The sequence below is a fragment of the Ictalurus punctatus genome, chromosome 8, assembly GCF_001660625.3.
Source record: "Ictalurus punctatus breed USDA103 chromosome 8, Coco_2.0, whole genome shotgun sequence".
In the NCBI taxonomy this organism is placed as follows: Eukaryota; Metazoa; Chordata; class Actinopteri; order Siluriformes; family Ictaluridae; genus Ictalurus; species Ictalurus punctatus.
The window spans coordinates 20,952,701-21,241,058 of NC_030423.2; the positions used below are offsets into that span (position 1 = coordinate 20,952,701).

At 38.9% G+C, this 288,358-nt stretch overlaps 5 protein-coding genes across 9 annotated transcripts; 3 read left to right on the top strand and 2 right to left on the bottom strand.

Moving 5' to 3' along the window:
- The first annotated feature begins 958 nt into the window (after positions 1-958).
- Positions 959-23,173, top strand: c8h12orf4 (chromosome 8 C12orf4 homolog). Its single transcript, XM_017474987.3, has 14 exons — positions 959-1,037; positions 2,890-3,071; positions 6,651-6,796; positions 7,956-8,137; positions 9,727-9,826; positions 10,485-10,606; positions 10,762-10,868; positions 11,688-11,888; positions 12,850-12,978; positions 13,631-13,702; positions 13,791-13,993; positions 18,025-18,082; positions 19,522-19,589; positions 20,935-23,173. Exons 2-14 carry the CDS (start codon positions 2,897-2,899, stop codon positions 21,025-21,027), a joined length of 1,656 nt encoding a protein of 551 aa, XP_017330476.2. The 5' UTR covers positions 959-1,037; positions 2,890-2,896; the 3' UTR covers positions 21,028-23,173.
- A 5,111-nt stretch (positions 23,174-28,284) lies between these two features.
- LOC108269284 (solute carrier family 45 member 3) lies at positions 28,285-66,054 on the top strand. 3 transcript variants are annotated; one of them, XM_017475058.3, is made up of 6 exons: positions 44,763-45,148; positions 45,759-45,877; positions 53,021-53,316; positions 60,054-60,869; positions 63,778-64,043; positions 65,493-66,054. In XM_017475058.3, exons 3-6 carry the CDS (start codon positions 53,169-53,171, stop codon positions 65,886-65,888), a joined length of 1,626 nt encoding a protein of 541 aa, XP_017330547.1. In that variant the 5' UTR covers positions 44,763-45,148; positions 45,759-45,877; positions 53,021-53,168; the 3' UTR covers positions 65,889-66,054. The 3 variants fall into 3 exon arrangements, with proteins under 3 accessions (XP_017330545.1, XP_017330547.1, XP_017330546.1); XM_017475056.3 differs by lacking the exons at positions 44,763-45,148; positions 45,759-45,877 and adding an exon at positions 28,285-28,780; XM_017475057.3 differs by lacking the exon at positions 45,759-45,877 and having other exon boundaries at positions 44,764-45,148.
- Positions 66,055-71,376: 5,322 nt separating this feature from the next.
- On the top strand, positions 71,377-84,348 carry fgf6a (fibroblast growth factor 6a). 3 transcript variants are annotated; one of them, XM_053682237.1, is made up of 6 exons: positions 71,382-72,464; positions 73,199-73,302; positions 74,665-74,893; positions 81,470-81,713; positions 81,794-81,906; positions 82,565-84,348. In XM_053682237.1, the coding sequence occupies exons 1-3, from the start codon at positions 72,170-72,172 to the stop codon at positions 74,839-74,841; spliced, it is 576 nt and encodes a 191-aa protein (XP_053538212.1). In that variant the 5' UTR covers positions 71,382-72,169; the 3' UTR covers positions 74,842-74,893; positions 81,470-81,713; positions 81,794-81,906; positions 82,565-84,348. The 3 variants fall into 3 exon arrangements, with proteins under 3 accessions (XP_017330596.1, XP_053538212.1, XP_017330593.1); XM_017475107.3 differs by lacking the exons at positions 81,470-81,713; positions 81,794-81,906; positions 82,565-84,348 and having other exon boundaries at positions 71,377-72,464; positions 73,199-73,306; positions 74,665-74,803; XM_017475104.2 differs by lacking the exons at positions 71,382-72,464; positions 73,199-73,302; positions 74,665-74,893 and having other exon boundaries at positions 81,480-81,713.
- Positions 84,349-86,821: 2,473 nt separating this feature from the next.
- Positions 86,822-93,498, bottom strand: tigara (TP53 induced glycolysis regulatory phosphatase a). The gene is given in 6 exon segments (NM_001200907.1): positions 86,822-87,336; positions 90,129-90,239; positions 90,375-90,452; positions 92,166-92,287; positions 92,525-92,562; positions 93,360-93,498. Coding segments are annotated over 6 exon segments (768 nt in total). The 5' UTR covers positions 93,392-93,498; the 3' UTR covers positions 86,822-86,949.
- Positions 93,499-98,504: 5,006 nt separating this feature from the next.
- ccnd2a (cyclin D2, a) lies at positions 98,505-117,777 on the bottom strand. The gene is given in 5 exon segments (NM_001200596.1): positions 98,505-98,755; positions 105,871-106,019; positions 112,009-112,168; positions 115,750-115,965; positions 117,406-117,777. Coding segments are annotated over 5 exon segments (897 nt in total). The 5' UTR covers positions 117,601-117,777; the 3' UTR covers positions 98,505-98,578.
- Positions 117,778-288,358: the final 170,581 nt, after the last annotated feature.

Here is a 288,358-nt window from a genome sequence, read left to right on the forward strand (position 1 = left end):
TAAACCGCATTAAGCTTTAACAAATTTTATAATTTCTCAATATTAAGAAATTTTACTGTAGGATTAAAAAACAAACAAACAATAAACCTGTGAATTTAGCAATGGGTTAGGGTCCTACAGTAAAATTACTTAATATTGATCAATATTTAGATAATACATCACACATATCACGTGCAGCTGCTAGATCTTTTAAAAATTTTAAAATTGAGTAGATCATGGTATAGGAATCAGACAGAAAGTGCAAATTCACATGTCTATTTTTTTTAAAATTAGACAGTAAAATTTCTTCATATTCAGTATTTACACATTACACATTCATTTCATATGCAAATATCAGATTTTTAATAATATGGTTTAAAATGAGGAGATAATGGCATAGGATTTAGGCAGAAATGGGCCCTTTACCTGCATCCAATTATCTTAATAGTCACAGGGCTATTATTAGAAAATCCTACAGTATAATTACTTAATATTGAGTATTGTGATAGTATATTACCCTTAGTTTCATATATAATTGTCATATTTTGAGATGCTTTAAAAATGAAGAGCTCTAAGTCTCCATCTAAATCTCAACTGCTCACAGTTCACAAGTCTATTATTACACAATTCTATAGTCTAATTTTATACTAAGTGTTTTGATAGTATTGTACACCTATTTTCATGTGCATTTGTCAGATATTTTAGATGTTCTGGACATTAGGAGATAATGTTACAGGAATTAGACAGCAGTGCAACCGATGCCAAGTTCACAGGTCTATTATTAAAAAGTCCTTCAATAAAATTTCTTCATATTGAGTATTTATACAATACATTAAATATTTTCATATACATCGATCCTATTTTAAATGAGCTCGAATTAAGAAGATTTTGATCCATTTTTTTTGTATAACATTCACTGAACTGTACAATATGTGAGTTTAAAGCGTTTTGGCGCCATCTACAGGCTCGTGATGGTAAGTTCAGGATGTTTTAAGGTGGAACGGGAAATCCGAATAAGCAGCTGGCGAAAAAGAAACCAACTTTAGCCTCGTCTAACAGTAAGTGTGCTATATTTACTGTTAAACTCCACATTGAAACGTTAATCACTTTATTGAATTAAAAACAAACTCGTGTGTTATGTAGGCGCTTATAGAAATCGCATGTTATACAGTAGGCGAAGCTTAAATTTCATGCGGGAAATAGCTAGCAAGCCAGACTCGTGCTAGTGTCGCCTAGCTAAGGTGTTTACTAGGTCGGTGTTACTTAATTGCTCTAATTGTTATTAATATAATTTAATTCTTGAAACGCATTATGCCATTGCATGTTGGTATATTGCATTTTTGGTATATTGCACGTGCATATGCAGTGTCTTCCTGTGTGTAAACATCTCTCCAAGCAATTTTAGAAATGACATTTCCATGGTCTGTATCTACACTCAACTAAATATATCATATGTGTGCAATATTGTAGATATTTTAATTACTAACTAGCTCATGTGACCACCAGATATTATTTAGGACCAATTTCATCTCAGCACTCGTGTGTGTGTTGTGCTGGTATCAGCGTTGCCAACTCATTTCAGGGGAAATTAGTAAAGGCATGCTCAAAATGTCACTAGGAGTCACCAAATGACGCCACAGTAATTGAATTTGCTTATTCATTTAGTCATTTGCATATCAAAACATGTGACATGGAGAAGGAAGATCTTCTGAACATATGTAGAACAGAGTTGAATCAGAATAGAACATATCATTTATTTCTTATAGAAATAAAAAATTTTGGTCCGAACACCACAAAAATAAAGTACTATAAATTCTATAAAGAACACAGACAATGTTAAGCAGGGGTACTGAGCAGTTGGGGAATTATATAGAAAGGAAACTGTTATGGATAGAATAACTTGCTTTTATTACTGTAAATTTAGCCAAGAAGAGAGTTTTAAACGAGGAAATATGAAGTGTGAGGGTGAGACAAACAACAATCATTGTATTTTTTTTTTGGGAACAATGTTGATCAGTGGTTGGTTGTTGGGAACAATGTTGATCAGTGGCTGGTTGTTGGGAACATTGACTATGTTTACATGGATAGCAATAATCTAATTATTGACCTTATTCTGAATAAGATAATATTGTGAAAAGTTGTTTACATGAGTCGCTTTTAGATTACTCCTGTCATGTCCCCGTTTTACATGTTATAGAACATAGATCGATTAACGGCACACGTCATTACGTCACCACGCCACGCCGTCCAACGTTCCCTCCAGAATTTCACGTATTATCATACAGTTCGTCTTCGTTATGGTATCGTATACAGTTTTGGGTGTTTTTATTTTTAATTTTACGAAAGCTTCAAGTGTAGTTAATTATTTGTCATGCTATACGTGCAAATAGATGACTGCTTAAAGCCGTGGATTGCGTCCCAAACCGTGTACTTGCCTACTGTAGTAGGTAAGTAGCCGAGATACGTGTATTAGTCCTACTGTATAGTAGGTATGTACGCGGTTTCGGATACAGCCGTGCTCCTTTTTTGCCGTTATATTTTTGAGCACTGCCGTGTGTGTACGTGTCCTGTCACAAAATGCAGTGGAAACACAACGTTAATAGTGTGATTAAGGTGTGTACATGTCTGTAACGCACGCTGATAATGCGACTAAAACAGGAGTACTCCACGTGTCTTAATTCGATTTGTGTTTACTTCGAGTATGACTTTAGTTGGATTAAGGTCATCAAAAATAGCTGTTTTACATGGTAGCTTAATCGGGTTAATATTGGATTATTGTTGTCCATGTAAACGTACTGAATGTTGATCAGAGGTTGGTTGTTGGAAACATCGACTCACACAAGCACATCTCAGTCAGGGAAATATTTCTGACGTCTTTAGCATCTCTTTTGGTTTTCCTCCTGTTTACAGGTGAAAGATGAAAACTAAAGGGAATGTGAGCTCTACAGAGAAAGAATTTGTGTTTGAGTTTAAGGCCGGGAGAAATCACTCTGTCCTCAAAGTGCCTCTACAGTTTCCTGTTCAAGAAAATGTCAACGATCTGCACGGGAGACTCATGCTGCTCCATAACATTCCTTGCTTTGTAGAAAAGGGTAAGAACTTGCTCTTCAATTACTCTTCAGTTGATCAAATTACACTTCAAAATGGTTTAACCTTTCTTCAGCATTTTGTTTTAGCATTAATAACAATGTTTTTGCTGCTCATGTTTCCATGCTGCAAAGTCAACATCAATATTATTGGCACCCTGCATGAAAACAAGCCAAAAATCAATTCATGCAAGGAGTGATATTTCGAAATTATTTCGCTTGACATTCTTGGTGTCAGCGAAATGAGGTGGACGGTTAATGGAAAAATGACAAGCGACAGGAAGATCGTCCTGTATTCGGGAGCCAAAGAACATCACGTGCACGGCGTCGGGATGGTCCTGAGCAAAACCGCGGCACAGGCACTCGTTGGATGGAAACCGATCAGTGATCGCATCCTTACAGCCCGATTTCAGTCTCGCCATGCTAAAATTACTGTTATTCAAGTCTACGCGCCGACAAATGAGGCAGATGATGAAGAGAAGGACGCCTTCTACGACCAGCTGCAAGACACAATCGCGGTTGTCCCCAACCAAGACATAAAGATCCTCCTTGGCGACATGAACGCGCAACTCAGCAGAGACCGTCAGGGCTGGGAAAACGTGATCGGACCTCATGGATCGGCAGCAGTAACGAGTGATAATGGAGAGCGTCTCCTATCCCTATGCAATCTTAACAACCTTTGCATCGGGAATACATATTTCATTCACAAACGGATTCACAAAAAGACGTGGCGGTCACCAGATGGGGCCACTCACAATGAAATCGACTATGTATGCATCCATCGACGGTGGCGCTCGGCTTTACGTGACGTACGGGTTTTTCGCGGCGCTGACGTCGGATCTGATCACCACTTGCTTGTGACCTCAATCCGACTAAAATTGAAAAGAGTGGCCGGACACAACACCGTTCGGTCATTTGCCTCCGAGAAATTGAAGGAACGCGTGAACGCCGAGCACTTCCACATTGAACTCGCTAACCGATTCCAGATTCTTGACAACTCGGCCAGCATCGAAGAACAATGGGCACAGATCAAGGATGCTGCCATCGAGACGGCAGAGAGAACGATTGGTCGACGGCGTGGAACGCAGCGAGAACGGTGGATTCAGGACCGGACATGGTCGTTGCTCGATGAAAGACGGGTCAAGAAACGTCAGCGCGATCAAGCAAAGACCGAAGAGGAGCGAAATGAAGCATCGCAGGCGTACCGAGAACTCGACCGCAGGGTCAAGAGGACTTGCCGAGCAGACAAGAAGGACTGGCTGGACCGGAAGGGCACTGAAGCACAAGTGGCTGCGGACCAGGGTGACAGCAGGACTCTGTTTCGTGTGGTCAGAGACCTCACTCGGGCCCGAAGCGGCTCCACTGGGCCGATAAGGGATACAACCGGCAGGATGCTAGTTAGCAAAGAAGAGCAGGACGCGCGTTGGGTGGAACATTTCAAAAACACCCTAAACCAGCCGGCTCCCGTAGTTACGCACAGCTTTACAGTCTTTCCTCCTCCCTATGAGCTGGAAGTGGACAGGAGCGATATCATGGATGCTGAGGTCGCTGCAGCGATTCGTCATCTGAAAAACAACAAAGCACCTGGTCTTGACCAAATCTCGGCAGAAATGCTGAAAGCGGGTGGTGATGAAGTTGTACTGGTGCTCACTACGCTGCTCAATGACTGCTGGCACATGGAACGTGTCCCAAATGACTGGAGACAGGGTGTCATCGTCAAATTACCTAAGAAAGGTAATCTCGCAGACTGTAACAATTGGAGAGGCATCACCCTTCTGTCTGTCCCAGGCAAGGTATTTTGTCTCGTCCTCCTCAAACGGATACTGCAAGCAGTCGATCAGGCTCTACGGGACGAACAGGCCGGGTTTAGAAGCGGTCGGTCGTGCACTGAACAAATCTTTGCTCTTCGAAACATCATTGAACAAAGCTCCGAATATCAGAAACCGCTCTTGGTCAACTTTATAGACTTTAAGAAGGCGTTTGACAGTGTCCACCGGAAATCGCTTTGGAACATCGCACGGCTATATGGCATTCCACAGCGGTTTATCGCCATTTTACAGAACTTATATCAGGATTCTAGCTGTTGCATCCGGACGGACACAGGTCATACTGCCTTTTTCACCATCGAGACCGGAGTCAGACAGGGCTGCATTCTTTCACCATTCTTTTTCCTCATGATGATGGACTTCGTCATGCGACGAGCACTAACACAGCCAGCGTCTGGAATTCCGTGGACAGGCCAGGGACGCCTGACTGACCTGGAATTCGCCGACGATATTGTGCTATTGGCGCAGAATGGGAAAGTCTTACAGGAGATGACCACTAGCCTGGAGCACAAACCAGCCAAAGTTGGGTTACGGATCAGCACTGACAAGACCAACGTCATGGCAGTCGGCCGGATGACGCCGGTGCAGATCACGGTGAGCAACCAGCTGATCGAAGAAGTCAAACAGTTCACCTACCTTGGCAGCATTGTGGCTGCGGATGGTGGGACTAACGCGGATGTCAATCGCAGAATCGGAAGAGCATTTGCAGTCTTCCAACAGCTACAGCCGATTTGGGCTAGGCGAACTATCCACACCAACAGCAAACTTCGCCTGTTTAATAGCATCATCATCCCAACTGCCATCTATGCATCTGAAACTTGGAAGAGCTCGAGGGCAGTCATCCACAAGCTGAATGTGTTTCAGCAACGATGCCTGAGAAGAATACTCGGTGTATCATACCGTGATCGTATTTCAAATGAAGAAATTCTAAGAAGAACAAACTCCCGCAGCCTGGCAGAAATGGTCGTAGAGCGAAGAATGCGCTTTGCAGGACACATTCTACGGATGTCTGACCACCGTCCCGCAAAGATCGCGCTGCGCTGGACGCCGCCACGGGGGAAGAGAAGAGTTGGGCGGCCGCATAATACATGGCGACGAACATTCATGGAAGATCTACGAGCGCTCGATGTCAAGTGGGAAGATGTGGAAATCGACGCTGCCGACCGAGCCCGCTGGCAAATGCTTGTTGCCCGATGCGCCTCGCTGCGTGGACGGAACTAACTAACTACTAAAGTCAACATCAATATTATTGAAAACAAGCCAAAAATCAATTCATGCAAGGAGTGATATTTCGGAACTATAACAAAGCAGGTCAATGCACAGATTAATTTTGATAGTTTATTTTAATGTGTCCTTGTTTACGCTTCCTAGCAAATTCGCAATTTGAAACTCTTCATATGGTCCAGATTGTGCTTAAGCGTAAATTTTAACTGCTTGGGTATGTTTTATTATCCATTCTTATGATATCCCACTTGTGATTGTCAAAATATATAAATAAAATTTGTTTATTTTATGTTGAACAATACCACAACTGAGTCAATCAATGGCAGAGTTCTTAAAAAAAACAAAACATTTATTTAAAAATATTATTTAGGGGTATTTAATTTTGCCACATTTTTAAGTGAAAATGTTATTAAGAATCCATGTCCTCAACCAGGAAAAAGCAGACCAAGGAATGAATACATGTTAACAATAAGAAAGCAGCAGATAGAAAAGGAAATTCACCAATATTTAGCTACACATGCTTGATTTGTTCCAGACTTAAAGAAGAAACTTCTTGCGTTCATTGAAGGAGAAACGTTAGAAGATTACGACCGGGAAGCTGAAGCAGCTCTACAGAGGATCACTAATGGAGAAGTTGACATCAATAAACTGAGCAACCTGTGGGCCAAGGCCTACACTGAGGTAAGAGCAAAACAAATGGCAAGTGTTGAATATTTAACATGTTGGTGATGTTATTTAAATGAAAACATAGTGACTCACCTTCAGTGATGTTATTTAAATGAAAACATAGTGACCCAATATAGCGCAGCCACTAATCACCGACTGCACCAGGCTATGGAATTTAAAATTTTACCATACCACTGTTGAATTCTTCAATCTGATTGGTCAGATAGTATCGATCAGTTTTCTATAATGGCAGCTCTGACAGTAGTTCCGACTGCAAGCCAAATTGCAGGTTTATATGAATGCTTTTGGTACTTTTTATGCTTTAAATATGTTATTATTTTTGTAGTAGCAGCTAATTCAAGAGAGAGATTTATATAGATGTAGATGTATATAGATATGTTTGTATGTGTGTATATATATATATATATATATATATATATATATATATAGTGTGTATATAGATATATATGTGTGTGTGTATGTATGTGTATGTATATATATATATATATATATATATATATATATATATATATATATATATATATATATATATATATATATATACACACATGTATATTACATAAGGAGACTAACCGTCTAACATTTATGGAAATAGTCTTCAGTGTCAGCACATTGTAAGGTGGAATCAACATTTCCATCTTGTGTTGCACAAAAAAGTTTCCTGATTTAAATATGAAAACAATGTGTGTTCCAAAAGTCAATTTACATGTAATTAGTTAATTTTCAACTGGCACTTAGTGGATGAATCTCAAATAGTGTTCTATTATTATATTATTTCATATATAGAGAGAGTATGTAGTTAATATAACCATTTGGCATTTAGCCTGATTGTGTGTTGAGGGACTGAAATAAACATAATTATTCATGGATAAATATTAGACATAGATCCTATGTAGCATTATGAAGTGTAAAATTTAGCTAAAGTGGCGGAAATTTTTGTTCATAAATCTAAACCATGCCACCTTTATAATAAAATTATAGTATTGTCTAGTCAGGATTGTAGAGAAATATGGCTGCTGTATAAAAACGACAAACAAATTAAATATTTGCGTCCATTTAGATATTAAATCTTTTGCATAATTAAATTCAGCATGCAGTTTTAAAACAAATGTAACAGCCTTACTGAGTACTCATGTGGTGTGTCTGCTTGTAGACAACTCTTGAACACGCCCGACCCGAGGAACCCAGTTGGGACGAGGACTTCGCAGACGTGTATCACGAACTGATCCACTCTTCGGCCTCAGAAACGCTGCTTAACCTGGAACACAACTACTTCGTCAGTGTGTCCGAGCTCATCAGTGAGAGAGACATGGAGCTCAAGAAGCTCCAGGAGAGGTTGGTAGAGCGTGAAGTGACGGTTCCTAGGATTTTGGTTTGGTGTAACAAATTATTATTATTTTTTTTAATTCTTATGTCTGCAACATACCAATCAGTTCTAATGGAGTGGAGGTCAAACAGCTCTAACTCTGGATTCTCATAGAGCTTGATAGATAGATTGAACTGAATTATGCTGCATATTTCTCCTACAAATTAATTTCATTTGACAGGGTTGCATTATTGTAACGAAACTTTGATAGTGTGTTTATCTAGTGTTCTGTGCAGCTTGGCAAGAATTGGCACTGAGAGTACTTGTGAAAGTGCTTGGACCCTGCAGTAGTATTTAGTCCGAGTCTACCTTTGTCAAGTTTCAGTCGAGTCTTAACAAATAGAGTCCAAGTCCAAAAGGGGCCGAGTTGGACTCAAGTCCGAGTACTTAATATCCGAGTCGAGTCTGGCTGAGTCCAGAAAGTAATTGAATTGAAAAAAGATTTGAAATTCAATTGTAAACTTATATTTTAACCTTCACAAACCAATGGCAACATACACGTAAAAAAAAATACCACTATTACATCTTGCCATTTTTCATTTCAATTCTAAAATGAAAAAATAAATCAGCAGGGTTTATGATATTTACTACATTAAGAAGTACATTTCACATTTTACGTGAAATTCAAGACTGGAGTCCCCAAATGCTAATGTTTAGGGGTGGGCGATATGACTCCAATCTTATTTCACGATAATGATTTCTCAGGTATAAGTCTATCAGTAGTATTCAAGTAAGTAATACTATGGAAATTGAATAGAGCAATTAAATGTAAAATAAAATAGACTTCACTGTATGACATACATTGATTCTTATTAAATTTACTGAAGTTATTCAGTCAAATGAGCGAGTGAGTAATTTTCTCTTTGTCTTTTGTGTTTGATGAACATTAATTACACTGAGAGCACCAGGTTTATTAGAATGCTGTCCCTTTAAGACCTAATGCACGAATCCAATATACTGTATTGACACGCCTCCGATTTTCCCCCCAACTGTTTACATTCAGTTAAGACATAACCAACTGTGTTTGCATGAATACTCGGCCAGACCTGCATTTTGACATGATGTGTGTGTATTTATTTGACCGTCCAACATAATAAGCCGTTAAACAGAACCCAATTCGGTACTCGCGCAATGAGGTGGTGTATGCACACCGCATATACTTCAAATGTATGCGCACAGAAAGTCCCTGGTCAGGCAGGGAGGCATTCGTTAACTTCTTGTTATCTTAATGTTATGCTGTTATTTATTTTTTATCTTTCTTTTCACATTACACATGACACGAACTCGAGTGAACGCTGAAAAATTTCAGGATCCAAAATGTCCGAGTCTGAGTACAAATTTATCAAATTCCAGTCCAAGTTCGTTGATAATTGGACTCCAGGATTGAGTACCCCAACTCTACCCTGCAGATCGGCACTTACTGCTGTATTTACAGAGAATTTTCTTGAGTGAACCTTAGCTTCAAGAGCAGCATGCTTCTCACTGATGTTTGAGGAGAATTTATTTTTATTTTTTTTCCATAATAGGTCTTGATGTTTTCTTGTTCATCCACATACAGGCAGGCAGTGGAAATGAACAAAGTCATGCAGGAGCTGGGAAAGACCTTGAGTGATCAGGACGTTAATACAGTGGCAGCACAGCATTTTGACGCTCAGCAAGTAAGACCACTATGACGCAGTAGGCCAATTTGCAGCATGAGATAGATGTGTTCTGTATTAAACCCGAACTTACCAGGTGTATTGATAAAATGGCATATTTGAATTCACATATCTTAGAGGTCATGCCAGTTTCATCTAATAGTAAAGATTATAAAATCCACAGTTAAAGAAAACTTCACCCAAACATACTGATTATATCACAAGCAATTAAAGGTGCGGTCAGTGATTTTCATGCTCATATGGCAAAACTGTAGGCTGTAAATGGAAGGGGGAGAAAAACAAAAACAGGTACTCATTAACATCCAGGCAATTAGGACATGGAGGTGACTTCTTGCCTATTGTTATGTTGAGTAGAAATGTAAAAATCTCCCCTTGTAGGCTTTTCAGAGTGGAAAGAAGGGGCTGTATTTGTTGTAATTTTAAGTTTTATAGCAGGTAGCTCTACCTAACTCCCATAATGATCAACTCCAAAATCATTGACTTTTCCTTTAATGAAGCTTATTAAAGCTCACATTATTGTAATAATAAATGTCTCATATATTTAAATTAATGATATACAAGAAATGATCTAAAGCTAACTTGACTTTTATTGACTATTATAAATTTTGATTGGATCTCTTCCCTCAGTGTGGTACTAGCTATTGTGTCTGTTGTTTAGGTTCTGGAGAACAAGTGGGCCAGTGAGCTGAAGCAGGTAACTGGCATTCAGAAGCAAGAGTACCAGGAGTGGGTGGTTAAACTACACCAGGACCTTCGCAACCCTAACAACAGCACCATCACGTAAGTGTTGCATTAAGAGCCTCATTATGACTTTAATGTTAAGGATGTGAGACATTCAAGGAGGACCTGTGAGCAGAAGGACATGAACGTGTCATGGAACATGGTTCATGTTGCAATGAGGATGTTAAGACGTGATATATTGGGTTGTGTTGCAGTGAGGAGATTAAGGTACAGCCTGGGCAGCTGACCGAGGCCAGCGAGTTGGGAGCCAGAGTGTTCGAGGAGCATCGACAGCTGGAGGAGAGCTTCACCATTCATTTAGGTATGGCATCTGTTTGGAAACACCTGGGACCTGTACAAACCGCAGTGTGAAAATGCACACTCTGTCTATATTTTGCATATGTCTATATATGTCTATAGTATGTATTTTATACGTGTATAATCCTAGTTCACTAGCAGTAAGTGTCTAATACACTTTGGTCATGTCATATTAGCTAAAATTAGCTTGGGCATGGCCTGACTATAAGTAAATTGTTTAAGTAATTTTTGCTAATATGATGCCCTATTAGCATGATATCTAAGTTTGTAGGATTTTTATGGTATTATCATTGTAACCAGCAGTAATAGATTTTGGAATTGATCCAAACACGGTCAAGGTCAAATATCTGAAAGAGTTTGGCAGCACAGTCATCCCCATCAATGCTGTTTGTGTTGAGATGTACTTGTTGTTTTTCTAACTTCTAATAAACCTAGCTGGTTCTATTTCTATGCTGTTTCTATTGATCAGAATTGTCATTTAAACCACAGCAACCCTTTATCAGGATAAAGCAACAAACTGTCATGTCAAATACACTCCCGTGTTAAACTTTGTGGCATTTCTTTGTACGATCAGCTTCATATCTGACCAGCTGCTCCCATCAGCATGAGAGTAAAAACTGTTCTAGTGACTTCTTTGTTGGGTCACTCAGGATCCCTGTCTCGATGCACACCTTTAAAATGTGACGTAACAGTGAGAATGAATCTGAAAAATTGTGTCAATACTAAAAACGAGTAAAAGGTAAAAATCAGAGCGACCTTGCTAATTCCATACATTAGCATTTTTCCATAATGTCAGTTTTCATCTCTTTGTCATTTGGTCCAGGGGCTCAGCTGAAGACGATGCACAACCTGCGGCTGGTGCGGGCCAACGTGTTGGACTTCTGCAAGCACAGACGCCATGGCAGTGGTGGCAGCGTCAAGCTACGTCGACTTCAGACGGCATTCTCTCTGTACTCGTCCTCTCTCTGCGGCCTCGTCCTGCTCGTCGATAACAGAGTGAACTCCTACAGCGGCATAAAGAGAGGCATGGCACCTCCCTCAGTCAATACATATGAAGGCTTTTAGACATCCAAGTGTTTAGTAGTTGCAATACAAGGTATCTAGACTGGATAATTATGAAGAACTGATTAACCCATTGGATTATATAGTATATATTTTAAGTCCAGTACAGTTACTCACCTACTACTAGTACTACTGCCAAACACTTTATAAACACTGTTTCAGTTTGTTATATATTTTATAAAAGCCTAGCAGTAAATTTTGTAACCTTTAGTTGGAGCATGAAATTGAATATTAACTACCAGTATTAAAAGGTGTGAATGTTATTGATATAAATAATACATATTATTGATTTTTAAAAAATTTAAGACAGTTAAATGGTATGAAAATTTCATGTTCGTGATTACTCTACAAGATTTTATTTTAGCAGGGTATTGTCTTAGAACTTCATATTAAAGGACATTTAAAGGTGGAGTCAACCATTCTTCAGCTAGAACAAATTTAGTTTTCTTTGATATTCCTTTATATTCCATCAATAAATCATATATTTGGAAAAAAAAAACTCTGTAGCACCTAGGCTCTTTAAACCGGAAAATAAAGAAACATCTCATGTGGACCATCAACATCCAACCAATCAGGCTGGTCAGCTCCACCTCCTACATGTTTTGGGGGCGTGGCTTTGGAGAAAACGCTCAATAGATGGGCTACATTTGGATTTTTAAAACTGCTAGCTTTAACTGACTTCCTTCAAAACTGCTGTCTGTACCCTTAAATCCCTTAAATATCTATTCCAGTATCGGTTCAATTGTTCATGACACCTGAGAATACACCTTATCACATTCTGTATCTCTATATCTTAATGTAAACAGTCACTAGATTAAATTTATTAGATCACACTATACTTACTCAACCAAAGCATTTAAAGTTAAACATTTTTGCCTTTTAACATGTGGTTTAAATGCCATCCATTGTTTTTGTCAATCCAGACTTTGCCACCGTGTCTCAAGAATGCACTGATTTCCATTTCCCCCGGCTTTCCAAGCAGCTGGAGGTGGTCCAGCAGGTGGTGCTGTATGCAAGGGCGCAGCGCAGCAGCAAGCAGCGAGAACAGCCTGGTGAGTGACACAGCAACTGTGTGTGTGTGTGTGTGTGTGTGTGTGTGGGTGTGTAGTGGATTCCCCCTTTCCAAAACACCCACCTCTGCATTGCGCCATGGCGTATCCAACTTCATGGGCTCCGCAGGGAAGTGTTGCATATCATTTACTTGGTGCCAGCAACAATGAAATACTACCCAGCTCTTTTCTGGCTGTCTAAATATTTTGCTGGAATTTTGACTGTACTGTTAGTCACCGACTATTGATCAGATTGATTTGCTGTTGATTTATGGAGCTTAGAAGCTGACAGAAGTATTTGAATATGAATTTATGTACATCACATTAAATAAAGTTCTTTTTTTTCCTGTAGCATGTGCATTTAAAACATTCAAATGTACATTCTTGCTTGTGTTTTAAACCTGCTAGGGATGAAATATCAGGTTACTGTTTTGAGATTTAAAATGAACAGCTTCTATTAGAAACGCGATAGTGTGACTGATTTGTGACTGAATTTCATATACATCCGATTCGTAACTATAAGTCAGTAAGGAATAAAACCCAACAGGGCGCACTGTTACAGGAGAATAATCACAGACAGCTCTTTAAGAAACATGCATAGTTTTTTTTTTTGGTTGTAAAATAAATAAATAAATAAATTTACATTGTTCTGCAGAGATGCCCCGAAACGGGAGCAACGACGAGAAAAACAAGAACATAGAACGAAACCCTTCTAACATCCTTCCTGGTAAATTTGCCTTTAAACACTCATTTTATAGCTTTATCACTAAAGATACAACTCATAGTCAGAGATGTTGATTTATTTTCTCCCGCAGGTGAATTCTACATTAGTCGTCATTCCAACTTGTCCGAGGTTCACATAGTGTTTCATCTGTGCGTGGACGATAATGTGCGCTCGGCAAACCTCACGGCTCGAGACCCGGCCATCATGGGCCTGCGCAACATCCTCAAAGTGTGCTGCACGCACGACATCACCACCATCACCATCCCGCTGCTGCTCGTGCACGACATGTCCGAGGTAAGACTCTGTTAGAGGTCGACCGATTGTGGATTTTACCAATAACGATAGCTAAGTTGGGCAGTACCAGCTGATAACCAATTAATCAACTGATCGTTTTTAAAACGAGTATTGTCTGTACTATGAAAATGTACTGTACTTTTAAATGACATAAATGTGAATATACTGTATATATATATATATATATATATATACTGTTGTATATTTTGCTTATAACCAATAGTTGCAGCAATCGGTTATCGATGCCAATTAGTAGGCAAAACCAATCGATTCAACCTCTAGACTCCATACTGTGATACATTGCTCACTATGTAGGATGTATGCTGAGTAGCAAGTTTATTAGGTACAACTATTATTTATACACATATACACATGAGACATGAGATCTCTTTAGATTGTATCCTGTCTGTTGTTTAGTGGGTGTTTCCTAAACATGACCTTACTCCAACCACTGGTCAATACAGTGTGGACACTTGTGAACAGCTATTCTACCGAATATTCTAAAGGTCCAGCTACATAAAATACCTTGACTGAATGGCGACAACGTTTACCTTTTAAAGCTTAAACATTAGGGTGGCATGTTTGCTCAGAGGGAATCATTGCTGCCTTACATCTCAAGGGTCCCTGGTTCGATCCTCAGCTCAAGTTACTGTCTGGGTAGAATTTCTCGTTTTCTCCCCATGGCCATACCGGCTCCCTCCTGGTTTTCTCCAACCTATCAAAAAGTAGAATGGCCATGATAAATTACCCCTTAGATATGAATGTGTGTGTGTATTCCCGCGTCACACCCAGTAGGGGTGGGCGATATGACAAAAATATCATATTACAATACGTCAAGAGAAAACTATGATGCACAATACGCATCATGATATATAATAACTACCAGCAAAATACTGTATTAATGTTGTATTTACATAATTTTCATGATTTTATTTTATGTGTACTAAAATAACATTAACACTGAAAAGGAGGAAAAGCGAAGAAATGTAAAAATGTAAATAAATTTGAAGATAAAAACAATAGAATACTTGATTCAATCTGCTTCAGAGTTTGTAATTGTTTTATTTTTTTATACAAATATATAAAAATATCACGATACCCACGATATCTCAGGGGAATGTATCTTAACATAATTTACCACAATATCATCATATTGCCCAGCAATAATGCCCAGAGTAAAAGTGTTTGCTGAAAGTGAGTGAGCTTAATTATTAATAAATTTATGGCAGTGAATATAACAATTCGAAGAGGACAGCTTCCAAATGGTGTGCATGTGAAGAAAGCCAACTGCTGCTCAGGCTCTGTGGCCACTTTAAGCGCTGAATAAATGCCTACTTTTCTGTCCAGTCACCTTTAAACATTCTGCTTTTCTCATAGACCTCTTTTCTTTTGCCCAGCTCTTGTTGCCACTTCGCTAATCAGACCAGAGAGAGTAAATTGAATAGAAACCATATGAAAGTCTGTGAAAACTCCTTCCTTTCCCCATGAGCTGCCTCGGGCTTAATAATTGAAGGTCTGTTACAGAAGTCGCACTGATTCACGTTCGGAAAACGAGAGTCATTGAACTCCGGCCTCGTCCCTTCACCTAGTTCAAGTGTCCACTGTAGTGTGTTAGTTATCCTCACACACAGGTCACAGTGTCACAGATTCCCCATCCAAAATAAAACAGCTGAAAACAAAATCATTTTACACAAGCAGGGTCATGGTTGATTTAATGTTGCACACATACCCAGCCTGTGTAGCATAGTTATCATTAATCCCATTATAATTATATCTCAGGGTTATATAATTATATCTCATTCAGCCATTCTGCGAGAGTGGTAGGTACAGAACGTCTCCTTAAAATCTTTCAGGAGGTTTTGACAAAATCTTCAATACTAAAAAGAAATGAATAGCTCAAAATGGCTAAACACACACGGACCTCATTGAACACCTGAAAAATGACAGCACAAATTACAAAGTCCTCCTTTTTTATGAAGCAAAGCTCTTCGTAAATTTATAACAAATATTAATTAAAACATGGTTTTGTTTAATATTGTACGAAATCACATGTTCGAACCATGTAGTGCTGACGCGTCAGGACTCAGGAGGGAAGTTACTGTTGTCTGAGGGCTAATGTTTTTTCCAACTTTGTAGTCTTCATGTAGAATTCATTAGAAGCAGTGAGGAGCTCGGCCTATTTGTGAGTTCCTGGTGAAGCTTCCTCATGAAACCGGTTGAAAAGATGCTGAGAGTGCAGTGCTGGATCAAACACAGAATCATGCTGACCAAGTACTGTAGAGACTCACACAGGCTCACACGCGCACACAGGCTGGACATCGAGAAATCCTGACTCTTTGTGGAGCAGAGAGCATACTCGCAGTGTAGAAAACACAACCATTTACATCAGATCTACTTTAGAACATTTTACATTCCTCAGTTCTGTACTCTGATGTACACTGATAAATTGCTTGTACTGGGGACGATCTCTCTGGCAGTACAGTACATTTCAACATATAACAATCTGAGGTACAATGCGTGAGACACATACACACTGACACACGGACAACTAATTATAATGTCTTTTTTTCTTTTTGTTTTCTTTTGTTGTATTTATTCCTACTTGTATACAATTTGTTGGGTAGATAGCGTTCCCTCCACAGCCCCAGGGTTCCCAGTTCTATACTTGGCTCGGGTTATCATCTGTGTGGAGTTTCACATGTTTTCCTCGTGCCTGTCTGGGTTTTTCCAGGTCCTCTGGTTTTCTCCCAGCTTACAAAAACATGCTTGTGTGTGAGCATGTTGCCATGTGATGGCCTGGCGTCCCTATCCAGGGTGTATTCCTGCATCATGATCATTGTTTCAGTGTTCCCGGGATAGACTCTGGAGCTACCATGGCCCTGAACAGGATAAAGCGCTTACTGAAGATGAATTAATAAATAAAATGAATGAATAAAATGCCAGTAACGCTCAGTGAAATTAATTAAATTGTCATGGGTGTGCAATCTGTACCAGGAAAACTGTTAAGAATTTAAAATATATAATAGATTTGATTAAGATATTACTTCAGCACTGGATATGAATTTCATAGTGTTAATACCATCGTTATTATTCTAAAATAGTTGTGAATGTGAAGAAAATCCTTCCATGAGCAGGGTGTACAAACTTTTGCTAACAGTTGCCAATTCAGTTAGAGTACTTATTCTCTGGTTTTTACTAAGTTTATCATTTAGTTGGACTTTGGGTTAAAATATATGTTTTACTGTTTAATCAGTTTAAAGTTTTCCCCCCATAACGTTTAAACGAGGTCCATCTTATGCACTCCCATTTACTCGGGTCGACTAAATTTAGTCGCTTAATTCAGCACATAAAGCTAAATTGATATCTCATCTTTTCCTGCTGTATATAGGATACAATTTTGTCGTTTCGATTCCAAAACACAGTGTTGCTCTGTAATTTAGAGACAATTTTTTTGGGCCAGACTGTCTGAAGTGACTCAGGATAGATTTTGCTGAAAAGTTCAAACTCACTGATCCCAGTCCAGCTGACCACAGACTGTTTCCGCGGAATACTCAGTTTTCAGGAAATGCTATTTATTCCTTTTCATCCCGGTATTTTTTTTTTCATCTAGATGCAGCTAAACACAGCCAAACACAACCATTCTGTAGAATTTTCTAGTAATACTTTATTTTGAAGAAACACATAGTGGGATAATTTAATGTCTTGTTATTTGCTTAATATAACTCAAAATAGACACTTTATGTATTAGTTTTTATTCATAAAGACCCCTACATAACCGGATTTGTTATGTAAAAATGGCTATAGGCTAATACGTAGTGAGTAAACCTATATATGTGTCTAATTTCAGGTTGTTGTTTTTAAAAAAATAAACAACAAGACCTTTATTAACCCTGTATGTGCTTTCCATTTAATAGAGTGTTATCAATTTTCCAAGCAGGATGAGCGCTGCTTTTTAGGGCATTGCTTCTTGCCATGAGTCTGATACTTAATAGATTTAAAATAATGCAGTCACACTCTTTTCCTTCGTTCAGGAGATGACCATTCCCTGGTGTCTGAAGCGAGCTGAGTTGGTGTTTAAATGTGTGAAAGGTGAGTAAGCAAAGAGCAGAAAGGGGAACTGCTGACTTTAGAGAACATGCTGGCCACGTAATGAGTACGTAATTACTCATGGGAATAAGAGTTTCAGTTAGAAGCATTTTGCCTTGTTTGTACACTTGTACATTTCTTGTAGCTTTTGCAGCAAATATACTTGTAAGATATATGTAAGAAATAATTGTAACTGTTTGCGTGAGGATACACGCAAATGTTAGTTCCCTTTCAGTGCAGCCAGGTTAGATAAAGAACTAAGAAGTACAAATTAAACGTAGTTTCACGGTCTAGCATTAAAACCATCAGATACATAGTGATCTTCAATACACTCCTGTACTTATTATGGATCTAAATATGAATACATTATTTTGAATGAACTGATAACGTGTTCTTAAACAGATACAATAAATACAGTTATGTAGATACGAATAGAAGGCACATTCTATACAACTCTTTTTTTAAATCTTTTTTTTGTCCATCAGGACTGAAGGGTGCAACAAAAATGTTGCACATTCTGGACAAAGAAAGGCGACATACATTAACATTAACATTTACAGCGTTCACTCAGTCATCTTTAGTAACTGCCTGGTCAGGGTTGTGGTGGTTTAATTGTGGCTACTACTTTGTTTATATTATGGGGAATAGAACCAACTAAATTATTTTAGAAACGATCACAGGCAGGTACAAACAAAAATAACTTTGCAAGCGGGATTAAAAAACAGTCCTGTGCACATCTATAGCTACGAACTAGGGTGATATAGTTGAGGTTGAGGAACTGTCAGAGACAAAATCCACACACTATGCTGAAACCTCTGGCAAAGAAAAAAAATCCCCCTTCAGGTTTAGGCCACACCCACATCAAGTTTATATCCGACTATAAATTAAAATAGTGGCGTTGCATTACACACCCAATACCTGATATTATATATATGAACATTAACTGAAGCTCTTGACTTGTATCTGCATAATTGGGTAATTGCATTAATGTACAGGTGTAATGATATGTCCCATATTTTATGTCCAATATTTTCCTATATAATAATTGAATAAATACACAACGTAGTATATCCCTTTAATCTACAATACCCTGCTTCATGTGAAAGCATATTGGCAATTTTTTGCCACGTGATACATTGTGTTACGTGCATCGTTACACCCCTAGTAATCAGTATTTCTGAAAATTAAGGATGAAAGTTTTGAAAGTTAATGTTGTGTTTTTGACAGATTGTTAAGAAATGCAGGTGTTGGTGTTGCAGTTAACTTCACTGTTTACATTTCAACTATAAGCCTTTATTAAAATGTCTTTAAGACAAAGAGAAATATATCCATATGTTCAAAAGTGTCCAAAGTTTTGACCAGTACTGTAGATCATTGATTGTACAGTGCTCTGATGTGTTTTTTTTTTTTTTTTTTCTTTTTTTTTTGGGGGGGGGTGGCAGGTTTCATGATGGAAATGGCATCATGGGATGGTGGCATCTCCCGGACTGTTCAGTTCCTCGTCCCTCAGGTATGACCTTGCAAGCTCACAAAGTAAACAAGACCCCCCTTTCCTCTAGTTTTTTTATTTATTTTTATAACAGTGCTGTTGAGTGCAGTGACCCGTACCATTCAGTTCATTCGCACTGATGGAAAAAATTTCAGCGCTGATCTCATCTTTAGTGCAACCTTTTCTCGCATGTCATGGTGTCATTCAGCTCCATCCACCATGATGAAGCTTTGCTTTATTGAACAACAGCTGCCTCTATTTCTTTAATAACCTGGGAGAACCAATAGCATGTTCCTTCTCGCTGACAGGCTAACAGGATAAAACAAGCATCAAAGGGATCTTTGACATTCGCAACTGCCAGTTTTATACCCCGTCCTCTTTCAAAATAGCGCCCATCTAAAACGGTGTCCATCAAATCGGTGTCCAAAAATGTGGTGTCTTATATATAGACTGGCTAATGTTTTCTCACTGATAATCCCGAGGCAGTTTATGAAATTTGTATTAAAACTACAGCTGGCTAAGTGCTAGTCTTCCTTGAATTGATCAGAAAGGCTTTTCACCCAAAATGCATATCACATAACTCCAAGTATAGAAAGATCAGTCCAAAATGCTCCCATCTAGTAATAAAGGAAAGGTAGTATGGCCTGGGACCACAAATAAATTGATACCACAGCACTCTTGAATTCTACAGTCTGATTGATCAGATGCTGTTGATTAATTTTCACATTTTGGCTGCAAGAGAAATCATATGTTTATATTAATGCATGCATAATTTTTATACTAACAACTTACACAGGGAAATGTATGGTGGACACTTCACACAAACAGATTAATTATACTAGAGTAATTGTTGATATAAATGTTTATATCGCACCTATGGAAGGAGTCTCCGGTGTCAGGAAAGTCTTTTAACTTTTCAGTTACTTGGCAACATTACAAGCCGCATTTAAACATAAAATAAATTAATTAAAGAGCGTGAAAAAGAGAGGCTGATGAGGGAACAAATGTTCATAGCTGCTATAACGTAAGTGATAACAGGAAAATAATTAACTTCAGGTTGATTCCACTTTGCATTGGGCTGCATCACACCACTTAGTTGTTGATTAATTTCTTTTAACAGCACAACTCGTGTTTTATTCCTTACATAGCCACTGATGATTAGTAGCATTAAGTGCAATGTGTATTAAACCAAAGCCAATTTACATTATATTAAATTAAAATGTCTTCGAATGCATCGTCCTCTAGTAGTTAGCATTCCGCATTGCTCATTTCCCAGTATAGTACACCATTTTTTTTTGTGCTTCCCATGCTCAGTGTTTCTGCATAGTAAGCACTTTGTCTTTCCAACTTCTGCTTTATTTGACAGAGTATCTCTGAGGAAATGTTCTACCAGCTGAGCAGCATGCTGCCTCAGATCTTCCGAGTCTCCTCTACTCTCACGCTCACATCCAAACACTGACCAAGACACACATACACAAAGGGCCAAGAAGGAACTCCCAGGGTGCTCTGCAGCCACACTTTGACCTCAAAAAGAAAACAGTGAAAAGATCTCATTGTATGAGGTGCAGTGAGTTGGAGTGTAATGTGGCAGATTGTAATAGTGAAAATGGACTTGATGACCATCATTATCCTTAAAGCAGCTTTTTTTCATCCATTTTGCTCCAGCACATTTTAAGCCGTATTATATGTATGTAAGCTTATTAACGATCCAGATGCTTGGAAACTCTGTTTAAGTAGTCAGGAATGCCACAGCTGTGATTATTGGGGACTTTCAGCTATGTCTTCTGTAAATGGTTGGCATGTGTTAGCAAACTCGGTGATGACCTCCGGATGCAGCAGTGATACGTCCAAGTATTTAGACATGGGGTGGGAAATGGAGCAGTATGGTTCAGGAAGCCTCAGGGTTTCATGAAGTAGAACTAATTATCAGCTTATTTACTAAATCTGCACTCTCTGGGTCCGTGGAATTTATTGGAGAAACTAAAGGGTGGCACTACAGAAATATGTATATAGTAGGACATTGCACTTGAAGAACAAAGCAATAAGCCACTAGGTGGCTTGCATTACAGTTATTTTATCACACAGTTCTTAGGCATGATGCAAAGCGGAATGTCTAAAACCCCCTCACATACAATGCTTGGCCTAGAGAGTCTTATTTCTAAAACAGCGGCTAAAACAATATAAAATCCTATGTTCGACGAATAATTTACTATGAATAATATTTACAATAAACTATAGTCTGTTAACAGAAAGCATTAGTTGCTAAGCAAAGTAATGGACAAATATTAAGATAATCAGCTTAAATGTAATGTTTATATTGGTTTAAAACTTTATGGCTTTGAATTATTTCAGATTTTAAACCGAAACAATCCATGTTGAAATATCTGATTTGTTTTGTGGTGTAGAACCAACAGCCATGAAATTACATTACTGTATTGGCCTCAACGTTGCTCTACAGTTCCTAATAGCCTGGATTTGGTTAAATAGCTACGATGCTGAAATAGTGACTTAATCAAACACGAGCTTTGACTCTTGCATCAGACTAATGTACCTCTCTGAGATTTTATTTAATTTCAGATTTTGAGTAGCAAGACTTATTTCCAGTGTGGCAGCTTGCTCCCACCCATGTGGCCACACTTCTGTGATGTAGAAGACTGCGTCTTGGTATCAGTTCTATAATGATTTCATTTTTACCTATTAGTGTAATTCAGACATAATGACAGATATTTGCACTTATATAAACCTCTCCAGTGTTTAGTTTCCAAGAATCAGTAAGTGCAATGTCATTCTCTCTTGTTCAGTAATGACCGGCTCTTTTGTGCTTTTAGAACAGTTTGGTGATTCATATAAGTTGCATATGTCATTATGGGCATTTTCTCCCACTTAGGGGTCTTAAAAACTATAATGCTATAAAAATTATTATCTGGAAATGAAAAGAAAAGTTTGAGTCACTATTGAACATTATGACTCAGCAAAAATGAACACATTCCTGTCCAGAATATTTCAGTATTTAAAGGCAAGACTCTACATACTGATTAAGTAGAAACTGTCACATCAATCCATCTATAACATCTTTCAGACTGTAGTAATAAAAAATATCAAAACTCAACAGGAAAATGTTTAGTGCACTGTTTTGTCCATTCATGACCACAGTGTTGAAGTTTGAAGAATGCTTTAAGCTCCACCCACTTATAACAATCACATTGTCATATATCCCTGAATATATCTTCTTTAATGCAACGCATGCCAATTTCCATAATAACACTCAAAAGAGTGGACACAGGAAATTAAGGTATTTTCAAACCTTTTAAAAACTATTTATTTTTCCTTTAAGATCAGTTTTTTCAGTTTCCAGTTTAACATTCATTAAATTTTACATTTTCAATCCTATCCCATTACTGGTGAGAAGGATATTCCAAAGGAGTTTCCCAAAATGTTGATTGTTGTTTAAATTACATTCGATTTTATACTGAAAAATTAGGGTGGTTGTTGTTTTTTTTTCCACAGTGCATATTTTCTTGATTAAACAGTAAATTACTGTTCTGTAAAAGTCTTTCTCTTGAAAGTGTCCTTACAGTGAAATAAACATTTTAATTCTAAAAGCATTCAAAGACTAGATTTTTGTTTTTATTAAATTTGCAAATATGCACATATTTAATTTGAAAAATTAAAAGCCTCATTTAAATGATGGAAAAAAACAAAAACAAACTTAAAGTCGCAGTATTGAATTTTTGCCTCTCTATCGCCCTCTCTGTTTGAAAGTTACTTGCAGGTTTGAGGTATACTTATCAGAGTTTCCAAGTCCGCATATACCGTAATACGCGACTTACAGCTTCTTTTTTTTCTGAAGTTGCTTGAAAAATTGCGGGTTATGGTTTTTTGGGCTTGTTTTAAAAAAGATGACAAGCGACTTTGGTGGGTTTTTTTGTGGTCGCTATATTCCCCAGTGCCTTGACTCTGTCTGCTCACAGCCTCACAATAAAATCGGTGCTGTAGTGTATTTCACCCTCCCACAATTATTACAGGTCATAACAACATATACAAAACATACTCGTATATATACTTATAGTAGTTATGGTTCTAATGTAATCTCCTTTTCCAGCTCTCCAATCATAATTTTTTATTAAATAAGTTATATTTTTGCTTTTCAAACTGCGAGTGGTTTCAATTTAATATGTTACAAGCTCATTTATTGAGTATTTTTACAATGAGGCTGTAATAAGCAACAATAATATTGGGCTTGTTTTTGAAGCTACAGTTCTGTATTTGTCTTGCGAGACTTGACAACACTGAGGTATAAATATGGGTTGTATATTAGCTCCGATACTTGAGAACGGAGGTGACGGCCGATACGGTTTTCTTTGAGTAGAGGTGAGTTGCTTTCATAGCTAGCATAAAACAGGTGCAAAGTACCACACTGACCATAACAAAACAAAAAAACAACAGCATAGGAAACTCAATAGCTAGCTGAATCAAGCGAACATGTGCGCTAATGCTAGCTAGTTACCTATTGAGCCACTGAAATGTCTTACCTGTTCAGCAGAAAAACATCATCTCTGCATCAGTATGCAATCCTTGCCGATATTTATTTTAGCATGGGCCCAATCACTTACCTTTTTTGACTGCAGAAACTCCGCAGTTGGAGGTTTCTTGGTTTTGACAACAGCTGATTCCCCAGATATCAATGATGATTATGTTTAGAACGATCCAGATTAAAAGCAGCCCTCTAGATGCCAAGTTTAAATTCTAAACAACTGTTGTAAAAGCAAACTACAAACACTCCACCATCCTCAGCCCACACACGAGATATAGTAGCCAGGTCTTCTTCTTTCTGTTTGCAGACGTGACGTAACCACGCAAAGACGAATGACGTCAACTGCCATTTCCCGTGAAATCTGACTTGACAGCTCAATTTATAAACCATTATTATAAGCTTATTGTTGTGAATCGGGGTAACGTAAGGGGGCAGTTTTTGAGACTGATTTTAATGTACTTGCTCAATAATTGATTTTTGCTCATTTTTAACCAAAAAAATTTCCATACCGCAGCTTTAAAAGAAAGAATTTCCAATACAAAAAAAGAAAAGTTCAGATTTCTTCTAAATATACATCTAATTACTATAGTAAATATAATATTAATCAATTCTAAACAGTACAATCAAGGCTCTTTATATCTATGTAAACACTTCCAACATCTTTTCCATTTGTTACAGGATCGGATCAAATTAATTAGTTTTTCTCAGATATCTGATCCACCATTATTTGTTAGTACCAGCCCGGTATTGATTCTGGGTATTGGGTCAGTGCCATCTGTAGTTCTGATACAATAAATATATATATATATATATATATATATATATATATATATATATATATATATATATATATATATATATATATATATATATATATGTATGATATATATGTATGTATATATATATATATATATATATATAATATATGTATGTATGTATGTATATATATATATATATATATATATATATATATATATATATATATATATATATATATATATGTTTTAAAAATTGACCCTTTTCATCTGTATTGTCTTGCTGTATATACACAGTCATAAGCCTGTCATTAGAGAAGTTGAGCTTAAACATAAGGAAATGTGTTTTATTTTAGCTCGTGGATCAGGTCAAGTTGGGAATGACTCTCCAGAGTGCTCTTCATGAGAACTTTGTGTGATGACGAGCAGTTTTTTCTGTGCTGCATTGCAGTCAGTGACCTGTGGCCTCTTACTGACCACCAGGGGGCGCAGTACTAATGCACCAGTAACACTATGAAAAGGTCCAAGCTGCTGATCTCATATGTCAAGTGACACTGACCATGTGAGCATGTAAATCACCAAGTGGTCTAAGTGATTTAGCATGTGTTTTTATAATAGATGCCAATTAAAGGTCAGACATGCTGTCTGTAATGGAAGACCTGCTGTTTTAGCTTTTAAACCTACTGCAATCGCTTATTCATTTGGAGTTAAAATTTTTATTGCCTTTTTATTTCTAGGATAAGTCCTTAATAGAAACTGATACTGTAACTTAATCTTAAGCTCCCCTATACATGATACACTTCCTGGCTATTTTTTTTCATGAATAGCTGATATCATATGCAAAACACTTTTTTCCTGTCTTTTAGGTTACTGTAGCAGTAAGTAAAAATATTTTCCATTGCCAGTATAAGGTAAAGTGCTTTATGGTGCTGAGATGACTATGCTTCGCAAACACAGCAGATAACCAAGAGGAAACAGGTGCTAGTCTACTAAAAACGTTTGTTTGCTAACTACATCAGTTTTATATAGCCAGGTCTCACCGCTAGTACACCACAGTGCTGTTCCTGATTTTGAAAAGGTCCACTCTTATCAGCCAAGAACAGAAATCTGAGGCTAACTGAATCCGTAGCCCATCTGCTTAAACGTTCAATGTGTTGTGCATGCTGAGATGCTTTTCAGTTCACCATGGTTGTAAACAGTGGTTATTTGAGTTAATGTAGACTTCCTGTCAGCTTGAACCAATCTGATCATTCTCCTCTGATCTCACAATTGATTTATTTTTTTTTGTTTTACACCTATACACCTGCTGAGTCATGCAGTTACCCAGACAGACAGCAGGAAAATGCATAAAATCATACAGACACAGGTCAAGAGCTTCAGTTAATGCTTATGTCAAACGTCAGAATTGAGAAAAATGCTATCTCTATCCATGGAATGGTTAATGGAAGCTGCTGATATCCTGGGATTTTCACTTGCACCAGTCTCTAGAGTCATAGGAGAATGGCCAGACTGGTTCAAGCTGGCGAGAAGACTACAGTAAATCAAATAACCATTCTTTACAACCATGGTACACAACATGTCAGAGATGTCGAAGATGTTGAGACAGATGGGCTTCTGATGATTGATGTTAAGCTCCTGACTTGTATTTGCATGATTTTATGCATGGTTGGCTAATTGCATGAATAAGCAAGTGTGCAGGTGTTCCTATTAAAGTGGCCAGTGACTGCATATGCATATTACAGAAGCGCGACTTAAAGATTAGCAAATAATTCACTATGTTCACTGTACAGCAGTCACATTGTAATGACAAAACTTAAAATCTGGATCTTTTTGGAGTATTGAAAATGTTTACATTAGCATTACATGCACACACTGCTTCACACCAGTCGTATTTGGAAACAGGGATAGAAAGAAGGTTCAGGATGATTTATTTTGTTTTCAGTGTGTTTTTTTTCCACAGGGAAAAAAAGAAACAGGTGCAATGTTTGGTGAGTGTGTTCCCAGCAGTGATGCGCGGTATCCAAACTGTGTTCAGCATTCTCAGAAATCTCAAATATATATATATAAATAAATATTTAACACAACCAAAAAGGAATCCTGTTATAGGTTCATCTCATGTTGCTCAAGGTGAAGAGGAAGAAACATAGGTCCAGATTCTGCAACAAGCCACCTCTCAGACCTCTCTCCTATTTCACCCAGTCAAATGCCATCCAACAGCTGTTCCAGATGAGCCAGTGCTTTCCATCTCCATACGCCCTGCCTCTTCTCATTTGTATGACTTGTATTATGTATTCAGTTTCATCAGAACTCATTAATACCGTGCTTGGCCTGTCTGGTGAGTCATGTTAGCATAAAATGAGTACTGTGAACCTGGTGCATATCTGCTGTTGCTTATGCAAGCAAATGTTTTTTTTTTTTTTTTTTTTTTTATCTCTCTCTCTATATATTTTTCTCCTGTGATTTTCCTGTGTGGAAAAGCCTAAAAACATTGAGTGAGCAGCAGTTCTATGAGCAGAAACCCTTTGCTGTTAAGTCAAATAACTACAGGTTCACCAAGTTGAAAATTGGGAAAAATGCACTGTCCAGTTTCAATATTGGCCTCAGATTTTGTGGAACCCAATGTGGTCTTTAGCTGTTGTAGCCCATCCTACTCAAGGCTCCACATCTTGTGTGTTCGGAGATGCTTTTCTGCTCACCACAGCCATTCTGTAGCCTACCCCAATGAAAATATATGTCCCAAATTCTCAAACATGTCATTAAAAATGTTAGGTAAGCCAGGATTCCTTAGATTTCAGAAATGTATCATTTACATTTATGCCATTTGGCAGACGCCCTTATCCAGAGCGACTTACATTCATCTCATTTATACATTTGAGCAGTTGATGGTTAAGGGCCTTGCTCAAGGGCCCAGCAGTGGCAGCTTGGCAGTGCTGGGATTTGAACTCATGACCTTCTGGTGAAAAGTCCACCATCTTAACCACTGTATCATGCAGTATTTAGTTTTGTTAATGGCAAGAAATAGATTATGTGGAATTTCCAAAAAGTTTCAGTATATCTGACTTCACCCTATATTAGCTATGACCATCCATCCAGTTTTGCTACTGCTTATCGTACACAGGGTTGCAGGGAAGTCAGGGCACCAGACGGAAGGCTTAACCCTTCACAGGGCACAATCACACAATACGGAAATGCCAATCAGCTTAACGCATGTTTTTGGACTGGAGGAGGAAACCCTTGAAGCATGGTGAGAACATACAAACTCCAGAGGTGGGATTCGAACTGCCAACCCTGGAGGTGCGATGCAGACGTAGACCTTGCTCTAGAGCAGTCGTCACCAGCCCTCTTCCTTGAGATCTACCTTCCTGCAGATTTCATCTCCAACCAAAATCGGATACACCTGTTTTAGCCGATCAAGAACTTCTTAAGGCAATGATTAGAGGGTTGAAGCTAAAGTCTTCAGGAAGGTAGAGGGTTGGTGACCACTACCCTAGAGTATGACCCATGAACAGTATATTCATTACTAAGTACCAAACAGAACACACACACCCCGAGAAAGAGTGAGTGAGTGTTTTATAGTGTGTGCTTTGACGTCTTTTCCCGTATACCAAGTACTCCACCTTAGGTAACCATAGTGACCACAGGTGGCGTTCTACGCTAGTTCCACACACACACACACACACACAGACACACAGAGAGAGTTTAGTGTGTTAGTATGCGGGTTTAGACACATCTCTGTCGCCTGTATTCACGGTCGCATCACGGCGGAGTCTCTTCCCATAAAGCAGGCGCAGAGAGCCGCACAGGGACGCCGAGAATGAGCACGAGTTATCCACTGCTCTTCACTTCTGCTCCCCTGAAAGCCGTTGTGTTGCCATTTTCTTCAGAAGCGCTGTTTCTTTGAGTTTGGGAAACCGGAGGAATGCGTAAGTAACGTGAAACTTGTACAAAGCAAAAAAATAATAAACCTCCGCCTTTTTTTGTACGCGCTGTTTATGCTTTAATAATGACTGAAACGGTAATAATGATTCTTTTAGATGTTGATAGATGATAGTGTTTTGGACAAACAGCATCTGTGAGATGTAGAAGTAGTGCAGTGACCACAGGCATGTTATTCATGTAGGGAAGATATATGAGCTAAGGCTCAAAGCTCGGAGAACTTGAGCGTGGTCAGAAGTTTCTCTTTTCCTTCTCCTTTTCCTTCTCCACCTCTTTTCTACACCTCCACAGCAGCTCGTGAACGATTTATCGACCCTCCTTCGATGCTCTTATTCATTCAGCTTCAGCTTTTGTGTCAGCATTTGGCGCTTTTTTTGGGATTCCTCACTGGTCTGTGACTGAAATATCCTGCATTTCTCAAAGATATCACTTAGTTCACCTAAAAGATGTTACTTTATGTTTCTACACTTTCTTGAAAAAAATATAGGGTTCTTCGAAGGTTCCCTGTGCTGGGCTTCTCAAACCTTTAACCGTGAAATAAACTCCACAGACCACCTCAGATGTATTTCATGAACTTTTCAACTATTCACGTGTGTGTGTGTGTATATATGTATATGTGTGTGTGTGTGTGTGTGTGTATGTGTATATATATATATATATATATATATATATATATATATATATATATATATATATATATATATATATATAATATGCTGTTTGTTCAAAACAAAGATTTTTTTTATTTTATTACTGAACTTTTCACTTGCATGTCTACTTTGCTATAATTTTTAGATTAAAGACTTGTTTTTGGATCAAATCCATTCCAATCAAATGAGCTAATCACTATAAAATCTCGCAGGTGTCCCAAAAGTCTCCATACATAGAGGGCTATGTTTGCGAGCACCATGTAATTTATGCCTTCATCAGTGGCTTTGTGGACGTCTGCGACACTACCAGTGTTTGGATTTGTTTATAAGTTTGGCAACACACTGTGTGTGTGTGTGTGTGTGTGTGTGTGTGTGTGTGTGTGTGTGTGTGTGTGTGAGAGAGAGAGAGAGAGAGAGAGAGAGAGAGAGAGAGAGAGAAAAAGAAAGAAAGAAAGAAAGAAAGAAAGAAAGAAAGAAGTGCTTGCCAGGTTTCCTGTTAAAGTCCATTGCAACCTTGCAACTGCTTCCCGATCCAGCCATGAGAATGATTTCAGTATGTTCTTCTTTTAGACTATCTGGAAAATATATACTTGGCAAAAACATCCTTTCGCATTCAACTGCTTTTATTTCCAGCAACTTTCTTAATGTGTAAGTATTTGTATTATCATGTAAAGGTTCAACTGTACAAGTTGAACAAGTTTCACAGACATTTGATGAACAGAAATGGAATAATGAGTCCCTGAACGGGGGTCAATATTAAAAGTAACAGTCAGTATATGGTGGCCTCCAGCTGCTTTAAGTACTACAGTGCATCTCATCCTCATGGACAGTACCAGATTTGTCAGTTCTTGTAATTTTCCACTTCAAGGACGATCAGCTGTCCTTCCTGTGTCCCTGTAGCACTGTCTTAGGTGTCTTACATTACAGACATTGCAGTTTATTGCTCTGAACACATCTGCAGTCCTCATGCCTCCCTGCAGCAGGTCTATGGCATGTTCACGCAGGTGAGCAGGAACCCTAGGTATATTTCTTCTGGTGTTTTTCAGAGTCAGTAGAAAGGTCACTTTATTGTCCTAAGTTATTATAACTGTGACCGTAATTGCCTAATGCTGGTAAACTGTTCGTGTCTTAAGGACTGTCCCACAGGTGCATGTGCAATAATTGTTTATGGTTCATTGAACATGCATGAAAAACCTTGTTTAAACCCTTTCCAATAAAGATCTGTAAAGCTTATTTGGATTTTATAAAATTATCTTTAAAATACAGTCTCTTGAAAAAGGACGTTTCTTTTTTTTTTTTTTGCTGTAACTTTTTATGTTACACTTTTTTTCAGCTAAGCAAAACTTAAAAAAACCCAAAAAGACTAGACTACCATTTCAATTGTTTTTTTGTTTTTTTTTCTGTGTGTGTGTGTGTGTGTGTGTGTGTGTGTGTGTGTGTGTGTGTGTATACATTTTAAATTGTGACTGATTGTCAAATTTTACTTAAACTGGACCTAGTTTTTTATGTGGATGTGAAATTTTACTTTTTCGGTCCCTCCATTATACTGTCATTTATATTAGGCAGGTTCTATTCAGGTCATTAAAAACATTTACAGAAAATGGCCAAATATCAATTATCCCCAGTTGCTTTTTGCAAAAATAGATCAATTCAATCTTGCCTTTCTCTTGTTTATACTCATAACTGATTACACACACCTGCTAGTCAGAAGTTTGCCAGGTATGAGGCATGCTTTTGCATGTTAACGTTTCCCAAAAATGTCCATGTAAGGTTGGTCATTTTAAATGTGTGTTTCTGTCTCAGCTGCCCAAAGTCAATATGTCCCATGAACAACACATCCATTGCTAGGTAGCGAACACAAGGGCTGAGTAAATATTGTAGATGTAGTAAAAGTTAAGCGTTTACTGTTAAGTTTTGGACCAGTGCTTCTAAATCTGTACAACATGAAAAGACTAGAAATGGAGTATTTACTTTTATGGTCTGTATATATTTATTGTGTAAAATAATTAAATTGTGTTCGAATTTCGTCAATGTCACAGGCCTCCATTGCAAGGAGTCAGGAAAGCAAAACTGACTGTGCTGACTGGGTGGGAGGTTCATACTCTCTCTCCCCTGTCACTCATAACAACTCTAGCCAATCATGAGTGCCTATGAGCTCATGCATGTCATATAGGGCAGGTAGTGGTTCCCTCGAGTGTGATACGCTGCCCTATGACACTTCAGTTCAAAAAGATGTGGTTGCTTGGCTTTGTGTCTCAGTGGGAGCATGTCTTTGCCGTCACCCTTCCCGGCTGGTAGCTGTTGTGAGATAGCAGAGAGTTGGCTGGTGGGAATTGTCAAATGACCAAATTGAGGAGGAAAAATAGCAAATTATAAATAGAAAACATTACAAAAGAGGAACTCACTATGGAATTGATAATTATGCCTTATTTACTAGAGGTAGATATGGCTTTTTTTTTTTATTTTATTTGGTTGGTCACAAGCTACAATCAACGTCATGAAAATGTAATGTGCTTACTCTGCATTTTTTTTTCCCCTTTGGTGAAGTCATCAGGTTTGGTTAATGAACCAACACCTCACCTGGATGTTTTATATTTGCTCACATTTCCATCCTCCAGGACAGGAATCATGAGTCATAGGACAGTATTTTTATACAGCAAAGTCTAGACATGCATACAATAATAGCCATGAAGGGACTCTTCATCATAGCTGCTTTTTCATTGGAAGATGTATTACCTAGATTTTAAATGTGACAAAATGACTTAAATTCCTTTTATGTAATACAAAAATACCATTAAAATACTTTAAATTTTGATGGAAAATGAGGTACAGTAAAACCCCCTTATCTGCTGTTTCAGTTACCGTGGTTTCACTTAACGAATAAATTATATAGAAAATTCCAGAAATAAAGTACACAATCATAATTTGTAACGTGATGAAATCTGATGTGGTTCCGCCTGGGATGTTTATCATCCCTTTGTGCAGCCTAGTAGAAGAATGAAGACAGGTTAGTACAGTACAAAAAATATTTGAGAGAGGGACCATTTTCCCATAAACTTATTATTATAATTGTTCTCTTTTTATTATTTATCTTTGTTGATGTCTTTATTGTGCCTAATTTGTAAAGTAAACTATATCATGGGTATGCACAGTATATAGTGTTCTGTACAATCCACGGTTTCAGGCATCTGCTGGGGATTGGAGCCTATCCCCTGTGAATATGGGGGGTCCCAGTGTATTATTTTTGGTGAATGCATCATTAGTAAACGGTTTGTTTATCTTCATTCCAGGACTCATTGTTTTGACCACGCTTTGAGAAACCTTTGTTCTTGTGCACAATGATTCCTTTTTGTTTTTTTGAAAAGTTTCACGTACAGACCACAACATTGTCAAAACGATCCCTGTTCACACGGATCTGCAAAATTGACTAAAAACGCTGTATTGTGCATGCCAGGCCAGTAGCTGGCGATGTCACTTTGTAAAGAAACACTACACGCCTGAGCGCACAAGCATTCACGTCAACGTGTCCGCCATATTGATCCGGGCAAGACTGCCATATCAACAAATACAAGGAAACGGTGGAGCTCTGGTTTTTCTGGATAAAAAGCACAATAATGTTTACTTTTCTCTAATGATTTCAATGGTTTATGATCTACGTGGAGTCGAAAAAAGTTCTGTCTCCGGTTACTTGGGATCTCGATAGTTAGACTTGGAAAACTATTCATTGTCATAAGGAATTGTGAAAACTTATGCTTTCTGTCTTCAACCCCATTTTTTTTTAGCTTTTCTAGTGCTCCAGGTCAGAATTCTGTTAACAAAGCTCGTTCATTTGGACCAAAATGGAACAAAATCGGCAAATACAAATCAAATAGTGAGATACTGGCAGTCAAGTCTGCTTTCTATATTTTATTTAACAGGATACAGATATACTCCAAAACAGACAATTATAAAGATAATTATAAGATTTTCAATACCCTTTGTCGGTGTAGACGCGGGTTAATATTTTGCCATATGTGACAAATATAAATGGTAAATGGTCTGCACTTGTATAGCACTTTTATCCAAAATGCTTTACACTGTGCCTCATTCACCCATACTCAGACACACACTCGCACACCAATGGTAGCAGAGCTGCCATTCAAGGCACTAACTTGCCATTGGGAGCAACTCGTGGTTGCCCAAGGACACTTCGGTATATGGAGTCAACAAATGCATCTCCGCTGGTCGTAGTGGTGATGCATTAAATCCGCACTTTGCTGGAGAAACGTCAATAAACTCAAAATCTTGAGCAGCACAAACAGTCCTGTAGTCCTCCATTGTAGTTTTGAATGTCTTGCGCATTGTTTTGAAGTACTTGCACGCATGCCTATAGACTGAACACGTAATACACGTGAGCATGACTTTCACAAATTCTCGTTTTTGTATGTTTACACGGAGACGGTAACAGCATAATTTTCAAAAGCTTGCACTTTGAAACCCCGTTTTCAAAAGTTTGTGTTTTCAGGCCCCAAAACACTGTTGTCGTGTAAATGAACAGCCAAACCGCATAAAAAGTTTTCCGTTTTTAGCTGAAAACGTTGTCATGTAAACAGCCCTTAAATATATGTACACACACAGCCATAAATAGTCTTTTTCCTAGCGAACAAATCAAACTCCTCACTTTGATATCGATCAGCGCAACTTCCAAGCTGCAAGTATTCCTGATTAAGATGATGTAACTGAGAGGAAACTCTTCACTCTTTTATCCGAGACCAGAGGGCGAGCAGAGCTTTTTAGGGGGTTGGAAATGTTGTAAGGCAATTGAATAAATGATGATTATTCATGTGTACACCCTGAAAACATCTAAATTACATTAATAGCTAACACAAGATGAATGTTGTAAGGTTGAAAATGTTTGATGCGTAACAAATGTCAAATTTTCCAAATTTTGACTAAACAGTAAAAGGGGGCATAGCTTAAACCATTAAAAAATTCAATATGACATACTGCCACAGAAACGCACAGAAATCCCAGATGCAGAAATGTCAGCAGTGTCAGCAGGGTGTGTGTCCTGGCTCTGACAGTTCCTCTAGTTCATAACTAGCAGTTATGAACGGCCTGTAATTTAGTTTGAAAATTGTTGCCCAATTTAAATCACCACCACCCTGACCAGGCAGTTTCTAAGGATGCTGTAAATGGTATTTGTTTGTTCTACAAGCTTTATATTATGCAGGATCCCATTCCTGATACACATCCCTGACTTCAATCAGATGCCCTGTGAACATTTCTGCCCAAAATAAATAAATAATAGTGCGCCTCCTGTTCGTATTTGTATCTATTTAGAACACATTATCCGTTCATTCTGAATAATGTACTTGTATGTGGTTATATCCCTAATTGGCATTTTTCACTTTTTATTTGCATCTTACTGTAATGGTCTTCCATGTCTGATATCATCAGTTAACTTTTTTTCCCCCTCAATCCATTCATGCATGGTGACCTACATTTAAAAAACAAAAAATCAGACAGAAGCTTTTCGATACTAGTGAAATGTGGATTATGGAACTAACAAGGTCTTTAATGTGATCACTTTTTTAAATGAAGGATTCTGTTGTAATTCACTCTGCTCAACCTATCTGCCACTGCACAAACCCACTTCTGCTTGACAGACGAGAAATGGCCTCTTTCTGGAATTTTCTAATTGAGTGATTAGGACTCACAACAGGAACTCGGCTGTGCCATTTTATCTCTTTTGCTACAAATTTCAATGTGTCTGAGAAGCACAAAAGTGTTTCATAACTCTCCCATGGTCTCAAGGTCAGAGTCCCCTCAGCCTGTGTCTCTGCAATGGCTGGCTTAAGGCGACTGACTCCAGATCACTGAGATTCTGCTAGTCTGTCGGCTCTATTGTGACACTTACACACACACACACACACACACACACACACACACACACACACACACACACACACACACACACACACACACACACACACACACCCCCCTATGCGCATTGTGCAGCACCTCAAGTCCTTTCCTTGCATGTTATCAAGTGAGGTTTAGAGGAAGACTCCACCCTGAAACACCAATAAATATTTTATACTGAAATATGTGGCAGTATGTGTGATGTGCTTAGAAAATCTGTTTAACTTGTTGGTAGATGTTGCATTTTTGTTATTTCTGTGAAAAGTTAGCAGTTCTGTGGCATGCTGATGTCCTATGGGGACATCGTTAGCTGGTGATTAATAGAAGATTAATAGGTTTTGCCGTTAGCTCACAAAAACAAAAAACACGAGCGTCTCATTCTCATTTTTCAGCGATCACATTAATGAGAAATCAAGTGGAGAGATAGAAGTTGGTGTATACATTTGGACTCAAAGTCCCAGTATGCACTGCAGTTGTGTGACAGCGAGTGCACAGAGTTACCACACAGACTATGAGATGACAAGCACGTTTGAGATTAGTTGGTAGATATGAAGGAAGGGCTAATTCCCACTGACCCCACCATCAGCAGGTAGTCGAATGGCACTGTGGGTAATGTAGGAAACCGTTGACCAAAGTAATTAACACAGTGGGAATGACAACAGAAGTTCAGTATTTGTTGTAGTGAAAGATTTCCAGAGCTAGTGACTCTTGCACATGGATTAGTATGCTCACACTGGTTACCACAATAATGGATTGAAATTTATTCGGCTAAATGGATTAGGGAGGATTTTTGACAGAGAAAAACCACTAACAGTCATTTAGCCTATAAACCTAGCCTGCCGAGTACCACAAAAATTCCTCGAACAGACCAGTTTATCACAGCTAGCCATTCAGTAGTTGCTAGAAAGCTCTTCTGACTCACTTCTCAGAAATGGATTCTGAACAGTTTTTGGAAGCATTCAGGTACTTTCTTTTTGAATGACGTCTTCAGCTACTTAGTCGTAGATGCTCTCTGTATGGCAGGACGGCATTGGTAATGACAGGCTTGTGTGTGGGAAACCTGGCAGGCTCTCTTTTCCGCAGTGACTCGACCAACTGTTTGTTTCTTGCCTCTGCCTACGTAGTGCTTGAAGCACTTTCTCAGAATCATGTTCCCTCCCAAGTCTGTGAACAAACAGCAGCCAGTCTTTCACTTCATAAAAAAATAAAATAAATAAATACCCGGTGATGGCCTCATTTGAATTCCATTTCCTGTTTGATGCTTTTAAAATCATGCATATTTGGTGCCAGTCTGAAGGTTATCAATGAGACACATACATAGACAGGATGTTGAAGGTTAAATAGAAAATGAATTAAATGGTATTCATTCAGTAATGTTTCATGTCCATGGATTAATAAGGAGACTCAGAGTTTTGTTTTCTCCTTTAGCCAAATCTAAATAATAAAAGGGGCAAAATTCAGAACCTTGTTTATTAAAGTCTTTGCAAAATCACTTAAATTTGGGAAATCAGTTTTGGCCTATTTGTTCTCATGTAAGATGAGAGCTACATGGAAAGCTAAATTTTTTATTTTTTTTTTTAAATGAGAAATAGTTCTGTACTGTGAGACTGGTCAAAATGAGTCATTTCTGTCACGGCAATATGGAACGTCCAATAGCAAGCACCGACCAGACTGAGCTTGAGTAATTTTTCAGGGTGAATTGGCCACGTTGTTTAAAATAGACCCAAAGAAAAAGCAATGTTGCCTAAAGGATAGGAGAAAAGATTTCCAAGTAAACACGAACGCTTAGCTGAATACACACTTTCTATACGTGCTAGGAAGCTCGGCCTCGGCTTAAGAAGAAAGGGCATGGGATGAAATGTAAGTTTATGATGGACTGTCTTTTCAAGCAGTCTGCCTAGGAGTGCGAATGATGAGGGGGAGTGTGGGATTCACTTTCATGTCTCAAGCTGAAAGAGATGGAAGTGCATTATTTGAGGGTAGCGGAGGACCTTTTGATATCCGAGACACACACAACACAGTGAAAGGATCAGAGCTGTGATTTAAGGCAGTATGATTGAGCGCCGTGATGGCTGTTTCAATTCTACTATTGTTCTGAGGATAAAGTGTTTAATGCACAGAGTGGGTAGGCTCAAACTGGGGTGTTGATTCAGTGTGTGTGTAAAATATATATATATATATATATATATATATATATATATATATATATATATATATATATATATATATATATAATATAAAAAAGCTGAAAGCTTTGATTTAACCCTTCGCTATAACACACACACAGCTGTGTTTGGAATGTCACATACCTGCATGCTGTAATTATGACGTTATGGCCTTTGGACTGTTCCATTCTACATCTGCTTGAAGAGTTCCCATGAAAGTAAACAGACCAGGAATGAGCGATTATGTAAGCAGTCCCTCCAGGATTTTGCAATTTGCAACATTCTTTTCACTTGAAGTTAATAAAGCGGAAAAACGCAGCTTGTCATGTGACCAAGAAACCAGAAAGCGCAAATGCTGACACCGGAGACTCCATCCATAACTAGGAAATAAATGTCACCTCACAGACCGTTCTTTGTTAAAGAACATGTTTTCTTAATCTTTATTATTAGCCTTGGATTATTGGAACGTCCGCCATACATGTCCCTGTGTATGAGCTGTTACTATAGAAACTAATGCATTAATATAAACCTGTGATTTGAACTACAGCTGGAACTACTGTCAGAGCTGCTGTTATAATAATAAAATAATCAACACCTTCAAAAATAAGCATAGTGAGAGAAATTTGTCATCTGTTTCATCTCCTGCTTTTCTAGCACAGATTCTAGTATCCATAAATGTAATTAATAAGCATCTTAGCATCTTGCTATCTGTCTGTTATTTTAGTTTGTAGTTTTGCTCGGCAGAACCAGAACTTCAGAGGTAGAATTTCTGCAGGTTGACTTTCTACCACCCACCACTGAATCAGCCCATTAACCGCACTTGATCCACACTTGAATGCTTGGGTCTTTGACATGTGAATTCATGCCCTTACCATAAGTGCGCTCACTCACGTCTTGCATTTCTCTAATAAGCTGAATCACAGCACACTTCATGAGCATTTTATCTGCGTTTATACTGCGACTGCTTGTGAACTCATCCCACTGCGTGTTTGGTTAAGTGTGAGATTCACAGTGAACCATGTTGGTGACATTTTGACCGACACATGAGGTTGCTGGACATTAAGGGGACAAAGAGTACCACAAACTTAAGCATAAGATAAAGATGATGATAAAGATTCAAGTGCTATTATATTAACTATAAATGGATAAAAAGTATGATGTCATTCTTTAATTACTGAAAGGTTGTAATCGCAGGCAATTTGCGGTGGTATAATAACAAAACACTACCGGGAGTGCTGTTATGTATCGCATCAGGACATAGCCCATCAATATGTTGATTATTTTCCTATAACAGTATGCACTCAAATGTTTTATTCCTTGCATGTAATGGTGGACGATGTGAGAAAAATATCGTATCATGATTCACAAAAACATTTCTATGATCTGTACCATAATCAGTCTGTACAGGATTTCGCAGAGATTTTTTTGTGATTGTTACAGCCAAATGTATGCTTGAACAGGAAGTTCTGCTTCTCGCTACTATCTGAGCAGCGTGAATTATCGTACTGGAGTGACGCTTGGGTTGTGCAGGCGTGAGCTTGTGTATGCTTGTGTGGCAAGATTAAAGCTCTTAACACGTATTGTGCCATGTTACCAAATTGTAACTCGCGTGATGGAATTTTCCATTTGGGGATGGCTGCTGGGTGTCTTCATAGGAAGCCCCTCACCCGTTGCTCATATATATGTGCACGTGCTACAAAACGTGGTTAGTTTTTAAATCCGTTGAGTTTTAACTAATGCTAGTGATTTCTAGAAAGTGTCACACCCATATTCTACAATATCTCTAATATTTCATCGAGTTCTTCAGAATCATCTCCTCAGTGCTTCCATAAGGGTGTGTGTGTTTTTTATTTCTGTGCGTCATCCTCATCCTTTCAGCCGTATGTTTTGTGTTATTGGACCTACACGTTGTAGTGAAACAGTGGCCTGTTTTGTCGGCCCACCAGCTGTGACATGGCTGTTAAGACGTTAAGCTCCTGCTTCTGCCTGGAAACAGATGTGCAGTGTGTGACACCCAACACTGTGGTCTCACCTTACACACACCCACACACACAGCTGGACACTGTGCTTTCCTTCTAGGTACTGTGTGTCTCAAGAACACCCACTGCAGCCTTGATGTTCATGTTAATTATAGCAAACTCCCAGATTGACCCACAGTTAAAGCTGGAAACACTGTTATTATGCTCCTTGCACTTTTTAGCAGGGTGGTGCTCATGGTGAAATGATGCAGTGAGCTACTATCAGGATAGTTATTTGCGTGTAAATTGGATGTCATCATTATTTTCAGTCATGCACTAGGGCAGGGCGATATATAAAAATAATTATAATGATACCCTTTTGTTAAAAGGAAAAAAAAAGATAACTAGATAATCTGGATAACCATACCACAGACACACACGCACAGGCCCTACCCCAACCCCATGTGTCTGTGTGCCTGTTTACAGCAGTGTTGTCCTGGTAACATGGCTTCTCTTTTATGTATCTTCGCTGGGTTCGTGTTTTTATCCTGCCTCGCCCTTATCCTTTTTCCTTGCGCATTTCAAAATTCCTAATATGAGCAACTATAACATTATTCAGTCTAAACATAGCTTAATAACTACAAAACTCAGTCCAGAGTCCGATCACATCATCACATCCCTACCCACTTGTGATGCTGTGGTGGCTTTTAATTCATGGAAATACCCCGGACTAAGCAGAGAGCAAAGAAGTTACTTTCATTTTGCTCATTTAATTTAGTCATGAAGAAGGAAATAATACCATTGTAGTTCAATTTTAAAATAATTTAGGTCATTCTGTAATAACTAAATGCCTCAAACATATTTTTATAATATAACCTACAGTGCCCTCCCTGAATAAGGGCACCATTGGTAAATATGAGCAAAGAAGGCTGTGAAAAATGGTCTTTTTTATTTAACCTTTTTGTTTAAAAAAACAAACAAAAAAAAAAAAACACAAAAATACTCTGCTCTCATGGATGTCAAATAATTGCAAACAAAACTCAGGTTTATCCAAAAATCTTTGTTAAATATAATAGTCAATACTTTTGTGCTACCTCCCTTTGCCAAGATAACAGCTCTGAGTCCTCTCCTATAACGACTGATGAGGTTGGAGAACAAATGGCAAGGATTCTGAGATTATTCCTCCATACAGAATCTCTCCAGATCCTTCAAATTTCAAGGTCCATGCTGGTGGACTCTCCTCTTCAGTTCACCACACGTTATCTATGGGTTTATAGTCAGGGGACTGGGGTGGCCATGGCAGGACCTTGATTTTGTGGTTTTGTTAATTTTGATGTATGTTTTGGATCATTGTCCTGCTGGAAGATCCAACCATCCATTTTAAGCTTTCTGTCAGAGTCAGTCAGGTTTTCATTTAATATCTGTTGATATTTGATGGAGTCCATGATGACATGTATTCTAACAAAATGTCCAGGTCCTCTGGCAGAAAAACAGCCCAAAACATTAAAGAGCCACCACCGGATTTAACCGTGGGCATGAGGTACTTTTCCATATGGCTACCTCTCTGTGTGCACCAAAACCACCTTCTATTTTGGTTTCATCTGACCATAGACCCCGATCCCATTTGAAGTTCCAGTAGTGTCTGGCAAACTGAAGACACTTGAGTTTGTTTTTGGATGAGAGTAGAGGCTTTTTTTTTTTTTTTTTTTCCTTGAAACCCTTCCAAACAATTTGTGGTGATGTAGGTGATTTCAGATTGTAGATTTGGAGACTTTCTGACCCCAAGATGCAACCAACTTGTGCAATTCTTCAGTTGTGAACTTTTGTGACTTTTTTTGGCCACTCAAACCATCCTCTTCAGTGCGTTGAGACGATATAGACACGTCCAATTCCAGGTTGATTCCTAACATTTCCAGTTGACTGGAACTTCTGAATTATTGCCCTGATGGTGGAAATGGGCATTTTCAACGCTTGTTCTATTTTCTTATAGACACTTCCCATTTTGTGAAGCTCAACAACCTTCTTCTGCACATCACAGCTATATTTCTTGGTCTTACCCATGGTTATGAATGACTAACTAATGGAATTTGACCTAGGTGTTATCTTATATTTAAAGCCCTATGAAACGAAGTCACGGTTGAAAAATTTCCTGTTCCTAGTCTCCCAGGTGTACTAAAAAAATTTAAAATATCAATTGGAATATACTTCAAATATAGTGTTTTGGTTTTTTTGTACTTTTTATATACATGTTCTGCTGTTACATTTCCTACCTGTGTAAGTAAAATGTAAACATTTGTGTAAAATTAGCTTGGTTCACAAGCTCTTGTTGATGTTTCTTTCTAGTTTTCCATTCTTTTCCAAAATGAGCATTATCATTGTGTGTCAGGCTTAGTGCCGATTACTAGATAAATGTCTTGCTAGCAAAAAAGTCTTCTTTGTTAAAGCTAATCAGTTGAAATACACTGAGTGCTGCTAATTGCAGGTTTGTCTTCAGAATTCGTTCTGAACCGTGAATCAATGTGGACATTCCATACTTTTTTGTAAAATGGTAGGCACGATGTTCATCCATTTGCTGTTTTTTCTCTCATCGTTATTCCTGTCGTGACAACACTCAAGCAGTGAAAAGCAGTGCTTTTTGAATGCATGGTGTGTCATTGTGCAGGAATACCAGCAAACATGGGGCCGATGTCGTATAAGAATATTTCTAACCATACTGTTTAGCCACAAGACGTGTTTTTAGCAGTGCTGTCAATGCAAGTACTCGCACCACAAAAGGTGAACTAACTGCAGTGTTCCAGTCCTTTTGAAAGGCTGGTTGTATAAATCAAGAACCATAACAGTGACTTGTCCGGCATCACAAAAGTGGAAACAGGGAGTAACATGCTAAGTTAAACTAATTACGTTATTCAGCATGTGTTGCTGAACATGGGTACATTTTACATTTATGGCATTTGGGAGACACCGTTATCCAGAGTGACTTACATGTATTTCATTTGTACAACTGAACAGTTGAAGGTTAAGGGCCTTGCTTAGATTTGTACAGCAGTGGCACCTTAGCGGTGCTGAGATTTGAACTCGCAACCTTCTAATCAGTAGGCCAACGGCTTAACAACTGCCCATTGCCGGACCTTTTGGATCACTCTTGTATTAGAAAAGAGCGTTTACACTTCACTAATCATGCTGAAATCTGGACAAACTCTTTCTAAACAAATAACACCAGTGTGTAAATGGCCCAACCATACAGAAACACTAAACTCTAAAACCCTAAACCAACTCCCCTGTATTTTAACATTTAAAGTACGCTTTTTCTTAAAGGATCATATCCCAAGGGAAAGTTGATGAATAATGGAATTCCTGATGTAGGTTTCATAAGGGAGTGTGATCAGTCACTGTGGGTGTACATGAGACTCCCTTTGGCCAAATTCAGAGTATATATATTTTTTTCTTTGCTAATAAGAAATGGAGACAGATGTCCTTTGGAAATAAAACATATGCTTAATCTGTATTTTTCTTTGCTTGAGTTCAGATTTGCTGTGCAGTTATAAATGCCAAAAGCAAAGTAATGATGCAGATGGTTGGGGGGGGTTCCATCTTGGAAGGCAATATAGTATTTGAAGCATTAAATTGCAAAGTGACTAGATAATGAACTTTTGTCTTCTTTTAGGGGGGAAAAAAGTTAATTAACCCTTTGACTGAGCAAGCTTTGTTCATAAAACCAGGTGTTTACTAGTCACCTGAGCTAAGCGTAGGGTAGTACAGCAGGAAAGTTTACCATAGCCAGAGGCCAGCCTTGTCCATGCTGTTCTGGTCACGAGCTACACAAACGAGGGATTCTTTAAAAGTGAACCACGCTTTAATAAGCGCTTCTGTGCTGTCCTGCTCAGCGTGTGTTCTCTTATCAAAGTAGGTGGGGCTGGGGAGGGGGTGTGAACTGTAAGCTGGTACTGTGTGTGTGTGTGTGTGTGTGTGTGTGTGTGTGTGTGTGTGCGAGAGAGAGCGAGCAAGCAAGAGTGTGGATCTGAGACAATGAGGCTGTCAGTGAGATGTTGTGCAGATGTGTGGACTTTGGCGTCTGGGGAAAGGAGGGGGTTTGTGTTAAATAAGAAATAAAGCACTTGGAGGTGTGCTGTACCCCAGTGCAAGGCACAGTTACTGCTGCCATTCTGAAGTTGCCTGTTTTCACAATGTGTAGTTTTATGTAATGTTTTTGTTCCAGTTATACCACAGGAATTTGCCAGCATTTAATGTTGTGAATTCCTGGACACGATAGATTGTGTCCTTGCTTACATTATAGCAGCTGTAACACTTAAAACCGTCTCTTTTATTATGTCTTTTGGAATTAGTTATTGTTACAAAGCACTGACACTGGAGACTTCTTACATAACTGTTAAATAGACGTCTCCTAACAGAAAACTTTTCAATATCAACAAGGATTTCTTAAATAACACACTTTCATAACGTATTAGAACAAGCACATTAATATAAACCTGTAATTTTAAGTACAGAGGAACAAAACATCTCTTATAGAAAATGAATCACCTTCTGACCAATCAGATTCGGGAAATCAACAGCGCTCTGATATAAAGCTGTGCTAAAAATATCATGTTACTGTATTTGAAGACATCTTCAGTATACATAATCTATGTCACAATATATTATTTTGCTGAGGTTCCCCTAAGAAAATGCCAACAAGGGCCACAGTTCTTAAGTTCGAAATAGTTTTAACTGTCCAATCAGTTACTTACAAGGAGTAACAAAACAGTTCTAAAAGCACTGAAACATGACACTGTAGATCACGGGTATTTGACTAAAATTGCGAAGGTCTAGTTACATAAATTTCCTTGCTTCTGGAGAAAGATCCGGAAAAGCAAATAACGTGAGCAAATGACACAAAGTGAGCATTAATGGTTAATGCCATTAAAAAGTAACAAATAGTTTATGGCTGTAAATGTGATGTTTTTTAACGTTTCTTTTTTATTGTCGACTGTACTCTCTGGTCCATTAAGCTGCCTTCAGCTAAATAATTTACATGCATGTGATTGGCTGTAACACTCGATCTGCTACAGAAGCTCAGTTCAATTTTAGAAAATGAGACTCGTTGTACTGCAGCCAACTTTTTTTCAACATGTTTCTCATCTCTGCTGCAGTATTTTTTTTCAAGTACTTGGTTTGGTCTGCTGAGACACTTTGCTGAGTCTGCTGTGCACGCTCCCTGCTCAGAAAAGTGTATGATTATGTAATCATGTCGCAATCATATGGTTATGTTGTTCTCTGGGTGAGTCAGGGCTGTTCTGACAGACGTGCCACAGGATCAGTGTAGGTGGACCATTTATTACAGTTTTGGGAAACGGTGGATTGGCTGTTGGCTTCTGTGGAATTCCTCCTGAATTTGTGTTGTCGGACAAAGCGTGAAGTTTCCTGAGCCTGTTCCAGTTGGTGTGGGAGTTAAGGGGGAGTTTCCGTCACTTGGATCAGAGATTGAGAAACGGAGGGAGAGAAGGATCTGGGGGAGAAAGAAGGAGGGAAGATGAGGAGGAGTTTAAACGGGAGGTGGGTGAAGGAGGGATAAACGTTAAGGATGGACCGAGCTTGTGAGCAGGTTGCAGCAGAGGATGTGGGCAAGTGAGAAGAATGTTTTTGAGGATTTAGTTATTGTCAGTTTTTTTGACGTTAAACTGGTAAGTTATATTTATTTTTATTTTAGTAATCTGAAATTGTATGCTCAGTCATGCTGTCCAGTGATATGAAGAAACAGGTGTGTGTGTGGTGGGTTTTCAATGTTGCTGCCTGAAAAAGTTTTAATTGGAGTGCTTTGAACAGTGTAGATGTGTATCATGAATGATAATGTCCAGTGGCAGTTGCTGAGATACTGTGTGAGAGTGTAGCTCCACTTTCAGCGGTCATCCGAGTTAAACATTAACATCTGAGCCATGCCAGCTGTATCCTGGTGTTAGTGGGATCATTCAGACACAAACCAGGTACTAATTGTGGTTTTAAGATGGTTTAGGATTTATAGGTTATTTATAAATTAATATCTATTACAAAAAGAATGTGAGGAAATAATACCTCCGTTTCCAAAAAAGTCGTCTCTTCTTTTTTTTACATTTTTTTTTCTTTTTTTTTTTTTTTTCTTTTTTCCCCCTCCCCCCAACTAGCACATGAATGCTGTTCACTTTGCTAAGTAGGGAAGGCTGGTCATCTCACTCCCTCCCCGCTGGACATCATTGACCATTTCTCTCTCCTTCTCTTTTGACCTAATAAGTGTCTTTCCGTATCACATGATCGTAGTAGAATCAAGTGCTCATCTCTTGGGACGTCTCCAAAGCCCCAGGGCGGTTTGACCTGGAGGATCGGGTTCCTGCACCTGAATCTGATAGCAGAAAGATGAGGACGAGTCAGGCTAGGGGGTAGGTATGAGAGTCATTCTCGGTTTCATATAAGTGGGTTGGAGTGATTGGAGTTCAGACATTAAACCCCCAATTAGTCCCTCAGTGTATTCCTGTTATTTGACTGTAGAATTTATTTAAACTACAATAGCGTTAATATAGGCAACCTGATGTTTAGTGTAGCTTCCCTGATGCATTAAAGTGAATCAGGTTTGTTAATTGATTGACAATTTACTTATCTATGCTGTGGTGGTTGACCATAGGGTTGGGTGATGTACCGAAATTATGATACGAAGATGCTTGAAGACATTCCTTTATATTTAGGTTTGCTAACAAACTGCTAGCTATTTAAAAAAGGGAGTTTTAATGTCTACAAAAAATAAACAGCTTGAAAAGAGAAACATAACAATTTTAAAGATTTGGTATGTACAAAATGTTAATACAAAATCCACTGAATTATTGTAATTAAACATTTTTATATATATATATATATATATATATATATATATATATATATATATATATATATATATATAATATATATACACACACAGGTGCAGCTCATATTTAGATTTTAGATTCAAGTGGAGCTTTCATATATTCTAGATTCGTTACACATAAAGTGAAATATTTCAAGCCTTCTTTCTTTTTTTTTCTTTTTTTTTTTTTAATCTTGATGCTTACAGCTTGTGGAAATCAAAAATCCAGTATCTCAAAATATTAGAAAAAAGATTTTATAATACAGAAATTTTGATCCGAGAAGAGCTGTAATCAGCTAATTAATTCAAAACACCTGCAAAGGTTTCCTGAACCTTTGATCTCTGTCTGGTTCAGTACACACAACCACAATCATGGGGAAGATAAGAGTAAATTTTGCATTTCATTTGGAAATCACAGTGAGGCACAGAGTCCAAGTTGCTTGAAGTCCAGTGTGAAGTTTCCACAGTCAGTGATGATTTGGGGGGCCAAGTCATCCGCTGGTGTCGGTCCACTGTGTTTTCTCAGGTCGAGAGTCAATGCAGCGTCTACCAGAAGATTTTAGAGCACTTCATGCTTCCATCTGCTGACAAGCTTTATGGAGATGCTGATTTCCTTTTCCAGCAGGACTTGGCACCTGCCCACAGTGACCAAACTACTAGTAATTGGTTTGCTGACCATGGTATTACTGTGCTTAATTGGCCAGCCAACTTGCCTGACCTGAACCTCATAGAGAACCTATGAGAGACACCAGACCCAACAATACAGACGAGCTGAAGGCCACTATGAACGCAACCTGGGCTTCCATAACACCTCTGCAGTGCCACAGGCTGATCGCCTCCATGCCACGCTGCATTGATGCAGTAATTCGTGCAAAAGGAGCCCCGACCCGAAGTATTGAGTGCATAAATTGACATACTTTTCAGAAGGTCAACATTTCTGTATTATAAATTCTTTATTCTAACATTTTTAGTTACTGGAGTTTTGATTTCCATGAGCTATAAGCCATACTCCTCAAGATTAAAACAAAAAAAAAAAAGTTTCACACACTGAATTAAATTAACATTGCCTTAACACTGTGTCTTTTCATTCTAGGGAAGGTCGAGCAAGTTTAAAATGCAGATGTTATTTTCATCTTAGACAGCCACGTGAATAAACAGTGTCTAATGTTGTTCCTATAGTCTTTTCCACACCGAAATGACCAAATCCAGACATTCTTGTGGCGTTCAAGACAGCTGGAATCAGAACTAACGAAGCCTAAATGTTAGCATAAGAAGGAGTTTGGTTGTCTCATCCATTCCTTTCGAGCTATACCACCACATGGAGGTTTTTGAGGTTTTTTAAACGTATGTTTTAACTGCAGCTTGTGGCTCTGATGTCATGATGGAGCTATCCTGTCTCTTACTACTTCAGCAGAGATTCTGCAGCCATTTTTAATGTTTCTACACGCCCCCATGTTAATAATGCCTTAACTGAAAAGGCTTGATTCTTTAGTAGATCAGATTACTAACGCTGACTCAATGTACACAAAGCCTGTTTTGTTTGGCGATAACGCTCTTCAGAACCATGGGGTGGGTTGGGGTGAGATGGGGTGTTGAATAGGATCTAGAAATCTGGCACTGGGGGAGACGAGCAATGGTGTCAAAAGAAGTAGGAGAACCCTACCCCCTTCCCCAGGCTCAAAGATGCATCAAAATCCACACCAACCATTATTGTGGCAAGATCACAAAGAAGGTATGTATCCACAGATTGCAGAATAAAGTTGTCCACATCCAGTGCTTTGGGCCATGAGTAGTTTGTAAGACATTAAGTTGGCCAACATGCTGATAACATGTCACACGATGGATCCCAACCATCATCTAACTCATTATAACCAACGCTTTGGATGATATCTTGGCTGTTATATCGGATGGAAAGAATTTTCCTCCTATAAGACTGGGAGGCAATGAAGAAACTTTCTGAAGTCTCAGAAGCAGGTTTGAATTCCACTCATTGGAGTCATTGCTTTTGATTCAACTGATTCAGGGCTTGATAATTAGATGATGAATTGATTTATGTCTTGCCACGGGTGTTTTTTCAGCATGGTGCCAAATGTCATTCCTGCTATACACTGGGATTTGTTAAACTGGATTCATTCATTGTAGATGCCATAAAGTGATGCATATGCACATAGGTCAGGCAGATTTTGTAAAATCATTACCATCAAAGGCAGATGAGGTAACATGAAACTATTCATTGACTGATCTTTTGTAAAAGTCCTCTCAGAAGGCAGGTCAGAGGGGGAATGACCTTGGAACACAACATGTGGTGAGAAGGAGAGTGGTCACAAGAACACCATTATGAGCGGGGGTTTAGGAGTCTAGGCATTGGGGCAGCAATGTCGCGACCATGCTGAGTTCCCTGACGAGCTCTTTTTAGGATTGTACGAGTGTGATTTGGGTGTTAAACAGGGGTGTTGTCTCGATGAGGCAAGCTCCCCACCAGTTCTTGTCTCAAGAGCTCTGAAGCACTCTGGAGAGCATTGCGTTTTATTTTGGCTTGGTGGCTGAGAACATTTTAATAATGTAAACTTTTAGAGCTTTCATTATCTCTCAATGTACTTTTTGTTTGTTTCTTTAGTGACTGGTTGAATTCTGACTTCAGTCTTAGCATTTAACAACTCAGACACACCAAATAATCCAACGATATTGCTCCTTTCCAGGGCCATAAAAATGAGTCAAGTCTCTGGGGGGGGAAAAAAACCTTAACGAGGATTGCTCACGTTCTGTCTGTTTATTAGAGCAGATGGGGCTGCATTACTGGAGGAATTTCACACCAAATATGAATATATGAATCTAGCACCAGGTTGTTTGTTTTTTTTTTTCTTTCCTCCTGGAAGGCGACGGCTGCTCAGAGTGTTCTCTCACATCCCTCAAGCTCAGATGGTGCGGTGAAGACTCAGAGCGCACCGGCAGACCACAGTGCCCTCACTGAACCCAGTGAGCGCTTTCAGCACTCGTGCAGATTGAAGAGCTTTTATATCACATGAGCATTCACAGTTTCCCTACAGACTGAGGGTGGAGAGGATCTGCTTATGCATATATGGATCTGAATTTCATCAAGAATTTCTTTACATTTAAGTTTCATGTAGTTTGACTGTGGTGGGTTTTTTTTTTTTTTTTTTTTTAAAGTTTGTTTTATTAAAGGTTATTTGAGGTTTGAATGATTTTTCTTTCTCCCTTCTAAGGCAATTAGAATGCAGAAGGGTGAGTAAATGTTAAGAGAGCACTGAGCTGACTGTAGACATGCCTTGACATCAGAAGGGAAGATGCCCTTTGCAGATTGACATGCCATGCCCTAGAGGCTTGTCAGTTGAAGTGTTTGGTGGAGTGGTGTTGTGTTTCCTTCAGCAGCTCATTAGTGGTGTTTGTGGGTGGTTGGACAAGGACACCATGCTGTAGTCACAGGATAGTGTAGTTTTGTTACATCAGTTTTGTATAATAATATGTACTGTTTAAATGTGTTTATAGGATTACAATTTCATTTATTCACTTGGCAGGTGCTTTTATCCAAAGTGACTTACAAACTGATCTGAGAAATTAAGGGCTCTGTTCAAAAGTCCAACATTGGCAACTTGGTGGTCGCCTTATGCTAAACTTTCCAGTCAATCCGAGCTGATTTTCTATGCAGGGAGACATTTTAAATATTGTCGCAAGTTCCCTCAGAGCACAGTGGTGTTCCATTTACAGCATGCATAGCCCTTGTTGTTATTGTGACCGGTCTTTTGTTTTCACTTCCTGGTTCTGTCTCCGCCCCTGTTTTGTCATTGGTTGGTTTCCCCACTGTGTTAATATATTTTCATTTCTAGCCTTTGATTGATTACTTTGCCTGTTAATCCCTCTTGTCTTTGTTTCTTGGTGAAGTTTCATTGCACGTGTATGTTTGTTAGTAAGCCTTTTTCTCCCTTGTGTTCCCTGTGTTTCACTTGCACTCCTATTATTATGGATTTTTCCTTTTTTGTTGTTGTTGCATGTATTGCCTGGTTATGCATGTTGCATCTGCAGAGCACACATTAAACTTGTGAAAATTCATTTCTGTGAGATGAACTCAAAATAATGCCATTCTCTATGTTTTAATAATGGTATTGTTTAGCTAAACGATGCCAAAGTGATCAAAGGTTTCTTAAAATGACTCAATATCACTGTGGCAAAGTTGGCTTTCATCTTGGAATTTTGCCACAGGTTCACACTTGTTTGAAAGCTGCTTCCTGCTTGTTTGAAACGTGTCCAACTCCTGGGTGCAATGCTAAAGATTTTTATCCAGCGCTAATATGAAATAGGGCTAATCTGAAAGTGGCACAGGAAGATCTCTGTGTGGTGTTTATATACTCTTTCTTCATTCTTAACACTATAAATCCAACCTGCATGGTCTCTCATACACGGTACATTGTCGCACAGTTCCAGTAATTGGAAGCAAAGGGACCTTATACACCTGGCTCAGGCGTGTCAGTAATTTGTGATTTCTATTTGCTGAAAACAAGTACTTAAAAAAAAAAAAAAATGCACCAATGCATTCATTTGGCATGTTTTTTTTTTTCTTTCAGGGATTGTGATGAACTGTTTTAGCTGAATCTGTTTAATAAGCAAAGAAAGACTGTTTGCATTTTTTTTTTTTTTAATTAAGGGAGGTTAGCTTTAGGAGTTAACCAAGCCAAAACAATAAACAAATTCACAACTCACTCTGAGGATGAGTAAATCAACTATGCATAAACAAAGAGAAACAGCAATACATTAAATTAAATACCTTCCTAACCAACAAACAATAGAAAGAAAAGGAGACCAAAAGGACATATCCCACTACTCACCTTTACTGTGTAGTCATTATACATACACAATGTGCACATGTACAAGATAGGGATAGTCATCAAATAGGCTAATTTAATTCAGTGCTATGACGCACTTCCTTTTTGAAATAGTGCGGCTCTCTTGTTTCCGGCAGAGTTATACAATGAGAGACAATTTGTCATTCAGGTTTCTCTGACCATGTTTCCTGTATTTATCTTAGGTATGTCTATGGACTATATATAAAATTGGTATTTTCTTACCTTCATTAGTTATGTATGTATGAGGAAGTATATAGGTTGGAACCTTGCTTGTAGGGGCTTTTCAAATGTTCTTACATATCTGATGAACGTTATTGAGACAGAGCGCTTGCAGACCGTAAAATACTGCCATTGCAATGTTCAGTGAATGAACTGGAAAAAGAACACCACTGAGCACAGAAATGGAAAACAGTCAAGGATGTACACTGGAGTCTCACTCTGGCTTCAGTGGATAATCTCACCTGGATACTGTACCTGGGACTTATACTTAGGAACTGCTGGTGTAATCATAAAGACTGCCCTGTGCTTAGCAAAGGACTCTTATTCACAATCTGCTCATGCTGAACATCCTTTCAGCATACTGTTTGGATTTATAGTACACGATTGTAGAAGAGGAACATGGACAAGTTCCCTTTTTGAGTCTGGTTCCACTCAATGTTTTATCCTCATTTTCTCATTCGTCGTCTGAGGGAGTTTTTCCTTGTCCCTGTTGCCTCTGGCTTGTTCATTATGGATCTAAATCGAAATCCAGATATATGTAAAGCTGGTTGGTGAAGAAATACAAACACGCACACCTATAACCATGGTACATAAATCTTGTGTAACAGGGTGCGCTTAAAATAAGATAAAGGTAAAAATGATTGTTTACGTCAGCAAACCAAATTAGGTTTGTATTGTTTGGTATGTGTCTGTGAGCTCAGACAAAACATGTTGCGTATCATTCCATAACAGAAAAGTGTACAAAAAAAAAGATACCAGTCTGTACACGATATTATTGCTTTGTGCACAGCAGCCACTCAAGACTTGGCGAGCCCACAGGAAGAACTAAGGGACAATGGATGCTAATTAGAGGCAGTAGTGAGGAGGCTCTTGACATGGCCTTCTCTAATCAGGCCTGAGGGAATGAGTTTCATGATGGAGCGCAAAAGGGTGGGGGTGGGGGGGGGGGTGTCTATGGAGTTGATGACCTGGCCCTGGCCTGCGGTTGAGGTATGGAGGGAAGAAAGTGCGGTTGAGGTATGGAGGGAAGAAAGCCAATCAGGAATGTTTCTCTCTCTCTCTCTCTCTCTCTCTCTCTCTCTCTCTCTCTCTCTCTCTCAAAGACAGTAGCTTGCAAATGAATCATCACAGCAGACTCCGTCATTTGTGATGTCATTTTTAAATTTGGGATACACTACTGATATTGGAGCTCTGACTGACAGATGATCCGATAACAGCATTCTCACAGTAACCAAGTCGAGACTCAACAAGTTGAGCTATGCAAAACATTCCCATCATGACACTTACATGCTTTAATCTTCCTGCACAAGAACTGTCATGTCAGTCAATGTCATATGTTTACGGCATGAAATACACCAGTGAGTTAGATCAGAAAATATGATATGTCAAATATGCCAAGGATTGTACTTTGAACTTTCATCATCAATACCATGAATAATACAGTATAAACAATGCAAACAACTATTTGCTTTTTTAAATGACCTAGATTTCTGGCATTTAATGGCGGTGTTTTGTTGAATAAGCTCTCCATAAATTGTTCACCCTTTATAAGATTTACTTTGAAGTCATTTCGTATCTAAGTATTGGTGCACTCTCTTGTCCATCAGATTCAGAATGCTGATGACCCGATGGATGCCCCGGAAGATCTGAGCCCACAGAGAGCAATTGTCGAAGCTCTCCCTCACCCTACACCTCCTACCTACAAATCAGAGTAGATCCCTCCTTCCTCATCAGTGACCCTTGCCTCTGGGAAGTATGCCTGGATGGAGGTCCCAATGTCATCTTGTGCTGCTCAATCTGCTATCCTGTGGCCTGGAGATCTGTGTGGCAGGTGGCATCACCTATGTGCCACCACTGCTACTGGAGTCTGGCATAGAGGAGAAGTACATGACCATGGTGCTAGGTAAGATTTCTTCCACACCCCTAAGGATTTGCTTCACCAAAATGGCTTGACCTGGAGGGAAGTCAGTAAAACATTCAAATCATGCACAATATTTTTCCAATATTTTAGTGTGACCTCCCATTTTTGTTTCCAGTTATACAGTAAATCGCCACAAACTGTAATCTGTCCTCTGTGACATAACACGAATATATCCACTAGTTTCCACTGCAGGGATGTCAAGTAGTCGTGGAGGTGGAAAGAATAGCAAGGGAGATGGTAAAGAAAGCAGGTTACATGTGCTTGGTTAAAATATTTATTTTCACATCACTTTTATGGTTCGGTGTAGAGGTATGCTTAGGACAGTTTTGTCTAAATTCCGACCAATCCCGCCTGCTCTCAGTTATTTTTTTTTTTTTGTTCTTTAAAGCTAAATAAAAATGAAATCATTGCATTGTGGCAGAGTGAATTCCAGCAATGCATGAAAGAGTGCACTCGGTGCCAGTGGACTAGTTGAGAGACAACAGCACCTGCCCACTCTAAGAGGCCAATCCAGACTAATTTTTAGATGCTCCTAAGGCCGGAGTTGAACATGGCAGCCATTATCAGCCTGGAAAAATACCTCCCAGATGCTGCTGTAAACATCACATCTGTTATCAAAGGAAGGACCGACACTGAGATATAATGAGGGCTCTGTAGATGGACATGAGCTTCCTTGCTGCACACTCTCCGTTCCAGTGAATAAGCTGAGCCTCCATATCGTCCACACAAGTGCATTTGAAGAACTGGTGCATCTTTAAATAGTCTAATATGATAAACAGATGTATTATTTTGCACTTTTATTCCACTGATTTATTTACTTTTGTTTGATAGTGTTGTAGCCTGAAAAAGCATTAAACATGGAATTTGTAGCCTTTGTATGGCTGTTCATTGAGGTGTGGTCTGATGTGTTCTTTGCTGTTAGCATTCATTAGGATAGTAAGACGTCCCATATATGTCTGGTATGACTGTGGCTGTGTGGTTTGGCTTTAGAAGTCCAGTCTGGCTGTGATTATTTGTTCTAGTTAGAGCAGTAAAGGTTATGGGGTCACAGATATATGGACTGAAGAGAGAAATTTTGCTCAGACAATTAAGTTCAGCAGATTTGTTTCTGCTTTTCCACTGATGCATAATCAATTATTATTATTTCCTTTGAGTGAGATTGATGATGTTCTTTGATTCCTCTGGCTGGTTTTCTTGGCACTTTTTCTATTAATTTCTGATGTATCTCTAAGCAGGAGGGATAATTGAATAGGGACTTTTTGCCAAAAAATGTTAATGGGTTTGCACTACCATATGCCATGTATCAAGTTTTCAGTAAAAACTTCAGTCCATGAGGCCCATTTTAAACATTTTTTGCTCAGTATAGAGTATTATGTGTATTGTATAAGATGTAGATTGATTGTATTAGTCATGAAGAAAGTGTTCTTAAAGAGTCAGCATTGGGAGTTCAGAAATCTTAGTCAGCATCCATCTGAGAGATCCCGTTCCCGTGCGATATCTCGGCTTGTATCCAGCAAATTAACTGATTTGATTTTGGAATTGATACAAACATGGCCAAGCTAACAGCAAGGTAAAATGTCAATGTTTTTTTTTCTTCAGTAGCTTACTTCCTAGCAAGAAGAACTAGACTTGTTGACAGTGGAGGCATCCGTATAGACACATATTATATATTTATTTATTTTATATATATATATATATATATATATATATATATATATATATATATATATATATATATATATATATATATATATATATATATATATATATATATGTATATGTATATATGTATTTGATGCTATGGATTTCATAGGACATCTTAGACAATGAATGCATTTATTTGACAAGGACATTTTGATAAAATCTGATCTTGATAAGGAAGGTCAAATGTATTTTCCAGAGGTGCCAATATTTCTAACAAGAGAATCCTATCAAGCAGAGAGGGAAAAAAATAAGTGCATTTCACTTAAAGTCAGAAAGAGGTGAAAGCAAGTGTGACTTTCATGTCCCGTGTCCTTTTTTAGCTTTAGCTGAAAAAGCTGAAAAGCATTTTCAGGCGTCTTCTATATTGCTCTATCAAGGAGTTAGAAAGCATAAATCCTATAGCTAAACTGTAGATGTCATCACCTCTGCTAGATTTTTGAGCACATTTTTGATGGATCTAAATTGTAGGTATTCAAGAAGCTGGTTATTCCCAATGCCAAGATTCTGGTTTAGATGCAAGAAAATGTGTTGTATAGGTACAAGTGTTTAACATTTGTAATGCCTTCTTCTACCCATATGCAGAAGTTATGTTTTTGGTAATTATGAAATTATATGGTCAGTTAATAATGTGCACCTGACCTTGAACCCACAGGGGTCAGTTGGAGAGGAGTGGAGTAACGATATATGCTGAGAACATGTACAATGTGCACAACCCCCCCGCCCCCCCTCATCAACAGCTGCAGAGCAAGAGAGAAAGAGCCTTTGTGTGCAATCCTACCCAAGCACTGTGTATTTGATAAACTCACAATGGCAAAAGAATGCAAAACACTCCAGAATAAACACAGCATCTGTAGTGGAACAGAATGAACACACTATATATATATATATATATATATATATATATATATATATATAAGTTAACAGTTTAAAATGGTTCATCATCAAGCTCCAAAGTACTTGCTCGCCATTTTTGTCATTGCTCAGCAGCTTGGAGGTGCTTTTTAATTCCTCTTTGTGATTGGTGTTCTATTCTCCTACATTGCTGTCAGTGTCTCACAGCTGGTGTCTTTCTGCCCAAAAGTAATGGCTCCTGCCCCCCTCTGGGGTTTTGTGTGAGCATCTCCCTAATGCTGTTGAACGTTTGTGTGACCGAAACACTGCAGTATTGTTTCTGTGTGTGTGTGTGAGAGAGAGAGAGAGAGAGAGAGCGAGAGAGCGAGCGAGCGCGTGTGAGTTTATACTTGTGTTATTTGGACCCTTCTCATGAAAAAGGTCCAAACAACACTTGTGTGAGAAATATGTGAGCACCCCGTTGTGATTCATTGAGATTTAAATGCCAGCTGAACTGCATGTAAGTGTTCACTTTGAGAATGCTTTCAAACTCAACAACCTTTTGCTTTTGCTGACTTTGGCAGTCACTTAAAGGTGCAGTAAGCAATGTTAGCAGTTCTAGCTCTTCTAACCTGTCTCCAAAACCCTTTAATGCAAACACGGGCACTTGCACAATGCCGTCATAAGAACAGACGAAAGCATAAGCTTTCTAAGTAACTAAGCAATGAATCTGCTGATTCATTTTGTGGGCATAACTTGATGTGAAACTTTGTGGTTAGATAAAAATTTAGCAAACACAACAGCATAATTGTCTTTCCTCTTTTCCCTTGCTGCTCAGAGCACCGCTAGCTAATCATTAGCATCAGTGAACTTGTCTATACTGAAGAGGCCATTTAGTATTTCAGTCCTAACGGTCAGCTGCCCCATGATGTTGCACGAGTATTCCATTTGAATATACGAGGTGCATACCAAATCGCACGCTTATGAACTATTCTATGCCGTTTTGCAGTATCAATAATGTGATTAGTCTGTTCACACTGAAAAACCCCCAAAAAACAAAGTGCACTTTAAGTTCCCAGATGATGCACTCATTCAACCAAAAATAAGCAAAGTGTGAAATGATGGACACTTCATGCACTCAACGGTTGCAGCTTTCCTTATGTAGTGCATGGGGAGGGGCTATATCAGGCTTACTATGTTGATTTTAAATTGTGCAAGCAAAAATCGTCTGCGAAGACTATAAGCCTCCTCTTGACGGTGACTGAGGTCTTAAGGAAACATAAAAGGAAACATAAACAGCAAAATGTAGCTGTTCATTTTTATCTGTTTGACTATTTTGCTAATGCTAGCGCCATCGCATTACATGTGTTTGATGTAATTTGTCCTCAATCTGGAAACAGCATATACATTCTGGGTAGTACAATACCGAAAGTGTGCTGTTTGAGATGATGCTACCCTTCTAAAATTCATACGCTAAATGGCAGAGTGTATAGAGTGCATAGTATAAGTGTATAGTGTGTGTGGTATGTCATTTGGGAAAAAAACTATGGTGTCTGGCTTCCCATGTCTTCATGGAAGCATGTGTTTATACTAGATTTGAAGTTGTTGTACAACATTTAAGAACTAATTAGTGGGTGGAAAATGGTAACAAATGAATTGGGCATCAATGGGGACTTAATTCAGGACCCTTGTCTGTGTTTACATGATTGTGCAGAAAGTAAAAAATAAAACACTAGGGCCTTGTACTAAAATAACCAACATGGTGTGGTGTACCCCAATGTGAATTGGAGTTACTGTTACCACCCTGAAATTATTTATTAATCACTCATTAATAACATGTTTTATTCCTATTATACCACAACAATATGTCAAGAAATTGGCAAATTCTTGAAGTTAATATGGCAGGCAAATAGGAACTGGGCTCCTAAATGGGCACCAATCGTAATCTCGCCTAGGGTGACAAAATGGCCATAAAAGGCCCTGGATCATTCAACAGCACTGTGGTCTAATACACATTTTTACATTTACATTATGGTATTAGGTAGACGCCCTTATCCACAGGGTGTCTGCAGGTCCTTAAAAAGTCTTAAAATGTCCCAAATTCCTTAATGTAAAAATAAGGCTTTAATTAGCATTAAAAATGTCTTAAATTCACGTTTCAAAGGTCTTTACAAATGCAACCGAACTGACACTGTAAAGATGATTTTTAGATTTTATTTTGGCTCGTTGCTGTTTGAGATGGTAAAGCCATGTGACTGTGTTGCACTCAACGTGTGTGCGGCTCATCAGTGTTTTTAGAGCGTCTCGGTTCACAGTAAACGCCACTCCACACCAACTTCATCTATGTCTGTGCTGTGAGTTTGAGTCGCTTTTAACCTGCGTTTACATACAACACACGCCAGATTCACTTTGGTTTTACGTTAGTGTAATCTCAAACATTTTTGTGGGCAAAGGTTTACAGCATTTCACCTGATTGGTAATAAGAAGTGTATTCAAAAAACTGTTGAGAACTAAAAGGAGGTCTTCCTGTGGGTTTCCACCAAAATAAAAGCCACAAGGTCTAACACACAAGTGAATTAAGTCAGAAATATATTACTCTTGGAAAGTCATGGGAAGGAAGGAAATGCTGAATTTTTTTTCTTTCACTGTTGGATCAAATGTTTATGCAAAAAGGATATTTGCTATAGTCTCCGATCTACCTCTATAGAAGTTCACCTTGCTATAGTTTACTTAAACCCAGAAATGGATGTATATGCATGAACACAATCCATTATAGCTGATGTATTGTGTAGCATGATTGAAGTGACGTGAAGGTCTGAACATTTTTTGGATATGCCTTGAATATGGTATTAACAATTACATTTGAAGTGCTGATACCTGCAAATACCCTGATCCAGAGCGACTTACATTTATCTCATTTACACAACTGAGCATTTGAGGCTTAAGGGCCTTGCTCAAGGGCCCAGCAGTGGCAGCTTACTGACCTTCCGTTTAGTAGTCCAATGTCTTAACCACTGAGCTTCCACTGTCCTGTTTATCTCTGAGAAGATGGCTAAATGTTGGACAATGAATGAGAGACATTCTCATAGCCCTTTAAACTCTCAGAACTATGTTGAAACAGAAGCCAGATACATGTTGTCTTACAGAACTCGCTGACGGATATCCTTTGATAAATTTCTTTAAGGCCAGCATGTTCCCTCGGCTATCCGTTTCCACTACTTACATAGTGATACCCCACTGCAGGAATAACATGCTTTGTCAAGTCCCGCTTCAACACCTTAAAATCAGACATGCATTATCGCTTTGTTTGCGGTGTGTTATTCCAAACCTTTTGTATCCCTGAACATTACTAAACTTACAGGAACTGTTCCAGTTTTTTTTGTTGTTGTTTGTGGGGTGTTTGTTTGTTTTTATTTATTTATTTATTTAATTATATAAATAATAAACAAATTCTGCTTATATTTGGGCCAAAATTTTTTTCATCAGATAATATCAATCAACTGTCCACACACCTCAGTGACCAGAGTTTCATTTACCCAGCCATGTCAGAAACAAATTACAATTTACATTCTAAAATAATAACGACGTTGTTGTTGTTGTTGTTGTTGTTGTTGTTATGTCAGTACCCTTGACTCCCTGTATGATCCCTGAGCCGGTAGGGTTCTGGATCATACAGTATTTCCACAGTGAACTTAATATCTTCCTGAACATCTCCTCAACTCATCATCTGCTGCTGCAGCTAGAAATAGCCCCTGAGAATTTGGACTTGAATCAAATGAAAATTTAGGCCCAGCAAACTGGCTTAGTCATCTTCCTTAATTAGAAAGGAAGTAGAGAGGAGAGGTTTGGCGGAGAATAGCTAATATTCGGTCCTTACACTTTGCTTATGCTTATAGAGGTTGATGCTGTGAACTGGTCAGTAATTAAAATAGTCATTATGGAACACAGTGTGTACATGTTTTGAGTTTTAGATATTGTGCATCCTGCAGGCACTGATCCTCTCTTGGGCCTTGCCTTCATACTTATCAGAATCTATTTTTAGCTTCTTTTTTTTTTATCATATCCTGGGCATAATTTCCTTCCTAATCTTTCCAATACAATGTGTACAAAGCTGTTCTCATCAATGTGTACTGCTATAAAATGAATATAATAGGAGTTTCATTGAATTGTTCATTTCTCTGCAGGTATTGGTCCAGTTCTGGGCCTTGTCTTCATCCCTCTCATTGGTTCAGCCAGTGACCGCTGTAGCAATAGTTATGGACGCCGGCGACCCTTCATTTGGCTACTGTCTCTGGGTGTGCTCATGGCCATGCTCATCATCCCTCATGCTGACGTCCTGGCTGCCCGTCTCAGCTGGGGTGGCAGTGCCCATCCTAACCAGCCCCTCCAGGTGGGCCTGCTCATCTTGGGTGTGGTGCTGCTAGACTTCTGCAGCCAGGTGTGCTTCACACCACTGGAGGCACTTCTCTCAGACCTGTACAGTGGGCGTGATGAGTGCACCCGTGCCTTTGCTACCTTCTCCTTCATGGCAAGTCTGGGTTCATGCTTGGGATACCTCCTGTCCTTGCTCGACTGGAGCTCTGGTCCACTTGCCCAAACCCTGGGTGGCCAAGCCAAGGGACTCTTCACTTTCCTTATTCTAATCTTCGTCTTCTGTGTGCTGGTCACCATGAAGGCATCAGAGGAGGAAGAGGAGACTGATACCTTGGCTAGATGCCTCTCCTTCTGCTATATGCCCCGGAGACGGTTTAAGATCTGCCTCCCAAGGGCAAGTTCGCTAATATGTGTGCTCAGGAGCTGCTGGTCAGTTACACCGGCGATCTTCAGAAGCTACTGCCATGTGCCATATGTTATGAGGCGTCTCTGTGCTGCTCAGCTAAGTAGCTGGATGGCCATTGTGAGCTTCATGCTTTTCTACACGGACTTTGTTGGAGAGGGACTTTACCAAGGAGTGCCCAGTGCGGCACCAGGCACAGTATCCAGGCAGCAATACGATGAAGGTGAGACAGTTTCATCAATTCGTATGTATTTTAAATTCAAATTTGTTTAAGAAAATGTTTAAGAAAAAGTGCTGTGAAAAAAGTGTTTGATTTCTTGTTTTTGTTTACATCTGATGCTAGGTAGTTTTAGATCTTCAAACGAATTATAACATAAAACAAAGGCAACCTGAGTGTAAACACAATACAGTTTTTATTTTTTATTGAAACAAAAAAGGGTTATCGAACACCCATAACCCTTGTGGGAAAACTAAACATAAAATCTGGTTGTGCCACCTTTTAGCAGCAATAACTGCACCCAATTCCTTCTGCTAACAGGGGATCAGTCTTTCTCTTGCTTCTAGGACTAGGACTTACTCTTGTGCTTTGGATCATTGTCTTGCTGCTTAATCCAGTTGCGCTTCAGTTTCAACTTACGGACTGAAGACCGGGCATTCTCCTTTAGGATTTTCTGGTAGAGAGCAGAATTTATGTTTCCCTCAATTATTCCAAGTTACCCAGGCCCTGAAGCAGCAAAGCATCCCCACACCATCACACTTCCACCACCATGCTTGACCTGACATGATGTTCTTTTTGTTGGATTCGTTGTTTGGTTTTATGCCAGATGTAACAGGACCTCTGTCATCCAAACAGTTCCACTTTCGACTCATAACATTCTCCCAAAAGGTTTGAGGTGTGTTTTGGCAAAATTCAGACGCGTCTTAATGATGATCTGGGTTAGCAGTGGTTTTCACCTCGCCACTCTTCCATGGATGCCATTTTTTCCCAGTGTTTTTCTGATAGGAGTTATGAACGGTGACCTTTATTGATGCAAGAGAGGCCCTAGGTCTTTTGATGATGTCCATGGTTGCTGTGCTCTAGGAGGAATTTTGGAGGGCTGGCCACTTCTGTTAAGGTTCACTACTGTGCAGAGTTTTTCCATTTGGAGATAACGGCTCTCACTGTGGTTGTTTGGAGTCCCAGAGCCTTTGAAATAACTTTGTAACCCTTCCCAGACTGATGTATTTCAATCACCTTCTTCCTCATCATTTCTGGAATTTTTTTTTTTTTTTATTTTTATTTTTTTTTTTTTTATAAACTTTGCCATAGTGTGTTACTGGGTAAGACCGTTTTAATCAACTTCCTGCTTTTGAAAAAGTTCTATTTAAGTGTTGATTTGATTGAACAGGGTTTGCAGTAATCAGGCCTGGTTGAGTCTAGTCCAGCTGAACCCCATTATGAATGCAGTTTCATAGATTTGGGGAATTCGTAACTATGGGGGCAACTACATTTTCACACAGGCTCAGTTGGTATTAGGTAGTTATTTACTGAAGCAAAATCATTCATGTCAAAATCATTTAAAAAACTCTATTTTGTGTTTACTCAGGTTGCCTTTACTTTATCTTAAATTGTTGAATTTCTGAAACAATTTAGTGTGGGAGATGCACAAAAACAGAAGAAATCCATGTTCACAGCACAGTATGTAACTGTTAACTCTTATTATTAGTAAACAAAGGCTATTCTTGCTAATCACTGAAGTGGGAGGTAAAGGTAAGGGATGGATGGGGTTGAAAAAATGTGTGCCAGTGTTACTAAACAGAAATGTCCTGCCTCTTCTAATGAGAATTCACAGCCCTTGGCCTCACTCAACCGTCTGTTTTCTGTCAGAAGTAGTCTGCTTTGTGTTTGTCACCCCCCTCAAGTAATCATTTTTCCTCTGGTAATGAGTTTGTTTTGCTGGAGTTGGTGCTGTGCTTCCTGTCTCGTGGCCAGTGTGTCTGGCTCTTCTAAGTGAACTTGAGTTAACCTTCACCCACGGTCAGTGACTATGCTGTGTGAGTCATCCAAACATCCAGATGGACGCACGGCCATGAATCACTGCCTTACTTCAACTAACCAACAGCTCACACACCTTTAAACAAGAGCTTTCCTACTTTACCTAGCATCCCAAATGCACTTTCTCCAACACAGAACATTGACAAGCTTGGTCCACACCTAAGTACTAATAAATGAAGTCTTTTGGGGTCACCTATCAATAGCAACAGCGAACTATATCCAATTTACTAGTTTATTTCTAAGCACAGCTCTTAGACTGGCAAATGGATGCTTTGTTCTGTGAGAGTGTTGGCCTGCTGGACTATGTTTAAATAGAATTTATGGTGTGTAAATACAGCTCAGTCATTTAAAATGGAAATCCAGTGCCTTTTCAAACATGTGCCATGGAAGATTTAAGGTTAGCTTTGTCTGTAATGTTTTGGCGAAGCTATCAGAACTCTCACGATCTTTAAAAAGACAGCCAGCAATACATTTGGAGCCTGGAGACAAGTTAAGCCTGGTCTTACAGAGCCTTTTTCACATCTGCAGAATTTAGAAATGCTGTGTGTTCTGTATATTTCAACTGACAAATTATTCAATTCTGTAATTGTTTCTTTAGCGTCGGCTCTGTATTCTCCGTGCTCGGGAGTAAATTTTTTGTGTTTTCCTGCGTGAATCTTACCTTTTCCCGTATTTCTGACCAATGAATGAGAATTTTATGACTGTTTTCAACTGCACACGTCTCTCAACAAAAGATTTTTTTGTTGTTGTTTTTTTTGTTGTTTTTTTGCTCTTGGTTTATTGAATTATTTGCAATGGGAAACCAAACCAAATAGAGAGTCACCACATATCAATTGAAACAAAGTATCATTTTCTCTGATTTGGACTCAGCAAATGAAGAACAACTGGTTAAGAAAGCAACCTACACTAAATTACTTAGAAAGTGATTTACCCAATAGATAATTTTCTTGTTTACATGTCTGTGATCGTTTTTTTGCCGTGACTCTAGTTTTGCTTTGATGCCACTGCTTTAGAATACTATTGTCTGTCTGGAAATGCGAATGTTTATGACGTTTATGATCTTCCAGAATAATGATTTTACTTTCTGTTTCTCCAGGTATCCGTATGGGCAGTCTGGGGCTGTTCCTGCAGTGTGCTACCTCAACCTTCTTCTCATTAATCATGAACCGGCTGGTGTGTACATTTGGCTCCAGGAAGGTCTTCTTGTTCAGCATGGTATCTTTTACCCTCTCGGCGCTAGTCATCTGCTTGTCCAAGAGTGTGCTGTTGGTCACGGGGATGTCGGCCCTTACCGGCTTTGCTTTTGCCACCTTACAGACTCTGCCGTACACACTTACCTGCCACTACCACCAAGAGAAGGAGGTAGGCTTTTACACTAGGTCTTTCTTATACCCTTTGCTAAATGGAATGGGTAAAACAAGTCACTTTAATGTTTGAAAGCAAAAAGATATGCCAATTTTACTAACCTTAGTAGACTTTAATTCAATATCAAACTGGCTTTGACAGCAGATGTTCATGTTAGGTGCTGATACTGTCAACAAATAATAACAAAGTGCATCTCCAGTGGGCCCAGGAGGTTCATCAGCATCAGCAATTGGTGTGAGCAGCACAAATCCATGGTCCCATCCAGTTTATCATGAATGTGAGGGCGCTATTAATGTTCTGACTAATGTTATATGGACTGTAATGCCAAAAGTCCAATGACACCCACCCTGGGTCATCTGCTACTTTCAATTTTACTGACCAGAAAGAAAACTGAATGCTAAAAGAATACCAAAAATGTGAGAAAAATGTTCTGAAAGCCACTGCTTCCATGAACATCACTGGTCAGGTTGGTCCCTTTAGGTATATCCAGACTTGCAGCAGAACATCATACTCAGTGGTTCCAGGAACATGACACTTGATTTCATTGCTTCTGTAGCACAAAGAAAGCAAGAATTGGCCTGATCTTGGTGTAGATTTAGGTAATGAGCAAGCCAGTGGCAACAATGGTAAGGGAAAAACTCCTGGAGCTGACCTGAGGAAGAAACCTTGACAAAACTCCAAAGGGAATTCGTCCTTTTCTCAGTGACACCAGTTAGTGTGATTATGAATCATTACAGTATACAGGTGTAGAAGAGTGAAGACCAAACAGTACTAAGTGTGTTGAAAGGATGTACAGCATGAGCAGATTGTGAATAAGAGTCCAGGGATGAGCACAGGACAATCTTTATGATTAAAGCAGCAGTTCTTGGGTGCAAGTCTACAGTATCCAGGTGAGATGGTCCACTGAAGCAAGAATGAGTCTTGGGTATAAACTGTTTCAAGAAGTTCAGGAAGTCTTTGTGCATGGAATAACCTGCCACCACAGTGTATGCATCTATTTGAGCATCTTTCTGCACCCTAGTCCTGATTTGAGGTGGTTTATTTGACCCAAGTTAACAGATGCTTCATGTACCTGTGGAGTTGAATTGCCTGGTTTGGAATCAGGAACAAAACTAAAATGTTCAGTCCAAAACTGGGATACCACTTATGTATTTCATCTACTTAAATCTCATTTCTCAAACCAATATAGTAATTAAATGTCCTTGAATGGTTCTTAAACATGTTCCTCTGGGAACATTTAAAGGTCCTATGATCAAACCCTTTAAGAGTTTCCCTTTAAGAGAACTCAACGAAGCACTCCTTGAGGGTACTGTTTTAAGAATGTATTAATAGATTTTAGCTTGATGCTGTTTTTAAAAAAAAAAAAAAAAAGCATATTGCATTTTAAAAAATAATGTTCTGATGGTACTTCTGAGATCTTACTGGTTACTCTGATTTCCCCCTCAGGTGTATATGGCAACCAACAAAACCAAAAAGACACACACAAACAGGATAAACATCTCCCCTGAAACAATATGCCTCACACTGAATGAAGACATGAGTGATCTGAACCATAATGGCCATGCCCGCTATGACCAGGATGACCTGGAATATTACAGTCAGAATGCTACGCACGTCGATTACAGATCAGATGATTATGACAAACGTGGCATAGGCTTGGATTTTGCTATTCTTGATAGCACCTTCTTGCTCTCTCAGGTCTTCCCTTCTCTGTTCATGGGCATGATTGTCCAGTACACACAGTCAGTCACTGCCTACATTGCTGCTTCTGCCATTTTTGGTGCAATCAGTGTGTATTTTGCCACACGTGTCATCTTTGAACAGAAGGACCTTGAGCACTAGGAGAAAATCCTAAATTTGAAAGTCTAGGTGCCTTTTAAGGCTTCTCTCCAGGAATAAACAGGTTCTTAGAACACAGATTTAGGCTTAATGCTACTAGAATACCAAAACCCAGCCTGAAAAAAAACAAAAAAACAACCTGTAATAAATCTGTAGTCATTCAGCATCATGACCTGCTGTTCTTCTTTCTCCTGTCTGCCCACACAATAACATCCTGCCTGTCTCACCATCCTTCCTGTCAGTCATTCTCACCACTCGTTGGCCCAGACAAGGAAACCTATTTTTGAAGCTTATTTAATGTTAATTTAACTGTTTAATTTCTTTTCTTTGCACTAATGGCATGTCTTATCACAGTCGTTATTTTCAGTCACTGACTCTACATAACTGTTGTACTTTATCCTCAGCGCAGGCCTGTATGGCTTTACATTGCTGTGAAGATAACGTCACAATGCTCAGGCTTTTTAGTTCAATCATATCATATGCACCCACCAAAAAAAAAAAAAACCCACACAACTTGGACCAACAATTGCATCAGATAGATGCGATGTGTGATGCAATGCCTTTGTCATGTAAATATTTAGAAAAATAACTTTTACTTTGTATATATTTTTGTACATTAATAATGTATACATACACACATTTATATCCCTATGGGAATTTTTTGATGCAACCTGTTTGCCGAGGTCATCTGTATTTATGTTCTGTTGCTTGCTTCATGCGGACATCATATAGTTCGTGGAATACATTTTGTCTGCGTGGTTAGTAAGCCGCACTAATAGCCAAATTGAGCCAGAAGCTAAAAAAATGACAATCTAGCTTATTTTTGTACAGAGTTATACTACATAAATGATACTGTAGAAACACTTTGTGCCATAAATCTTCATCATCATCATGGAAATGATGCTATAGCAGGGCATGGAAATTGGGGTTATGTTTGGACATGAATTTATAAAAAGACTGTGTGCAAGATTGCGTGTTTGAGTGTGCACGGGGTTGTATGAACGTCTGTGAGCGTATGCAAGAGAATATGTGTGAGCAACGTATGTGAGTGTATGCAAGAGAGTATGTGTGAGCATGTGAGAGAATGTGTGTGCGCGTGAGAGTGCATGAGAGTACACGAGTGGGTTTGCAAATGTGTCTGTGCGCATGTGTGCGAGAGAGTGAGAGTTTGCTTAAAAGTGCATGTGCAAGAATGCGTGTGTGAGAATGTTTGTGGGAGAGTGTCTGCGAAAGTATGAGAGAGTGAGACTACTTACATTTGAGAGTGAGTGCGAGAGTGGGGAATCAGTAGAACTCTCAGGACAGACCCATGTGCTTTCAAAGCATAAATATCTTTGTCTACTGGTGGTGTATCTAGTCAAAATTTCAGAGTATATTTACATTAAACAGCCATAAATTATTTGAAAATAAATGATTCATGAGTAATAGATAATTTATTATGTCTGCTGTTCACAATTTTGCATCAAATTAATTCAATAATAATTTTTTTAAAATACGGTCATTGATTTAAAATTGATTTTGTAGCCTGTTGTGGTTTGGTTAATAATGTAATGGCATTGTTGTTGCTGTAGTTGTTGTTGTTGTTGTACTCGTTGTTTTTTGCCATTATCTAATACACTGCCAGTCAAATATTTGTACACCCCTTCTTAATCGTTGCTATTTTCTACTTTCACATAACAATGAGAAGGTTAGGACTTTTAATCACGTATGGAATTACATATGGACCAGGAAGTGTTCAAACAATTTATTTTAAATTCTTACAATATTTCTGATTGAGTTTTACAAACTCTCAGCATCTTCTCTCAGATTTACGATGCGCTTCACCCAGGAGGTTCCCGAATACGCCGAACCCCTCACTGGTTCTAAATGAAAACTGTTTGGGGAGACGATTTTACTTCAAGTGATATTCAGCCGAGCGCGTCTAAACTTTTGACTGGTAGTGTACAGTACATTGTATGCTTTTATGCTTACTGACATTTATTATAATAGACCAAAACCCTTTTAAGAACATTGATTTCATTATATTGATTTTTTTATTAACTTAATACTGTAGAAATTGCTTTGAGAAACCTTTGAAGAACATCCTGTCCTCTTGGTTGACTTTAAAGGTCGACTTAAAAGTGCCTAAACTTATTTATTAGGTCTGTGAAAAACAAGCATGTTGTTTATTTTGTGTCTTTGCTGTATGAGTCAGGGAGTTCTTGACACGATTACTTTATAGAAGTAAAAATAGACGCTGTTTATTTATATGAAAAATGTATTCATCCTGACTCAAGCTGGCTGTACAGTGTTCTTAAAGTCTGAAGCTCATGGTATAAATTCGTTATGCCATCCTGAAACACAAATCAGTGTTTGCTGTTCAATTGTTGCTAGCTTTGTGCTCTTGCAAACAGGGCACATGGGTAAAATAACTGCTTCATGGAATTTCACAGTGACACACTTGAGCATGCAGCTTTAATAACTGCATCCCAGATACTGATAATGTGTCTGATCAGGTGAGAAATTTATAACCACTATATTTGCCCAATAGAAGTCTTTTGGATCATATTTTAATAGTTGAACTGTATCAAATTAAATATATCATAACACTCATCTCAAATGTCTGGTTATTTTTGTCAGATATTAATAGCTGTGCTATTTAGTCATTATTTTGCTAAATGAAATGGTAAGGAAGCACCTGGGGTGTATTGGTACGGAAAAATAATCAACAGCATGGTGGTGTGATGCAGCAGTTAGTGTTACCACTATGAACCACGTGCTGCCGTTTGTTCACGCTAACGAATTTTTATTTAGCAATGTATTTAATGTTATTGACCGAGTAGTCATCATTCATTCATTTTAGATTGAATTAATGTTGCAGAACAAGTTAGTTCCTGTTACAGCTTATGTTATAGCAGCTATAAACAGTCCTTCCCTCACCAGCCTTGCTTTTTTTTTTTTTTTTTTTTTTTTTCCCCCCCCACTTTCTTGAAGTTCATATGGGAAACAAAACACAGCTTGGCATGTTAGACAATCTGCAAACTCCGCTGTGCTGCAGACTTTCCCATGTCAGAAAACTTTGCTTTACCTCTGTCTGTTACAAGGCCCTGACACTGGAGACACCTCCTATAAATGTTGAACATCTTACAGTAACATACAAATAAAACTAGGTCCCTTCAGACATAGTGGTCCTTTTCAACTGATGTACTGACAAAATGTGCATGGCGTTTAGTCAGCGATTGTTTACCTTCAAATTTCACCTATAAATATAACTGCCAAATGAGTGTAGTTATAGATTTTTAAACTGTATTTGCACATCATGTAGCCCAATGCTTCCCAGACTAAAGAAACTAAGCTCTGTATTGTACATTTAAATGTTTGCTCTAACATGATGAAGGATTTTAGTTAATGAGCTGGTGTGCTGTCAGGCGTGTTAGAGGATGTGAAAAACACCTACTGATGAGCAGAACTAGGATATGCTGGTGTAGTAAAGTAAGTAGCTCTACAACCCCTGTTCATGACTATTTAAACGGATTACTATGGATTCTAGTGACATGAAACAGCGCCACCTGCTGCATGTTTCTTTTTATAGCAGCTTTCCATCCACAAGGTAAAACTTGATTATAATTATCAAATTATTATTATTATTATTATTATTATTATTATTATTATTATTATTATTGGTAGCCCTATACTACACAGCTATATTCTGTCGGCCTGTCTGATTCATTTGTGAACAGTTCCATTACACTCTTACAAAACATTCCTTAGGTTGTCCCTCTTGGGGAACTAATGGCCTAGATATACCGTAGAACCCTGCAACAGTGTTTCCTTATCACAAAGAATCCTTTTTTTTTTTTTTTTTGCAAGCTAAGCCTAGACTCTTAACTAGGGCAATTTCAGGTAATGAGCGACACTTTCTGGTAGATGCTCCAGGTACCTTACAAAAAAAATTCAACCCAGTTTTATTTGTATAGTACTTTTAACAATAGACACTGTCCCAAATCATCTTTACAGAAAGATCAATTCCGGATATAGATTTTAAATGTATGAATTCATCCCTCATACTATGTTAATACTTCTGTTTCATTTTTAGCATTATTGACACATTGAATTTGAAATGAAACAGTAGTTCATAATGCACTGTTTATGCAATATGTGTGTGTATTTTATATATATATATATATATATATATATATATATATATATAGATATAGATATATATAGATATATATATATATATATATATATATATAGATATAGATATATATAGATATATATATATATAGATATATATATATATATAGATAGATATATAGATAGATAGAGTTTATATTATATAATATAATATAATATAAGCAAAAAAAAAAAGAAGCGTCCTCTCCCATTAACTGCTTTTATTTCCAGCAAATTTCTTAACATGGGTAAATATTTGCATTAGCATAAAAACATTCAACAGCTGACACATAAACTGAACAAGTTTCACAGACGAACAGAAATGGAATAATGAGTCCCTGAACAAAGCGGGGTCAATATTAAAAGTAACAGTCAGTATTTGATGGACTCCAGCTGCTTTAAGTACTACAGTGCATCTCATCCTCATGGACTGCACCAGATTTGTCAGTTCTTGCTGTGAGATGTTACTCCACTCTTCCACCAAGGCATCTGCAAGTTCTCCATCAAGTCTCCGGGACACACATGGTTACATCAGTTGTCCTTCCTGTGTCCCTGTATCACCACCTTAAGCGTCTTACATTAGACATTGCAGTTTATTGCTCTGGCCACATCTGCAGTCCTCATGCCTCCCTGCAGCAGGTCTATGGCATGTTCACGCAGGTGAGCAGGAACCTTAGGCATATTTCTTCTGATGTTTTTCAGAGTCAGTAGAAGGTCTCTTTAATGTCCTAAGTTATTATAACTGTGACCTTAATTGCCTAATGCCTGTAAACTGTTCGTGTCTTAAGCATTGTCCCACAGGTGCAATAATTGTTTGATTAATTGAACATGCATGAAAAACATTGTTTAAACCCTTTCCAATAAAGATCTGTAAAGCTTATTTGGATTTTACAAAAGGATCTTTAAAATACATTCTCCTGAAAAAGGGATATCTCTTTTTTTTTTTTTTTTTTTTCTTTCTTTTTTCTTCTTCTCTGAGTGTGTATGTAGGCAGATGCATGGATGGATGGATATCAATTATTTGAATAATTGCATTACTACACTACATTACGAGACAAATAACAGTTCCTTATTCTCATCAATATTACTCTGAACCATGCTGAAAGACTAATCTGGTTAATTTTGGGTTTACCAAAGAATATTTAGGAAAGTTAGGATAATTTATTTGAGATAAATTAAACATGATATTGCTACAAATTAGATGCCAATACAGGCTAGTAAGGGCTAAGAAATAAAATCTAATTACTTGCTAATTAGCATAACAGCAGGTTATCTAACATGATGGCAGACCAATCTAAATAATTCTTTAAAAAAATACAAGTGTATATTTTTATTATAAAATCTTTTGATCTAGTTTAATCTGCTGATTGTTATCCTGATTGGTCAAGGTCAGCCCTGGGGTCGCCCCACAATTTAACTAGCTATCTCTATTACACGAATCACTTTTTAAGGTAGATTAGGTATGTGTGTATGTATGTGTGTGTATTTATATATAGATAGATATAGATAGATAGATAGATAGATAGAGAGCTATTCCCCTTAAACTACACTCTCAGACCAAAATAGTACTGAACTGTACCTGTCCTTGTTGCTGGGGTAGGGTACATCTTTCGCATCTTTAATATGTAAAATACTTTTGAGGGTACCACCCCAACGACACGTAATGGTACCGTTTAGTACCCTTTTTCGGAGTGTAGAAACCTATACACCCAGTAAGGTGTGTTTTCATGTAAATACAGCCTCAAGCAAAGCACCTGTAGACCCCTCTAGCCTATAACTCTTCTACACCTGCGTGTTTAATATAGCTGGGTGTAGTTTAGGACGCAGCCCGCTGGTCTGCTCTCCCCCCACACCGGCGTTTCCGTCGACAGAGGCACGACGGAGAAGCAAAACATGGTCATCATCATCATCACCGGCAGAAGCAGCAGAAACAGCAGCAGCACGAGCAGCTTGATCTCCGCCGCGCCCGAAGCCCCCGACCCCGACCCGCCTTCCAAAAATAAGCCCCTGCCGCCATGCGCGCGAAGGAAGCGAAACGAGGCGAGCGGTATTTTTAGGGCCGTTCGCGTTGACCACGTGCGCCAACGGTAAACCGGACGGCCGTTGCGCAGAAGCAGCGCCTCGACGGCATGCCCCGGCGCGAGAGCAGCGCGCGCCACACGAGCACGGCGACGGCGCGGACGGCGATCGTCCTGCTGGGCTTTCTGCTCGGGGTCGCGTCCTCGCGCAGGACCCACGCCACGACGCTCGAGGCAAGGTGGGAAACGCTGTTCGCGCGCTCCGTGCTCGGGATCTCGGGGGACAACGACTATTTGATGGGCGTCAAGAGAGTGCGGAGGCTGTACTGCAACGTGGGCATCGGGTTTCACCTGCAGGTGCTGCCAGACGGAAGGATAAACGGTGTACATGACGAGAACCAGTACAGTGAGTTGCATCCCGAAATGCCGCCTAATGCAAACCGAGCGCATACAGACAACAGCGGGGTGCAAAATTCAAATAAATAAATAAAATAAAATAAAAATGCGAAGATGCATCTGCGTCCCATTTTGTAGCAGGATTTGCATTCAGAAATGTATTGCAACCCATGATGTGAGATAAATAATAAAAATTATAACCATACTTATTATTACAATGCATGTGTATCCCACATATTTGAGCATGATTTGCATCCACAGATGAAATGCAAACGCTACCGGGGATGCAAATCATTGTCAAGATGCATCTACATCCCAAATATTAATTTTTGCATGATCCCGACTGCGTGCACATACCATGAATATGTCCAAAGGCAATAGATAATCTATTTTTAAAAAAAGAAACCATAATGTCAATCATCGCTAAATGTTTCCAAAGCGTCCAGCTGACACGGATTGCTCGGACGAAATTAGACGCTAACTAATTTTACACTGCGTCCATTTGCGGCTCTGAAAACGACTCAACCAGTCGTGCACATCAACATCTGCAGTACTGACAGCTTTTCCCTCTCAGTGTAACACAATGACGAGAATAATAAACCAGCATGGAGAATGCAGAACAAAAGCTTTTTTACACACGAGCAGCATGTAGTAGGAAGCATGCCCTATAGGCTGAATAAATCATTTTAGCCGCTCAGACTGTGTGTATCATCATGCGTAACTGTCCATGTTGTGGTTAATCAGGTCTTATAGAGATCTCAGCGGTGGAGAGAGGAGTGGTGAGTCTCTATGGGCTGAAAAGTGAGCTGTTTGTCGCAATGAACCGCCGGGGAAGGTTGTACGCAACGGTAGGTATGCACATTATTCCTTACCCATTAATAACTCACGCAAAAATGATTTTCCAATATCCTGCGGTTCATCAGTACAGAGTATCTGTGTGTGTGTGTTTGTGGTCAGGCTTTAATGATTATTAACTGATGTTTTTATTTATTTATTTTTTTAAATATATTTTAATCAATATTAAGAGACTTAACATTAGTCACTGTCGCTAATGTTTTATGGTAATGACATAATTAAAGCAGCTATGATGTAGTATTGCTATATAGTTTATGCATTCAATATACATTTGGGATTAATACATTTTCCAAGAAAAAAAAAAGTATTCAATTGTACATTTCCTTGTTACTGGGGTTTAGCTTAAGTACTTTTACATACTAATTTGAATGCGGCACATATCTAAGGTACATAATTACTTTAATTAGCTTTCAGAGTAATACACTTCATGCATCTTTCCAGGTAAAAGACACACTAAAAGGAGAGGTACAGTGTAGTACCCCGTTATTTCTTGTTTGGTTGTTTGTTTGTTTTTTTTTAGAAATACTTTATGCCTGTCCTAAAAGTAATCAGGTGATGTTTTTTCCCCCCCAAAATACTGTTGGAAAGGAAGATGATATTTGAGACCCATTCTAGGCCAGGGTTTCTCAAATTAGTCTACTCGGGGACTCATTTAACTGTTAAAAAATTCCATAGACCCTCTGAATACAGGTTTACTTCATGAGCATAATCATTTCATAAACTATTCAAATATTAGACGTCGTATTTAAATATGTACAATAATATTTTTTTGCCTATTTACTATATGGTTTAAACCCATTCAATTCACATGACCAATCAAATCAACTAAAAACTATAAGAACTCAATAATAAATATAACCTTATTAATGGTGGGTTGTTGCCTCGGTTAATTTCAATCAACATTTTAAATCAATCGAATTCATCTAATATTTACACCTGTACCATTTACTAGACCCCTTAAGCTTTTTAAATCTTCATATCTCACTCACAGAACTATTTAGTTTTATTAATGAGCCTACAGTACATGTCTTTGGACTAGGGAAGGAAACCGGATTACCCCTAGTAAACCCCAAAGCACAGTGAGAACATGCAAACTCTGTGCTCACATGGTGGAGGCGGGATTCGAACCCCCAACTCCGGAGGTGCAAGGCTCCCCCAATAAAAAATATAACCTTGATAATAGTTGGTTGATTTCCTTAACTGTTATAAGAAATTACGGACCCCCCCCCACCCCACATGATGGTGTCACCAGTACCCCGCTTTGGGAACCATGGTTCTATACAGTCTGCAGGAAGTCTTGAGTTGATCTATTTGGCTGCAATTCACTGACCATCCCTTTCCCAACTTCATTTCAGAGAGACTTCCGGGACGAGTGCAAGTTCAAAGAGACATTGCTTCCCAACAACTACAATGCCTATGAGTCTTCCATTTATAAGGGCTTCTACATCGCCCTGAGCAAACATGGCCGTCTGAAGAGAGGCTACAAGGCCACACCGGCTATGACTGTCACACACTTCCTCCCTCGATTATGAGCGAGACTGGCAATAACTCACTCTTTTTTGCACATATTGGACGATCTCACAGGTAACTTATACATACGTACAAGGCACGAAAAATGAACTGCAATCAAAAGATACAAAACACGTAATTACAGTATTTATTCTCGTTAATGAAATATATGTATATATGGGTAGCTGTGTGTCTGATCTTTGTGTACATGCCATTCTTTGCTGCTTATCATTTCTATTAAGATTATATGAGGGACGAGGAGCTTTTTTTTGCCCCCTCTCACTTTTTATGGGTGCTTGCCATAACTGGTGTGTGAACCTTACCCTGTCATCGGTATGACTAACATCTCCAGCTTTCAGAAGTGAAACAGATACGTTTTAATACCTCAAAGAGCTACGTCCGGCTTGGAAAGGTGTGAGCGTGTCACACACGGGGGGTAGGGGTAGATATAAAGAAATGTTTAACTATTTATCTTTGATCTGTTCCACCATTTTGCAAGAGAGAAGACAGCATATGAGATTGCTGCCTTTCTTGCACGGTGGTGCCTTAGGTTCCTAAACTGTGTAATTTTTTTATTTGCATGTTTGCATCCTGCTATAACAGAGATGACCCACTCTGGGGGCTTCAGCCCAATTCCTAGAGGGCTGTGAGTAGCTTAATTTAATGCTGTTTCCTTACTTAGATCAGCTAGATATCAGAGAATCTGGGACTTGCCAGAAATAAGAGCAGCTTGCATGTGTTTGTATTGGAGACTCAAGCTGAGGAAGATCTTTAATCCTTCATAGCGAGGACAGTTCAAGGCACTGGGGGCTTTTTATTTTATCTTGAACTGTAGCATGGCCAATGACCTCAGAACTGAACTCATCGTCTGTTTACGAAGTATCAAGTAAAAGAAATTGGGTTGATTATGGGATTTGAAGGATTTTTGGATTTTATAAGCTGGAACTGGTTTCTAATGTAGCAATTTTTTTTATGATGAGGTACTTTGCTCATTTAACTAGTATGTGAAAAGCAAACATCTCAGGCTCCAAAAAGTGAAATTTTTGCATAGATTAATTTATGAGTATGGCTCTATGTTGTCCATTTTGCATTTATATTAATTTTAGACAACAGGACCGAGTTCAGGGGTGGACAAATCATAAATTCATTAGCTAGCCTACGGGCAACTCAAAGCTAGGATCAAATGGGGCAAGTAACATAATTTAATTTGAAAATATAGAGAGCTGATTATGTGCATTAATGCAGACTATAGAAAACGAGCAAGTATTTTAATCCCTGTGAGGAATGATTTGATGTAACTCTCTGGTGACAAATCATATTGTTTGCACCTTCAACAGGAAAGCAAAAAGTCTTTGGCTAACAATCCAACTATTATCTGTAGTGTTCTCTTGCTGACGTAAAAAACGTCTAAAGTCTTTATTTTTGTGAGATCAGTGCACGTTAAGCTAGCATTAGAGATATACAACAGTTTTATGCTGCGATGTGCCACTTTTGCCACTGTTTCCTCATCCTGGAAAATTTGTCTAACCTCCTTTCAACCTAATTAATATGGCCTAACAGTTTCTATCCAGAAGCATAGCTGCAGGACAGTTAAAGCAGGCAACTGCTTTGGGGCCCTGTGTTTTGAGGGAGTCCCCTGAAAGCTGAATTTAAGGCCATGAAAATCTCAAAATGTAGAACTCTGATGGGCAAAAACTCTGATGGGCAAAGTGCAATGCTATACCAGGAACCCTTCTCTCTAGCATGTGGGACTTGCACAAGTTCATTTCAAATTGCAGCACTTCTCAAAATGATGAGAGTTTAGAAGCCAATAAAAAAGAGAAAACAAGAAGAAGAGGAAAAGATGAAGCAGAACTGTGATAAGTAGTGGAGATCATCTAACAACAAAATAATTTATGATGACAACTGTAGGCTGTTTGCCATAATGTAATACTAGGTAAACATCATTTTGGCAAATAGGCAGCTAGCTATTCCATTGGCATTCCATATGGAGCATGCAATGTTAATTATTTAGCTAGCTTTCTTGGTAGAATTTGTCATTTTGCTCAAATTGGTTTGATGGCTTTGGTCTTTTAAAGTATATCCAGAGAATAAACCCCAAGACTACATGATCTATCTTACTGGGGAGCTTGATCTACAACTATATTTAGCATGTATAACCCCGACACTTTCAGACAGCTATCCTCTAGTTGGTTCATTGTTTTGATTATTTATGATGGCATCTGGGGTAACAAAATGGCAATAAAGTGGAAAAATATGAATTTTTGAATTCTTGAATTTTCGGCCTGGGGCTCCCACTGCCACTAAATCAGATATGTAGTGCAGCAGGTGGCAGGATTCAGAAAAGCATAATGCACCGCACAACTTCAAGGTTCTTTGCATAACTGAGAAACAAACATTTATACAAACAGATGAACTTTTCTCTTTGCGAATGCTTAAAGGGAGTAGATTTTTTCTGGTAACACTGTCTATGAAGCCCATACTCATAAATTATATTTAACAGTGCTTATAACTAACAGTTTTATAATAGTTATAATAGTTAATAATAATAGTTCAATAATAACATTTACAAATAAGTTGCATCTTAGAACCTATTTATAATGAGGTATAATTTGAGGAATACACTTGTAAATGTACTCTGTGATGACAATGAAATTGTTTATAATGTTTTTAGAATTGTTATAATCAATATTACAGTTTCTGTATAAGTATGCACAGGTCATTATTGGTTATAAAGGTTGGTCAGTAGAGCACATAACATTATGAATAACGACACTTGCGATACAACATTATTATTAGTTTTATAAGTAAGGAATTACTTATTGCAATTTATTAGAGTTTTATGTGATTTATGAGTTTGTTAAAATGCTTACAAGGAATTATTACCAACATACAAAGAATTATAATCACGGTTATAATTATTTATGAATATGCGCTTCATGGAAAGTGTTGCTTTAATTTTTTTTTCCCCTAGGATGTTGGATGAGTGAAGTAAAAAAAAATAAAAAATTATATCAGTATAAAAGCTACTGAGGCTGCTTGCCCACCGGCCAACTGTGAATGAAAAACTGATATCTCAGATATGTAATCCGCTAGTGATTTGTCCACCCCTGCAGCAGGTTTTCCTCCAAAACTAGTTTTTGCAGCAGAAGTTACCAGTGAAATGCCAAGCTTCACCTGAAATCTATTCTGAAACCTTCAAACCAGTCTGGATGTCGTTTTAGGATTTTATTTCCTATCTACCTATCTGTTTCAATACTAGGCACTTACACAAAGACCGAAGCAGAGAGCTGACTCAGCTTTAAGAATTTGGTCAGCACAATTCATGCATCACTGAATCCAATCATTTTAATGGCTTACGAGTTGAAGTCAGGGTATTAGAGTACTTAAACTTGGAATATATATTTAGAACACCCCCCCCCCCCCCCCCTTCTCCAAGCGGTCACACACGCACACGTTACGCAATCCGACTTTAAATAGTAGACTGCCATCTTCTCTGAAAAACACTGCATAAATAAAACTAAGTCTAAAGTTGGACAGGAGAAGACAAACAGCTATGGTACTGGTTTAAATAATCTGATCGTGACTTGTGAATGCAGCATGTAATATTATTTGCTGCAATATCCTTTACATGGGAAAAGGTCTGCATGAGCTAGAATGGGGTTTCTGATCTGCGTGGCATCTGCAGTGTGTTTCAGAGCGCTGGGTTCCTTTACTGCGGCTCTGCTGAGAACAGATCGTCTTACATGGCATAAGGAACCAGATGGCTTTGTCTCATTTTGCCCTCTCTGGCACTAGGGTGCAGGAATGGTGTAGCTGTAGGGGTGGGTGATGTGGTAAAAATATCATATCATAATGTTTAAAGATAATTTACAGTATATTTTAAGATGCGTGCAGTATATCATGATATTTAGGTTTGGTGACAAAATGCCAGCGAAACAACAACAGCAGCAGCAACAACAACAACAACAACAACCATGTGTCAATTACTATAGTTTGACAAAAAAATAAATAATTTAACAATGAAAAGGAGGAAATTTAAACCATTGTTATAGAAGTACTTACAATTCACATGATTATATCATATTCCTCATCCCTATGTACAAGAATACCAAGAAATCTGCGACTCTGATGAGAAGCCACGATGAAAAGCAGTTGTTTATAAGGGGCTTTAGTTTCAATGGCCACATATTTTATATCTAAATTCAAAATGCTTATATGTCATTCTAAAAAAATATAAAATATCAGCTATAGTCACTTTCTTGTTTAAAAAAATCACAATTACTGCATTTTCATCAAAGCGGTTCATTTTAAGCTGTCCCATAACAAGTCATTGACTAAGGATAACAGTAAAGATGTTGCATTAAAGGAGCACTGTGTAATGTTTAGAGCCCTCTGCTGACAACACTGAGGTGAATTGCAAATGTAGTTTTATATATATATATATATATATATATATATATATATATATATATATATATATATATATATATATATATATATATATATATATATGTTATAACTATTCCCCTTATCTGACCCCACAGCCTCTGCTAAAATGATACATACCCCGGGGTGTCCAGCAGGGGGCAGAGTTAAATGTAAACAAATGCATGGAAATTTTGTGGATCACGTGTATTACTGACATATCGTAGAAACTAAGATTAAAACAGGTCACGTTTAAACATTACAGACTGCACCTTTAAGAGTCGTGAAAAGCATCTAGCATGGATTCAGTGAAGAAACATATTACATTGACCAAAAAATTAAAAATTAGCTATTGAAATGGGGTTGTCTTTTGCAAGTTTTACTGGATTTCTTGTTCTGTACCTGTTACAGTGACCTGAGCAGTGTGTGAGATAGCGAGTGAAGGGTCGTGCATGTGTGTGTGAAGCCTCTTGTAGCATTTTCTCCTGCTTTTGTATTCCTGCACTGAGGGGACTGTGCTTCCTCTAAATTCCCCTCCTCTTTTTTAACATATACCTCACCTCCTGCCTTAGTTCTGATTTGTTGAAATGATTGTAAGAGGACAGACTTTTTTTTTTGCCAATCATTTAGTTTCTGGAGTAAAAAAAAAAAAAAGGTGTCAGAGTTCTAATATAAGAAATATGTTTTACTTTTATTTTTGTACGTATGTGCTGTGCACAGCAGTCAACTCTATTACTGAGATGTTAATAAAAGTTTTGTTTGTTTTTTTTTTAAAAAAAAAAGGTGTCATGTGCTTTCTCAATACTTCTCAATACTCAATGCAAACTCCTGGGTAATAAACAGTGACTAGTCTAAACAGCTGAGGAGAAAATGCAGTTTGATCACCATCTGCTGGCCAATGTGCACATATTCATGAAAACCACGCACTTTGAGGGAAATGATTACTGCAAGGTGTCTGAAATTAAGTTACTTCCGTGAAAATACAGAAAACAGCCATTTTTGTTAAGAAAGAGCTTAAAATATTAATAAAGAATCTATTCATCTTTATAAACCACTTTTTAATGATCAGGGTTGCAGTGGATCCGGCGTCTGACCCAGGTACACTGGGAGCAAGGTAGTAATACACCCTGGATGAGATGTCAGGTTCATTAGGTTTGAAATGTATTCATCTGCTTTATTTGGGAAGACCACTTCATTTGTATGGTGTAGGGTGTATGGTGACGCAGCAGGTAGCATTGACGCCTTACAGTTCGATCCTGAGCTCGGGTTATTGTCTGAGGTGGAGTTTCACATGTTCTTACCTTGTCTGTTCTTCTGGTTTCTCCATTTTCCTCCCAAAAATATCACGTAGGTGGAATGGCTACTCTAAATAACCCCTAGGTGTGAATGCGCATGTGATAGAGTGTGTGCAAGGAGTCCTGCGATGGACTGGCATCCCAATCAGGATGTATTCCCAAATCACGCCCAGTGATCCTGGAACAGGCACCGGATACCCTCTGGATACAAGCGTTTACTGAAGATGAATGTATGAATGAATGAATGACTAATAATAAAACAAATACAACTAGGCTAGTTAACATCTATAATTGTTTAGAGCGTTGTTATGGTTACAGTGTGCTTCAACTAATGCTTTATCTTGAGGAAAAAAAAGTGTGATAGTGCCCTTTGGGTTCATTGGTTGTCCATCTGAGGGAAGTGTTAAAGTTTTTAATGCAGATCCCTTCAGTGGAGTTTATCTGTATCAGAAATGGTGAAAAAAAAGGTTTATGAATCTAAGAACTCTTATTTATCTAATAAACCCTTAAAGAGTATACCATTAAGAGATCAATCTGGCATTTCCATTCAATCAAATCTGGATATGTGACACACTGACAGACTTACCAATATAATCAGTGTTTAAATGTTAAAATAACATTATTTAAAATACGTTTTTAAATGTCAGCAACTGTTATCACTACTTCCTGTGCTCCTGAGGAATGAAGTCTGTTGTAGCAGTGTTAAAGTTTTTAATGCAGATCCTTTCATTAATATTAACTACTAAACCTCACCAGTGAATCCCTCACATTTTTCACATGACATAATATGATAACATTGCATCAGGTTGAGCAGAGTTACGTCAGCTCTAGTTGCAGCCTCCAAACAGGAGATGGCCAATTACAGGCCACTTCAGTATGCAAATAAGAACTTTGGACTTTTTTTTTTTTTTTTAACCCAAATAAATAGACACACAGGGATTCCATATGCAAACTCTCACCCAGACTGAACATGCCCTCAGTCCTTCTCCTCTGCTGGGCTGTACTCACACTCCATACTACAGCCACATGTTACCATCTGCAGTGGACATCCTTAGCCTCGGGTGCCGATCCAGCGGACCCAGAAACACACCAATGGCTTGAAGAAAAAAACTATTTCATCAGGAAAAAAGGCAATAAAATAGCTAAAAAACCTGTTCGTCGAGGTTCGGAAGGTACGTTAGCAGTTTCGTTAGATTTCATTAGTATTGTTATGACATGTACTGATTGTTGATGTTTCTCTGAAATCACACAGGTAACTTCAACTACAGGAATGACCAGTATAAAAGCTGTTTCTCAGTCCTAAACATCGTTAAGAAAAGTCCTGCTTTCTTATGCTTGGACTCCAAAGGAAAGTTATACACCTCAGTAAGTAATGTAAAAGGAAATTAATCAATGCCAGTAACAAATGAGTCAAATCTGTACAAGTGACTATAATGAATAAAGCAAAGATCTCTTACAATGCTAGTCAAACATTTTTGAACACCATATGTATGTGAGGTTTTATTAATCACTAATCTTTATTTAAGGATTTATTTATGTCACGCATCCTGTTGGGGATTAGTATTTTATTAAGAGTTGCATTTGGAGGATAAAGCATTTATGCTCATATATAAAAGAATCAGATACAATGCTAGTGTCCAATCTAAATATATGTTGCGCTAATTAGTGATCAAAATTGTGGTCTTTTCCAATTACATGAAGACGGTTTCTAATTAAATTTGTTAGAATGTTCAGTTTACTTATGCATCTTCTTTTTCATTTTTAAATTTATTTTTAAATGCTTTAATGCTTAATTTTCAGGTTCTTTCTTCATTATATATTGTTTATAATTTTATTCATTGTCTAATTGTTAAACTTATGTACATCACTTTTGAACTCAAATTGAAAAGACCTATATAAGTAAAGAAGATGATGTTGATGATGATGATTACTTAGCTGTATTAAAGGACCGACAGCCTTTAGCTAACAAACATCTAATCATGTACACAGTTGAAGTGATGTGTGTGTGCGTGTCTGTCCTCAGGTATTTGACAGCAACGAGGTCTGCCGGTTTCGCCGTGTCAAAAGATATAAACACTACGACGTGTTTCACTCCTGCAAGGGTGACGTCCTATTGGTCAACCATCGACAACTCAAAATATACACTCATAATTTACCAAAGTTGTCTGACTTTGTCTTCCTAAAGCGACCCAAAAATCGAACGCACCATAGGAAGAGACGCAGTTGGCACACTGATCCGTCAGACCCTTTAGGATCCGAGTATCCATATTTAAGCACAGTGAGAAATTGGAGAAGTGACTCGGAGCATGGCGGTAACGTATCGAAGGAGACCATTACTTCAGTAGATGATCCTTTAGAGGTGTTGCTGTCACATAGTGCACAAACTCCTACTCTGGAAAAACACAGGGAAAACAGAAAAGTGAGATTCTGAGTGGAATCTCGCCATCTTTCATTACCTGCATTAGATTGCATTTCACTATTTAATGAATCCATTGTGGGTTGTACCACAGTGTACACTCATTCATTTTATACCATTATGATCTTGAATTTTTTATTCTGATTGGTCAGAAGGTGTTGATTAATATTCAATAACAGCAGCTAGTTCAGCAGTTCCGACTGCAAAACAAATCACAGGTTTATGTTAATGCACTTGTTCAATGTTAATACATTATCATTTCTATAATAACAGCTTACACAGGGACTGGCGTGGTGATATAAAACAAAAACACATGTAATCATTGATATGGTGAAGATTTTTGTAAGGAGAGTTTTATTTAGCATTTATAGAAGGAGACTTCAGTGTCAGCTCTTTGTAACGTTAGGCTGTATGTTTAAGTTTTCTCACATGGGAAAGTCTTTAGGGTGGAGGGTTTTGTGTTTTCTCACATGACGAGCGCAAAAGAGAGGCTGGTGAGAAAATAACTATTTATATCAGCTATAACAAAAGTGATAACTTGTTTTGCAGACAGTCAACAACACTAAATATAACTAGAATTGGATAAGACGTGCAACAAGTTCTTTAGTAAATAAAAAAGTGTTAATACCAGTACATTGTTGTGGTATGAGGGTTAACAAACTTTAAGACATGATGTCATAGGACAATAATCAACTTCAGGGTGGTACTACTAGCTCATCTTGGTGTCAGGCTGCATCACACTACCCGGTCATTGATTATATTCCCATAACAGTGTTTTATTTGTTTGTTATCTGATGTACACTGCAGCCTCTTTGATGTGGCATGTGACAAGTCCACTTTCCCTGAGTAGGTCAGCATCTGCCCTTTCACCCAATTTAATAAGTTAACAGTTAAACAGCATCTGTGTTTCATGTTATTAGAGTGGAGTTCATTTATGACACTTCAAGAGCAATGGTCATGGGTTACATCACTGAAAGTGGAAATTGATTTTTCTGAGAATTACACATATTGTTTGTACACAATAACCTATGGATTTTTGGTTCAAAATGAATATTTTTAAACTTATGTGAGATGTTTATAGTTCAATATTAATTGTTTTCCAATAATGACTAATATCTTCATAATATTATAAATTGATCAAATGGTGCTGGACACTTCTATGTACTTATTTATTTGTGTTTATATATGATATTTTATACTTAAGCGTAATATCTTATCAAGTCATACAATTTACAGTATGCCTGCTTTTAATATATGCATTTGACTTTTTTTTTTATTGGACTACTTTGTTTTCTTAGAATGACATTCTGTTAAATGTATTTTTATTTGTACACTACAAACTATAATGATGATTGTATTTATACAAACCTAATAAAAAATTTCACCTTTTACTTTTTCTGCATAGTATTGATACACATAATTCAAGTTTATGCTGATAAAAAAAACAGGTCACTTAATCAGCATCCATGTTGTTGAAGCCAGATTTTTAAAAAAAAATAAATAAATAAAATAAAAGCCAAAACAAACAAGTAAAAAAAAACACAAAAAAACAAACAAACAAACAAGCAAGACATACTCATTGGAATCTAAATGTGGTACAGAACTGATAAAGCTGATAATATGAGGACTTACTGATCAGAGAACTGGTATTCTGCCTAAACAAACAGTGTACTTTTCAGCATCAGGTACAATCATGTGAAAGAAACTTGATCTCGGTATGTGCATGTAGCGGTTTAGCAAATGTTTAGCGAAAAAAAGTAACTGATTTAAAAGCATTATTGCCTACTCATAGTGTGACTCATGAACACTTGGTTGCTGATGAATTTGCAGTATCACTATGGACCTTTGGCAACGTAACCCCAATTTCCATCAAAAGTATCATTTTATGGAGGATCTAGTTATATAATTTGAGAAATACACTGCTTATTAGTAAGTCCATTTCCCCCCCACCTACAGATACTCACCTGGTGGTACTGTTTATTTTAATTATGATTATGATACTTGGTCTCCTAATTAGCCAAGCTGCAATAATAAGACTAGCTCCATTTTTCTAGTTAATAATATTAAATGTTGGGTTTTTTTTTAAAAAAATTATGTTTATCAACTGGTACATTAAAGCTTCCCATTCATATATTTAATTGTAGTTATATAATATGGTAACAATTTGAGATATGTACAGACAGGTGACAAATTAAAGGGGAAAATGGTAGTTTTGTTATGTTGTGGGGCATTTATTTATTTTGCAGAATAAAGCATTGCTTGATTATTTTTTTGTACATAAAGTTCTTCTGACTAATCACCTTTATTCTATAATGAAACATTTCTATACTGATAGGAGTTGTCTTTTCAAGGATGACTCCACCCCCATGTTCATTCAATGGCGAAACATTTATATCCCGATGGCAGTGGTGTCTTCGAGGATGACTCCACCCACCATCATGTTTATTCAATGATGAAACATTTCTATCCTAATGGGAGTGGGATCTTTCAGGATAACCCCACCCCATCCACAGGGCTTAAGGGCTCAGTAAATGGTTTGATGAAGATGAAAATTATATAAGGCTGTGGCTCAGGTGATAGAGCAGGCTGTCCACTAACCATAGGGTTGGTGGCTCAATTCCCAGCTCACGTGACTCCATATGCCAAAGTGTCCCCAAGTTGCTCCCAATGGCGAGCTAGCACCTTGCATGGCAGGTGGTATCGTGAGTGTGTGTGTGTGAATGAGAACCAGTGTAAAGCGCTTTGTAGAACCAGGTTTTTTTTAACCAGGTTAAAAAATAGTGCTATATAAAAGTGCAGACCATTTACCATATACTATGGTAATATACCATCCTTCACTCACCAGATTTCCAAACAATTAAACAGGTTTTGGAGAGATTTAGGAGTAAAGTGTTAGATGGTGCTCTCCAGCACCAATATGAGGGAATTTGTTTTCGGAAGAACGGTGTTCTTTGGTCCAGTACAGTTCCAGAGAACTGATGCCAAGGTGCACTGAAGCTGTTCTGGTGGCTTGAGAGGGCTGAACACCTTGCTAAAATACTTTGTTATAAATGAAAGTTTAAATTAAAAAAAAAAAAAAAAAAAAGTTAAGTTGAACAATTTCATTTTACCTAAATTGTGACTTCGATCCTGAGAAATTATAATTGTAGCAATTATTGCACAGAATATGTCAAAGAAGAAAAAGTATTGATTGTCTCAGTCAGTAAATATTGTAATATTGATTATATTATATTATATTATATATATATATATATATATATATATATATATATATATATATATATATATATATATATATATATATATATATATATATATATATATATAAAAATATAATAGAATCGGACAAATACACTTACACAGAGTGAGTTACACAAATGCTTAGTAGCTTAGATTTTCCCTCTAGTCCAAAACACGCCAGTGTCTGAAAACATAAAAAATCTAGAGAGATTTTGGCATGGGAATTAGTACAGGTATAACACAAAGTACAGAGTAGAAGGGTTTTTTTCCATTCAGAGTAGGATGTAGTGCTTGCTGGCACAGACTCATCTCTGGAAAAAAAAGGACTGGAAAATAGCTTTATTTAAAGCCCCATTAACCAGTAACAACAAAAGCTGCGCATCATTAGCTTTATGACTTCCTTCATGCACTTACTATCAGGGGCTGTGGCGCTGCTTTTTCTTCTGTTCACGGTGAACCAAAATTTATCATTGCCGCACTGAAGTTGAATTGCATTAATGTATATAATCTGGCATAAAATACACATTTCTGTGGCAGTTAATACATTTCACAAATGGTTCAGAAAGTAGAATTCCACCCATTAAAACAATTCTTTTCTGTCCTTTTCCAAATATATCCCAGTTGTTTCATAAGCTATCACTTCAATTTATTCACAAAATGAAATGTAAACAAAATTAAAATGTAACATGGTAGGTCTGAATACAACAGTGGTCCAAAGTGCATTTTCAGACTTAATTACACATTACTTCACTTCAGTTGTTCTCAGCCCTCATGTGGTCTCTACGGTTCACAAATACACACCTCATGCCTGAAAGCTGAACGCCTGTATCATAACATTTTAAAGTCACAATGAATCGGCACATTCCTGTGTTCGGGCAGGCAGAGAACACCTGAGCCATGTTCGCCTCAGGAGGCACAGTGCACGCCAAGTCCTCTACGAAATAGCGCATTGCTACCCGCATGTAGGCACCATGGCTCACCACAAGAGCATGAGGAAACACATTCTGGACTCCATCATCCGGGCGACCTACAAGAGGCCCTTCTGGCTGAAATGAATCACCGTGACACATTTTGTCTTGATGCTCATCCGCCATCTGCTGGAACAAAGATGTAAGGAACGAGCTGATCCGGACCTTCACCTAAGAGGAGGACAGAGTTTATAATTTGATGACAGGTGATGGAATCACTGAATGGTCCTACCACTATTGAAGCTCGTGAGCCGACATGAAGTAAAGTTACAGTTACCACCCTGAAGTTAACTATTTTCTAACAGCAACACAAACTGTTTTATTCCTCAGTTTTACACCTGTATTTTTCATCTGTTTATAGTTCCATGTTGTGGAATATCTGCAAAACAAGTTAGGTTTATTTTTTCACTTTTTATCCATTTTTACTTGCATTTAATGTTATGCAACGTCTGCGAGACAGCTTCCTGTTAACACTTATGTTATAGCAGATACAGCCATCACCACCCTCTCTTTTTCTCTCCTGAAGTTAACAAGGTGAACACAAAGTCATATAATGTGTCATCATCATGTGCCAGGAAACTGGAAAACCATCCATCCTGAATACTTTCCATTGTCAGAAAACAAACTAAATGCATAAACAAAAATGCTAAGCATCACCATATCAACAGTTTTTTCATGTCCATTTAGATCTGCTATTCAAGTCCCTGTGTAAGTAAGAGTAACACAGTTATATTCAGTAATACAGTATAAGCCAGTGATTTGCTCTTACTATTGTTTGTTACACAAAATGACCTTCTGATCAATCAGATTTATGAGTTCCAAAGCACTGTGGTACAATAAAAGATCACATCCAGGGCAAATAACTGATCTGGCAGCAGTCCAGCATATTTTACATTATCTTATGGTCGGCCAATATACACTGATCCGCCAGCACATTAAAACCACTGACAGGTGAAATGAATAACATTAATTATCTTGTTACAATGGCACCGGTTGGATATATCAGGCAGCAAGAGTTCTCGTAAGTTCTCAAAGTTGATGTGTTACAAGCAGGAAAACTTTGACCAGGGCCATATTTTGATGGCTAGATGACTGGGTCAGAGCATCTCCAAAACGGGAGGTCTTGTGGGGCGTTCCCGGTATGCAGCACTAGGGATGGGAACGAGTACTCAGTTACTCGAGTACTGGGAAGAGACTTCAACGATTGATCATTAAAACGATGAACGTGAAGTATTTTTCTTAATTTTTCCACTTTTGCACGTTTCTGTCAGCCACGCTGTGTTTCCTGAGAAACACCTTTTTCCTGACGAACTTCCACTGTACCGTTTTATGTTCCAGCCTCTATAGGAATCCTTATTAAATCTGGCTACAGAGAGCGAGTGAATTAATTAAACAGAAACTTTCTGAGTGTTAGTAAGAATATAAATGAGCTCAGGGTCAAGCTGTGCTGTCGTTGGCTGCCACAACAGCAGCAATAAGCTTTAGAAATTCCAGGAAAATACTTGTTTTGAGCACGAGCACACCCGAAAAGAATGTTTGTTTTCGGCGCCATATGCCTTGCATTCTATGCCAAATATTGTCGAGAGGAAACGAGCATGGCTTGCAGTGTTGAAGTTAAAATACCCCCCAAAGGAGGTTTGTGTGTACCCATCATCTTGTGGACAAAAAGCCCTCCTAACCACCCTGATCTACAATATGAACTCCCACCTGTTACCAAGTGGTGAAAGCTAGTTACCCAAGCTGCTAACTTTCCGACTGGACGCTAACTCTGCTTTCAATAAAATAAAGTTGCCGTGTTTCCTGTACAAAACCTGGCCTATTTTATTGCTGTGCAAGTAATTATGAGCTTCTGTGCTTTCGTCATTTTGGAGCCATCAATGTAACTAACCTCAGGCAGCAGCTTCATGTCATCTAACAATATGCACTGCAGAAGCAAAAGACGTCCATCTTACATACAGTATATGAATATAGACAACAATGTAGTTCTCTCAAGTACTCGACGAGTACTCGAGTAGACAAAACAAACAGAATGCCCATCTCTAGTAAGTACCTACCAAAAGTGGTCCAAGGAAGGACAACTGGTGAACCCGTGATAGGGTTATGGGCGCCCAACGCTCATTAACGTGCATGGGGAGCTAGGCTAGCCTGTCTGGTCCGATCCCACAGAAGAGCTACTATAGCACAAATTGCTGAAAAACTTCACGTTTGCTTTGACAGAAAGGTGTCAGAAAACAGTGTATAGCATCTTGCTGCATATGGGACTGCTTACCCAGAGATTGGCCGGACATAAAACACTGCTGCAGACCAAGTACACCCCTTTATGGCAGCAATATTCCATAATGGCAATGGCCTCTTTCATCAAGAATGGTTTGAGCAACATGAGTTCAACGTGTTGACTTGGCCTCCAATATCCCCAGATCTCAATCCAATTGAGAATCTATTGGACGTGCTTTACAAACAAGTCAGATCCAAGGAGTGCATACCCCACAACATACATGACTTAAAGGATCTGCTGCGAATGTCTTGATGCTAGACACCACAGCACACCTTCTGAGGTCTTGAGAAGTCCATGCCTCGACAGGTCAGAGCACTTCTGGAGGCACAAGGGGGACCTACACAATATTGGGCAGGTGGTTTTAATTGTATGGCTGATTGGTGTATAGCATTTTATAAGGCATGTTTCCAATAATTATATTCATGAAAACTAACATTTTGGTGCTAGCATAGGCACAGTAAGCAAAACGTGGAGTCAAAATCTGGTTGGCATTTTATGATTTATATAAACTGATAACAGATTATTGGTCAGTAGAGTAAAACCTTCAACACAAGAACTCTGGGTTGTGATATTTAATTTAACCAAAGCTACACTATGCATACATTTTATATTTAGAAAAGCTAATAAAAATATTTGCGAATATGTGATGTAACAAGAAAAAGTGAAAGGATCCATCCTCTATTCACACCTGATCCATTGTCTCTCCATTCGGAGGAGTGTACTCTGGGATTAGCTGGCCTCCTGCTTTAGCCATGTTCTTCATGTCTTCCACTTGGCCTCCCTCAGCAATACCAAAGCTCTGAAAGACATTACAGATCAGAACTTTTACTATTTATTATTACTCCAGTGTTTATTTAACTCCCATGTGGTAAATGAATGATAGTAATGAGGGGTTTTTTTCGGTTCCCAAGACCCAGAAGACTTTCACACTTACCCTCTCTTTAAGAGATGGAGCTGTCACAATATCTAGGTTGCTGCATGTCTTATTTTTCTTCACAATAATTTCAGCAGTCTGGAATGTAGAAGATATTCACAGTAAAAAAAAATAAAATAAATTAAAATAAAAAAAAAAAAGATCTTTTCACTTGGCTCCTGTTGATGTGGATTGATGTGTTTTTTAAAAAAAAAAATTTATTTAGAAAGAAGATTTCTAACTGAGGAGAAAAATCTGAGGAGATCTGAGGAGAACGCTGAAGGACAGCGATAAAGTTTATTTGTTGAAGCACCCTTGGAGAAAGTGTGGTGATGTTCCTTGCTCAAGTTAGCAATGATAGCAGGCAATGGAAGGGGTGGGGCCAGCAACCTCCAGTGAAAGCCAGAAACATTTTGGTCGATAGTGGATGTTAAAGATTTTAAACATACAAGCTCACATACAGATGACTATAGCAAGGGAAATGACAAAATTGGTTTATACTTAGTTTATATTAGAGCTGCAACAACTAATCGATAACATCGATAATAATCGATTATGAAAATCGTTGTCAACTAATCTCATTATTGATTAGTTGGTCTGTGTGCTGCACGTCTACTCATTCAGTTACTTCTGTTCCAAAAACACGCTTTGGAGAGGAAATACTAAAGTTGTGTCCCAAATGACGTACTATACACTTACACTACGTCCGCTCTACTGCAGTGATTCCGCGGACCCCTAGTGGTCAGTGGTGTAATTGCAGTCGGTCCGTAGGACAGTTTCAAAAATGTTTAAATAACATCTTTTTTTTGTTAAATGTATCAAAATATATTCAAATGAGATGTTTTAAAATGAATCAATTTGTTTATTCGCGTGCATTCACAAATATCATGTTAGCTGAGCTGACAATCATTCATTGATGAAATTACTTTAAATTTGATAATTTGCAAAAACCTATGAGTGGTAGACAAGTTCAAGTGTCACATTGATGGATAAAATAAACAAAAGTAAACAAAAATAATTCAGACAGTCAAATTAAATGTTACACCAACAATAAAATGTAATTGAACTTGGTATTAGTACCAATGGTAATTTAACCAATCCCTGGGGAATGACAGGTTCTACCAATCAACCAGGGATTGCATATAGTTAGTTATTTTATATATATATATATATACACATATACATACACATACACACACACACACACACACCCACGTATCTATGTATTACTTTTTATAGATGCAAAAAAAAAAAAAAAAAAAAAGCACGGAATTAAATTACAGTCCTAAATGAACAATATATTCTGGTGTGTATCTTTGTGCATTGGGATCTTTTCAGTCTTAAATAGTAGGACAAACAGTTGTGTAAAGTTTTAGTCTGAAGTTTATATTTGTAACACTCAGTTTGTGGATTTTATTTTTACAAAATGAAAAAAATGGTACTGAAAGTTCCCCCTTTCCGATTAATCGATTATGAAAAAAAAAATATATATATTGGCCAACTAATCAATTAGGAAAATTATCGTTAGTTGCAGCCCTATATAGTTTATATACCTAGTTATACAATGTTTACTCATGTACACCTACCATTTAGGTAAACTGTGTAGGTATATAATTGTGCACAATTTCTCAGCCATCCTGTACCCCATCCATCAATGGAAATGGTTCAATGGCAATTTAGTGTACTAATCCTGTGATGCACTGCAGGTCATACAGTATAATCTCAGTAGTCTAGTGGGTCATTCCAAGTCTTGACATCTAGCTAAAAGGCACCCCCTACCTTTTGTAAACCTATCCTGCAACCACAGCTCACCTGCATGGCACGTTTCATATCGCTGGCAAAAACATTAGTAAAGTGAACATCTTGCAGGTACTGGCCGGCAGCTTCGGCTTGCTGCACACCAATTTCAGACAGAGGGGAATCTATTCCCTGACCTGAAAAAGGGAAAATCAATGAAAAACTAGCTGAATGTCAAAAAACATTTCATTTAATGAAATCTTTGTTGCTTGGGTAATTATATAAAGAAATATATTGTCATAGCACAAAATGCTGTCTTAGTCTAAAAAAAATGTTCAAGGTCATCCGCTAAATGCAAATGTAAAAGAATAAAACGTATGTCAGATGACTTAAAGCACAATCTGAATTGGAAAAGGCAGCACCAATTTAGTTACCTTGAAGCAGTCCATCCTTGTTCTGCTGTGTCTCACCACTGGGTTAAAAAAAAATCATTAAAAAAATAAATAATAATAAATAAATAAATAAATAAATAAATAAAATAATAATAATAATAATAATAAAAAAGTAAAAATCAAAAGTCTGAGTGTTTATCATGGAGCACAAGCTTTAAATGACTTCTGGAAACAAAATGGAGATTTGTCAAATGGACATACTGTATTCTTTTCTCTCTTTTTTTTGGTAACATACCCCCCACCAAAATGCCATACAATATTTGTTTTGTTAAACAAGTTTAGATTTCAAAGTAACTATATTCAAAAAATACATGTGTAATCTTAATCTCAAACCAAAGTGGCTGAGACTGAAGGCTAAATTTGAAGGAGAAAATTTTCCCAGTCATAAAGATGCAAATATTTTTCCTTCACAGAGCATAGGATAAGATTAAACCCAGATTACAGTCACTAATGCCTGTTTTCCAAACCATGACAGAAAACAGCACTTTTTCCCCTTTCAGAGATCCCCAGCACCCTTAAACCTTTAAATGTCACTGAACTCTCACTGGTGGCTGACTAGCTGGACTGACCTTTAAATAAATTTTCAGCTGTAAATGCTAAAGGTATGAAACTGGATACTGTTACAGCTTGCATGCCTGCATACACATTCAAAACGTATATTAAACCGTTTTAAATATAGAATGTCATTTATTTTTATTCGGCTCAGTTATTTAACTAGCAAGACCCGTCCAGAGAACACGCTAAACTGTTTAAAACTAATCCAGGATGGTTATTTCATTACACAGAAATCATAATTAAATATATATCTTTGACTTACTGACGGATTATCGTTAAACCAAATGAGAGCATTAGCCTATTAAATAAAGAGATCACTTGGAATAGGGCGTTTCTGAGGTAAGAAAGAAAAAAAATCGGTTGAATAAATCCACCCAATCGCACCGGCTCTATTCTTCTTCTTCTTCTTCTTCTTGCTTGATTGCTTTGGTGTTGCTGTTCAGCCGTGACGACATGTTTCGCTCTGGAATATGATTGGCTGCCGAAGTGTGCGCGTGCCGCTCTGCTCTCAGCGACGGACTTCAGTCTCGTATTTTGATTGGCTAAAATTGTCTGCACGTGCCGATGAGCCCCTGACGACGGATTTCGCCGCGGATCTTGATTGGCTGCTGGGTAATCCGCACGTGCCGGGTCAGCCGTGACCAAAATTTCGCTCTCGCGTTTGATTGGCGCATGCCGGTATGACCGTGCGAATGAGCGTGTGTGGGCTTTTTTTTTTTTTTTTTTTGGCGCGAACGCCGAGCTGTGGAATCTGACTCCATATATGGAGTTTCTTCGAGGTGTATTTACTCATATTGTATTATTTGCTTCATAAAAACTAAGGAATAAAATAGTTACTATATAATCAAATTTTCCATCTTCGGCCGCTAACTAACGGTCTTCTGGTTTAACCGAGTGACAGCAAACTGTTTAGCTTGGGAGAAAATGGCGCACTAGATGAACAAATCAGTTACATGGTTGTTGTTGTTGTTTTAGTTATTAAATGTCAGGTAAACTGGGAGTGTGAACATTTTCAAAACAATAGCCTAAAAATCATTTATGTCACTTAGTTTAGTGATAGGAAAAAGATTATTATATAGTCTGGGTAACACCCTTTAGGATTTTATTTATGTATTATTAAAAATATTCCAAGTTTTTTCTAAAAGTTTTCGTAAATTGTTAATTTCTTTTATTCGTTCATCTTCAGTAATCACTGTCCCGGGCCTGGCCCAGGAAAGAGACTCATATGTTAAAGGTAGTCATAAAAGTACTCATATGTTGGCCATTGATTGGTGGTATATTTAAACAGTTTCATGCTTTAGAAAATGTGTTATTTCTTTGGAATATATCATGCTTGTTTGTCCAATTAAATCGTTTTGTCCCGGGAGGGAGGGGGGCCCAATTAAATAGGTTTGTCCCATGCTGCGGCATAACTAATGTCAGCCCTGTTGTGCAGATTAGTTGCTAAGGGTAAAGCGAACAACCTTCTGAAGCTTTTATTTCCTATTATGGAGATGTAGGAACTTTTTAAACTTTATATTTGTAGGAAATTTAGTTTTGAATTTTTTTGGAAAAAAGAATTGTATTGGACAGATACTTTGAAGCAGATATTTATTGGAGAGAGGTTGTGCAACAGACATTATTGAGGTACATGACAAGGTCATAGTGGAGGGAGGAGACAGAATTCATGTAAATGTTGACATTCAAATGGTTAATTTGTAACACGCAGACAGTTATACGGTGGTGAGGGCTGTCTTATTGGCAGGGTGTCACAGTTCATACAACACCGTTGATGAAAATACCTTCTGCACACCTGAAAAAATGTTTTATTAAGGCCAAGGCAAAGTGCAACTTAATAACACATAAAAATCCGTCAACATTTTGCCACTTTTTGCAGGACCTTCATGTTTGTTAAGATGTGTTTGGAGATCGTTTCCAAAATAAAATTCCAAATTTATACACAAATTTATGTACAAAGATATCAATATCTTTTTCTCAGCTCTTGGACCCATAATTGAAGCATTGGTGACTTTTTTTCCCCCTCCATCCACTATGGTTGGTTGAAGTCCAGGTGGGAGCCTTATGCTGTTCATGCTTCATTTAATGAAGACTATTAAAAAGTCCCCCCCATCAGAATCTCCACTGTATCCGGTCTTTCATTGGCTCCCAGAAAACTGTGATGAGTTATGAGGTACTGAGAGACTTGTTTTCTTTTGTCCAGTAAACCTGAGGTATAGACATACCGTACTTACAGACTGTGAGAGGAAAAGGTAACAGAGCAGGAAAACAAAGATAAAAAAGGAAAGAAATCATGCTTTCAGAGCATACTGTACAAAGAGCATTTCCAGTCGAATACTCATTACATTTCTTGATCTTCTATTTACCATCTACTTCAGCATTCTCAAAGTATTCTGTAAGCAGTAAAATAATTATAATACAATTGTTTATAAAATAGCAGCACACTCAAGTGACATCACAACTATGTTATTTTTGTGTATAAGATGAAACAAAAATCATAGCTTTTTAGCAGCGGAGAAAAAAAACAATAACTCAATAAAAATATTGACACTTGATTGATGTCTTCACAACCACTTCTACCCCCTCTTCACTTTGGAATACAGTATCAAACCGTAAGAAGCAACATTTCGGTCCATATCCAAGCTCAAGCCCACCCATAAGTTCTAAAAACAGTACTACAATTCATTTTCAGAGTACTGGGGTGAGTGATAAAACAGGATGACATAACATAAATGCTTGATAATGGGTTTTTTAGTGAAAGAGTGGGAGTAACCTGAATTATGGATCCCAATTGCCTCTAGGAAATATGCTATTCATTAAAAAAAAAAAAAAAAAAAAACTTACAATGAAGTAGACTGTCTCCTTCACCCACAGAAAAACATAGACTATGCTCATCAAAACAAAGCTGAACTGCCCCTAACCACCCCCTCTTTTTAACGCAAGCTAAGCAACTTGTGCACACGTGTTCATGTTGTGCTATTGAAGCACACTGCCTTAATCGTAGTCAGAGAGTTGTGACTTTTTGCTAAATCTCATGCCAGTCCATCCTTTGGAAGCAGCACTTTTGTGAAGGAGATGACAAGATAGTGGACACTGAAGGCTACTTCAGCAGTCTGATCAAGGCACAGTGGCACAGGAGAACACTCCCTAGATTAAGGAATTAAGGCACCATATGAAACAAGGCATTTTTTTCTCTCATAGAGCAGCTTCACCAGTTCATGTTGTATAAATTAAATGCATGCCCTGGAGTGGGCAACTTACTGATGTTACAAGGTATTATTTTACCATTTACAACTGTATAAAAACCAATTAACATTTCAATGAAAAGCAAACAAAATTTCAAGTAAAGAAGAGAAAGGCCTGGGGGGGGGGGGGGGGGGGGGGTAAGCATTCTTCTTAATTTGGACATTTGGAAATGTTAATATTGTCGTTTCTGTTGGAATTGTTAATATTGGTGTAACAATATATATCTTATCAGCTCCCTTTTTTGGGAGGGGTACACATGAGATGTAAATAATGGCCCAATTTCGCTCTGTGACTTAAGGGGAGTATGTGCTCAAAGTGCTTCGTTGTTGAAACTGAGGAACTACAGATGCACAGATCAACAATTTGTCCCCTAATCAATTAATTAAGCTTCCCTGTGTATTACCTTCCCCACCAATTAGCTGGCAGTGTCAATCAAACTGGTTAAGATACTGGTCTGTAATCCAAAAAAAAGAAAGACACAAACTTAACAGTCAAACAAGCAAAAATATAAAAGTACTTAAATTATCATGTGATCTCTGAAACCACATCTGATCCTCTCCTTTGGCCTCCTCTCCTGTATGCCAATGTATGTCCATCTCAGCAGCAGCATACATCTCTTCTTAAACTCACACAGCTTAATTACCACCATACTCCTCATCTGAGCATGAATCTCATGCCACCCTGCACTTTCATCGACTGCATGTAGACTCCACGCTCTCATCGTGAAATTCTGTTCTAGCACCTCTTTAATCAACACTCAAAGTAGCCATGGGCTCCTTCAACTCATAACGCCAAAAAGACGAATAAATGCATCTCACAAAATAGACTGTCTGTATACAATACGACCGTAAATCTCCAAAGGAGGTTGTGATGAAATACAACCTTCTCCATCACACCTTTTTGTGAATCCCCCCCCAAAAAACCTTTAACCATAAGAGCATCTTAAAGAAGGTAGTCTTCTGTCTCCTCCCTCTGTTCTCTCTGTCTTGAATCCTCACAATCCCGTGCACTGGACTGGGTTCAACTTCGTGTCCCAGGCCAGAAAATAAAAGCGCATGAATAGAAGGCAGTGATACAGGTAGCCCGTGGACCTTCAAAGCAAACAAAAGCACTGTAGACTTATTCTCTGTCCTCTGTCTAGTCCTCTGACTGTGTGGTCTCATTTTGAACGACACTCTTGCGGATAATTCGCCAAACAAAGCGCACACATATCTCGCTGTCTCGCTCTCAAACACACACACGCACATACATACATGTACCCACGTACAGAAACACATATGCATACACACACAAGCAGCCTGACAAAAACTTATTGACGTCTCTATACTTTGAGAATTTAGAGACAATAAGTTGCTGATTGAATAAAATAATAATAATAATAATAATAATAATAATAATAATAATAATAATAACAATAATAATAATAATAGACTGTTCTCAAAACATGACCCCTGACTGGGCGAACTATTATGAAATTTGCATTTGTGAAATTTCAAATGTTTCAGTTTGGTTGATGCAAGCAATTTTTAAATCATTTTTAACATTGATGCCATAATATAATTGGTTGGCAAATTGATTTAAATGTCTTTAACCAAATTTTACCCAGAGGACCTTTTGTCGAAACAGAAATCAATCACATTCTTGCTGTAAGGCTTTTACCAAACCTGTTCCACCTAACATTCCTGGGCCTTTTACATCTTTACCACACAGCCAAACGGGGACTCCACTAACCAGTTTCATGACACCCCTGTGTGTGTTCATGCTCAGGTTTTTCGAACATGAACTGAAACACAACAAAACAGGAAAAAAACAAAGCCCCATTTGTGTACCTTTACAAGCCAGTCTTATGAAGTTGACTATTTCTTAAAAGCCTGTTTTTTTACTGAAAAAAAAACAACAAAAACAAACTGAATATAACTGAATATTCATTTTAACTGAATATATTTTTTTGTTTATACAATGAAAAATAGTTTGCAAAATACTATAGGCTTCCCTTCTCTTAATCTGAGGCACCATAGAAATTTTTGCATCAGTATCAATTCATTTAAAAAATACCTATTTTGTATCTAAAATATCTTTGATTTCTTTTGAAATGCATCTTTTTTCTTCCTTTGAAAATAGAATAAAAACCTACAAAGACTAGCAAGCACTTTTTGATGGGCTGTTTTTTTTTTTTGTCATTTTTTGTTTTTTGTTGCTTTTTTTTTTCCTTTAGATCCATGCGCCACTCCTGCGAGCTCACAAGTTGATGTCTCGTACATCGGTCGGGGTGCTGGACTGGTCCTGGTCATTCAAGGCTTTGTTGCGTGGGTTGTTCTGGTCCTGCTGCTGCTGCTTATGCTGCTGCCGGCGTCCCTCCCTTAGGCTGTTCATCAGCACACGCTCAATCTGCTCCTGACATGCCTTCAACAGGTCCTGCAACCACAGCAACAGACAGATTATAGGTTGATACACCCCGATTTATTTCAGCACTTTTTTTTTTAAAGCATGAAGAGACTACAGGTTAGTATGTGTTAGTTTTACTCCAGTATGTCCTCTGAAAGCAGTGCCAAGACTACTGGATTAAGTATTCTTTGGATTTCTTTTTAACGAAAAAAATCCCACACACTAACAATACTTTCATACGTACCAAAATAGCTTTATTTACAACGTTTCGGTCCATGACCTTCATCAGGCATATACAAACAATCTATTCAACACAATCTCATTTAAAATCAACACATGACCAATCACTGCAATAATCCATTATTACCAATCACAATCAGTGACATAATACATCACTGTAACCACATCAGCATATAAAAGGGTTACATCAAAAATTTTTACAAATTACATAGACAAATGCACATAAACAAATAAACATAACTCTACAGCATCACATTAAACAATGCTTCATCATTCATGCAAATAGGTGATAAAGTCTGAAGAGTAACCATCCAAAATAACTCACGTCTCTGTAACAGCATTTCTATATCACCCCTCTCTGTGGCACATTCATTTTTTTCAGTACCACAAACACGTAAGGAGGAAACATCATGATTCAAAGAAAGAAAATGAACCACAACAGAATAATTCTATTATTTCCTATGATAAGGTTCATAACAGGAAAATCCTTTCTTCTACTAGACCTCTTATATTCACTAATTTTTTGTTTTAGTTGGAGTGATATTTTCCCAACATAACTGTGACTGTAAGGACAACGAATCAGATTCAGATAGACAACATGAGTGGAAGCACAAGTAATGACCTAATTTATTATATATATATATATATATATATATATATATATATATATATATATATATATATATATATATAATGTTTTTTTTTTTTTTTTTACCAGTTCTTGGATGACAAAAAAAGGATTATTTTGAATGTATTATTGCACTAAGCACAATTACCACTTCGTAATATTTCCATTCTGTATAGGACTAAGTAATCTCTGAGATGGATGAGGGATACCACTCTGAAACCAGGAATGTACTCAATAATCTCTCACATTTTTAGTTTGTTTGTTTACAGTAAGCGGAGGGTGTTGATAAAGAGCACTTAACTCAGGATCAGAAGACAACAAGTGCCAATGCTTTTAAAAGAATGTTGTTGTTGTTTTGTTTTTTTTTACTTTTTTTGTCTTCTTTTTCAACAACTCAGAGCATATCTTTTGAAAAGATGTATTAAATGCTTCATCGACTCAAAACTGAACTAAAAACTGCTGGGAAAATAGTAGCATGAAATAGATACTAACTAGCAGTCAAGTATCTATAAGCCTGACTGGCAGTAGTTTTTAATTAGCGACTATGCAAGCTTTTTAAACTGTTTTCTGTAGAATCTTAGCCAAAAATATATTTTGTCTGTCTCCATAAGCATTAATAACAATATAAGACAGGGTGAAAGGTATGATATGAGCAGTACAGGTTTAACCCCAACTACGTCACTGCGCCCAAGTCGAGAACTATACACGTGCACCCACTCACCCACCCACATGCACACTGACATACCCACAGCACCGGTTGCCACAACAACAGTGAAAACAAAGGCTGTACGAAAGCTATGTTAATTGCATCCATGTCCTGTGGAAAGACACTGCATCTTTTCTTCTTTTCTTTTTTTAACAAGAGGGTAAGCAGCCTGAGGGGGTCCCAAAAAGCCCACCTTGCAGCTTCAAAGAGCAAAGGCACAACTACACATTCACAAGCCATGAATATGGCTCATAGTCATCAGGGACAAAAAATGCATAAAATCTAAAACAGCTATAAAGACGTGTGTGAAATATGTGCACATGAGCTATAAAAAGCTCACCAGGGTGTTCGGTTTGTTTATTCCTCCAGAACCAAATCACAGGGGGAAAAAAAGCTTATTTCACACTTATTTTGTAGGATAAATCAACTTAAAGAATACCTAATATGTCAGGGGGTTGGGCCACTAAATGGTGGTAAGAGCACCTAATAGCATCAAACTGTAAATGCAGAATGCACTTAAAAAAAAACAACTAAAGATCATAAACAGCGCTCTCTAGTGGAACAAAAACAAATAACTGAACTGTTAACAGCTCTCTGTTTTGCTTCTCTGTGGGTCTGAGGCACACCAGGCATCTGTGGGAGTTCTTCTGTGAGAAGCCCCAGAGGCAGGGCCTGTGGAGAATGTGTTGATTGCGAAGAGACTGCATTCTTTTGACACTGACTGTTAATTAAAAACTGATGGGCTGAAGTGTAAAACAGTGTTAGCTACAGCTCCCTGACAAGGTAAGTGCGTATATATTTATATACCTGTGTGTGAAACGTGTTTTTATTAGCTCAAGCCAGTCCAAGCATCAGAGTCAATGACTAATAGAAAACAAAAACTGACCATATACTGTATCTTCATGATGACAGAAGACAGGGAGGGAGAAGGAACGTCAGAAAAAAAACATGAATATGATTTATTTAAAAAAAAAAAATTTGGTAAGAGAACTGCGTGGTGCTGCATGGAGGTTGCATTTGTCTGCATCACTCTGGAGGAAAGCAACCGCCATCCTCCTAAAGAGGTCTCTCTGACTTCCCACTGCAATATACTGCTATTAGTCATAAGAAATAAATTCCACTGAGAAAATTAACTAAAGCATAAAACATGCAAAGGAACTGCCTGTATCTTACCACAAAAATGCCAGGCCCGACTTCTTAAAAGAAATTCCCCTCTGTGCCGCTGCTCTTTATAGAGGCATAGGCAAGCCTGAGCCAAGCCCCACAGGCTAAATTCAAGCAACTTTAATTACTTCAGTGTGTGACTACTGGTAGGATTGGGACTCGCACTAAAAAAGAAGTAGTGTCCTCAAGAGAGCACTGGTTTTAATCTTAGGTGTTGAGGTGGATCCCTGTGTTGGCAGTTTGAATGCCTGTGCCACATTAGGGGTTGTTTTTTCTTTGTTTTGTTTGTTTGTTTTCCTTTTTTTGTTTTTCAGTTGGTTTATAGATCAGACAGGATAAATACTTTTGAATAAAAAAGTATATATATATATATATATATATATATATATATATATATATATATATATATATATATATATACACACACACACACACACACACATATATATATATATATACATATACACACATACATATATATATACATACATATATATATATATATATATATATATATATATATATATATATATATATATATATATATATATATATATATATATATATATATATCACAAACCAAAAATAATTGTAGATGCAGAAGAATACACTTTGCTCTCTCTCTCTCCCTCTGTCTGTCTGTCTGTCTGTTCCTTCTTCTCATTTCTCAAATTTTGCCAAAGTGGGTTTTTTTTTGCTTCTGGAATTCTTCCTTTGCTACTGACACTTGACACATTTTTAACAGTTCAGAGTTTCTTATTAAAAAAAAGTGTTTATCTGGACCAAGTAATCAACAACAGATATTGGTTTGGTTGGCCTAGTTACCTAGAGTTCAATTAAAGTATCTATCATTCCTTCATACAGAAATCTTCAGTAATCACTTTATCCTGAGTGGTGGTGGATCAGGTGCCTACCCTGGGAACACTGGGAGCGATGCACATACATATTATTGGATTTGTAAACCACAGTCTGTTGGGTAGTAGTTAAAGTAAAGTAACATATATACAAACTACAGGTAATGGGCTCCAGTGGGTTTATTTTAAAAACTTTGTAATTCTCAAGTTATATTTACAATACATAAAAGCACCCACAGAAACAGCACATCCAAAAAGAAGATGCTAGCTAACAAATGCTAACCTACAACATGGAATAGTTTTGTTTACTAGCTACCAAACCTACAGTGCTTACAACTGTCAGCTACTGTTCAGGGTTGAAAGTTGAAGGGAAAGATAGATAGTAAAGAAACTAAAGATACTTAATGGACCACCGGTTAACTTATCTGGTTAATAGACTTTGTCTGAATTGTTATTCAAATGAATGAAGTGGACACATATAGCATGGAGAAGGCTCTTGGCTGTAGGGCTCTTATCTAAAGAGGGGCTAAATTGGACAAGCAAAGAAGAAACTAGGAATCGAAAACATCTCTACTGTAGAACCATCAGCAGTCACAGTGATGCCACTCAATATGTACCACATGAGCAAGAGAGAGTCAGGATAGCAGAAACACGAGAACAAGAGAGACACCATGGATAGTAGAAAGCACTACGGTAGCTTCAGAGAAAGATGCCTGTTTTTTTTTTTTATTATTGGGGAATAATGAAAAGATTGCTGGGTTCAAAACAGGGCCAACAGAGGATTGAGAAATGAAAGGGATTAATATGTTGTCCCAGACATTTGGTGCAACAGGCCAAGGGTCCTAACACATAATTGTATGTACCAAAAATATCATAAAAATGAGCAGTTATTTTCCCCCCAAAAAAACTTTTACTCACATTAACATCATTTGCCATCATGACTTCCAGCAGATGTGCGTTCACATCTTGCCAAAATTCAACATGAGTAACATTTCACCTACTTTCGCAGTTATGTATTTAGAATGACTGCAAAAACTCTCTCACTGTGTGAGAGGAGAAATGCAAATGAATGTACCCCTACAAAAGTTCACCAGTGACCCCTTCTTGTCTATTCAGCCAAAATTCAGAGCTTAAATCTTGCAATGAAGCCAAGCTTCGGAAAAGGCAAAGGAGTTCAGTGTGGGGGGCCATGCCCCTGACCCAAGCCATACAGGAAACACCGCTAATTCATATCTGAATGCAAACTCTAATTCAATTCCAGTGGAATCAACATTACCGGTCAGATGAAAACTCCCAGTGAGTCTCTAGAGAAAAACAACAAGCCAAAAAGCATCATTTACAGTATACATTAGCTACAATAACAACATTTACTGTAAACACCAAATGCCAGCTGGAATATTCAAGGCTTTAGCTTCTTTCTGAGAGGCCATACAGTCTGCATGAGCTGCTAAAGCCAAATTTTCATCCATCCTGGTTTGGCCTGCTGCATGGAGCCCACTGCTGTACACATCGTACCAGATGTGCTTCAGGCTGCACACACACAAACACTACAGTAGCGACTAGATGAGGCTAGTTGGCCGTGTCACATGTCTGGTGAAAACCACAGGCATTGGACACCACAAGTATCAGTAGGATGCCTGACTGGATGGCTGGCAGTGTCATATAGCTGTTGAGCATTCACAGCCTTGTACTTTCCCTGAGTAATCTCCTCCTCATCAAGCATCACTCTGCAGGCCTTCTAACACCAGAGAAAACCATCAGGTACTAAAGAACAAGTCAGGCAAAATGCTAACATAACGCCAAATCTAATCACAATAAGCAATGCGAGCATTATTCCTCAGAATTTCTTTAAAAATTACATTCACAGGTTAACTCATGCTCTGGCAGCCATCACATGTGGGAACTTGTCCCCTTGTCAGGATGGATCAGGGGTCTACGTGCTGGCCAAATAACACTAAAAGGAAAAGAAGATAACGGCTCCTCAGAAAAAACAACAACAACATTTTATCTGTGGGGGGAAAAGTCCCTGGCCTCAAAAAGCCAGCAGATCCAGACTGCTTTCCCCCCGCCTGGATGTTTTTTCAAAGGTATGGCTTGTTGGCATCTGGGAATATGAAGAGTTGATCATGGACTGGGCAGGTCATTTCTGCTGGCTGAGACCTCACACCTTTCATACACTGAGAACGTTCACTGCTCAGAAGGTCTGTTTGTTTTTCCTCTGCTCCGGTGTGCGTCTTGACACTGGCACGGCAGCCATTTGCCCACTGGTTGTGAACTTTGCGGAGGACGGCTGACCTCTTCAGGTCACACTTGGGTTGCCCATCTAAGTGGTGATCTTACACTCCGTACCTTCCTCTTTCTTTTCCTTACTACTCCTCACCCCATTTCCTCTGCTGCTTCTGTCCCCTGAAAAAGGATATCATTATACTGTCCTTTATAGAGCAGTGTAAGTGTGAGGCTTTATTAGTCATTTGCATAAAGCCACATAAGCCCCACCACTGCACCCCATCTCTCTGGAGTCTCTCAGTTGGGGTCAATCCCATTTCACTTTCAGTAATTCAGTGTCTGAATGTCAGAATGAATTGAAGTTGGAGGCAAGCCCATTAAGGAGGAAAGCGCAATCTCCTTGCTCAGAGCCACAGTCAAAAACTCTCTCTCTCACACACACACACCACAGTACCACATTGATGTTTTTCAAGGATGGTGCTAACAAACAAAAGAGGGACCTTCTCATCTTAGAGCTTTTGGTTTTAAATAACACCACTGTTACGGGCACTGTGATCACCCTTCCAAATGTGCCTCCTTCAAAAGCCTCCCTCCCTGGTTTGAAGCAGGCTACCACCCTGACAAAAGCCAGTCCACCCCTGCACCCCCTCCCTGTCGCAGCCGAAGTTTGGGCTGTGTTTGGACTGTACACCCTGCCACGGGGCCACATAGATGTCTGCCCTTCAATCCCAGGTCTATCTCTCCATGCAGAATGCACTATTTTGCCTGCATCAAGCTCAGAAACACAAAACTAACCTGATGCTTTCTTGCTTAACGCCCATCATTCCAGTGTACATTCACCCATATTTACAGCACTTCACATACATGTGGCATGTGAGCTCTTTGGGTGAATAAGAGAGTGCCAGAGGTAGAGAAGGGATTAGGGGACAGCTGTGAAAAACTGAAGGGAAAACACTTGATGTTTTGCCAATGGCTTAATTTTCACATGACACAAATATGTAGCTCTGGGTGATCGTAGATTAGAATTTTTGTGCTTCTTACTGACATGTCTAGGTCAAAGCAGCGAGGACTAATACTCTTGATTAAGAAAAAATACAAACGAAACTGGAATCATGGCATGTGTAAATGTTCAGATAACTATAATACAATGTAAACAAATTATTTTATCAGTACTGCTCCTTAAACTCCATTTAACTGTGTTATATATTTACTAGACATCCCATTAGTTGACCCAAATAAGTTGACTCATAAACAAAGCCATACAGACATTACTGCATGATTATACATTTATCCCTATATACATTTAGGTAAAAGTTGTAATACTCACAACTTCTGTGTTTGTGATCTTAGCAAGCAGTTCTGTAAGGTTGTCCCCCCACAGTGCATGGTTCGTGCTGTTGAGCTGCAGTCCACAGATTGCTGCTCCCACACTGCCCGTGGCAATCATGGATGGAGGATGCATCGCAAAGTTGAATTCTGTGAAGGTATTAAAATACATGAGCATTATGATCTGTATAGAAGTAATAACTTTCAGTTCATGAACATCAACCTTTTACTCATCAAAGATGGACTAGCTGTCTACCTATGGTGTCTTCGTGCAAAAACACTACGCACTGCAAGGCATAAGAGAGGATGCTATGAATCCATAATGCTCGCTAATGAAGGCGATTTCAGTCTGGTAATGCCACATTCAACTAAAACTCGTAACTAGGAAAAACAAACAAAAAAGACCCCGTCCCCTTCAACTAGGGATTCCTATTCCTATCCTCAATCCCGAGTTCAGCTTGTGATGTCAAATCAACATGTCCGCTCACTGCATCAGCATTAAACACGGCAGTACTTCTTTCCTTAAAATTAGTTATACTGTATTTACAAGTATTTGCTTTAGATCAATCAACATACAGACATATTCACTTATCTATAACACTGACTCTTCGCTGTTTTGAGGAGGTGAATATACATCACTCATCACTGTAAGCTGGCTAGATTGTTGCTGATAAAAGACAAACATGGTGGCGTCCATGTTTTTTTCCCAACTTTGTATCTCAAACACATGGAGGTGGAAAATTACGTCATACCGAGTTCCGACTGCAGAGTTAAGTCGAATGCACCATTATTATTACAACGCAGAATGAAGGTTCATTTGACTTGAAATGAAGTTGAAAAGCACCCCCCACACCCAATCCAGCCTTTTTTTTATAGCTCCTAAGTAAATCATGTGCTCCCTTGAAAAGCCCCCTCAGCCCTAGGAAATGAAGGAATAAAGAGCCAACGTTGCTCTGCAAATGCTCTCAGCTGTAGGTCCTTCTTCCACATGTGGTTACAGGCGTGCGCAACAAAAAACAATAACCTTGTTAGTTCTCTCGCTATCATTCATAATGCAAATAAGACAGCTTGTGAACGGGTCGCAACCCAAAAGTAGAGACTAAATAATTTCCACTTTTCCTACTGCTATCTTTTCTCTGCTCTTATTTTTCAGTTTTATTTAGTCAGACCTCAGGCTTTACCAGACTCCATGGCACACATGCTTAATATTTGTTGCTACACAAAACACAGCCAAGATGTTTATTGTGTTGGTTTTATTTATTTATTTTTTTAAGCCTTCTATCTTCAAGCTTATTAAATGGATTAAGTAAGCAAGTGAGTGTGGATTCACTGCACAAAGTTATCACCTCATCTCATCCCACTGAAAGATGCAAAATCCAGCCCCCTCTGTGGATTCCAATTCAGAATGACAGCTTGCACAAAGGTTGGTTGGTGAGAAGAAGAGGTTGGTCGGGAGGGGAAGGGGTGACAGATTTGAGCCACCAGAATTGACTGGAGAATTGGGGGGGGGAGTGGATTCCGCTGAACGTCATTCTTTAGTCTGTTTCCAGACCCTCATGAGGTTTTGGCAGGAGAAAAGACCCTACCCCCTCCTTTCCTACTGCCATTCCTCTGATGCTGGGCCACCTCTGGGCTCGCAGAGTGGACTCCAGCAGCCATCGCATTGCCATGTTACCGTATTCAAAGCAAACCTCAATATGGCCCTGATGGTTTTCCCCCATTCTTTTTGAGAAAATTCAATGAGGTGGGGCCTTTGATGGCTGATGAACTATCCCTTCATTACCTTTTTAACATTCAGAACCAGACACTGATCTTGTGGATCTTGTGTATTGACAAATAAATGCTCTTGTCTTTCTGGGGCAGTAAGGGATTTTCAGCTCCAGCCAAGAGAAAAGAGCAAAGGAAATATGGATTACATTACATCACTTTTTTTTTTTTTTTACTTTGGGTTCAGTTCTTCCTTTTTCAAAAGGGTACAGGAAAAGAGACAACTATATATGTGTTTGCAGTTTATGTGCACATATGATGTAGCAATCAGATTTTTCGCACTTGCAACAAAATAGGTTTGTTGAGGAACAAAGATAGCTGCATGGCAATGCCAGAGCTGGGTCATCTGTTGTGTTTCTGAAAGACAGACAAAGAATGATTGTAATTTGGAAACCTTAATTGATATGCATTTTGGAGAAAAACAGTGTATGTAGCAGTGACGCTTGCTATGGAAGGCTCTTTGTAAGTGGTGACTGGCCTGCTCTCCCAGCCTCTTTCCTCCTTCAATGAGCCATTTTCTTGCCCTGCCCACACACTGTATCCAGTATCATACCAGCACAGCCAACTCCTGGGTGGGTGCGTTGCACTGCATATGCATTTAACTTGTAAATTAATTAAACACCCGGAAAGTTGAGAAACAGCCAGAGAGCGATGATTTTTTAAAGGCAATAAATCATCTGCCAGGATTACATTCAACTGCATACCTTATTAGCTGTTCCGTTTACAGAAAGTCCCATTGTGAGCAGCCAGGCTCCCCTGATTGATAAAGGTCAAATGTAAACAACTTTTTTGGATTTGGCATCACAGTTCCTTACCCACCACAGCCCGCAGTCAAATGGAATAAGCCACTTATGTGTGTAGGTGAGGGAGCTTACAGACAGTAAATTCTTGGACTCTTGTGGGTTTGTAAAATGTGGTAGGTGCTAAAGCTGCTACTGTATGTCTGTCTCTGTTAAGATTCACTGGTTGACGTAAATGTTTCAATATTTGCGCTTTGAGGACCAGATTCAAAACACTACCACCATCTGTTACAACCATGTTATATCACAGTTAAGGTGAATGTGCAGAAATCCTATTGCTAATTTCAAAGGCTGCACTGAAATCCTCATATGCTGCGTCCAGTTTAAATGCCTGTCTTCACTGTTTATGCCATGTCACGCTGCCAATCGATACGACAAAACCGAATTTGGACAAATCTCAAAACTTTCCTCCTGTTGTTTGCATCTCAGGCAACGTCTATGCTTTAATCAGCAGCCAAGACCGTAACTCAAACAAAATGAAAACAGGATTCCTCCTTAACTGTTGAAATCCTGTAATAACTTGCTTCAGTCTTGCACCATTGCTGAGATGCTTGAGCAACAGTACACAGGCCAGCAAGGGAGGTAGCAGGGCCTCTTGAAACAGGAATGACAAAATTGGCAGAATCACGTTTTTAACCATGATGACCTCTCCCTACACACACACACACACACACACACACACACACACACACACACTAACTCACTGCAGGCCAGCACTATTTACTACACCAGCCACTATTTATTTTTCCTAGGGGACTTCTCAGATAAGACAAGCACACAGCTTAGGTGAAGAAGCAAAATCTATAACCATAAAACCAGGAAACATGCTTGATTCCCTCATGGTTTTCAGCTCAATATATTTTTGCGGAGCAGATGAGAAAATCACCACCTATACAGATAAACTATGCAAGCAATGGGTGGGGCGTTTGGAATTCTCTTAGTAGCATTAATGATGCTACTCAGGCAGGATACTGTGGTTTTGATCAGCATCAGAAAATTGTTAAATATGTGAGAACTTGTATTACACAGAGAAAAGGAATTTCTTAGGTAAATTCTCAGTTTTTCTCAGCAGTTCTTCCTGCTGTATGCATGCAGGAAATTATTCATTATCCATACAAAGGAAGAAGACTCAAAGGAAGCCACGACTAATCGGTCAACAAAGATCATTATACTTTCATTCATTTTCCGAACAGATTGACCAACTGTAGTTCAGGCCACTTTCAAACAATCAAAGGCACATGAATAATCAGTGGAGAGTAAAATCATGGTGCAAATGCAAGAGACTTCTTGGTTTGCATCTTCAAGACATGTGCATGAGGTGGAAATAGCCGTTTTAAGGTGCTTGATAGAGGTATCTCTATAGCTGTTCCGAACAAAACTTATGAAATGCTCCATTTTTTGTTAATTAATACTGGACTACGTTTATTGACCAGATCCCAGCATAAAACTAAACACTTTTATCAAATAAAATGCTTGTATTTCTTCTTATTCATTTGGGATCTCACAAAAATAGAAGGTAAAATTAAAGCTGCATAGTGTTCCTAAACTCTTAGGAAATTATGCAGAACATTTTTGTCTTATTAAAACAGTCAGGGTCAATGTACCCTTTAAGAGCTCAACAATTAGTTGACAAAACCGTCTAAGTCAATTCTAAAAATGTATCAACATGGATTTTTATAATCAAGGATTCCTATACTTACCAATAACAACAACAAAAAAACGTGTTATAAGATGAACTTGCACAAACCTCTACGTGTGTGCTTTTTCACTTTGCTCTGACCCCCTGCATGAATGTGAGATCTCGTGGGAACTTGGTACCAATGCACATGTCTAGCACAATAGAATAAATAGCATATCGTACAGACTGAGCTATTCACATGTTTGAGTATCTATGATGCACAGACACAACAATATTTAAACCAAAAACACCCAAGGGCTTCTGCTTAGCATGTGCAATAACAGGTCAACATTAGCCTAGAATTATAGGATGTTTTATGGAAGAGGCTTGATACGCAACGGTGCTGCCAATGCATGCTTGTTCTTGTTATTATAAATAGTAATTTTGTAAATCAATGCCTATTTGTAGGTGCTGAGTTTAAACCGAGAATAATCTTTAGTCAATTATCAAAATTGTCTATTTAGTATTGACAATTGAGTAGTCAACAGATATTTTGCTTAGAAAAAAAAGTAATCATCTGTTGCACCCTTATAAGACAATTACAGTTTTGCACAACAGGACTGAGAAATGGATTGAAAATCGACATCCCAGTAGCTTTAGTGGCTCAGGGAGAGAAGGTGAGATGGTGATGGATGACAGCAAGTGCATTTAGTGGGATTTAAGCCAGTTCCCATGGATATCATCAATGCCTCCTGTCAGAGTAGTTTCACAACATACCTACAATATCCATTGCACAATCCGCAAAAGAATAGCCCACATCAAACGTGCCATGTTTAAAGACCTGTCATCTCCTCTTGTTCCTCCCACCTCTCTTCGTCCGTTCCTATGCTGCCTCCTCAGAGTAGAGGTGTGGGAGATTCTCCTGGCGAGATGAGCAACCCCAGGGAGGGACGTGGGAGCCCAGGGGAAATATGAGCACGTCCCATTACCTCTTGTGGCAGCATGAACGTAAAGTCAGCTGGGAGAACGAGCCTCACAAAGACTCCTGAACATGGGAAAACAGTCATGCCCTGGAGCAGCTAGGAGGCGTGAGAAGTGGGGATGAGATATAAAAACATGACATGCTTTGCTGTTTGGATCCGCTGGGACAATGCTCTCCCACTAACTTTTTCTCACCCTCAATCTCTTCTCCATGTTTGATCTTGCCAAGAACAGAGACTTTCAGTCGTCCTTACACAGAGTAGCCAGTATACTGAAATGGCTTTAACCAGATAGCTGCGCTTTGAAGTGCCATTCCCGTCAATACATCCTCTATAATGATCATACCATTCAAGAACATCAGACACCATGATATGAATCTACATATTTCCACGTGAAGGTAATGCATTTTGCATAAGGCATTTCGCAATACCATGCCTGCCAAAGCAACATGAATGCTATTATCATAGCTACCGTTCCACTAAAATTCCATTTCAGGTTTTTGAGATTAGCAGATGAGGATATTTTTCAACACTCACCAACATGTTGACACAGGATATCAGCACCAAACTGACTCGACAGTGAATCTTTTATCATTCTCACTTACATGTCAAATCAAATACAACGCATGTGCCAAATGCCATATCATTTACCTAGTGTTTACTGGTTTTACATACTGATTTACATTTTTAATCTTGACGCTTATTATTCTTAGTCTTGTCACATCTGCAGAACCTTGTAATTAAAGAGCAAAATACCTAAGGGATGAAATAGGGAAGAGCTTCCATAAACTGTGAATCATGGTAACGAATACTGAAAAGAGCTACATGTTGAAACAGAGAATTGAAATGCTGACCAAAGGAAACCAATTTTAATAACTAGGAACAGTATGAACTGATGAACTATGAAACTGTTTTGGGGCATGGTATGTACTAGTGGTGTTCATGCAGTGTTCTGGGTGTTGAAAAACCATTACCTGTTGCACACAGAGCGATGAAGGTCTGCACATGCTTGCGGATCAGGTCCAGCTTATCCTCAGGCAACGGCAGCCTCTTTACAATGTGTTCAATGAAGTCATTCGGAGTAACAGCAGCCAGGTTCCACTTCAATTTACCAAGAACCACCAGTTCCCATTCCTAAAAGAAGACAAAGATGCAGGGAAGAGGAACACTTATCTAAAGGAATACAAAATAAAGAGTTTGGTCTAGATATTGACGTAATGTTTAAATAAAGTATGTAGGCAGAACATATGTCATAACAGTGTCATGTGGGATATTGGGTGAATGTAGAGTCTATCTAAAATATCTTTGGTATTTTGAGTTCTGCTGGAAGTGGAATATAAATTGATGAAATGCTAGTTGGCTTTCTAGCCTGTTGGCCCAAGGGATTCTGGATATGTCAAAGTTGGTTCATATTTCATTTTTGCTATTTTCTTTTCCACTCTGAGTGAATGTGAACAACCTTAAATCTCATTCCTAGTTAAGGCATAGGCGACACAACCATCCTTTTTACATTCATTTAAAAGTAGGTTAAAAAAACTCCCAGATAAATATGGAGGTTAGTCATTCAATGGCTTCTACAAGGCAAAATATGTTTATGAGTGTCTATGTAAAGACAAACAGGTGTATTGTACTGTATTGTATTGTGTGTGAGATTTTCTGGAAGGGCAAACAATCTCCTGATTGATCTGTTTCATACGTATTTCCTCATCAATTTTGGAATTCTCAACTTCACTAGTAGGCATTAAGTCTTGATGCGTTGTCTGATCCCTGGACTATATACTGGTATTCACACTCCAGAGAGACATAAGCAGAGTAGAGCCAGGCTAGAGCTACATTACTGTCCCTGGCTAATCATAAATCTACTAAGCTACTCAGCACTCAGCTCTATAAGAAAACGCCAGCACCAGTGACCTCACAGTGTCTGTTCAGCATCACGTACTTTGCTCCTGAGAATGCAAGCCTGTCTATTTGTGTGTTACACACACAAGCAGAAACTGAAAAGCATGGCATTTTCTTCCTGAATGTGGGTTAGCGCAAAAACCTCCAAAAAAACAACAACATTCAAATACTTAGAATGAATGATGAATATCCAATGTACAACATTCAATGAATAAATTTAAATGTATACTAATAATTTAACTTCTTTTCACAGCTTTTAATAGACAGCATACATGTAAACTACATTACTGCCTTTGGGAAACGTGAACAGATTATGCTATAACTTCAGGGCAATAACTGTCAGAAAAGATAAATTTTGCATCAACAGACTTAAGCAAATGGCAAACAGGCACTACCACTAATTCATAATGTTAGCTCTTGAAATAAGATTACTGATCTTATGATCCATCCTGAAATGGACTCTCAACAGTGCCAATTTTTACCTTGCTGAGGAAACAGAAAGAGAGTTTCTAGTGGGAAGAGTAACAAGAGAGTGAATGGCTAATTGAGTAAAATGAGGTTTTCATGAACAGTCTGTGTGACTGTGTGCTTTTTCCAATGAAGACGGTTTTCTCCATCAGTGAACCACATGCACTTAGTCATGAGGTGGCTCACTTGTGTTAGCCATTTAATCCTCTGATCTGCAAAGTACTGATGACGTTTATGTTGACCAAAAGGCTGCCCTATGAACTACACCTCTGTAACTGAACTGTAGTTTGATTCTGAATGAGCACACTGAGAGCACAGCTAGCTTTCACTTATGCATGATTTCCTTGCCACCCCTGCATACTAGGTTTCACCAGCAGATTGACTTACCCACAAGTATAAACAGCTCAGATCTTAAAGGGGTGACAATCAGCTACGACATACTACACATCATAAGAAGATGGAGGTTCTACTATTTAGTGCTTTCTTTTTTTTTAATTAAAAAGAAAAAAACATTTTTCAGAGAGGAAGCAGATGAAATGTCACTCTGAAGTGACACAGCTGCTATTTATCCAATCAATCATTTGGATTTTTTTTTTGTAATCTATCTATGGAAATACCATTGAAGATAGTCATGTTGTGATTTTGATTAACTCAGGACTCCTAAAATAGAAAGAAAAAAAAAAAACTATGACAACACGCTACGTCAACACAAGGTAGGGAAGACGTATACTGCGAGTGTAGGTGTAGGTACAAAACAAATGAAGAAATTTGACTACGTTTAAGCCTTTAATTCTCTGATATTTCTTTAGCAAATCAATACTTAAGACTTTGTGTTTAGTCATTTACAGAACAACATGAATACTATAATAAATTGAGAATGTTATTCATGTAGTATCCATGTTAGATGCATTTACTAACCTGTAAGATATGGTTGACACACAAGAACGACAAAAAATGAATAATGAATAAGTACATTTGACTGTGCGGAAGGAGAAGTAATCGTGACTATAACTTCTTATGACATTGTACTGAGGCAAAATTGAGAGCTGACTAGTTATGCTTGCAAAACACTTTAGTACCCACTTCCTCTTTTTTTTGGCACTGCTACAAGTGAGGTCTAATTTACAAGAAGTTTGTACAATTCAGCAGGGACAAAACTTGAAGATGAAGATGAGACTGTTACAGCCGATCTCCGGTTTCCTGCATCTTTGTAGACCAATGTCAACTTTAGACCGGGTTTTTTTTTAAAAAGAAGAAAAAAAGGACCTTGGTCCTTTATAATTTTGCTGACAGCAGTATATTTGTGTTATCCTTGACCAGAATCAGCACAGTTTCTGTCAGTTTCCACCACAAAATTGTGGCGAGAAACATGCACAAATACATCTTCAGCACTTCTGATGACACTCTAAAGACCTCCAGCAGAGCAGAAAGACGCTCCCTTGTTTAGATTTTACTTTTTTTTTTGACCACACTGTGGGAGAATGGCACATCGCTGTGGAATGTTTCTGGAATTATGAAATTTGGATTTAGCCAGCTTATGTTGCTCGAGTTGCCATAGTTGCTCTCGGATACTTGGCTTCTTCTGAAAGCATACTGATTTGCACAGAAATACACATACAGCAGCATCATTTGGATTTGACATAATTCTAATGTTAACTATTTGCAATTTAAATCCCTGGAGTGATGATGATGATGATGAAGATGATGATAGTAATAATGATGTGACTCTTCCCAAGCATATAAGTGCAGCTTATAAGTGCTTCCCAAGTGCAACACATAAATACTCCCATCTAACTGAACAAATGTTATAGATCAGCTCTGTGTGTGTGTGTGTGTGTGTGTGTGTGTGTGTGTGTGTGTGTGTGTGTGGTATGTCTTTCTCTATCTGGAAAACCAGATATTACTTCTCATCTCCACACAGTGATGGAGTGGAATCACATATTTGCCACTAGATGGGGATAGAGACCTGTGGGTTTCTGTAGTATTAGCACAACGGCAGTAGATCTTCCCCTCTATCCACAATCACACTTTACACCATCTAGCATTCACCAGCCAGACTCTGCAAAGCTTCTTTCAGTGCAGCAAGCCTATCTTGTTTTATAATCCTAGAAATCTAGACTAAACAATATTTTAGACAATCACGACAGCTTTTGCATAACTCTTTTGTAGTGAATATATTATATATATATATATATATATATATATATATATATATATATATATATATATATGTATTTATATGTATGTATGTATGTATGTGTGTGTGTGTGTGAATATAATAAACATTTTTTAAAAGTATATAGTACATTTTAACCAGGCAAAGATCTATTTTGCATTTAGGTGCTTACCAGGAGTTCCTGCGGTCGGATGGAGTTATCAGTGTAGATACATAGCTTTTCTGCAGTTAGAGGACGCGTCTCTTTCAGTTTGGACGCCAGAAACATGCACACCGCGCCGAGCAACTGCAAGTTACACTTTCTGGTGGGCATAACCGCTAAAAATCTGTCCAAGTAGTTCATAGCCAGTGGGAAAACTTCCTCCTCGCACTTTTGTTCCTCGCAGACCTGCAAAAGGCAGGAGAGCGACGAGCATGATTTGACCGGAGGAAGAAACACGTGGTGCACAGTTCATCTTGCTCAACAGAAATAACTCACAAAAAATCATCTGATCACAAACTAACCAAGTGTGTGATCTAGGGAGGAAAAAAAAGAGAAATATATACTGCTCTTTGCTAGAAAGGAATCATTAAAAATGTAGACTACAGTAACATAAGTGATCGTCTGCAACATGTGCCCCTGCAGTGTAATAAAAAGATTATAAATGCATCTTTTTTAAAAGTCTAGAAATGGTTTTCTAACATCTCTGTCAACAGAACTGAATTCCTTCGGTCCATTCAGTAAGAAATGAATTCGAGTCACAATCACCCGAGCCAAAAAAACAGCCATGCAGCACAGTAGGCTACGGAAAAGCTTTAGCTTTTTTTAAATTCGTCATATTTTCATAAAATGTTTAAAAATACAAATAAATTGTCCACGAACATAATTCATACATATAAATGATCGACAGTACATTTCACATCATTCCCGACAATTGCCAAACACTCTGATCCATGTTTTCTGTCATAAAAACGCAATTTTGTAAGAGAAGTATCAGACGTCGCTTGACGAGAGTGTCGCCATCGCACCGAAATATTCTTTTGAAGAATTTGTATAAATTCGCCAGTTGGCTTCATGTTAACATTCAATACATGAAAATAAAGCCCAACTCCTCGACTAACGTTCCCGACAAAGATCGTTGACATTTACCAAAGATTTCGGGGATAATTGAACTTAATTCCTATGCTACACCGATTTCTCTCGATGTTGGGTTCAGGGAGCAGCATTGGGCCCTCGCCCTTCCGCGAACGCGTATTTGGAAAAAATTTTGCAAAATATTCACGACATATTTCGCGCGATTTAAGCCTCTAAACATGCACTTTAGACATTCGTCTGTCTGCCCAGTAACATTTCATACAGTTTTGTGACGTTTCGGGACATTTAGCACAAAAAAGACAAGCAGACCGTATCTGGAAAAAAAACAACATGGCGTTTTGCAGCTACCAGGAGGGGAAAGCACTGAACTGCATACGTGTGCATGGAAATATTTATCGCAAAAAAATAAATAAATAAATAACATTATGAAGCAGGACACTCTCTTCTGCACAAACGATATGTTATGTTGGTTTTATTAAGTTAAAGAAACTCGGTTTTGTTTTGTTTTTTCATCCTTCTTTGTAATCATGTCGTCCTCTCCAAAAACCTACGACACAACTGTGAACCCGATCCAAAACGGACTCTTAAAATAAACGCCCTTAAGAAATCGGCCTTGTCCTTTCGGAAACGTTAAAACAGCTTGTGTGGTTTCCGTTCACGGCGCAGGACCTACAGGTTGACACTGAACCGGGGGTGATATAGGGCTGTTTTTCAGTGCTGAGGAAATACTCTGAAGTTCATACACACACAAACCTCCAGCATCCAGGTGGCCACCATCCTGCGCATGAAAGGCTGGATGTCCTTCTGTACGCATTTGAAATAGGAGCACTGAGGCAGAAACCTCTCCTCGATGGTCAGAAGGCTCTGCAGCACCCTGTCATCGCCGAGAAGGTTCGGGTCGGGACGGGCTCGCACCACGGTGTCGGTTTCCAGACAATACAGCTCCATTCCTCTCTGTGTTCACAGTGCTTTCCGATCTCTAAAACACCAGAACGCAACCCTAAAACACCAGAAAACTGGAGCCGCAAAAGGAGACTTCGTCGAAGGGCATGTAAAGCGAGTGTGTGGGACTATATCCTGTGCTTATGTCCAGCTTCTCTGGAGAACTTTCAGGCTTTCCTCCCCTGGTGGCTGCTCGGCTCTGCTCTGCTGTGCTCTTTGCTCGCTTCCAGGGTTGCCAGATTGTACTCAGCCCAGACACGGTTTAAAGCCCTCCCACATTTCAGTGACCCAACCCAATTGCCAGATGACTGTTGAACCATTAGAACATTAAATTAAGATCTTCAAATTATGCTAGCACAACGTACTACCATCCTTTACAACTTAAATATGATGAAAACCAAGATAGTAAACGACCACACTGGAAACACGCCATCATTACTCAGATGCAAAAAGCTATTGGTCATACACCGAGCACATCATGACGACTCTTTAAAAAAAAAAACTCAAGCAAGTTGACAGTTTGGGTGTTAGCAACCCTGTTTTACTGACCGTGCACAAGATACGCAACATGCACTATGCAATAAATAAATAAATAAATAAATAAATAAATAAACTGAGTTAATGAATAAATGAAAGCAAGGTTTACATATTTGAGCAGCAATAGTGAATCTCATGACTGTACAAAAGAATTTAAATGAGGACTAGGAAGTCTTTCATATTAAAATGACGAACGTTGTGGAAACCTTTTGTGTGTCAGAAATATTTTCTAACATTACAACATTTTCTGCTTAACCTAAAGTCTTAACGTCTAACTAAAGCTGTTTGTCTTTCTTTTCTTCTTCTTTCTCTCTCTCTCTCTTTTAATTAAAAAAAGCCAGCTGCCAGTCTTGTGGTAAGATACAGCTTTCTAGGAAATGGGTTGTTACTTCAGATAAATGTGTGATGCCACTTCAGTCGGACCTTTGGGGTGTTTAGACTGACTAAAAGTGACAAACTCCATGAAATGACGATAAGCACGAACAAATATAGCAAATATAACACGACTCTAAACTCCAGAAAGGCGTTAACAGACAACAGAGTGAAACCAGAGGTACATTTACATTACTTAACATGGCAATAAAAAGCCCAAACCCCACCCACCCCCACAGCTTTAACACCCACATTGACTGTATTTAACACTATGGTGTTACGTAAACTCGTGCTGTTACATTTTATTTTTGTCCTACACACACACACACACACACACACACACGTGGTAATTCAACAAGAGTTAATCCAACAGTGTGGATCTTAATTAAACTATTTAAGTGTGCTAAAATATGTCCATTTTACACTAGCACAACTTTAAACAAGTTTTATTTTTTTCAGGAACAAAGTCAGCATCACACTCTGAAGTGCATGAATATGTGCATGAAGTGCATGAATTTCTCTTTAAACACTTTTCTTCTCTTGGTCAGCTTGCTTCCTTTGCTTGTCACACTTTAACCAGCCAATAGGATGCAAGGTTCGAGTTGTGTCACTGGGCAGACTTTTCAAGTCAGCTTCCTCAAACAGGAACAAATCATCTTACAGTATATTCGTCCTCACCTGACGACGACGACGACGATGATGATGATGATGAAGAACAAGAAAATGGTGATGATGATGATAATGATGATCCGTCTTTGTTTTGTTTTATTAATATTATTTTTAATCAGGCTATATTTATCTAAATTGCAACCCTCTAAAAAAAAACCCCTCTCATTGTACAAGAGGAAGGAATAAAAGTGAACTGAATTGGAAAAAAAATCATGTTTTCTTTTGCCACTCAGTAATTAGTGCATTACTACTCCAGTATTACTCTATTACTACAACATTAATGAATACATTAGTGATTATTATTATTAACTAAAAAATAGATAAATAAATATATTTTAAGAGCTGCTAAGCTATCTAATGCTAATAAAGTTTTCGTTTGGCACAAACCTTATATGAGGTTTCTTTATATGAGCAATGTGGGGAGAATACAGGACTCACACACACACACACACACACACACACACACACACAGAGAGAGAGAGAGAGAGAGAGAGAGAGAGGGAGGGAGAGAGAGAGAGAGAGAGAGAGCCCTTGTGGTATACAATTTAAATTTATAATCATCAGAAAAAATATCGACCTGGTAACAAAAAAGCTACAAAAAATAAATAGAGTATTATTAGTCCTATTATTAGCATATTAAATGATGGATATTGGGCAATAATCCGCCGGCGCTGTAAATCGTTTTTTTTTCCTCCCTGAAGCATCTTGTGTATGAGGATAGGCTGTAATGGTCAATGTTGTTAACATTTAAGCTCAGAATAGTGGATTTTCTTTACATTTCCGGATCGACCCGGGTGGAACATTGGCTTCACATGATCATAATTATAAGTAGGTCAGAGCAAGTCGCTTAAAATATGTGCTCATAGGACAGTCAAAAATAACGATGCGCTGTTTTGCGCAAATATAGATAGGAAGATGCGCATAAGAGACGCAATCGATTGCAAAACCATTGACTTAACTAAGGAAATAATAAAATATAGGCTACTGATAATAATAATAATAATAATAAAAAGCGGCATAAAAATGAAGAAATAAATTCAGAACTTCCCGACACGAAAAAAACCCCCGGTGAAAGCCAAAACAAAACAAAAAACACACCAAAAACAAAGACGCTTATAGCCCATGTAATTCAAACATGAAACCCTGACCATCCCTCAAACTGCATCCTAGCCTATTTAATAGTATGTCAAAACCACAGGTTACTATGGTTACCATAAAAGGAGAACGGGACGAGACGGAAGAGCAGCGCGTGCTGATGGTGAAAGCCAGCACGGCCGGGGTTCCCCCCCACCCTTCCCCGCATATTAGTGACGTCACACCGAAACACGTTAGTGAAGACGCACCGAATCCGTGGAACACTCTTCAGAAGCGCACTTTGGGTTCACTTTGAACTCCATGGAAACTAAATGGAAGTGCTGTAGTTCTCTAACACACCTGACTCAACTCACCATCTCACTACACAACCTCTTGTTGGCTTATTCAAGGGCGTGTTAGAAGAGCTCAAAGATGTTTTCAGACTTAATAATAATAATAATAATAATAATAATAATAGTTTGTCATTTTTTACATTTTAATTTTTGTAACTATTTTTAAGAACTAGCATCACCATGAATATAATCAGACAGATTTTTAACAGAAAAAAAACATATTTAATTTATATTTACCAAACAATATTTTTATTCAGCACATGATTTGGCAGCTTTCAGAAGTGGTGTTTCCACTGAAATACCAATGAAATATAATTTTAAAAATTTCTGTTATAAATAGAAATAAAATTTAAAAAATGTAAAAAAAAAAGAACACCTGCACATAAATGTCTTAACATCAGCTGTGAGAGATATGTAGTGCTAAAACACAAGAGGAGAAAATCCAAGATCAAAAAACATAACCACCATGTCTTTGTGTGTTTGCAGTTTAATAAAATTAGTGATGGACAAAACAAAATGTTTCAAATATGTTTGAGTATTTACACCAAATTCTACTCCAAACAAATTCGTTCCTGCATCTATAATTTATTTCTAATATCTTTCTCTTGCTATCATTACCCAAAATCTATTTATTATTATTATTATTATTATTATTATTATTATTATTATTGTTGTTGTTGTTGTTGTTGTTGTTGTTGTTGTTATTATTACTATTCTTATTATTACTATTTGATAATTGGTTATATATTAATTGTAGCTGTAATAATTATTGCAATGTATTTAGTTGTAAACCTTGTTAAAGTTATTTAAGATAAATGTGTGGCCAGAATTTCATTTAAAAAATATATTAAAATATATATTGTATAAGTGTCACAATGTTTTTGAGTAATGAAATTAAGCTGTTGAAATAAAAGAAAACATAAGATTTTTACTTGATATGTCCCTCCAAATAATAGCAAAAATGTTTTCTTGTTTTTTAAGCCCTTTTTTAAATCCCAAAACAACACCATCTATGCCCATAACAAACCCATCAAATTTATAATCTCACTGTTGCAGATGTTGCATTCTCTTCAAAAAGGCAAAGACAATTTTCTCACAATTTTTTATTTAATTTATTTTTTTTGTTGACCAGCCGCAGATGTTCCTAAAGAACAAAACAAGAGCGAGAACTTAGTCATCCATTACAAAACAAAAGTGCATGATATGCTTTGTGAATTCAGATCTGCAGTTTTGTCCCATGTCTCATTGCACACAAAATTTCAGGTGTGCAGCTGTTACAAACTCAGTGATGAAGTTCTCCCAGGAACTCACTGTTTCTCATGGTGAGGAGCAACCCATGCTTTACAGGTACATCAAGATCCAACTTGCTTTCTCTCACTAGCATCACAAAGTAATATAATTAAACAGTGCATGTTTACTAGACAAGGTTGCCTTCACAATCTGGTCATTTTGAGGTTGTTTTGGCTGCAAGTAAATCTTTTAAGCAAAAAGTCCCAGTAAGAATGAAAACTGATGTAAAACAAAAATCAATCATAGAAACACTTCATCATTGTTTCCTTAACCCTTTTAAGCATTTAAAACCATTATTATTAAGTAACTATATTGAGTAAACAAAAACAAAGGAACTACAATAAATACAACACCAAATGATTAATATCGCATTAAAGGAGTGCAGAAATCTGGAAGCATCCTGGAGTTTAAAATGTTAATGGAGTGTTACTAAAAACTAAAACCTGAGCAGAACATTATTTAGGAATTCAACTATAAAAAATAAAACAGCATTAAACACTCATTTTATATGAAACATGTGACCAAGTGATTCCCATGATATCAGAAATGATTTACATGATGATATTGATGATACATCAATACTGATTTCTACAGTCATACTCAAAGATCCTAAAATACTTTAAAATTAAGGTTTATCCTAACATTACTACTACTACTATTAGTACTACTACTACTACTACTACTAATAATAATAATAATAAGTCCCAGTTGTAGTGTAGTCTGAAAACCTTTGTTCCTTTATAACAAAATAATAAAAAAAGATTATTATTGTTATTATTATTATTATTATTATTATTATTATTATTAATAATAATAATAATGATAATAACAATAATAATAATATTTGCGCCTATTTGTTTTTGTTTTTAAGGACCTCTGCTTTCCATTTAATTGACACCACCATTAACTCGATTGTCTCAAACATGCTAGAGATGTACAGGAGGAGAGAACAGAGAACACAAGCAAGCACTGAGCTAGCTAATGATCCTGAAAGCATGTGAATTTGTTTTGCCGCCCCTGACACACCACCAAAACGTAAAGAAAAAACCTCATCGTTTTACCCACGCTCCACACAAGACATCAATACGCCGTGTATTTTCACTGCATTGATTTGTTAAACCGCAGTCATCAGTAATGTTGACGTGCTTGTGCCGACGACATGTCGACAGACATTTTCTTCAGACTCAGACTCAGTCAAGTTGATTAGAAACCAGCTAAAAAAAAGATCATGTCTTAGCTCATGATGATCAGCCTCTCGGTTGCACTTTCACCATCATATGGGAGTTGGTAAAAGATTTCATGCATGTGAAGACGATATCTTTGTACATGTCTTCCTCCTTTCTTCTTCATTTTCCCATGTTCATATCTCCAGCCTTTGAGTTTGTCACTCATGCAACAGCTGTCCTCACTATCCTAGAGTCCATTTCATTGACCTCCTACCCTCCTGTGTGCAGAAAGAACCCACAGAGAAACAAAAGCATTGTTGGGAGGGAACCTTGGTGGAGAATGCAAGGATTTCTCGGGGGCAGGTTGTGTCCCTCAGGAATCCATCAGCATGAAAGATCTGCCTCACTCCTTGGCATGGATCTTTCTCGTGCCGCAAAGAAAGAGAGAGAGAGAGAGAGAGAGAGAGAGAGAGAGAGAGAGAGAGAGAGAGAGAGAGAGAGAGGGGGAAAAAACATCCTGAAGACTTCCACCTGGTAGCGCGGGAGATCAAACACTCTCTGAGCCCCAACACTGATTATTTCTCCCCCCTTTTTTTGGTCTAGGTCACTTTATGTGACCTGATGACACTTAAATAACTTTTCAAACTTCTGTTATAAAAGTCATAACAGCAACAGTGTCGGTTGAGATGCAGCTGCCATTAGAACAGAAACAGGAAATCAAACAAAAAAAATATCATTCAAGGGGATCTGAGCCTGACTGAGTAACAAAATTATTTGTCTTAATGCTGATTCAACCATAACCGACAGTTCCCATCCCATAATAACACCAAGTGTCAAATTAATATGTTTATCAAATGGATTAACAGCAATTTCATGACAATAATTAACAACAATTAAGGTGACAGTAATTACGGTGTTTAATCACGTCCTATTTGCAGTGGATCTTCTTTTGTTTTACATACACTACACAGCTCATATATCTTTTTTCCCCAGAGGAAGTTAAACGTTTGCACATTTAGTGCTATGTAATAGTGATAATAATAATGATGCAGAATGTCCCAAACGTCCAGCATCACAGGGAGTAAAATGGCAAAACACAAGCTTTTATTTAGAGAACTTCTACTATTTTTCTCAATACACATATTCCTATGAGTAGATAAGTAGAATTTTTTTAATTCAATCTTCCTTGCTCGGATATAGCATTTCTCAGTGACCTAAAGACACTTTCTAATAACGACAACAGTGGACAAATAATGCAGGATGAGCAGGATAACATTTCTGTCAGCCAACAAGCAGGATAAATAGGTTTCCACTGAGTTTTTTCGTGAGGGTTGCGTTAAAGATGCTTGATTTAGCTGCGGCTTTTTTTTTTTCTTCCAATTTTGCGATGCAACTTGCAGAGTTTTTTATGGAGAACTACTTGAATTGCAGTGATATTACCAATCGTCTTTCAAAGTGATGTTTATTGGTAAATTAGACTTGTACTCATGTTTGATACACGTGAATTGAAGAGGGCTTTGGCTGAATGTACGTTGAGATGATGCTGTGATGTGCGTTCTGATGACTTTTTGAAATGTTGAAAAACTGCAAGCTGCTCCAAATATTGCGGAGTTTTCTTGACTTTGTGTTAATTTCTGCTATCGCAAAATCCTGTAAGGACTGAGTACTGTGCAAAAGTCTACTGTGTAAAGAAATGCTGTACAGCAAAGATGCCTTCAAATGTAATGAAATTAAATGTTTCTACATTAGAAAAAATACTATAAAGAGCAGCAAACGATAATAAATGAAACAAAGTCAATATTTGGCGTGATGACCCTTTCCATAATAAGGAAATGAGCTGTAAGTTTTACTGAACATCTTGCAGAAAAAGGTCACGGTTCTTCTGGAGACTTTGACTGTTGTACATAACTGTTGTAGCAGCCTTCATTTTTCTGCAACATTTCATTTTGTGCTGGAAAAGTAATGTTTGGGAATCTAACATGTTTTTTTACTGGCTCGATAACATAGAAGTCATAAAATAAAAATCTATAACAAAGTTTGTACTAAAAAAAATGGTGCCTACGAATTTTGCGCAGTACTGTATGATGTACAGACAGGTACACACAAGCCACCAGAACAGCTTCAGTACACCTCGACAAGTCTCCCGTACTGTACTGGACAGATGTTCTTACAAAATATTTTCCCTCAGTTAGTGTTTTGATGATGGTGGAGGAGAACGTCGTCTAACACGTGTCTCCAAAATCTCCCATAGATGTTCAATTGGGTTGAGATTTGCTGAGTGTAAACCCTATAGCATATGATTCACATCATGTTCATCCTCATTCAGTGAGCACTTGTGCACTGGGGACAAGACAACACCCACTAGGATAGAAATGTTTCATCATAGAATAAAAGTAACCGGTGAGAACAACTTTGGATTGATTTGCTTCTTCTTAAGGGGACAAGATGACCCATACTACCCGTAAAATAAATAAACGCCCCCCAGAGCATCACAAAGCCACTGTTTTTTTTTTCTCTCTCTTTAATTGGCAACTTGTCTGTAGTTGTAAAATAAAGTATTACTTTCGAACAGTCTGGAGATACTAATTAAAGGTAGCATTAGGTTAGGATGTGGATTTCAGTAATGCAGCAGTAATACAATATAGACCCGGGTCTATTTGCGATATCTACAATATCATTTCAACATCAGCGCATTTGTTTTGTGAGCCAAAAACAAACTCAGTGTGCTAATATTATATCTTACTTCAACTCTCACCACTACCTCTCTCTGTGTAGATTAAGAATCCCACATGTACACCTGCTAAACACAAAAATGAACGTTTTTCAGCTCAGTTGGTTAGCAGCTTGACTGAGCTAGTTACCCAATTGTGCTGTGGGGAAACAAAAGGAACAGATGGGCCTTTCGGTATAGATGAGCAAATAAGATTACTGTTACAATTTCAGCTTTCTCACGTTCTACATGCGTCAGGTGCTGCCTACAGTGCTCAATCAGTGGACCAGAAAACATCTAATACAATATAACTACTGAAATTATCTTCAGGTGCTGTATCCTTCTCAAATTGCCAAAGATAGCTCACAGCCAATGTGACCTGAAAATAACAGACCAGAATGCATCATAACTGCCGAAAAGTTTTTAGATACGGCCTTCTTCTTGCATTGTCAAATATAGCTCTCACCGCATGTGACCTGGAAATGCAATGAAAGGAGAATGATAATTAGTAAAGGTCTAAGACTAACATGCCTGTTAGTATGTTATGTTATTATTATGTTATGACTATTTATGAACTCGAGTCTGAATTTCCTAACAGAGAATGTGATATCTTTTTATGTGAGTTTCAACTTTTTTCATTGTAGACGGCTACAGTGTTCATTGAAAGTTGTTGTTCTTTGAAAGTTATTGTGGTATTCGCACTTTCTAACTGGGCATTTAAACTGCACGGCAAAAAAACAACAACAACGACATCTTAGCAAGTGAAAATATCTTGAATACAGAATATAGGATTGCAATGAACCAAAAATATTATTATTTAAACCTTCAGAAATTGTTATTAATTTCAAGCTTGGAATAGTCTTATTATATTGACTGATATGTTTTCTTAATATTTTCTAAATTATTTATTACTAAAAAAACTTATATTTGATTTAAACTAATCTCATAATAACAAATATTAGATGAATTTGCCGATATTCACTTATTTAGATATGTCTTTTTTTTTCTTTCTTTCTTTTTTTTTGCAGTGTGCATTTTAGATTTGTTGTTACGGACTTAATGAAAGATGCCCAATTCAGGCCTCCAAACTAAAACCTGAGCAACACAAATCAACTCCTCTGCTTCATCCCAATTACACCAGCATGCATGAATTCACAGTGCAAGTACCACACTTATATCAGGCTACAATAATCTGATCCTTTTGGGCCAACTTGAGTGTCAGGGTGTAATTTACGATGTGTATCTTTCATTTTGTTCCCCCGGCCTCCTCCTGGAGCCTTTTCCGAGATCTGCTGTGCGGGTCTGGAACATGTGTTGTGCGCTATCTGGCTCATGAAGGTAAAGGGAAGCTTAACATCCTGGGAAAATCTCAAACAGTGTGAAATTACCTTGATCCAAAGATTCCTGGCGCATACCAGCTCAATGAACCCATAACAGTGCCGTGGAGCAGGCAGACAGCCCACTGCGGAACAGCTGGGACAGATAGACGAAGGCGAGGGAGAGGCCGGGTTCAGAAAGGAGGAGGTGAACCAAAAAGAAAGAAATAAATGCGATACAAATGCAATTTTCTAAACAATAGTTACAAATTCACTTGAATTAGAACATATGCAGCACTCCTTCAGAGGCTGTGCTAGAACTCTTGATTGATCTCTTGAGGTTCTAAAGAAGAAATGTGAAGTGAATTGATCGGGGTATGAAGTCAATCAGGATTGAGCATCACCTCTGCTCAGGACTCTCCTGTGACTATGACTTTGTTTGGGTTTATTTAGGGAGGTGGAGGCCATCTTGGCTGGAATGCTATTGTTATGAGCATAAATCTGGCGAAAGCGCTCGGCAGTTGGTGTAATTGCTGCTTTTATCCTCAGACACAACAGTGAGGCGGAAATGTCACATGGTGTGAGAAGAAAGAGGTGACGAGAACCTGTGCGTCTTGTCCGATTTCCTTCTGAAGGTTGTACAGCTCAGCACTTCGTCACACTGCTTTACAGCTTGACGTCGAACAACTTCTTAAGCCGTAAGCCACATTTTCATGGAATCGTCTTAGACTGCATGAAAACAACAGCATGTTTGATGTCTCTGCACAAATGAGATCAAGTGTGTCTATTTCTATAAAACAAGCATTTGAGAAGTTTTATTCTCAAATGATGTTTTCTTCGAATAACCCGGACTAAAATAGTCAGCTCAAGATGCCATAAGCTCAGGTGAAATTCAGGGTGGTGAAAGGTTACTGAAACATCAAATACACATCCTCCCCCCACCCACACACACACCGTAATATAGTGCTTTAAGTTAAAAAGTACAAAAATAGAGATAGATATAAAATTGATTGCTAGTTAAATAAAGGCAGAGAATGTTTCTTGCAGTTGCCATGCAACTTGACCAAACATATCAGAGCTCTGAGTCATTTCATTCGCAACAGATTATTCAGTTATGCGCACAATGCATTGAGTTTGCTATAATTGACACTATATTCTGTCTAAATTCTGATCATGCTCACATCTTGGTGTAGATAATCTGTGTTAAAATCTCCACAAGTGTGGAGCATCAGTTCTAAGTTATAGGTTTTGCAACAAAAAAAATATGATGAGATGGAAAGAGAGAGAGAAAAAAAAGCATACTGTGTTTCAGCATCGTTTCAAAGGCAGTTTGTGTAACTAAAAGCACCTGCGTTCTCAATGCCATTTTGTAGCGAGTTATCTGCCACAACTTGACCTCAGCATACTTACAATGCCTTACCATGAGAAAATGAGAATGCTGTTTCAGTTTTGACACAATGCGTGTAAATGCTTGCATGAAACTTTTGGTCTTAATGTTTAGGGACTGTACAACAAACGGTGTCAGCCCCTCTAAAGTATACGCACTCACACACACTCACACACACACAGACACACACACACACACACACACACACACACACAAATTCACCATTATCAGAGCCTATTGTGGCCTAGAAAGTTTTGTTGGGTTTGGCTCCCAGCCGAGCTCTTGTAGATATTTATCAAAAGATACCTACATTCACAGGGATTCAGTTCCATATTTTTTTAACCTGCTTTTTTCTGAGATCATTCTCTACAGGTTGCCTCATGGACATGTCAGTAGTCTATATGAAAGGCAGCATGAGATAAGAGAGGACTTCACACCTGCTGTGGCCTCATGGGACAGTTGGGTCATTACAGGAAAACAGCTGGAAAGGTGTTTGGCCAAGTTCAAGAATAAAAGCAGGACTTCAGTCAAGACGAGAGGAAGAGTAGCATTTCACACATTAGTTCTTTTGCTGAGTCAGAATCAATGTGAAATTGATACTTTTGATTCAGTTGCAGTTTTGTTTGGGAAACTAACCAAAAGGTTAAAAGCAAAAAGTCGGGCTGAAAATGTACTTATAAAACCGCTCAGAGATACTGCAATGGAAAACCTGCCGCCAAATAACTGATTACATAATTATATAAATAACTACTTTCAAATGTTTTGTGCATCGCATCCAGCATTTTTTTTTCTTGTCCCTCATTTCAAATCTTCAGAACACACGGCATTTCTACAGCTCTACAGGTTTGTCCTTTGGTGCAGTTTATCAGCTCCCATCTACAAAAACGTGATGCAACCGAAAACACGTGGCATGTTTGATTCACTTCTTATAGTCGAGTCGATTCAAGTCAATTCAGAACTGTTCTAGAGTTCACCTGCTTAAAGAACCACATCAAGGAGGAAAACATTCAAACTGAATTCTACATACAGCATACCAAAGCAGCCTTGGAAAAAAGCTCTACCATTGGGAAAGCAACAGGATCTTGGAATGCCAAATGCACTTTTAGCTCTTGTCACAGAAACATTTTAGTTATCAATGTGGGCCCGTCATGAGTTCTGACCACTTCCCAATCTGGTGGCAGTTGTAGCAACATTTTTAGGTACATTTGAAATGATCTGTGATAAATCTCATAGTATGAGCGCACATATGACAAGAAGTCATACACTCGCAAAGTCAGGACAGTCTCCTGAACCCCGAGTTCAGCACAAGACATCAAATCAACATGGCTCCTCACAGCATCAACAATAAACAAAGTCACACTCCTTACCTTTTAAATGAATTATGCTGTATATATTAGTATTTGCTTTAGATCCAAAAACATAAAGACATATTCATCTCTATGTAAATATATGTCACTCATATCATTGACTGCTGCTAACAAACGACGCACTTGGAGGTGTCCATGTTTTTCCAAATTTGTAGCTCAAGAGGACCACTTTCCCACTTCCAAGTTAAGACGAACACAGCATTTAAGAAGACTTTTTCTGAGAAGTATGCAATGAGAGTGTGAGAGGAAACTCTTGTGGAAGGAAGGTGTGACCAAACGGAACAACACTGATTGTCAAGGCCACTCCGTAGGGACTCGGGAGATTGAGGGGAAGCAAACTGAACTTCGGAAAGTGTTTGGGCTTTGGCAATTATCACAAATGAAAACACAAACACATGCTTTTGTGATAATGCGATCTTTGTTTCACTCATATACAGTTCTGATTTCTTTTATTTTTGTGTACATCTCTTACTAAATTGTTTCAGAAATTAAAACAAAATCTAAGATAAAAACAAAGGCAACCTGAGTAAACACAAAATGCAGTTTTAAAATGATTATGTTATTTATTGAAGCAAAAAACTTATCCAATAACAACTGGGACTGTGTGAAAATGTATTTTCCCCAGTAGTTAGTAATTCCCCAAGTCTATGAAACTGCATTCATAATGGCGTTCAGCTGGACTAGACACAACCAGGCCTGATTACTGCAAACCCTGTTCAATCAAATCTACACTTAAATAGAAATTTTAAATCTTAAATAGAAATAGAAATAGAAATTTTTCAACAACATGAAGTTGGTTAAAAGGTCTTACCCAGTAACACACTATGCCAAAGTTGAAAGAAATTTCAGAGTGATGACAAAATGGCATCCATGGAAGGGTGATGAGGTGAAAATCACTGCTAACCCAGAAGAACATTTTGCTAAAACACACCTTGATGAGCCTCAAACCTTTTGGGAGAATATTCTGTGGATTGATGAGTCGAAAGTGTAACTGTTTGGAAGACAGGGGTCCCATTACACCTGGCATAAACCAAACATCGAACTCCATAAAAAGAACATCATACCTACGGTCAAGCATGGTGGTGGAAGTGTGATGGTGTGGGGATGCTTTGCTGCTTCAGGGCCTGGGGAACTTGCAATAATTGAGGGAAACATGAATTCTGCTATCTAACAGAAAATCCTAAAGGAGAATGCCCGGTCTTCAGTCCATAAGTTGAAACTCAAGCACAACTGGATTATGCAGCAAGACAATGGTCCAAAGCATAAGAGTAAGTCCACCTCTGAATGACGCAAAAAAAAAGCTAAATTAAAGTTTTGAAGTGGCCTAATTAAAGTAATGACTTGAATCAATTGAGATGCTATGGCAGGACCTTAAACAGGCAGTTGATGTTCGAAAAGCTTCCAGTGTGGCCGAACTACAGCGGTTCTACAAAGAAGAGTGGGCCAAAATTCCACCACAGCGCTGTGAAAGACTGATCAGAAGCATTTGGTTGCAGTTATTCCTGATAAAGGTGGCACAACCAGATTTTAAGTTTAAGGGGGCAATTAGTTTATCACATGGGTGATAGGTGTTGGATACATTTTTTTTGCTTAAAAAAAAAAACAACAAAAAAAACTGTATTGTTTACTCAGGTTGCCTTTGTTTTATGTTCTATTTCGTTTGAAGATCTAAAACTATTTAGTATGTAAAATACACAGCACTGTATTTTACAAACTACTTTCTTTCTTGTTTCTGCTCATGAGTGCAAATGTCAACAGATTGAAAATAATATGTGTGAGGAAATATCATATCTTATATAAAAAATCATATATGCCTAGGAAAAACCAATCAAATGTCACCTCTTGATACCTCAAATTTAAGAAATTATAAATATACACTCCTGGATTTAAATAAGCAAATAATTAAGAGCAAATAATTAAGAGCCTATGATTGGATTGTTATTGCAATATTATTATAGTATGTTTCAGCTGGCAACAATTCTTTTAACCCTAACTGATGCAGTGTGTAGCTTCTCATTTCTTAAACATCCATGTCGGAAGATATATCCCGTGGTCATGGAAAAGATGTTACTGTGTTTCAGAAGGGGAAAATTATTTGCCTGCATCAAGCAAAGAAAACAACCAAGGAGATTGCTGAAATCACTGGAATTGAGTTAAGATCTGTCTAATGCATTATTAAAGCCTGGATGGATAGTGGTGAACTGTCAACTTGGAGGAAGAAATGCGGTCGGGAAAAAAATCTTGAATGATCTTGATGGGAGATCTTTAAAACACTTGGTGAAGTCAAATCATGAAAACAATCGACAGTAGAACTCATGGCTATGTTTAATAGTAAAAATAAGAGCATTTCCACATGCACAATGTGACGAGAACTTACAGTATTAAGACTAAACATCTGTGTGGCCACGAGAAAGCCACTTGTTAGTGCGGTTAATTGGGGAAAAAACGACTTCAATTTGCTAGGGAGCATAAAGATTGGACTGTGGAGCAATGGAAAAAGGTCATGTGGTCTGATGAGTCCAGATTACCCTATTCCAAAGCGATGGGCAAGAAGGGAAGCACATGAAGCGATGCACCCATCATGCATAGTGCCTACTATACAAGGCAACGGTATGATCAGGGGTTGCTTCAGTTGGTCAGGTATCGGCTCAGCAACATTAAGTGGCAATAAAATGAAGTCAGCTGAAATCCTGAGTGTACTGAATGACCAGGTTATGCATTTTTTCTTCCTTGACGGCAAGGGCATATTCCAGGATGACAATGCAAAGATTCATCAGTCTCAAATTGTGAAAGAGTGGTTCAGGAAGCATGAGGAATCATTTTCACACATGAATTGGCCACCACTGAGTCCTGACCTTAACCCCCATTGAAAGTCTTTGGGATGTGCTGGAGAAGACTTCACGGAATGTTTTGACCCTCCCGTCCCCAATATAACATCTCAGCCAAAAATGAATGCAACTCTGGGCTAAAATAAATGTTGTCACATTGCATAAGGTTGTCGAAATAATGCCCTGATGAATGTGTGCCATAATGAAAGCTAAAGGTGGTGCAATGAAATATTAGAGTGTGAGACTTTTTTAACCATGCAGTGTATTTCATCAAAATGATGTTTATTTGATTTACTTTTTAACCATGCTGCAAAAAATCATAGTGTGTAAGAAACCAGTTTAAGTGACATGGCAGAAAGAATATGCTGCAGCACCCAGACTGTCAGAATTTCTTTAACAGCAACTGCAGCTGCAAATGCTAAAATAATATCAATAACATATAGATAAACAAATAAGGAAATAATGAACTTTAACATAGGGTATTTTAAGTAGTTTTTAGTTTGTATGTCAGAGGCTACACCTCTTATACCACAGTGATTTGGCAACCATTGTAATTTTCTATTGATTAACGAACAACACATTACACTTTTTAACTGTTTATGGTTACATTTAATGTTATGGGACATCCATGAGGGTTGAGTCTTCAAGGTTACTTGGTAACATGACAATTTACAGGGTTTTTTTCCGTTAACTTCAAGAGAAAAAGAAAGACTAATGAGACTATTAGCATTTTCCATACTGTCCTGAATACATGCACTTTTCCTTTTCCCGCTGTTATTTCCTGGGAGATTCAAGATGCTGCCGTTGCTACCTTGCGGATTGAGCATGTGCATATATCTCCGTTCAATGGAGATATATGCACATGCTCAATCCGCAAGGAATTGTGGGTATCAATCTGAAAAATATGTTTAAATTTCCAATTAAAATCTGAAATTTAAATAGGGGTAGCGATCAGAATTTGGGAAATCAAAATATTATATTAATCTGCATCGGATCGTGGCGTTTACATGGCTCAGTGCTAATTAGAATATCGCCAAATTTGACTTAATATCGGAATATTGATGTGCATGTAAACAAAGTCATTGATACAGTTTGTACTCAGATAATGGATGTCAACATATCAGTGGAATGAAATCATTAAATGCAATTTTTTCCCATTTCACATTTGCAGATTTTAAAACCAGAATTTAAAATACTAGAACGTTGCATCTGGATGAGCTACATGCAGAAGAGTAGGTTTCAGAACTACATACAGAATATTACAAGATATGAGAAAGATCAGCTTTGCAAGTTGTCCTTTGTGCCTCACAGTCTAAAGGAGTCTAGAGACTGGCGTTTCCTGTTGCAGAAACTCTCTGAAATGACCTTTTGGGTGATAAAAAAGTTGCTTTGTTTATAATGTTGGGAATGTCAGCAAATATTAATATATGGAAATTCATTTTTGACACAGTAATAGTCACATGAATAACAACTGACTTCTTGGCTCTCTTGGAATGCCTGTGCATCTAAGACCATGTGCCTCTGAGATAATGAAGTTCAAACCTCAGTATGCACTGGACAAAACCATCTGGATTTTTGGCTGAGCAGCACTTGTAGCGACACACTGCCTCTCGTTGATAAGGAATGAGCCATAATCGGGCTAATTGGCTAACACATGCTCTGATTCATGTTTCTCATTTCTTAGTGCCCTCTATTTGTGGAAGGAATGAGATCAGCTGGATGCCATCTGAAGCTTCGTTCACGCTGGAGGATGTCCGGAGGTTTTTCAGGGTCGGCACATGAGGTCTTTTTTTTTAAGGTAAAGTGAATGTGCTGCCAGAGGATCGATGAGAGTGGGAACGACACTCACACACTGCACAGCTCTAATAGACAGTTTATATCCCGCTGAATGAAAGCAGACAAGATGGTGGGTTTCTTGTCTTTTTTTATATAAAATGAAGCTATTCTTGATCTATTAGCTCAGGAATTCCATTGCACAAAGAAGGCCACATCAAAGGATGGCATCTCACCTTTCAATCACTCCTCGTTCATCACGTTAGCTCATACATAATCAAATTGCAATTACTGACAGAAGTGAGAGCAGCGCTTTCCTTGGTTCTAATCTAATGCACGTGTTTCCTAAAATTCAGAGAAGGAAGAGAAAGAGAGGGGAAAAAACAGGACATTGACAAGCTGTGTCATGCAGCAGCCATAAAGGGATGCAGGCCGGTTTTTTTTTTGGAATCGGTCTGAGAAGAAGGGCTATTTTTAGTTGCTGCATTAGGCAGGGGAAGTGTAAACAGTGGCCCATGCCCAGAGGCAGACGTGTGGATGACAAACAGCCAGCGGATTCTTTGACATATTCAGCCGCAGTTAGGACTCTGGGGGTCAACCTAAAAGAATGTGGCCATAGGCATTGAGGTAAACTACTGGTATTGTTTTGGAGCCTCACTCTTTTCCTCCATCCCCCTCTCACTCTCTATCTCTCTATTCCTGGGTTTTCCTCTGAAGGTAATCTCTGTCACCCTGTGATTCTGAGCTATGTGCTTCAAGTCTTTCAGGCTGGGGAGGGAATGCTAAGATCCCATTCATTCAGGAAAAGAGCTTTCGCGGGGATTTTGGATAGTACTGAACCCCCCCCACCCCCCCCTTGCATACACAACCACCTACCCACCCACATACACACACACACACACACACATACACACACACACACACACACACACACACACAAACCAGGTTCACCGAGGCTTGACTTCCACTCTCATGAGCTTCCCAGCATGTCAAGGGTCAGAACCCAGACCTCCTCACTGATGGATCAACCTCCCCCTGTGGCCGCCTTCCACCCTTTTACCTCTTGTTCTCTTGTTCTTTACAACTTTGGAACTTTTCAACTCTCTCTCACACACAGGAAGAATGGACATCCAAAAATTCCTAATGAACTAGGGATGAACCAAACCAGAGTGATAAAATAGACCCAGAGATTTGGGGGGAAATAATTTGCCTGCCTTTATGGAAAAATTGCCTTTCACGTGTGAGTAATATGGAACCACATGGGGCAAAAAAAATTCACCACATTATGTCCTGACACTGCATGTGTGAATTTAAGTAAACGTGACATCATGTGGACATTATGTGTTGACCAGGCTTGGGGAGTAATGGAATACATGTAACGGCGTTACGTAATCAGGATACATAGAACTGGTAACTGTAATCCGTTACAGTTAAATCAAAAAACAAAGTAATCAGATTACAGTTATATTTTATAAAAAAATGTGAATACTATCAGGATTGCAATTTTTTTTCATTTAAAACTAAAGAAATTAATCTTTTGACATAACGTAATATAGACAGCTGCTTGATTATAGTTCTGGTTCTCTCTCGCCAGTTTGTAGAAATGAACACAAATTGTTCTCTGAAATGCTTTTGTGACGTAATGTTACTCGCATCTGGGATAGTGATCTTTTATTTATTTATTCATTTTATTAATACAAATCCAAACATTGAACATGTTTCATGTAACATCTTAAGCTCTAAAATAAGCTCTAAATAAAAGTATTTTGGATCATATTGCTTTTCTCTTGACTTTATTTACATATGTGACCTTGAAGTCATCCAGAAGTAATCAGATGACATTACTTTCATATTGTGATACTTGGATTACGTTACTGATTAATTTTTTTATGAAGTAATTTGTAAGTGGAACTGGTGATGACGTGAAAAAAAATGCACTATATGTGAAAAAGTCACATGACGAAATAACTCGTGAGAAAATCACATGAAAAATCAAACCGTATGTGTAATATGTAAACAGTTTATAAAACATAACGTGAAGTGTCGAACAATCCACATATAAACTTCACATATCTGAAGAAAAGTTCCTCAGCAGTGATCCAGATTTCGTAAATTATCATAATTTCATTTGTTCAAGCTGCTCAAAACCACCCCCCAAAACCATGATATATGAAATCATTGGGGAATAATACAGAGCTTATAACTTTTAATTTCTCATAATTAAAAGTCATAGTTTAAACTCTAACCACATAATCCAAATAAAGTCACAGAAATACATGTGATTTCATTACAGGTATGCATGAAGTTGAGTTTGTATCCACTCATTTATAACCACGGTCATAACATAAAACAAGTCGCCTTGAAAAATTACATACAAACTGTTAAAAATAATTCAAAACATAGCTGAGGTTCACGCTTTCAGGATTTGACATTACCTAAATCTAGTCAAGCAATATAAACATTGCTTAAGTTAGGAAAAACTCTCTAATATCTGGGGGGTATTTAAGTCTAGCCCAGTGGCGATGGATGGTAGAGGGGAAAACGCATCAGGGGCATGCAGTCCATCTGACCTGCCAAACCCTAATTATGCCCAATTACACTGTTAACACAAACAGGCTGCTGTTGAAAGGTCTCTGGGTGTTAGACCAAGCATTTCCTGCTCCGTGAATGGTTACCATCGCAGGAACTGTTGCTCTGAGTCTATAGCTTCCGCCATCTTCTGTTACCTGACAAGTTCAAGTCACACTTCCATACACTAGCATAGCATCCCTCTTTTTCTCTTTCTCGCTGTTTCTGATTACGCATACATTACTTACAGTAAGTGGCTGCCCCACTCTCACATACAGTATACAGTACAAACCATTCATTCAAGCCTCCATCGCCGTATGATGGATGTATAGGGAACTCTAAGTACCACTGTGCCTCCCAAGGTAAATGCAAAATAAGGACATTTTCTATCTATATATATAAAAAAATCTAAAGTAAATACACTTCTTCAGCTGTCAAAAACAAACAGAAATGGCAGATATACATCCATTCCTTTCTAGCACCACATCTAGCTTTGACCCTGTCAAATTCACGCCCACAATGCGTTAAACCAACTGTTTGTTTTCATGGGAGCTGTCTAATTTTCCATTCCCTCCATTGTGCTCCTGTTCCCAGCTTCTGTTTTCCTTACTTCTCCATACACGTGACTGTCTCGTTCTTGCCAAAGCAGGAGGTATGGAAGACGGAGAGAACCTGAAGAAATAGTGTACCAACAGGTTTGCTTTCCACACCCCCTAAGAAAATAAGTACTTTAATAATAACTGCTTATTAAAACATGAAATATGACCAAGAAGAAAAGTGCACATTCCATGGGAAATCCATAACAAGCAAATACATGTTCTCTTATTAGTGTCATTTCAGAGACAGTGGGGAGAGATGAACTATACATTTACAGTACATTATGTCAGCGATTACACTGACGGAATACAATAATCAGTTTTTTAATGTAACGTTCATATTTGACTATTTCCCTAAGCACACTCCAATAAAAGCATTCCTCAGCTTCCTACTGGGATCCAGGTTTGGCCACCTGTGCCATACCAACCATCCATCCTTCCATTTTCTATTCTGCTTATCCTACACAGGGTCACAGGGACCATATTCCAGGGCACAAGACGGGGGACACCTTGGACAGGGTGCCAACCCATCATTGGGCACAATCGCACACCCATTCACACACTACAGACAATTTGGAAATACCAATCAGCCTACAATGCATGTCTTTGGACTGTGGGAGGAAACAGGAGTACCCGGAGGAAACCCCTGAAGCATGGGGAGAACATCCAAATTCTGCGAATACAGACCGGAGGCAGGATTCAAACCTCCAACCCTGGAGGTGCGAGGCAAGCGTGATATCTTCTGAGCCAACCAGCTGAGCAATTTGAAGTGGCTAATTCTCAGAGCAAGGCGAAAGGACTATTGATAACCATACTGTTATTTATACCACAGCTCGGTTGCATTACTGAACCAGAAGGTGTGCGTTAATATGCTATAACAGCAGTTTGTCTAGTAGTTCTGGCTGTAATTCAAATCATAGGTTTATATTAATGCATTCATTCTAATACATTATCATTTCTTTAGTAACAACCCGTTCACAGGGACTTGTATGGATGGCACTACATAGTCTAAGCCTTCTAAGATTTAAAAAAAATTTACTTACATATGAAAAACAATGTGATGAAGTTATCTGTAAGGAGATGTTTATTTAACATTTACTGAAGGAGTCAGTCAGGTTTCCAACACGGGAAAATATTTTTTTTTATATTTGCAAATCACTGTGGGAAAAGATCATAAAACATATCAGGTTGTTCTGTTCTGAAAATCATCCACTTCAAGACCGTATCACACCGCCCTGTCGTAGATTATTTTCCTACAGCAGCATATCTTGAAGTGTCTTATTCCTTACTTGTTGCATGACTATTGGCTAGCCTGTTGGTGATAACTATGCCAAAAAGTCTTGACAAGGTTTCTAATCCAGTTCTGGAAGATTCCCAGCCTATCCCCTTTTTGCTTGTTTCAACTTCCAAACATACCACATATAATCAGTGTTCTACAGCTGGCTCAGGTGACTTAAATCAAACATGTGGACTCGCAGTGGGTCTAGATTAGGAACTTGCTCGTCTAGACAGATCTACTCCACATTTACCCATCATTATTAAACTCCTACAGCCCATAATCCACCCCCTACAATAATCCACACAGTTGCTCAGTGAGTGAGACTCTGCACAGCTCCGTACGGGGCCTAGCAGTGGTGGGGATTGTGTTTCAGCTAGCATTAGCCATGCCAGAATGACAGGGGTGGAAATTTCAAAAGAAACTACAGCACTGCAAAGAACACAAAAAGAAAGGGTAGCTTCAAATGCTGAGTAGAGGAATTTGGTTATTATTGGAAAAAAAAGAGGTCATTCATGCGCCTGAGCCAAGTTATGAGGAAACTGCTCTCTTGCTTCAAACAGTTGGGGGGGACTGGGCAAGTCCTCCCTCAGCTGTTCTTCCAGGCCTTGGCCTTCCATTTATCACTGAGGCATTTCCCGGGAAAAAAGGAGAGACTCGCAGAAGCAACAATGACCAGTCGAGTTGTCCTTCACCCTCATCTCCACTGAATGCACATGAAAGCTAACCATGTGTGAAGGACCCTCGCTGAGTAAGTGGACAAATCAGTAGCCTAGGCACCCAGGAAAAAGACATTTCATGTCTTCCTGGTTGACTGGTTTATTCATAGTTGCCTGGTGGACAAGTAGGTTCAACAACCAGAGAAGAAAATAATACCTACTCCTTATCAATTTTAGCATTTTTTCATTTGGTATGTGTTTTAAACTGGGGCACAGTAGCTTAGAGGTTAGCACATTTTCCTCGAACCTCCTGGGTTGGGGGTTTGAATCCCGCCTCCGCCCTGTGTGTGTGGAGTTTTCATGTTCTCCCTGTGTTTCAGGGGTTTCCAGGTACTCCGGTTTGCTCCCCCAGTCCAAAGACATGTATTGTAGCCGGATTGGCATTCTCAAATTGTCTGTAGTGTGTGAATGTGTGCGATTGTGCCCTGTGATGGGTTGGCACCCAGTCCAGGGTGTCCCACGCCTTGTGCCCTGAGTTCCCTGGGATAGGCTTCAGGCTCCCTGCGACCCTGTGTAGACTAAGTGGCAGATGGATGTATTTAAACTTAACATTCTTCATAGTGGTTCCAAATCCCACCGCCTGCTGCACTACACACGTCAGTTGAGGTGCACACTGGCTGAACAGTTTTTATTAGGAGGGCAGAAGACAGGCAATATTGCTTGCAACGCAAGGATAGAACAGCGTTAACAACTTCATGACTTTTTGTCAAGGTCACTAACATAACATCATAAACTTTATCAGGAGAGGATACAGACTACAGCTAGACAGTCATTTCCTCCCTGGTAATTCATACACTTGTTCATTTCCTAGCTACTGCAACTAGCTTGTCATTGTTATAACATTAACTTAATTACAACTTTTTGAGGTTTATGCATTTACAAGCCAATCAAAACATCAGAATAGGAAGAATGCTTATGGACTAGCTAATGTATTAAGCATTTATCCACACCTGCAGAGGGCCACAAAGACAGGTAAACTGCCTGACATCTATGCATACACATACCTCACAGTATAAATCAGATCAAGAGAAAACATTTACTTTACAAGAGTAGTTTGCCCTCAAGCTGTTCCACACATTCTCCTAATCTACTCTCTGCTGCCCAAAGGTTATTGACTTTAGGAAAATATTTCGAGTCCTATATTGGGCAAGTGAGGGTTATAAAAGGTAAAACAAAGTAGGTTTCTGCCATCTATCAGTTTTATGAACAACCTGAGAAGGAAATTGGCGTTTTTGAGGTTGTTTGGCCAGAAAATAATGAGCCTGTGAAAATGATTGTTATAGATGACCCCTTAGCAGCGGGCTCGTATGGACCCAATTCAGCCAAACAGAGGTAGCTTCAAACAATTGGGGATAAATCAAGCTAACATTATGAGGGGAACAAGGTAAAGGAGGGAGAGAGCGAGGGAGGGAGAGAAGAAGGGAGGGAGGTTGGGATACAGGCTAATGACATCCGTTCTCGCTCCGGCGCAAAGGTGCTGGGAATACTTTCCTGAGCCGACAACAGGGGTTACAGAGCGGACGTGGCCGTCTGCAGACAATTATCAGTGACAGGACTCAGCCTGCTTTCAGCACATAGGATTTGAGGTGTGTGTGCATTCTGTGTGTTGGTGAGGGAGGTGGAGCACTAGATGGCTCTCAGACAAAACAGCAGATAGTTTCCTGAGGAGTTAGCAAGTCCTGCCAGGTGCTTTATACAAAGAGGCATAGATACAGCATACACAATGAAGTCACAAGGGGTTTGTATTGCCGAATGTTTGAAGCTAGTGCCAACACCTCAGACCGTGACCTCAGTCTCGTCCATTTTTTGATGTTACAAAGTTACAAGGTAACGTCTTGCATATATCAACAACAGTGTGCTACGAAATTCTTTCAATGCTAATCTCATTACACGCATGACATTTTTTGATCATAGCACCATTGTACCTCAGAAAGATAGTGCAGTATGTTGAAGCATGTTGCATTTGGGTTCCTCTGATACAAGTAACAAAATAAGGCAGATTATAATTTATTGTTATTACTTTAACATGAAGGGCATATTCCAGGAAAGGAAAAGGTGGGAAAGTATGCAGAAAAAAATGTCAGTTTGTCCCAAGGCACTCATCAGGGTTTCTTAAAATGTTTGGGAACAGGTCAATCTATGCACGATGAATGGCTTGAGATAAGGCCGTAATGTGTTTCAGGTGTCCGGCACTACAGCGAAGCAGGTGTGTTAGATCCACAGCATTTAAAGGAAAACCTAACAGGTATTTTCCGGTCGCAGGAAAATACATCGGATCATCTCATGTAGATAATTATAAGAATAAGAATCAGCTTGATTTTATTATTGTTGGTAAAGAGTTGCAACTACATTCAGTGACAATACAGAGCTAAGTAATAAACAGGATACTATATAAGCATAATAATAATACTGCCAATGTAATGTGCAGGTTAGAAGAACGTATCAAATACCTTACGGAACAGTTAACACTGGTTTATGACCGCAACAGCTCTTTGGGGGGAAAAAAACAAAGAACTGACTAATTTTCTAAAACAGCAGCTCTGACACTGCACCACATGGGCACTTGTTATATTAGTCACGTTTGGCACTGCACTGGTTGTCTTGCGTTTGTCTTTCTGTGTCACGTTATGTTTTCTTGTCTTTTGTTACTGTCTCATGGTTATGTTCCTTAGTTCTTGTATCTGTTCCACGTGGTCATAGTTCTTGTTTTATGTTTTGTTTGTCTCATTAAACTTTAATCTGCACTTGCTTCTAAAGTAACAACTAACAAAGGGACTTGTTTTCCGGACGCTCAACAAAAACAGATGAAAAAAAAATTCACTCTATCTGTTGATATGGTTGCATTTTCTGTGAGGAGAAATTTGACAATGTGATTTTTTTTTTACCTTGTGAGTCTTCAGGATACAAAAGAGAGGCTGATGAGGGAACGACTGCTTATAGCTGCTATAATATGGAATTAGATTTGTGTCAAGTATTTAATGTAACTTCTCATGAAATGAACAAAAAGGTTTTTTTTTTTTTTTTTTCAAAAACGAAAGCGTTTTTGTTTAAGCTTTCAAACTTTTCGTTAATATGAAGCAAGTTTACGTTCACCATTCTGGCGCAAACCTCACGTGTGAATGGGCTTCATTTCATTCTCTGGTTTATTCTCATTGGCTAGTGAGATTTGGATTGATAGCTCAAGTGTCCAGCTGAGGAGGAGGAGGAGGATGTTGATGATCACAGCGACCACGACGCTCCGTGCCGCTCCTGAGCGCTCATCTCGAAAAAATAGTTGTATGAGACTACCCAAACCTCAAATATTAATTATGAACTAATATACTGACTAAGTAAGTAAGTAATTTCCACTACAAAGTACAAACACTATAATTATAATTATACTGAAAAATGCATCCAGAGCACTCTCCAAAATTCATGACACTAATTTTACTTCCTGGTCAGGGAGCTGTCGATCCAAATCTCACTAGCCAGTGAGAGTAAGCTCACTGTTAAGCCCCGCCCACACATGAGATCTATGCCAGAATGGTGAACTTAAACCTGTGGAGCAGAAACCTAACTTTTTCAGCCTCGAAAACTGTTAATAAAGAATGCAGTTTATTTGAAGATCATGTTAAATGTTTGCCACTGAGTTCAGTGCTTTCTGTTTCATTGCCTTTTTCTTCTTTCTCATTGTATATTTTTGTTTGTTTCTCGAAAAGTTCCGTACAATACTTTTGGCACAAATTTAATCCCATATTATAACGTAAGTGAGAAGAGGAACTGACTTATTTTATGGACGTTCCACAACAATAATGCAACTATACATGGATAAAATGTATTTAATTAGTAAAAATGTAACTGTTAGGAAATTGCTGTAGTATATAAAGATTATGTTATTATTGGCAAAGAATCAACTATTGAGTGGTAACAGGATCACACCACCTCGTCATTGATTATTTTTCTTTCACAGCACTGTTTTATTTCTTAATTATAACGATGTTATGTTTCCAGATTTATTATACTACAGTCTGGTCATGTTTATGATCCATACTGTGTAAAGAACACCAGCAATCTGTGATGGTAAAGACTCTCTTACACTCATTATAATGCAATGAGCTTTTTTGGCAAACATTTTAAACCTTAGTCATTGTACGTTCTGTTCAAGAACATCATGAAACACCAATGGGACTCTTTGATGACATGCTAAAACCTTAGCATTACACATATCTGAACCGCTCTGCTTGGACTAGCTGTTACACTGCATGTTAAAGCATGGCATGATCTACTGCATTTCAGAAAATGTGACAAAAGTTGTAGCAGCCGCTCACAAGCATGAACCAGAGGCATCGAGCCCCAGGAGTTTTAGGGCCATCTGTGACTCCATATATCTTGTGCTTATGCAAAGACAGAGGCCCTTTGCCCTGGGACAGGAAGCTCAGGCTGCACTCAGCCCATCGCTAACACATCTCACAACAGCCTGAGTTATGTAGCGTCCCCGTCATCTGCCGAGTCTCAACAGCTGGACTGACAATTGTTGAACAGCGGAGACAGCGGTGGGAAGCTCTTTGGAAGCAAGGACATCACATCGCCATGAGGTAACCTAGCACGCTAGGCCAAAGGCATTAGCATTGCAACTGTCCGGTTAGTTAAAAGCAAGTGCAGTCTCACGACAACCTAACACTCTTGAATCATGCACATGCAATATTTTAAGAAGGTTTCAGATCAATGGCTTCCTACTTTTAAAAATATATATATATATTATTATTGACTGCTGTTCTATAAAAGTTTTTCACTTAGCAACATATTTATAAACTTTTCTTTTCTTTTCATTTTGCGTTCAATCTCGGTAAAGTTTCATGGCAGGTAGTGACTGCCTAAAACCTAAAAACATGTTTTTCTTTTCTCGAAAGCAGTGAGGAGTTGCAAGCCAAGGGAAGACGAGAAGGAAAAAGAAGGAGGGGATGAGGAGAGGAGGGCGCTCGATACAAAGGAGAAGCCTGGGTTAAGTCATGAGCGGCAGACGACATAGGTTGGATTTTTAACAGATGAGATCACATCCTTTTGCCTGAGAGGCTGAGAGTATCATCCTCGTTCAGACAGCTGAGCGCACTCGGCACAAAGCAGGGCAGCAGTCACTAAAACACACATGCAGACACCCTGCTTCATATGCGTACTGTATGTAAAAACATACACACACTTGTACACTCACAAACATGTCCACATATTAGGGGTGGGTGACATAATACATGAAGACATTTTCCCAATGCACCATATGTATTAGCATTTTTAGGGAAAAAAAAGTACGACCCCATGTACAATATGTATGAAAAACAATCGTTTCAAGATTTCTTTTTTTGTTTTAGTTTAATGTCTACAAATATCAGCTGCAAATGATACACACAATACTTTCACACGCTTTTAAATTATTACAAGCACATTCTGGCACAAAACTGAATTTAGAGTAGGAGATGTAGGCACAAGGGGAAATGCATGTTGAGCCCATATCTGTGTGTGCGTGCGCGCGTGTATGGGTGCACAAAGAGACAGAGTAGGAACAATGAGTGTATCGCTTGTTGTGTATGTATGCATGTATGTATGTACACCGATTAGCCATTACATTGAAACCACTAACAGGTGAAGTGAATAACATTGATTATTAGGTATCAGTATTAGTATTAGGCAGCAAGTGAACAGTCAGTTCTCAAAGTTTATGTGTTGGAAGCAGGAAAAATGGGCAAGTGTAAGAATCTGAGCAACGTTGACAAGGGCCAAATTGTGATGGCTAGATGTCTGGGCCAGAGCATCTCCAAGACGGCAGGTCGGGTGTTACTGGAATGCAGTGATTAGTACCTACCAAAAGTAGTCCAAGGAAGGACAACCGGTGAACTGGCAACAGGGTCATGGGCGCTCAAGGCTCACTGATGCCCATGGGAGCGAAGGCTAGCCTGCCTGGTCCGATCCCATAGAAGAGCTACTGTTGTACAAATCGCTGAAAAAGTTCATGCTGATTTGACAGAAAGGTGTCAGAACACACAATGCATCACAGCTTTCTCTGTATGGGGCTGCGTAGCTGCAGACCACTCAGAGTGTCATGCTGACCCCGTCCACCACCAAAATCGCCAATAATGGCCATGTGAGCATCAGAACTGGACCATGGAGCAATGGAAGAAGCTGGCCTGGTCTGAGGAATCACATTTTCTTTTACATCAAATGGATGGCCGGGTGCGCGTGCATTGCTTACCTGGGGAAGAAATGGCACCAGGACGCACTATGGGAAGAAGGCAGGCCGGCAGAGAGGCAGTGTGATACACTGGGAAACTTTGGGTCCTCATTCATGTAGATGTTACTTTGACACGTACCACCTGCCTAAACATTGTTGCAGACCAAGTACGCCCCTTCATGGCAACGGTATTCCCTAATGGCAGTGACCTCTTTAATGCACCCTGCCACACTGAAATGTTAACCAAACAGGACAATATTGCATGATGCAATTACTAATCCAAATTCAGGATTAACTATCCTTTCCATGGTTCATTATGTTGGCGGTGAAACCACACAGTAAACCACAACAGTAACAACACTGGACAAGCTTCAAAATTTGCAGTCTAAAAATACTACGGTCTGTAAAAAATAAAGGTACCAAACTGTACTTTTCTTGCCACTGGGATGGTAACATCAAGAGTACATCTTTTGTACCTTTAGTCTGTACTGTATCTTTTACCTGGGAAGGGCATGAAGTGTGTCTTTAATTAGCTTTTACAATAAAGCATCAGTTATCCTTGATGTCCAGTTATGTTCCTTAAATTATTTTTATATAACTGTGCCAAGAACAAGGAAAAGTACAGTTTGGTGCCTTTATTTCTGAAACTGTAATATCAAGCACAAATACTGAAAATGGTCCAGTACAAACAAAATTTCAGCTAGTGGTTCTCTGACTCGAGCGACTACTTGCTAAATGAAAATTGATGATTCAATAATGATTGTGTATGAACAATCAATGATCTGCTCTATTCTAGCCTGTACTCTTGGCACAAGAAAACTGACCAAGTTCAGCACAGGTACCAAATTAATTGATGGTAAGAGTGACCCCGCAGTGGAAATAACAACAAGTAATGGATTTTTTTCAGGTTGAAACTGCACTTTAAGTGTGCTTACTGATAACCGGGTTAAGCTAAATACAATTTAACAACAATAAACTAATAACAAAATGGTGTAGCAGATGGTGTCACAGCTTCAGGGTCTACGGTTCTATCCTGAGCTCAAGTTATTGCCCGTGTGGAGTGTGTGAATGGTGCCCTAAGATAGACTGGCTTCCCATCCAGGCTGTGTTCCCACCTCTCACCCAGTGTTCCAGGGATAGGCTCCAGAGCTTCAGACCCTGAGATATTCTCCACTTACAGATTCAACACCATAGAGAAATCTAAGACAGGGAGAGAAAGAGAAAGGTAAGAGATAGAAAAAGATGTTTACAAAATGGGATAAATTCAGAGATATAAAAAGGAAAACAGAAGAAAGTGAATGCATGGTGTTCCTGCATATCTTCAGCCTAGGTTGCCCCTCTTATTGCCCCACCACATTCCTCTCTCTCTCTCCCCTACTCTAGGGGGCCCTTAGACTCCCTCAGCTGAGGCAGGGACATTTCAGGGTACCCTGATGGATGCTAATGGGAAACTTTTTCAGATCGTTTTACAGGGCTGAGCTTTGATCCGCCACTGGCCTCACTATATAGAGACTGGGCACCCCCACCCTCACCACCCTCTGACCCCAATCACCAACACCTGGAACAAAAGCAAGCAGGGCTCTGCTGAAGGGAATTGAATGAAATATAGGGGTAGTATGCGGGAGAAAGTCAGAAAAAAGTGAGAGGGGGGAGATCTAAGAATCTTGATGCAGACAAATAAAGGCTTGTATAAGCTAAAATGAAAGCAAGAGGGAAAGAGAGGTCAGTTGCTGGAGGGAGGGGTGTGTGGCAGATGTGTCTGCACAGTTGAGAATTTAGTAAGGAAGAACTGAGAAGGCCAGCTGAAGGAACCGCTGTCAGTAGCAGGCAGCAGCCACCCTTGTGAATGGTGTTTGAGAGCAGGACAGCTGGAGGCAGCTGATTGGATGAGAAGCCATGTATCTCAGACTTCCTGTGTCCAGCTGCCGTGTCCATGGCCCTGAATGACAAGAGCTAAAATTAATGGTTATGCTGGTGGTTCAGAGAAGTGTTTGGAGTGTGTTGCTATTACAGCTGGCTTCTCTTAAAAAAAAAAGGAAAACTGTAAAGACTGTCTCTTTCAGTTTCTCTCATTATCTGTGTCTTGCTTTTTTTGCCCTCCCCCTCCATACTTGAGTAAGGTATGCGGTTTGATACTTGCTAGCTCTCTATAGGGCATCACACATTCAACCAGTCCCTTGTTCAAAGGGCCTTCCCTTCGCCTCTCGAGAACAAAAAGGAAACGGACGTTTTGCAGCTGAGACAAAAGTGCAAAGAAAAGCACTTCAAAGGCACGTGCAAATCACACTTTAAATTGCACACAGGTAGAGCACAGCCAAGCTAAGCAGCGTGTTCACATTAGTGAAAATCCTTCCTGTGAATTGGAATAAAAAAGTTTAGGCCCTGGAGAAACACTGAAAAGAGGCCTTGTGCTGCATCTCCCTAGCTTTGGCCCTAATTCACTTTATTAGCCTCAGTGCTTTATTAGAGTCCACACAGGAGGAAGACAGATTGGCAGAAACATATGTTTCTGAAATAAAAACGATACTTCCATGGCCTATTGAAAGCCATGCAGCTGATCAAAGTCTGTGACTTCATAGCTATTCTCTTACTCAGAGTCAGTTTCTCTTTCTTGATCATCCCTTCCTACTTCACTCCCCCTGTGTCCAGTCCCTCTTCCCTCCTCCTATAACTCCCTTTTCTGGTCCAAGCTCATGATGTCATGCTCAGAGTTCTCAGAGGAAGGAAGGATGAGGGGAGATGTTTGGGCAGTTCTTTTGTGACCATGGGTGGAAGGCCCTTCTCAGGACATATCCGCCTCCGTGGCCTTACTGTGACTAGTGCCAGGAAGCGACAGGAAAAACTACAGAATCATCATCACTGGAGTTCATCAGAGCTCTGAAAAACAGTTCAGGCCAGTGAGTAGCTGCTTGACGCTTGGCAAAGCACAGTGTGATCGGAAAGAAGAGCCACCATTCAGACAGTGGACAGAGTGAGCCACTGTTTTACAGCCTCAGTCTGGTCCTGTTTTATCAGACTGAGGCACTTTGACAAACTGCAGTCTTAGCCCACCTACAAGTGTTGCTTTAGATGAGTGAAGGTTCATAACTTAATCAAGCTGCAACTACTGTGCACAGCCACACTTGCTCTGAAGAAAAGAACAGATTGAGCAATTGCTATTATGAGAACCCATGCCTAAGTGGAAACTACACTGAGTCATCTTTGAATGCGTACAAAAAAACCCAACAGTTTGGCTCCTCCATGTTGGGCTTTTGTAACAAAAGCGGTGCACCCACGCTAACATGAACCATAACAGTGGGTCACTCGACAACCTCAAAAGCTTCCCCTGAAACATGAGGTGAAAGATACTCTAAGTGACAGTTAAACAGCTGGGCATAGCACTTGCTCTACCATTTGAGTCCATCAGAGTAAAAAAGTGCCAAACGTAAAAGTCAGTTGTATATATAAGAGCTTCCTCTAGGGTATGCCTTGTTGAGAAAGAGACAGAGAGACCCATCACTCGCTTTGTTGTTTAGTCAGGACATTTAAGGGTCTTGCTTCACGTCTAAAGAGTAGAGTGCAAAAAGGCTGGGAAAAAGGCTGGGAAAAAGGCGTTTCCTGTTTGATGAGAAGAACATCCAACAATGACGATGATGACTACAGCAGAAGCAGCGGAGGCAGGAGGACTCAGTCTTCAGGCTGGCTCGAGGCCCAGAAGCCCAGATGTGTGTCATCAGCTGGCTGAGGATGCAGCTGAAGGTAATCTTCCTGGAGGCGAACGAGGCCGGGAACACCTCGTGCACTGAAGCTCATAGCCCTCAGTCAAATGTTGTCCAACCCCTGAAGCTTCCACTCTTTCAGTCACCCTTATAAGAGGATGCATTGTGCGATGGTTGGACACTTCATGCAAACGGAGAGGTGTGTGGATGGAGGGGAGGGAGAAGAGCGGGACAGCGAATAGGTGATGATGGCTGTGATCTTTCTTCATGAACAGCCTGCCTTGTTCATTCCCAAAGCAAATGGATGGATTTTAAGAGCTTTGGAAGAAGCTCCATGAGAAACATAGAACATTTCTGACGGCTACAATTTAAGGAAATGATACAAAATATAAAGAAGACGAGTAAAGAAATTGTGGAATCTATGGAAATAGTGTTTTATGGTTATTAAACTTTACTGCTGGTTGATTTTCAATTGGTGAGTGAATACGGTAAAAAATAGTAGTTTTACTAAGTTTAGGCAGCCTATTTGTGCTTTCCTGGTTGCAAGTATGAGTTCGAGTTTTAAATATCAGAGGCTGGAGCTGATAATTACATGAAATGAACTGCAGTTAGCATTAGCTGGAAATGCAGACCCTAGGAGCTGAAATGTTTCACGATGACCACAAAGCCGCTACCTGCAGTCTATCTACAAAGACTCACACAAGAAAGCTCTCTCTCTCTCTCTCTTACACACACACACACACACACACACACACACACACACACACTACGAAACTAATGATATACTCCAATATTAGCATCCATAAATGGGCTCCCAGTTATCTCTTTGTGATTAATACTTGGTTTTCTTTCTAATATATTTAGGCCATGGTTTTTATATGTACACACAGGCACATAACATTGGCCACTTCTGTCTCCCGCTACACTTGGTCCTGCATCTAAAAATACTCACTGAGGTAATAAGAAAGCCTCTACACTATTTACACGGTGAAAAGCCAGGACAGCAAGGGGGACTTTGCTAAGAGAAGGAGAAATTTCAGAAGGACACCCACATACAGAAAATAAGGTCCCAAAATAGTGAATGAGTCAGCAACTGAGACACACAGGGGGCGTAGCGAGAAGACACAGTAAACAGAGGCAGGGCAAGAGGAAGGAGAACTGTCAAATGGTGCCATCCCTGTAGACCCCTGTTTTATTTAGGAGATGTGCTCACGATGACAGTCTCTCATTCCAGTCTAATAGCTAGGGGCAGTCTGATAAAAAGCAGGATGCCTGGATCTCCCAGGAAGTGGCTTTATGAATGATTGGGATCACAGCATGCACACGTTGAAGGATAAAACACAAACTTCACCTTTGGCCCATTTCTTCCCTCACACAGTTCAGTCAGGGTAAGTTATGGCGTGTGTTTACTCACATGCACACTGTATATCTTTAGCAGTTACACAATTCATACTAATAATACTCTTGACTCTATTCTGTATCTTGTCAACTACTATAGGAAACTTGAGATTATGTTATCCGAGGTTTTGGATCAGAGGTGTTCTTGACTGTGGGAATGTGGATCATTGCAAGTTGCTTTAAGGTCAAACATTGAAAGATAAGACATAAATACTGCAGTAATACTGGACTTTCTGCAGTCTAAACACCAAAGAGAGAGAGGGAGAGGGAATAAGACAGAGCAGGACACTGTATATATTAAAACCTACCTCTTATCGCAGTCTGCAAACTATTTTAACAGATTTCCCTTAAAGCTGGAAACAATTTGCAAGGTCTTGGGTGAGTAGAATAATAGTGTAATGCAGGCATGATTAAGGCATTTAGGGCCAAAGCAGAGAGCCTAGACACTTCACTAGCCAGTCATGTTATAGTCATATCACTTCATAATATAGCACAGGAAATATTTTACATACAATTTTTATCAATTTTTATGGGCTGAGTTACAGTTTAAACTGATGGGTAGTGAGATGTGTTTATTTGGTTTAAATCCCATCCTTAATTCTCGCCATAGCTTTTCCTAATCCCCCTCTCCTCCAGTTCATAACAAGAAAACAGGAGGAATGGTTTGGGTCTTATCTGCAGGAAATAGCGTTTGAAGAAATTGCACTCCTGGGCCAAAGCATAAAAGCGATGGCGGGGCCGCAGTGCTTGTTAGGCCGGTCCCCCGACACACAGCTTGCCCTTGATCGTAAGCCGGCCAGTGGGCAGGAACGCAGGAAGGTCAGCCACAGTGGGCCAGCAGCACTGGGTGGGCTACCCGACTGCAACTCTCTAAGGGACCTTCACCTTCATCACACTGGTATGTCGGTATGTCCAGTAGGAGGCTGGCTGCTCAGCAGCACGATGGCCGCCCTTCCCAGTGGAGCTCATCCCATTTCAGGGAGATATGGAGTAGAGTCGGGGGCCTAAAAGAATGCAGCAAGATCCTCTCGGGCATCTTTTCATCTCGTGTGCCCTCTCTTGTCATGCACTTCTTCTGAGCAAGAAGGTCAGCAGAGTTAAAAGTTCTTGGTCTGAATTCTTCCTTCAGAAACCACCACCAAAGTGATCATATCCTTTTTCCCCCCAGCCGACTGTCATATATGATTTCCTTTGCACAATTTCTAGGCCTACAAGCATGCCATGCAACATTAGGATCTCTTATTGACAGAGTTAACCATAACCCAAATTCACAGCAGTCTAAAGTTTGGATCCACACGAGAGATCTTAACTCAGGTGAGTAACTGTCCGCTCCAAGCTTGAGGCCCTGGATCACAACGGCACTGATTTGTTCTCAATTCCTGACTTTATGGAGCAACAGAAAGCCAGCGAGTCACTCCTTTGGGTTGCCACCTATCCATGTGCTCAGATGTCGCTCGTCTTTAATACAAAAGGCAACAGGATACTGCCGGCAGAACGAATTCTGGTGGCAGTAAAGTCCATTTTTACCATCTCTCTTGTGAGACACAGGTCAGCTACACTCACGAGCAAAGAGGTTGGTCCTCGGCCAGCTTATCAGGAGCCCTATTAATATTACAGATGCCCCAGGGATAGACTGCAGCAAGAGCCACTAAAAGGAAGTGATTGATTCTTATCACTGCTAACTCTGAGAAGGGCAAGATTCTCTTGAGCAGGCACTTTCTCTTTTGGTAAAAAGATTATTAATAATGTTATTATTACTGTCTACTTGAACCTACCCACTTGGCTGCTATTTATGAGTGGGATGTATTGCAATACGGAATTCCACACGAGCCACATTTATGGCTACATTTCATGCCAAACAGCCTCCTCCCTAGGAAACTTGTCACCAAAACCATTTTAAGCATCCCAATTGTAGCAAGAAGATGATGAGCTCCCTGTAGAATCCACTACAAATACCAGTATAAGCGTTGAGGTATATATTTTTACCATTCCGCAGCTGGGGTCAGTGATTTATGAAGAGTCAGCAGATCACCGATGCTGAATTACATGGGGTAGAGTTAAACCGAATGAAATGTTACCTTGGGATCTTCTTGGATACTCAGTGGAGGGTAAAACTGGGGACAACATTACTTGCTTTATCTCTGCTATGTTCTAGGACTGCACACTGGCAAATCTGCTTTGTAACTGATTGATAAGAATGGATATTGTTTTGAAATGCTGTACCAGAGAACTATGCATTCTTCATAGATCACTGGACCAAATTGCAGAAGTGTGGCATGAAACTGTGAATGCCTGAATGCCAGTTCAGATCAGATCCTCCTAATTCATTCTGTGGCCTTAGTATTATAAGAATCTGGTTGAAGAATGAATGGTAGATAAAACCTTACAATACATATATACCAATCAGCCATAACATAAAAAATAAAATTCACTGATAGGTGAAGTGAATAACATTGTTTATCTCGTTATAGTGATGCCTGTCAAGGGGTGGGATATATTAGGCAGCAAGTGAACTGTTAATTCGTGAAGTTGATGTGTTGGAAGCAGGGGAGTACCCTCATAGTTAGGGCGGCACAGTGGTACAGCAGGTACCATTGCAGCTTCATAGCTCTAGCATGGGTTACTGTCTGAGTGGTGTTTCACATGCTGTCCCTGTGTCCATGTGGATTATCACCCGCTGACCAAAAACATGCTGGTACGTTGACTGGCTATGCTAAAGTTCTCCAGGTGTTAATGAGTTGATGAATGTGTGTGCAAGGCGTCCTGACTTGTACTGGTGAAGGTGGTATTACCTCAAGAGACCCAGAGACCCATAAACACAAACGTGCATCCGCACACACAAACACCCATACAGCTGTATGATCTGTGGTGGAAATGCATAACGGCATGTGCAGTCTTTGCTTCAGCACATTCGAGGCCCAATTGCAGCACTCTTCCTCCTCTGGGTGCTGGCTGTTGTGATCTGGTGCAGCAGTGCTGCAAACACACAGATGTTTCCTTTTTTTTATCTGCTAAACAAAGCTAAGTGTGAAACCCAGTACAATTGTATATGTAGTAAGGGTTTCTCTAAATGGATGAACAGTCCAATCATCTGCACACGGTGCAGGTCTGAGGGTGGATAAGGTGAGGCTTAGAGTTTGCTCATAGCACTCCTTTAAACAGATATTGCTGTTCATAAAACACAGACTCATAAAAACTCTGTGCAAACCAGACTCAAGATGGCTGCAAGAGTTTAACCTGAAAAGGAAGTGGTAAAAAAAAATACAACAGTTTTATCACCTGAGCTCATCCTTTAGGCTAGGATCTACCGTGGGAGACAGGATATGGTAGGACCTATAAAGAATGATAAATAGTCATAGGAAAGCATTTACACCACTGTATTTTACAGTACCGCCGTCGAAACGTGATCTTGCTGCACCTACTGTAAAACTGTATAAGGATGAGAGTCTTTCTTCTCAATTGGACACATCAGAGTTTAAAAGGTGTTAAAAAGTCTGGAAGGCATTCAGACCGGGCCACTTTTCTGATGTAGTTCAGCAAAAACATCAGCATGATGGTGTTTGCTACTTTCATAGCTAGGTACTGATTAAATGAAAGACAAATTCCCACCTACATCAGTAAATCAGAGATCTTCTGCATCATTTGACACTGGAAAAATCTGCTCCACTACAAAGGGCTGTGCAGTTAAACTTGACAAGAGCGGGCAGCCAGTTTTCCATCTTTATTGAAATTATGAACTCTCTTAATATCTAAATGCCGGAAACATCTTAAATTTTTATTTTGAGCAAGCAGGATTTTTCTGTTTCAAGAAAATACATTTTTTTAAAAACAACCTGTGCCACCTTTTTCTCTTTGCTCACTTTCACTGTGACTAGTAGGAATGATGGAAAAGGAAGTAAAACCTCACGACCTTTAAATCCTCAGGAGAACTTACATACTCTCATACACACACAAACAGCAATTAAGCAGTCTTGTGCAGTGAAGATAAATTTGCATAGCACTCTGATTTGATCACAGATCCCTGAACAGGGGAAACTGCACAGCTCAGCTGTGGCAGACAGCTGCAGAGGCTCAGGCCAAGAAAGAGAAACCTAATCTGAGCACCAATACTCCAAGTCACGCTGGAAGTGCAGAGTCATCCTTGATAGAGGAATCACATAAGTAATATCCAGACTTACATTAAGAATACACATCATATACCTTCTGCACGGTAACATAGTGTTACATGTTATACCTCAAGTTCATCTCAGTAACCTGAATAATTTGGGACATCTAAGGACGCGGGAGTTGCCGGAGCATTTCTAAATACAAAAGGTATAACTATGTACTGCAAGGCTAAGAAAAGTTGAAATCATTTAATGCACAAGAATTCATGGCATATACCAATTATGCGTACGCAAATCTAACTTCAAAACAAAATACGTTGTACCAAAATTATCGATTGAGTCCTATATATCCTAAGTAACGGATATGAATCAGGGACTGTAACAGTGTTAAAACATCCATAATCTCCCCCTCCTGCTGAAACGTAGTCGCTGAAAGCTGAAAGAGGTTCAAAAATTATGAAGGTGAGAAAAACTCTCTAAGTAAGTAGACAGGAAGTCTGTTCCAAATCATATTTGCAGACCTCGTTGGCACCATCTTTTATTACAGTTCAAACACACACTCTGGCATATAGCTCTGATTTTCTGCTGTTCATGTTGGCATCCAGACAAAAGTCAACAGAAAAAATTCTGTTCAAGATTAGCTAAAAGTCAGTGGGCTAAATTATTACACAGTGTTAGGGACGTTCCCATTCAGAACTTATAATGAATTACTGTCAGGCTAGAGAATTATAGTGTCCTATGGAGAAGTACAGAAACAAAAATGTGGTTTCATCATGAATGAAACTAAAGATAGAACAGAGGGAAACCTCATATATGAGCATTTACAGGAATACAGCTGTAATTCAGTAGGTCAGAAAGAGACGTTTTGAAGTATCAGATCAATTGTGAAACTGTCACTCATGTTGAGAACTTTACAAGATGTGTTGCACAGAATAAAATGATGATGTATCAACAAATGTAACGAGAGCAAGTTGTAATTCCTTTGGTAATAATCACCATGTAATCAGTGATTAGCAAACAGAACTATTCTGTATTTTGATCTATAGAAACTTAGTGTTTGTTTGCTATAGACAAATATACAGTACATCATGTTTGAAAGTTTATATGGGGTGTACGAGGAGTGTGGTCGATGATGTATTTTACTGTATTCAATGCTTGTTATCTTGTAGATGTGAATGTGATGTTTGGTCTGTTTATCATTTTTTCTGTCGGCGTGGGAAAACCAATCAAATGCCGCTGTAACTGAATTCTGTCAAGCAGCCAAAAAAAGATGAACAATCTGATTTTGGCCAAAACTGTGTTTTTATTTTGACATTTTAAGAAACCATGAATATATTTTTGGAAATATTTGGAAATGTGGAAATGTTTTAATTATATTTAGATTTTTGTTTAAAAAAAAAAAAAGGTGCTATTCTGTCTAAAACCTTTCTAGTTAAGTGTGATTTCTTCACAAAGTGAATGTTTCAATTTAATTTAGTTTTTTGGAGAGACATGGACATATGCTTAAACATTTCAGTTTGTAATCAGACACCGGCCTGTCTAAATGTCCATGATGCTCCTGCAGCGCAGCCAAAAGGAAATATTTAAATGCAATTTTCTCCACTTTCACTTTAGGAGGTAACCAGACTTTTAACTTTAACATTAGGTCATTTCATTTCAGTCCTATAGTTTACAGATATATATATATATATATATATATATATATATATATATATATATATATATATATATATATATATATATATATATATATTAGAAAAAAGGTGGCATAGTGGTGTAGAGTAACATTGCTGCCAGGAGCTCAGTACAGGTTTCCATCTGTGTGGCGTTTTGTATGTTCGCTTAGGTTTCCTCTGGATTCTCCAGTTTCCTCGCACTGTCCACAAACATGCAGATAGGCGGATTGTCTGAGGTAATTGGCCCCAAGGTGTAAACATTTGTGTGCATGGTTCTCTGCGATGGACTGGAGGAGTGAATTCTCCTCCTTTACTGGGGCTCCAGATGGCTTCTATCATTTATCGACTCAAAAGGCCACAAAAGTGAGTTCCACACATAAGCGTAGCAGGGATATTCTGCTTGTGGTTGCGAGGTGTTGACTTTCATGATTGGCCATAATGCCTACAGGATACAGCCAATGGGAACACTTCTCAATCAGCGTGCGTCCTCACAGGACCAATCAGACCACCTCAGGTAAGTTAACAGAGTCTTAACAGAGCATCTTTAAGAGATGCGATAATAAAAACTTTGATATGGATAAAGCTGCATGCATGTACCTGAAATGAGCCAGGTTTAATCTAATTTGAATGCCCTTATTAATATTCATTTATTTTCACTATTATCAGTTGTTAAGTATTATATCCAGAGGTATGCTAGCCCACTTGTTTGTTACAAATAAAAACCTGAGACATGAGTCTCCTCCAATTTGACTCATCCAATGACATCAATAAGTGTAATGTTATTATATATTACAGAGGTATTTATATTTATATTCATAAAACAGTAACCCAGTGTATCTCCGCCATTTCCACCACCGACTACGACCCTGACCCTGGTAAAGTAGTAACTGATGATGAATGAATGCTATAGTAGAGCGTGAAAATTTCACCATATGAAGGGTTTTCCTTGCCGCTACACATATTATCTAAGTTTCCAATGATTTTAATAAACTGAGATTAAAAAAGCATAATTAAAAATACATTTACTATTTGAAGAGTATTTCAGTTAGAACAAGAACATCAATTCACATCAACAAAAGAAAAAACCAACAAAAGAAAACATTAAACAATTAAAAAACAGCTTATGTAATTATTTATTGTAAAACCAAAAAAAAAGAGACTACATTACACTACATTTAAAACACTACATTATTTTTATTTTCTCCAGAATATCTTCTGTAGGCAGGAGCTATATGTACATGCATGGTACTGCGTGGTTTTACACAGCGTTCCTCGTCTTGCTCATCTACTTGCTTTTACCACAATGCGCAGTCACTAAGCTTCACTGCTAGAGACGCTAATGGGAAAATCGAATGAGTCACCATTGACAAAAAGCATTCCCTGGGCAAAGTGGCCTTTTGCATACACATGTTATAATGCTGATGGTGCTTTTCTAGTGCAACACCTCTGCTATACTGTTAAATGAAACCAAGAGCATGCAGATAAACTGTAGCTATGTGACCTTCGAAAAAAATGAAAAACAAACAAAAAAAGACACTGTAGAGACAGCCAAAAGAAACCACACAAAACAGTTCAGCCTGAGTTTTATTTCGTTAATAAACAAGGAGGGGAAAAAGAGTGACTGACAAAAAATGTTTTGATGAATTATATATATATATATTTCCATCAGGTTTCTGCACCAATTATCCAAACCTTCACCCACTTCTGTGGAACACTGAGTTAATATTTTCTGCTTGCTATCAAATTCTCACCCTGTTTAAGAGTAACACACCTTTCCATAAGCAAACAAGTGGTTTCTTCCTCATTTCTAAGTGCCTTTACTCTAGCAAGCCATGGAAATATCTTAGGTAGGTCCAAGTTCACCATAGATCTCTTCCAACATGCGCATGAATCTCAGCTGAATGCATCGATATCTTTAAGGACATATTTTGGCCGAGAGTCAAAACACGTTAAACAAAGCCATCGAGTAAATTTAATGCAGCTGTCAACTTCCGAGGTTCTCTGGAATCAAAGATGAACCATCGCAAGTCAACATTTGGGACAAAGCTGTCCGCCACCACAAATCAAACAGGTGTGGTTACCTTCCATCACCTCCTACCTGTGTGGAACTGTGCCCAAGATCTGCCAGCTGCTCAGCACCTCCTGCAACGACACAAAACAGGAACCGTTTTAGATGCTTTAATCATGTTACAATATGCAAACACACACTGTGGATTTGCTCCAGTCTGCAGCTACAGTATGGCCCCTTTGTGGTTTTGGCTATAATGTAAAGCTGTGAAGTCCAATGGAGCATATACTGAAAGTATTTCTCTTTTTTTTGGTGGAAAATACATCTTGTGCCTTAGTCTAAATTTGGTGGAATTCCCCTAACGGTGGCCAGCCTGTGCTCCACAGGAGAGAAATCCCACGTTTTAAGACCTGCGTGCTTTTTTTTGTCCCATTTGGTCTCGTGTAAGCTTGGAAACTGTCAAAACGGAAAAAAGTTCTGGGAAATTTATACGTACAGGACCGTACAATGAACAAAACCTTTTCAGACACAGGAGCATGTGGAAACTGTTTGACCAAGAATTAATGCACTGAGAGTGGATTATATTAGCTTCCTATTAAGTAAATGTTAAGAAGGCAAAAAGACGAGAACTTCTTTATACAGTCGTACTGGCTATATATCTATAGTACTATTCGTTTCCAGACATGACTGTGTTATTGTATTGTTGCTGGAGTAGTAATTGTGATCGATTCACATGGGATATGTGATCTCGGTTTAAATTACAGTGATGAGAGTGTCTTCATGAAGTACGTGTGGTCATCACACTAAAAATTCTATACGTAGCCACTATACACCTCATTTTAACACAAAATGTTTGTTTTGATCTTTATTATAAACACTTGTTGTAGGGCTTGTGGCTACATAGGGGCTTAAATGTCAGGCTTCCACACCATATGATTGAATTCTTATGGAAACAACTCAATAATTGACCATAACCCTGATTCAATTTTGATTCATAAGGCAATGATATAATATTTGATTGATACAGCTGAATCTGCTACTATATGATATGATTTTGTTTCATAAGGTAACAATTCAATGTTTGAAGATATCACTGAATCTGTGATAAGATACAGTTTTCATCCATAAGGTAATGATTCGATATTAGATGATTCCGCTGAATCTTCTATGATACGATACAATTTTGGTATCGTATCCATACGGTAAAGATTTGATATTTGATGATACCGCTGAAACTGCTACGATAATGATTTTGATTCATAGGAAACGATTCTATATTTGAAGATACCGCTGAATATATGATATGATACGATTTTGATACATAAGGTAACGATTCGATATTAGCTGATTCCGCTGAATCTTCTATGATACAGTACAATACAATTTTCATCCATAAGGTAACGATTCGATCTTAGATGATTCCGCTAAATCTACTATGTTACGATACAATTTTGGTATCGTATCCATATGGTAAAGATTTGATATTTGATGATACCGCTGAATCTGCTACGATAATGATTTTGATTCATAGGTAACGATTTGATATTTGAAGATACCGCTGAATATATGATATGATACGAATTTGATCCATAAGGTAACGATTAGAAATTAGACGCTATCGCTGAATCTGTTATGTTATGGTGCGATATGATACGATTTGATTTATAAGGCAATGATTCAATATTTTTGACGATTCCACTGAATTTGCTACAATACATGATACATTATAATACTTGGTCTCGGTTAGCTGAGATCGTAGAGAAGAGCAAGTGCTTCCTGGAGTGTCTTTATACTGAAATAAAAGTGCAAAACCACTTTCCCCACAGTATATAAAGGAATTTTTGCAAGCATGCTGATTTGGATGGGTTATAGGTCATATTACCATGGAGTTATTTATACTGGTCATTTTACAGAAGGTAAATTATGACAGGACTAAAATCCAAGAAGTAGTAAAATGATAATTACATTACCCCACCTCCCCATGTAAAACTAATCCAGTCCAAATAGGGCTTATGTGTAAAACGAGACATATACTGATTTGGTGTGAATTCTTAAAAGTGCCTCGTTGCTACAATCCTATAACTGCATCGCCACTTACACCGACTCCTCACTTGAAACCTTTTACGTGGAGACTTTCATTCTTTCTTGTATAATAATAAAAAATACTGTTCAGCACATCCTGCCTCAGGGCTTCTCAACAAACAAACTCTTGTAGCCAATTACGCTTTAAAAGCTAACGCCCTGACTGGTTTCAGACAGAAGCGCTTTATTATAACAACAAAATCGACGTCCCGTTTGCCAGGGAAGGGGAAAAAAAACCAACAGAAGACGATCAGAAAGGAGAGATGAGCAATAGAGGGGGTGTGAGAATAGCAGGCTGTGAGCTCGTGACGTGTGAAGTTGTCAAAACACATATTTCAATGCAGACAAAGTGAGCGTGGAGGCAGGAGAACAATGCAGGTGAACGGGGAGATGTCAGAGCAGATCCCAGCACCTCCTGAATCCCAGGAAATGCCACAGATAAATGATGTGAGATTTAAGTTCTCCTATTGTTCACCGTTCGTTTCTATTACCGCAGTGAAACGTCTTTGAAACCGGAGATGTTGGCTGCATGTGTGAGCCTCTCCCAGATGTAAAAGGGCTTTTTCAAAAGGAGCCACTTTGATTTGATCATGAATGGCAGGGTGAAATATATTTCCCTTTATCCAAATGTACATTTGGAAAAGGTGGTAAAAAGAAAAACGCTAAACAGAGTGGGTCACGTTACAAATTACACTGCTGTTCATGTTTAAAGCACATAGACACAGAGGTGACGCGCACGACTATACAGGAGCTGATCGAGTCGGTTATTGTTGTTCGAGATTTCTGCCTGCATCTACTCATTGATCAGAAGTGCTGATGCTTTGACTGTGGTTTCCTGCACAGCAAAAAGCAAGAAACCTTTCCGAGCTACACTGAGTATGAGGGCATGTGAATATTTGCTGACTCATAGTCTTTGTGCCTGAACAGTAGGTTCTGCAAGCCTGGATAGGCTCAGTAGCTTCACTTCACTGAGGATCCCACAGTCAGCTGAGGAGTGTTTGAGAAGCACTCTGGTGTGTTCTGGTGGTACTGGGGTTTGAATTCAGGTTCTAGAGCTGTCACTTTCCAGCTCTGGATCGAGCTGTGAAACACACACCTCATGATGGGAAATGCTGTGTGAAGTGTTTAGCTCTTTTAAAGCGTCTGTGAGGGACTTGAGAGCAACACAAAGCTAGCCATAGCACTGACATCAAAGGAGGAAGTTGTGGGCTTGCCAGGAAATATGTCAGATGTGAATTACTGACCCAAAAAGCCAGGCGACTCCCATGTACAAATTATTGTCTTTTTAAAATTTTTGAATGTGGTCAGGAGGCTGATTGGCGTGTCTAAAGTGTCAGTTGTGTATGAATGTGTACGTGATTGTGTGCCCTGCGATGGACTGGCCCCCTGTCCAGGGTGTACCCCGCCTTGTGCCCGATGCTCCCTAGGATAGGCTCCAGGTTCCCCCACGACCCTGAAAAGGAGTAAGCGGTTGAAGATGGATGGATGGAATGTGGTCAGGAAGTGCATCCATGCATACATATTCAAACACACACACACACACACACTTACTTTTTCACCTATCTAAAAGAAGAATGAATATCAAATTCAATAAATATAATAATATATCAAAATCAAAGCATGTTATTCAGTAATCATTAGTTATTGCTAATTATTACTACTTATGCAGTTCCCTATTAATCCTGGGAGTTAAAATAAATGAACTTTAATAAGAAAAATGTGAGCAGTGCTAGTCACTCAAAATTTTTATTGCTTTTATTAATGTATACATCTCTTAGGAATTCATTTGAGTAACTTTATTGATCAAAGTATTTAATTAATATTTAATCTTTGACATTATCCCATTTTTGCATTTAACTTCTCTATTCTGATTGGTCAAAAGGTGTTGATTCATTTCCTAGAACAAGAGCTCTTATAATAGCTCAGGTATATATTAATGCACTCGCTCTAATACGTTGTTTCTATAATAATAACGTCTTCTAACAACATTATTAACGGAAGGAGTCTCCAGTGTCAGCGCTTTGTAACAGTCAGAGGTAAAGCTGTACCATTACCTTAATGCTGTCTGACATGTACAGGACAGTTTGTGGTTTGTTGTTAACATGAAAACTTGCATTTTTTTTGTTGTCTTATAAATCAGAGAAAAAAAGACAGGCTGGAGATGGAAGAACTGTTTATAGCTGCTATAACAGTGAGAACAGGTACTATCAAGCTTCAAGGACGCTCCAGAACACGATATGTAAGTATAAACAGATCAAGGGTATGATGTGGTGCTCTCAACAAACCTCTGTGGATCGAGAGAAATAAAATTCATCAGGACGAGTTGTTATTGGAAAATGATCAACTCTGGGTGGTAACAGTAACACCGCTTCAAGCCAAGACTCATCAGACCTCCACCTCAATGATTATTTTCCGCTAATATCACACCCAAGTGTATTATTCCTTCATCAAGATCAAAATGCAGGGTAAGGTGAAAGGGGTGGGCGTGTGCTACGAATTTGCATATTCATACAATCTGGAGTTCTTGATGAAAGTGACAGAGTAGGTGCATCTTTGACTTTTTCCATCTATAGAAGTTTATTTTTGGAAAGAGCACATAATATTCCACACAAAAGAAGGTTTTAACTGAATTTAAGATGCATTTTGTGTCTGGTCAGGATTACTGTTGGTCACGAGGAAGGACAGCTACTGGGGAAACCCTGAGATTGTAGTGAAAAGTCCCTCTTTATTCATGTTGGTCTCTTTAAGCTGATAAATTCATGCACATGGCTGATGTTCACTGCTTACGCTGTAGCTGCTTTTGGAAAATTCATCAGTGATGGAAAACTAGCAAGTCAGTGTTTCATTTCAGGTTATTTTTAGTCGGAAAACTTTTTCTGCTGTTTTATTTTCTAATAGCTGGTTAGCTGGTGACTAACATATGTACAATTATCTTAACAGAGATTATCTCGTATTTCACTCACTCACTCACATTCTTTACTTCAAATAAACAAAAACAGCTTTGCAAACCCCACAATTTATCTATTCAAAACGGGACGGCTTCTTATTCTTCTTTCTTTTCTTCATCCAAAGAGGCCCAGTCTGTGTTACGTAGGTGTGTACGCACTCCAGGTGCGTTTTAAAAAGTCCAAACGCTCTCATTCAAAGAAGCCAATCTCCCTATTTAGAGAGCTGCTTTGATATGTATGTGGACAAAAAAAAAAAAAGAAGCTGAACAAACAAGTGTGCAGTGGAGGCAGCGTGTTGGGAGGAGAGGGGCCGAGGGCGCTCGGAGCACATGAGGGATTAGGGGAGAAGTGTAGGGGGAGAAGGACTTTCTCTCTCAGCCTTTGTGAGGCCCTCTGTTCGACGGCTTCACTGCTCTGTTTGTGTCCAGCTGACGGGGCCGGGCAGATGTTTCTTTGGCGGCAGCGAGCAGACTCACACTGGGACGGCCATTCATGGAACTGTTTCACCTTGTCAAAGGAGCGAGACGAGGGATGAAAAGAGGAATAAAAAGTGTGTGAGTGTAGGGGGGTGCTCGTGAAACACGCGGATAAATACCTCTGTTCTGCTGTTTCAAGTATGTCTCTAACACACACACACACACACACACACACACACACATAGTTTGCCTTACTGTCCTTTTAAGGACCTTGCCACTAATTAATGCTCTATTTAATGTACTACACCTAAATCTTACTCTGACTACATCTAACTGAAAAAGGCCGTTTTCTTCATGAGGACCAGCAAATGTTTCCATGTGGGCAAAACTGTCAGATATTCCTATCTGACATTATTATATAAAAACAAGCACACACACACACACACACACACACACACACACACACACACACACACACACACACACAAATGCATGAAAACTGCTTGAGCTATCCAGAGAAACAAACCTACAGTACTAGTGAGGAAGATCAGATCACAAACAGCAGTAGTTCATTGTCCTTGAGAGGAAATTCCAGTTTGTACCGTTTCTCTTTATACTGCAATCATGTTCACCTGTAACATCCAGCTGGGCGAGAAAATCCAGCACTTGTTGTTAGCTGTTAATACTGAAGAAATGGCTAATCATGATCTGTGAACATCTTTAGTCTTATTAGTCAAGCTAAAATCAGCCTAGCATGACAAATGAGCTAACGTAGCTAGCCAGCTGGTGAACTGCTAGTAAATTTATTCGCTCGCATTTATCACAACCAGTGAAATTCCTGCATCTGACTCTTGAGTCGCTATACTCTCAGTTTTTTATCATAGTTTTGTTTTTGTGATTGTTGTGGCCAAAAATGCTTGATTTCAAAATCTGCTGAGTATTTTGGGCTTTTTTTGTGTGGAAAACTCCTTGAATTGGTGAAATTGAAGTTGCATGAAATTGTTCTGCACGCTCTTTCACAGTGATCTTTGTGGGTGAACGAGACCTTTTACTTGTACTCGTGTTCAATGCGCGTTGTGATGAAGTCACATGACGCATCTTGGACCAAATCTGTGGAAAATCTGACGTAATTGTGAAAACTTGCAAGCTCCTCCGAATATCGCGGATTTGCCTGATTTCAAAATCGAGAAATCCTGGAGGGACTGACTTATGCAGCAAACGTGTTTCCTTTAGCTTTAGCGCTCATTTACAGTATATATGCATAGCAACCTAGAATAATACGTATGCTGTTGGTATGTTTGACAGCTGTCAATCAAATAAACCACACCCCTTGTTCATGATATATATATACACTACCAGTCAAAAGTTTGAACACACTCATTCATTCGGTCTGGAGGCTGGAGACATGCCTGCACAATATTTCCAATGATCACAGTTCAGCAAAGTAAGAAATTTCGCTTGTCCTTCAGAACACGCGTCACTACGTCACACGCAGGAGGAGGTGTGTGGATTGTCTGGTAAAAGCAGCCGGTACAGTGGAGTGGACGCTGCAGGTCTGCGAGGCGTGTGAAGGAACCACGTCTCTGTGGCTGTACAGTATGGCGAGTGAAAGCGCAGTGACGTGTTGACGAGGCCAAAGCAAACACGACCTTTCCCACGGAGTCGCAAAACTCTCCTGACCTTTCTGTATGCACATGTGTGTTCTTCCCATTCTCTAGCGCTGACTCCTGCTTCATGAACACTGGACAAGATTCCCACTGAAACATGACAGTGCTCTTCTGTGTGTGTGTGTGCGTGTGTGAGAAAGAGAGAGAGAGAGAGCAGGTACACAAAGTTGACCCAGAAATTGCACTTCCCTCTCTCTGTGCTTTCTTTTCTGTCACATGCTGGTGCGCAGCATCAACTCGCTGACCTTTTCTCTCTTTTAAATATTTATATCCTCATCAACATGCACCTCTGGTGGTGGGTGAGAACGTGTTCAAGAACGTGTTCGAGGATACGCCGAGCGAGGCGTGGCGAAGCCTCATGCATCACACGCCGTTTATTTAAACCGCATCCTCGCGATCTGTCAGCTGGCCTTGCTGCTCGCTGCTTGGTTTACACCATCAGATACGTCCTTTAATTCTACAATCTGATTGGTCAGAACATGCTGGGTTGTTGCAACGTTTATACGTTAAAGTGTTATCGTTTCTATAGTAACAGCTCACACATGGACCTGTATTGTGAACGCTACATCAGCGCTCTATGTTAAAAATGTCATCACAGACACGGTGATTTTCTAGACGGTGATGTTTATATAACAGTTATAGGGGGAGTCTCCAGTGTTAGTGCTTTCAAACAGTCCTCTTAAGAGGACGCGCTTACGCTTCGCAGTTGTTGTTGTTATTTTTCCTGACTTCAAGACAGAGAACGAAAGAGAGGCTTGTGAGGGAACGACTGCATAGCGCTGCTGTAATGGAAGTGAGGACAGGAACGAACACATTTTTGAGGATGTTCCACAAACTGACAGAAAATTATTTTAAAAAATTTAATCGTTGACTAATTGCCGTGACGAGTAAAAGACATCAGGACATGCTGTTATAGGAAAAGGACTTCAAAAGGGTAAGAGTAAGTCCGCTTTATCACACAACCTCATCCTTTGATGTATTTCCTGTAACAGCAGGCCTGTTAAGAGCTAGCTTATTACTCATAGCTGAAAGATAGCTAGCTTTTTTTTATTTCATTCACAATCCCTGGTCACATTCTTCCATATCGGTTACTATCTGACATTATCCGATTTTTTCCCTTGTGCTCATCCCCAGCTATAGCTGAGCGAAAAGGTTGAGCTGTATAACTAAAACAAGCTAAGTTTTCTAAATAAATCAAGATCGCACTGATCCGGTGGATCAGATATCAGAGACAAATATCGGATTCTATACCAAATGATAAAGACTGGAATTGTACACGGTAAAATCGGTCCACTGATTGTGGTTTTGATGCGATTTCACGTCCACACATACATAACAATTCAAAGATACAACGGCTGGCGTCACGGTTAGGGGTGGAGTTTGACTTCTTACCTTTTCTTACCACTGCATTTATGTATGTTATCTCCAGAAGAATGACACTAAGCTATAAAACACCGAGAAAAACCACAACACTGCTAAATGTGGCATCTGAAACTTCGTTCATAAGCGGTGAGTAATTATGTTATAGCTGCTGTGATGTGAATAAACATGGGAAAAAACAAGCACGGGCTGCAAACGTGCCAATCGCTGACTAATCTGTTTAATGTAAGAGATCAGGACAGTGACAGAGAAGGAAATAAGCGAAACGGTTTCTTGATTACACACACACACTCTCTGGAGTGGTCACATGACACTGGTGACCATCGACTGCTATGATGCCAGAGGAAGTTGCTGCTATTTAATGGGAACCGATTTTTTATTAGTTTTATTTTCAGTGCTCGTACTCGTTTCATTTCTGTCCGCTGATCTGAAAGTCCTGGACATTGTGTGATTCAAATGCTGAGTAACAAAGCCTGCCTGACTGGAATGGTGTATCAGAGGTAAACCAGCACTCGGGTCTTCCAGCACTGCGGTTTCACGCTCGTACTCCAGCCTCTCGTCCTGCCAACGTTAGCATATTTACGCTGAGGTCAGAATGTACGCAGACACATTTTTGGACTTGATCGTTTTAATATATCAAATGCTCTGTCAATTCCACCAAGAAGTGTTTTTTTTTTTTTAATGCATGCCTAGTTTGTGTATGAGTCTTCAACATAAACTACATTGTTTTTATTTAACATTAGACTTAAGAATGCTTTTATTAATGAAAGAAAAAAATATATAATCTGGGGTTATGGTGGGTTTCTTTTGTTAAATTCTGTAAGATACTGGGCTTTAAATTGAATAATAATAATAATTAACAACGCAAACAATAAAAATAGCAAAAACAACCACAAAAACAATAGCAACAACAAAACCAACAACAACAATAATACTAACAATAAAAATAGCAGAAACAACCACCACCACAGTAACAATAGTAACTAATAACAGTAACAACAAAAATCGCAAAAACAACCACAAAAACAACAATAAAATAGCAACAACTAAACCATCACCACCACAAACTACAACAACCACAACAATAATAGTAAGAATAGAAATAGCAGAAACAACCACCACCACAACAACAACAATAACAATAAACACAATAACAATAATAGTAACAACAAAAATAGCAAAAATAATCACAACAACCACCACCACAATAACAACAATAAACACAATAACAATAATAGTAACAACAAAAATAGCAAAAATAATCACAACAACATTATTTTCTTGTGCATCAAGTGTAAACTTTTCCACATTAATCCATATCCATGCATTAAAGACTCCAACTCTTGAATTTGTTAAATTGATCAAATCAGCTCAAATGCAGGCTGGGCATGACAGAAACTGATTTGTCAGACAAAGTTTGATTCAGATGAACCTGTGAACTAGTTCGACTGATTCATTAAAAAGACTCAAAGGTTTTGAAAGGAAATCAGGATCTGACGGATACACTCAGAAATTCCATGTTTGTAAATAAACATAAAAACAATTATCAAACAAACAAATCCAAGCTTTATTTAATTCTGCTTCTGACGGCAGCGTGACTGTTTCTCTTTCTTTTCTTTTAAAAAAAAAAATAATAAAACCACTTGCCAAGCTAACTCATGTGAATTCACCCAGATGACACCAGAACCGCTACAAAAATGAAAGATGCTGAGCTGTCCATTTTCTATAAACCTAAACATATAAAAGCTTCCTTTATTCTCACGGTTTCACATTAATTACCATACTGCTGTTAAAAACAGAACAATTTCCACATTTGAACCAAGAGACTTCTTAGTGGTTAGCTTGCTTAGTGGTTAGCTCGTTCGCCTCACACCTGCAGGGTCGGGGGTTCGATTCCCACTGCTGCCCTGTGTGTGTGGAGTTTGCATGTTGTCCCCGTGCTGCAGGGGTTTCCTCCGGGTTCCCCCAGTCCAAAGACATGCATGGTAGGCTGAATGGCATCCAAAGTGTCCGTAGTGTATGAATGGGTGTGTGAGTGTGTATGTGATTGTGCGATGGACTGGCACCCTGTCCATGGTGTACCCCTCCTTGTGCCCGATGCTCCCTGGGATAGGTGGTATAGGAAATGGATAGATGGATGGAACCAAGACAAACTTTATCTGTGTCATTTAGTGACATTTCAGTTGTCGGGGGAAAATCAGTCTACTGTTAGTGGTTCTGACATGATTTCACGCTCACTAATACATAACAATACAACAGCTGATGTCGGGGTTAGGGGCGGAGTTTACCTTATTACCTTTTCTTCCCACTGCATTTCTAAACTCATTCCCGTTGCTCGCTCGAGTTTATGTACGTTTTAATCGAATGTTCGGTAATAAACTAATTATAAGAAAGCCATTTACAAGTGAAAGTGGTTTACTAATTAAATATTAACGAGTAATTAATAATAATAAGCTTTAGCAATGACTCAATAATTATTGTATAAAGTTTCAAATACATTTTTAGAATGTATTAAGATTTAGATATAAGGATAAAACTTTAAATGAATTAATACCTAATAATAAAACGAATGGAGCTGAGAATCCCTTCCTGTGCTTTAAATGTTTTTGTTTAAATAATGTATTTATTAATTCTAGCTAAACTATTAACAACGATATTTTATTGTATTTATTCGTATTAACAAAAAACACATTTTCCACAACAACAACATGACTAGGAATGGAGTTGAGAATCCTTTCTGCTGTGTTTAACATTTTGTGTAATTAATGCAGTTACTAATTCTTACTAAAGTATTAACAACACTATTTCATCGTATTTATTTGAAAAAAGAACAATTTGAATTAGTGAACAACAATAATAGCAACAACAATAGAATCATTTCCATGGAGAAATATTACATTTATTTAACGTATTTATTTCTATTAACAACAAAGACATTTTCGAAGTGACCAATGAAATACTTGATTATAAATAATTTGTATAATTAATTCCCTGACCTTAAGTTCAAGTGTTAGCTTTGTTTAGATCAGATTGTTTGTTTATACACTTTTCTTTTTCAGAACGCCTCTATATCGTGCACGTATTATCATGATATCTATTTTACAATATGATGCTCATAATAAACTACATGTAAACTGCATGTAAAGAACACGTGATGACGTTTCTACGATCCTATCCACGGATTCGACCGGACATTCGAATCTTATGCATTATTCGTTCTTGTCTTTCTCCTGTGTGTTATAATCATGTATGAAACCTACACAAACACAATCTTTTTTTATTTTTCAAGGGTGGGTTTTCTCGTTTTGATGCTGCTGGTGGTTTCTGTTGCCCCGTATTTCACAACATGATAAATAAACCATTAAAAACAATTAAAACAAATTAAAATGTATTTCTCTCCCTCCTACTGAGTGTTTAAATAAAATGTTAGTTATACAGTGTCTCTGTAGGCTCGTTATTTCTCTCTCTCTCTCTCTCTCTCTCTCTCTCTCTCTCTCTCTCTCTCTCTCATACACACACACACACACACATATATATATAAACATCTTCCCACGCACACGCCTTCCCACAGACACCAACACACCCTACACACCCATGCTGTGGGCAGCAGTGTGTACGGAAGCGCACAGGGATGTGTGTGTGTTTGCGCCCTCTACGGGTTCATGGTGCACAGAGGTGCCTGATCACATGCAGTAGAAACTGGACTTCCTATTTCTAACAAGCGCATATGTGTGTGTGTGTGTGTGTGTGTGTGTGTGTGTGTGTGTGTGTGTGGATGGGGCGGAGGGGGTACTGTGAGTGGGTGTCTCAGACAAAAAAGCTTACAAAGGAAGGGAGTGACAAAACCGGGTGTGTATGTGTGATAGGAAGCAAAAGAAAAGCAAAGACACAGAGAGAAGGTTTTACAGCATAATCATGTGATAAAGTTTAGCTAACCACTTTAGCTAACTGATCAGAACTGCATTTTTTTTTTTTACTGACGGTACTCAAGAAAAACCAAACCAAAACAAACAAACAAAAACAAATATCTAAAAACAAGCATCAAAATGGCAAATTTTACACATCTAGCACAGAGTAGAGGACTTGTATCTTTTTCTCCTAATAATAAAATTATACACTACAATCATTACTTAAAGGTAAAATTCTTCATTGACATGTCTCTCGATTGTCATTTTTGGTTCACAGCTTCCTATATTACCCACAATGCCATCCGACCGCCTCCAGATAATGATGCACATAAGATCTTGCCCTCTCCCTAAAGAAAGCGCTGCAGCGGCACTTTAGTACTTTAGTCTGTCCAGGTCTCTCATCTCCTCACCTGTACTACACTCTTTTCAAACAGATCAGCTTTTAAAGCTTCAACTTTCCTACTAATACCAACATCGTCATCTCACAGATCGCTAACTAGCCGAGTCGAGATTCTGACGTAATCACATAGTTTAGATCCATCGCATTCTGGGACTTCTATCCTGCATTAATATGATGCTGAAAGTGGCGAGTGAGGCAAGAAGCCCTTTTGTTTTTTACAGCAAAGCCTGAGCGTTTCCCTTCTGTCAATGTCATTTTTTCTCCTATTGTACTCCATTGAAGCTGCGCTCGCAAAAACAATAACAATTACAAACTTCTCACATGAATAATGAAAATACAACACCAAGCAACAACTTAACACCAGAATTACTAAACACATCGCGGATATTTCAATATTCAAAAATAAATGGTGTTTCAGGACGGATTTTTCCTTTAAGAGTTCATACTTCATACTCTAATTTATGCAATGTGTTCAAAAGATATTTTTGGAAAACACAATGCTTTTGGATATGACATTTACATTTACATTTATTCATTCAGCAGACATTTATAGGATAGTGTGGGATTGGCGGTTTAGGGGTTGGTTAGGTGTTGACGGAAGAGGCGGGTCTTTAGCTGTTTTTTGAAGATGGTGAGAGATTCTGCAGTCCAGATTGAGGTTGGAAGTTCATTCCACCACTGAGGGACAGTTAGTGTGAAATTGAGGGACAGTTTGTGTGAATGTGCGTATGTGATTAATTCCTCCTACAATGTAAATACAAATACAATGTTAAAAGAAAAGAAAAGAAAAAAAAAGACAGCCACTGGATTGAAATGTTTCTGGAATGTCTCAGCTCTGAAAAAAAGAAGAAGCTGATTTTGTTTTTTTCAGGAATGCATTTCCTAATTCACCAGATAAGTGTTTGCTCTCACATGATTCACATTCATGCCAAAGTGCAACCTTAAAAACGGCTTCTGTGGTTTATAAAGTGAATGCGACTTATTACATGCACCAACGGTCCAATGTAGAGAGTTGTAGGATGAGAACATTAAAAACAAATGAATGAAATAACTTAATTAGGAGGCAGGTATAATTTCAATCAGGGAATATCACGCAATATTGATGCGATATTGATGTAGTTGTTGTTATTTGTCAGTCCCTCCAGGATTTCAAGCTTTTGCGATCGCAGAGATTCAGGCAAAATCAAGCAAACTCCGCAATATTCAGAGGAGCTTGCAATTTTCCAAATTACCAACAACAATTTTTCACACATTTGGGCTGAGACACATCATGTGAAGTCATCACAACGCGCATTCAGCTAAAGCCCTCTACGATTCAGGTGCGTCGAACATGAGTACAGCCAGAAGGTCTCATTTACCAACAAACATCGCTGCAAAAGACCATGTAAAACAATTTCGTGTGATTGCAGTTTCGCCAATTCAAGTAGTTTTCCAGACCAAAAAAAAAAAAAAAACAAGCATTTTCGGCTACAACAATCACAAAAAACTCCACGAAATCCTGTACGGACTGAATATAACGCTTCTAAATGCTTCATAACAAGGTCCATTTGTTTCTTAAGTTATTGCGACCTTGAGAAAATGCGACTTGACCTTCATTTACGGCAAAATTAATACTACTTTAATCCGAACGCAAATAAAGCAGAAGACACGCAGAATTCGATAACGTCGAACTTCTGTCCAAGCCTCGATATGAACACCTTCAAACACCGATTCACAATCTACAATTTGTTTTCTAACTTTTATTTATTTATTTATTTTTACAATTACAAGAATTACACACTTTTTCGCAAGGAATTCGATCTCTAATTATAAAAAATGCACACCTAATGAGCTAGCTGCAATTATACTACTGTGTGTGTTGTATAATTGTGTGCTGTGTGTGGTCTGATTAAAGTGTATTAAGCTAATTTACAGGGATTGTTATTTAACAAAGAGAGATATAATTGTTGAAGAACTGTTTGATGAAGTTTTCTCGAAGAAGAAGAAGAATGTTCATTTAACACTGATGGAAGGAGACTCCAGTGTCAGCTCTTCATAACAGTCAGAGGTAAAAACATTTTTTATAAATAAATTCTGCCACAGGAAAGTGGGGTTCTATTCATTGCTGGGAGCCAAGACAGCAAATTGGTTGTGCTGTCTAGGTGGGATGGAGATCACAGTGACACGGTGGCCAATCATGGCCGTCTCTTAGATCAAAGCCAAAAGTATGTGGACACCTGACCATCACACCTATATGTGCTTGTTGAACATCGAATTCCAGATGTTCCAGATGGCTGTGGTTCATTCAGCTACAAGAGCATTAGTGAGGTTGGGGTTGGGTGCTGATGTCGGGATGGTGAGAAGGCTCCAGTACCAGTTCACCCCAAAGGTATTCAGTGGGGTTGAGGTCAGGGCTCTGTGCAGGACACTCGAGTTCTTCTCACACGCCATGTCTCCATGGAGCTCGCTTTGTGCACACGGGCATTGTCATGATGGAACATTTCCAGAGTTGTGTCAACAACCAGCTAGCTTTTTACATGTCTAGAAAAAAGTACATGTTAGCCTTCATGCTACCTGGTTGCAGTATGATAGTTTGATACCTGTTTGTTTGGTGGGAATTGGACAAGAAGAATTTAAGTAGGGAAAGTTTATTATATTATTATACTGTTACACTATTATACCAGGTCTAGCTGTGCTTTTATTAAGAAATATATGGATGACAAATCCACAAATCCACTTCAGAGGCACTAATCAGTCTTACTCAGCATCTGCATATCTCGAACTGTTATTTATTAATGGCTATATAAATCTGTCTTTGACCCTCTCACCAAACTGCCTATCATATAAACAATCTTCTTATAAACAAACTGCCTTTGTACTCTCTGCTATTAATAGCTCTCTCTCGCTCTCTCTCTCTCTCTCTCTCTCTCTCTCTCATGTGAGCCGCGAATTCTCTCAGCACGGGTCGAGTGTACAGATAGCTGCAGCAGCTCACAAGGGCCGGGCAGTGATATCAGGTCAGTGTGATAAAGGTGAGGCCGCTGTACACTCTTATCAGCTAGGGTGTAGGTGTTATTTCCGCTGGCACCGTTTGACACCTCTGTTGGCACAGGAACAAACGCTGCCTGCCATTACATCGATGCGAATAAAGCGCTCGGACAGGATACGTGAACTTCTAAATGAGGGAAAGAAACACCACAAATAGCCTCCGTCCAGAATCCAAGCCAGCTCAGGAAAAATAGCAGATAGATGTAGTGTACACTAGTGATGGGGTTTTTTCTTTTAGGTCTGTTCAGTGAGTCCGTTCATTTTTTATATCTGGACAAATTTTGTGATATTTTTTTTACCAGTGACTGTTCTTTTCATGGCTGAAATTGTTTTATGGAATACTCTACATTTAAATAAATAAAATAACATTACTTTGCATTGCATTTTTAAAAATCTATTTAAATGACTGAAACCAATTGCCTCCTCTACTGAGAGCTAAACTAACATCTCACAATTCACGCTAGCTCAGATGTTTCGATGGAAGCATATTGATTAAATTATACTGTAAAAGTAAGGGTTTTGGCTGAAAAAAAAATGGAAAAACTCATATATGCAAGTCGACTCTCAACATTCACCTGAAAAAGCCGATTCATAGAGTCGACTCGTTCACAAACGACACACCATTAATGTTGTACTATAGCAAGAAAGACCTCACACATAGCCCTAGGGTCACGTTAGCAAGTGACAAGTCACTTGTGCTGCTTGTTGTTTTGTTGCTTGTGGGCGTTCTGAAGAGAAACATTCATAGCCAATAAGAATATGTAGAACCTACAGCTCACTATACGAGTTATATCCATGACTTTTGTTTAAAATGTATCCACGTTTGATTTACGTGCTACATGCTAGGCTTCGTACTAATGTTGATGCCAGATTAGCAGTGCGAGCTAACCATATGAGCTATGTACACTCACCAGAGGCACAAACGATCTCTGCTACTTCCTTCCAAGCATTAATTTTCCTTGTAATGTCTCTTTAGATATTTAATGAGAGGTTGTATATGACAGGACAATATGGTTACGTTTTAAAGTTTTTCTTCCATTGCTGTGCGTCTTACAGTAAATGGGAACTAATCGCAGGTAGGAAGTGAACTTGTGAGTGGGAACTGAAGAAACGTCGGATATAGGACATAGGACATAGGATTCATCTGAGGAATCCTTCAAGCTTGGAATTGCTTGGATTTACCATGTCATACCTAATTTGCATGGAACTGCAAAAATCTCAGTTCAAATGCCAAATGTTTTTGTTACCCAGGTGTGTCCTGTTAGATTGATTACTTTAAACAATAAATAGCTCTGAACATCTACTCTTGGTTTTAGCCTTCAGTTGCACTTGTGAAGACCGTATTTTTTGTTTAAATGGATAAACCAACATGAAGACCAGAGAGCTGTCTATGGGAGAAAAGCAGGCCATTTTGAAACTGAGAAAAGAAGGAAAATCAATCAGAGGCATTGCACAGACATTAGTCATAGCCAATACAACAATTTGGAATGTCCTGAAAAAGAAAGCAACCACTGAATTACTGAGCAACAGACACCGAATGGGTCGGCCAAGGAAACCAACAGCAGTTGATGACAGAAACATTGTGAGGGTTGTGAAGAAAAACCCAAAAATAACAGTTAGTGACATCACCAACAACCTTCACAGAGCAGGGTTGAAGGTACCAGAATCCCCTGTCCGAAGAATACTTGTGCAGAACTATATAGGCCACACCACAAGGTGCAAACCACTCATCAGCAGTAAGAATCAGAAAGCAAGATTGGAATTTACAAAGAAATACAGAGCCAGGATTAACCTCTACCAAAGTGATGGAAAGGCCAAAGTGTTACATAGAAGTTCATCAATCAAGCATGGTGGAGGTAGTGCCAAGGCTTGGGCTTGCATGACTGCTTCTGGAACAAGCTCACTGACCTTTAGTGATGTATCTCAAGATGGTAGCAGCGGAATGAATTCAGAAGTCTACAGAAACAACCTATCTGCTAATGTACAGAGAAAGGCATCTAACCTAATTGGAAGGAGTAGCAAGACAATGACCCAAAACACACTGCCAACTCAACAAAGGACTGAAAGAGGCTGCGGTAAAAGCCTGGAGAAGCATCACAAAAGAAGAATGCAACAGTGTGGTAATGTCAGTAGGTCACCAGCTTGATGCAATTATTGCAAGCAACCTAATATTAAGTGTAATTTACTTTTATTTACTTTAAGACTATCTGTTCCAATATTTTTGCATGCCTAAAAATTGGGTGGTCTGACACAAAAGGTTCTATGTTTTAAGGTGTTTTCTGTGATCTAGACGTAAACACAGGGAAATCAATGCTGAAATCCTAAACGCTCGTCTCATATTCATCTTTTCATCTCAAACATAGATGTCTTCACTGTATAGCAAAAACAGAAGAACTGGCCTTGCCGTTCCAATACTTTTAGAGGGGGCTATATATATAAATCCAATGCTTACAAGATCTACCTCACTACTCATTTATTTACAGAAGATGCTTTGATGATGTAATATATACAATGTTTCAAAGCAATACAGTCAAAATGGATCATATGGTTAAAAAGGTCATTAAAGCTGCTTAAATATGAGTTCTGTCTCCATCGCTCAATATGAACTGAACTCAAAACTTAATTTAAAGAGTACTACGCCAGATAGGACAGATCAAAGCAGTGCGAATCATCCAGAGAGGCAGTGGGTTAGTTCTGATCTAAAAAACAAATAATGAAATGTCTTGAGCTGACTAGAAATGATCTCTCGCGCGTGAAATGCTCTAATGTAAATCTGTGGAATGCTTACAATTGAGTCATAGCCAGTTGTGTTTTCAGTATATAAGAGAAGATGTGGTGGTTACCAATATATTAAAAAGAAACAGGATGAACCATCAAGTTCATTCAGGTTTAGCTACATGTTTGCCTGTTATCTGTTTTCCCACAAACACAAGGAAGTTCGCTTTATGTGCAGGTTCATGAAAAGTGGATCAAAAAATAAATCCCATTATACCATACTGGTTTTGAATTCTTCACTCTGATTGGTCAGAAGATGTTGATTAATTTTCTATGATTAACAGCAGCTCTGACAGCAATTCGTGCTGCAAGGCAAATCACAGGGTCTTGTATGGCAGTCAGAGGTAAAGCTGCATGTTTAAGCTTTCTGAGTTTGCAGTTTCTTTTCTTTTTTTTTGTCTTAACTTAAAGAGAACGAAAAGAGAGAAGCTGGTGAGGGGGACGATGTTTGTAGCTGCTGATTACAGGAACTCACTTGCCTCGCAGATGTTCCACAACATTAAAAGTAACTATAAACAGATAAAAAAAAAAAGTATGCTGTGTTCTTAAATTAATAAAAATAAGTAATCAGTGGCTAATTGCTGTGGTATGAAGGAAATAAAACACTTTGTGATATGTTGTTATTGGAAAAGAATCAAAGCTATGAGTAAACCTGCTTTGCGTCAGGCTGTATCCCAGCACCACATCGGTGATTATTTTCCTATAACAGCACACCCTGAAGGGTTCTACTGTACTCAATTCACCACCCTTACAGCCCTCTGTACAGTAGGAGGATTGTAACCATGAGGGATAACAGTTTCACACTCTTCCTAGCAAACATATCACGTTTGCACGCTCTGAAGGTCCTGCCTCTATCCTGAACCCCGGTGGTCAGGTGCTGGCACGCTAGATCTTGTCTGCAGTCTTCTCCTGGCCTGCTGTTCGTGAGTCCTTTTTTTTTATCTTCCTCCCTGATTTCCGTACCTCTGTACCTTATTCTGCCTTTCGCCACCGGCAGGATTCAGATTATAACAAAGGAAAACAAGCAGCGTCTGTGTTCGTAACAGGTACCATCTGCGTTTGGTTACCCAGCGGTAGGGTCCGTGTATGGGAACTGGCGAGAGCCGAGCTGAGCTAAATGAGGCAGCCGGAAGAGGCTCACGCTGGAACCCGACGTCTGGAAGTGTTAACCGTCCCTGTGTTCTCCTGACCCTGTGCTGTTTGAACTTAGCCATAAAACAGAGAACTTCAATTCATAGATTAAACACCGAGCTACACTACGTCTCACTCTTTCAGAGAAACTCGAGTCAATAAATATATGGAGATCTTTTTTTTTTTTGTGTGTGTGTGTGTGTGTGTATCTTTGTCTTTAACCTATTCAAGGTTTTTCAGGTTTTATATTTAGGATATACTTCTTTTTTAGTACTGTTAAAATTTATAGGTACTCCAAGAATTTACCTCAGTAGTCGATTAGTACAAATGTGAAACAAGGAAACCGGGGCAGCTGAAACTTAGAGTTAGTAATCGGAGTTAAGCATGACACGAGATGGTTATTGAATCATAAACTATCATCAGAGCCGATCATTTTGAAACATGCAAATGCAGGCCATAACAGAGAGTAAGAGTGGGCAAGTGAGCTTACGCGAAGTCAAGCAATTTACTATTCATCATGAGTTCATAAGTTTTGGATGACCTTATGTATTAAATAATGATGAGTATTATTGCAGTACGACAAAATACTTAAAGCTACAGTGCATAAGATCTTTTGGTAAATCTGCAGGAGTGGATCTGGACACGTATGGCACATCCAGCTTCAAATCTCAACTACAATTACAGGCAGAAAAGACTGCTGACTACATGGAAAAAGTGAGACAGAGAGTGTAAACAAACACACTCTAAAGGTAAAGAAGCTTCTTGATGAACACATTGGTTATTTATTTGTTCTCTAATTTGGTACGAAGGTATAATCCATCCATTTTCCAAACCGATTATCCTACACAAGGTCACGAGGGAGCCTGGAGCCTATCCCAGGGAACTCAGAGCACGACGTAGGGGACACCCTGGATGGGTCCCCAACCCATCGCAGGGCACAATCAGTCACACAAACACAGTCACACACTATGGACAATTTGGAAATTGACGCATGTCTTTGGACTGGAGGAGGAGACCGGATTATCTGGAAGAAACCCCTGAAGCACGGGGAGAACATGCAAACTGTGCACACAGGGCAGAGGTGGGATTCGAACTCCCAACCCCGGAGGTGTAAGGCAAACGTGCTAATCACTAAGCCACCACGCCCCAGTTAGTTTACTCTCATTCTTAATTTGTATGTTAAGCTAAAAATTTCATGACAGCCGGTATTAACTAATTGGAGTTGAGACAGGTTGAGAGTGATTCGTTCCCTCTCACAATTTGGTCAATTTGGAATGCCCGTTCCCTCCCATCAGCCACTTCTGCACTGTCATACAACACCTACCAAGAAGGGTGGGTGAAGGCTAACAGGTGCTTCCTCTGAGACAAGTCAAGCTAGCCAACCACATCTTTCGGAACTGCTGCTTAACAAACTCATGTATAAGAGCTCACAAATGCCAACCATTGGCAGGACAGAGAGTAGGACATCCTTCTCTGGACAATTTTGTTCTCTTCGTTCCCGGGCCACGGATGAACGTGACATCGTCTGGATTCGCTCTCATGATCTTCTGACAATAGCATGAACGCTTTTCTGTGACAGTTTTATCTAACGTAATAACCCTACCAGGTTCATGCCAAACTTTTTTTTGATAGGTTGGCTGGAGAACTAAATATACATTTTGAGTTTTATTCTCTACATGGCGAGCTAGAGTTAGTTAGGAGGCTAACAGCCGATGAATGGAGCACTCTATGAAATAGTATGTCACTGTTAGGGCTGGGCGATATGACAATATAATATCTAGTGTATATCTAATATACTCTTTTTCTGAGATTTTTTTTTTCTGTGACATCTTTTTCTAACATTTTTAGAAGCAGCTGATTTAATGTTCACATTTTACTCTGAACCTTTAAAATTGTCGTGATGAGATATTTTTGTCATTTTGCCCACCCATAGTCACTACAACACTGACGTTTATATGTAGACATACTACTTAGTGTATGTTGTGTGGTTTGTTTGGGAAACAGCAGAATTATCTACTTCAGTTGAAGGGGAATTTGAATTAGTCAGTTATGACACGTTGTTGAAATCAACGCTACATTTACCCATCTGTTTATGCATTGTACCTTATCATGCATCTCATAGTGGTTAAACTTCTGCTTAAGCTTCTTTCTCAATCCTGACTTAAAGACGTTTATCCCATTTCAACTCTCAAAATCCGTCCAGATCTACATTCCACACCCTTCTTAACTACAAACCTCTCCTGTGAGTTTCACTGCAATTATGAATAATTCAGAGTAATGACTGTATCATATGCTTTAAGATGAATAAACAGATAACGAGCGAATGCTTTAAGGACTTAAAAAGCCCATCTTTCCTCTTGCTGTCACTTTTCTCATGCTGAAATTCGATCAGCGGGTCACAGAAAGGTCAGGTTGAGGCTCGATTTAGCCAGCCATGTGAAAATCATTTGTCTCGTTTTAGTCACAGGACAAGAAAGACAGCTCCTGTAAGCAGACCAAAAAAAGTGGAATAGCAAGATCGAGTCACATCAGGAGTGTACAGAGAATCCGGAAATTACTTGCTGCATTTCTATAAGGATCAGAAAGCAGAAGTAGTGAAGACCTTATTATTGCATCATTAAACACAAGAGCCAATCAGATTCCACTATGCAAATTTATCATGTAATTACACTAGTTTACAAGAAGAAGAGGTTATGGGGCATTTCCAATTTGCATATTCGTAGCAGATCTTGATCAGAGTAGAGGCAGGTTATTATTCAAATAATTATAAAGTTACTATCGTTTCTATAGTAAAAAAAAATTACACGGGCCCTTGTATGGTGGACACACCACATAATATAAAAACATGTGATTTTGCAAAGAAATACATTTCTTTTTCCGCCACAGGAAACAGACTTACTGAGAAGCGCTTTCTGGTTTCACTGTAAAATGACAAGTTGAATGACAAGGGAAAAGGGGGGGGAAAAAACGGCTGGTGAGGGAACCAATGTGTATAGGTATAACAGGAACTTGATTGGGGATTTTCCAGGACATCTTTCGAATTTCTCCTTCACTCTGTGTACGCAAAGTTTACATGTTCTCCCTGTGCCTTGGGGGTTTCCTCTACGTTCTCCGGTTTCCTCCCCCAGTCCAAAGACATGCATTGTAGGTTGATTGGCATTTCCAAATTGTCCGTGGTGTGCAAATGCCAATCCTTCCATCTTTAGCTGAAAACGTGACCATGAAATGCCTCACCTGTGTCATTAATAGAGCTGGACAAGCAGGCAGAATAATGCAGCAGAAATAAAGAGGCACTTATACAGGGAGCATCATGTTATTTAGATTAGGAGACGTGTACAGCCACGCCTTATCAGGCATCTCACACTATGGAATATTGTACAAGGGATGTCCTGGAAACACATTGTGACAATGTGCGTTCCTCAACACCCGAGTCATTTCCTACTTAACCCATCATGGCTCAAACACATGGTCGGTTATCACATATCAGCAGAGGAGCCATCCAAGGCATCAACATGACAGCCGGTTAAAGAAGACCAGAAACAAGAGGAAGCAAACAGCACCATGTGTTTCTTATCATCGGCTCTCAAAGCAGAATGTGGGCATGAATGGAGGTCAACAGTGAAGTACTACGAGCTGTCGCTAGTGACCTTGTTACATCTCGACAGCGTGTATTCACCTGAGCCGTTCCACTTAACATCCTGTTTTATAATAACTGCTGCAGAAAGTCTAGGTAGAAGAGGCTGGCTGATGCTTTCAAGCTGCTGCTCTTCACAGTGTAGCTATCTGACTTGCTGAAATTTTTTTCTTGTAGGTGTCTATGAAATTTGAGGGTGTGAAACTAGCCAAGGTGAAAACAGGGTCATTTTCCACACTATATTTAGAGGCATTTGGTTTACTTACTTGTTAATCTGTGACTGGTAGAAGAGAAGGCTTTGATCTCATAAGGGAAAAGCCAAAGGAATGTAGATTACCTCTCAACACCTACAATGTCTCTGATGCAATCAATCCTACACTTTGTTTCTATCTGCAAACAGCGAAGCATCCAGCTACAGAGTATATGATGTGGGTTATGAAATATCCACATTTGATGACTTTAAACTGCTGTTATTTAACAAAGAAAAACCTTTATATACGTGGTGAAGTTTTCTGTAATGATATTGCAGTTTTATTTAAAATGAAAGGAGTCTACAGTGTCAGTGCTTTGGAAAACCACAGGAAAGTCTTCAGGAAAGAGGAGTTTACGCTTTTCCGTTTCTCTGTAGCATGACAAGCTGCATTATTTTTGCCTTATTAGATTCAAAATCGAGAAATAAGACAGGCTGGTTTACTGCTGCGATAACGCAAGTGATAACTTGTTTCGCTAACATTCTACAACATGAAATGTACACAAAAAAGAATAACAAGGATGACGTGCCATTCCATAATTAATAAAAATGTCAGTGGTGGGAAATTGACCGTACTATTATAAGATTTTGACATTTACCACAGTGTTTATTGACGTTGCTCGCTGCTTCTTTAGGTAAAATGGCATACAGCTAGCCAGCTAGTTAACTGTTAGAAACTGCTAGCAAACTAGCAAACTGCTAGCTTGGATCTGTCACACAAGCATAAGCCTAGATTTGCTTAACAGCAACCAAACCTGTCAAAATGTACCATAACACTCAAAAACTAGGACTGGCTTTGCACGCTGGCTAGTTTAGTGTTTAGAATTACACTAGCTGGCTAGCTTAGCTAACAGTATCTGTAGCTAGAAGAGTTTTTAGTTAGAACATCATCATAATCTGTATGATGGACCATGATAGCTTTAAGGCAGTGAGGCTATTCTGTGAAACCAAAAGCTGGCATAACATAACCCTGAATCTGTTTTAAACAGAAATATCTGACCTGAGTGTTGTATTAACAAGACTGACTCAAATATAAATCTAAATAATAAAAGTCAGCCATTTAAGAGTCTGATGTTTGTCAGCCCCAGCCTTCTCCATGACCCCTGTGTAGTTTTCACATGTCGGTCACAGTTACCAGTGCACGACGACTACGCGAGATACGGAGAGGGAGAGATACAGAGAGCTATCACACATGCACACACTTTGGCACATGGACTTTGTGTTACATAGATCAGCATGATTACACAAACAGTAACACTGCTGTTCAGCCTTTTCTACAGCAAGTAAGACCATGAAAGATAGATACAAAAAGTGTCCAAATTTTATTTCTCCTTATCACTTAGTAGTTTCACAAAAGTTTCAAAAACATCCAGAGAAATTCAGACACACTCTGACAAAATGATTATATGGAATCATCCATCCATCTATATTTTATACCGCTTGTCGTATACATGGTCGTGGGGGAGGCTGGAGCCTATCCCAGGGAACTCGGGGCACAAGGCAGGGGACACCCTGGACAACCCATCTCAGAGCACAATTGCAAACACCTTCACATACTATGGGCAATTTGGAAATGCCAATCAGCATACAGCGCATGTCTTTGGACTGGGGGAGGAAACCGGAGAACCTGGAGGAAACCCCCAAAACACAAGGAGAACATGCAAGCTCTGCACACAGGGCGGAGACGGGATTCAAATCGCCAACTCTGGAGGTGCGAGCCAACGTGCTAACCACTAAGCCACTGTGCCCCCTATATGGAATCATATGCATCAGTCTCAGCCTCAGGTAATATGATATATGAAGAACTTGATCGTTTTTTTTTGCTAGTTTTCTGGTCACAACCTTCAGAATCTTAAAACTTGCAGTCTGATTGCAGGAGAGGACAAGCAGGTTAAACAATCAGAAACAGAAAATATATACAAACCCTACTATAACAAAACAAAAGTTTTCTTTTGGTATGTATCTTATATGTTGGTATGTTTAAACATAATGTGTTTCATGGTGGTAACTATAGCAAATGCTATACTTGTTCCGAATCTCTGAAGAAGTGTGTAAATAAGATAAATTTGCATGCTTACTGACATGCTGTGATTGAACTGTGATTGGTCATCACCATGTCAGGCAAATTGCTTCTTTCTGTGCAAGTAGCTGGTTCTTGGCCACCTTTATCGAAATTTACCAGACTCTGCAATGAAAGCTAGGGGTCTGACATGTGAAACTAGTACATGAAACTTTTCCTGATTTTAATGGGTTAAGTGAAAGACACCAGACATATTTGAATACAGTTGTCTCTCAGTTATGGCGAAAATTCTGAGAATACAAAACAGTAAGCCAGGTGGAGGTCTTCAAAACCAACATTGTCAGAATCCCCTGAAAACGCTGAACCATGAAGCACCTGGACCGCCATTGGTAAGACGGGTCTACAGGTCCATGCACAGATTGGACACACTGCTCAGCTTGACACAATGACAAAAGTTCACTGAGTTCATACAGAGAAGAAGAAAGGCTGGACGCGAGCAGGCGCAAGGCTCGGGTGAGAGCGGATGAGTCCTCCTTTTGTTGTGTCACAGTCAAGCAATCTATTTTCTTTGGCGCGTCTTAAATAAAGTCATAAAGTGGTACTAATGTTTTAATTTAGCTCCATGTGTCTGCTGGGCGATAGCCTTTGCTGTCTGTACTGCTCCCTGCTGTTCCTCATAATCACATGAACAGTTGCTCTGTGGCCACAGAAGAAAAAGAGAAGAGATGGGATAGACAAAAAAAGGAGGGAGGCAAGGACGGATGATGGGTGGGAGGCAAGGCAGGTGGCAGCGGTGAAAAAAGGAGGAGGAGGAGGAGGATAAGAAAAGAAAGTACAGTGCCTTTCAGTCCGAACTTTGCTCCCTACAATAGTGGCAGCCAGTTTTACACTTTCAAAACCCGACTCGGTGGAAGAAAGGAATTTCTACAAGGAAGGAAGGGGTGAAAGAGAGAAAAAGGGAGTAAGTGAGAGAGAAGTCAGGAAAATACATAGATAGAGAGAATGCAAGAGAGAGAGAGCGAGAGAGAGAATCTGCCCATCTGAGGTACTGCTGGGCTCAGCAAGTTACCGATTACTGATTAGCCAGTTGAGTCCAGCGGGGAGGTCTGTCTGTCCTTGGCTTGGGAAAACAACATGAAAGTGAGCCGTCTGTTTTGTGAGGGCGACTTGAAAGCGTGGTAGCTATCGGGGACATTAGCCTTATCAATGGCTGGTGCTCTAGAGCAGAGCTATATGAAGCAACAAGGGCACAGAGTCTCCAGCAGCGAAGATAACTAGGGCATACTTCACTGCCTATTTGCATGAACCTGGGTAACAGAGGAGAGAGACAACACATGGGACAAGAGAGGGAGGAGGCAAAAACTTATTAAATGAAAATTGAATTAGAAAGCGGGCAGAAACAGGGCACTCGTGCCAGCCACACTCCAAATGCCTGTTTCAGCAGCGTGGCCAGGGAGCCTGGCACAGGGCTGCCATCGGTGCTGTTCCAGCAACAGTGCGTCTGCTCGGCCGAGCTGTCCTTGTTGAAAGAGGCGCGCGCTAGTTTGGGGTCAACAGGTGCATGGCAAAACTTGGTGAAAAAAACTATGGATACAAAGCAAAAAAATGGATAGCTATATGGCTAGTAAATCCTGGAGCAGCTCAACAAGATCCAAAGTCCGTTAATATTGCTTTAAGACAAGAATGAGTCACAGGCTTTATCACTATAGTACCATTTCGGAAAGAAATGCCTTTTCCACTGGCCTCATCGCTTTATCTTTGAAACACAAATAGTTCGAAAAGGACATTGATAGGTTAGATATATAAAATGTTCCTTTTTAAAATATATAGGCTTACTCATAATAACATGAGTTTTCATTAATTCACCGATCTTCAGTGAAGATGTTTTCACAGGAACTTCACACTGTGAGGTGGCAGTGCTACCCTCTATGCCAACCTCATAATCAACAGACACACTAAGCTGAAGTCAAAGAAATGAGTCACTCAAACACATCGCAAAGATGACAGGTTAACATCAATACTACACGATATGGCCAAAGTATATGGACACCTGACCATTACACCCATATGTTCTTGTTGAACATCCCATTCCAGATTTATTTCCCCTTTCCTATTATAATAAGCTCCACTCTTCTGAGCAGGCTTTCCATTAGATTTTGAAACATGGCTGTGGGGGTCTGTGTTCATTCAGCCCCAAAAGCATTAGTGAGGTTGAGGTCAGGCTGATGTTCCACTGATGTTGGGAGAGGAGGTCTAGGGTGCAGTTCATCTCAAAGGTGTTCAGTGGGGTTGAGGTAAGGGCTCTGTGCAGGGCACTTGCGTTCTTTTATTCCAAACTTAACACACTATTTCTACATGGACCTCGCTTTGTGCACAGGGATATCGACATGCTGGAACAGTTTTGGTGTATCTTAGTTTCAGTAAAGGGAAATTATAATGCTACAGCGAACAAAGACATTCTATACAATTGTGTGCTTTCAATTTTGTGGCAAAAGTTTGGAGAAGAACAGCATATTGGTGTGATGTCAGACGTCCACATACGTTTGGCCGTATCGTGTATATCAAAATAGTACATCTCTGTAGATGCTAATACTGGTAGATGGAATGATATTTTGCAATATATTTGATGCAGTAGTATGGTGTTTGGGATGTAGCCAATGAATCGAGACTAGCTAGCATTTTCATGCCAATGTAAATCTGTTTAAATGGCCATTTTGTCTGAAAAATTTATGTATTTTTTTTAATGAGAAATGACTTGACTAACTGACTGGGCCTTTGTAGAGCCCCATTGCATGGAGGGTGCATGTAAGCTGTGTGTGATTGTGGCCACAGATTGGTGCTCAATATACCTACCATAGCCTTCCATATCATGGGAAACACACGTACTGCAGTGTACATAACTTGACGATGCCACTCTGCCAGTTCTGTGCTAAATGCACCAATTGACTCCAAATTAAGACCAAGGATAGTGCTTGGTCCTGGCTACAAGAAGCTAGTGTCACTGTGAACTCCAGGTCCAGTGAGTGGCAAATTTAGTAAAGACCATGAAAAACAGGAACAAAAACAGCCAGTCACATTGCTTCCTTTGTATCATGTAGAGGTCAGTTGCATAACATGCTGTATAGAGGAGCTCTACAGCAGCTGACCTGGACTATATTTAGTACCAGGAAGGGAGTTTCAGAGAGATAAGAGTTACTGAAAAGCCTGACCTTAATGTCATTTTTGATAAGCGCATGACATTTCATTGACACACTCAATCACAGACCTTTGTCAAGACTGTCTTTGACTGATGTCAAATTATTCGGCAAAAACAAGAGTTTAGAGCTTTCCATCATTGACTGCTCCATCAATCATGAAAGACCTTAAGCTTCTAACCACTCCTTTTAAGATGATAGTATTGTGAGGGCTCCTGAAAGGACATGCTTATTTTTCATTTTCGGAAGGAGTCTCCAATGTCAGAGGTAAAGATTTGTGTAACTTCATTTTATGACACAGAAAAGTCTCTCTCAATATCATAACAAGCTGCATGTAAACTTCAAATAGAGGCTGGTGAGAGAACAACTGTATTGTGACTATAACAGGAACATCTCCTGCAGACATTCCACACATTAAATGTAACTATAACCTGATTTTTTTTTTTTTAAATGTCATTCTTTAATAAACAAAATAAATGATTGTTAGCATTAGCAAACTGCGAATCCCTCGACATCCTGTGTCTTTTGGGTACATTTGGGTAGAACCATTGGTGCCAGTAGGAATTTTTGGGCGCCCAGACAAGTCAATACACTAGTAATCACAACTGAATTTGTCAAATTTTTGTTGTCTTTTTTGCTGTTAACAGCATCACCTGTTTCACCTCAGCTTCCAACATCCAGGCCATTAAACAATGAACAAACAAAATAGAGGTGTAACACATTGACACTATCTGTATCTGATAGTGCTCCAAATATCTGTATCTCTGTATATAATATTCAGATAGAGATAGAGAAGTGGATACTGTCTGAACAGGAAAGGTATTCTTTTTAATTAAATAAAATATGAACCCTACAACTATGCCACTAAAAACACTAGGAACAACTATTTTGAATCAAATGTATGTGTGGGGCTTGACACATACAAGTAGATTTAGTAGATTACAGTTGTGACATGTTCCTATAATGTTCCTGAACAGCCTTAAGAAGCTTGTCCTGGTTGAGTGGACACACAAGACACAATAATTATGGGAGGAAATTGCAACACTTCGATCAGTGCATTTGTCCTTGTCATCCTCATAGCTGGAACTGGGGTACAGCTCATGTCTGGACCCTTTGTTCGACCCATGTACCTTACGTGCACCTCCCGCTCTGGGGCCGTATGGTAAATGGTACCAAATGGTAGTCATACTGAGTGCCAATCCGTGGCCACGGTCACATATGACTGCCATGCATCCTCCATGCACATGGACTCCAAAGGCTCAGACAATTAGTAACTAGCTAAGAAAATAAATAATGGCTTCTGAAGGCCTCCCAGCAGGGCAGCTTTACCAGATTGGCCGAGGAAATGGATCTGCACTCAACAAAAAAAGGTCCCTGATAGTGATCTGACTTTAATTTAACTAGTAAAATGGCCATGTATGAGTTACTGGCACATATGTGCCTCTGTGTGTGTGTGTGTGCGTGTGTGTGTGTGTGTGTGCGCGTGCGTGTGTGTGTGCGTGTGTGTGTGGAGTAGAGCTGGGGTAATTGAGACCTTATTCTAAAGCACATCTGATCTTGACACAATCATCTAGCCCTGTGGAAGAGTACAGGCCAAAATCATGTTCACATTGTTGGGTTATTCCAGTGGAGGCACAGTACATGAGTAGGAAATCAGCTCAAAAAGACAGAGTGGCTGTTGGTAACACAAAACTAGCAAACATATATTTCTTGTAAATCAAAAAAGTTTTGGGTTTGTTTTTTATGTGAAATTTCCTTTTTAATGTTTTGGCAACAGTGGATACGAATTTCCTATTCTGATTGAAAAAAACGATTATATATATATTTTTTTATATTATATTATCTATATTTATACAATTAAGAACAGTTTCAATACAAGACAATCTGGATTGGGATTGGGCAAATATATCAGTGGACAAAGATATGAACTTTTAGGAGTCAGAGGCCACACCTCCTTCATTTGGACTGACAACCACAGAGGCCACACCTCCTTCACTGGGACTAAGGCACAGAGGCCACACCTCCTTCACTGGGTCTAAGGCACAGAAGCCAAACCTCCTTCACTGGGACTAAGGCACAGAGGCCACACCTCCTTCACTGGAAATAAGGCACAGAAGCCACACCTCCTTCACTGGGACTAAGGCACAGAGGCCACACCTCCTTCACTGGAACTAAGGCACAGAGGCCACACCTCCTTCACTGGGACTAAGGCACAGAGGCCACACCTCCTTCACTGGAACTAAGGCACAGAGGCCACACCTCCTTCACTGGGACTAAGGCTCAGAGGCCACACCTCCTTCACTGGAACTAAGGCACAGAGGCCACACCTCCTTCACTGGGACTAAGGCACAGAGGCCACACCTCCTTCACTGGAACTAAGGCACACCTCCTTCAGCCTCCAAATTTATGCCTTTCAGCTTATAAAACAAACATGGTCCATTCACAATGAATGCATGTCTCAGTCTAATCTATTCTTATGTGCCATATGAAGCTTTACACATATTTCATTTGGCATTTAATTCAGATTTATTTCTTGTGCCATGGTGTAGTGTTTTAAGAGACGATCAGTATGTGTGTAACGTGACGCGGCGGTGTATGAGCCACTGGGGGCCATTTCGGCGGTGGTTGGCTCCAACATCAGCCACAGTCATTTGGCTGTCTCTCTCTGGTCCTTTATGAGCAGAAACTATAAGCTGAACTTGGCATGGTAAAACTACTAATAACTTCCAGAAAAGAAAAAAGCTATTACTATTTTCCTCTGTTTTAATATAGACCTGCTCTTCTGCCGAATTGTACGTTGTTGTTTTTTTATTCATTTGACAGCTCTTTAACTTTCCTACTGCTAAAAGACATGTTTAACTCATTTAATCTATCTTTTTGATGTTTAAAAACATAACCACACAGATAGTGGTGGATAGATAGTCTTATGCCATAACTAAATCATGAATACAGTGAAATGGGGAAAAAAGCTTCAAAAAAGCTTTTATGTTTGTAAAATGCAAGTTTTCGAGTTCCACTGTATTGCTACAGTTGCTATGGTGATGTGAACAATATCTCAAATGTCTGATGAGAACTAGGCTTGTCTTATCTTGAGTGATTTTCCGATATAACATAAATATGTGAATAAATTGTCACAATACACTTTTTCAGGTGTCACAATATCCTTTTATATTTTTTTCAAAATGTTTTAAATGTTTTTTTTAAATTAATTCTTTTTAATTACCGCTTTATATGCTAAATGCTGATTTGACTAAATGTTTCTGTTCTTTCTAATTTTGTTCTTATATCATCAGTGAGAATCACTATAAATATGACAAAAACGGTCTTTCAGTGGAATTAACCTTCAAACACATTCACATGCATTGCTATAGTTTCCGAGATGTTTTTTTTTTTGTCATCAAAAATGCAGAAAGTCAAACATCTCACACTTTTTTTATACAGTATATGGTATTTGTTTTTAAATTCCCTCAGTGTGTTACCATTTCCGTTCTCCTAATGTGCATGTCTTTTTCTCATCCTGATGCTAGATGACCTGTAATTTAAAATGGTATTTAAAATGCATCTGCCAGCAGAAAGATGAACACTGTGGCTTAGCAGAAGCCATAACTGCGAGAAAATAACACCATCATCTCAGAATTATTGTAATTATCAAATAATTCTGAAAATCCTCCGTCCCAGATAACAGGCCGCATGAATGTTACATGTAAAAAATAAAAAACAAAAGTTAAGAGTATTGTAGGAACATTTTAAAGTTGGAACATTTTGACAGTTGCCGTTAAATTCACATGTGTCCTGGTGCGCTAACTATAGAAGCAAGCGAGTGATTACAGAGCCCATGAACTTCAAAAGCTCTCTGTATGGAAGACCGCTAACATGGCTGCCATCGTATAAAGTGCAGATGCTGGAGCTCTTGCTCAAGTTTCCAAAACTTAACTATAAAACACTGTGTTTGGGTTAATATGTGGATGGTATGATCTGGTATGATCCCAACAGCAGTGGTAGCAATGAAGGTTCTGTATTAGTGACCAGAAGAAACACCAGCAAACAAAACCATATTAAATGAACATTAACCACCAGCAAACAAAACTAAACTAAATAAACGAACACATTAATTAATTTACTTTTTCATTCTTTTTCAGCATCCTGTTCAGCGTTGTGGTGGAACCGGAGCCAGACCCAGGAACATTGGGTGCAAGCCAAGAGAATTCACACATTCATTCACACCTAGGGGCGGTTTAGAATAGTCAATTCCTGGACGATTTAGTAGAGTGGGTGGAAACTGAAGAACAGAGCTCAGGATCAAACCTGGGACCCTGAAGCTATGAGGTGGCAACGCTACCTGCTGTATCACTCTACCACTGTGTCAGCCATTACACAAACAGCAGCCAACGCCCCCCCCACTCCCCCCCATAAATAAATAAGTGCCATCAACAAAAAACTACATTAAATAAATATTACACAGAAAACAATGCCACACTAAATAAACATTAAGTCAGCAAACAAAACTACGTTAACATTAAAATACCATCAACAAACAAAAGCAAACTAAATAAACACTAACAATGACACAAACAAAACAAAACTGAATATACATCAACCCTGAGGCAAACAAAACTACATTCACATTAAAATACCACCAACAAACATAACTAAATCAATATTGGTTAGCAGCAAACAAAACCAAACAAAATAAACAATAACAATGACACAAACAAAACCAAACTGAATATACATAAACCCTGAGGCAAACAAAAATAATAAACACAAAAAAGCAAAGAAAATGAAAGCAAATAACATTACTGTACACAAACAGCAGCCAAAAAACGAACAAAATAAACACCAACCATCAGCAAATAAATGCAAACTAAACGAATATTAAAGGCAGCAAATAATAATAAAACCAACCTAAATAAACACCAACCACAATTTACACCAAACTCAATCAAAAAAAAAAATACAATCAGCAAATAAAACAAAGCTAAACAAACACCTAAAATTCAAACAACAGCAAACAAAACCAAAGTAAATAAGCACCAAACATCCACAAACATATCTAAATAAATGTTAAAAAACCATCAGCAAACAAAAAGAAACTAAATAAATATTAAACAGCAGCAAACAAAATCGACCTAAATAAACACCAACCATCAGCAAACAAGCCTAAACTAAATAAACACCAACCATCAGTAAACAAGCCTAAATTAATAAACACCAACCATCAGCAAACAAGCCTAAACTAAATAAACACCAACCATCAGTAAACAAGCCTAAATTAATAAACACCAACCATCAGCAAACAAGCCTAAACTAAATAAACACCAACCATCAGTAAACAAGTCTAAACTAAATAAACACCAACCATCAGTAAACAAGCCTAAACTAAATAAACACCAACCATCAGCAAACAAGCCTAAATTAATAAACACCAACCATCAGCCAACAAGCCTAAACTAAATAAACACCAACCATCAGCCAACAAGCCTAAACTAAATAAACACCAACCATCAGTAAACAAGCCTAAACTAAATAAACACCAACCATCAGTAAACAAGCCTAAACTAAATAAACACCAACCATCAGTAAACAAGCCTAAACTAAATAAACACCAACCATCAGTAAACAAGCCTAAACTAAATAAACACCAACCATCAGTAAACAAGCCTAAACTAAATAAACACCAACCATCAGTAAACAAGCCTAAACTAAATAAACACCAACCATCAGCAAACAAGCCTAAACTAAATAAACACCATCAGTAAACAAGCCTAAACTAAATAAACACCAACCATCAGCAAACAAGCCTAAACTAAATAAACACCAACCATCAGCAAACAAGCCTAAACTAAATAAACACCAACCATCAGTAAACAAGCCTAAACTAAATAAACACCAACCATCAGCAAACAAGCCTAAACTAAATAAACACCAACCATCAGCCAACAAGCCTAAACTAAATAAACACCAACCATCAGCCAACAAGCCTAAACTAAATAAACACCAACCATCAGTAAACAAGCCTAAACTAAATAAACACCAACCATCAGCAAACAAGCCTAAACTAAATAAACACCATCAGTAAACAAGCCTAAACTAAATAAACACCAACCATCAGTAAACAAGCCTAAACTAAATAAACACCAACCATCAGCAAACAAGCCTAAACTAAATAAACACCATCAGTAAACAAGCCTAAACTAAATAAACACCAACCATCAGCAAACAAGCCTAAACTAAATAAACACCAACCATCAGTAAACAAGCCTAAACTAAATAAACACCAACCATCAGCAAACAAGCCTAAATTAATAAACACCAACCATCAGCCAACAAGCCTAAACTAAATAAACACCAACCATCAGCCAACAAGCCTAAACTAAATAAACACCAACCATCAGTAAACAAGCCTAAACTAAATAAACACCAACCATCAGTAAACAAGCCTAAACTAAATAAACACCAACCATCAGTAAACAAGCCTAAACTAAATAAACACCAACCATCAGTAAACAAGCCTAAACTAAATAAACACCAACCATCAGTAAACAAGCCTAAACTAAATAAACACCAACCATCAGTAAACAAGCCTAAACTAAATAAACACCAACCATCAGTAAACAAGCCTAAACTAAATAAACACCAACCATCAGCAAACAAGCCTAAACTAAATAAACACCATCAGTAAACAAGCCTAAACTAAATAAACACCAACCATCAGCAAACAAGCCTAAACTAAATAAACACCAACCATCAGCCAACAAGCCTAAACTAAATAAACACCAACCATCAGCCAACAAGCCTAAACTAAATAAACACCAACCATCAGTAAACAAGCCTAAACTAAATAAACACCAACCATCAGCAAACAAGCCTAAACTAAATAAACACCAACCATCAGTAAACAAGCCTAAACTAAATAAACACCAACCATCAGTAAACAAGTCTAAACTAAATAAACACCAACCATCAGCAAACAAGCCTAAACTAAATAAACACCATCAGTAAACAAGCCTAAACTAAATAAACACCAACCATCAGCAAACAAGCCTAAACTAAATAAACACCAACCATCAGCAAACAAGCCAAAACTAAATAAACACCAACCATCAGCAAACAAGCCTAAGCTAAATAAACACCAACCATCAGCAAACAAGCCAAAACTAAATAAACACCAACCATCAGTAAACAAGCCTAAACTAAATAAACACCAACCATCAGTAAACAAGCCTAAACTAAATAAACACCAACCATCAGTAAACAGGCCTAAACTAAATAAACACCATCAGCAAACAAGCCTAAACTAAATAAACACCAACCATCAGCAAACAAGCCTAAACTAAATAAACACCAACCATCAGCAAACAAGCCTAAACTAAATAAACACCAACCATCAGTAAACAAGCCTAAACTAAATAAACACCAACCATCAGTAAACAAGCCTAAACTAAATAAACACCAACCATCAGTAAACAAGCCTAAACTAAATAAACACCAACCATCAGTAAACAAGCCTAAACTAAATAAACACCAACCACAATTCAAACAGAACTAAACTAAATAAACATTACAATTCCATCTTTATTTTCAAACAAAAGAACAACAAGAAAACATTAACATTTCTGATTCATGGTTTGTATTCACTTTTGTGTTGTGTTCTTCATAATACATCATAACGAGTAAACAAACATTCATGTGATTCTAACAGTGTGGTGTGTTGCCTCTGTGTTTTATTCCTCAATCAATATAACATATTGATTTACCAACAATTACCCATTTTCACTTATTCAAGAATGACACCATCAATTTTTATCCATATATAGTTACTTTAATGTTGTGGAATGTCTGCAAAACAAGTTCGTTCCTGTTATCACTTGCGTTATAGCAGCTATAAAGCTGCCATTTGAATCAACACTTTCTGACCAATCAGAATTGAGAATTGAATAGCATGCTGGAACAAACAGTGCTAGCTATTTATTAGTTATAATGCTACGATGAGGACAAATGCTGTGTTGAGAGGATTTTGTGTTTTGCCTTATCGCTGGAAATGCTGGAAAGTTAAAGCTAGAACCATCCAAAAATTGTTTTATATTACAAGCCCGCTTAAAGCACAGAAAAGGTGTGTGCATTCATACAGGTGTGATAAAAAACATCACTAATGCCTCTGAATATAAGTCTGAAAATATCAGCGCACACATGAAAGTACTTTTCAACACACATGATGTCAGATTATAAACTCCGACTCTGGTGCATGAGCCATGCCTTTTACTTTAAAGGCTCTGACAAGCATACTGAAGTAGGTGCAGATCAAACGCGCTAGCCTGGGGTGAATTATATCAGATTCCACTTTGTTACGAAGGCCTGCATTCGTTTTCTGACATTTACAGTCGAGACAGCCTTCGCGGAGGCCCCTCAGCCTTCCTCTCTCGATCCCGCTCATGCTCCGAGGAGAATAAAATGAGGGAAAAAAGAGGAGGAAGAAAGAAAGTAAGAAAGAAAGAAAGCTCTAGTGCATCTGACTTCCATTGCTGAGCTCAGCGTGTGTGTTCCGCCTAGCCACTGGTATTTGGATGAAGCGCGCGGCACAGTTACCAGAGCCTTGCTCCGTAAAGCATATGATGTCATTGAGGTTCCATCATTACAGGCTTCAGACGAGGCTCCTCTAGATGGCCCGGGTCAGTTCCCACGCTTGTTTGGCTGAGAGCGAATTCATGTAAAAGAAGCTTCTGGTAAAGAATGCAGACAGAAGACGAGAAAACCAGACAGATGATCCTCCCGAGAGGACTTCCTGTTTCTTTTTTTTCCCCCTTCTTCTTTCTCCACCTCTCTCTCTGTCTTTCACTCTCTCTTCCTGAATACCTCTTAACGGATAACACTTTTCCAATGAGCAATGCAGCATGGATCACCTCCATGTTGTGGCTATTTCCACTGCCACGTAAGCCACGCAGTATCTAAACACACATGCCAACTTCGATTACATGTCCTGAATCAGGACACGTGGGCGGAGCTACAAACTGGTGCAGACCATCGATTGGTCAGTCAATCACATAGACGTCCTGATAAATATCTCTGGCTGGATCGGCTTCTCTTCCAAAAACAAGTTTCTTTGCTTCTTCGAAAAACAAATCGCTTCCTATTACTAGATGACAACTTGGACGATCTACTCGGACCTGGTAACATCCTCAGACTCGAAATTAAATGAATCCGTGTGAGATGTTGTTGTTGACAAGTGCAAAATGACATAAAACTGTATACTGTCTGTCTTTCGTTTATTTTCAGATGAATCTTGCATTATTAAGACATTAACAATAGTCAATTATACGAGTTATTACACAAAAATCTTACAAGATAACCACTTAACCGCATTTTACTGCCGACGCCAATTTGAGTGTTTCCGCATGGCGTTGCAGTGGTCAGGCGGTACAAGTTGGAGCTCTCAGAAAATTCTCTCTCTCTCGTAATTACGGTAATTACGGAATGGCATGAATGCAGCTATAAAGCCCTACCTAGTAACCCTCATGCATAGCGTACACATTTGAGTGAAAGAAGCACTGCTTTTTCTTGTTTTTGTTTTTTTTAAAGTCTTTTCCTAAAGTTTGTTAAGTATTTTCACTAAATATTAAAACTGTGTTTGGGGGTTTGGGGAGCCATATTGGCTACGTTCACATTACTATCTTCTTTGCACAATTCAGATGTTTTGCTCAGATCGGATATTTTCATCTTGACAGCTCACATTCGTAATCGCAAGTGACACCCATACCTGTCGTTAAAACCTCCTGCATACACACACTGGTTTCTTGGGCAACTGTTTCTTTTGCAACTGCACGTTTTCAGTAGGGTTTTTCCAGTTTTGCTTTAATCGATTTCCTAAATATCAAGAAAATCACCAACTTCCCCATCCTTCCACTGAACATGACAATGCTGTCCACTACTGGATCTCTGCACTGCCGACACTGGATGATGACAAGGGCAGTTAAACAGTACGTGCATGTGAATTCAGAAAACATCACATGACTTCCGATCGTCGTTTATGTTTGGCCACTTACAGTATGTATCTGATCCAGGACCACGTACGAAAGTGTCTCGGATCTGTGTTACATTAGGGCAAGAAACTGGATCTGTGTCACTTCAAGCTGATGAAGTGAATGTTTGCTCGTACGTTGCCGTCTGTTCATTACAGTACCACGTAAAAAACAGCAAACGTTAGCGTAAAAGGTTTGTGTTTCCATGAACAAACTATCTGTGTCCCAGATTTACAAGTACACTCACAAGACACATGCAGCACACTCATGTCAAACGACTTCAAAATTGTGTGTTTTTTTTATTTTTATTTTGAGTAGTATTTTTGCCTATCCATGTCTATCAACGACCACCCAATAACCTCCAGCGAAACTCCTCCTATTGTCACAGGTAGAGTTATGTGATGGGAAAGCCACACACACACGGCCAGGATACAGATAACCGTGGTGAGCCATGCTGTTTGGTGGAGAAGCATTATTAGGTTACATTCCACATCAGAGCGGCTGTCCAAGAGGCCCTCCAGCAGGCGCTTTAACAAAAAAAATAAAAAATGCTGATCTAGGATGAAACAATTCCATGTGTTCTAAACAGAACAATGAGTTGCTCTGTAATGTTCAACATCCTCTCGTATGCACACATGGCACATTTGTGTATTTCGGGAATACACTACCCTGGTGAGATGACAACCTTTGACAGTAGAGATCCCATTTTTCTGATTGAAGGGGATATGGGTCTGACTGCAGGCTAGACCTACAAATGGGCGTGGCTTTGAGTCTATGACATTTCAACCATGCAGGAGTACCAAAATTAGTTATATAACTGCGATCAGATGTGATATTGTCACGTTATCTTACGTTAGCTAACTGGCTTGCGTAGATTATGAACATTTTTACCTCAGATCCTTACGCTTGCCCATTTTTTCTTCTTCCAACACATCAACTTTAAGAACTGACTGTTCATTCGCTGTCTAATAAATCCCACCGCTTGACAGGTGCCATTGTAATGAGATCATCAATGTTATCCGTGTCACCTGTCAGTGGTTTTAATGTTATGGATGTTCGGTGTATGACAATAGATGCGTTCGAATAGGTTATTGTTTCTATTGTAACAGCTCATTCACAAGGGCTTTTACAGAAGACACGTCTCCAGTCTCCAGCGTCAGTGCTTTGTAACCGTCAGTAAGTTTACCACCTCAGGAAAATCTTCAGGACAGAGAAGTTTGCATTTTCCAGTTTCCTGTTTCACAGACGTTCCACGCCATTAAATTTAACAATAAACAGATCGAATGTTTTATAATAAATAACATTGTAATCATTGATAATAAAACACTTTGGGACATGCTGCTTTAGGAAAATAATCCACTTCCCATTGTTGATTATTTTCCTTGACCAGTTTGGTCCTAATAACTCTAAAAATCCTGTCAAGTTTACATCAAACCATTTCAGGTCAATAATCAGTCCAAATCACAGAATTCCCATCTAACTGTCATTTTAGCCAGTGTGAATTTGGAATTCTACATATGGACTAAACACAAAGCTATTGAAGTTGCTGACAACAACTCCAAACTAGCTAAGAACCACAGTCCACAACACAGCCTGTCATATGCAAACACTCTCATCAGATAAAAGAAAGCCATAAAACGAAACAATCTAACAGCTTTCACGCCACAAGTGCTTTCAGCCATGAAGAGAGGAATGTGCTCTTTGAACCGGTTTTATTTCAACGGAGGCGAGAAACGAGGCGTGTCCGTGCGACAGATGCTCGGCCCCTGGCCTGGGCTCGTCACTATCTGGGCACCGAGTTGGCATCTCTGCCCTGGCACAAGTGGGTCCTGTAGGGAATTTGATGCTGCCATTGATGGCGTGGGGTGCAGCAGACAGACAGGGGCCTTAGCAAACAGCTTGTCACCATAACCAACAGTGGCAGGGGAACAATAAAGGCAATTATTTACCTGAACAAGGTCCAAGTCTTCACCAAACACAAGAGTCATCATCAGACAGGCCTGTACCAGCACACACTCTGAATCAAGTCTTCGGTCAAGGACGTTTGTGGTGTGGCGCGACCTAACCAATGCCAGTGGAGCTTCACAACCATCAAGCATGACATGGTTCAGCTAGATGGTCAGACTGAGATTCTCAGCACATCAGGAGAGAAAAAAGACTAATCCTAACACCTCAGACTGTAATGGATAGGTTTTTCTTAACGTCACAATGCTGAGGTAATACAGAACGAACCGCCAGGGTTCAAACAAAAACAAATTGTGAATCGTAGCTTGCATGGACCATTAGAAAGGAATTTCCTTTTTTTATATATAGCTTCTAGCTCTTGAGAAGGCCAGACTTGGCTAATAGGAGGCTGATGAGCGGTCTGTTTGGGGTGACTAGGTGGGGCACTCGATCAGGCTCTGCTGCACTACCTGTCCATGGCCAAATCTTTCATGACTCGGAAACTCATGTGACACGCCTGAGTGTATAAAAAAAAAAAACTTCAACTCTACAGAATCCAGCTGAGCCAACATGAACAAGGGCAATGATGTGGTAGTACGTTTTGGAGAAAGAATATATTTGCAGTTACAGGGTTCACCAGTGTCTTGCTATATGTGTCTCGTTTCTATGGAGATGGATGGCAAAAGCTGAGGCCTGTCTACTTCTTCTACTTGATCAAAAAGTCTCATGCTCTGAGCCTGCACAGCAGAGTGCTGTTATCAACCTAACACCGCTGCTTCATCTCGAGAGCCACAGGTTGAGAAACTGAGAAGCTGCTATCGCGTGGAGTTTAGGTGGAAATGCCTGCTTGTAAGCACATGGTTGGGGTTATGTGTGGGTGCTCAGCACTGTATTGTGCTGTGAATCTGGCTGACAGTTAAAAGAAGAAGCAAGCGAAGGGGAAAGTGGGGACTGCCAGAGAGCTCCAGAGCTGCAGGGAGCATCCTCAGATCCCAGCTGCCTCGAGCTGGCTGTGGCTCGCAGGCGAATGCCAGGCTTCCTCGGCCTTCCTGGTCCAATTCCAGCCAGCAGAGAAGGAGGAGGGCGAAAAAAGCCAAAAATAATGTCTGGACATATATAAAGAAAACCTCAGGGGACAGACAATGCTGAGTCATATGAAAAAGCAAACACTTGAGCAGGGAAAATTTTATAGGCTACCCCGATTGAATTTAAAAAAAAAAGAACAACAAAGAGTGCGTTTAGAATGTAATTAATTATGTAATATGTTCCGTCTTTTTTCTTTTCCTTTTTTTTCAGAAGAGCTTGGACCGGTTAGAAACTCCTGCAAGTGCGTCACTAAAATTGTTTCCCCCCACAGAGCAGCCCAAGGTCTTAGGCTTCTCTCCATATGTGCCACCAGCCAAACGTTGCAAAATCTGGAAGTTTTCCATGTATTATTTGTCTAACAATTGGGGAGTGGAGCTCATTTTGTGGATAATTATAAGCTTTTGTTATGCTTCTAATAGCCAAGATAAACCAATGCTCTGAAGCAGTGACTAGTAAGCTTGTTTTGGCAGCACTGGCACATCTGGCACAAGACTCACCCAATGTGGACGGCACACGCTGGAAAACCCAAACTGTGGGATTCCTGATGGACCTGCAGTTAAAGGTGGGTTTCAAAAAACCTGCAGAAAACCTTGGCCGTTTATCCCAACTCCGAGCTACATATACCTTATTCATCTATTTCATCACCCTTTCTGGGAAAAAAAACCCCCACCCACTCTTGATGATACACACTACTTGGATGCTGCTCTAAATATGTATCCTTTCTCTTTGTGTCAAAAATATCCTTGAGGTTAAAAAATAGCTCTGGCTTCTGGAATCTCCAGCCTGCCCTGACCATCGATCCAGGAACGGGTTGGGTGATAATAACTGTACTTTGGCAGGATATAGTGCTTTTCCAGAACTCTGGTAAGAATGCCTTTCCTACGGAAACCAGGTAATCACGACAACAGACCCTCCTAGTGACCTCTTCTTTGTCCACATGAAGAGAAAACTATTTCAGGGATCCCGCTGGACTGAAACAATTGACCTCAGTGTTATCCTGTCAGCTAGAACACGTGCTGCATACATCACCATTTCCTAGTGGATTGTCAACAATGGAATGAGTAACATTTACAGTATATAGCATATAGTGTGTGCATACTTAAACAGGTTATAGGCGAGGAAATGTTATAAGGGCTGACTCCACAGAGATGAATTACTACAAAATAAGCCAAAACAAGTCAAGCGACTGATCTTCTTCAGGAGACAAAAATCAGTTTCCCTGGCGGACAAGCAGGTTTAACAAGCAGAGAAAGAAAATAAACCCAGACTTACTGCAAAACAAACATTTCGATTTGGTGTGTGGCTATGTTTAAACTTAATAGTACGTCACGACAGTTACCTCGCAGTTAGACATATCGAGAACAAATAAATATGCTAATCAGACTTGAGTAATATTTATACTTGCACAGCCAAATCATAGCCAAAACATCCTGACACTTGTCGAGGTCGCAAACACCATGTGCTCCATCAAAAACTTTATCAGGAGAGGATAAAGACTAGCTACAGAGATGTCATCTAAGCAGAAAATCATGTTCTCGTTCATTTCCCATGGGTGGTTAAAGAAAAAATAACTACTTGAATTATGACTTATGATATGAACCTGAGTATGATCTGCAGTCTGCCGAGGTAAACTGGACTCAAATAAACAAAGTTCTGCACTGAAGTCATTTCCTGTGACATGTTCCTGTGCCATGCAGTGCCTTCCTGTGTCCACGCTGACGCCGTTATGTGCGACACTGAGGAACATTTTATCCTTCCTCTACACACCTATATTCCATCTGTCGCATACTGCAGTCCTTGGGAGGACCATCAGGATATAGGGATGTTGGAAATGCTGATGTGGTTCACACTCGATTACAAGCACTTAATGTTTATCAGGGGAACTGGTGCTTTTTTTTTTTTTTTTTCAATATTTTCGCTTTGGTACGACATCAATTTGTCATGAAGAAGGGATCAGGATTATGTGGACCAGAATCGAGGAGGGATTTATGGTGGAAAATGCCATACTGAAAAAAAAAATGCCAAAAGGGCTATGCACTTAGTGGCTTGCATAAGTACAGTATTTAAACTTTTGCACATTTTGTAGGGTTGAAATGGATTTCATTGAGATTAGATGTCAGGAATTTATAAAGAATAGCTCATCATAGTGAAATGAGCGAGAAAATCAATATAATTTCCTAAATTGTTTACAAAAAGAAAAAAGAAAAAGGTGTGATTGCGTAAGTAAGTTAGGTCAATTTCAGTTCCAGGTTGTTGCGTTACAAAATGTGGAAAAGTGGGTGAAAAGGGGTGAGCACTTATGGAAGCCACGCTCTTTTGGCCTCTAATGGCCACGTCATTCAAGTGAAACCCTTTTTTGTTTGTGGGATTTGTACTCTCTACAATAAATCCATAAATTCAGTTTGAAGATCCAGATCTATGTAATCCTGATAATCCCAATCCCAATCTCATCATGGATCTTATACCAAATCAAAAGAGAAAAATGGTAAAAATAAAAATAAAAATAAATGAATGAATGAATAAATAAATAAATAAATAAATAAATAAATAAATAAATAAATACTGTTCCTCTGATAACAATTAAGTTGTAAATGCATGAAAATAATCTACACCAGGATTAAGCACATTTTCAGAATAGCCGCACAGTCTGGAGTGTGTAATCTGCAGAACAATTACAATGTTTAATTTATTAATAAACAACAATCGCACACTTTAATAGCTGAATTGATGTTGTGGAACGTCCACAAGACAAGTAAGCTCCTGTTTTCACCTACATTACAGCCGTTATAAACAGTCATTCTCTCACCAGCATCGCCTCTTTCTCTCTTGCCATCAAAAAACCCTGCTTGTCATTTATTTTACCGGAAAACTGGAAAGCTTCTTTAAATCCTGAAACCTCCTGTTTTGGGAAAGCACTGTCACCCAAGACTGGTCCCTTTCTAGAACCTTCACACTATCTGTCCTCAGTGGTAGAATGAACTTCCAACCTCAATCCGGACCGCAGAATCTGTCACCACCTTCAAGAAACAGCTAAAGACCCAGCTCTTCCGTGAACACCTAACCAACCCCTAAGAAACAAAACAAAAAAAAGCCTTACTCTGGTTCTTACACCTCTACTCTGCGCACTTTGCTTCTTCTAGAACTCAATTAAAAGATCTTGTAAGGTAGCACGACTTGATATATCACTTTGCTTGTATTTTCTCATTTGTAAATCGCTTTCGACAGAGGCGTATGCTACATGAATAAATGTAAAGCTCAATGTAAGACTTCTACAAATATTAAATAAATGTCTCCTAAAAAAAAAAAAAAAGAGATCACGACATCAAGGATTATACGTTTTTTTCTTTATTAAACAATGATTTATTTTAAAAATACATTACACATTTTGTATTATGTGGAGCGTCCCTGTGTGTGAGCTGTTACTATATAGTGTATATCAAAATAATACACCAATCAGAGTTGAGAACTGCTGTGTTATTAACTGTTTTAATGCTTGGGATGGTGTGTGTCCACTCAAATGAATGCTCTGGAGATCGGACCAACGACTGAAACAAGGACTGCTCCTTGCAGTGCAACATGGGAGTTTCTTTCCAGCGCTGGTGGTACCCACAGAGAAACATCAGGTCCCAATTTCAGAGCTGATCACAGCGTCTGGGTGAATATTTCTCTTATATACGTTGAGCCTCCCATGACAGATCCCACGCCAAGCCGCTTTTCCTCCTCCCGATTCGCAGCACATGCCGGCGATGGTGGTGATAAATATCCACGGCAAAACTCATTTCCTCAGCAGCCGAAGTGCGCCAGGCCCCACGAGCCCCATCAGAGGCAACCAGTGCAGACACACTGAAGGGGAGGGGGGCAGAGGGGTTAGTTGGAGGGGTTCTGGGAGTGGGGGGGGCAAACGGGAAACGGCAGGCTAAACACGTTCTCCCTTCCAAAAATACAGCCATTACGAAGCTCTGAGCTCATGCAGTCTACATCGTTTTACACGTTTACCAATTACAAAGAGCGAACAATGAATGCTAATTAATACGAGGAGAATCAGAAAGCGTTTTTTTTTTTATTTTTTATGTTGTGAGTGAAAATACAACATTCATATCACACCGCTGTTCAATTCTTGATTCTGATCGGATAGAAGGAATTTTCTATAACAGCAGCTCTGTTAATAGTTCTGTCAAAGCAAGGCAAATCAAGCTTATATTAAAAAGAAAATATTTGTAATCGTTCATATGGTGAAATATCTGGAAACGTTTATTTAAAATTGATGGAAGAAGTCTCCAGTGTCAGTACTTCGTAACATTCGGAACAGGGGAGTTTACACTTCTCTGTAATGAAATTCTGATGTTTTTTATTATTATTATTATTATTATTATTATTATTATTATTATTATTATTATTATTAACTTCAAGAGAGAGAAAAAAAGATGCTGGATGACTGTTTATATTTATTAATATAGTTAATATATTTATTATTTATAGCTGCTGTAACGTAAGTGATAGCAAGAGCTCACTTTTCTAGCAGACGTTTAACATTAAATGTAACTATAAACGGATAAAAAAGGATAAAGTGTCGTTTGTTAACCAATTAAGACGAATAAAACACGTTGGAACGTGCTGTTATAGAAAAAAAATCGATGCGTTTTGTGTCAAGCCTCATTACACCACCTTGTCATTGATTATTTCCTATAATAAGTATTTTTGGCCACTTTTTGTTATATAACTTAGTGACAATATCCAAGGATAGCAAAATCTGATAACAGGTCAGTTCCTACACGTTACATCATTCATTGTTACGTTTACAACCAAAACATTTTTATGCTTGGTTGTTCATGTATAATAACACATTTATTACACGTATTCTACTCACACTTATAAGCAAGCATAATAACACTCTTATGTATGTTTAATAGGTTTTATATATACATACACACACACACACACACTATATATATATATATATATATATATATATATATATATATATATATATATATATATATATATATAATGATTTTTTTAAAGCTAGACATATGGTTATGTATTTATATAATTTCCCATCCTGAGAGTTAATTACAGCATCGCAGACTGCCGTGAAAAAGCCACTAAAAGAGATTCGATGACTGTATGGCTTCCTCAGTGTGCAGCTGAGATGGTTTCTGTGTCCACTGCACTTCGCTTACTCGCAATATCTGAGAAGAGGAAGTGCACCGTCTCTTTGTGACTCATGTCTAATTATACTTTTTAAACTTGGTGTAAGAGTAAGTGGTGCTTTTAAAATAACCTGAATGTAAGAAACTGTGCATAATGCAGGCTGTAGCACAGATGTCTTCCTAATCTCTCTAGGGTGTTGGGGGTAAACACAGAGTTTATCATTCATTCCCAAACCACGCTCCTGACTCATCTGAGAGAAAGCGAGAGCACTGAATCATAGAGAGGTAGACCAGAGACCTTTCCTGAATCTGAAACCTACAGACAGGGAGACAAATTATAGGATGAGTGGAGAATCATCATGAGCGGAGATGCTTCCAGACAGACGTAAGAAAATAACATCCCATCATGCTTTCTGGCATGGATAAAAATGCTGAGCAGAAAGAGTTGACCTCGACTACAGTAACAGTCTGGAATTTTGGATGCTCCACATAATCTAAGGCTGGTTTAAAAAAAAAAAAAGCATTATAAGCATGTCCATTAACAAAGAAGAACGTATAATTGTGTATAATGTGGTGAAGTTTTCTGTAAGTACACATTTATGGAAGGAGTCTCCAGTGTCAGCACTTTGCCGTTTCTCTGTACCATGACAAGAATGACTCTTTATGGTTGCTATAATGTAACTGATAGGAGGAACTAACATGTCTTGTGGATGTCCCACAACATGAAATATAACTATAAATGGATAAAAAGTATGATGTGTCACTCTTTAATAAATAAAAAATTGCAATTTGGCAAATTGTTGTGGTATATAGTTAATAAAAGAATAAAAACCCTTTATTTATTTATTTATTTGTTTTTTTTAAATGTGCTGTTATTGTAAAAGATTTTACTTTGGATTCTAACAGTAACCCTGCTTCATGACACCATTCCATTGTTGATTCTTATCCTATAACAGCACACCCCCAGTGTTTTATTACACACATACAATGCAGACATAACATCTGCATTCAGACCTATGGGGGAAAAATATCATTAAATAGGTTTTGTGGTTCAAAGCTCACATCAATAAATGTGATGCCCATGCATTAGAGTGACATGTTATTAAAAACAAAAAAACAACAACAGAAGGGCAGCTATTCCACAGGTGACGGAGAATGTCACGAACACTCGAACAACAACCACATGTTGGTTTTTCCTTGAATTTGTCACGTCTATGCTTTTAAGTCAAATGCCAACCCAAAACCACATCAGACACCATGTCCTTTTTCCGACACATCTCTGATGGCTTCGACTAATCAAACCACAATGATACTCCATGTAAGAGAAAATGCTGGTGGTTCGACCACACCACTGCGAGTCCTCCTGAATACCAAGTGTTAATGAAGAACAGAGTAGAATAGGGTTTCGACTCGGGAACCTGAGACGAGCGTTTACCCAGGAGAGCTCCTGGCAAAGAAGACGAGATCCTCTTGACTTGTTGGCGTCAAGTCCGACGTCCAAATCGCCCTGTACTCCCAATAAGCACTCATTTCCTGTTCGTATCGTACCATCAAAGAGCCGCTCACGTCTAACAATCAAGGCTTCACAGGCGACGGGAGCAGCATGACCCCAGCCGATATGACCGGACATATGAATGAATGAAATGTTACTCCTAGTTAACAACAGGACAAGAGGAGTTAACCTGCATTATGCAGGGGCTGGAATATTTGAGACCGCACATCAAAGTTTCAAACAGGCAAATTTACAGGCAAACCACAGGTTTATATTTATGTGCTCACTCTATGATGTTATCGTTTCTATAGTAACGGCTCGTTCACGGGGACTTGGATGTTCCAAATGAACTCCATGTAATAATAAACACATGAGACAAATGTGGTGTTATTTTTTATTTATATTTATTATTATACCACACCATTTGCAAATTGGTGTGGTATAAGAGGAATAAACCTTTTCATACTATTGCCCTATAATAACATGCTCCGTCATGTTGTATTCCTTGAATACTGTAATATGACTGTTTGTTGTCACGTCCGTTGCCTAGCAACACCAGAGGTGATTCACTAGAACTGAAAACCAATAGCGCATATTTTGATGCGTTTCTATAGAAGCAGAAAACAGTGCAGTACCTAGAATACTGTTAGCGATAATGTCCAATTTTTTAAAATTAATAAGCACACACCAGGTTTCGTTACAATCGTTTATCTTTCAGTCCCCGAGCCACAATCTGAAACTGCTGAGAGCAGCATTTGAATATTTGCTGTTCTGGAGCTGAAAAGAGCAGAATGAAAAGTTGGCATGCGGTTTGGGCTCCCTGCGACCCTCATCTGTGCCTGGAGACGTTCCCCTCGGCAAGCCTGGGGTTCAGTGGCACCAGTCTCGGTCGGACCAGTGTGGGTTCTCTCAGTCGCCCGATACCGTGCCTAATCCGAGCCTGAAAACACGGGAGAGAAGAGACGCCCTCCTTCTGCTCACAAACTATTTTACACTCATTCGCTTCCCTTCTGCTGCCGCTCCATCGATCTCCATGGTTCTGCTTACCATGAACAAAGCTAATCCTCTCTCTGTCTATCTCCTTCTCTCTCTCTCTCTCTCTTTCTGTCTCTGTCACCACCTCTGCTTCATCCTTCCCTGGCCTTGGGCATCATCGTGAATATTCATAGCTCCTGTCTGAGAAACATGCAAAATGGATGTCAGGATAACTTGGCAAAATGACAGCATCAGCCTGTGTTCGACGATGAGGCAAAAAAAAAAAATAAATCAAAACCAGAGATGGAAAGAAAAGAAAAAATTGGTGAGAAATCAGACAGTCTTGAGAATCATGAGGGGTGAAAAAAGTAAAGAGAAACTATTATCAAGTAAAAGTGCAGGTATTGTGTCAAAATCTTACTGAACAAAAAGTAGAGGAGGCAAAAACTCTACTTGGGCAAAAGTCAAAACGTATCTACATGTAAACATACGCAAGTATTCAAGAGTAAAAAAAGAGTAAATCTTTTTAATTAATAAAAAGAGCTGGACACAAGTTCATCATGCCAGACCATGTACTACTAGCTAGTTCACTAAGTAAGGAAAATACTTTGCTAACATAGACAGATCTAAAGTTCTGTGTGTCTGCTAGCTAATGTTTAACAATCCTTTCAGAAGGAATCCTAAGGCACATTAGCAGCAAAAACAAAACTTAACTAGCTAGCTAATTTATCAAGCTAATTTAAATCAATTACAGAACCTAACTAGTGAGATCATTTAAATTTAGCTAGTGAAATTAAACTAGCTAGCTAATTTACCAAAGTTAACTCAACACACTTTTTTAGATTTGATGCCAAATTTCAAAGACTGATATTTCATTTCATTTTTACATCTGAGGCAAATCTCTCGTCCTGTATGAATCAGTAACTCCAGCAAAACACATCTTACTAAGAAAAAAAAAAGTGAGGGAAAAAAGGAATAATCTCATGGTGTTTGAGGTCTACATGAACATGTAAAGAGCGAAAAGTAAGTTTTTGTTGGACATTTACTTGGAAATTTACTTCAGTTAAGAGGTATGTAATTTCAATAATACAAATCTTTCAAATTAGTACTTAATTACAGTAACGAAGACCAATTACTCAAGAATGTTCTTCCCCTGAGAAGAGCACATGAATAGCAAATCTGGTTTTAAGATTTTGTGAGGTACTATAAGCCTGCGATGATCTAAAATTAATAAAATAAATAAATAAGTAAACAAAAATATTTTTACAAAGATAATGTAGATATGTTGGGCAAGAATTGAAACTTCCATCCATCCATCCATCCATCCATCCATCTTCAACCACTTAATCCTTTTCAGGGTCGCAGGGGAACCTGGAGCCTATCCCAGGAAGCATCGGGCACAAGGCGGAGTACACCCTGGACAGGGGGCCAATCAATTGCAGAGAATTGAAACTTTTACAATTTAAACAAAATTTGTATTGGAGTGGTAGGTGGTATACTGGTATAAATGTAGGAATTAGAAATTTTTGCTAAATTGCACAATTTCTAATGAAGATGAGCAAAGCTACATACTTTTGCAAAAACCACCCATGGAGAGGATTGCTACTAGGGATGCACCGAAATGAAAATTCGAAGCTGAAACCAAATATAATGAAAAACTTGGCCGAAAGCCGAATACCGAACACGTTTTTTCCATTTATTTTACCTTCTTTTTTTTTTTTTTTACCATTGCATAAATTAAATAGTCAAAATGTGCTTTTTACTATTTTGTCTTGCTTTTCAAAGAAAAAAATCAATTACAAAAACTACAATTTCAAAATATTTATTTAACACTGAACATTTTTTTTTCATTCCAGCAGGCATAGGCTACCAACATGGCACAATATAACTTTAAATAAATAAATGAGTAAAATAAAAATATTTTGATGTGGTCATCTTTGAGCCCCCCTTGAATAGCCGATGTTAGGCCTATAACTGACTGCTGAAAGAATGGAACACTCTGTAGCCTACAACAAATAATGCATTAAAAAGTGCATTGACAAGAGTGCAGAAAACGGTTCTATACGGCTGATTATATTGGGGATCTATACCGCTCGCGTCCCTATACATCTCGCGGAGTATTAGAGTAGATATAGTATAGTTAGATACGTTGTTAATGTTATGTTCCCTTAAATAAATACGTCTTTACCTGCTTCTACTCACTTACATCTCGCGACGTGACAGAATACTCCGGAACAGAAACAAAACAAACGCACGTGTCCACAGTAAACAATGTCTCGGTTGTCAACATCTGAAGAGCATGCACCCCCTCATCTCTCCGAGCGCGCTGCCGGAAGTGGAGGTTGTGAAATATGCGCATCTCACTCTAGCTGCTAGTCTATTTGGCGCGTCATCAAACACGTCATTGTTCAGTCAAATATATTTGCCGAACATCCCTAATTGTTACCACCCTGAAGTTAATAATTTCCCAACAACAGCACGTCCTGAATTCCTCTCATACGACAGCAATTTGCCAACGAGGACAATTTTTTTTTTTTTTATTAAAGGACGACAGGTCACACTTTTTATACATTTACAGTTGCCTTTATGTTGTAGAACATCTGCAAAACAAGTTCGCTCTCTCTCTCTCTCGCTCAAAATAATAAGAAAATGCTGCTTGTCATGTAACCATGAAACCATAAAGTGTAAAATCCTCTGTCCTGAAGACTTTCCCATGTGGGAAAACATACAGATTTAACTCTGACACTGGAGGCAAAAATGACACACTTGCATTAAATCTGCTTATGTGGAGCATCTGCAACAATCTAAAAGTGATTATGGCCTTAAGGAGAAGTGAGTAAATGTACAGATTTCTAATTAAAGGTGCAATACTCAATGTTTTTTTTATTTCTTACTTCTACAAATAACCAGGACAGTGTGTAAAACATGAATTTTATTATTATTTCTTTTTTAAACCAATGCATTAAGCTGTAGCCGTAGCAAAAATGTATTAAGTTGCTGAGAAAACCAGTTAGGAAAACGGACTTCCAGTCCGAAACGCTTATTTGTGTTTGGATGCTCCTCCTGTCATTCATTTTATAGACACTCTACGGGCCACTGTAGATCCTGGGGGTGGAGCTTCATGAACATGGGTGGGAATTATTCGAAGGTCGAAAGTAAGTAGTACAAAGCAGTATCTTTTTTCCCCACAAAATACCATAAATTTCCATAAATACGATACATGTTGAGTGCAAGTTCAAAAAATGTACTTAAAATTGACTTGTATGATAATAAATAATACAAAATACCAAACGTATCAAAACAACAAATGAAATACTGCAAATGAAACAATGTACACTGCTATTCCCTGGTGTTTCTTATGTTTTATTACAGTGCAATTCTATTTGAAAAAAATGACTAATCTTAGCTAATGCATAATGCACTAATTTCATGAGTTTATCATAAACCTTAAAACCATTATTTACCTATTCACTTTTTGTTACGCTTATATATGTTACTGCAGTGGAAATTCTGCCCTGATTTAAACATGCTGATCCATGAGATTTTTGGGGGTTTTTTGGTTTTCTTAGTGATTAGCATTCGAGCCTCACACATTCGGGGTTGGTGGTTCGAATCCTGCCTCACCCTGTATTTGCATGCTCTCCCCGTGCTTCTGGGGTTTCTTTCGGGTACTCTGGTTTCCTCCCCCAGTCCAAAGACATGCATTGTAGGCTGACTGGCATTTCCAATAGTGAATGAATATGTGTGCGATAGGGTGTGCGACCCTGTGTATGAGCAGTACAGAAAATGCTGGATGGAAGTCCTTATGTGAGATGCTAAACGACACATTCTGACCAAGACGTTTATATGTTTTGAACAGTTACAGTAGTATCATGATTTGTCGTGATTCTAGCTACGACACACCCATAACATATTCCCAAACCCTCAATATGTACTTCAATTGAGGTATTATTACTCATAAACAAAACTCTTTACCACCATTGTTTTTCAATAAAAATCTAGTCTAGTAAAGCTTGCATTGTCATGCAACGAGTGCAATGAGCACTCAATGGGCTTTCAGTGAATGAGCAGTTGTTATTGAGTTACTGCAGCAGTCCTCAGACAGATAGGTGGAGATTGAATTTTATTACAGTGAGTTTAGTGTCTGTCTCTCTGCCACAGAGTCTTTTATAAAATACTGCACACGATGCAAGACGGCTCGCTCCAGACACTGTCAGTGAGTTCGCTCCAGCCATCACCCGTGGATTCCAGGATCGAGTTCAGGGTTCGAGTGACTTTAGTGTCATGTAATTATTTAATTATTTGTTTTTGCATTGTGTAGCTAGAGCTGAGGAGCTCCAGCGTCACTGTCAGCCATATGAGACTATACAGGAGATAACGGACAACACAAGCTCCTTTCTTTGCACGATGGTATCTTGGTATCAATCCACTCTGCCCTTTAACGAGACTGAAATATGAAAGTGACTTTTGTTCCTATATTGGAGAAAAAAAAAAAAAAAAGCCATTGCATGTGCACCTCATGCCTCTGTGTGAAACATTTTTTCCCTCAATTCTTGTTCAGGAGGTAATTAATTATCATGACGCCGACTCTGATAATAGTCAGAGTGCAAAATACAGGTTTATATTAAGGCTAATGTTCTAATTAATTAATTAATTAATGTTCTAATACGTTATTGTTTCTATAGTAACAACATACATGGGGACTTCTTTGCTGGATCTGCCACATGAACAGGTTAATAAGAAGTGCATGCAATTTGCGATATGGTGAAGTTTTCTGTGTGGAGATGTGTATTTTTTGCATTTTTAGAAGGAGTCTCCAGTGTCAGCACTTTGTAACCGCCAGCGGTAAAGCAGCAATTTCAAGTTTTCTCATTGTGGTTTTCTCGGGTAACATGACAACCTGCGTTTTTTGGGGTTTTTTTTTTTTTACTTTTAACTTATTAACTTTAAGAGAGAGTAAACGTAGGTGATATATTGTTTTGCAGACGTGCCACAACATTAAATGCAACTATGGAGAAATAAAACACATATAGTACGACGTTTTCTTTAATCCGTTCAATCGTTCGCAAATTGCTGTGCTGAGGAATAAATCACGTCGTGCTGTTCTTGTAAAACAGTCGGCTTCGTGGTGGTAACAGTACCACTGCTTCACTCCAGACTATCACTGATTATTTTCCTGTAACTGCGCACCCCGAGTGTATTATTCCTTACTTGTTATATAAATATCACATTGTGTACATTTGATTTTTCACTTCAAATCTGCTTCCATTTATCTGCTGAACAGGTCTGAGGCGGCCAGTGAGTGAAGACTGAGGGAAGTGAATCCACCACCCCGTTTGATATTTTTGGACAAATGATGGACCCCCCTTGCTGCTTTTCTTTTTGCTTTTCGCTCGACTTTAAAACCTAAATAACACGTGTGATGGATGAGCGAGCAGCAGCAACACCTCCCCCAATCAATCAGACTGAGCTGGGGTTTGTGTGGAACGAGAGCGGATCCCCACAAGGGCCTCTGCAGAACTTGTCCACCTCACACACACAAACACACACACACACACACCACATCATATATCATTCATATAGCTCATCCATGATTATCCGGCGTACACAGAGATATACACACGTGCATTCATACAGCTTACTATTAGCCCTCGATATATCCACACACACACATATGGACATGCATGCACACACACACACACACACACACACACACACACACACAGCTACCTCCAGACAGGTTTGGAAAAGAAAAACTTCCCCCTCCCCCTTTTAAACCCCCTCGGAAAGCCCATCTAAAACAAAATTACGTCCAATTGCCATAACTCAGACAGGAAGGGGAGTGGAGAAAGAAAAGAGAGAGGGAGAGATAGAGGGCAAGTGAAAACAAGGCACCAAATGGTCCTGGTTAGCGGCAGCAGAACAGAGAGATCCTCAGAGTCCCTAGGCTGTGGGGGGACTCTCACTCTTTGTATGTGTGTGTGTGTGTGTGTATGTGTGTGTTCCCACACACACACACACACCAGTACAAGCAAGCGAATTCCAAAAGAGTGTCATCATCAGGAGGTGAAGACAGAGAAGCAGTGCAGCAACGAGTCTTGAACGTTCTCACAAGCAATGGACACACACCGCAAACTCCTCATGTATGCTCCGACACACACGTGCACTTGTTCATACACCGGTGAGGTGGTTTTCAATGCTACTGCTGATGTCGGAGCTTTTGGGCTCGCTCTCATCACTCTGTTTCGACAAGACCACAAACCAGGCAACACGTGGTTTTCAAAAGAAAAGAAAAGAAAAAAAAATGTTCAACGTGACCCTAATCAACAAGAATATGCACGCAATCAAATCCAGAGGCAAATGCAACTCAGCACATCGTTTCAGAACCCCATGAGCGCAGACCCGGACCCGGCGTGACGAACAAGACTTTCCAGCGGCTGTTCCCACAGCTCATATATTACAGACCACAGAGAACAGAGGAGGCCTTTGAGCGATAAAAATAGACGGTCTCAAGGTGAACTTTTCCTCCGCAGAAAGTGGTGTGAGCACAATGATATTAAGAGGTGTGTTTGGGACGGGTTTTCGGGCTGGCAGGTGTGTGATAGCGCGTGGCATCTTCATAAGGAATCCTCCACAGAAGCTGGCCAGGGGTCAGTCACTGGTTGGAAAGCAGCGTTCAAGGATTTCTCTGACCCCGATCAAGGCACTCAGCTGGAGCACGAAGAAATTCAATTATTTTTAAGAAAAGGAAAGAAAGAAAGAGCAATAAATCATTAACTATCCTCTGCTCCTCGTGTTAACACCGTCTGTTGTCTCAGGACGAGGGCAAATCCTCAATGATGTTTTGTTGTTTTTAAATAAACAGGCCCAATGTGTTTTTAAAAAAAATGAAAAGAAGACAAAATGCCAAGGATTTTTGTCTAACGCTTTTCGTTTTCTTCCTTTAGGGACATGGCCGTCACGACATGATTCTCACAACTTGATTTGATTCAGAATTTTCATTCACAGTACCACAATGAAATTAACAATTTACTTTTTTTTTTACTTCTACAATCTATATTATGAGGGATTTTTTTTCTAGTAGTATCAGTTTCTGCTTTTGAAACAGAATAATTTTTTATCCATAATGAAAAACACTACATTCTTAGAAAAAAGTCCAATCTTCTTTAGTTTGTAGCGATGGGGGAACGCTTAACGGTTCTATGTACAGTAGAACCCTGTTATGATGGGTTCTAAGCTGAACCTTTTAGTAAGCTACACTAAGAACCTTTAAATATTCAAAAATGTCTTTAAAAGTGTCTTTAGGGCTGTGATGATGAAATTTGACATTATTTTCCTTCTTGTTCTGTGTAAGTCTTGTTATGTAGAAAGACTCTGGCAGTGGGGCGTGTATTGGGAGTATCCCACTTCATTATTACTCAGACGACAAAGTCACAAAGTTGGCATTAAAATATATATATTTTTTAAATTAACCAATTGCTTTAATTTTGCTCTTGATCCTTGTTAACAAATATATTTTTTAAAAACGAATATGAACTAAATGCTGCACTACGTTTTGTCATAATAATGAAATACTGTGATATACTGTACGATGGAAAGTTCCTGTTTGTCCTACAAACATTTCCCTAACACTGATGTTCTTCGCACTTACATTCATGACACAGTTCGTTTACATATAATGACGTGCACAAAACTCCATAAAAGGCTAACTTAGCTGAAAATGACAAAATGACCACTAAATGGAGAAAGAGAACCTCCTAAACGCAGCATGCTTTCAACCTTCCAGTAATGCAGCTCAGCCACTGTGGCCACCCCAGACACACTAAGTCTTCCTGCTTTTATAGGGTGCCATTACTTGTGTCCTAACTAAATGGATTTATCTTAATTTATGGATTTGCTTTGAATTCCTTTAAAAAGTAGTTCCACAAAATGTTTATGAAATCGGTGTGTAATTGATTAAAAAAAAAAGTGATTTAAACTATACAGCATAACCTGTATATTTATTTGCAATAACCCAAGATTTTCATGAACGCCACAATTGTTGTATAAATGCTCCAGTGGCCAATTTAAATTTGATGATCAGTATCATGGCTGTTTATGATATTTATTTTTGAGCATTCATGCAGAATCGGTTGTTCTTCTCATTCCAACGGTTACACATTGCAGCAGGGTTGATGGGAGAACAGGAGGAGGAGAGGAAGAAAAAGATAACAGCGACGAGCAGTTGCTATTTGGAGTGAAACATTCCAGCGTGAGGGTTCTGGTGCTAGAGCGGCCTTCCTCTCGATGCTGTGTGGTATTTGTCCCCAGCTGAGCTCCAGATAGTGTAAGAGAGATGCAAACTTTCCCAAGGATATCTTCCAACCGCATACCACTCCTGCTCTCTTCATCTCATCCCTCCACCTCTCTCACTCCCTCGCTGAAAGCCCTGTCTTTTAACGCTCCCTCTGCACTAACACTTTGCCCTTGTTTTGGACAGCTGTTTGCGTTTCCCCTCTCCATCGACCCAGGTGCATTTTTTGCTCTTCTTCCTTGTCCAAACATGAAAACACAAGCCGTTCTGATTGTCTCCATGACAGCAGGTGCTATGCTTTATCATTGTATATATGTTTTACATCACAAAAAATTCATTGTAATCCGTTAGATTTGTACCAATAGTTTTGAAGCACACCTATTATGGTTTTGAAACGTGCCTAATTTTTTGTTGTAAATCTCGTACAATAGATTTACATGCATCCAAGTTCAAAAAACACTTTAATGTGCTCATAATTTAAATTACGGTATTCCCTTTTTTCCCCCCAGTGTCACAAACGACTCTTAAAATGATCCATCCTAAAGGATTGATTTTAAACTCTTACTTTCCGAGAACATACTCTGCTCTGATTGGTCAGATGTCTCAGTCTGTTTTGATTGGTCTACAGTTGTCAGCGTGTGTCGAAAAGGAAACGCCCACTACCATAAAAAAAAAAAAATGAATACCAGAGGCGGGGCTTTTTGTTACAAACCTACGTAGGTTAGTACAGGAAGTAAATGTTGAATTTCCAAGGACTTGTTTCAGCTGTTCAGAATCGATTCCTTCTTTTGGGAGTCAATAATTCCATTTGTCGTCCACTTTGATTTTTTAAACTTTGCATTTCAAAAGACTTTTTACATTCACAAACAGCTCTATAACACACTACATGAAAGGTAATATGTGAAAAACCATAAGAGGTGCACTTTAATGTAAACTAATGAGCATAATGAGTCTTCCCACCACTAGGGGGCATGTGGTTTCTTTTTGTTTGTTTGTTTTTTTTGTAGGCACTGGGCCACTTGAGTTCAGTACATTTGGTCTCTTATAGATGCTGTTTTCAAGGCTGTTAGCAGTCCAAAGTATCGATCACTGGTCCTATTCAAAATGGTGGTATGGGGCTCACTTCTGGTGCTGCATGCTGAACAATGTGATTGGTTCAACTTCAACAACTTAGGCTACTTCCTGTTTCAAGTTTGGTGATGGTGGGGAAAGGGTTGTTATGGTCAGCAGAAGAGACAAAAATGCCTGCATGGTTTAAAATCTTCTCCTCGTTTGACTCAATAGCATGCCGTACATCTAAAGACCGCTGTTCTTCGCCGCTTGAGTGTTGATACCAAAGGGAAAAAAACAAAACAGCAAATCAACAAACCTTGTGCCTACCATTTTACAAAACCTACATGCACAAAAGTGACGTATGGAATTACACAACAAATCCACTATTCAGAAAGAATTCTTCTATGTCAAAGCAAACCTGTTACTCTGAACCCCGCCCCCAAACGAGCCTAGAATCAGTCCTGGGTATTATTTGGGTCAAATGTGAAAACACCCTTAGTGTCTCTGTAAAAAGAAAATAATCTGGATCTTGGGGAATGTTAGGGAAAACCAAGCAAGACACTTTGGATATGATTGTTCTGAAAGGAAACCTCGTGCCAAGAGCTATCTGGCCTCACTTTGCAGTGGGAGTTTTTTAAACTGTGACTGGAACGAAAAGAGTTAATCCAACCTGGCAACCCTGATTTATGCATGAAATTAAAATTATAGACAACGAGGGAGTGGGGGTCGTTAGTTTTAGAATGGAAGGGGGGTTGTCCTTTTTCGTTTTACTTAAAGGTATCCCCAAATTAAGCCCTACTCTAAAAATGTGTTCATGATCAACATAATCAGTCCTCCCACCACTAGGGGGAGAATATCCAACAAAGCATACGACAGAACTAGAATTTCTGTTAAAGAAAAAATCTGGAGCTTGGGTCATGTCAGGGAAAACCAAAGTAAAACATTCCTCTAGAGCAATAAAAATGTTGGAAAATCTGTAATCCTATTGTTCTGGAATGACAGTGTGCTGTGTGCCAACAGATTATAATTTAGTTAAGTGTAGGGAAAATTATGTCGATGATGATATTTATGACGATGATGATGAAGATGGTGATTCTGCTAGGGTTTGTAGTCAAACGATCGTGTTAGTCCAATCTAGCAACCATGAGTTTTGCACGGATTTAAAATGTTGATTGTGATCACGTTTTATGAAAAATATTATGAAAATATTCATTCACCTTCAGTAAACCCTTTATCCTTCTCAGAGTCGTCTTAGGAACACCGGGCATGGGGCGGAGACACCCTGAATGGGACACCAGTCCATTGCAGGGCATCACTCACTCACTCACTCACACACACACACACACACACACACACACTCATTCACACTGTGGGGTCATTTAGAAACGCTAATCCACAAACCAGTATTTTTAAGGAGGTGGGAAGAAAGAACCCAGAAGAAACCCACGTGAACACTGGGAGAACACGCAAAACTCTGCGTAGACGGTAACCTGAGTGGAACCGGAGACACAGGAGCTGTGAGGTGACAATGTAATCCGCTGTGCCGCCCCAGTGGTATATATTTATACCTCTATTCCTCCAGCTGAGGGATAAGCTTAAAGTTCCTGACTGAAGTTGCTTGACTGAGGAAGCTTCCCCAATGAAGTGTATTCAGTATGTGGGAGCACAAGAGTGTCAATCCTTGAATTCATGTCTATTGAAAGCTCCACTTTATTTAACCTGATTTGATTCAAAAAAGTAGTGAGACACTTGCTCTCTATATTTATAGCGTTAAACTATTTCTGACACTGTCTATCAGTCTGTAGAACCAAGTCGCTTTGGTAAAAATAGTCTCAGATTATGAAAGAATGAGAGAGAAAGAGAGAGATGAATGCAGGTTTGCAGTTTCCCCTGAATGATGAATTCCCCTGAGACGACAGTGGGAAAGGGTTACACGCAACTGTGGCTGAAAATTACTGTAAAGCTACGTGTTGAAAGTGAAAGAGGAAAAAAAAAAAAAACACGCGCACACACAGCCATCATACTGAAATAAGAACGCTTTTAAATAATCATACCAGTAGCTACACTGGTTCCATAAATCTCCTGTAATGGGCCATACAGCTCTCTAGTGACCCTTTGGTATTTAAGCCACACTGACCTACTATAGAGTGCATCAGCAAGCCAAGGCAGCTGCTTACATAACGGCAGTCCCTCAGGAGGCCATATTGTCCACTGTGGCTGCGTTGTGCCTCGTCCAGGGAAAGGGACAGAGGGACCCTCAGATCTATCCAATCTCTCCTCCCTGCGTCCTCCCTCTATTCCCTTTCTCTGCACAATGGGACTCTTCAGTCAAAATAGGGCCTGCCTTCACCCAGGCTTCCTGCCCCATGTCCCAGGCTTGCTATATTTCTTGTCGGCTATCAAAGAAGATTCCAGTGGGTTTTGTATCAAATGCATGAGGCGGCCGTGCATCTGGCCGACGAGGGTTACAGCGGGATGTGGGGGTATGGTGCACAAGGCCTGGCTTAGTCCTGCTTCCTTCAAACTGACGCATGTGGGCATTCAGAAAAGCCACCTGACTCTGCACGGCCTCGACCACAGAAGAGTGCTCAGAGCGGCAGCCATGAATTCTGGTGGAAATTCACAACAGAACACTGAAGACAGCAGTAACGTCTTGCCACATCATGTGATCAGCTGTATCTGAGAAGGGAAAGCCGAGTCCATGTCTGTAAAGTAGTTCATCTCTAACGTAAGCTAGTTCGCTCACTAGGTTCATGTTTGCGGACTATTAAAAAATAAACGCCTGCACCAACAGCACAGTTTTAACGTATTATTTGAAGCTATAACTTAAAACTTACACTTCCCCCATAGCAGGTGCAACATCTACCATAAACAAGACTATTCTACGCTCCAACTATTTTTTTAGCCACCAGAGTCCTTTAGCCACCAGACATGGTCACGTCGCTGAAATACACTGCTTGCACTGCCGCCTACTGTACAAATGTAAGGGATAAACTACACATACACTAACAAGTAATTTACTCAGCTAGCATTGCAAAATGGCATCAAACAATTTACGGTTACACATTATTTTGACATTCAACATATTCAAGTGCAGATGAAGTTTGCACACGCTAACCACTTCCCTATGTCTCGATCATGGACGTAGCACTTCCTATTTACATGGGATCGTGTATCCGATTGGCCGGTGATGGTGCAACAAGTGTCCACGGTGCATATTTTTCACCGTGCTCAATTTAAAGTCCTCTCAATGTCTGCTTTAGGATCAACTTTATAACAGCTCAGTGCACTCCCCGAAAAAAAGGGAACCCAAAACGTTTACCTTTAGTTCCATTACTATGTACCCCTAACCTAGAAAGATGCATGTAGTACCCCTTTAAAATAGAAATATCATGTTTCGACACTTCAACGATGCATTATTAGTATAGTGTCTATGCATGATATATATACACGTGTAGGTTTCATTACAAATTGCAAGCAGTACTGTTGCTGAGTTGCGTTGAAAAATAAACCTTTAAAAAACAGTCCCATGATAGTTTTATTTAATCAAAATAAACAATTTTACCATTTTTAAAATTCACTGAAAACTTGATCCAATCTGCTTCCAGAGTTTGTAATTGTTATTTAAAGATACCACAATACCCACGATATCTCAGAAAAGTGCACTGTGACGTACTTTGTCACAATATCAACGCTATACTGTCATATCGCTCAGCCCTAAATTACGGTCCATGTATGTACCTTAGATCCTTTTTAAAGCTACACTACAGTATATCCACACTTCCATCTGAAAGACACATTAAAAGGTGCAAAAGATAAAGGTAGCACCTAAGCAACAATGAGTGGTACAGTTTAGTACTGTTTAGAACGTAGGCTTCTTCTTCTTCTTCTTCTAAGACGCTGTTCATCCGATCTGCAGGTGAAGGCTTCATCCACAGACCAACACACCAGATGGAGGAACGGACTGGTGTTCAGTCGGTGCCAGGCACACAGCTGCTGGTGGCCCGTTTGAAACACGGTTGGTCACGAGCAGGTGATGTGGCAACAGAACAACTGCAGAGACACACATGAGTAGTAAACGGCCATACAACAGCACGAGCTGATAGGCGTGCTTTAAATAGACCCAGCAAGTCAGAATTCCCCTAAAATTTCGAGCCCCAGGCGAATAAACACAGAAAAGGAAGTAAAAACCATACTCAAATGCACACAAAAATAATCATTTGCATAATGGCCTGCACGGCTGTTGAAAGTAAGATAATACTTAGTGAAAAACAAGCGTTGCGCTGGTCTTACCAAGTTTAAGATGTGACTAAAATATAATTTAACTGATAAATCATACAACCTGTTGGCACGACCTGAAAGATTATTACAATAAAAATCAGTCCAATTCTTTTTTTCAGCCCATATGCTACAGTAGAATTGTACCATAAACATTATAGATGCTTTAACCTAATGTTATTTCAGAAACAGAACAAACACGATGTGCATCGCATAAAAATCTATTCATGCTTGAATTCATTAGAAATTGAAATGAATTCAAGATGTGTCCAAACTGTTAAGAAACAAACAAACAAAAAAAAATTATCAAACTGGATAATCTTTCTTGCAGTATTTCTTTGTTCGGCCTTTTGATAATTGCAGGAATGTCTGGAAACGCTATCGCTAAAGAAACATGAGTTTTTTGCGGGATACCCAGTGGCCCTGATTGTGCATTTTTATTTATTTATTTATTTATTTTTGTTGGGTTTTTTTTGCGCCAAATTCAACAATGCACCGTTTAACTCATTAATTTCAAATGGACCACAACCTGAGCACTAACCACTCCGTTTAGACCACATGGTGGTTAATGATAAGTAATGACCATTAAACACAACTGAACAAATCACAGTATCCTCGATCACTAAAAGACGTTTGACGATAAAGGGAACTGTAATCCAGGCATCAAAAACATCTCATCAACACTTAGTCGTTGGCATAAAAAATCTTTAAAAATGTATAAAAAAAAAAATTAACAAAAAAAAAAAAAAAAAAAAAAAAAAAAAACCTCTAAACCACATGAAGAGGTGCCTGGCAAAAGCGATTCTGAGAAAAACACTCACTTCCCCTCCGTAATCAAACAGCCTGCACCATGGCAACGATCCCACTTTTTAAATTGTTGTTTCGAAGTGCTTGTTTGTGTACGCGTTTGGCTGGAGCCCGTCTCATCAGGGCTGGAAATATGATGTGGTGAGCATGACGTCCCCGGGCATATGGAGCTGTACGTAGAGATGCTGTCTGATGTGCATTCAAAACCACAGCACTACACAGAGCTTCATTATGCATGGGCCCCGAGAGGGATGGGAGGGAACACACAGCGACTGAGGCGGGCTGTTTCAGACGGGCCTACAGCAAACACTCCGCTGATGGAGAACCCAGGAACGACACGATTCATCAAAAGTTACCACTAACACGCTTGAAACTTTTAAAAATGACTTACACCAACTTGATAGGTAAAGTTCATCGTGATAAAGCCAGTCTGGAAGTTTGAAACTGTTTCATAAGCTTGTAGATAGTTTCAAGTTGAAAGAAAGAATGAAAGACAGAAAGAAAGAAAGAAAGAAAGAACGAACGGTGACAGGCAGACAGAAAGAAAGGCAGTTACTGGTACAAAGATACATTGATGGCAAATAGGGGGATACAACTGAAAAGCCAGATGGAGTGAGAGAGTGACACAAGTAGACAGATGGAGAGAGAGTGTTATTAGTAGAAAGTCAGAAGGAGTGAGAGAGTGATACAGTGAAACATTCTGTCAATGTAAGGTCTATGGGAGTTTTTGGAGATGTTTGATCATCCAATACAGAGAAACTGTACATCCATACAACCCCACCGCGTGAAAAGAGAGAACAGTCTGAAGGTCTGTGCTGAGTTTGGTGGATATAGCTTGAAAAGTTTAGGAGTTAGAATAGTCTGAAGGTCTGTGCTGAGTCTGCTGGATGTAGCTTGAAAGCTCTAGGAGGAGTAGCGCTTAGAAATTTTGAGTCTCATAATTAAAATAATAATAATAATAATAATAATAATATAAAAAACATCATAATTCTAGATAAATAAGCTTAGTTCAGAACCATTAGCAATGAAGCCCAGAAGTCTCAATGTTTATAGCACATATTACTGCATATCTCTCCGGAGAGGATCACGAGGAAAAAGAAGTACATGATGTGGTTTGTAAGGAATAAAACACGACAAGGTGTGACAGGAAAATAATTAATAATGGTGTGATGCATTTTACCACAGTTTTAGCACTTCCTAAAGTGTTTTATTCCTCTTATACCGCAGCAATTTGCCAACATTTTATTTATTAAAGGACGTGTCGTTTTTTGCTCTCTTGAAGTTAATAAGTTAATAATAAAAAAATAAATAAAAACAGCTTGTCATGTTATGGAGAGACTGTAAAGCATACATTCGGAATGGTGACCGTTACAGGGCGCTTGCACTGGAGACTCCTTCCATCAATGTTAAATGTTAAATAAGCATCTCCTTACAGAAAACTTCGCTGTATAAACAATTATACTTTTTTTGCTTTGTTAAAAACGCTTTTAAATCCGTTCATGTGTTGAGACCGCCGTGTGTAAGTCGTAACCGTGGAAACAATAATGATATCAGATAAGCAATATTAGAGCGAGCGCATTAATACAAACCTGTGATTTGCCTAATGGATGACACTACTGTCAAAGCTGCTGTTATGGAAAATTAATTAAATCTTTCGGACCAATCTGAATTGAGCAATACATTTTGTACTATGCATTAAGAGATTTTCCGAATCTTGCTATTAGGTCTAGCTATGGAAACCCGTTCAACGGGACAAAAAGTTTTAAATGATAAAAGTGGCTTTATATCTCAGAAATGCAACTTTATTTCTGACTATTTGTCTCACAATTTTGAGTTAACCTCAATTAATGAATTTATTTAAATCTCACAATTCAAGTTTATATTGCACGATTTTGACATTATTTCTCACGAACTGTCAGGTGGATGTCCAAGTTGAAAGAAAAAAAGTCAGAATTGTGAGGTATAAAGTCGCAATTGTAAGACATAACGTCTCAATTCTGAGATATAAAGTCGCAATTTCAACCTTTTAAAAAAAAAAATTCTCCATGGCGGAAATGGGCTTCCATAGTTAGCAAATCAGTAGTTGCAAAAAAAAAACCAAAAAAAAAAACAATAACTTTGGAAGGCGTGGCCTGGGGGGTGGAATGATAAATTGTACTAAGAAAATAGTTTCTAAGATGACCACCCGTGTAACATTACAGCGTTCAGATGCATGGTGCAGTTTTGTTCGCGTGAAAAGACAAGTCACAGCATCTTAAACCAAGACCTGCAAGTGGATTTGGGGTGAGAGATCATTTCATTACTTGTTAGCTACTTTAGCTTTGTAGCTCCTGCGCAAAAGTAAAGAGTTTTAAGAAGTTTAGACACAGAAGATATTTTGGGGCAAGAGGAAACATTGTATAAATCAATTAGCAGAAGTTGTCTCGGCTGAAATGTACAGGAAAGATGACAACACTCACAAAAGTCCATCATTCTTTCATTGCTTCAAAGTCGCATTCAATTGAAGAGACTGTTACCAAAAAAAAAAAAAAAGCTCAAGATGGTCAAAAGAAAGAGTCGTAATGGAAAATGCGTGACAAGTGCATGGAATCAGTGTTACTTTTATGGCAGGAAGTGAGCCAGTAGTGATCATATTTCTCCAGGACGGTTGAATCTCGTTCTGTACGTCTGGGACAGCGACTGCTTGACTGCGCAATTTGATGCAAACAATGGTTGAGAAGAAAACGGCTATTCAGGTTACAAGATTATCAGCTTCTCCTAAATCTGCTCAACACGCTCTGTGTTCCCAAACTCTGATACCCTCAATCCAGTGAGTGCACGACGGAAACGCGTACAAAGAAAAGAAATCGAGAGCAAACGTGAGTTTATGTTTCTTCCTAATCAAACAAGTTACACACTGAACTTGGGTTTAAGAAAAAAAAGGAGCTGCGTGACCGCAACAATTGCTTTGCTCCCTAAAGGCTTCCGAGACAAAAGTGCCTCTCGTATGGATGTTGGCCAGGGGAGCCTCCCGCGCCTGCAGAGGTGCAGGATTAAATTTGGCCTCTTTGTGCAGGGGATTTCCAGCCCGTGAAACAGTGAGATGGATGGGAATGAGCTGCGCTGTTGCAGTCCCTGTGTGGGAAAACCTTTCTCTCTCTCTTTTCTCATTCTCTCTCTCTCTCTCTCTCTCTCTCCTTATCCTTCTCTCTTCTAACAGTCTAGAAATGAATCTGTCTCTCTATTGGAATACAGAGAACAGATACGGGCTCATCAAAATCTTCCAGGTGCTTTTGTTTCCTGACCAATTAAGGCACGGTGAAGCCACACTTCTTTTTTTTTCCTTCTATCTCTCCTTGTCTCCCGACTCAAACAGAGCCCGCTGAAGATCGAACATTTCTGACTAGCATGATCTTATTACGTAAGAAATAAGAAAAGTCCAGGGGTTCTCGAAGTAGAGTCCGTTAAGAACCATGTTGTTCCTGCAGTTAAAAAAAACACAACAACACATCTAATGTTTTATAAGTTAACAAAACAGTTCCTGCAGTGGAAACTTGCCTTAAGTTCCTGAAAAAATTGAAAAAGCAGCTAAATTCCTGAAAAAGAAACTAAGCTCCTTACGTTGTTCCTGAAAAAGTTAATGCACTGGAAACGTATCTAAATTTTTGAAAAAGTTCATGCAGAGAAAACACATCTAAAATGCTTATTGAATGCTCCTCCTGAAAAAGGTTTCTGCGGCGGAAACATGCCTAAAGTTCCGTAGTTCCTGAAAATACACCTAATTTGTTTAAAACGTTCCAAAATTGGAAATACATCTAATGTTCCTAGAAAATGTTCTTGCAATGGAAACATGCTTAAAGTTCCTGAGTTCCTTAAAAAAAAAAAAAAAAAAAAAAAAAGGTCCTGCAGTGAAAATGTGCTTAAAGTTCCTGAGCGCCTGAAAACGTTCATGCATTGGAAACATGTCTAAACTTCCTGAAAAAGTTCATCAAGTGGAAATATACATAATGAAAATACACCCAAAAATTCTGAAAAAGTGGAAACATGCTTAAAGTTCCTCAAAAAGTTCCTTCATTGGAAACACACTTAAAGTTCATGAGTTACTGGAAAAGTTACTGCAGTGAAAATGTGCCTGAAGTTCCTGATTTCCTTATGAAGGGGAAAACATGCCTTAAAGTTCCTTAAAAAGTTCTTGCCGTGGAGATGCACATAAAACCTCTCAATTCCTGAAAAGTTCATGCAGAGAAAATGCATCAAAAGTTCCTGAAAAAAAAATGTTCCTGCAGAGTTCCTGATTTCCTGAAAAGGTTTATGAAGTGGAAACATGCCATAAAGTTCCTTAAAAAGTTCCTGCAGTGGAAATGCACATATAGTTCCTGAAAAGGTTCTACAGTGGAAACAAGCCTAAATTTCCTGAAAAAAAAGTTCCTGCATTGAAAATGCATCTAAAGATCATGGAAAAAGTTCCTGAGTTTCTGAAAAAAAAAAGTCCTGTCGTGTGGAAAAGCAGACAAGCACACGAGTTCCTTTACAAAGTTGCAGTTTCTGTGTAACAAGAAAAGCTGCACTGCACTTAAACTCAAAAACGAGGGGGGGAATGTCTGGTGAGGGACAGACTGTTCATAGCTGCTATAACATAAGTGAGAACCGGAACTAACTTGTCTTGTGGAAGCTCCACAACATTAACTACAACCCCAATTCCGAAAAAATTGGGACTGTATGAAAAGCAAAAAAACAAACAAAAAGAGTCGTTTGAAAATTCAATTCACCCTGTCCTATATTGAAAACACATTATTTGATGTTTTATTTTTATTTTTGAAAATATACACTCATTTCAAAGATGATGACTACAACATACTCCAAAAAAGTTGGGACAGTCGAGTGTTTACCGCTGTGTAACATCACCTTTTCTTTTAATAATACTTATTAAGCGTTTGGGCGCTGAGTGAAGACACCAGTTGGTTAAGTTTAGCAAGTGGAATTTTCCCCCCATTTATCCATTATGCATCTCTTCAGCTGTGTAACTGTGCGGGGCCTTTGTTGCCTTATTAATGCGCCACACATTCTCAATCGCAGACCGGTGAGGACTGCAGGCAGGCCATGCTAGCACCCGTACTCTCTACTTACGCAACCATGCGCTTGTAATCCAGGCAGAATGTGGTTTGGCGTTGTCCTGCTCAGGATGGCAGCGTATGTTGCTCCAAATTGTGTACAGATCTTTCTTCATTAATAGTGCCCTCACAGATGTGCAAGTTATCCATGCCATGGACACTGTTTTGTCCAAAAACTATTTGAAATGTTGACTCACCGGACCACTTAACTTGCATCTGTGGATGCAGCGGCAAATGGTGTTGACTTATAAAGGTTTACAAAGTATTCCCGTGCCCATGTCAGGATATCCATTACAGACTCATGACAGTTTTTAAGGCAGTGACCTCTGAGTGATCGGAGATCACGCGCATTCAGAAGTGGTTTTCGGCCTTGCTCTTTAAGCACAGAGGTTTGACCGGTTTCCTTTCATCTTTTTACTATATTGTGCACTGTAGAAGGTGAAATGCCCAAAATCCTACCGATTTGTCTTTGAGGAATGTTGTTCTCAAAGTGTTGGATTATTCGCTGACGCATCTGTTGGCAGATTGGCGAGCCTCGACCCATCCTTGCTCCTGAAGTGCTAGGCCTTTTCTATATACAATGATTAGACGATTGCCTCACCTGTTTCACATCACCTTCTTATTTCAACTTGTCACATCGCTATTAATCCTAAATTTCCCCTGTTCCAACACGTTTTCGGAACGTGTTGCATGCACCAATTTCAAAATAAACGTTTCTTCAAAAAACTATGCAGTTGATTAGGAAAAAACATCAAATACCTTGTCTTTATACTTTTTTGTTTAAATACAAGTCAAAGTACATTTACAAATCACTCCTCTTTCTTTTTATTAGCATCTTCCATACTGTCCCAACTTTTTCGGATTAGGGTTGTATCAAATTTTTTTTTTTAAAGTATGATGTGTCATTCCAGTAATAATAATAGTCACTGCTGGCAAATTGTCGAGGCAGAAGAGGAATACAACCCTACAGTAACTCCGCTTCATCACACCACCTTGTTGTTGATTTTTTTTTCCTGTAAGAGCATGCCCTGAAAGGTTTTATTCCTTATTATCATGCACATAATTTAAAACTATCCTGTTTGAAGAGTGTAAATGTAATTATTCGATGTTCTGTATATCAGAAACCAGCGTTCTGTATTAAGTCTTAACAGACCAGTGTGAATCTGAATATGTGGAGATGATCTACACAAAGTTTAATCTCTCCACTACAGCTGCAGTCAACTTTTTCATAAATTGTTGTACTTGTGTGCGATTTGTAGGAGTCTAGCGTTAATCGTGTGTGCAGAACACTTAGCACTGAGTATTTAAGGAAGCGCCAGTATCCGTCTTCTCTCAAACCATGTTAAAGAAAGACCAAACACTCTTCAGTGACCTTAGCAAAGAGCCGAGAGCAGCCTTGACTCTCAACATTAACCTGACTGGGAATTCGCTGTTTAAGGTCCCAGTCGACTGCAGAAATCTCACAGGGATGTCAGCGGCTGTGTCTCATGGTGCTTGGAGCTTTACTGCTGTTAGTCAGCTGTGTTCCTCAGCATCCGGTTCATAGTGATAGTGGACGGTCCTTGGCTAGCAAAAACAACTAAACCAATTAAAATTCTCTACTGGCCTGGTGTTTAAAAAGCGACTGTTTTTAAGGTGTTTTTGGAAAGCAGTATCGTAGCTGAGAAACAAACTACTGATTCAATGGTATTTCCAATGCTCCAAATGAGAGCTACCACTAAAGCTAACAAAACATACTTCTGAACATGAGAAGAAGAAGAAGAAGAAGAAGAAGAAGAAGAAGAAGAAGAAGAAGAAAAAGAAAAAGAAGAGGAAGAAGAAACAAGTAGGGGCATAATATGATAATATGAGTAGGAATAATAATATATATAAATCATTAAGAAAATATTATATAAATCATTAAGAAAAAACATAAGAAAAACAAGGATAAGGGTATATTCAGGGGAAGTCATCATAATAAAAGAGGGTTAGTAAAAAACAAGAATGTGAATAATTAAAAACCAGAGATCGCATGATACCACTTTCTTCTATGACAGCAATAGATCCTTAAAAAAAAAAAAACAGTGGAAACACATCTAAAGTTCCTCAAAGAGCTCCTTCAGTGGAAACATATAAAGATCCTGAAAATGTTCCTGCAGTGGAAATGCACTTAAAGTTTCCGGAAAAAAAAAACTCTATAGTGGAATCAAGCCTAAAAGTTTTCAAAATAGTTTCTGAGGTGAAAATGTACATAAGAAAGGTTCCTGAAAAAGCCTTCAGCGGAAACACACCTAAAGTTCCTGAAAAACTGAAAACGCACCTAATTTCCTACAGTGGAAATGCGTCTAAATATTCTGGAAAAAGTTCCTGCAATGGAAACACACAGAGTTCCTGAGCTTCTAAAAAAGTTCCTGCAGTAGAAACACACAAAGTTCCTTATAGTTTAGTATTTAAGTATAAAGCATAAATGTCATACCTAACAAAAGAAAAAAAAAAAAAAAACAGTTGTCTCTTTATATGTGAACATTTCAGGTTCCAAAAAAAATTTAAAAATTCTAAATCCAATTCCAATCTTTGCATTTGTTACAGGATCTGATATCCGATATGTTATTTCAGATATCAGATCCACCGTGTTTTGTTGGTATCAACCCAATACTGATACTGGCCATTGGATCGGTGTCATCTCTATTAAAAACAGAGGAAGATGAAATAAATTATAATAATAATTTGTAGTTAATAATAATAATAAGAAGAAGTAATTTAACAAAAGAAATGATAGAAAACAGAAAAATGCAAAAAAAAAAAAAATTATACACTGTAGATGCGTTTTTGATTTTATATGGTAAAAAATTTTTCATTAAATGGTAATAATCTTTTGTTGTTGACTTTGGGCACATTGAGCTAGTGCTCGGTACTGGATGTTAGTAAATGATCTGAAATGAATAATTAGGTGGTAAAATATCATCTTCACACATAAAACCTTTATAATATGCAAAGGAAATGTTCCATAAAGGATGAGCATAAAGATAAAGTTAACCGCCGCATCTGATTATGGAATATGGGATTACAGTTCTGGTTCTTAAACTGATGCTAGGTTGCTAAAAAGCTACACAGGTTCTTCGAGCCAAGCATCGCGCTAGCATCATGTTAGTGGAGAATGGTTTAAGAAGCAGATCCCAGCGTGACCAGCATAAATACGACCCAATAACCCTGAAGATCCTGAGCTTCCAAGTTCTTCCGTACGCTGAGGCAATACAGCGTTTGGTCATTTGACACAATCACCCATTTCACTAAAGAATTTGTCTTCCTAATCTGAAATTGTGAAATGCAATTCCTACTGTGCATTCTTCCAACATACAGGCTCTCTGTGTCCCAACCTAAATGGAATTTAACAAGAAGAACGGATGTTTATTCAGCATCCGAGTGGAACCAGACAGCAAGATAATTAGATATCCTCTCAAAAAAAAAAAAAAGAGAGAGAGACCAGAAAGCCTTATTCTTCTCAATGGATCCTTATATGACTGATGCAACTGGAAAAGAATGTACAATAACTGGTAGATTCTCTCTGGTATAGTTTCAAAAAAGTGTAACACACACGACTTGACATCCCTAATCGGTTATTGTATAAAATACAGGACTACGCACTGGTATTCGGTTAGCGAACACCGCTGTGCTCGTTGTATCTGCTATTAACTCTGACACAAGAACTGGAAGTCATGTTCAAACACTGCAGTGTTTCTCATCAGGAGAAGCCGCTCTGGGGTCTAAAGAGAGTTTCAATACGTTCGGAACGAATAACACATGTACGCACAGATCACTGAAAATTTGCTGATCGCTTACGGTATGAACACGACAGTCGTAACTATATCACAAAGCTTATTTTGTCCAAGCTTAATATTCCATTGAGGAAAAGCGGCACTGTTCGCTTGCAGTGAGTTGGGCCTTTCTGCCTGTTGTTTGTTGGTCCTGGGTTTGTTTTGTTTGTTTGTTTGTTTTACGTTTCCTCTGACTGTTAATATTCGGGTAAGAGGACGAATATGCGTATCAGGTAAGGCCAACATGATGTGGAAACAAGTTTTTCATCTTGGTTAGTTCTGAACAGAAACGATGTTTTTTTTACGTTCCTGCTCCAGCGTTCCACACCATTTCCACTCCAATTTTTACAAACAATAGCCTACTCTGCTTATACAAAGCCTAGAGCATAAATAAAACCAAATGCTGCCATTAACCAAAAACATGTATTTATTTTTAATCTCTTCAGAGCATACTTCTACTTCTTCTGCAGTGTGGTTTGCTGCTTAGAGAATCGTAAGGGAAAGAAATACTTTCTACACCATCTACGGAAAAAACTTACTCTTCGTGTAACCAGGTGTGCAGAAAGTGTCAGGGATTCTGAACAGGAATTTAAGCCTAATCGGGAAACTGTTTAGATTTTTAGGCTACACTTTGTTGAAATCAAGAAAGCTCTTTTGCCTCGCACCTACGGAGTTAGGGATTCGAATCCCACCTCAGCAACGTGGGTGCGGAGTTGCATGCTCTCCCCGTCCTTCAGGGGTTTCCTCGGATTAATTAGCACACACACAGGAACTGTCATATAAGGGCAGTGACATTTCAGTGGTTAAGACATTGGACTACTACACGGAAGGTCATGAGCTCAAATCTCAGCACCTCCGACCTGCTGCTGCTGGGCCCTTGAGCTTAACCCTCAACTGCTCAGTTGTGTAAATGAGATCAATGTGAGTTTCTCTGGATAAATCAAATTTATTTATAAAGCACATTTAAAGACAACAGCAGTTGATCCAAAGTGCTGTACAAAACATTAAAATTCATCACATTAAATAACATTCTAACAGGAAGAATAAAAATAAGTTTTGAGTGAAGATTTAAAAATAGCTAAAGATGGAGCGGACCTCACGTGAAAAGCGAGACTGATAACCCTTTGTTTTAGTACAACAACGGGGGACAGAAAAAACAGATAAAAGGCCTACGTGAGTCTCAGAGTAAGAGTGTGTGACAATGCCAAACATTAGAAGAACATTTTATATTACATATATATATATATATATATATATATATATATATATATATATATATATATATATATATATATATATATATATATATATATATGTATATATGTGTGTGTGTGTGTGTGTATATATATATATATATATATATATATATATATATATATGTGTGTGTGTGTGTGTGTGTGTGTATATATATATATATATATATATATATATACACACACACACACACACACACACACACACACACACACACATATATAAATATATATATATATATATATATATATATATATATATATATATATATATATATATAAACACACACACATATACACATGCATATGTATATATATAGCAAGGCCATATATATTATGAAATCAAGCACAACCTGGTCCATTGTGTTACTATGCCAAAACACTTTCACCTTGCCTGCCTTGTGTTGCGCTTTGCTTCAAATGCCATCAGGTCCTCAGTCTCGTATTTGACACACCAAATTCTACATGAAATGATCTCAGCACCATCGACTTTCCCACAAAACTTTTTAAAAGGTTATCTCTCTGTGAATGGGGCTTCTCCCATTGTTATGAGATGCCACATGCCCGGAGCCCTTGACAACTTCCTCAACTCGGAATGCTTCTGGAATGCCGAGGGAGTGCTTGCCAACGTGGGTTACCTGGTTAAAACGGATTAGAGGAGCTTTATCCCGTCGTCAGGAATGCGGAATGGCTGACCTCCATGCCAAAGAGACCATGCAGATATTTGAGGCAGCCATCCCAGGGTGATGCTCCGACATGTTCTCGTGAGCAGATGACAGTTCGATGAGATCGCTCAAATTACTTCACAGTCTGTCATCAGATGTGAATATAAATAATGTCTTTGGCACCTTCCTTCCAAAACAAAATGAGAAGGCAACATGAGAAGTCAGGCAACGTGAGAAGTCAGACCGTTAAACTTGTCTGAAGGCGGGATGGGTGGTGATGCCATTCAGGCTCCAACTGAAAGCACAGCTTTTGTCTGGAATTTCTACACAATGATTGCTTTAAAAAAATGCAACAGGATCTTGTGTGAATAAAAAAAAAATAAAATGACCTGTTAAGACACCTCTGTTGTGTCTGTGTTGGAATGTTGATCAAAACCTGGGGCTGTAATTATCTATGAAATCGACTTCCTGTTCGAGACACACCTCATCATGACATTCTTTCTTATCAGAAACGGCTGCTGGTCTTTTATTAATGAAAAAGCTTTAGAAATGGTTGATAATACAATCACATGTAATTGCTGTGGTGGAAAAAAAGAGAATATTAAAGAAGAAGCAAAACAGAGAAATCCGCATAACACAATAAGAAAAGTTTGATAAAATCATGCGACAGAAAGGTAGCAGTTACGTGAAAAGTGAAGTTGTGGTGCAGCGGTGACTGAACATTATTTCCCCTGTGATAGGAAGAGGAATAAACACTTTTGTTGTTTACTATACTGCTGCGTGCAAATAGAAAAAAAAAAAAAAACAGAACGCAACTGTGAAGACACAAAGCTCTTACTACGACTGTTATGTCAGGACAATATCATATTTTGATGATAGCATGTGAAATGACATCTTGACATGACATGAAATCTGGGCATATATCTTGACATGATATTTCCTGACATGAAATGAAATCTTGATATATCTAAACGTAAAATCTTGACATTGCAGCACCTGATATGACATATTTTGACATATATTGACATCACATGAAAGCTTGACATCCATCCATCCATCCATCCATCCATCCATGTTCCATACTGCTTATCCTACACAGGGCCAGGGGGGAGCCTATAGCCTGTCATAGGAAACTCTGAGTACAAGGCAGGGGACACCCTGGACGGGCTGACAACCCATCACACGCACATTCATATACCCATTCACACACTACGGACAATTTCGTAACGCCAATCAGTCTGGAGTACCCAGAGGAAGCCTCCGAAGCACGGGGAAAACATGCAAACTCTGTGCACACAGGGCGAAAGCAGGATTGGGACCCCCGTCCCCGGAGGTGCTAGGCAAGCATGCTAGCCACTAAGCCACCGTGTCCCCACCTTGAGTGGAACCAGACTCAAAAGGGAACTCATCCTCATCTGGGTGATGTCGGATAGTGCGATTGTAAATAATTTCTCTTCTATACCTGTATATCTCTAACCAGAAACTTGTGAGATTATGAGCGTCAGAGTCATTCCTGAATTCTTTATAGTTTATCTTGATGTCTATTTTGTTATCATTGTCAACTGTTCAATGATGGAGACTTGACTGCAAAACATTTGCAGCAACTGCATGACTAGAATCTGGACATGGCATTTCATGACCTGACATGTAATCTTGGAAGGGCAAGGGAAATGGCTGAACTCAGCTGAGCTTAGAAGAATGACAGAGGAGTGATTTGTGAAGATGAGTGTGAAGACAAGTCATGAGAATCTTGAGAAACTAGTGCTGTCATTTTGAGCTGTACTGTACACTAGGGGTCTGGCTTGGCCCCTGGAGGCTTAGTGCACAAAGCAGCCTACAACAGGAAGCACGCGAGAACTTGGACCAGAACAGACTGCCGGGTCAAGCCTGCCATTTCATCCACAGTCTAGACACACGTGAAGACAAATCTAGGATCTGTTTTCACCACGTCTGCTATATGGAAGCAATACGGTATACCGACAGAAGAAGATTTATATGTTTCATTTTTCTAGTGCACTGGCTACTTTTGCATGATGGACAGATGGGGGGAAAAAAGGACGCATGTTTTAATTGGTACGAATTAGATAAAGAGGCCGTGCAGGTAAAAACGTTCTGCTGGGTTTGTCTGCCTCTGCGGATGAGGAGCAGATGCTCAAGGCCCTGATGATGCTTTATCCAGCCCATGCACATAAAGAGGCTGCAGTGTACAGCAAACGTTTGATTTGGCTTTATAAAGTAAAGGAAATATATTTTTAAAAAAACCTGTTTCTTAGAAATTCTGGTGGGGCACGCGCAATGAGAGGAAAAAAACAAAGAACGCCGCATTAAACCTGTGTTGGTGAGGTGATGGGGGCTTTTTTTTTCTAGCCCGCGAGTCTTAGACCTGCACTACACCACATGAGAGACTGGATGAGAAATGCAAAATCTCGGAAACACAAAGACTCCCCCCCCACTTTTGCTGCAGTAAAGCAAAGAAACGTTTTTGGACCGTAGAAAGACTTTATTTGTAATGCACTCTTACCTGCCAAGAATGTTAAAGATTTGTGTTTTCAGATATATGCTTTCAGGTACATACACACAGCAAGGTATTTCAGCATGAAAGAAATCCCAAACAGTGCACAAACATCTGGGCAACATCAGCATGATGTGTGCAATCTCAACAACATAACATGCAACTTGTTTGCTGACTGGAAGGATGTCAATGCAACATTGTTTTGAGATCACTGTTAATCCATGCTGTAAATATTCCCTTTTTTTTTGGCTTTGGAAGGTCAACATATTTATTCAATTGTACAGAATCTGTATCTGCACTTGGATTTAAACTTGAAGTGGGAACCCGATCACTATGCCCCTGAAAATACTGGAAAACACTGGGAAAAAATACAGATGCCAGCACTGTCAGTATGCTCAGTAAAGTTGGCACTGACCATGCCTTGACCAACATGCCTCGATCTCAGCGGTGATATATTTAGTTGTGGGCACCTGACTACCACATCGACACATCAACCATATATCATTCTTCACAAAACTGTTGCCACAGAGTTTGAAGCACACAATTGTATAGAACGTCTCTTTATGCTGTAGCGTTACAATTTCCCTTCACTGTAACTAAGAGGCTCAAATCTGTTCCAGCACGGCAATACCCCTGCGCACAAAGCGAGCTCCATGAAGAAATGGTTCCCCAAGGTTGGAGTGCAAGAACTCAAGTGTCCTGCACAGAGCCCTGACCTCAACCCCACTGAACACTTTTGGGATGAACTGGAAATGGAGCCTCCTCACCATCCAAACATCAGTGCCTGAGCTTGGTAATGATCTTCTGGCTGAATGAACACAAATCCCCACATCCACAGTCCAAAATCTAGTGGAAAGCCTTCCCAGAAGAGTAGGTGTTATTATAACAGGAAAGGGGACCAAATCTGGAATGGGATAAACAAACTAGTAGACTAAGGCCATATTTATTTTCTCGACAGTTTGCTCGCACCTGAATATAAGCGAAAACCTGTTGTTCACGTGAATTTTTTGTTGCATCCCATGGGAACCCAGTACACCTCTACTCTCAACCAGCTGTCCTGTGAATCTTTCCGGCACGGACAAAAAAAAAAAAAAAAAAAAACGAATAGTGTGTTGCTTCTTATTCATATCTGTATTTTTTTGAGAACACATTAACATGGATAATCCCTAACTGACATATAGTGCTCAAACAAGTGACTTGCATTCCCTGCATCATCATTCATTCCATTGAAACCAGTTTCCATCACACTTTTTCGCAACTTGTCTTTAACGACAGATCTTTTCACCTTGGCCAAGTGTTATAACGTTTTCCAAATTTGAATGAGTATGCTAGATGGAAAACACCAAACATGTCGATAGATGGTTTGTTGAGTGTTTGTGAAGTGAAGTATCCAGACCAAGTTTCGCCAATAAAGCTACACACTCTCACCAGAAATCATCCATATATATCCAGGAAGGTGCATGTATGTTGGTGTAAGGTTGGTTGGAGACAGTAGATTGTCTATCTACTTAGCAAGTTTACGTGTTAAATGTTACACATGGTTAATTGTGGTTTTATGTGTAGTCTGGAAAAGTGTGGTCTCAAGATTAAGCAATAACACTATCCAAATTTGAATTTTTAAATGAACGTGATGTGGAGACACTGGGCAGTGTGTGAGGTGGAAGGCATGCTGGGGAGAGCGTTTTTCAGTGAGGGATAAGAAGCACCTGCGGCTCGGATGCTGCTCGGCTCTGCATCCTTGCTCTGTGCCGATTACTTCCCCCACAAGGAAAAGCTCTCAAGGCTAACGATGGCTTTGCTTGCCAGGAAGAGCACTAAGAAGACCTCGAACACACCCGCCCACACACACACACACACACACACACATATATGGACACACTTCCGCAAGAAACCCAACCCCTGGTCTCCAATTCAAGTTCAAAGCCATCTCTGCTTTCTAATCGAGCGGACATTTGACACGTTCTCACAAGTGACACTTCCAACTTTGGTTCTTCTTTAGTACCTTGTGCTGGCCAACATTCCCATTCCATCTCTCTGGGTAAAAAAAAAACCCACCACTGTAAATACACAAACTGCCATACCTCCTCCCTCTCTCTATTCCTTCCATTTCTATGACCTTTCTTATCTCTCAGAAAGCGGATGTCCTTCTGTCCTCCTTGTCACATATACATGTCGGCATTGTCAAGGGGGAAAACCCAGATGTTCTGTTAGTCTGACAGTGTAATGCTGTCTCTCTGCAGCACAGTGTTTCTCTCTCTCTCTCCCTCTTCTTCTCATACACTCCTCCCTTCCCTATCTGATCCAGACAAGGCAATTCCAGTGCTGCTTGTTCCTAGAAACACCAAGCAACTAAACTAGCTAATGTATGAACAGCACCACCAGCGGATTCCTGAGGAGCCAAGCCCAGACACTGGAACCTCACAGATTTGACACAATCGCCCCAGGGAAGGTCAGCTTGGAGACAAAAACAAGAAATGTTTGTTGGGCAGAATCACAAAGAGGAACTAGGAAACAGGAGATTACATCCATAGTCTGTTTCGAACATTTCCACAGCACACTTAAGTAGGTGAAAGTTAACAATGAGGGTGAAGTTAAGTGGCTCTTTCTCCACCTCGACTATCTGGGTGGTGGGAGGGAATCTGACTGTAGGTCTGGCCAGATGGACCCAAGCTTGTCAAGGATGGTGCAGGGTCAGAGAAGAAACCGGAGCATCAAAGCAAAGTGGCCTGCTTCCCGAAACCCGGCCCTTCACAGCAGCACCGAGCAGGGGTATCAGATAAACTTAACCCTGCTGTCGGAATGGCCACATGCAAGGAAATAAGGTGAAGGTTACGACCTGGAAAGTATGGGTCAAATGTGGCGGGCCAGCACTCAAAGGAAGTTTCAAGGTTAGCCGCTCTTTCTGCTAGGCAAACTGGCAGATGGCTGTAAAATCCGAGTCGTGGAGGATGGAGGAACAGGCGGGTCTCAAAAGGCCAATGTACGATGCCTCACTAAACAAGATGGATACATAAGTAACCGGGCAACTGTCACACCAAGACCACCCACAGCCTGCACCCAATTCCTTTCCTTTGTCTTATAACTAAATACAGAGCCTCATAAACACCAAGATTAGGGATGAGAAGGAGAGACAAAGTGTTTGCTTTAAAGAGACACATGCTTAGACAGCCGAGGCATGTGCTCAGACAACTGAGAAAGATTTATTCTGCTTTGACATAACATTCTCTTCTCCAGGTAGTCGATTGACGATAGTGGCTGAAGAAAGGGAAAATCCCCTTCACGTTCTAATCCACAATTCATCCTAATGAAACGAACATCCCACTGGGGAAATAGTAAACAAGTAAGGAATTAAATATGAAAATAATCCACGACGGAGTGGTGTGTTCCTGTCCCACGTGAAGCGGAGTGCCATAACCGCCCTGAAGTGGATTATATTCATGAACAGCATGGCCTGAAGTGCGTAATTCCTATTACACCACAGCAGTTCGCTAGCGATTACAATTTTTCATTTATTAACGAAGGACACATCATGCTTTTTATCTGTTTATAGTTCCGTTTAACGTTATGGAACATCCGTGAGACAAGTAGTTCCTGTTATAAAAACAGTAGTTCCTCACCGGAACTCTCTTTTTTTCTCTCTTGAAGTTAAAAAAAAAGGAAACGTAACTAGTCACGTTACCAAGAACGTGGTAAAAAGCTCAATTTCACTGTCCTGAAGATTTTACTGACTGTTACAAAGCACTGACACTGGAGACTCCTTCCATAAATGTTACATAAACATTCCCGAACAGAAACCTTCACAGATTACACATCAGCGACTGTACGTTTTTCTTTGTTAATTAAAACAACACGTTTTTTAAAAATCTATTTATTATTAGTTTTAGATTATGTGACGCGTCCACCATATACAGTAATTTCTTTTGAATGAGCTGTTCCTCTGGGTACTCCGGTTTCCTCCCCCAGTACAGAGACATGCGCTGTAGGCTGATTGGCATTTCCAAATTGTCCGTAGTGTGTGAATGTGTGTGTGATTGCGCCCTGAGACGGGTTGGCACCCCATCCAGGGTGTCCCCCAACTTGTGCCCCAAGTTCCCTGGGATTGGCTCCAGGCTCCCCACAACTCTGTGTAGGATAAACGGTGTGGAAAATGGATGGATGGATGGATGGAGTTTTTACTATAAAAACAATGACGTATTAGAATGAGTGCCTTAATATAAACCTATCATTACTGTTTCAGCCAGAATTACTGACAAAGCTGCTGCTCTAGAGAATTAATGCAAAAGGATAATAATAATGGATCTGAATGCAGTCACAGCTCTTTGTTGATTACTCGGCTAAAACAACATCGTACTAATTATGGTCTTTGAGTCACGTTTGCCGGCAGCGCATTACCGATGCTGGTGAAAGAAAAGGAAAACCCCCCTTCCCTTTCTAATCCACAAGGCTAATGCAAGTCTAACACCAGACAAGCCTCTTCAGGCTTTTCAGTTTGGCAGGTATCTCACACCTGAGTGATGTTCAGAGCCTCGGTTTGAGGGGTGGTCTTTAAAGCTGAGGAATTTCCATTGTTGATGGAAGCCTAATCTCAAGCAACAAAACTACACAAATTACTCACGAAGTTGACACATTCTGAGAGAAAGTTTTATGAAAAGAAAGAGTGCTTTTACAATGACTTCCTTTTTGAATCAAAACAGACAAAGCAGATGACTGAGGGAGGGCAAAGTGCAATTATTGTATTTTTTACATCTGAAGAAATTTTTTTTAAAAAAAACACCTTTGCTCAGATCTTAAACGCATGGGCTTTCTTATTCGAAACAACAAAATTCTTAAATGAGTTTGTTGAACAAAAAAAAAACAACTTTAAGTTTTTTAAGTTTTTTAAACAATCTTACTGAAACTCCAGAAAATCTGTAGTATGATTTATTAAGAACTTCATTCAATTTTAGTAAACATTTTAAAATTTTAGCAGACAAATCAGAAACCTTAAACAAACTTTAAAAAAAAAAAAAAGGATAAATCAATGACTTTTTTTTTTTTAAATAAGTGTTTCAGTTATCACTGAATGATCAAGTGGAAAAAGGTAGCATAAATGGAAATGAATAAAAAGTAAAGGCATGATTTATTTATTATTTTAAATCATTCTTTAAAGTTTCTCATTTGTTTGACATTTTTTTTCTTAATAATAAACAATAACTTGTTTTGGAAGTATTTTCATTGTTTTATCACTGGTGTAGAATTAAAAGCATTTTATCTTAGATTATTTTCGGGTTAGATTATTGGATAATTTCACATTTAAATGTGCATACAAGTGGAATAAACGTGGCATAAATGAAAAGTCATCCTTGCATGAATTTGTTTTGTACAACAACAAAGGAATAATTGATTTATTATTTAAATTTGTTTATTACGATTTTTTAAAATCTGGAATTGATCTTAAACCTATAATAAAAATCATGAATATAATTTTAAATAATATATGAAGTAATTTATGTGCTGCATTTTGCGAAGTGTTCTGATTGCTTAACACTGGGTTGATCACTGAATTGTTGCTAATTATAAATTTTACACACACACACACACACACACACACACACACACACACACAAAATGGCCATTTATACAGTATACATCACATTGTGAACTAAACCTTACAGCTGCAAAACTCAATAGAAAAATGTATAAAACTTCATTTTTGATCATTTTTGTTTTTAGAAAATTATTTAAAAAATAAACTGTAGTTTCTAAACGAATGTTCATTAAAGAAACAACGAATATCACTTCTCCAGATTCATGTACTTATACCACTATCAGAAAGTTACCAAATTTAGTAAAGGAAAGAAACGTGGCCAGTTCATCATCCAGGTGAGAAATGAGCTGGGTTTTTACACATAGTTGAGATTCCACAAGGTAGTAATATTAATTTTTAATAGTATTTATTTTATTTAATAGTCAATGTAATGAAATACATTTTTTTAACAATAACAATAACGAATTCGTTAATCAGTCGATTATTACACTAAAAACAGTATCATACTTTACTCAGCCTAATTACGCTCCTGTAAGTGATGAACTCTTTAATATTAATATTAACATTAATCTATAAATATAGAATGAAATTGCAAGCAGTAACTAATCTAGAAGGTAAAAGTAATTAAGTACAAGAATTGTCAATTTTATAACAAACTTATTTAAACAGTGCTAGTTAATGTAAGTGAGCATCGTTAGCTTCATGTATTTTGTAAAACATTAATATAGTACATTTAAATATATATATATATATATATATATATATATATATATATATATATATATATATATATATATATATATATATATATAGTTTTATTTTAATCATTTGATTGAACTACAGCCCTGGTTCAAAAATAGTCATGATGGTAATTCTTTATAGACATTATCGGTCCTTATTGATCTGCATACATTGCATTCATTAATTTTTCCTTTCTAAATGAAAATAGAGAAAAAAGGAAGTCTTTATTATTATTATTATTATTATTATTATTATTATTATTGTTGTTGTTGTTGTTTTTCTTGGCATACACTAAAATAAGGAATTAATTTCATTCTTACATTAAACTATTTTTCTTTCAATGAAATATCCACCTGTGTATTGTTGTTTCTACTTGTTTTACCACAAAAACATTTAAACTAGTAATCAAACTTTCATGAACCCACATGCACCGAGTCCACTGGCTGTTCTACAGACTGTTATCTGGTTAAAATGTCTCACTCTGGAATTCTGTTTTCATAAAATGATTAAAGACATCCAATTAATATGCACAGAAAGATATTCTGGATGATTAAAGGTGATTAAAATTAGATTGGATTGGGAGGGAAAACTGCTGTTTTTTTCCAGCCATCATATCACCTGTTGTTATTTGTATTTAATTTTAATCTAAAATGTTTATTCATTTGTATTAGCACTATGCTGTTATAGGGCGATTTGTAATCTAACTTTATTCTACTAGCTACCCAGTGATCGCTGATCCACATCCGGGTCATTCACGTCTATTTATTCGTTGAAGCCAAAAATAATAATAATCATTTTTAATAACAAACGAGCAAACAAGAGAGACAAGAGCTTTTTGTAATATTTATTGTTTTAAACCTAAAAATGTCAAATCTCAAAAACAAAAAGGAATGAACGCAACACACACACACACACACACACACACACACACACACACACACACACCACTCAATCACGAGCCTTCTGTTCACTTACTTTAGGGTACTACATGATCATAAATCATTTTCCTGACAGATCAGCTGTATTTACTTTTTTTTTGTTTGTTTGTTTGTTCAATTTGCAGCACCTTTGTAACACCCAAGTACCTGACAAACAAAGTAATATCAGTAACAAACAATCAATGGGGAAAAAACAGACATTCAAGAGTAGAAAGAGAAGAGTAATAGAGTAAAGAATTTTTAAGGATAGAAAAGGGGAAATAGTCTGTTTTGTTTGTTTGTTTGTTTGTTTGTTTTGTTATTCCTTGCTTGGACAAATACATCCTGGAGATTCTGTAAAACATGATCAAGTATAAAGTTTGAAGCCGTGGTTTCAGTGTATTAAGTGACTGTGAAAACCCATTTGGAAAACTGGATTCCAGTCCGAAATGCTTGTGTGCTTCCTGTCAGTCATTTTATAGACTCTCCTGGGGGCGGAGCTTCACAAATATGGGCGGGAATAAGGGGTGGGCTCAAGGAGTAAACAAAAATACAAAATCTAATTCAAATGAGTGTTTAGAGACCTAATTTTGAAATCATTGATCATTGCTAATGCACCTTTAAAGAGTAGAAAAGCTTTTATTTGAATAGCATTAAGGATGAAGATGAAAATGACAAGCTTTATGGCCAACAATGGCTCAGGAATAAGTGAATGAGGAAATAAACATGCAAAATAATGAAATTGTGGTACATCAGGAATAATGTAGAAATGTGTCCATGTTTAACAAAGGCAAAGATGCCAGTGTAACATGAGCGTGGGGTTACTATGATACAAAAATCAATCAACCGTCTTACACAGTGATTCAACGAAGATAAAATCACACACATAAATCACACACCCCTGCTTAATTACAGGTTAATTACAATCACTGCAGAGGTGCCTGCTCCTTGCTATCGCTCATGTGGGCGGACCTTCCTGGAACACGCTTACAACATTGTACACCCTTATACAGTAAATCATTTGTGCATTTTCAATCCAGTCAAATCATGAAACGCCTCTGCAAAACAGAGCGAAGCTGAACACTGATGTAGCAACGATCCAAAACTCCCTCCTACTGTCAGTCACACATGACCTAATGATGTTAAAACAAGTTAGGATAGCAAATTGAATTTCTTATACAGGAACTACAAGAGCAATCGTGCTGTTTCCAAACCATTTCCTGTATAACGAACGTCTCTCGCTCTCTCTTCCTCTCACTCTCTTCCTCTCTCTCTCTCTCGCTCACGTTTGTTTAAAAGTGAAAACACACCAATGAAAATAGTTTTACATGTAGAAACTTTAAAGTAAATGAAGAAAGAAATTAAAAAGATTCCCAGCAGGTATCAGTAATAAATCATTCTTACAGTCTTTAAAGTGTGTGAGAATTTAATTTAAGAAAAAAACAAAAAAACATAAACTTTGGTTTTAAAAATACTTTAGTATATTTATAGAATAGTATTTAGTATACATATGTGACTGTGTTTAAATGATTTTTGCCATAACAATTATTACCATTAGGGTTATCATTTAAATTATTTTTAAATTCATTAATTAACTTTTTTAAAAATTGAAAACAAAAATGTTAACTAATTTCTTGATTATGATTATTATTTTATAAGAATTCATATTTAATTACGTTTAATTGTTAGACAAATCCATTTCATCAGTTTCTGAAATCCTTGTACATCACTGAGACGTTATATGGTTGTTGTTTTTTTTTTTTTTTTAGTGATGATTCTTAATGTATTAATACAGTAATATTCTAAGCAATATTTTCAAAAGCATAAAATTCAATTGTATTTGTTTTTCATAAGTGATAAAGTACCTTTATTATATTATAAATCATAAATTTAATATACCTATATTATATTATTCTGCCATGAAAAACAATTAAATCAATTTTAATATTCTAACCAACAAAATCTGTTAAAAATAAATAAATAAAATAAAATTCAGAAGCATTGTGGTTCTGAAATAAAAGAATGCAAAAAACACAATATTTATATTTAAGATTTCAGATAGATGAACTAACTGAAAGAACCAAATACAACAATTAAATTAAATTAACATAACCAACAAATAAATTATCAATTGTACAAATAACTGTGTTTAGCATACATATTTGCTATTTTAAATATAAAAATTATAGTTTTTATTATATTATAGTTTGATATGTACAGTTTTTGTGTCTCATACTAAATAGTTTTACATCTTCAAACGAAATACAACATAAAACAAAGGCAGCCTGAGTAAACACACAATACAGTTTAATTTATTTTTTTTAATTGAAGCAAAGAAAAAATAAATTACCCAACACCTATCACCCATGTGAAAAACTAATTGTCCCCTTAAACTTGAAATCTGGTTGTGCCACCTTTAGCAGGAATAACTGCAACCAAATGCTTCCGATAACTAGAGATCTTTCACTTGCTTCTAGGACTAGTACTTACTCCTATGCTTTGATCATTGTCTTGCTGCATAATCCAGTTGCGCTTAAGTTTCAACTTACGGACTGAAGACCGGACATTCTCCTTTAGGATTTTTTGGTAGAGAGTGGAATTCATGTTTCCTTCAATTATTGCAAGTTGCCCAGGCCCTGAAGCAGCAAAGCATCCCCACACCATCACACTGCCACCCAGGCCAGACATTTGGAGGCCCTAGGCAAAATTTATGTTGGAGGCCCCCCCGCACCCCACTTATGACAAAAAAATGTTTTCCCATTACTTTAAAATGTTAACACTGGCTAAAAATTTTAAGGCAGCCAGCCACTATTTGGGATAATGTACAGTTTTGCCTACTCTATACAGTAAAATGGGAGAAAAAAAATAAAGACAAACAATTACAGATGAACATTACCTGGACACCACTTCAGAAAATGCCAGTGCCTTTATCATTTTTTTCCTAGGTGGGTATGGACAGGATTTACCCCTTCTACTGGACCAATATAGACTATAAATATAGTGATGTTATGTATTGCAGTGCAACTTATTCAACCCCCATTGCAAATCAGGTTTATTGTCAAAATTTACAGACTTTCAGATGTTTGCAATGAACAAATCAAACAAAAACAATGGAAATAGGTCAATACAACGAATGCTTCAAGTGGTTTCCCCAAATTCAACTGAAAATGCAATTTATAATGACAACTCCTGTCTCACAATTATTCAACCCCCTGAACAGAACCCCTCACGTCAACACAAATAGGCAAAACAGGTGTTGTCTCAAGCATACCTGATGCAACTAATAAAGGGCTTCATTACTTGCACCAGGTGTGCTTGAGCTAGAAGATATGAAATACCTGAACTGGCTAGGGGTAGAAAATTCACGAAATACCTGGACAGGGCAGAAAAAGGAAGCTACCAACGGCTGAAAACAGATTTCTGAGAAGGCAGGTTGTGAAAAACCCTCGAGTGACTGCAAAAGACCTGCAGCAAGACTTGGTGGCAACAGACACTGAGGTTTCAGTGAGTACAGTAAGGCACGTACTAAACGACGAAGGTTTCCATCCCAGAACTCCAAGACGTACACCACTACTGACCCTAAAGCACAAGAAAAGTCAGCTCAAAATCATATAAATAAGCCACAGAAGTTTTGGGATTCTGTTTTGTGGAGCGATGAAACAAAAGTTTTTTTTGGAGGAAGAAGAATGAAGAAAGAACACTGTGTCCACAGTCAAGCATGGTGGTGGCTCGATGATGCTCTGGGGCTGCTTTGCATCCTCTGGCACTGGAATCCTGCATAGTGTGGAAGGCAAGATGGATTCATTGAAGTATCAGGAAATCCTAGGAGAAAACTTCATGCTGGCTGTGAGGAAGCTGAAGCTTGGGCAACGGTGGACCTTCCAACAGGACAGTGATCCCAAGCATACCTCAAATTCCACCAAGGCTTGGATGAAGAAGTCCTGAAAGATTTTACAGGGCCATCACAGTCACCTGACGTAAACCTCATAGAAAATCTCTGGTGGGATTTGAAGAAGGTGGTTGCAGAACGCAAACCCAAGAATATTATTGAACTGGAGGACATTGCTCATGAGGAATGGGCCAAGATTCCTCAGGAACATTGCCAGAAGCTATGCATCTCGTTTGCAGCAGGTCATAACAGCAAAAGGGTGCTCGTCTGAGTACTAAAGATGCTTGCCATGAAGGGGTTGAATAATTTTGAGACAGGAGAAGTCATTATAAGTTGCATTTTCAGTTGAATTTTGGGAAATCACTTGAAGCATTCGCTGTGTTGAACTATTTCAATTGTTTTTGTTTGGTTTGTTCATTGCAAACAGCTGAAAGTCTGTACATTTTGACAGTAAACCTGATTTGCAATGGGGGTTGAATCATTGAAAATAATGATTGCAAGTGTATGCACTATATACACAAATCAACTGCTAGTGGAAGTGAAAGAGACAAACTATTAAGCAGAAAGAATAGTTCATTTCTTTATAAAATTGTATGCTTACTTTTCAATAAATACAAAAACAGTATTTATGATTGAATACTAAAATGAAGTATTATGTTAGTATTATGTAAACATCAGCAGAATTTAGAAGATAACAGACGTCCCTTTTTCAGGACATTTACATTTCAGGAGACTGTATTTTAAAGATAATTTTGTAAAATGCAAATAAGCTTTACAGATCTTTATTGGAAAGGGTTTAAATAATGTTTTTCATACTTCTTCAGTGAATCATAAACAATTATTGCACATGCACCTGTGGGGCAGTCCTTAAGACACGAACAGTTTACAGGCGTTAGGCAATTACGGTCACAGTTATAATAACTTAGGACAATAAAGTGACCTTTCTACTGACTCTGAAAAACACCAGAAGAAATATACCTAGGGTTCCTGCTCACCTGCGTGAACATGCCATAGACCTGCTGCAGGGAGGCATGAGGACTGCAGATGTGGCCAGAGCAATAAACTGCAATGTCTGTAATGTAAGACACCTAAGACAGTGCTACAGGGACACAGGAAGGACAGCTGATCGTCCTTTAAGTGGAAAATTACATGTAACCGTGTGTCCCCCAGACATAATGGAGAACTGACAAATGGTGGAAGAGTGAAGTAACATCTCACAGCAAGAACTGACAAATCTGGTGCAGTCCATGAGGATGAGATGCACTGTAGTACTTAAAGCAGCTGGAGTCCACCAGATACTGACTGTTACTTTTAATATTGACCCCGCTTTGTTCAGGGACTCATTATTCCATTTCTGTTCATCAAACGTCTGTGAAACTTGATCAGTTTATGTCTCAGTTGTTGTATGTTTTTATATTAATACAAATATTTACACATGTTAAGAAATTTGCTGGAAATAAAAGCAGTTAATGGGAGAGGACGTTTCTTTTTTTCTTTTTTGCTGAGTATAGATGATGACAACTCGCATACCTGCATTACGAGCTGCGCTTTCTTTGTGTGCCTGTTTAGCCTTTCTCTCAGCAGCCCCTGAAGGATGTGTTCGTTTCTGCACCATCAGAAGTCACGGACATAAAGTCAATAGATGCAGAAAAGTTGCATTTTTGCATTTTGTTCATCGTACGCTATCTCTTCATACATAATGAGGGTGAGAACCACTTTGAAATGGTGACATGAATTGGTTTCCCTACAGATGAGTGACAATTCACCTATATCCAATGGACAAAGAGTCTAGTCTTCTGCTGCCCATCTTGATTGCTGGACTAGCATAAAGGGACGTGACGGTTATGGAGGACCGGCCTCTAAACCCGAGGCCCTAGGCAATTGCCTACTTAGCCTATAGATAGCGCCTGCCCTTCTGCCACCACCATGCTTGACTGTAGGTATGATTTTTTTTGTGCGGAATTCTGTGTTTACGCCAGATGTAACAGGACCTCTATCTTCCAAACAGTTCCACTTTCAACTCATCAACCCATAGAACATTTTCCCAGAAGGTTTAAGGATTATCAAGGTGTGTTTTGGCAAAATTCAGACTAGCTTTAATGATCTTAGCAGTGGTTTTCACCTCGCCACTCCTCCATGGATGCCATTTTTGATAGTGGAGTCATGAACAGTGACTTTTATTGATGAAAGCGAGGTCTGTAGGTCCTTTGATATTGTCCTTGGCTCTTTTGTGACTTCCTGGATGAGTCTTTGCTGTGCTCTTGGAGGAATTTTGGAAGGTCAGCCACTTCTGGGAAGTTTCACTACTGTGCAGAGTTTTTCCATGTGGAGATAATGGCTCTCACTGTGGTCCTTTGGAGTCCCAGAGCCTTTGAAATAACTTTGTAACCCTTCCCAGACTGATGTATTTCAATCATCTTCTTCCGCATCATTTCTGGAATTTCTTTCAATTTTGGCATAGTGTGTTACTGGGTAAGACATTTTAACCATCTTCATGCTGTTGAAAAAGTTCTATTTAAGTGTAGATTTGCTTGAACAGGGTTTGCAGTAATCAGGCCTGGTTGTGCCTAGTCCAGCTGAAACCCATTATGAATGCATGCCCAGTTGGAATTGGATAACTGTTTTGCTTCAATAAAAAACTTGATGAATTCAATAAATCATCATTTAAAAACTGTATTTTGTGTTTACTCTGGTTGCCTTTGTTTTATCTTAGATTTTGTTTTAATTTCTGAAACAATGTAGTACGACATATACACAAAAACAGAAGAAATCAGGATGGGGCAAATATTTTTTCACAGCACTGTACTACCAGTGCGCTGTTGAATTCTTGAATCAGATTGGTTGGATAGTGTTGATTAATTTAAATAACTCTGACAGCAGTGCATCTGTTTCTATAGTAACAGATCGTACACAGGGACTTGCACAGCGGACACTCCATATAAACGTGTCTGATCGTTGACGTGATGATTTTTTTTTTCCTGTAAGGAGACACTTCTTTAACATTTATAGAAGGAGTCTCCAGTGTCGCTGAATTTTCTGATAAGGGAGCGTCTTGTGGTCGGAAGAGTTTGTGGTTTCTTGGTAACACGACAAGCTGCGTTTAGTCTAATTAACTTATAGAGAGCGACTGTTTAAGTTATAGCTACTTTAATGTAAGTGTGTACAGGAACTAACTAGTTTTGCGGATGTTCGTCTAAATTAAATGTAACTATAACCTGATGACTGACTATTGAATAAAAACACATTCAGAACATGCAGCTATAGGAAAAATCATCAACTTTGTTCCTATTCGTCATGTTTTATTATTACTTACAGGATGTTCCCTACCATAGAAAGGCTTAGGCACAGAGCCTAAGTGTTTTTGCGGAGAACCTTAAGTCAAACGAACGTAAAAATTCATTTAGACGACACATCAGAATGAACGTAAAAACAACAGCATGAGTTCTGTACGCTGACAAAAAAAAAAAAACGGAGAAGTGGCTTGATCTCAAACGGAAAGGCAAACTGGCAACTGTAATGAGCTGCCAATCAACAATCAGTGTTTGGATGAACGTTAGTGTGATTGGTGTGTGACAGATACTCATCATCAAGCTAATCAAATAGCTGACTGGATATTTCTCCATACTGGTAGCTCGGGATGGTAGTTGGAACCATCGACTCGGATAAGCAAGTCGTAAACCATTGATAAGGTGAGCCTCAAGAAAGTATAAATGAAGGATGAACTGTTTTTGCTAGGGAGTAATTCTCGTGGATCTTAACAATAGCGATAGCACATAGAGAAAAGATAGAACTAATAGAGCCTATTTTACAAACAAGGAAATTGCTAACCTAGCTAACCTATGTAGATATAAGTGAGTTACATTAGCCAGTGAAGCTAGTTAGTTGACGTTACATAAAAGATACCTCGACTGAACTAACATTAATATCTAACATGGCTTGGTAGCTAAACAAAGTTATGCTGTGTTTACATTTACATTTATTCATTTAGCAGATGCTTTTATCCAAAGCTCCTTACAGACGAGGAGCACAAAGTTTGCAGCACGTAACATCTTCTTCTTGTGAAAACCGCTCGTTAAAGTGTTTTTTCATATAAAACAACAACAAAAAAACTTTTTTTGAGGAAAACTATTTGAATTGGCAAAACTGCGATTGCATGAAACTGAGACCTTTTCGCTGTATTCGACGCGCATGAATCGAAGGGGTCTTTGGCCGAACGCACGTTGTGATGACATCACATGACGCGTTTTGTACCAAATCTCTGGTGATTGGGAAAAATTGCAAGCTCCTCCGAATATTGCGCAGTTGTTTCATTTTGCGTTCATTTCTGCGGTCAATCGAAATCCTGGAGGGACTGATTTAAGAAATGTAGTTCTGGCCTCCAGTGTTGATCAAATAATGCCGGTATACTCGGAACAATTTTTAATAAGTGAAATAGTATTTCACGTAACGTACGTTTACATGATTCTTAATGAATAAAATCCACAGCTTTTCCTCTGAAGTGAACTGTCATGCAACCATTTGTTGTTTTTATATTTTTAAAAAAATCTATTTTCTTTAAAGGTAAAAGGTGCTCTAAATACTTTAAGATTTGATTTCAGGCTAAATTAAAATCTGTAATTAAAAGCATAAACACAAATTAATCTCAGTAGTAAAACAATTAACAGACATATACCCTGCTTAATAATCATTAATAAAATTTGTTGTTATTAGATCTTTTTATTGAACAAACAAATTGATTAATTAATCGTTATCTTTAAAGATCAAAGTGATCAGAGGCCATGTGAGGACATACGTGTGTGTGGGTTTTTTTTTTTTCCAACCCATATAGGTCATGCGAGTTCTTTCGAAAGGCACCCGAGCCGATGACGTTGCTCACAGTCTGTCAGCTGTAGTCTATTGTGTTCTGTCGATTCGGCCGTATAAATATGGGTGCAAGAAAGGAAAGGAAGCCAACGCTCAAAAGATAAAATCATACCCTGATTGCCTCACATTCTTAGAAGTCTTCCTCACTCGATTACCGAGAACAGGACGCAGAGAATGGTTTTAACCTCAGTTACGCAGCTTCATGTTGCACACACATTTATCTGTGAGGTGCATTTGAGCATGCATTTAAGCATGAGTTTTAAAAAAAATGGGCTCTTTAGTAGAGACACGTGTCAGGGTTCATGCTACAGCTTCGGTTCTGCCTTTCACACTTCCTCTCAGGTAAAGGTCAACAAAGCCTGAGTGCATTTCAGCAGAAACAAACAAAAAAATAATAAAAAAAAAAATTAAAGGAGATTTGATGATCAAGTGAAGGTCCATTCGTGTAATACACGAGGATGCTTCGGAGTTGTCAGTGTTTACACTGCTGAAGGTCTGTGATACCAATCACTTGTGTTTTTATCACGCCACGCTTGGACCAGCATTCTAATGAAATGTGTGGTTAATGATAGGAAGCACAGCGTGTATGTGTGTGCAACTTGCACTGTTGGGCAATAATGTAAAGTATATTTATATTTAAAATATGGAGGATACTGAAGCCAGAGTGCATCAAAAGATTCCACAACTGTATCCCTTCAAACTCTTTAAAAACTTCATTTGAAATCATTTCTCAACACTGAATTTAAGGGAACTTGTGTCAAAAAGTGTGCAGAGCCATCTCAGACAATCAACAATCTCATCTTTTACCAGGTTCGTTTGCTGCATTTTGCTCTTAAATGAGAAACCAGGTTGAGTTTTGTTTGTTTTTTAGCAATGAATTAGCAAATGCACAAAATGTTAGCTAGTATCCACTAGCGAGCATCCACACGAACATCATAAGCGCGTTTTGGACTTTATGATCATTTTTATCAAATGTATTTTATTGATCTGAAATGACGTGAAGATTTATATGAAGTGTGTTTGATTGCTTAATGATGTGCTTTCAGTCTGTAATCAGTGCAACAGGATTGTAGTGACCTCGTCAGTCGATATCACGACATAATTGAAAAGATTTGAGAAAATATATCCTACAACCTTCAGGAAATTCGGACGACGGCAACTTTCTGTTGAACACTTGACTTGCGGAATGTTCCAAATATTTCATAGGGGTGAATGCGTTCAGGCAACAGAGCCGAGTGAATGTACGTTTTTATATCGTAACCTAAAACGTACGTCTCGAGCAAGAGATTCGGACATTAAAGTCCTTGTGAGGTGCCTTGAAACGTGCAGCGCTATTCAATGGGTTAACGTAATTTCCACTGCAACGGGAAGTCAGGGCGGGACCTATCGAGTGGCTCCTCCCTCTTTTTAAATCACCAGTAGCGTTTAGCTTACCTCATAGCCCGGGCTATACTTGACAGTTAGTAGTTAGTTAGTGGAGTTGTATAATGTTGGGAGACGGGACATTTCAGATTCTAGAGAGCATTTGATTGGACAGAAAATCTGACGAGAAGCTGAAGTGCAGAATGATGTCATCAAAATTGCTGATCCGTATCGGTGGTAGAGAGCGACTTTCGTCAGTGTTTTGGAGCGCACTCGCTTATAGACAACCTTAAGGCTGACATACTCATACTAAACGCCACAAAACAACCATTTTGATTTCATGAGGACTTTAATGCAAAAATAATATGATTTTTAGTACCTAAAATATAGTTAAAGTTAATAGTCAAAGCAAACGTTAATATTTTAGGTTATTTATCTGAAACATAAACATGTTCTAGGTTATTGTAGACACTTCAGCAGTGTTTAAATTGTTTTGGCTTTTTTTATGTACAGACTTGTAAATATAATAACGATGCAACTCAAATGGTCAATTAAATCGTAGAATATTCCATCACACAGCTCATGAGATGTTCATTATAAGGAATAGAGGCTGTATATACAACCTGTGTTGACATGCAAAAGTGTGATTAAAGAGTAAAAGTGTTGCAATGTATAAGAAAAGAATGAGAAAGAGACATATATAGACATGTATGACATCAACAGAGCAAGATAAAAACACGCACTGGATAAGGAGGAGAGAAGCATATGAGAGGGATATGGAGAAAACAAGAAGGTGGTGTGTAGTGACACACAGAAAGAGAGAGAGAAAGAGAGATGACAGAGAACGCCTAGATGAGGCCTTTGTCCAGGAAATCAGCTCAACGGTTGGGGCCCAGATGGCTTTACACCTGCGAACCCCGGCAAGAACGACGACACACCACCAGTCAACACCAGCACAGCCGCGTATACAAAACTCCATGCAAGCCCGAGCGGCCTCGCTTTCTCATACAAATCTCACAGCCGCACCTGACTCGATGACTCCATGACTCAGTAATTACAGGGGGTTTATTGATTGTACAATTGAGAACTTCACAAATGAGGCTACTGGGCAGACATGGAGAAGCTGCGCCATATGGGAGATGAAAACCAGCCCACCATCGAGGGGTCTCACATGATTAAAATAACTACTCCAATTACGATCAGTTGTGCTTTCAGATGAACTCCTCTGAGTCACAGCGATGTGCTTTCCCAGCTGCCTGAATACTGATGAGCTGTTTACACTGCTTTCTCACTAGCTTTTTCCCCACACACACTGGAAATTCAGTTTACATTGAAGTAGCTCAAAACTTCTTACAACTTACATTTCCTCACAAATTTCTTTTTCTTTTCTCTACAAGTCTTTCCTCGTTCTCTTTTGTACACGTACAGAGACCCTGTGTGTTAGAAAGACCTTATGTTGGCGTTATTATTCGTAGTAATAGGAGTATCTAAATAGTATGAATAATTACATAAATTATGATGAATATTATTAATAATAAGAGCATCTGTTATAATCATCATCATCATTATTATTATTGTTGTTGTTATTATTAATGCTAATTTGATCTGTTTATCTATTACACATTTTTATCTGATTTAACTTAATTTTCTTTTACAAAATTTTTTATTATTATTAAATATATAAACATTACTGTTATTATTATTATTAATGTTATTGTTATTAATAAATATAGAAATTAAAAAGAAATTAATACTTAATAAATTATACAAAATACATCAATAAATTAGCATTCTGTGAATTACATGGGGATTTATTATTATTATAATTACTACTACCACTACTGTTATTATTATTATTATTATTATTATTATTATTATTATTATTATTATTAGCATCATTATTATTATCTAAATAGTATTAGTAATTACTCATATCTCTGTTTGTCTACTGCGCAATATTCTGTGATTTTTTTTATTTTATAAATATATAGGCATTATTGTTGTTATTGGTATTATTAATCAATTGATTGATTGATTGATTGATTGATTGATTGATTGATTGATTGAATGCAAATAAATATGACACCTAGCTCCATTTGTCCTTCCAGCCTGACGATCCATCTGTCTCTGCACGCATCTCTGCTTGCCTTTCGGACATCTCGGACTGGATGAAGGAAAACCATCTTAAGCTTAACCTGGAAAAATCTGAGCTTCTCGTGATCCCGGCCTGTCCCTCAATCAACCACAACCTCACTGTACAGCTCGGCTCACTCACACTCATGCCAACCAGGACGGCCAGGAACCTTGGGGTGATTCTTGATGACGGCTTGACATTTACAGACCATATCTCAGCAACTGCAAGGTCCTGTAGGTTCATCCTTTACAACATCAAGAAAATCCGACCCTACATCACCAAACAGGCTACACAGATACTAGTCCAGATACTAGTCTTGTTATCTCTAAACTGGACTACTGCTTTCAGGCCTCCCAGCCAGCTCCATCAAACCCCTTGTGATGATTCAGAATGCTGCAGCGCGCCTCGTCTTCAACCACTCCAAGAGAACCCATGTCACACCCCTCTTCATCTCCCTCCACTGGCTTCCTGTAGCTGCCCGTATCAAGTTCAAAGCCTTGATGCTCAAGACCTTGTCAGGAACAGCACCCTCCTACCTCAACTGTCTCCTGAAGGCCTACGTTCCCTCTTCCCTGCGATCGATTAGCGACCAACGTTTAGCAGTTCCAACTCAGCGTAGCGCAAGGTCCCTTTCCAGAACCTTCACATTAACTGTTCCTCAGTGGTGGAATGCACTTCCAATCTCAATCCGGACCGCAGAATCTCTCACCATCTTCAAAAAACAGCTAAAGAGCCACCTCTTCCATGAACACCTAACCAACTCATAATATAAATAAATAAATAAATAAATAAATAAATAAATAAATAAATAAATAAATAATGCACTTACACCTCTACTCTGCACTTTGCTTCTTCTGGAATTCAATTAATAGATCTTGTACGGTAGCACTTCTTGTATTGTTCTCTGCTTTATATATCGCTTTGCTTGTATCTTTCTCATTTGTAAGTCACTTTGGATAAAAGTGTCTGCTAAATGAATAAATGTAATGTAAATGTAAATGTAAATACATAATCAATAATAAATAATAACTAAATACATAAATAAATTTCCCTTAGACCTGGTCACATGGGCATTTATTTTTTACCAGGTTTAGTGTCTTGCCAAAGGACACTTCGGTATGTGGAGTCATGTGGGCTGGGAATCGAACCGCCAAGCCTACGATTAGTGGACAACCCGCTCTACCACGCCTCCCCACAACCCCCCCACCGTTTCTCCATCCTGTTCCTGGAGTATCACAGTTTCTCTATCCTGCTCTTGGAGTACCACCATTTCTCCATCCTGCTCCTGGAGTACCGCCGTTTCTCCATCCTGCTCCTGGAGTACCGCCGTTTCTCCATCCTGCTCCTGGAGTACCGCCGTTTCTCCATCCTGCTCCTGGAGTACTGCAGTTTCTCCATCCTGCTCCTGGAGTACTGCAGTTTCTCCATCCTGCTCCTGGAGTACCGCCGTTTCTCCATCCTGCTCCTGGAGTACTGCAGTTTCTCCATCCTGCTCCTGGAGTACCGCCGTTTCTCCATCCTGCTCCTGGAGTACCGCCGTTTCTCCATCCTGCTCCTGGAGTACCGCCGTTTCTCCATCCTGCTCCTGGAGTACCGCCGTTTCTCCATCCTGCTCCTGGAGTACCACTGTTCTGGCCATTTTGGCATTTTCCCTCTTCTATGAACCATTTACATTTAGCCATTTTGTGTGTCTTGAGTATGAGGATTATATACAAACACACAAACATACAAATGAACAGTGCGCACTTTAACCAGTGTAACAAAACCCTCCCAATAAGGGACACACGTGATTGGCGGTTTGATTGAAATCGGCACGAAAATCACTATGAACTTCATAATAAGGTGAAACGCAGCTGTCAGATTTCGGTCGTGCTAACCGGCCATCCCGCATTTTGCTCAGGTGTAAATGCATGTGGATAAATTCAGATCATTATACAAGATGTGTGAAATAACCAGGTGGGGTCCAAACTCACTCACATCAGCTACTTCAGTTGTGTTCATTAGCTGATGAGTTGAATCAAACGAGCTTGGACTAAGAAAACCACCTAAACGTGCAGGGAATCTAACAGTACCAGGGCAATGTAGCAGACACTTTTATTCAAAGTGACTTTTATTCAATCTGAAATAAGCTACAATCCAAAAATAAAATAGAGGAGCTGAGAGTTCAAGGTCGTTGCTCACTGGCGTAACAGTGCTTCCCTGGTAGCAGCTCAGCTCTGGGATTTAAACTCACGACCTTCCATGAAACCTTGAAATTCTATATACACATGTATGAGGTTTAAACCAGAACGCTGCTGAAATCTCAGTTCTGATTGGTCACTGTTGCTCTTCAAATTACATGTTAATATTAATGTTCTCACATGTTATCGTTTCAGCCAATCGTGAGAATCTATGACGACGTTTACATAGACAGCAGTAATCTAATTATTGACCTTAATCTGAGTAAGATAATAATGTGATTAAGGTGTTTACATGAGTCGCTTTTAGAATACTCCTGTCATGTTCCCGTTTTACGTGTTATAGAACATAATTAGATTAACGGCACACGTCATTACGTCACCGCGCCACGCCGTCCGACGTCCCTCCAGAATTTCACGTATCAACATACAGTTCGTCTTTGTTATGGAACCGTATACAGTTTGGGGTGTTTTTATTTAATTTTTTACGAACGCTTTTAGTGCAGTTAATGATTTGTCATGCTGTACGTGCAAACAGACAACTGCTTGAAGCCAATGGGTGTGTCCCAAATCGCGTAGTTTACGTCTATATAGTAGCCGAGATACATGTATTTTTCCCCACTGCAGGCCTATAGTAGGAAAGTATGCGATTTGGGACGCAGCCGAACTCTCTTGTTCGCCGTGAAACAGTTGTGCTGCCGTGTGTGATCGTGTCCTGTCGCAAAATGCAGTGAAAACTCCCACACGACGCTCATAATGTGATTAAGGTGTTTACATGTCTGTAATAAACGTCCATAATGCGACTAAAACAGGAGTACGCCACCTGTCTTAATTAGATTATTGCTTACTTCGATTATGACCTTAATTAGATTAAGGTAAGTAAAAATTGGTGTTTACATGGTAGATTCTTAATTAGAGTATGGTCTTAATCGGATTAAGAGTGGATTATTGTTGTCCATGTAAACGCAGCTTATGAACTCATCTATGCAGAAGAGGGCAGATATCGTTTTCTGGCCAGTGTATTACTCTTCCCTGTGGCGCAGCAGTTTGAACCGACGTGGAGCTTCACTTCACGAGCGCTGGCAGGTGTGTCAGAATTTGACCAAATTAGGGAGAAAAATGGAGGGAAATGAAAAAAAAAAAGTAAGGATTATTGTTTGCTGTGCTGCTTAAATTGTAGCTGACTACAGCAGAAATGTACACGGTGTTCAAAAAAAAAAAAAAGAATCTTTCAATCAGTTGTTCAATCAGCTGTCCTTTATGTCACCACACCAGTTAGGTGATTTCCCTGTTACAAACACACCTACTGAACATGTTCCTGAACTTACAAGTTTAATCAGATGTGTGTGAGCAGGGGAATTACCAAATTGTGTTAAATTCCAGACCTACAGGGTCACAGAGTGACTCCTCTCATGTATGACGAGGTTCAGTCGTCCCTCGTTGGCACCGAACAGCGAATGCAGCACCCCATCTATAGGAATTTCTTGGTACTACAGGGTAGGAGAGAGGTTGTTGTTGTTTTTTTTCCTGCAACCTTTTCTCATTACTTTCTCCTGCACGTTCTTCTCTGACCTTTCTGTCGGCTCATACGCTTTCTTTTATAACCTTTTGCATTTTAATTTTCCAGCCAGAAGATATTTCTCACTGCGAACTCAGTTGGCAGGCGGCTTAGTGAGAGTGTGCCTTGTGCGCTCGGGCACTGAGTGCCCATTCACGAGGTCCTCGTCGAAGGAATTTCGAAGGAACAAGACTGCATGTAATTGACCAAAGGTCTTCAGCATTGAGAGACGCATGTGCTTGCTGTATTTACGGTCAATGGAAATGAGTTTTCCTGCGTAATGCGGCATAACAGACGCTTTCATGAGAATTCAACAGAATCCTTTTACGTCTAGCCGCATAGACAGATACACACACACACACACACACACACACACAGTTTTGTACCGGTTAGGGCAGATGTTTAGGGTTCAGGGTGCTTGGCACCCAGTCAGGTTCTTTTTTCCCACGAAACCTTATTGAGTGTAAAATAATGAGCTGATCAGAGCTGATAAGTGTCGTATAGTGGTTTCACTGTATGCAAGGAATGAGTGCGATTGCTGTAGGAGTTGGCATTGCATACTGTATAACCCCTGATAAACACAAATGATTAACCCACAAAAAATACAGGCGTTTCCTGAATGGTAGGCCATTTGGGGGAAAAAAAAGGCGGGACTGGGGGGAGGCGCGGAGGGTGTCTTCGAAACACAGTTATGCATGGAGTTCAACTCTGATTTTTCCATAAGGGAAAAGTCTTAAGGAAATCCCTGAAGATGGGACATGCAGACATGCATGGACCTTTTCATGTCCAAAAAATCCTTTATCGCTTCTGGAGGACAGGTCCCGTTTAGTGGAGACGCTTCTCAACGAATGCAGGGAGATGTTCACAAACGATCGCTCACAAAACAAGCAAAACCAGCTGGGCTTTCAGTCCCTGAGTGCAGAAGACGAATGGATGAAATGAAGCAACTCTATCAGTCTGGAATTCTGCACAGGAAACTGGAACGTTCACGTTCACGCATTGTTGCAGTTATATGGGTGTATCAACAACCGTTTAGTATCACTGGTTCAATTAAAGTGTCAAATATTAAACACTGTATTTTGTTCTACTGAAGATGTAACCTAAGTAAGGGACAGCACAAAACACTTCAGGGCACGCTATTATGGGAAAATAATCAGAACATCCCAAAGTGTTTTATTCCTCTTCCACCACAGAAATTCGACATCTGTAAAGTTTTTTTTTATTATTATTATTTATTAATAAACAACACATCATGCTTTTTTTATCCATTTATAGTTACGTTTAATGATGTGGACCATCAGCAAAACTGGAGGCTCCTTCCATACATGTTAAATAAACATCTCCTCACAGAAAACCTCAGCATATCGACGACTTTACGCTTTCTTCGTTAAATAACAGCACTTACATTATATAGAGGTGTTACTAAAGAAAAACTGTTACTATAGAAACGATAACAGATTAAAACGAGTGCATTAAACCTAACGTAAACCTGTGATTTGAATTGGAGCCCAAAAACTGCTGTTATAGGAAATTAAACAAGCTTCCGACTAATCAAAATTGAGAATTCATGTCTCCTGTGGTATTAAAAACATCGACCAAACGTACATTTAAAAACATAGATCTTTTTATTTTTTGTAAATAGAATTAATTAACGTAAAGGTTGCTCAGAATGGTGTAGGCACTGGCGTGTCTAAAGCAACGTTAACAATGTTGCTTAGCATAAGATTATGGATCACGTGATTTAGAATTAGCTTTAAGTCCTCAGGTTTAGAATCTCACGATCACACTGATGGCACCATGGTAGCCACCGGCTAATCAACGGCTAATTTTACAGCGCTTTACATGTCTAAGTGCAACTGCTAAAGATGCTAGCTATATGCTGTTCTGACTGTGGTTTAGCAAGTTAGCAGGAAAGAAGTCACTTCAAGTTCTGTGTTTAGAGGTACGGGGCTAGAGGACGTACAAATATTACTAATCCTAATTCATATCATGAATACAAGATGACAGGGACTTTTAGAACATTAGAAATAACAGGATTGAGGTGGATTCCAAATGGTGGTCTTCAACAAAACAAACAAATAAACAAGTGTTTATTTTAAAATTCATTTAGCACACTGGCTATCGGCTAATTAACGGAGATCTTTTTTTTACGGTACTGAAAAACTATAAATTGTAGTCCAGGTAATTCATCCTGCTAATTCCTGCTCCTTTCATGGATTTAAAAAATGTGAGGTAGAAATATTCGTTTAATATTTTTATTTTTTTTGCATTAAGTAAGAATGAAAATGAAACAAACATGAGGGGCATGAAGTGAAGCAGGAGAAAGAAGCAGGGTTTTGGACCTCCATTCCACTTTCTTTTAGGTCTCCATGTCCAGCCGCTTTGAGGCCCAGAGTGAAGCAAGAGCAAGCACACACACACACACACACACACACACACACACACACACAGGAAACACAAAATGAAGTCAAAATTTATAAGAGCAGAGGATTATGTAACAGGAAGCCATATCTCTATCTGCTGGAGAGCACGGCCCTCTGAGAAAACGGGGGAAATTTTCAGACTAAATCACTTACGGTCTCCGTCCATCTTTAGCTTTGAAGAACGTGGATGGAAGAGCAGCATTCGTATAGCACTTAAACGCCAGCACAATCCTCGATGCCACGTTTTATCCATGTTTCCATTATCCTGTACTATAACCATAAGTGTACACAAGCTGAATTTGGCTACCTTTTACGTCCAGGTACTACACGATTGGGCAAACACAACCATCTCTGGCTAGAGCGACTTCTCTACTGAACAGTATGGCACGAAGTTCCTCAGTAACAGTGTAAAATTTCTCTGCCAAAGTATCGTTCAAACCTTTTCAAACGTCCTCTTGTTGTCCATCCATCCATCCATCCATCCATCTTCAACCGCTTACTCCTTTTCAGGGTCGCGGGGAACCTGGAGTCTATCCCAGGGAGCATCGGGCACAAGGCGTGGTACACCCTGGACAGGGTGCCAGACCAAGGGTGCCAGTCCATCGCAGGGCACACAATCACACACACATTCACACACACATTCACACATCCATTCATACACTACAGACACTTTAGACACGCCAATCAGCCTACCATGCATGTCTTTGGACTGGGGGAGGAAACCGGAGCACCCGGAGGAAACCCCCACAGCACAGGGAGAACATGCAAACTCCGCACACACAGAGCCACGGGAATCGAACCCCAACCCTGGCGGTGTGAGGCGAACGTGCTAACCACTAAGCCTGTCTTGCTGTTTCAGATGGATTTTGGTGCAACTTCACAATTTAGCATTTCAGATTTGTTCATATCAGTCATAGTTACCCAAAGTAATGATTTCCTACAATGGTTGCTTACATTTCTAACCTGTGATCCATGTACAACCCACCATCTTCACGTTAGACCAAATCCCAAATGGCTTCTTACTGTTTTCACCATGTACGCTCCCTACACAGGGTATAACATCCTGGTGTTGTAGAACATGATTAGTGCACTACGTTCTCAATATGATTTGAAATCCAACCACAGAAACAGCTCAAATCCTTTTTGTGGCATCTGATCATCAAGTTTATCCTCAAAAGTCACTTCCTTTTTTTTTTTTTTTAAACAAAAACTGAGTCACTTGCTTCTATTTTGAAATAAACCTGCAGTCTTTCATGCTTAATGAGATACACAAGCAACACTGCCATATACTGTACACTATATGGAGAAAAGTATATGAGGACACCTGACAATCACACATTTGGAAGCACACAGTTGAACAAAATATCTATGTATGCTGTAGCATTACAATCTCCCTTCACAGGAACTCAAACCTGTTCCAGCACGACAATGCTCCTGTGCACAAAGTGAGCTCCATGAAGACATGGTTTCTTAAGATTGGTGTAGGAGAACTCGAGTGTCCTGCACAGAGCCCTGACCTCAACCCCACTGAACACCTTTGGGATGAACTGGAACTGGAGCCTTCTCACCCAACATTGGCTGACCCTGCACTCTGACCCCAGCTTCCTGACATGCTGGGGTATGTGAAGAAAAGAATTTCACTGCGCATATGTATATGTGATCAATAAAGACTCATTATCATTATCATTAACATCAGCTCCGGACCTCACTAATGCTCTTGGAGCTGAATGAACACGAATCCCCACAGCCACGCCCCAAAATCTAGTGGAAAGCCTTCCCAGAAGAGTGGAGGCAATAAATCTGGAATGTGATGTTCAACAAGCACAACAATGGGTGTGATGGTCAGGTGTCTACAAACATGTATATACATTTACTGGGATCCCGCAGGACAAAACAAAAACTGTGGGCGCAAGGGGGTTTTTATTTTTTATTTTTATTTTTTCACAGTGATGAGCAGTCAGATATGAAGCTTGTGGAACAAAGAAAGACCACCTTTATTACCAGTGTATATGGTGCTCATGAGGTCCTGCGTGACGCATTTACTGCTTTTATTCATGCATCATCTGTAACTGCTTTACTCTGGTCAGGGGCATGCTAGATTAAATGACTAATTACTAATGAATTAATTCCTAAGTAACTAATGTAGAGTAAACAACAGTCCCACACACACACATCTAATTTCACCATTTGTTCATTCTCAGTAAGCGCACGGATGGTGGCGGATCCGAAGGCTATCCTAGGGTCACTGTTTATGAGGTGGGAATACACAGTGAATGGAACGACAGTCTATCACGTGGCACCGTGCACACAAACATTCACCCCTAGAGGCAATTTCGTATAGTTCACCTACCGGAATTTTTTTAGGAGGTGGGAGGAAACCGGAGAACCCAGAGGAAACCCACAAGGAGACCCACTGGGCTGTTTTCTCGGAGCTCAGGATCGAACCACAGACCCTGGATCTGTAAGGCAACAATGCTACCACTAATCAATTCACAGACTACCCTCATAACCCCCAGAGAATTCCTTGCTTGAGTTCAAGATTTGGATCAGTAACCAAAAAAGGGCTTAAAGGATAAGGTGGATGGTGTCAGATCACCGGCGCTATCACTGGACCATTAGGATAAGACAAAAACAAATCAATAAGTGACCATTTCTTCATAACAGGATGGGAAATGTGTTTTAAGACGATGACGCAGGTCCATTGATCACGGTGCCACTCTGTCTCTGGCACACAGTGAAAAGACACAGTGTCTCTACAAAGCCTAAGCGTGATGTAATTGAAGCTTACCGCCCAATTAACGAGCAACTCAACAAACGATTACCTTAATGTCACTAAACATTACCCAGACCGGAGAGCTAATTCAATCCACCTGTCCCATTCTGTAAGAAACGTTTGTACTGATATGATAAAAGTAATAATTACCACATCTGACATTAAAAATAATAATAATAATAATAATAATAATATTAATAATAATAATAAGATGGAGAAGCACTGATTAATATATAAACCTATATTATTCCATTAAAAAAAAAAAGACTCACTCAAACTGACACTTGTGAGAGCAAAATAAGCCTGCTCCTGAGCACGATGCAGGACAGGCAATGCAGAGAAACGTTTAACGACTACATACGCAGTCAAGGATGCAGAGCAACCCAAAATTACCGGCTCTATTGGAAATATGACTTAATTTAATAAGAAAGAAAGAGTGAAATCGAGGCAAATAAACCACCATATAGTTAATGTAACCAAATGACGCACGTTGCCATGAAAAGCTTTGTTGTTCATTTGAAGCTGAACAGTGTTAAAGGGAGTCAGAAAGAGTATCATTATGAGTTTATTGGTGTTTGTTTATTTTTTTCCACACTTTAGGAGCGCTGTAATCTGCATTAATGTGACACATATGAACTGTAATGCTTTTCTGGCACATTCCAACAACCTTGAAAATGCTATCTCTATTACTACATTCCTGCACTTAAAAACAAAATAAAGCAATAAATAAATAAAAACAGGGCTGAGTTTACGAGGAGAGCGCAGTACACAGATCGAATGAATATTCCAGTGCTTACAATCCAAAATCCTCCGGTGATTTGGCATGTTTTGAAAATTCTCCTGTACACTATGTGAGGGAATTTTTTTTTCGGGGAGGGGGGTGGGGCGTTTACATTTCGGGTTTGAACCCCCTGAAATATTTTATGACAATTTTAAATGTTTATTCGTGGGTGGTCATATAACACGCATACAGCACAAGTGATTATACACACTCACTGACCGCTTTAATAGGAACATATGTCTGTAACCCAGCCCATTTAAGCAATTATCCAATCAGCCAATCATGTGGAGGCAGCACGATGCCTAAAATCTTTCACATACAGGTGACAGCAGAGCTCACATCAAACATCAGAATGAGGGATGAAATGTGATGATCTGGGATTTTGCACACACAACCGTCTGTAGAGTTTACACAGAATGGTGTGAAAAACAAAAAACATCCAGTGAGCGGGTCACAACAGAATGGCCAGACTGTTAGGAGCTGTGGAAGGCTAGGAAGTAACTATGGTAACTCAAATAACCAGTCTGTACAACCTTGGCGAAGAGAAAAGTATCTCAAAACCTTGAGATGCAAGAGCAGAACACCACATCGGGCTCCACTCTTGTCAGCCAGGAACAAGGACCTGAGGCTATCATGGGCACAGACTCACCTAAACTGGACAGTTGGAGATTAGAAAAACATCAGCTGATTTTTGTAATTTTCCTGATAGATCTGGTTTTATAAAGTAAGATGCCATGTATTACTAGCATGTAATTTTCATAGTTTTCAATTAAACCGACATAAAAAGTATTTTAATTTCCTATGCCTACTAACGTTATTAATACAGCAAGATGGCAAATTAATCGCCAATATCCTCTCTGTGGAATCAGGAAGTGAACTTCCCGGTCAGGGGTTTGATACGGACAGTGCCGTCTCAGATGATGAGAGATCAAACCGGTCGATCTAATCTTCTGAGACAAAAACACAAGCATTATGTTAGGAATAAAACACTGTGTGTGACGTGATGAAGCCTGACATGAAGCGGAGTTATTGTTGACAATCTTTTCATTGTTAATTTGCCTATAGCACCACATCCCGAAGTGATTCGTATCTCATTCCACAATGTTAATATAATCATTATTATTCGTTGAAGACTGACATATTTTTTTTTTAAAAAATAAAAAAATAAAAAGATTTACATTTACTTTTAATGCTGTAGAACAATTTTGAAACGAGTTTGTGCTCTCTCTCCCATTAGAGCAGCTATAAACAGTCTTTACATCAACGGCCTCTTTTTGTTTCTCTCTCTCTCTCAATGTTGATAATTCAAAAAACGCAGCTTGTCTCATTACCGAGAAACCGCAAAGTATTAACTCCTCTGTACTGAAGATACAAGAAAACGTAAAGTTACAGCTTTACCTCTGACTGATGCAAAGCATTGACACTGGAGACTCCTTCCACAGTTTTTAAATAAATGTAAATAAACAGAAAATGTCCCGAACGCATTAATGTAACCCTGTGATTCGCCTTACAGCCGGCACTACTGCTGTTAGAGAAAATGAATCAATGTCTTCCGATCAATCGGAGTTGAGGATTTGAAGTCGTGTGGCATGACTAGATGTTGTGATGGTGTGTTACAGGAATATGTGTGAGGCGATCGAGTTCAAGAGTGGAGCTAAAAGTCCCTGATTGGAGATGTGAATACTTTCATTTAAGATGATGAACTAGTCATTTATAACAAAGCTGAAAGGTAGTATGGACAGCTAGTGTTATGTCAGACGGATTATCCTCACTTTTTACCACCAGTCATCTTAATGCTTCTGAATACTTGAGTGTGAGACATTCCCAAAGGAAGATTCGACAAGTCAGCAGCGAACACGCCGCCAACAAAGCAGCAAGCCAAGGCCGAGGAGAGAAGCACGCTCGCTATGCGTTTTAGTGGAGCACTCCTGATGATGAATCAAGGACTGCGGATCGTCCAGCGCTCAAACCCCTGACACGTCTCAGCAGATGCCTGGCTACAAACTCCTTACACACAGCTCTCTGTTTACCGTCCAGACCTCCAAATGTTTACAGTGTTGCGCCTTCGCCAGTGCTCTTGTGTGTGTGTGTGTGTGTGTGTGTGTGCGCATGTTCCTGAGGAGTGTGTGAACTTAAAGAGTATGAGGCAAGAGTCCTGGGTGTTCTTCATGTAGGGACAGGTGTCACTGTATGACCTGAAATGTTCGCTAATGCACACTGACGTTAGCAGCGTGGAATCAAATATATCAAATATATCAAATATAAAGTGATCAGCTGGATAAAGAAAAAAAAAACCTGATATCAGTTCATTAGAGTTTGCCTACTTTAACAATTATTTAATTATATAACTAATTTTAAGAATTATTCTGCTTGCATTCCATTTTTACACACTTTAATTAGACTTGTTAAAACTTTGTATTATTATTTTTATCCTTTCCATCAGTGCTATTATTTATTTAATTATTACTGGACTATTTATTATTATTATTATTATTATTATTATTATTATTATTATTATTATTGTCTCATCATTTGCTGCTACCATGTGCATGTTTGATCAGCACTAACTAGCACTCATTATTTTAAAGATCCCTTTTTTTAATAAAAAAAAAATACTAAATATCAAAAATATTTACGTAAAAAAACTTTTTTCAAAGCTTCCATCTACTTTTTCTCCAACTATCTGTCTGAGGGTCTGAAACTGTATTTTAAACCCTGATTTGTTCAATTCCATCCAATCCAATACAAAATAAAGCCCCATATCCACTTTCTCCTGAAGAAGAAGGATCCTCCTGAAACACTCGGATCCTAAATTCATTTTGTTTGCCGGGTTTGCTTGAGGTGAATTATTTTCTGTGTGTGGAATCGACTTCGAAGCTTGGAGGCTGACTCTTCGTTTTCAATGCCTGGAATCAGTGAATCAGTGAATCAGTGAATCGACTTTTTTTAGAATTGACTCCCAGGACCTTTGATATGAACTGAAAGAAAGATGATGACATGATGGGACTTGCATTTTAAACCCTGATTTGTTCAATTCCATCAAAATCCTATTTAAAATAAAGGCCAACATTCACTGACTCGCTAACTGAAACACTTAGATCTTCAATTCATTTTGTTTGCCGTGTTTACCTGAGGAGAATCATTTTCTGCGTGTGGAATTTTGGAATTTTCGAAAAAAGAATTGACTCATTGATTCAGAAACTTTGGTACTTTTGGGACTCTTAGTTTCTGAATCAATGAGTCAATTCTTTTTTCGACTCCAAGCACCTTCAAATTTGGCTGCAAAATATTTTTATTATCAAATTATTTTTTATTAATATTAGTTGTTGGTTTTGCATAGCCATAATTTCAGTATCGGTGAAACTGTGATGTGTAGGGTCTCTCGATCATAAGCACTGACGCCTTGTGTGGCATTTTTCCTTCTACTGGACCCAGACGGAGTTCTTCATATTGATTCAAATACGATAATAACTCACCTTCTCTTGTGAATATTTCCAGCATGAAATGAGGCAAAATGATCCATTTCCTCAGTTTATTATTACACCCAGCTCTATCCAAAGAGAGCGATCTTGTGCAATTTGGTGTCCAAGTGAGTAGAGAAGGCTTTATGAAGGGAAAGGACATTTATACGTCTCATAATCTCAGCGGTCACTAACCGGAGCCATCAGGCTAACAGTCCTGTCACTTTTCATTAGCCTCGCACTAAACCCTCAGGAGGTTTTTCAGTAACAGACAAAAGGAACAAAACAAAACAACACAAACAAAAAAAAGGTGTCGAGAAGGATCAAGGATCAAACCTCTGGGTTTAACAGGAGCTTCTGTGTGTAGTTGAGGAGACAGAAAAGCGTTTCCTCGTACAGACAAACGGAGGCGAGAAGGCCGGGCTTTCCTGTCACCACCACCTGAGTGTTTGCTGAGTAATATGCATGCTTGACGAAGCAGCGTCCGGGCAGCGAGCCAGAGTCAATCTGATGAATAAAAAGGGGCTTTTCCCGACAAACATCAGATACCTAAGATAAATATCGTTTCTCATCTCGCAGATGATTCTTACCTTTAACGAACAGTTTAATAAATTATCCTTCTATAATACGCGGTTACATCTCATTATATTTCTTCGCTCAAGCAATAAAGAATACGGAACAATGGCGCTCTATTGGAGTGAGCTCACCGAAAAACACGGCAGTGCAGTCTCAGGCTTCATCCAAGAATCATACACCTTTAGCCTGCAGACTGGTATGACACGATACACAGCGAAGGCAACGTTACGTTTCTTGAAATCCTCCCTGCTGGGACACGAGGAACAACACTGCAATCCCTTCCAGACTGTTCAGCATCTGTTAGAAATTACAACCCCTTTACGTTCCATATAACTATTAAACGTTATAGAGCAGATATATAATGGGACTGAATGTTCACACAATGCATTATTCAGACGAGACGAGCAAAGCCGCCATGACATCAGCTCTGTAAGCGGTCCGTCAGTATAAACCTAGTAATAGCTGCGCTTGCTTTCGCAATGGTTGGGACTGGAATTAAACTGAATAGTCCGAGTATAGCCGAGCGCAAAAGAAAAAAGAAGATAAATAGATTTATACCACAGCCCTGCTGAATTCTCAAACCTGATTGGTCAGAAGGTGTTGATTAATACATTATCATACGCTACCGTTTCTATAGTAACAATTTAGACGACATTGTACATAAATCAATTTTTAAAAATTGTGTGGGGAAGTTTTCTGTGAGGAGATTTTTATTTTGCATTTACGGAAGGCGTCTCCAGTGTCAGTGCGTTGGAACAGTCAGAGGTAAAGCTGTAGCGTTGAAAGTATTCGAATATGGATTTTGTACATTTCGAATAGTTTCCTTTTCAATACAAGTCACATTAAATATGAGCTGTATTTAATAAACGTACATGTTTTTCTTCATTTTGAACTTGCTGGGTTAAGATTTGTCGTTAAGAAAAACATAAAAATTCTGAATTACGGGTTGCGGTTTTGAGATTTTAAAAAAAAAAAAAAAAAAAAAAAAACCTGTATCTTAATTACAAATCTCAAAAATATACATCTCCATAAAAAAGATTTTATGTAAATTACTAAAATGCCACAGCATTCAGGATTCCCAAGGAAATGTAGACGCTACTTTATAACGAACTAATGAACTTACTTTTTTCGCAGATGTTCTAAAGATAACTATACAATGCAAACGTTCACTGATTCGCAAGAAGGCAACACGATACATTAAGAGCCGGGGGGGGGGTTAAACTTTTGAACAGGATAATCGGTGTCAATTGATGTTATTTTGTCTTTTGGAAAACATGTAAATATCTTATTTAGTGTCTGACGGGCAGTACCAAATGAAAATAAATAAGAGCTTTAAACAAAATAATAGCAATTTACACTGATCAACCTGTTCAAAAGTTTACACACCCCTGGCTCTTAATGTATCGTGTTTCCTTCTTGAGCATCAGTGAATGTTTGCACCTTTTGTAATAGTCGTGTTTGTCCTCAGTGTGAAAAGATGGAGCTCAACATCATACTTAGGAAACACTGTTGGAAAACCATAAAATATGCAAGAGATGCTGGAAAAGCAAACAATGCTCCGGACCTGGAGGATTTTTTTGAAGAACAGTGGGCAGTTTAACTGCTCAGGACAAACAAGCGACTCTAACTATCACAAACCATCAAAAACAGTTGATCATCCAGGTAACGACACACAGTATTAAGAATCAAGCGAATGTAAACTATTGAACTGGTTCATTTGTGTAAATTGGGTTATTATTATGTCTTGTGGACTATATGTAAACATCTGTTATGTGAAATATCTTACTCAGCGCAGGACTAAATTAAAAAAATGTAATGTTAATGATTCCTCTTTTTTTTCATTATTAACATTTTGCAGATTCTGCAAGGCGTACATAAACTTATGACCTCACCTGTAAAAGAATAAAAAGATGACGTATCGTTCTTTAATAAATAGAAAAATTGTTAGTGTTGGTAAATCGCTGTAGTATAAAACACTTCAGGACGAGCCGTTGCTGGAAAATAATCATCACCCTGTACCATTCTGGTCACATCACACCATCCCATCCTTTATTATTTTCCTATAACAGCATGCCCCCACGTGTTTCATTCCTCACTTACAATCGTATGGTCATGAGTAAGCTATAACTTCACATCAAATGTACACACTTGGCTCCAATTAAAAAGCAACCATTTTTAACATTCAAGAATTCAAAGTTCTTTGCCTGACCTGCTTGGCACCTGCCATAATGAGGAAAAACCCCAGACAAATGAATGCACGTTGGAGAAGAAATAAAAAAAATACAGCTTTCCTTGGCGAAAGATTCCATTTTCTGTTTGCTATATCCATTTTTCATGAAGTGGAACAATGGCACGGTTTGAACTCTAGACCATGAGTCGCTAGACTTCCAGGGACGGGAGTTTGTAGTCACGTGACAGAAAGGAAGAAAACATAAACATATAAAGCTACAGGGTTTGTACTGTAAATGATATGTCTGTGGATCTTTTGGATTGCGGATATGACTTTTTCTCTGTTTCTCATACAAGGCTGGATAAATATGTAGCGGAAGCTCGGGCAGAATCGACAGCAGTTCTGAGAGGCATTATTCATGCCGGAGCATGGGAAGTTATGGGAAGCGTTGGGAAATGGTTCGCTTTTTGAGGAGTGTTACAGTCCCCTCTGAAACTACTAGAAGAGAAAGGCCAATTCATTTGTTTGTGCTGTACACCGAAGACATTTGGGATTGAGATCAAAAGACGGATATGAGTTAAGAGTTTAGGATTTCAGCTTTTATTTCCTGGTATTTACATCTAGATGTGTTAAACAACATGAAACTTTTTTTTTTTGTATCAGACCACTCAATTTTTAGGCGAGAAAAAGTATAGGAACAGATCAGTCTTACAATGCCTCTGATTGATTTTCCTTCTTTTCTCAGCTTCAAAACGGCTTGCTTTTCTCCCATAGGCAGCTCTCGGATCTTCATGTTTGTTTATCCTTTTTAACAACAAATGCGTTCTTCCAAGGTGAAACTAAAGGCTAAAACCAAGAGTAGACATTCTGAGACATTTATTGTTTAAACAATCAATCTAACAGGACACACCTGGGTAAAAAGAAACACCTGACATATTTTTGGATAAATGGCAGTGGTGACGTTTTACATTGCGAGTATGTAGTCATGTTGCCATGAAACTGAGTCAGCTCCAGTTTCCCACTGTGCAGTGAGCCAGGGTCCTTCAAAATGGCTTGCGCTTCTCCCATAGACAGCTCTCTAATCTTCATGTTGGTTTATCCTTTTTAACAATGTGTAGTCCTTAGCAGTGCCTCAACTCGTGTACACTATATACTGATTCCCCACCTAGGGAGCTACGGAGCTTACCGAGATCCACCCAGTGAGTATACCGGTTAATAATGTACACTGTATGATATAAAAGTCTTGTGATTTAAAATGATAAAGCAAAAGATATATATATATATATATATATATATATATATATATATATAAAGATATTTAACTAAAGTCGTTCATGTGATCAAATATGGACGAAAAAGTTCTCATATCTGATGCGTAGCATGAATGTTATAACAGAATATTAAGGCAAGTTGGGTAGTGTGACTAGTGTAAACGCAGGAATGTATAGATTATTTAAAGGGAAAGAGGCCCAAGCGGTGGACTGAGACAATGGCAGAAAGGCCGAAAGAACATCCAAAGAGGAGGTGACTTTCCTTTAATTCCGCTCTGTGCATGACATAAGGTCCTTTTTCCATTGCCTTGACCTTCTCCTGCCCCGAGTGTGGGGGGCCCACAGGATGGCAGACGTGCTCTTATAAGTGGAGGGATATTTCTCCGTCTGCTCCGTCTTTTTTCCCCGTTATGAATTTAAGGACTGTGCGAGTGTATGTACGTGTGAGTGTGAGTGTGTGTGCGCACGTACTGTATGTGAAAACCTCCTTTCGATAAAAGCTTATATGGTCTTTAAGTATAAGCAGACTTCTTTGTCTGGCTGCCAGCAGTCATTTATAACTTGCGGATTAGAGGGAGTGAGAGCGAAGCCACGAGACCCATCATTTTTCCAAACACAGCGTCGCCGAAACAAGAGAGTTGTTCTGAAACGGCTCCCGCAGGGCTGCGGAGCTGGACGCGATCGAAGGTTGAGAAAAGGCTTCTTTTTTCTTTCTTTCTGTTTTTTTTACAGTAAGGAGAGCTGTACCATCATGAAACGTTTCGACGTCCATTGCAGTCATGAGGAACTGCAACAAATGAACAAAATCACTCAAACACAAAACACAGCCTACACGAGAGACACCTTTGATGTTTCTCAGACATTCAGACAAGTCCTGAATGCTGTTATGAGCAGCAGAGGTGTGTGTGTGTGTGTGTGGGTACTGGAGGAAACGTTTGGCGATGAAGACTGTGAGGGTGTTGTATGCATGTATGCTGCCTATTGTACAGTACAGTAAACTCCAGTCACACACTCACATGACTCCGGCGGCTGCAGGCATTCTTACAGCTAAGCTTCTTCGGTCTGATAAAACGAAAGCCATCAGATTATTGCTGGGGGTTTTTTTCTTTTCTTTTTTTAAAAACTGGATCATTTTGGATTTTTTGTGGAACCGAGAGCCACCGACTGCCATAACCGTAATGGTATGAAGAAACCAAAAACAAGGCTGGAGCTGATTTCTTTCTAGCCCAGACTGTAGATTCATGCTTCCTATCAGTGACAGTCCTGTCAGGTGATTACACACAGTGACACGCCCACTAGATTTGATCTTCGTCTGTCAGCGACAATTCTGAAATACTGAGGTGGATTATTTACTCTGTGATCCTTCTATACCCACCCATCCCCCATCCCAAAAGTGACGAGAACCTGAAAGTTTCTACATTAGACACAGTACTCAATTAAAGTGCGTTTTTTTTTGGTTTGAACGAAAGTAGAGCGTTACAGACTTCAAATACTTGAAAAACTTATTTGAAATCCTGAGTACAGCCATTTATATGTTCTTTAAAGTGTGTGTGTGTGTGTGTGTGTGCGTTTAAAATATTTTGTCCCACATTATTCTCATGATAAAATGCACTGCTCAGCACTAACAGTTTCATACTCGAGCCGTTGATCAGGAGTTTTTTTTTGTGATCGTTGTGGCCAAAAATGCTGCAGCCTTTTTATTTTTTTATTTTTTTAATTTGTGATGCAACTTACGTTGATTTTTCTGGTGTTTTTTTTTTTTTGTGTGCAAAACTAAATGCAATCTCACGAGCTTCTTTTGCACGGTGTTTCGCCGTGATGTTTGTTGGTAACTGAGACCTTTCAGCTGTACGCGTGTTCGACGCACGTGAATCGAAGAATCGGATTGGCTGAACGCGCGTCGTGGTGACGTCACGTGACGCGTCATGGCCCGGATGTTCAGAAAATCTGCGGCGATTTTGCTGTAAAAATTGCAAGCTCCTCCGAATATTACGGAGTTTGCTTGAATTTCTGCGATCGCAAAATCCTGGTGTGAATGATTGATAGGTATTAACTGTTAGCCTCACAGTTCGGCGCGCACGTGATGTCGTGAGTCAGGGAGCGAATTCAAATCTTATGAGCTTGGAAAGAAACCTCTCTGGGTCAGAACGGCATCAACACAAGTCTCTGCACTCCACACGGGCATTTGGAACCTCTCTCGCAACCATCCCGGCTTCTCTGCTGTTGGCAGACGTTCAGCTCTGTCACTTTCTCTCCGTCTCTCTCTCTCTTCATCCCCCCCTCCGGCCGCATCGTCTCTTTCATCAGAGCTGGCAGTGCGTCCGTACTCTGCATTCTGCACTAATTAACAGCTTTCAGAAGAAGACCACCAAACTGGAGAACTGGCACACTCTGGGCGCACGTCGTGTTTTTTTTTCTTTTCCATCCCACCCACACACACCCACACCCACACACACACACACCCACACCCACACGCAACATGCTGTGTCAGTGTGCGACAGCACTAGAGCCACACAAGCGTCCTCTCTGAGCCTCGGTACAGTAAGATCGCAGAGGTGTGAACGTAGAAGCCATGTCCGCACCTCCCGCCGTACATGATGGCTGGAGTGAGCTGCAACTTTTCCTGTCATCGCTACACGTCCAACTGGCACAAATTATTACTGATGATGCTGCGCACATGCTAAACATGGAGAGTTTAACTTAATGCATTCTGACTGCGGCTTCCTCAAAGCTAAAAAAAAAAAAAAACAAAACAAACAAAAAAAAAAAAAAAAAAACACACTGAATCCTTTCAGTCCGAGCGCCAAGCTAGTCGTCACGGCAAGTTCGAGAGTTTCACGTTTCTAAATACATAAACAAACGTTATGGATGGATGAGACGTCAAGATATCGTCATATAACGTTTTTGTTTTTTGTTTGGTTTTTTGCGTAGCTATAACTGTCAAGAGCCGGCGTTCGACGGCTTGGATCCGATTCGGATTCCTGTGAAAATATAAACTCCGATTAATTACGCATGCGCACACACATCCACACATTTTTTTTTTTGTCTCAACCTTCCTCGATTAATTAAACATACCAGAGTGTGATGTTGGCGATCTTAACTTTGATTAGCTTTGATTAGTTAACGATTTAGTTGTTAGTTAACGAGTTAACTGTGATTGAGATTTAGATATTAATATTTACGGTCGCCTCTAAAAGTATTGGAACAGCAAGGCCAATTCTATTCGTTTTGCGATACGTTGAAGACATTTGGGTTTGAGACCGAAAGATGAATATGAGACGACAGATCAGAATCTCTGCTTTCGTTTCCCGTTTCCAGCTTCTCCATGTCATGTTTCCATCTAGACGTGTTACACAACTTAGAACGTGGCACCTTTTGTTTGAACCCGCCGGGTTTTTCCAAAAAATATTGGAACACGCGACTGATAGGAGTTTCTTGCTGCCCAGGTGTGCCCTGTTACATTGACTGTTTAATCAATTAATAGCTCTGAACATCTACTCTTGGTTTGAGCCCTAGGATTCGCCTGTGAAGACTGCGTGTGTTGTTAAAAAGGATAAACCAAAATAAAGACCAGAGAGCTGTCTATGGGAGAAAAGCAAGCCATTTTGAAGCTGAGAAAAAAAAAGAGGGAAAATCAATCAGAGGCATTCCACGACCATTGGGATTCGCCAATTCGCCAACGGTCTGTCACCAACAGTACCATGTTTTAAGCTGTTTAACACATCTAGATGTAAATATCATGAAACGAAAGCTGAAATCCTGATCCATCGTCTAATATACATCTTTTAATCTCAAACCCAAATGTCTTCGATGCATAGCGGAAACAATAGAATATGCCTTGCTGTTCCAGTACTTTCAGAGGGGACTGTATCCTGAGATATTTAGCTTAAATCTTTTCCATTTAGTGGAGTACAGGTTTATAATGTACACCGTGTGATATATACGTAAAATTCGAGTTAATTAAAATGACCAGATACCAAAAATGTATGATGCGCCTAAACTGGCAGAATAAATGTAAATATTCATTTTACAATATACTAACAATATAACTGAATAGCATATACATTTATTTATCAGTTTATTATAAAATATGCCATGAATGTCAAGGACTATATTACTGTATGATATAAATAATATAATTTTATCTAAAATAACGTTAACAATGGTTTTAATGTATTATACTGTGATTATTTAATTATTTAATTATTTATATATATATATATATATATATATATATATATATATATATATATATATATATATATATAAAAATATATATACACACATGTATATATATATATATATATATATATATATATATATATATATATATATATATATATATATATATATGCACATATACATATATTCCAGCCATTCTGAAACGTTTACACACAATTCCATGTACAACTCGAGCGTTTTTAAACCACACACACAGACACACGTCAGTAATATTATTTTAAACACCAAACCAGAGACAGAATCAACACATATACAACATACTCAATCATCGATCTCTGTCAGATTTCACACCAATGCTTCAAAGATCTACCGTTTCCCTTCGACATCTCGCAACACCGACTGAGACGAAACAACAACACGCCAACGACAAGCAGTCATGTGAAATCGGCGTGAGACAAACACTGGACGCTTTGGTGACCTTCAGCTGCAGGGGGATTTTTTTTTAAAAACTTCATTATAAGCCCTCGCTATATATGAATCAACGATGGCCTGGCTCAGACTTACACGCTGGCTCGGTCAGAGACGATTCATCCCTCGCCCTCATCCATCACTCCAAACACGACGGCGTGGACCTCCGCCGCCGGTCTCCATAGTGACGGCCCATGCCGTCTCCCACGCGGATTCATTAGCATAATCATTTTTTTTTACCAATCATGCCAGTGTGACAGCAGTGACAGGCTGGAAAAAAGTCACGCCAGGACACTGAACGGGTTTGTTCTTTTCCGTTACTCGTTGCCGTGTCTGCACAGCGTATCCTGCGTGACCGGAGCCTGTATATATCAATCAGGGGCCTTGTTCAAATACACACGTCGCCCATGGAGGACCATGTTCACATTGCACACAATATGTCATTCCAGGAGCGACTCCATGTCCCACGTCACCTGCGTCTGGAACTGATGATCGGGTCAAAATGTTTACACGTGGTGACATACAATATGTCTCTCATAGCTGCTTAGGTACATGCATCAGACGCACATACTACTGTGGCCACTACAGCTGGTCAAAACGATATAATATTGATATTGTGATGAATACATTTTTCAGAGATTTTTCAAGCGATATTTTAGAACTACAGAATTATAAACTAAATAAAACTAAAAGGAAGCAGCTGATTTGATGTCTTTTTTTTAAAAAACTTAATCTTTAAAATTGTTACAGATTTTCCCCTCAACTGTGGCTCTGTTTTGGGGCCCTTGAGGACATGTGTATCTAAGAGAGCTTTCACACCTCTATTAATCCAGCTGCTTGGTCCGAATAAGAGAGCAATTGAAAGGAATCTTTGGTTTGTTGGTTTGTAAAAATAAACATTGGCTGAGGGGTGTGTAAGGCTGAAAACGCCCGGGTAAAACCTTCACTAATCAGAAAATTAACCGAGCTAACCAAACTGACTAGTTGACACAATGAACAGTTTGGTTCACTTCCTGTATTTGGGTCAATTCAGAATCGAGTCGCTTTCTCGTTGCAACCGGACAGCGCTAGAGTTCAACTGGAACCAGAACACGGCCTCCTCACTGAGACCACCTGGCTGTTAGACTGATTGTTTTGGTCCACACCTGAGCACGATTGCTGTGTTCACACCCGCACATATGAACTACATCCAAAGAGGAAAAAACACCAGGCTTCCATTCAAACAGACCAAAGGCTGCATATGTGAAAGCATCCTTATAGTTGGTCATCACCAAAGTGCAAACTTGGAACAAAATTTGGAACACAGCTTCTGTTTCCGCCAGTTTTTCCACTTGTTGGACCATATTTCAGTTTTTTATCCTACACTGGTTCCTAGATCAACGTTGCTTGGATCAGTCAATGAAAAACTGGCACGCTTCCTGCTTCTTAGTTGTAACAGGACAGTGTTTGTTAAAAAGCAAACTGGCCTTCGCAATCGAGGAACCTGATAAACCCAGATAAGTGCAACGAGGTCATGAGATGTATACCAGGCCACTGGGACACCGTACTGCCTGTGGCTATTGGGGCGAGTTGCTTCGCTGAACTCGCACTGCTGATGCCAGGATTGCACAAAAATGACTTTCCATGACCTCATTAAAACTGCATTTACGAAAACGTCTCCGAGAAAGGGAGGTGATCTGGGACGTGTTTTACTGTTTTTAGATCATTAATGGTGCACTGATCAGTCCAGATCAGAGGCCAGCGCGGAACAACATTCTGCAAGATGTGTCCCAGCATATCTCTGAAAATCTCCAGCCGCACAAAACCGCATTGTGTGTGGATTTGAGAAGCGGCTTAGGGCACCGACGAGAACAAGGCGTCCTCTGAGAGAGGCGGACGGAAGGCATCTCATCTCGACAGCGCTCCCACCACTCCACGAGCGAAGACGGCTCCGGAGAGACGAAGAGCGAGGGAAAGAGTCGGATCAAATCGGCGGATGATGACACTCAAGAATGTGGAGGAAAGAGATTTGGGCTGACAAGCTGTTTGATTAGAGATCTAGGTGCCAAAAAAAGGAGAAGAAACAAAGAAAGGATAAATCAATGGTGGACGAATGACATGGATTTGTAGATTTTGTAACACTTCCCCCTGGGCTATGCTTCACTATAAGAACACACCAATACTGAATCTCTCTATTTCCAATTCAATCCACCGATGTCATATATATTATATATATATATATATATATAGTAAATGTGATGCATGTCTCTTCTATATCTTCTTCATGCACAATCTTCTAGCTGAGTCAAGATCATTGGGCCTCATTTATCAAATTGGAAACAACCAAATTTATCCGTAAATTATCTGCAGCAGTATTCACACATGATATACTAGTGTTTTAGAACATTTCTGAAAAACGGTCGTACCATGTTTTGTTTCTAAGCTTGCGTGAATTTACATGTAAGGAGACTCACAAATGCATCATCCTTGATGAGTTACAGTAGTCAGCCCGTACAGGATTCCGTGCAGTTTGTTTTGGGATTGCTGCGGCCAAAACTGATAGCTTTCGCTGTGGCTTTTTTTTTTCAAAATTTGCGATGCAACTTGCAGAGGTTTTTGTGCTTTTTAAGCGGAAGACTACTCGAATTGGCGAGGTCGCAATTCTTTCTCAGTGATGTTTGTTGGTAAATGAAAGCTTTTAGCTGTACTCATGTTCGACGGACGTGAATCGAAGAGGGCTTTGGCTGAATGGCCGTTGTGATGATGTCACATGACGCGTGTCGGCCCACATCTGCGGAAAAACCTGCGGTAATTCTGATCGGTTTCAAACTCCTCAGAATATTGCGGCGCTTGCTGCAAATAACAGAATCCCGGAGGGAATTGAACGTGAATGCCGTGAAACTCCGTCTTTTTCATATTAATGACTTGAACGGAGACGATCCGAAACAAATACATAAATGAAGACATTTAAGACTAGACATTTAGTTAGGAGTTATTGTGTTTCTGAGAAAGCTGACGCTCTGCAGTGGCTGAGCTGCATTACTGGAAGATTTTACACACTCCGAGCTTAGGAAGTGCTCTTTCACTGTCGTCACGGTTTTGTCATTTTCTACTCTCTGTGTACTTTGTGTTTTCTGGGGCTTGATGGAAGTCACTAAAGAGAAATCTGTGCCATGAACGCACTGGGTAATTTATCATTTAACATATTGCGTGTGAGTACAGAGAAAAACCAGCATTACCAAAAATAAAAATAAAAATAAAAAATAAAAAACCTTTGTAAATTTGGAGGAATTTTTTAATCCAGTTTAATCTAGGAAAACATTTACACATAAATGAACTATTAAACAATAAAACGAGGCTCATTATTTTCATTTTTATTAGCTTATCATTATATGAAATAAAATAATGACCTCTCAGCATCAAAGCTGTTTAGAAATGAAGCTCGAGATCTTGTGGAATTTGAACATTTATAAATGGGACTACTTTTCCAGATCACACGTTTCCAAAATATTCACGTGTGTACGATGGGACGTGATGATGGCCGTCACAAAAACCTGTAACCAGTGTGAGTAACCAGTTTTATGTTTAATATTGCACCAGTGTTGAAAAGCAACAAACGAACAGCTTTTGTCCTATATATGCTTCATCCAAAGACTTTCATTCATTCCTTCATCTTCACTAATCCTGGTCACGGTGGATCTGAAGCCTATCCTGAGAACACTGGGAATGCGTCTAGGACACCAATCCTCCAGGGCACGATACGCACACACACACACTTTCATTTTCACACCTAGGGACAATTTTGCCAATCTAGTAGCCAATCGGCTTGTTTAAAGGAAGTCAGAGAAAACCGGAGAATCCAGAAGAAACCCATGCAAACATGGAGAGGACATGTGACAACTACCCAAGCTCAGGATCGAACCAGGAACCCTAGAGCTGTTAGAAGACAATGCTACCTGCTGCTGTTATACTGTTATTAGATTTCCATTATAAACATGTTTTTGTGTGATGGGGTTTTCTCTTGTTTTCGCAGCGCAGGAAAGCGTGTTAAAGTTCATCTCCATAACTACACATACTGTACACTGCAGATGCGGAAGATCGAGATCAGGGTGAGTCGACATTCAGGACGTCCGAGCTCCGAGCCATGATGACCGGACCGTTGAGCACCCAGCGCTTTCTCTCTCGTGTGTTGTGACTGCGTGGTGGCGGAAGTGTTGAAGCTCCAGCTTTAGTTCCTCTGGACCTCAATAGTGTTCTTGTGCTGTGCAGCATGGAGGTGACTGGCTATCAGGGCCCCACACCATACACACACCCACATATACATATATTATATTATATATATATATATATTATATATATATATATATACACACACACACAGCAGACGCTTTTCCATTCTGTCAGCGGCGAGCAGCACACTGGTCCCTTCCAAACTCAGCGCCACTTCATTAAATGACTTCAGACTCCTGGCAAAGGCAGTGGGAAAAGTTGATATTAACTGTGTGTGAGATCTACAGGGCAGCCAACAAAGGCTGCAGTTGTTCCCCCGCCTCCTTTTTTCTCTTACACGGCTCTAGCGGTACCCGAGAACCTCACGGTACAATATTGGAGAACACGCACATCTGTAACCTTGTGTTACACATTTCTAAATACATCAAGGAGGCTGGGCAAGCCGGTCCACTTTGCAGCACGTCTGATGACATCACCGAGCATGATTGGCTGATCTGAAGTGGCGGAGAGCAGGTGGGCGTGCGAGCGGCACAGTTGGTTCGCTGAATCGAGATGTTTGCATGAGCTCATTGCTTTCGGCAAGCTGCAAAAACAGCTGACTAACAACACAGGTACAGTTCGCTGCAACAGGTCCACCGTTGTCCAGACAGAGCAGCTGGCTGACGGCCGGCTAAAAACCATAAAAACCAGAATTCTTTCATTGCGAAATAATAAATGACTGTGCAGTTTAAAAAAAAAAAAATTTCACCTCTGAATATTTCAAGACATGGTTCAACGGCAAATATAACAGCCAGGCGTGGCTGGTATAGTAAACAAAGCTAAACATCAGTATAATGTTTATATATAATGCTTATAATCATTAATAAACTGGATTACGTTGTTGAACCGCATTCCCCAGCACCACAGAAATGAAGCTGGGGCTGATTTCTCTCAAGCCCAGGCTCATGTAAATCCATGCAGCCTTGAGTGCCAGTGTCAGGTGATTACACAGAGTGACACACCCACTAGATTTGATCTATTATATGATACAACACATTGCTGAACTCTGATCTAATATCACCGCTGGTGGCAGAGAGAGCTGGATTACAAATGCCAAACTGAAATAACCATCAGAAAGAGCAGCTGGAGAGATTTCCCGACTGCACGCAGAATTCCGCTCGACTTATACGGCGTTAAAGGCCTCTCGCTCTCAGCCGCGTCAGACCCGATGTGCGCCAGTGCCAATATCAGACTCCAGGCACCAGAAAGGAAGAGCTCCATTACACTCCTGGAATCGGCGTTTACAGTGCTGGAGCTTGGGCCCGATCTTATAACCGGCCTTCGCATAAATCTCTGGATTGGTCTAATTACTCAGTTGGGTGCACTTTTGCTCCCCGCTCTGGTTTCATGGTCATTTCTGATGTAGCGAGGCAGCAAAAACAAGCCTGGCTTCAGCAGCCTCCTGCTCCGGCACAATGGCTGCCTTTTACAGCACCGCCACTGACACTCACGGGTGAACGCAGAGCGCTGCGGCTGCTGGGATGCAGTGATGTCATCGTTCAGGGGTTGTCTGATGTAGAGCAAAGGCCGAGAGACAGAGATGGAGAGACTGAGAGAGAGACAGACAGAGAGAGCGAGAGAGAGAGCACTCATCGTGGTCTTTTACGCAAACAAGCATACAGTGGAAAAAGCTGGCTTGTAATATTAAAATATTAATATGTCAATGTCAAGACACCGAAAAATGTGCAGACACACACACACACACCCCCTCTCCTAACCATGCTAGCCTTCTTTGCTTTACCGATTTACTGAAAGTTTCTTTTAATTAAGTGCATTTCAATATAAATCATCCTATACTACTACAATCTGCTAGACAGAACCAACATTAAGCAGCGCTACACTATGCATTCGTGTTGCATAAATGCACTTGCACTTCAACTTTCCAGACACTACATATGATTTTATATATATATATATATATATATATATATATATATATATATATATATACACACAGGATATGTATGCAAGTATAACACATCATAGTAAAGCATACACAGTGCATCTCATTAACACCTCGTAAAACGGTATTTGAGAAAAAGAGATGTCTTGGTTAAATGTTGAAAACTGTTAACGACTTTTAAAAGTAAGACGTGAGGAAGAAAACACGTCAGCGGAACGTCCTGAACTGTTTTATTCCTCTTATACCAGAACACTTTGCAAAGTACATTTTTAATTCATTATTCATTTAAAAACAAACAATGACACATTTGATCCTTCTCGAGTTACGGTCAATGTTGTGGAAACAAGTTAGTTCCTGAGAAACACTTCACAATACTAACTACACTAACACGACTACTACACTAACACTACTAAGTGTTACGTCATTACTCTCAACTACTGATGAATATTTAACCAAGATACGGTACAGAAGTCTCTGTAATTACTGCTTAGTTCATAATAAACTACCAAACATTTACTTCATTATTAGTTACACAGTAATTACCCAGCATTCCTTAGTGGTGACATAGTTGTGAATATAGAACAATGCGTTCGATATACGTTTTCAGCTTATTTAAAGTTTTACCGGCGCATTTAATGTTGTGAAACGTCCACGAAGCTTCCGGTCATTTATGTTATAGCAGCTGTAAACAGATGTTCACACTCCAGCTTCTCTTTTTTCCCCTTCTCTTGAAATTACCAAAACAAATAAACACTCCTGGTCACGTTACTGAGAAAACCGCAACGTGTAAACTCCTCTGTCCTGAAGACTTGCAGGCTTTAACGCTGACGCTTGAGACTCCGTCCGAAACTGTTAATCGACCGTCTCCTTTACAGAAAGCTTAACCTTATCTGCGATTATAGCTAACGTTATTCTTTGCTTAAAATGTATTTATTTTTTTAAAACGGAACGTTTTTAAAATCAGCCGATTATTCGTTAGAACGGGCGGATTAATATAAACCTGTGATGTGCCTCGTAGCCGGAACTACCCTCGGAGCTGCATTTATGGAAAATCGATCAACACCTAAGAGGTACAACTAAAGGTAGCACAAAGTATTGACTAAAAGGATGCCAATAACTGTCGCACACCTACATTTAACGAATATATTTTTTAATAAGCTTGTGTTGTGTTTGCAATTGTTTGATATCAATGAGAGCAGAGTATTTTTGCGATTTTTTTTTTTTATAAAAAAGATCCATAACTTAAACAGTAAAGGTAATTTTTTAAAGCCTTCTTTGTTCATATTTACCAAGGGTGCCAATATTAGTGGAGGGCAACGTATGTGACTTAATCAATTTATTAAGAGCCTTTTTCCCTACATAAAGCAACAAAAGAAAGTTTCGGACTTGTGTCATCATAAAATTTTCAACATAGATGCTTTGCCTATTACAAATTTACGCAGATGATGATGTTACGAGTCCTGCTATGATAAAAGTCCCCGGTCACCGCATGTGTGTGTGTGGGTGTGGGTGTGTGGGTGTGGGTGTGTGGGTGTGTGCGCGTGCGTGTTTGGAGGATGCAGAGCGAAAGGAAAAAATTTCCAGCAGTTCAAAGGCGGCGCTCTTTAAAGGGGTAACGTGACGAGCAGCTCCTGCACACGGTCTCAAGATTCAACTCCGTTTGTTTGTTCTAATTAAAACAGGCTAGCATGGAATGCCTGGCCTAATGAAGCCATTCATTTTACCGTGCAAATCCACGGCTGAGAGGAAAAAGAGCTGACCCCCTCTGAAGTGGAAGGTCATGAGTTTTAACACTGATAGTTCACACATTATGTAAACACACACACACACACACACATCACCCCCCCAGCTCGGTGATTTAATTCATAATCCCAGATACGCGACTCATCCACAGCTTTTTAGCACAGCATGTCAGAGTGTGAATACTGATCCATGATCCGTCTCCTATCTTGATAAAGGATGTGAAAAGGAAAAAAAAATGCATGCATGACGTGACATATTTCTATTTCGTCTGCAGTTCTGTATTAATATTGTCCTTGAATTCACCTTTTTTTATCTTTATTTATTTATTTTTTTAACACATCCTGTGTTTGATGATGGAGCTCTGCTGCCGCCCTGTGGTCACATACAGGAAGGTACAGAACTTAAAAAGAGGCACAATCAGATCTACTCATCCATCCACTCCAATGAGGATTCACTCTGTTCACAATGTGTACAGTACAGGTCAAATTTATATTTACGTTATGCTTTCGTGTTAAGGTCATAACAAACATTTAACATCGTGCACAGGTGTAGAGAGAGGAAAGCTGTTTCACACGTCAGAAATGTCAAAGAAAAAATGATTCGATGATTTTTTTGAAAGGAAAAAAAAGAAAACAAAAATGCTGATGGAAAAAAAAACAATCAAAAAACAATTTGGTGACAAATTTTTTTTTACAAGATTGTGACTTAAACCTTATATGCATAGTGTCCAGACTCTCTGGTATATCTTTAAGAACTTTCAACACAAATTAAATGTAAAGTGTTTAGATTGCCAGACTGTAAAAATGCTGTTGATTTTCAAAAACAATGTAACAATTTTTAACAACTGAAGATAGATTTTTATCATTCAATAGTCCTAGACTAAATGCAAAAAAAATGTAGCCATTTTATTTATGTTTTTAAAAGTCATATATATTAATTTTTCATCATCAAAATTAAATATTTTTATATTTTAAAATTTTAAACATATATTTTTAAGTAGTATTGTTTATATTTATGTAAATTTATATATTAATTATATATTATATATAAATATATATATTAATTATATATAATATAAAGAGGATAACAGTTTTTTTCAAACTCATGGTATTCCTACAGATAAGTTAAAATAATATTACTGTTAAGGGATCGTTAGAAAAAGCCCCAATTTAAAAGCCAAAAAAAAATTAATAAATAAAGAATCTGGATATGTTGTTTAAACAATTTACAAACCAAAGGGTTAAATATACTAATTATCCACACATATAATCCATCATCCAGTAGATAGCAGCATTTGACAATAAATCACTCATGTACGTTCACTAAAAGCTTCATCATGGTCAGGGTCATGCCAGTGCATCACAGTGCCAATACACACACACACTCACACACACACACACACTCAGATTCGTTCACAATTTCATGTCGACAGTCTAAGTACTGGCATGTTTTTTGGAGGTTGGAGGAAACCGGAGAACCCGGAGTTTTTAAATGATTTTTGCTTCACAGCATTTCTTTACACATGTTACAAGATTTTTGCACAGTACTATGTAGAGTTAGAAAGATTAAAGATTAAAAGGCAGTGGTAGCTCAGTGTTGGACTACTGCTTGTAAGGTCATGAGTTCAAATCCCAAGCTGCCACTGCTGGGCCCTTGAGCAAGGCCCTTAACCCTCAACTGCTCAGTTGTATAAATGAGATACATGCAAGTCGCTCTGGATCAGGGCGTCTGCCAAGTGCTGTAAACGTAAACGTAAAAGGATGTTAAAAGTATGACCGTTTTATTTCATGTAAATGTGTTAGGAGCAAAAAAACACAAACAGAGGTTCATGAAACTGCGTTTCAGTCTGAATCGAACTAATATTGCCTTTTTGAACTAGATTTTCCTTTGTACAACAATTAAAACTGCTAACATCGGAATTCAGCCAATTTAGGCACAAGAAAAAAAAGTAGTTACTGCAATATTAATCTACGAAAACAGTCTTTAGTTGACTTAATATGCCTATATCAGCCTAAATGCATAAAAATCTTTTAATCAAACTACACTTGTTAGTCAGGTTAATTGTTTTGAATTCATCATATCAATGCTTATTATAAAGAACATTGGGCTCAAAATCGATTCAACACAGGATGCAACCAAATGTAAAAACACTAAGGTTTCTAATCCTTAGTGATTTAATGCAATAGAGTCAATAACGCCTGCAATCCAATGATAGCCAAGATAATATTAATATCACAACTCAACAATATCTCATAACAAATAAGGAATGAAACTCTTTAGGGCGTGTCGTGGAGTCACTGTTATATACCATATATACACTGTTCTATACGTAATTTTCCTATAAAAGCCCATCATAAAGTGTTTTATTCTTCTTATACCACAGCAATTTCCCAACAGTTACATCTTTTTTAGTTACAGAATTGCACATCATGCTTTTTATCCCTTTATAGTTAGATTTTTTTATACGTTCAGTGTTGTGGAACGGGGCGAAACAAGTTACTTCCTGTTAACACTAAGCAGCAAAAATAATAATAATGCGGCTTGTCGTGTCGCTCCTTCATGTCAGAAAACTTACTGACTGTTACAAAGTGCTGACACTGGAGACTCCTTCCATAAATGTTAAGTAAACATCTCCGAACAAAAAACATCACCATATCAACAATAACACCGGTTAACAAGTCTGTGTGTAAACTGTTGCTATGGAAACCATTAGAAACAATGCATTACTATACACTGCAAAATGACATCTCAGCAAGGGGAAGATATTTTAAATATAGTCAGATTTATCTACTATTTCCTATAATAAGATTACAATAAACCAACTATATGATTATAAGACTTTTTTTATTATTATTTTACCAATGTCAAGCAAAACAGTTATTCTCTATTGGCATAGATCATTTTTCTAATATTAAGCATTTATTTCAAGAAAGAAGCCAAATAGATGTGCCGATAGAACAAGATCATTTCATCTCAAAACAAATAATCTTAGATTTGATTTAGAGGAATCCCATAATAAGACATATTTGAGAAATATGCCCGTGTTTGGGATATTTTCAGAAATTAAGAAAGATAAAAAGACAAAAGAGCACTTTTAAGAAAAGAGGCAAATTACGTCTTAGTGCGAGAGCTACGTTTAAAAAGTAAAGAAATGTGTCGGAGTGGGACTGCTTATATTTTTAAACAGTATATGTGGCATCCGTTCTTCTCTAATGCGTCTTCGTTTCCAGAGAAGAGAGGAAACTATGACGTTAATTTGCCCCAGATCTGT

Bases quoted from the DNA above. Each gene is read 5' to 3' on its own strand.
- c8h12orf4 (XM_017474987.3), top strand. From the start codon at position 2,897: ATGAAAACTAAAGGGAATGTGAGCTCTACAGAGAAAGAATTTGTGTTT. The intron at 13,994-18,024 runs GTAAGACTCTGT...TCCTTCGTTCAG, and splicing joins TCGTGCACGACATGTCCGAG to GAGATGACCATTCCCTGGTG. The intron at 18,083-19,521 runs GTGAGTAAGCAA...GGGGGGTGGCAG, and splicing joins GGTGTTTAAATGTGTGAAAG to GTTTCATGATGGAAATGGCA.
- LOC108269284 (XM_017475056.3), top strand. From the start codon at position 53,169: ATGCCTGGATGGAGGTCCCAATGTCATCTTGTGCTGCTCAATCTGCTA. The intron at 53,317-60,053 runs GTAAGATTTCTT...ATTTCTCTGCAG, and splicing joins GTACATGACCATGGTGCTAG to GTATTGGTCCAGTTCTGGGC. The intron at 64,044-65,492 runs GTAGGCTTTTAC...TTTCCCCCTCAG, and splicing joins ACTACCACCAAGAGAAGGAG to GTGTATATGGCAACCAACAA.
- fgf6a (XM_017475104.2), top strand. From the start codon at position 81,512: ATGCCCTCAGTCCTTCTCCTCTGCTGGGCTGTACTCACACTCCATACT. The intron at 81,714-81,793 runs GTACGTTAGCAG...GAAATCACACAG, and splicing joins TGTTCGTCGAGGTTCGGAAG to GTAACTTCAACTACAGGAAT. The intron at 81,907-82,564 runs GTAAGTAATGTA...GTCTGTCCTCAG, and splicing joins AAGGAAAGTTATACACCTCA to GTATTTGACAGCAACGAGGT.